Below are 288,358 nucleotides of genomic sequence, written 5' to 3'. Positions count from 1 at the left end.
TTGACAATATTGAAGCAGTGTGGGATCATCTTGACAGAGAATGGAACAAAAAAGGCAGCCAACATCCAAATAAGAGCATTGAATGTCCTTCAAGAAACCTGGAGAACTATTCCTGAAGACTCCTTAAAGAAATGACAAGAAAGCTGCCTCAGAGAGTTCAGGCTGTGTTGAAGAACAAAGTTGGTCATGCCAAATATTGACTATCAAGCTTAATAGAATTGTGCAAACTTTGTTTTGGCCTTATATATTGCACATGTTTCAATAAATCACTCCACCTATTTCCCATATGTCTAACAAAATCTAAATATATAAGGGGTGGCTCAAGACTTTTGCACAGTGCTGTGCATTGCATGTGGTTTGATTGTCAAAGAGATATCTAGACCGTGACAAGGTGTCAGTCACAGACCATCTCAGCAGAGACATGAAACGCAATCTGCTGAACCGATTTCTTTTCAAAAATAATACCTAACTCATCAATCAGGCTGCTACGATACAACAATTGAAGCCATTTTAAGTTCAGGTTTTGTAATACATTTTGTGATCTCTGATTACATGGTGTAAATGCTTAGGGCAACATAAGATTCATCACTCAGCTTTCAAATACCATCCCTCTGACTTTAATCTCATCTCTTAAAGGCTCTTTTATGTGTGATCCAGTATTGCTAAGATATGTCAAGAATTGCCTCATATTATAATGTACTGCAATTAATGCATTTTGTATTAATCTCTTTATGCTCCTGTGCCGTGTAAACAGATTAGTATGTTATGCATTATATACATATTGTATTTCAGCTGTGCATTGATGGTGCGCCTGCATCACGTGCTTCTTCTACACTGACTAATCTTGTCTCTGGATGGGATGGGCAAATGACAGTGACAACGTGTTACAGTTACAGTGGTTTGATTACTGTAAGATTGTGGGATTCAGGAGAAAGAACATTTCTGAACATTTTGAATTAGCTGCACATTTTCATTTAGTTCTACATCAAACTTTACAGCTGCTCATCTGGTAGCCCTCTGTCCAGGACTAGCTTCCCTGTTCTGCTATCAGTAGCTTTTACTGCACTTTCCTTTATTACCATCAACTTGAGTAACATTATCTTCACTGCACACATGGTGAAACAAAAGAGAGGAATTATAAATGACAGCAAAATGCTCTCTAATACTAAAATGAATGAAATGACTATATAAAACAACTACACATAAATCAGGTAAATAAACACTGATATATGTAATCCTCTATAATTACATCGCAATTAACACATCTCCAGAAATATGTTTGTCCCACATAACCAGGCTGATCATATCCATCAAGGTGTCAATAGTCATTTTAATTGCACAACAGAAACAGTGGTAGCAGAAGGGGGAGGGGAGGTGGCATTTTTGCTTTCCTCACATTTTCTGTTTTTAATTTTATGGAATAACACAAAAATAGTCTGTTTTCCCTTTTTAATTTATACCGTATGCAGATTGCCCCAGTGAGTGATTTGTATTCTTCTGCATTGGAGAGGTTTATTAAATATCAATTCAGCTGCTATGGCAGCTTGTGAAAAAGCAAAATCCAACATGCTTTATTAAGAACTGTGTTAAATCTGCTGGTGTAAGTCTAATACTGATTATCACCAAAGTGGGGCTTCTGCATGAGGGCCATTCAAGCATCTTGGCAAAAAATTGGAGTGCTCTGTGACACAAACAAAGGCCAAAGCAGACAATAAACAAGTAAAATACTCATATTACTTGAAGCCTAATAAGTAAACATTGCCATGATGCTAAAATCAAGAGATTCAGATCGTTCAGTTGATCCGGGTGGACTGCAGTGAACCACAGCAAAGCTTTTTGCTTCTCTTGCAGATTGCCTATGAATATGCCTATGTTGGCTTTACAGAAGACGCCTCAGGCAACACATCATCTCAAGATGGATGGCTCATCAAGATGATTGACAGGTGCTGTAGAAGAGTTGTTGTTGAAGTAAGAGGAGCTAAGACCAGACATGTAAAGCATAGGCGCTGACTTCCAACTACTTCCACCTTCACTTAGATACCGCATTGTAGATTAGAGTAGTTTGGTACTGGCTGAAGGAAAAGTGATCATATCACACTCTCCTGTTTGTAAGAAGAGACAGCTGTTGACTCTATCGGGCTGAGAGAGGATTTCCCTGCCTCTGCACATTTCTGTTCTTTCTCACACGGATTCCTAAAGGATGGAATAACAGCATGTGAAGAACTTAGCCTTGTTCATACTCCAGTTAACTCTGGCAGGTCTAATAATGTTCTTTCTGCATCAAAGGAAGAATTTGCAAATTCGGTCTTAATTGCTGGCCAAAGGAAGGATTCAAAGACTTGCATAAATAAGTCACAAAAACAAACAAAAAACAGTATAATAAATTTTTAAAAAAGTTTAAAAAAAAAAGAAAGGGGGGAAAAAGTTTCTCTATATTATCTTTTTTGGTTAATTAGATTATTCTATAAGTTTTTTATTTTATTTTATTTTTTTCTCCAGATTTCCCATTACTGAGAGCTAGTGGTATGTGCTGTCTGAATTTTGGCCAGAAACTTTTAAATAGTTTATATGATGGCTTCATTTTCAAAAGCTAAACTTGTCTGACAATTACTTTGATGACTTTGAGGTTTAATACAAACATTAAAAAAAAAAAACTGCTCCCAGTGCAAATGTGTGATATGATTTGCATCAGTTCGGTGGCAGCATAGGAATTATAAGCTAAAAGCTGCTTTAAGGGTGAATTTATGGCTTTGAAAGCTTTTAGAGTCTGGCACTAGCAGATAGTTCTTTCATTTGTTATTTATTTATTTTTATTAATAATACTTGATGATTCAAATCCTTTTAATCAATTTCACTCAGTTTAAAATTCAAATGAGTGGAAACCCACCTTGCACATATTATGTGATCCCTGAGGAATGCACACCTGATTAAGTCAATAAGAACAATCTCTATTGTTTTGGCATCAGTGAAAGCAGCGACGGCAGAATTTCAACAAAGGCTGATAAATGGAATAAAATAAAATATGATTTTGGAGTGAAAGTCAGATGAGGCATTCTGTGTGCCTAAGAATAAAATGGAGCACATGATCTCTTTTCAAAGTACCTCGAAGAGTTGCTTGTGGTGAGCAGCTGGAGATGTTCATCCAGTAGTACATCTGTGGTGTACTTTTGATCAGAGATAAGAACCAAGTTTCAGCCATGAAGTGGATACATAAATCAGCAGACGGATAAACAATACCGCAGGTAGCAGAGGCTGCCAATTCAGCAGATGACACTAGCTACTTGTTTAGATTGCAATAGACTAGATACAATATTGTTAAAAGGTGGCATGTGGACTATTTGCATATACTCCACTCCTTCATTAAACACACACTCATCTCTGACCAAAAATGTGGGACCAAAAAAAAAAAAAAAATTGGCTTTTATACCAAGTAGATATTAAGCTGCTTCAAAGCATTGGCGTTATATTTAAATTATGCTAATTAAATTAAACAAAGACCATTGCCAAACAAAGCTCAGCGGTTTCCACACACCTGTTCATTTTGGATGGCACATTTGGTTAATTCTGAAGCAATTTGCCTTCACAGGCAAATCTGTCAATGATGTTTCTCTTTATTTCAAAGCAACAGCCACTGTTCTATAAAAAAAAGAATTTGTAAAATTTCAGCATTTTAATAGCAACAAAGATGAGGACGAGGCAAGTGAGCCAAGAAGGAATGTGGATGTTGATGAATTACTGTACTTATCATTGCTATTCATCATAACTCAAATGGCTGGATCTGTATGGCGCTTTTCAACACACTGAACTTGTGAGGCTGCCTAACGTCAAAGCTATGGTAAAGTTGTGTGTTGGGTTATACAAGACAGAATTAAATCAAGGTAAGAGCCTATTTCATTTCTCTTATACGCTTTATCTGATTGGTCTGTAGATAATTTTTCCAGCGTTAGCCATGGATTCAAGAAAGTATGGTCTGATTTCCTGAGTTTTATGCTCTAATTTCAGTCTCTGTAAGCATAGTTGTGCTGTATGTGCACATACTTCACCAATCGCCGTCTCCCCATCTGCCCTGGAAATATTTTCCTCGGGGAAGCTGCTTGACACAGAGAAGCAGATCCGTCTTGCCTTCTTTGCAGAATCTCCTCAGTACTGTAGTCATACCAGAATGCTTTAAGTGAGGGTGCAGATAAAATGTGGCTCAACATGTCACCATCTATTACATCTTTAACAGTGGGGTTTCTTTGGCGCAACAGCAGTGCAGTAGCTGCAGTAGCTTGGGGTCAGGAAATGAGTGAAAAGTTGAGTAGCAGTAATTTTCAAATTCACACATGTTCAGCCACTGTTATAGTATAGTGGACTTTGACATATCTAGCCACCTATTTCCCATTTTCCTAGTAAACTATAAAGAAAATGGGAAATAGGTGTAGCAGTTTATGGAAACATGCAACATATATGGAAATACAGTTTATAAGGCAAAAACAGAGTTTTACAGTTGTATTGAGCTTGAAAGTCAATATATGATATGACACAGCCTGAACTCTTAGGCCGCTTTAAGTAGTCTTCAAGAAGAGTTCTCCAGGTTTCTTGAAGGACATTCAAAACTCTTAATTGGGTGTTGGCTCCTATTTATTCCATTCTCTGTCAAGCTGATCCCACACTGCTTCAATCATGATGAGGTCCATCATAATTCCATCAGTTTTGACAAGATCCTCAAGACCCCTGGCTGAAATGCAGCTCCAAACCAACGACAGAGCCTCCACCATTTTTAACAGACGGTCGTAGACATCCTCTATTGTACCTCTCTCCTGACCTCCTCGGTGCATATTGACAATTTGAACCAAAAATCACTCCATAAAACCTGTTACCAGTTATTGTGTGATGTGGCATACCTCAGTCTTTTCTCTCTGTTTCCCTTCCTTAAGAATGGCTTCTTTACAGCTGCACTGAGACCATTTTTGATGAGGCATCAGTGAATAGTAGCTGGATCAGCTGAAGGGTCAAATGCATCTCTCAGGTCCTGTGTCAGGTCTTATATAATATAGACTGAAAGCAACACAGCTGCTGTAGACAAAGCAGTGGTGTGTGTGAGAGAGAAAAAGCTCTGTAGTACTAGTAGTAGTATTAAAAGACTGCATCTGTGATTTAAACCTGCTGGTCAGTAAGAATGGACAAGATCTACTATATTTATAAACTTTAGCCTATTTGAAGCCAGGAAGGAAAGATGTCAAAAGTGTTGACTGCATAAATTAACAGACTTATCAATATCACAAAACCAGTAGATGGGTCAACTGAAGGGTCCGATGCATCTCTCAGGTCCTGTGTCAGGTCTTTTCTGGACTTTTTCTTATTTCTCAAAGACATGACTTTTAGATGCTGTTCATCTGCTGTACATGGGCCTGCTACTTCTTTTTTGTCCTCCAGTTGTCCAGTTTCCTCGATTTTTTTTTTTTTTTTTTTTTTTCTTTTAAAAAGGAGACACTGTGCACCATGCTGAGATATGCCAAGTTTTCACATAATTGGTAATCACTTTGTTGGTGCAAGAATGCTATTTCATGCCTGTCACACTGTCTTATCTTTGAGATTTTTTGTTTTCAGGTGAAGTAATGGGAACAAGTAGTGAGTATTATTGCAACAGGCTGCTAGTACCTAAAGTACTACCAAAGTGCCTAAAGATTCAATTTAAAATTGGCGCTTTGCTAAGTTGTCTGTTATGTGTACACATAACCCAGCTTCATCCCTTGAGTTAGGTGCCTTTTGTGCTTGAATGATGCCACTGTCTAAAGAAAAACTTTGAAAGACATTCACAAAACCTGGAGAACTATTGCTCAAGACCACTTTAAAAAAAAAAAAAAAATTACAAGAAAGTCTGGCTCATTGGAAGCAAAATATAAAGACGTGTGGGGTGACTTGAGAGTTTGCACAGTATCAGTTTAAGTTGTGTAAAGCAGTGAAACGTAAAGCCAGACCATCAAAGGGTCAACACAGAAAGGCAGTTTAAAGTCTCGGGTGACTTGCTTGTCAGAATGTAGAAAGAAACTCATACACTTTTTCCACCTTCATACCATGTTGCCCATTCAGTGTAGAACTGGGATGTAATTATGGGGAAAAAGGAAAATCCCAGAGACTGAAAACACCAACACTCCCTATTAATTATAAGTAGTTTACTGATTATAACCATATTAAATTAGAAGTTTTAATTTTGTGATTTCCTTTCAATGAGAGGATTTTTTTTAAATAATTGGGATCCTGTTGGGGTTGGTTTTTAATCTTAATTCCAATTTATTATTATATATTATTTTTAGAATTCTAAAATTTTACTCAACACATGTTTGAAGTACATTTTTGAGGCACACTTAATTCATTAATGCATTAAACTGTAAACCAGCAATTTTTTATTTTTTTAATTTTACTGAAGTAGAGCATGACTAAAACAGCCTATTCTGGCAGATTCAATAACCTACTTTGCAACTTAACTTTTAGACAAAGTGATACCTGCCTTCAAAAGTGATGCTTTCAGGTGCACTTCAATAATACTACCATACAGCAAAAACTGGCTGAGCATGACATGAACCAAGACACAAAAACTCCCAATCTTATGGAGAATAAAATTTAGCAAATTAAAAAGAAAAACTCTGCATTTTAAGTTAAAAGTTAGCATTTCTTTTTCAAAGCGTCAAGATAAGACATTCCATTGATCTTCAGCCTCCGTAACTCCAGCTTGTTTGTCAAGACGTTCAGACTTTTTGACAACTGCTACAATCCTGCAGCTATGCCTGCCGCACATCAAACACTACCGTATTCTCAACAATGAGCAGACTGCTTAAGATTCAAATAATGTTTATCCTGGGATCTAATACATGCATTCTAATCATATCTTGTTGGAGAAGATGAAACCTCAGTATGACTGGAAGTTGGATTCTTTCACTGTTGAGGTGGCTTCTGCTCCTTTAAAGGAAAATTAAGTATAATTTTGCTTACATTGTTAAGGTGGAAAAGACAAGATTTTCCTCAGCTCATAACTTAAGATGATTAGAATATTTATAGGCTTGATTTTAAAAAATGAACAGGATAAATCTAATAACAAACAATAAAGGGTTCGCCACAAGAAAATCAAGCAAAAGTTTTATTTTCTTAAGCGCAATTAGAGTTTGGCTTTTTGATGAGAACGCTTTCATTTCTCCACAACTCGGGCACTGATGCACATACAATGACAGAGACAGATATCAACGAACAGAGGCCCCCAGACAGAGACAAACTGAGACAGATGTGTGCAAACCCATGCAGACAGACAAAGACTAACAGTGACCCCCCTCAGTTCCTACAGGACAGCCACTGGAGACAAATGGAAGGCAATCTGTCAAGCAAAAACTAAAGTAAATGTTACCAGCAGTTGCATGAGCATCTCGTGATGAGCTATGACATCTGTCATCCCCTCTGAAAACTTTAAGCCCATAAAAACATCAGTAAGATCCTATGAAGTAGATGCTGCTCATAAGGGTTTAAAGAAGTATGTGTGTATGTGTATGTATGTGTATGTGTGTATGTGTATGTATGTATATATATATATGCAATTTCAGTTTGTTTAGTATTTGACATGAGGCAATGTATTCAAGCTGTCAGTACTCACTCTTTTTCAGCATACTTACTGCCACATTGCTTGAAGAAGGCTCTGCCATCATTTTCCTGCTGTTCGTGCAGCATTACAAAGACCCCACCATCATTCCCATAAGCTCTGAGTCTATATTCTTCTGGGGGCATAGTAATTGCTGTCACTGCCTATGCCCCTGCTGCTCAAAGCTTGATAACTCTTAGTGGGGAATGACATGATCAGAGACTAGATAAGGCATCAGCATCAGCACTGGACATATTCTACATTAACATTTCATATGAACAATACATATTCTACCTGCAACAAAACTGCAGTACAAACAATAGCCTAAATCAGTTCTTCTCAATAGGTCTAGCATTGGTGTCCAGACGTAGGCAAACATGACCAACATTTAAAAAAATACAAGGCACTGCTGCAACACAAGTTAAAGTGTTTTTGGTCTGTCCTCTTTTGAAACACCACTTACTAATTAGAACCAGTGGGCAATGGTTTGGCTTCAACAGGAAAACACTGATAGTTTCTGTCTCTCTGACTGTGATCAGTTATCAAGCACTGAGCATTTTGTCCAAACAAGTTTTGGATTAAACCAAAGCAAATCCATCCAAATCCTCTATATGTGCAACAAAAAACATGCAGGGGTTCTTTTCATTAGAATGTATGCAGTGAATATAGCATAGGGAACTGTGGGTTTAAGTGTCTGGAGTGCAGCAAAGTGTACTTCCAACAGAAACAAAATAAAAGATATTATTTCTAAGACTATCAATCTCCTCAACAAAAAAAAAAAAAAAAAAAAAAAGAAAAGAAAAGGAAAGAAAATGTTAATAACATTTTTCATTGGGAGTTCACTTCATGGTACAGTATGAGCTCTTCAATAAAAAGTAGGTAATTCAGTTCACTTGTAATATATTAAACAAAAAGATAAAAAAAATTATATCTCAATGTGCGGTATCTATCTCTTCACAGCAGGAAGGACATCCTGTAAGAGATGGGCCTTTGGCTTCAAACTGCATTACATCATAAGCCTCAAGGCTTTTAATGTAATGTAGACCAAGGGTCCTCAAATGTCCCCTTTGTGAGATAAGTCCTGCTGTCTATAAATTGATAAACACCTTTATCCCACTGGCTCTGGCTGTTGTGATTCCTGCTTAGGATTAGTACAGTTTCTCATCTGGCAGCAGCAGCAACTGAAATATAAATAAGTTGAAAATAAAAAGAGAGGGTAAAAATCAGTCACTGCATTCCCATTCTCAATCCCCAACTGCTTGTTAAAGATCGAGGCAAACATACAAAATGTTATCATTGTAAAGGCCACTCCAGTTAAACGATGATTGTTATTGCCATCTGCAGAACTTTATATTTGGTGTTATGGTTCTGTTCTGGGAAGAACAGAAGCAGCTAGGACCCCCCCCCATACAGAACAGGACAGAGCGGGCATCTATGACAACAGGTAGACCAAGCAAGAAAGGAGGAACTGCCGTCGATGTGGGTTGCAAAGTGGCATGCAGATGTACAGCAAGTATAGACAAGCTAATTTAAAGATCACAAATAGCTCTTTGAAACTAAATTATATATGGCTATTTATTTATTTTTATTTGTCCCCGTGACCCTGAACAGGATAAGAGAAAAAGAATGGATGGATATTTAATATTTGTACATGTACATTTTCATCATCAATTTCTCATGATGTTGTCCTCCTCCTCAAGCACTACTTTATCTCCTCTTTCATTTCCACCTCATCCCCATCCCCATCCTCTTCCTCATCACCTCAAACCTCATCTCATGAACTGAAGTAAAAAAAACCAAAACAAAACACATTTATTCTCAATATTGTCTCAATTACTTACTGTCAACAAATTAGGTATGCGACCTTCCCATCTCTTGACAGTTGACAATGAGCTGGCTAAATAACAACAGCTGGTTATAAGCTAATTATATGCCCACTAATGTTGGGCTCGAGTGTCCTAAAAATTACACTTTGCTGCTGATAAACAGTTTTTTTTACGTTTTAACACCATATGAAAGTTTATTCGCCAAGTGTCCAAGTCCAAAAAGAGTAGAGCCACTTCAAAGAGAGTTTCACTGAAACCAGATAACAGCAGCTAACAGCGGCAAAAACAGCAGCACTTACTGACAGAAAACTTGAGGATATTCTCAGCCACTCGCTATCGCTGTCATTGAACGGAAGTGAATGTCACTGATTCGTTGACTCATATCGGACTCCTTTCACCAAGTTTTACAGCCTCCTCCAGAGTAAATAGACCTCGACAAGTGTCATACTGACAGCTGAGGGAAACAGCGGACTGACAGCCTGCACTGACTACAGATGAACAGCGGTCAGTGTACAACAGCCATGTTAGCTAGGATTATGCATTTGAACTGGGAGGAGTTAAAAAAACAGAATTCAGTTGCAATCTATTGACAGCTAGTGGTGATATTTTAGATGCTGTAGCTTTAAAATTTGAATGGTATGTACAATAAGCTCAAAAGTTTATACACTGGCTCATATCAAATATTTCTTGACTGAAAAATTACTCCAGTTTCTGACAACATTAAAAGACTATGTGATAATGTGATTATACTCACATTAGATCGGACTGGAAGACTTCAGCTTGTGCGGTTGCTTTGTCATCAGTATTCCCTTCTGCTTGTGGCCTATGACAACTGCCGTCATACAAATTACACCCTCTGATGCTTCAAAGAGCACAGTGACAAGCCCCCCTCTTTCTCTTACCAACTGCCAGTATTTCTAGACTTGGATTGACACTTTAAATGAAATAACCATTGAACAAGTAGATAAGACGCCATCTTTGTCTTCACAGAGGCATCTGTACTCACTGAGTGTTAGACAACAAAGAGCCATAGGGGGCCTTCTTGGGTGTCAGTGGGGGTTTTAGTGGTGTGGGGGAGTAAGACGCTCTGCTGAGAAATGTCACTTCTCTATATCTAATGTTTTATACCAGAAATGCAGCCGCTGTGACTTTGAGTGTCGTCAGGAGATGAGATGGCTCTGCTTTGTATATTTTCAATGTGTTGAGTTCATAGTAGTAAAAGGAGAAGAAGGAGAAGGAGTGGGGTGTGTATGGATAACAGTGGGGACAACAGTGCTTGATAGATTTAGTGGAGAGTAGGTTAGAGTGGTATGACTAAAACCATAATTTGTGGACCTGCAATGCAGTTGCATCTAAACATAAAGACATCAGCAAGCGCAAAGACTCAGGCTCAGTATACATCTTCTATGAGGTGGCTGATGATTACATCACTAGTTTGAACTGCTTTCTCAGTCACGAGCAGTTAACAGCCCTTACTTGTTAAGACTTGGATGTAACAGGATCTTTTTCTTGTATTAAACACTGTCTCCCTTCTTCAGTCCTGGTGTATGTGCATTATATGTTTCCTATCACTTAGTTGGGAAAAGTAACAGCAGGATGTTTACACCACACACTGTCATGAGCAAATTCAATCTGCAGCCAACTGATTGAGCAATTTGCTCAGCAACTGAGCACAATAGGCCATCAGCGTGCAGGAATGCTAATGTATATCACACACCCAGGAGTAACAAGGAGTTGAATAAAACAAGTGAGAGGTTGTATTTTATCAGTAATGATGCAGGTGGCTGTAAACACTGCTGAAATGGGACCTTATTTATTTATTTTTGGATAACTAATACATAACATGTTGAGCTACAATGTTCATTTTTGATTGTATTCACTACAAAATAAATCACATGAATTCAAGACCCATTCTTGTCCCTGGTTTTTGATTTATGTGTTTTGACTGGTTTTTGTGACACTCTATCTCAGATCTGGTACTTGAAAGTAAACAGAAGGAAAACAAAGAGAGCTCAGGCAGACAGAAGAGATAGACAGAGAAGCAAAAAAAAAAAAAAAAAAAAAAGGATACTGAGCAAAGGGGTGGTAACATATGCCATCTTTTAAAAGTGAGGTGATAAGCCAAGGCTCAGGTGTAGTGTGGACAGATGTGGAAAGGCAGGTTTGCTGCGACAGGATGGAGTTATATGTATACAAAGTAAGAATCATGAGGCAAGTAAAAATACATTTTATGATTTATAAGTATGTGCTGTGTCTTTCTTCTGCACAAGCTATTTCTATGAGCCAAAAGCTTCAGGCTTCAGATTGCTCTAAACAGCTGGTCTCACAGTGTTTTCCTACTCTTCAGTCTGAATGACGTCGGAGAGAGCAGGTATCCTTAACAGGGTTATCTCAGGCACACACCTCTGGATGTGAGCAAAGCACCTCCATCCACCTGCTGATCATGCTTTCTGTTTGTGAGGGGCAGCCAAAAGGAAGAAAGTTGGCTTAGAGGAAAAGGAGCTAAAATTTCAGATGGAAGATAAGCTGAGAGGCTGTGCCGAGGCCCAGTATAAGATAAATAAAGGTTATTAAGTGTGACTCATGCAACGCTAGTCTAGTAAAGTTCAATAATAAAAAATACGGAGCTGGTAATGAGTTCACTTTAAACTGCTTGTGAAACTTACATGGTTTATGAATGCTAAAATATGCTTTTAATTCTGAGATTCAGCATTTTTTCTGTAACGCTGCACAATCACAACTCCTAAATAACTTTAAAAGTAGATTATTTAAAATGCGGGAATGTGTGTGAGACTTCACAGGAAATAACTTTGGTATTTGGAAGTATTTTTAAAGAGCCTCTGGAAGACAAATGAAAATGAATTACCCCTGTCAGCAGTATGGCATGTGGTAAACATGAGTGTAAGCATTGTTCACTAGATATGATCCAGTTCCTACATAAGTACAGTATTTAATGCAAGAACAACAATCTCAGAGAAGCCCACTGAGGTAAGAGTTGAGCTTTTGGTGCATATTGTACTTTTTAATTCCTTATCCATTATTTCCAAAGACAAACCGAACAGTTGTGTTGAAATTAAACATATTTTAGAATACAAATAAACATGACAGTCTGATTTTGTGTCCTCAGTCTGAGTAAAGTCAGATAGGAGGCAATGATGGCTTTCTACTTACACTGGAGTGTCCACCGGGAGAGTGTAGAGTTTTGATGTGAATACTGAGTGGGAAAACAAGAAACAAGACATCCAGGACACAAACACTGGAAGTTAGAATAGGTTATTGGGCGTACACACTCTCTGAAGGGATGAATAATGTAAAATAGGCTGGTTAGTTGTCAAAAGAAACTCCTCATAGATTTTGGGTTATTGCTTTGTAAAAAAAAAAGAAAAGAAAAGAAAAGATTTCAACAAGACTTCAAGATGAGCTCCTATTAATTTCCAACATTTCTTCTTTTTCCTATTGTATTAATTGTGATTTCAAACAGACAAGAAATGAGAGAATCATTACTGCCTGTAGCCTGACTGGCAATGACAGAAGAGAGTAGCTAAACTAGGTTGTGCTTTGATGGGGGAGGAATACTGGATGTGTTCCATGGTGTTGTATTATTTAACTGTTTGGGGCATCTGCTGAAATGACCACTGACACAGAGTGGTAGGTGATGCTCTTGCCAGACATGTATTCACATAAATATGTGCCAAGTTGGAAGCAGTTTACAGATGTATCTTGTATTAGTGTAGTCTGAGAGAGATGGAGGGAAGAAGTTGCAGGAGAAATGATGTAGAAGTAAAGGAACACATATACAGTCTAATCAAACATCTTTCAGTGCTGGAATCTCAAAGCACTGAATAAAATTTTCCATTTGGAAAACCAAATTTCAAATATGCTCTTTTTTTGTTTGTTTGTTTTTTGTATTGGAAAGGAATAAATACTTTATTTTACATTGGTTATCCAATGTCTGTACCAAAAAGGACCAGAGTTACAGGATTATAATTGTCACAAAATCAACATGACATTAATTTGACCGCCTATGACACAGGCACCTCTAAATCCAGGGCAAGTGGGTCATGGAGGGGAGAATCATCTGCGCTCTGACCTGCACCATCATTTTATATCAAATTAAAAGGCCAGAGACTGTGTCCTCCCACCAGAGTGGCAACCCTGCTTGTCAAAACCTAACAAGTCATTTGCTGAAGGTTATTGTTATTGTATGACATTTAATCCAAGTCACGATATTAGCATAATTTCCTGAACTGTCTTCTTAACCTCCAGTCACCTTTAATTGGCCAGAGCTTTTGAATGCCCGTGTGTCGTATTGCACTGTGTGTAAATCTCATTATTGTTATGGCAGTTGGATAGTGCTGCAGAGCATTAAAAAGACAGCTAGTCACTGTAAGCCACCAGAGAAATGGCAGTCAAAAAGCACCCATTTGTGAGTTGTTAGGCTAACCTTAGTGCTTTTAGTGTTTGTTGATCTCAGTGGTAATGTGATTCATACAAAGCAACTCTGGTTTGTGTGTGCAATGCAGTATAACACACAGGAACAAAAACAAGCTATCAAATGTTTAGCTATTAGCGTTGTCCTTGTGGCGCAGAAGTGATCAGTGATATGTGGACCCTGCAGCACCTTGCTGAGTGTGAACTGTGAGCTCCTGTCTTCTTTCAGTAATGGCGTCGTGGAGATGACCCATGGTTGAATGGTCAGCTGTGGAGGTTGCCAGTTATTGTGACAGTCAGGGTGCAAGATGTGTTTTAAAGAGTTATTGCTTTCTATGGACTGCATAGCTTTGGCAACATGGATACTTGAAGACCCAAATATTTTATAAAAGAGGAACAAAGGAATGTGACCATCTATAAATTTTACATTAAATCATGATTTTCAGCCCTCCCAGCAAGTTGAAAGGTCTGTGCTTAAATTCAGTTTATCTGTAAGGCCACGCCCATGTAATACATTATGTATACTAGTCTACATACAGTACTGTGTAAAAGTCAGAGCCACCCCTTATTCCTTCATAATTTGAAGGTCAATATTTTAGTATGACCACCTTTATTTTTAATATAACCTGAACTCTCTTAGGCAAACTTTCTCAGAATTTTTAAAGTAGTCTTCAGGAATAGTTCTCCAAGCTTCTTGAAGGACATTCAAAGCTCTTGCTTGGATGTTGGGTGCCCTTTGTTCTGTTGGCTGCCACACTGCTTCAAAAATGTTGAGGTCTGGGGCTCTGGGTAGGCCAGACTGATTTGTTTTGTTTTTTTTTTAATTCAAGTATGCTTTTTCTGTGTTTGGTATAATTTTCATGCTGAAAAATGAAGAATGAAGCTGCCAATCAGGCTCTTTCCAGATTGAATGGCGCATTGTGGATCAAAATCTGACAATACTTTTCTGTGTTAATAAATCCATAAATTTTCACAAGATCCCCAAAACCACTGACTAAAATGTAGCCCCAAACCATGACAGAGCAGTTCTTATATAATCTAGCATACTTCAGCCTTTTCTCCCCATTTCTCTTTCTTAAGAATGGCTTCTGGACAGCCACTCTTCCACTGAGACCACTTCTGATGAGGCTTGCCTTGCTGAGATATACCACATTTTCACCTAATAACGTTTTGGAAATCACCTTATTGGTGCCAAGATATTATTTTATGCCTGTCAGACTGTGTTATTGTTGGTATTTTTGAGAGACTTAACTAAAGAAATGGGAATAAATTATGTGTTTTTGTGACAGGCTGCTGGTAACAAACTCCTTAAAAATACAATTTAGTAATTTAGTTTGCTAAGCTGTCTGTTATGTGTACACACAACACTAGTCCATCCCTTGGGTAAATGTTTGAATGATTCATAGGTCAGTGTTAAGTAGCTTAACAAACAATAAAAAATTTCTCTGAAAGTGATCAGGTACAAGGACTGGATTGAAAATGAGTGAAAAAGCAGCCAATGTCCACAGAAAAACTTTGAAAGAACTTCCTTGAAAGCCTGGAGAACTACTGCTCAAGACCATTAAAAAAAATTACAAGAAGGTCTGGTTCCTCAGAAGCAAAATATAAAGAAATGTTGAGTGCCTTGAAACTTTTGTACTGTACTTGCTTGTGTAGTGTACTTACCAGAAATGATAACTGTAACACGGTGATAGTTTGTGAACATCTTCAACCTTTAGTGCACTTGACCTCACAAAAGTCAGGTGCATTACGTGTTACATCATCCAAACACAACGTAACATGTGATATCAAAGCTTCAAACAAACAAAAAAAAAACCTGCTACTGTAAGCTAGCATTGACATTGTCATTGGCACTGCTGACCTGACTTCATTCTACTGGCTCCTCTTTGCTATGCAGTAAAGATGGCGACTACATAGCAGAGGGTAGCCAGAGAGTGATGAGCGTACAGTATTTCACACTCTAATTTAACTCCATGTGGCCATACTTATGCAATAGCAATTACTCTCAATTCTACGTGAATTTCTTGATGAAACACTAAAGAAGCAAACTAGAGTCTAAACCGAATTTGTTCAGCATTACAATCCTGGGGGTAATGGGTAAATTCATACTGTGAGTCTTAATGTTCAATTTTGATGTAATGATCCCATTTTCCAAAGAACAGCACTACAGATGTACCACTCAAGAAGTCATGCAAATATATACCATAACAAGTGTAAGTTCCCCACATGCACCACGTATGTCACTTAGATTCCTGCAAGTAAATACTCTCATTGTCCTACATTTCCATGACATCTTCCCAATAGGAGAGATATGTAAAAGTTGTATGAAATCAGATGTGAATGTTCAGATTGAGGCCATATTGCCAATGTCTTACGTAAGCTGGAGCCTATATGACAGTGATGTAAATTGAAATATAAAACATCAGATTTGCAGTGCTTTTATTTCTGTTCATTCAAGTGTTAAAATAGATGAGTCATGTATGAAGGCAAAAAGAACCCTGGAAAAATGCAATTGATCCTGCATTATGAATATAAACCAGTTAAAGACAAAAGAAGAAATGAACAAAAATAAAAATAAATATCTTGAACAGAGCAAAACTTAAATTAAAAAAAAAAGATATTTCAACAGCTAGCAGCATTGTTTATACTCTAAAGTTATCTTTGGAACATAACACTGAAACAGTAATCTCATGATTATATGAGTCTGATATCTGCAGTGGTAGTAGCATTTAACAGATTCTTGGTTTTCTTACACACTTAATACTTTAACTTCCCTTCATAAATGTTTTGCCAGATTGTGATTTTTTTTTCCCATTTTTTTTTTTTTTTTATCCTCTCATCACTTTTATTTGCCAACCAGCCTGGAAATAACCTCGGCAGACAACAGCACCATGTCAGCATCTCTCTCTCTCTCTTTTTTAGCCTCAGGCTGGCAGCATTTGACTGAAATGTTCCTAATATGGGAGCACAATGGCAACCTTTGTGCTCTCATCCATTACTGACTAACAGAAGACAGTTTTCAAGCAAAAAGGAGCTAACTGAAGAAAACAAATCCACATTATTTGGGATGAAAATTCAGCACATTTATGTAAATGGGTGGCACAGTGGTCCAATGGTTCACACTGTCCCTTCACGGCAAGAAGATCCAACGTTTGAATCCATCAGTTTACATATTGTCCCATTGCCAGCAGGGCTTGCCTCTGGCTACTCAGGCTTCCTCCCACAGTCCAAAGGCGTGCTTGTTAAGTTAATTGTTGATTCAAAAGTGGCCTTAGGTGTGAATGGTTGTCTGTCTTTCTGTGTTAGCCCTGTGATATACTCACAACCTGGCGCTTCCTCCATGACAGCTTGGATAGGCTCCAGGCCCACTGTGACCCTGAATTGGATAAAGGAAAGAAAACTGAAGGATTTATGTTCAATGTTATCGCTCAGTTTTGAGTGAACTAGCACATATATTTTTAAGAATTGTCTAGAAACAGTAGGAAACAGGAAACACTAAGCGTGATAATGAAATACGTTTGAGTATGTGCCAAGCAAATAAATAAATGAAAGATGTTTGAATATTTAATGAGTTAAATGTAAGTAAGTCTCCAGCTTTGTTGTAGTTTGCCCCAGAGCTGCAAGTATGCAAATGAGTATGTGCGTCCTAATTATTGGCTCTGCATCATAGCATTATTTACTGTTTCACTGGTATTATTCAAAATCTACTCAGCTGATGCGCAATTTATAGGGTAAATGTATTGATCACAGGTTTTAGAGGTTGGATGTTTTATGTGAATATGTGAACATATGAAACACCACGGATAAGGTCTACAACAACTGTCTGATATGAAGGAACAATTATACTTGACACAAATCTCCCAGCACAACCAGTGGCTTTGTATGTCTAGTGTCGATAAAAATTTAGGTTTATAACTTTTTAGTAATATCACTACTGTAAAATGACACTGCACCCATTATTTACGTTGACCATTCCAAGCATTTCAGGTGCATCAATGCAAGAAGCAATTGAGATTCATTAAAAACTGGTTGCTGAAGTTTGACATGTTCTAAGCAGATGTTAAAAAGGGCATAAAATTTACTCGTCCTGAGTGAACTTGCAGTATGTCAGTAAGCGGTCTGTTAAAGCAGCCTCAACCAGGTCTGTCCTCTGAGATAACAGCGGCTAAAGTTACCCTGAAATTGCACTGAAATTAGCTGTAGTTCAGCCTGAAGTGACAAGAGGAAGTGTCACCAGCTACACTACAACACATGCAGTCATTCAGGTACTGTACATGGCTGTATGCTCAGTGCAGGTGAGGAATTCTATGAGTCTATTCATGGCAGTTACATATGTGTTTGCGTTTGTAAATGAACTGCAAAACTTTTAGATTATTCTTTTTCAGTTTTCTTTCCTTTTTTTTTCTTTTTTTAGTTAGATTTGCCAAACAGCTTCATATACATTAGTACCAGACTCTGGACTTCAGACATTTTCTTGGGGAATCAAAGGCAGGTGATTCCGTCCCATCTGTAATTTACTTGGATATGGACTCTTCAAATGTATAAAGGGGGGGTCACTGACTACATAGTTCTACTAAACCAGATTTAACCATGGAAAACCAAAACCAATTCTGATAAATGTTTTTGGAAATTCACTACCGATTAAGCATCAGCCAGGTATTTTCCAACAAAATATTAGGTGCTTTACAGCACTAGGTGTGCAAGCAGCAATGGAAATTAAAAAAGCGAATGCACAAGATGATTCAGGTTACATGGTTAGCATTAGCGTGTCGTGTCGAGCAAACTTCGTGCAATGCTCAACTGCTGCAAAAATGTGCAGTTTAAATGAAAGGACACACATTGCTTCAGGGTCTACTGAAAGGTGACTCACATGATACAGCATCTGGAAGAAAAAATAATAATAACCCTTGATAACTTAGAAGTAAGGAATACCAATGAGTGACCTCAAAGATATTTGTCATTGGCAAGAATAAGCCCATCTGTTTGCTAAGCAGGTATAAAGGCTTCACTTGCAAATTTCTTCCTGTTCACGGTTGCTGAAGCAGAGCAAATGGCTATGCCTTGACATATAGAGCAATTTTCTTACAGAATCCATTGTGTTATTGTTGTAATGCAATTTGAATCATTTTATGAGGACTCTTTCAGCAGTCTCAGCTTATGTATATGTGCAATGTGCCGGCAAAATAATCATTTGGATATCATTACCTTCTGAGAGAGATAACGGCATTTAAGCCTTATGATGCCCATCCAGAGCTGCTATATGCCCAACAGAACTCAGGCAAAACTGTGGATCTTTTGCTTTATCCATTGCTATTTAATGAAAATATTTATGCATCTTGAGCACTTTTTACTCAGAGGAACATCTACATTTGTGGGGCAGGAGGAAAGAGGGGTAACTCAGTGCTACTGAAAGGTCTCTAAAGTAACCGAAGATGCAGCAAGATTTTGTAGCCAATAATTGACAGTAGAGGTTGGGGAACCCTGCGCAGGTCATGGAATCTTATTTGAAATGGCTTCATTATAACTCCAGAAAAACGTTGATCTTGCAGGCTGCCTTGTCAGTGCTGTCATCGATCGCAAGGCGTACATGCATTCAGTTTGCATTCTGTTTGTCTTCCTACATCTTGGTTCCTCGCCTCCCACACAACCTCTCATCTCCTCCCTGGAAGTATGGCTCTAATGAGGGGTGGAAAATATATTGCAGAAGGAGGAGATTTGTGCAGAACCGAGATGAGACTTTAAAGAAAAAATTGTATCTTCATGCGAATATCAGTACTGATTTCATATCAAGTTCCTCTAGTGATAAGCTAGTTAAGGCTTAATAATGTTTAATCAAACCCAGCTGATTTAAAATACAGAAGGCATCTAATTTTTTAAAGAAAGTGTATCATAAAATCTATTGTGAACTTGCATTATGTATGAGGTATTATAGGAAGGAAAAAGGCTTCGGGTTATGATGAAGTCTTTACACTTCTCTATGCGTGTTTTCTAGGACATATACATATTTGATGTATAGCAGCTGCAAAAAGGACTTTTAAGCAGCTATTGTCTGTGAGCTATAGGCTTTACTGTTACACTACAGTATGCTGTATTTAGGTCAAGCAGCTTGTACTGTATGGAGTGAAGGCCAATGCATGTGAAGATACTTATTGAAAAGTTACTTCACTGTTTCCTTTGACAAAACTGCTATGACAGATGTCAAAATATTGGGACAGTCAGTATGATTGCAGGTAAACATCAGTTTTTGAGTAACAAAGGAAAGCAGAGGTAGCAGTGATGGAATGACAGATGGAAATACCCCAAAGAGAACAAGCTTAGACTGTCTGAAAATTAAAAATGATCATAACAGATACCTGGGTAAATAATTTCTTTTCTGAGGCAACACTAATGTCTACATATGAGCATGGAATGAAAGATGTGTTAATTATACTTTATTCCAGTGTAGGAGATGTCACCTTAACAAATTCCTCAGCAAGAATCAATTCCCATCAGTGGTGTTACTGGATTTATTTGCTCTACATCTTGCCAAACATAAGCCTTTTATTTATTTCACTGCACTGCAACATGCAACTAATGCACACACTTTTTTTTTTTTTATCTTGCACAATCACAGGGTTTTCTGAGATTTCAGCTGAGAGAAAGCAGGAAGTAATAATACAGATCTGCTGTTCTGTGAAAGGAAATGTTGCTGCCATAGCATCTGCTACCTGTTTTGCTTTTTTAATCTGATCTGGTTAAGCAGCATTTTTCTGCTCTACCCTAAATCCTATTTACCTGAATTTCAAGATTCAGACTGATAGACTGTGCTTGGAGCTGAAGTCAGGACATGATTAGGCTACCTAAAGGTAAGATTGGCAGCTAGAAAAAAAAAACTTTTGACATATTAAAATAAACAACAGTATACAAACACCTCCATCAACACAACATTTACTGAATTTCTTCCAGAGATTTGAACATGAAAGACCAACTGAAACTTCAGGCTTGTAGGAGTATAGTATGGGCTAACTGCGGACAGCAAGAATTGTGATTGGCTGCCCGTGTTTTCCCACACATGTTATAGGAAATAAGGAATTAATAGCAAAATCAAACAGATTGACAGATAAAAGGCAGGGCCATTCACATATGTCATCCAGTTAAAAAAATCTTGCTCAAGCTGGCAGAGTGAGTACTTGGCAGTAAGTGGGGATATTGCAGATTTGCTGGATATAATTTGTAACTGGATTCAGAATTAGCCAGCAAAGGGTGTAGAGGTGTCTATTATTAAATGGAAAGAGGCATTTCAGATTTTTGCATTCAGCTATTACATGTATTAATTTAAATCACGTTTCTCCCGTGAAGGGCTGAGGCACACACTGGAGATGACATGCTGGCCCAGCCGTAGCCTCACAGCAATAATGTTTTGGGGCCTTGCTTTTTCTTGCTTTTTGGATGCTGGGTCACCTCCTGTTTTTATGGAATTCCTCTGCCTGCTGTGGATTCCGGCTACAATTCAAACCCATGCAGCTCATGATCAACTTTAATCTCTAAATTGCGCATAAGAGTGGATTAAGAGTATTGTACATTCAGTTTCCCTGCTGGTGACTCGTATTGGCCTAATAGGACCCCAGGACCTAAAGCAGAAGGAGGTAGCTGATGAAAATTGCAAATCAAATAATATAATATAGCAACAACAGTAAGAATACAGTAATATTTTCAAAGCGACAAAAAGCGAATAAGGTGTTTTGTCACTGAGTGTTAAAATATTAATTGGAAGTTCAAGTAGTGTTTTCATGTTATATGTTTGCTCTTGCATGAGCAGTTCAACAAAATGTGTTTTGAAATCTTTTTCTTTTTTTTTAATTATAGACTACAAAATGTATAAATGGTTGTATAAATGGTTCTTGTCAAAGCAGGATTTTGGGAGTTCCTGAAAATTTTAGGATTTGAACATGAGGGGTTTTTGCTTCTTTCCAGTCATTAGTTACATATATACTGTTTAATGCAGGGGTATATGTGAATATACAGCTTATGTGACTAAGTATGAAAATCCATCTCCTGCATACAGAAATACCTCACGAATCTATGTGAACAAAAAAAATATCCGCGCATATGGAAATCAGATCACTGTTGACACATTCAGAGTGAAATATTGAGGCCTTGCTCACTGGGACTCCTTTATAGTGCATCTGATATATTCACTTATCAGTTTCAGAAAATATCATTGAACATCAACTAAGATAAATTCTTTTTCTTTCGGGCTGAATTATGAACGAATCTCATTAGCAATGTTCAGATGCAATTTCCTGTTCTTTCATATCACTTCAAAACTGTGCTGAAGTTGGGATTTTACATAATTTAGCAGCAAAATCAAGTGAGAACTGTGTTTCCATGTGTATGTCAAAGCTTTCCATTTACAAAGGCTGGCTTGGATGGACCAGAGGGAATTGTTAGGTTAAAGATTGTCAAAGTTGTCTTTTCCCTCGCACTTCTTCAGTCTCGTCTATAAGTCCATGTGCTCACACAGCCAGCTGTCCACTTACCTACACAACACGCACATGTTCATAAGCAAATGCTTAAAATAGGCTTGAACCATCTACACTGGGAAGCAAATTTGCGGATTAGTTCTTCATCACACTGAGTCTCCAGGGTGCAATCATGTCATTCACAGTGGAGCTAATAAATACCAAGCTCATTTCACACCACGTTTCACTTCGATGTTGATGATATTAGAAACATTATCCATTCCTGCCATGTTCTGTATGAGCAGGAAGAAGAGTGTGGGGTTAGTCGATCCGTCAGGTATGTCTTTTCCTGCATATTTAAGAGGAGGGATCGGCAGGAGGGTTAAACTGTGAATTCTATATATAAACAGATGGCATGATAAATAGATGATAAATAGAAACAGAAAATAGAAGTGAAGGTTAGCAAGCTGTGGTGTAGTGCAAAAATACACTCCTGTAGAAGAAGAAGATGTGGAAAATTATTGCAGGGATAGTTTGTGATTAAATGGGAAGCAGATGATTTGTGTGTATTCACTGCTTTGAAAAATCAATCAACTGTAAGGCTCTTTTTATGTCATAATTACCTGGATTCTTGCTGAATTATCTTCTTTAAGTCCTTTTTTTCCCATTTGCTGACTACTCATGCTTGATTACAAAGACATTCCTTCATTTTAGCAGCAGGCCAATTAGAAGAAATGCTAGTTAATACAACAGGTTAACCCCCTAAAGTAGTGTTCATGCTTGATGCAGTTGTGTAGTGGCTTTGCTCTTGTCTAGATAAATATAGAATTATCATGGAAATATCTTCTTTGATGAGCCAAATCAGCACTTCCAAGTGTCTGGGGTTTTGACATTTAACCACTAGAACATAAGCTTTGATCAGAAATTTAGATGGCATTTAATAGAAAATGTTTGAACTGACTCAAAGTAATTGGAAAGTATGCTTTTCCTCCATGTCAGTCAAACACTGTAGGTCAGAGTTGTCAAAGTCTATCTCTGAAAGGGCCACAGTGAGAGGAGAGTAATTAAACGTCTGTGTCCAGACTTTAACCCATTTAGATAGAACATGAGTAAAATGTTTTAAATTCCTCAGCAAATGCAAACCATGTTCTTACTTTAATTAAATAGCAGAATTTATACTGTAATATATACACTATACTGCCAAAGTATTCGCTCATCTGCCTCCACGCACATATGAACTTGAGTGACATCTCATTCTTAATCTATAGGGTCATGGGAAGGCTTTCCACAAGGTTTAGGAGTGTTTATAGAAATTTTTGACCAGTTTTTCAGGCGCATTTGTGAGGTCTGACACTGATGTTGGACAACAAGGCCTGGCTCACGGTCTCTGCTCTAATTCATCCCAAAGGTGTTCTGTCGGGTTGAGGTCAGGGCTCTGTGCAGGCCAGTCAAGTTCTTCCACACCAAAGTTCATCCATGTCTTTATAGACCTCGCTTTGTGCACTGATGCGCAGTCATGCTGGAACAGGAAGGGACCATCCCCAAACTGTTCATATAAAGTTGGGAGCAAGAAATGGTCCAAAATGTCTTGGTATGCTGAAGCATTAAGAGTTCCTTTTACTGGAACTAAGGGGCCCAAGCCCAACTCCTGGAAAACAACTCCACACCATAATTCCCCCTCCACAAAACTTTACACTTGGCACAATGCAGTCAGACAAGTACCGTTCTCATGACAACCACCAAACCCAGACTTGTCCATTGGATTACCAGATAGAGAAGCTTGATTTGTCACCCCTGAGAACACATTTCCACTGTTCTGGAGTCCAGTGATGGTGTGCTTTACACCACTGCATCCGATGCTTTTCGTTGCACTTGGTGATGTAAGGATTAGAAGTTTGGAAGTCTGTAGTGATTGACTTTGCAGAAAGTTGGAAATCACTGCACACTATTTGCCTCAGCATCCATCCATCGATCCATCGATCCATCCATCCATCCATCCATTGATCCATCCATCCATCCATCCATCCATCCATCCATCCATCCATCCATCCATCCATCCATCCATCCATCCATCCATCCATCCCCACGTATCCGGGGCCGGGTCCTGGGGCAGCAGCCTAAGGAGAGAAGCCCAGGCCTCCCTCTCCCCAGCCACCTCCACGAGCTCATCTGAGGGGGACCCCAAGGCGTTCCCAAGTCAGCCGAGAGATATAATCTCTCCAGCATGTCCTGGGTCTGCCCCGGGCCTCTTACCGGTAGGACATGCCAAACAAGAGGGGCCAGACAAAGAGCGATTCAGGAGACCCCTATGAAAAAGTCATCAAGGGAACTCTTTACCCTGCCCGGGATATGGTTACTGGGGCCCCACCCTGGAGCCAGGCTTGGGAAGGGAGCTTGAGGGAGAGCGTCTGGTGGCCAGGAATTATCCCGTGGTGCCCGGCCAGGCGCAGCATGAATAGACAACATGGGCCCACCCTTCTATAGGCCCACCGCAGGAAGTGTCGTAGGGGTCGGGTGTAGTGAGTGTTGGGTGGTGGCCAAGGGCGGAGGCCCTGGTGGACCGAACCCCAGCTATCGAGACTGGCTTTTGGAAATATAATGTACTTTAATTTTACTTGCTTAATCTGAGTTTTCTGTACATTTTGCAAATCAGATGCTCAAGAACAATGTTTAAGTTCAAGTAATTGATTTTTTTAATGTTGTGTGTGTTTAGAGCTTGATTGTGATTATTGAGCTTGATTTTTGTTATTATCATTAAATTATTTTGCATATGTTCCTCATGTTAATCGTTTCACAGCATTAGCATATTTTCTCAGTAAGTAAATTTAACTTATTTGTAGGATTGCCTTGTATGATTTAAGGTTTTTAAGATTTTGCAGGCTGTTTATTTTTTATTTGTTTTTTTGTTTGTTTTATTTGTTTATTTTGGTTTGTCTGTGTACTAAATCTCTTTATTGCCTTTCTACACATGTAATTCACAGGAAGGACACAATCTAGAGATAATGTTTTGCTAAATGTTATTTTCCAGTTACATTCTCCTGAATTTTCAGTTTTCTAAAGTACTACCTGTGATGAGTTACTGTAAATGTAAGCTGAAGAGTTTTTACTATGGCTGCTTTGCATTGAAAGTCACACAAAAATCTATGTAGCTTAGCACTGAAAGTGATTGAAACCGGTCTATTAAACAGAACATGCTCATTTTGGGCATTTCTTTCTTTTTTTTTTTTCTTTTAACATTATATTAAATAAGCAATTAGCCACAGTGAGCTGCTGCATGAAGAGTTGCACAGCTTCATCTAACTCATTAAGGTGTCTGCAGTTGTATAGAAGACAGCTTGAAGCTAGCAACATCAAATTAAATAAAGCTTTATTGCAGTTAGATGGAGGGAAAACAATCATTGGCTGATTTTTTTTTTTAAATCAAATTTTTATTTTGCTTATTTGCTAGCACTGTATATACCTGCTGCAGTATATCTACCATATTTGGTATTCTGTTTGTAACTTAATTATTAGAAGACTGTCATTATAGTGTTTTGTTGATATGATTTATTTGCCAATATTTGTTTTAGACAAATTAACCTCATGCAACAAAAAGAAAAGAAAATGACAAAGAACATCTCAGTATTGATATTAATTCTGTTGCTGTTTGTCCACTTCAGTGTAAAACAACAGTAATGACACAATGTGGTGTTAAATCAGACAGCTCAATTGCAGTGTTTGGTCAACAACAGACTGACAAAAGTGTCTGTCTTAAAATTGAGTTCTGTCTGAGTTGATCTCTTGTATGGTTGAAAAGGAGTAGCTTTGTTAGGATTTTATCAACACCATTATTGAGACTCGTAATCACACTTCTCTCCATGTTTTGGTGTAAAATAAAAACCTACATTGATTAAGGCTACTTTTGACACATTGGCAAGCTAACCAATAATTATTATTTATCTATTTTGTAATTTCTTTTTTGCAAACTGCAGTCTGTCTGCATACAGATAGCTTATAGTTTTGTTTGTTCCTAACAGTTTGTATTAAGGCCCTGTTGCTGATTAAAACATAGCAGTCTTGAATGGGAGCAGATGAAAATGTCACTTTTATACAATAAGTATTTTATGTTTATTCAGCAGCTGGTATGATAAAGGATACTTATTGCCCAGGGAGAGTCTGAATGAGATTACAGTTAAAAGAGTAGTTGTTTTTAACTCCACTGCCCGAAATCCTTTCACGATAAATTAGCAGACAGCTCTGTGATGCTATGTTAGTCTTTGTTTCGCTTTACCTTATATTTTATTAATGAACTGTGGCCCTCTATCCACTGATGTAGCTGCTGCTGCATCAGTGGATAGCAATGCTTACAACCAATTTTAACTGTGTCTCAAATTAATAACCACAAACTAAGCTTAATAACGAATGTTACCTTTACTTGAGGTTAAGACCGTCACATTGAGAAATTCCATCAGCCTCAGAGTCTTGCTTGATGCTTATTTCTGCTCTACACAAGAAAGAGGTGCAATGGATTGCAGTGATTTCGAGGTGAACTGAGTTCAACAGTACGCTGGAGAATGCTGCAGTTCTTTGTTTCAGAAAACCGACCAACAGTTCACTGCTTCTAACCGGTCTTTGTCTTCTTAGGCATTAAAATGCTCTCGCTTTAACAGTCTGCCTCTCTCTCAGCCAGCAGATGCTGCAGAACAGAGTTTCACCACAGATTTGTTTGTTCTCTTTAAATTTAAAGGCTGTTTTATCTAATTTTGTTTACTCCTTTAAGTTGCTACCCCCTGAGCCATGGTTATAACAAAGCATCAAGATTAAAAAGTTAATGAAGTTGGCATGTACCCACAGAAGACACGCTAACTTTCCAACTACTGAAGCAAATGGGGTCGCAAAGGGGAATGAGTTATTTTGGCCAACCCTGGCTCCGGAAGTAAAAATCCCATGAATTTATTCAAGACTCACAGCAGGAGCACTCTACTGATTAGATCACTAATAAAGCTTTTCTCCAAATAACAGACAACAAAATAGTAAACTGTAATTCCTGAGGTGGATTTAGGCCAGAAACATCTAATCACTGAGTGTAAAATTCTGTTGTGAGGACACTAATGGCACGTGGAAAACTTAAAACAAATCACTCAAACAACCTTGGAACCAGTAACATTTTTAGTGTCACTATTTATAAAGCAGAACAATTTGTGACTCTGTGCCAATTATTGTTTGGGTATGTTATCTAATAGAGGCAGCAACTGCACCCAAAGAAGGTTATGATACAATTATAGATAATGCATTAAATATTTTAAAGGGAAAGAACAGAATAATTTGTTTTTATGCATTCAAATGGAAACTGGGTTTGAACCCGAGTGGGTATGCTACATTAACTGCTGATTTTAAATTGACCATAGCTATTAATGTGAGTGTGAATGGAGTGTCTGTATTGCTGTGATGCCTTCTGATGGACTGACAACTAAAGTATTTTGGTCTTTGGTCTTAGTATTTTTTTCATCCCTCCAAGAGAGCTATGCCATCTGCAGTTGCTTTACAAGTGAACAATTGCCTCAAGTTGCTGCTAACCAGCTAGCCCCAGCCATTCCTGTCTCATGTTTCCTGACTGGCAGCACAGTTGCTCTCTGTTGTTGCTCTGGTCCTTAATGTCATTCAGGATCCTCTACAGTGGGTCTCTCATCCCGCAGTCTGATGGACTCCAGCTTGAATGTCTTGAACAGCAGCTTGCCATGTTAATCCTTGTTCTGCTCTGGAAATCTGCTGGGAGCTAGACTGTGCCACTCTAAGCAGGTGGAATGCTGCTGTGCTACACTCACTAAGGCTGCAGAGCACAAGGACTACCAGCTGCAGTCCAAGACTGTGGGAAATGTATGTATGCATGCCTGTAGTGCTGAAACACTGACCTAGGACATACAGTAATTAAAATAATTTAGACAGGAGCCAATGCACTTACTCTATGAAAGTGTCATAAAAGACTCACACATACTGTACATCACCCCTCACCCAAAACTTCACACAAGGTTTACTACAGGGTGAACTACAGATCTGCAGATCATTTCATTCGATTTGTTAAAAAGCCAATTTTGGTGAAGGGTTACAAATAAGAATCATGACCAATTATTGTAATCTGCAGGGGTCAGTTGATGCTAATGAGTGGTAGCCATTTTTCAGACTTCATTACTCGGACTTTGCAGTGAGTAATAAGTGGGACTTGCAGCAGCATTATTGGCTGGCGGGAAGAGCAAACAGCCACAGTCATTGATTAGAGTCAAAGGACCCAGATTTGCTGTGGTATTTTATTCCCCTGCCCTTTGGGTTCTGTTTTGTCTTTAATAGCACCTTTTCCAGGTGCCTTGTATTCATAAAGCTGTTTTTTTCCCGTTTCTTTCTTTTTATTACCACAGGGTCTTCCAGGTGCCCAGAAACCAACCTAAATGGCAGCTGAAATGTAGTGCCTACCTCAATCCTCCCTGGCCTTAAGCCATCTTTGTTTTATTTCTAATGTTGTAGAATGAGTGTAGACTCAGAAACGCGAGCGATCTTGTTGGAATTTTTTTTAGACTGAACAGTACTGCCCAAAGTATAATGAGAACTGCGTGGAGCCATGATGTGACAGGTGGCTAATGGGACACTTTATACCAATCACGGGTTGGAGTCACAACATAAAATGCCACTTGCTTCAACATTAACACTCTTGTCCAAAAACTCTAATCATAAAAACAAGGACGACTAGACAATGGATTATGTGTTCAAAAACTGTCTGGACTGGATTGTTTTTGTCAGGTTTGTTCATTGACATTGCATGCAGTTTCCTCCCATAGAACAATGTGCAAATTTAGTGCTAGGCAATAACCCTGAAGAAAAAAAAATCACAACATCTGTACAAGTCAGAGACATCTTCCAAAGCTGCTGTCAGCCATCTGCATATAAAACACTTATCAGTTTAAATATGCAGAATTTAAACTTTTTAAAAAAACTTGCACCTGCCAATCTGCATAATTCTAGGTTTTTACTTAATGTCAAGGAACAACTCAAAGCCTGCTGCTTCCGCTTGTTCTTTTTGCAGGCTTTTGTCCGGATGGTATCAGATCTTTGATTACTGTTGCTATTCTTTCAGTAATCTCCTGTGCCCGTAGGCTAAGCTTGTTAAGCCCCCTGATAACAATTTAACAAGAGATCCATTGGTTATCGGTCTGTCCTTCTGCCCCCAAGATATTAATTGCCAGTAGAGTTTTACAAGCTCTATCATGACATTTATGCTAAGGTTTAAACAGTGGACAGTCATTGTCCTTAAGTGGACCTATTGTATGTTTCCGTATTCTCTGCCACATATATGGTAAATGGACTAGCTCTTATATAGTGCTTTTCTACTCAGTATGAGCACTCAAAGCGCTATTACAACATGTTTACATTCACCCATACACTCCCATGTTTGCTAAGCTAAGTGCTTTTTAATTAACTATCATTCACACACATTCATACTCCGACGGGACGGTCGGAGAGCAACTTGGGGTTAAGTATCTTGCCCATGTAGCCTGGAGTAGCCAGGAATCGAACCGCTGACCTTCTGATCAGTAGGTGACCTGCTCTACCTACTGAGCTACAGCCACCCCTGAAATATATTCTATTTCAGTTGTGGATGTTCACATAAAATATGGCTAAAGTTACAAATAATGAGGTCATTGTGTGTGTGAGCCAGGCTTCAGACTCCTCATAAAAGTATTTTCAGTCGTGATTTTTCTACTCTTCATCTTTATGAAGTGAAAGAAAGGTGGTACTCCTAAGGGTAGTGTATCTGTGTAGTGTGTCTGAGAGCACAATCAGGAAAAATAAAGTTGGCTTAAAGGGACGGTGGCCTCAAAGGCAGAGGAGCTAAAACAGATGATTATCTGAGGGGCTGTACCAAGGCCCAGAGTAATATAAATGAAGATTACCTTGAACTATGAATCAATATGAAGGGATGCCATGATACCAGAAATTTAGTAATCAGTACCAGCACGAGTAGAATTACACTCTTCTGAATACCCATTTCGATGTCAAAACTAAATTGTTATCCCATGACTTAAACATAAACCTTTTTTTTATTTATTAATAACTAGTTTCAAATCACTAACACAGTAGTAGACTGTTCTAAAATGTTAATGTTATATTTTTGTTAAAATGACAACAGACTTAATAGTGTCCGAACATTACTAATGCTAGTTACACTACATTAAATAAAGCATTTATATAACATTAGATATTGTGAACATTTTAGCCTATGGAATGGAGATTTTAAAATGTAGTTTTGGGGTGGCTGTAGCTCAGGAGGGACAACAGGGCACCTACTAATTGGAAGGTTGGTGGTTTGATCCCTGGCTCTTCCAGTGCATGCCAAGATACTGAGCTCCAAGTTTCTCTGCAATGCGTTCATCGGTGTGTGACTGTTAGATAGAAAACACTTAGATGTGGGGAAAAAAAGGGATTAAGGCATGTTGTATAAAGTGCTTTGAGTGCCTAAGTAGAAAAGCTCTATATAAGAACCAATCTATTTACCATTTATTTCAGGATACCCAGAAAACCCAGCCATAGGAGGGCCACTAGTCAGTGTACTCCTTGCGCCAGTCCCAAGCTAGATAAATTGGGAGGGTTGCATTAGGAAGAGCATCCGGCATAAAATCTTTGACAAATCAAAAAGAAGAAGCCCCACCTACCCCGACTTCACAATCCAGGATGGCAGCATTCCATGTAAACAGCAGTAAAATGGTAAAACTTGTTATTTGTACTACTACTAATGTGTACTTGTGACTCGCTAAATAAGCCATACACAGAGCACTGATCAGGCACTATCCATAAGCGTGCTGGACTGATGTTTTTAAGCACAAAAGAACATGCATTGCACTGAAGTGCCAGTGATGGACGAATGACTGCCTACCAAGGGAGTAAAAAAAAAAAAAATCTTTTTCCTTGCTTTTCTGACTTTGCTACTGGAACACATTTAACTCAGGAGAGATGTCTTTCCTTGCTCCAACATCTAACTTCCAAGGCAAGTGGAACACAGAATTATCAAGTACCCATCTTCCACATGTCGTTTTGCTGCGCTTCTGTGTGCCCTTCTTCTTCAGCATGTGAGACTAGACTAGAACCTTTGCAGCCTGCTGCCTACGGTACCTACGGGATTAAAAAAAGCAAGTACCTAATAATAATAATAATATGGAAATAGGTTCACTTTAAATCCTTAATAAGTAAATCTTCTATACTATAAATTCAAATAAAAAAAAAAAATCCATTTTTAATGAGATCCTAACATCATTTTCTCTCCTTCTGCCATTATTGCCATGAAATGATTAAAACACAGCAGTTCAATTTTTTTTTCCTTGCCACAAGTCACTTAACTAAGCTATTAGTGGAAATATGGCATAAAAGTGTGTGTCATTATTGAATCACATTACATGTCGCTGCATCCATTTCTACTGGAAAGGGCTGGATCAAGTTGTATTGACCTGTTAGCTATTTATAAGTGTATCTAGATGCATGCTCTTTATGTACTAACGAGGGAACTGATTCGTCTCAGTGGGTGACACATTCCTCTCATGAGTAGTTCTCAACCATGTGGCCCTAACACATGCATGCTTTTTTTCCCACCTTCCACCTACGCATCTCTACACCTGGTGATTTTACTGATAGTTACCCCTCTTAGTGTTGCTAATGCATGAAGCATCCTCTAATCTGTACAATTCCCTATTTATTGCACACAGGTCTGCTTGTTCCTGCAGTGGAGCAGCCAGAATTGCTGCTGATTAAAAGAATCTAAGTTGCAAATGTAAACTATATAGCCTGAAGATAAGTGTTTAAATTTGCAAGCAGTCTGCCAGAACAGTGCTATAACTGACAGACACAATCCCTGTGCCTTCTGATTGTCATTTGGCATATTTATTCATAGAATCATCAGTCAGACATTTTGAAAATGTCACAGACAGCATTCACTCTTTTGCATAATTACTTGCATGGTCAACAGCTAAGGCAACATATTTATGGTAATGCCTGCGATACACCATACACAGTCTGAATCTTCAAGCAGTATTAAGCTATTAGACAATGTTTAGCCTCCAGCTGTTTTGACTCCACATACACTGTAATCTACATAAAAAATATTTGAGGTGAAAGTGCTGACTGTCAGGTATAAGAGTGTCTGAGAGAAGCTGGATAAGGACTGTAAACATACATCTCTGCAAGCACAGACTTCAGTTACAATGCAACAATAGTGGTTAAAGTAATTAAATAAAGGAAAAATCTGCTAAAAATGTATGAAATTAACCAACTTCCTGTGGAGGTAATGCAGCCATCATGTTTGATTAAGGCCCAAGTCACACAGGTCTAGAGACCCATCAGTGACCCCCTGGCAATCTCTGGTTACTGGGAAAACGTGTGTATTCCCCAACTTTTTTGGCAAGTGAATGCTGGGAGTTGCTGGCTCTCATTGGGTGAAATCAGTCACAGGACCTTGTGATCGCTTTGGTCACTAGCAGATTCCCACGGTCATAATACTCTATTTTCCCGAGCAAGTGGGAGTTGCCAGCTGGTCTCTAGGCCTGTGTGACTGGGGTCTAAATCCAACTATTTCACAGAGTAAGTTAACCCCACCTGAGAATAGAATTTTGCTGCATTGTACTTATTTTTATGTGTGAGTCTGCTGTAATCTGCACTTGTTTTGTAGATTTTGGAGTGGAACAGTAAAGAAGTCAATACAGTGACAGTTCAGAAAAGAAAAGGTCTCAGTGTATTAATGTCTGCAGGTTGTAGACTGCAAAGGATTTGTTATCATCTAGTAAGTATTGGGCTGTGTATAAAGGCATACTTTTACTACAGCATTTACTTTAAATGGATGTAGATGTCCTCAAAGTAAAGCTGAATGTAAACGTTTTGCACTCACAATAAATGCTTTTTGTCTGATAGAATGTACGAGTTTACAAAGTTACAGCAACAGTTCAGAGGTTTTAACAACCATGGCTGTACTATAAAGTCTGGGTATATTGGCTGCATGCTGAACTCAGAATGTACAGATGCATGTAGGGCAAGCCCCGAACAGCTGGCGCATCTCTTATTTACACAGTCACAATGTATTTTTGGCCTTGTACAGCAGACCTTGACATTACTGTTTCCCTTTCACCAACTATAGATTTAAAACCTAAAATTGATCTCAAAATAAGCTACTTTCAGAAGATTGCTTCAGGGGTTGCTGCAGTAGATCATCTTCCTGCCTCTCACCCTATCCCTAGCATCCTCCTTGGTCACACCAACCCTCTGCATATCCTCCACCTCCTGTCTTTTTTGTTAGTGCCACTGTCTTCAAACATCATATATCATGGTCTCACTACCATTTTGTAAACCTTCCCTTTCACTCTTGCTGCTATCCTTCTGTCTCTCGTCTCCACCCACTCCATCATACCTGCGCTCTCTTCTTCTCCTCTATGGTGAACTGCTTTCTCTCCTAGACATCTGAACCAGCTTTCTTTCCACTCTTCATCCTCTTCATGCCTGCTCCTTATTAATTCTCTGCACTTCCTGATTCACTAACTGTTCTCTGCCCCCCCCCCCCCATTTTCTTCATTCATTGCTTCCCAAAGTACTCCTTCCATCTCCTCAGCACACTCTCTTTAATTGTTAGTACATTCCCATCTCTGTCTTTAATCATTCAACCTGCTGCACATTCTTTCCAGTTCGATGTCTCTGTCTAGCCAATCGATACAAGTTCTTTTCTCCTTCCTTAGTGTCCAGCATCATATACATACAGCATCACTATAAACCTTTCTTTTACCTTTGCCAGTTCTCTCTTTGCTGTATGCATAGATTCCCAGTACTCCTGTCTACTTTCTTCATCTCCCTGCTTACACCATGTTGTCTTTGCTAACTTCTTCTTTTGAATACTTCCCTGTACTTTCTCATTCCACCACCAAGTCTCCTAATCTTCTCTACTTTGTCCAGAAGATACACCAAAGACCTTCTTGGCAGTTTCCCTCACCACTTCAGCTATACTTTCCCAGTCATCCGGTAACTCTTCTCTACCACCCAAAGCTCGTCTTAACTCTTCATTGAACTCAATATGCAACATTTTTCTTTCTTCACCTTCATCATTTAATCCCTGCCTCAGCCTTCCTCTTCGTGGTTTTCAAAGCCACCCTAGAGACTACCATTTGATTCTCCCCTACCACCTTGCAGTCTCCTATCTCTTTCAGATTGCACCTGCTACATAATATGTAGTCCACATGTGTTTTTCTCTCCCTACTTGAAATACATGTTCACCATAGCCATTTTCACAAAATCCACTACCATCAGTCCTTCTGCATTTCTCTCCTTAACACCATAGCTACCCAAGACCTTCTCATCACCCCTGTTCCATTCACCTACGTGTCCATTGATGGCTGCTCCAATCACCACTCTCTCCCACTGCATCTGACTTACTCCAGAATTCATCTTTCTCTTCTAATTGGCATCCAACTTGCAGTGTATATGTATTGACAACATTCAACACCACCTCTTCAATTTCCAGCTTCAAACTCATGATCCTGTCTGACATATTGTTCTGTTCCACAACATTATTAACATACTCTTCCTTCAAGATTACTCCTACTTCATTTCTCTTCCTACCTACACCATAGTAAAAGAGTTTGAATCCACCTCCAGTGCTCCTGGCCTTTCTTCCTTTCCACCTGGTCTCCTGAGCACCCTATATATGTTCCTGTATCAGCCAGCCCTCTCCTTTTACCAGTCTGAATCCCTCGCACCTGCACGCTCCTGCTTTTCATTCACTCTCGGTGCCTCCAAATACGCCTCCTCCCTCTCCTCTTTCTTTGTCTTTGGCCTGTGACCAATGGTTATTGTTAACCTGGACCCTGACCCACCCGGTATGTCATTCTTGATGATCCGCATATTTGATGTGGTAAAGATTTTACACCAGATGGCCTTCCTGACACAACCTTCCCCATTTACCTGGGCTTGGGACTGGCACTAGGAATACAATGGTTTGTGGCTTGGTTAAAAGAAAAAACTAAATAAATAACTACTTTCAGCTGTTCCTTTATTCACAAGGTGTCACCAAGGCAGGTAACTCCACATATTTGACTTGGCAGAGTTTTACATCAGATGTCCTTCCTGAGACAAACCCCAAACGGGGGAGCTTTAGCTTATTAGGCAAATGTTTTTAAACTGCTGCATAATGATCTAAAAAAAAAAACTTATACTTTTAAAAGTAATATCTCAGACAATGATTTATTACATTCAAACTTCGACCATTGTGAGCTATTATCAGTTTAACCCTCCCTTGTTATTAAGGTACATGATTTCCCTCTTCTACACTTTGACTTTGACTTGTTTCTGAGACATTTTTACATCTTAAGGTGTCTTCCTTAATTTTCAAAGGCAGCCGACCTGGAGGGTCTTCCAAATGATGGCAGTCATTTTCTAGTTAAGCTTTTAGTTGCCAGATTGGTATGCCAATTCCATGTGTATACTTAATCTGTATGTATATACTTAATTTAAAAAGAAATATTTTGAATAAAAATGGCTTTTAACATTGTAACATGAAGTGACTTTTAATGTAAAACCAGAGTTTAATTATTATCAATAGCTGCACCTGCTGCCAGGGGCAGAAAAATACTAAATTAGGTGGTAACCTTGGATTAAATCATTAACAAAATAAGCCCTCTTACATCACCATCCTTTTTAATATAGGAAAGCGTATCAAAGTTAACAGTGCCTGGGTCAACCAGCAACACTTTCTGTTTCCTTCAAGAGCAAAGAAAAGGTGGAGACTGCTGATAAGAATAGTAAAATGGCTTAGAAATTACATGCTTTATATTAGAATCCTTTTTTTTTTCACTCAGAAAGTACTGCTGCCACTTGTGGACCTCAGATGAACCCTTTGCAGTGAGATAATAAGTAAAAATGCTTCACTGGGTTATAAATGTTGACAACTGAAAGTACAGGTAGCAGGCAGCATTTTATGTATTGTTTTAGGTTGACTATTCTTCTCCGGGTTAATCCAATTAAGATTAAAAACTGAAGATTTATTCAGGGAGTGACGGCAGCCTCGGGTTCAAACAGAGAGCCAAAATATGCGGTTGAATAAATTCATTAAAAGCACATGACAGAAAAAGAACCAAGAAAAATGTTCAAGGGCAGGAGGAGAATTTTAGATGGAAGAAAAGTGAAGCGGTCCAAAAGTCAAGCAAAAAGTTTTTATTAAGCAGAGGGTCTTTAAATTTCTTTTGAGACAAAACCTAATAGAAAAGGGACAGAGCTGTTTGGAGATTTCTATATTTCACTTGGACATAGAGATATATTACAAACATCAGCTGACAACACTGCCCGATATATGGTGGTAGTAGTGTTGACATGCGGCCAGGTATATATATTACTGACCTCTGGGGTAAGATGTTTGTATTTCACAGCTAAAAATACACCATGGATTAAGGTATTGCTTGTATAATACTAGTTCTTTGGATTTGTACTGAATCACTGATGGGAGCAAAAAAGTCCAGTGTCTAATGGATTAACATGCAGCAAAGGAATTGCAGCACCAAAGTTGTTTTTGTCATTTCTCAAAGCAGCACACTGCTTCTGCTGAAGTACCTGAACCTGTCAAGTCCCTCAAAGAACAATGTATGTGCCGTATATAATGGTATGCATGTATGTGCAGGTTTAATTTACTTCAGACTGTGAGTGATTTCTCCTTACCATGACAGCTGGTGTAACATATAATGAAGAACAACTAGCCATACATACCCACCTGCCAGTGCTTAATGCACCCAAATGTTATTCCTGGAGACAGCAAAATCTTAAAACTGGAGCTGAAAACCCCCCAAACCACTCTGTGAAATGGGTGCAAGACAACAAACCAACAAAACAAATCTGTTCTTCCTAAATGAGAATCGTAGCTTTTCTCCAAATTTCATTAACCCCGCAGAGCCTGAAACATGAAATAATTGTCAGAAAATTAAAATTTTTTTGAAAATGGAGTGTTTATTGAACTGTCGGATACCTTATAAATGAAAAGAGAGAAAATAAATTTTAATTTGCATATATATGTTTTCATTTGTATCATTTTTGCTGCATCTGGCATTTATAAAAAATTACTGGGCAGTTTATTTAGGTTTTGCTTGGGAAAAAAAATAAACCGACGATGTAGAAGTCTTAAAAACGCACAAAAACTCATGTATCAAATATGATACACTTGGCGTTAAAGGGTTCAAATCTGCCAGTCGCGTTCTGTCAGGTCAAGCAAGACGAGCAACGAAATCTAAAAGCAGACGTCAGTTACACCAAACCAAGGTAAAAGTGACCTCTCTCCTTATGACAGTGTTCCGTCATAATGCTTCTCATTTGCATCCATCCTTTAAATTACTGCCATCCTGTGGCCACCATTGGCTCTGGAAGCAGGCTTAACTCTGCTTGCCTTCAGTTCCACTGAAATCTGTAGCTCGTTTTCATTTCAGGGGCATGTCTGTCTCCTGTCAACAATGGTTTAAGTTTGTCAAGCTGAGAGATCGGCAGCTATTTCTGGTTGTTAGTGCATGTGCGCTGTGAATAAACTGTTGTTCTTTGACAGGTAACTGATAGGATACAGACATAGACTGTATAAAAGATCGACATCTCTATTGTGACATCACTTATTGGTTTCTGAAGTCCTGCTTCCACCATCACCTGTGAAACTGAATGCTCATTGACTACTGACTTTTGACTGAGAAGTTGTTAGCCAATGAGTGTGTGGTTTCATATCACAGATAATTCTTCATTTAAAAAAAAAAAAAAAAAAATTCTCGATTTTGAAATCTAGTATGACCAAAATTTTTCAAGATAGACCATTTTTTATTCAATAGAATTTTTAAATTCAATTTATTCAGATAGAACGCAGGCTTTTGCAGGCCACTTCGCCATTGGTTTCATTTTTCCTGACCCAGAAGCTGAGTACATGTTTTTTTTTTTTCTGTGGAAACAAATAAACTAGACAAGCTACCACTGGCTCTGCTTTCACTGCTCTGAGATCAGTTACAAACTGTGCACTGCGTAGAAACAGAGCAAGTAAATGAGTCCCCTGTGATTTATTGCCTAAGCAGATAAGTTTACTTTTACTAATCATCTTGGCTAACATATGTAATGTAGAGGAGTTAGAGTGAAGTGTGAAAAAGTTTTTAATAACTCCTTTAGCCTGTTAGCAAAGAAAGAATTGATGACAGAGAGTGGGCCCTCAAATCCTGCCATGTCTGGTTTAATAAAAGAGGCTGGTTGAAAAGGTGCAGACTCAGCCAGCATTTTCAGATTAACATCTATAAGAAATCACTTCGTTCGGTCAAAGTTTAAACAGCTATTTTGCTAATACATCACCTTCATTTTTCATCCATTTTTAATTAATATTTTTAATCCACCTGTAGAGATTGACCTTTAACCATGTCACACAATGCTCAAAGCCTTTTAATTCAGCTGTGATTTTTTTTTTAAAGATTATAAACATATTTAATATATTTTATTTAATGAAGATGTAGATCTGTATTTCTGAGCTCATCAAAAGCAGTTTGTTTAGATATATTTGGTCCTCACAGGACAACAACACCATAAACATGTGATTTTATAGAACATGATGAATTACTATAGATTAAACAAAAATATATACTATTTAAAATGAGCTCAAGCTTAAACATCTGCCACAGTAATATTAATCCATCTAACACTGATGGGGAGCTTTTTTCTGCAGAATAAGTGCTTTTACTTTTGATGCTTTATGTACAGTTTGCCAGTAATACAGTTTCATGCATAGTGGGGGGTGCTTCCATAGTGTTTCAAAAAACAAACAAACAAAAAACCCTCCACCATCACTGTCAGCATGATACTAAATATTTAGATGATAACTATAGAAGTAGTAATAATTTTTTATAATTCCTCAGCCAGGAAGATGCCCTGGAAGAGTGCAGAGTGTGTGTGTATAAAAGATGGACAGCATGAAACAGCTTGTTTTAATCTGGTCCAGTTGGTCTTATTAGACAGTGGAGGAAGACTGTTTTGTTTTTTTTTTGTTTTGTTTTGTTTTGTTTAATGTCATATAGAATCCGTATAATTACAGAAATAGACTCGCCTTTGAATCTTGATTTTGACATGTAGACCATATCAGTCCAACTTATGATTGAAAATTATTTGGCTCAAACCATCTTGATAAGCTGTTGGTGGTCTCCTTAGATCCAAATGGTGATCTGAAGTTAGTCATATATATATCATATAGGGGGGTGCCCACCTCACTGTATAGCCGAGCATGGCTATACATGACATGGCTTTTATCTTACTTAAGAGAGGCTCTGTAATGCTTCCTTTTTTTTTTTATTCAAGGTTAAAAACGTTTGTTTTCAATTCCCCATGTTTCCTGGGTAACACTGCGAATCTGACTAATACCCAGATCAAAGTCACCGCTATTTCATAGTTATCACAAGATTTTTCTGTAATGAAAATAGAGACCTCACGATATTCATGCATACAACAGTCTAAGAGCCTGCAAAACCCAAAAAGCTATTTTCTAGCTCAATATGGGAGGTATTGCTTAAATTAATTATTTATGTTTCTTCATCTCTTATTTTTTTGGTGTGTATACTTTAGCATCCTCCTACATGATATTTTGACATTATGTAAATGAAATTGTTAAGCCCCTAGCTGCTTTGGCCAATGCCTTATTTCCACACTAATGTCAGCATTGCCTTATTTCCAGCTTGTGTTCCCTTCCCCAGAGTTTAAAATGTTCCCTGCAACTGCTCACCTCACCTGTAGGCATCTTCAGCCTTGCCTCTTTGAAGCATTGTTCACTTCCACTTTGGTCCTCATTCACTAAAACACTTCTAGCACAAAGCCTGAGGCCAACTCAAAGGTCAGGAACTCAGGAAGAGACAACTCTGTCCTTTAGCACTTAGATGAAATCCAGTCATTGTTTCTATCTGAGAATTTTAGTTTTGATGAGAGTAAACCTTAATTAGAAAGTAAATCATATATGCTTCAGTAGTCATTGTTGCTGCGTTTCATGTATATAAAACAGCAGCTGTCCTATTTAACTGTAAAGATGTGTTAAACTGCCAGAGCAAGTAAAGGAATGACCAATGCACTCTGTGTTGTCAAATCAGCTCCGCAATGCAGAGTCTGATTCAGGCAGGTTGATGTGAGGCCGTGCATTTAAAAAAAAACTCGTATCAGACCTTTGTGAGGAGTACTGACTGTTCCAACTCCACTGGAGCCCAACAGGTTCCCCGAGGGGACCTCGGAAAACAAAATTTGGTAAGCGAAAGGTCTGTGCTTCATTCTGGCACGTGGACACATCACACTTCACTGTGTGTGAAATGTTGAGTTTAAAAGTATGGTTGGTTTGTTGGAGAGGGCCAAAAGACTAGAGAGAATTGCCGTGAGCAATTAAGAAGATCTGAGTCAGACCGTGCTATTTCTGCTCCCGTTTTCACAGAATAGTCATTAGTCAATGCCCTCATGGTGTGAAAACACAAAGATAAATGGCCAAATAGTTAGACAGACAGACCTCTTTCTACCACTTTCACAATAATAATTAATTAAATATTCCTGAAATTGGAATTGCACAACACGGGATGATAAGTCTACTCGCATGAATGCGCTTGCACATGTTTACATAGCAAACTTTGACATCATTTCTCTGCTCTGGTGCTTTTCCCTCTCACACTGTGTGCCGAGATCATTTCCCATTTTAAATTAATCCAGTCGTTTGTCCAACCTTTTCTATTCTTTGTTAATATTTTTAGTTCCTTTTTAAATTCTCACATCCTTGTTATGTCAGTGATTCCAGGAATGAGGGGGTGGAGGAGTGAATATGAATAACATGACATATGGATGTGAATATTAATGTAGTGTAAATGCACTCTGGATGTGATTTAAATCTTTTGGAGAATTCTGCTGTCTAAGGTTTTTGACATTGCAGAACCACTGGTGCATTCTCAGTTAAAAACTCAGGGCAGAGCATCACCCTCTTAAAACTGAGGAGTTTAGGACGGTAAAATCATTATATAGGGATAAAAATCCCTAAATAATGATTTTAAAGATCTATAAATAGTTGGCTATAAGTCATTCTTATATATAGTTGTTTGATAAAAGTATCATTTTTTTTAAATATCTTTTTTTTTTTTTTAATTTTTTAGCCTGAGACTTCAGTTAAAAAAGTCAAAGAAATATACTTAATTTATTTATACTGTATAAAATCATAAACCCTAAAGAAAATGCTGCTTATTCATAATAACTCATTTATAAGCTTACTGGTATGTAGACTCACATTTATGAACTCTTTATAAGATATTTGATTATTGATAAGTAATTTATCTGTACATCCAATTGGCAAAATTGGCAAAAATGTATATTACCTGACCAGATGATGAGCGGATGCTGGATGTGGCTGGCTGTGGCTAGATGAAATCAGTTGCAAAGAGCGTGCTGCACCAAAAAATTCCCCTTGTGATTGCTTTGGTCACACAGCTGCCCATGGTTTTCATGGAAGACACCAACTTGTCTGCACACACTCGCCAAAAGTATTGACTTAAATGGAAATAGCAATCCTTGTGCCTTTTTTGTTTTGCATCTAACTTAATAAAGTCTCAGTTAAGAATTTTTAGAACCAGTTCAATAATAGCAGTGCACACTGGCTCATTATCATGTTATTATAATCTTGTTATTACAATTATTATAACATGCTGTTGTTATAATGTCACCACTTTACAAATTTAGTAGTTAGTAGTAGTTAGTAGTATTAGTAGTAGCAATAGTGGCAAAAGTGAAACAAAGTTTTTCATCTCACTCTGGCCTAGTGAAAAGAATCAATGGACAGATATGTATTTCAATCTCCCAAATTTCTCTTTTCTTTGGCTTCTGGATTTGTCCATTTGGGCTTAAAGTTTTGAAGCTATTTGACTAAATTTATGGATATTATTCAGGTGGAAGTATATTTAAAAAACGAAACAAAACAAAAAAACAAAAACAAAAAAAGACCCACCCTGAAGCTTAAAGTTTTAAGGTATGTATGGTGATGTTTTACCGTGTGCAGCTACAGCGAGGTCACAGCCGGTCATTTGCATGTTGAATAGCTGGTGGTGATTAGAAGCTCTGGATTGTCTTTATGCATCTGAAAGTACATAGAGAGATGAGCTTAATTTTAAATAAGGTCTTGTCATGAGCGATTAAATTCTGAATGACTTGCTTCAATCTGCAAAACATTTTACACAAAGGCATAACTACCACTGCACCACTTCTTGTTCTTAGCAAAGTGTCTTGAATGTTTCACATTCATTTCAGGCACCAGTTTTCACTTTTAAAGCAAGACTTAATAAACAGACACGTTCATAAGAAAAGGGAATAAACACACCATAAAAGCCTCAGTGACAGAAATCAGAGGCTGTGGAAGAACAATAACAGAAAACATTGAGTCTACTGAGGCATTTGACATGACAGATGATAATGAGCAATGATATACCTGGGAAAAGTTATTATACAGCATTCAGAATATGATGTATTAACAGAGAACTTTGCTTCAGTAAAGAAATATTTACAAAATGTTCAGTTGCGTTGAACTTTACTGTGTTTTGGAAACAATGTCTTACAATTTTTGTAAGACATCGTTTCACTTTGGATGAAAACACAGGTGAAGGCGCAAAAACCATTAAAGAAACAAGGATGAGAGAAAAGCCTCCTCAGTCGCAACTGTGGCTGAAGTTTCATCCAGGTGTGAACGTTACAGCTGCATGTCGCTAAGCCTTCATCTCCAGCAGCTGCGGGACATCATACTGAAGTGAAAACGGGGCACTGTTGTGAGATTTAAAGTGAAATTGAATGTTGTCTTCAGTACCTAGTTCACTTACTAGGTATAGTGTTTGAAATGAGAGATAAAATAAGGAAATCACCTATATATATATATATATATATATATATGTCACCACGAGAGATCATTTTCTTTCTAAGGAAGAAATGAAAGTATCTAATAATCTCAAAGGCCCTCTTCTTGCTTTACAAAACATTTTTTGCTATCTGGAAAATAAATAACACATAGGGATGGATGGTATATTTACACGGTGGTCTTCTGCACCTCATGCACTAAGCCTCTTGATATATTACAAAATGGAGAAATGGAAATGAAATAAATCACAAGCTGAAAGCACACCAAGAAGATTTTAACTGTGTGTTTTCGGCATGTTACTGAGAACAAGCAGGAAATAAAATGACACTATTTGGGCAGCAGTGAAATTGGTTATGATCAAGTTACATTAATCACACATTAATTAACACTTATTCTTTTTAACCTTTTTTTCTTTTATCCCTATCAAGAAAGCACGTTCAGCCGGATGTTGTAGTGAATTAGGTCCATCACACGCGCTGAAGGCACTTTCCACTTTCCACACTGATAAAGATATTAATTAAAAACAGGATGTGCAGTGAGAAGAAATGTGTCTGCCTCACTCTGTAGACACAGACCTCTGGGAGTGCTAAATCATGCCAGATTTAAAAAACTGTTTTGTTAAAAGAGAACATTATACAACTAAAGCAACCATGCAAATTTGACACAAATCAAATGGGAAGCATTTAATAGCAGATCCACTGAATTTCTGCTGATGAACGTGCAGCTACTTAGATTCCAAAACTGGTTTGGGTGACCACTGTTCTCGCAGGTGGGTTACCATTAAGTGCCATTAAGGGGGGAGGAGGCTGGAGCCTATCCCAGCTGCCATAGGGGGAGCCCCTGGACAGATCACCAGTAAATCATAAGGCTAACACAGAGATAGATTCACACTCATATTCTCACTTACAGCCAGTTTAGAATCACCAGTTAATCTAACATGCATGTCTTTGGATTCTGGGAGGAAGCCAGACTACCTGGAGAGAATCGGCACAGGCACAGAGAGAACATGAAAACCCCCCAGCTGGGCGGTGGATTCAAACCCAGGACCCTCTTGCTGTGAGGTAACGGTGCTAACCACTCCACAGCTGTGCCACCCACAGGTGGTAAGGTTTTTAATGTTTTTGTTGTCTAAGAAACATCATAGAAACATTCTATTGATGTTTTTTTTTCCCCTGTAATAATGTTTGATCATTAAGTAATCTACACATTATTTCCTGATTTGTCTACAGAGGCTCAGAAAAGATGGAGTTCTGTTGAACATTTGCGGCTCTTTTGTTTCTTTCTATTCTTCGAAGAATAATCCGAGTACACTGAGATTACCACTGTCTCTGTTGTGCCCATTAGTTTTTATTTTTCTCTTCCTTTATCTTTCTAAGTGTATTTCTTGTCTCTTTTTCAGTTACTTCCCTCATTTTCTTCACGTCGCTTGCTGCGTTTTTAATTCCTGCATTTGTTATTGTCTGGCTGAGTTCACCTACGTATTTAGTCTGAATACCTTCACTCTAATGTTAGTTCATTTTTCATGTCATTTACCTCCTGCCTTTGTGTCTTTTCTCATCACAGGTTCCTGAGATTGTTTTTCCTAGTTGCCTTTTGTAAACTTTATTTTTCCTATTAGACTTTTTGGAAACTGAAGTATTGCTTGTATTAATCTAATGCCCCACTGAAGTATTATTGTTTGTTAGACCTGTTCAACAATTTAAAAACCAAATACACTGCAAGGACATAAAATAAGAAATGTTGAATATCCTCACAAGTGAGAGGCTGGAACCAGAAAATATTTTGCATATTGTCAAAATATGTGTCCATTTTATTCCCTGTCAGTTAGCTGATCGACTAATGCAGTATTTCAGTTCAAGTTTCAGATGTTTGCCTGTTTACTCGGTTGCCAAGCTACAGTACAGTTCATCTGTTAGCAAATGTTGCAAATGCATCCAGCAGTAAGCTCCATTTTTTAAGTCACATACCTGTATCTATGTGAGCATAAGCATTTGGCTTCTAAGTCATCTCTTTTTCTCTGCACTTTAACATTGCTATGGTTACCAGCAGTGTTCACGGCCATATGGAAGCGCCTGAGGAAAAATACTCCACTGGCTTTTTCACAAGCAAAGTTCTAATTTCATTTGTCTGTGCTGTAACATGTGCAGCGCAAATTCACATTTGTTCTCACAGTAATTATTGTTTTCAATCCCAAACACTGAAAGCAAGATCATAGTCTTTGACTCAGCTGAGCGGGTTCTGTGTAATGATACAATGATTGCTTTCCTGCTGTTTAGGGGACATTTTCTAATGCAGCACAAAAGATAAAATGAACTGAGAATATTGGGATGAGCCAGCGAGTTATTTGGCCTGTGACATAAATGTAGTGTCCAAACAGAGTGACACTGAAATTATCAACTGTTCCCATATGTCTATTTTTATCATGAATGTGCTACTTCCTGGCGCATTTTAGGACCAGTTTTGATCGTTACTTGCTTCTGTGGGTGTGTTCACATGTCTGTGATTCTGACAGCCTATTTTAAGAGGCAGTTCTATCACTAGATGATTAAAGCAAGCTTAACAATGTTGCTCTGGCTCATTGTTTAAATCACACCTTAGAATTAGCCTGCTCTGAAGGTAGTGGTGTTAACAGCTTTACTGTCTGCAGCAACTGCCACTGTGGATGTGACTCTCTCCCACCATTTATAATGTATCTTGGTGTGACACCCCTTGTCACTTCTAATAAATCAACTCTGGTACTGCTCTTATAGTCTTATTCCCCTTACTGCATAACTGTCTGGTGTTCTGATTAGGCAAACTAACGACCCTCGGTTTTGTTTCAAAATGATAGTTCTGGAAACTGTCATACACAGGCATTGAGGCCATTAAGCCATTACAGAGTATACAGTAAAGGTCGCTCACATTAAGCTAGTCTTTCATCAGTTTGCCTTAAAGCTTGGGCTTTTCTAGGTTTAAAAAAAGCTTCAGACTTGCCTGGAAGCAAATACTGAAAATCCAAGAATCAGCACTGAGTGTACCAGGTTTCTCTGTTGGTAATTCCTGTAATGAATATGCCATTCAGAGCAATAACTTAATTAAAGGTGGAACCATTGTTTTGTCTTCTGAGCAAAATGTCATCATGCACAGTCATGCTGGTTTTAGTCATATTTCAACCTCGTGGTTACATGGAACATATGCAGAAATTATTCTCATGGTACTCATATTTCTGATCATTTGAAATTTCTCACATCTTAGACTCCTCTCACACAGGCCTCTAAAGACTCGTCAGTGACCCCCACTGGCCATCATAGGTCACAAGGGTAAAAATGTGGATTCCACAACTAGTTGGAGAATGGTTGCTGGAGGTTGTTTGCAGTCACAAGGTGAAATTGGTTGCAAAGACATATGTGGTGATGTACTGAAGACCACTTTGCAATTGCTTTGGTCATTAGCAATCATCAAACAATCTTGAGGCCAGTGTGACTGAAGCCTTAACCCCTTTTTTACGTTACTGTACAATGATTGTACAGTACAATCATATTGGTTTCCATACTTCAGGTGTACTCCCGGTGGTATCTCCAGGCCTTATCCATGGTTCTGAAAATATAAGATGAACAAAACATACCCAGGATAACACACACACACACACACACACACACACACACACACACACACACACACACACACACACACACACACACACACACACACGCAGGCAATGCAATTTGTTAAAAAAAAATAGTACATTAAAATGTGTCATGGAAGATGGCAGGACAGAGGTGAACGTTTAAAATAAACCAAGGAAGAACTTTCAAAAACAAAGCGGCCTGCACTGAAAGCCTGTCTTGAAGGGGAAATCTTTTTTGTCTTCCTACAACATTCAGAAAGAAGTTGCCCTTAAGAGCTAAAGAAGTGTGTGGAAACATGTCGGAACATGTAGGCATATAAAATTATTTCTGCTTTAAAGTTAGATGATATACTCAACAGTATATTTAGTCTAGTTTTGCTGTACAATAGCGACCATCTGAAATCAGGCAAAACACCTGGCAAACTCAGTTTTTCAGTGCCTGCAGCAAACTCCCTTTAATTGATGAAATTGGAAGTACTTAAATAGTGACGAATTAAGTGTGAAATTATCTACTGACAATTCAATAAGTAAATATCACAGTGTCAGAAAATGACAGCTGCCATAGTAATGTGATTGTGAAAAACATAAACAACCCTGTTTGGCTTATCAGTACCGTTATAAATCTCTCCAAATTGCTTTTCAGCTCAGCTATAATATACTGACATTTATTAGGAAAAAAGGCAGACAATACAAAACGCTTGCATAGATGAGACTCACATATAAAACCAAGTACAGTACCATTTAGCAGAGAATGTGCTGCATGTCATCATTTGTGAATCTTGAACAACTGATCTGTCTGTCTCACAGCTGGATATTGTTCACCCACCCCAAATTTACACATGCAATATTCAACATAATCAAAGATGTATATATGCAAACCAGAATAGGAGACATACAATACAAAAACTCAAATTAATTCAAATATAAATACCAACTAACTAAATAAATACTCGTCTTGAGAACACACTGAATTATTTATATGCAACTGGAACAAAATAATTAAGTAAATAATTGGTAGGATCGTTTGAAATAGGGAAAAAAAAATGCAGGCTTTAAAAAGTGAAAAATCTCTTCAAATAACAACAACAAACTCATTCCAAGAACCGCATTAAACCAAATTAGCCCCCCCCACCCCCTTCATTTCAGTGAACTAAAGTCAAGCTACTGAAGTAGATGATTCTTTGTAAATTGCCTGCACTTAAAGTTTAGATTCATAAACATAATTTGAACTATGTCTTAAAGTCATTGTTTACCAGTCATAATTATGACCAGGCTTTTGAAAGATTAGAGTCTCGTTTTTTTGTTTATTTTTGTTTGTTTTTTGGAATAAAATAGATAAAGTTGCCAAGGAAAAACCGTTGAAAGATGCTAAAAGGCCTATTGCCCACACATGTCCATTTCAAAAACAGTGTCTTGTTTTGATTTTATAGACTACAGCCTTGGTGATGTTTTTGTGCTCAAAAATGAAAATCAACAACTTAATAAATGGATAAGATCTGGAAGGCACATACTAATTTGATACAGTTCTAATGATTAAGCAGGTCTGACTGATCAGTCCTGAAATTAGAGTAAATTAATTTTGCTAGAATGTGCAGTTTGTGCCATGTATTCCTTTTGTCTGTGTTTTTGAAAGGACTCCTTGTAAAATTCTGCTCCAAATTTAGAAGACATTACTTGTCCCTGCTTCTCAAGTCACTGCATGAGTTATTGACTCATTCGCTGTAAGTCCAACTGCACTGTTCAGCCTCAAGTTGCAGGACTGCAAGGAAATCTATATATCAGAAAGAAAACAGGTGGAGAGCAGAAGCTGTTTCTATAGGGCCTCCTACCTCAGGAACAAGCTCTTGTCCTTGTCAGTGATTCAGACTCAACAGTTTTCAAATCCACACTCTAGACCTGAAATTCAGCACAGCTTGCAACCTGCAGCTTGCCTCGCTTTCCTCTCCTGCAGACTGTGCTAGAGCTGTTGGCTGACTGGATGTGATTAGTGGATATGTGTGTGGGCCCACACAGGCACAGTTAGGATTAGTCCTTACTGCAGCTGCATTTGTCTTGTATCTTATCTTTTTATATGTAAATCAAAGTTTTCTTATTTTTTCCCCACAAACCCCAAAGCAGCTTTCTAAATATCATTAACATGACCAAACCTACAGTTTCGTTTTTTTTTTTTTTCATTTTATATGGGAGACCTGTGCATAAATATACCAGATACAATCAAGTAATGGCCTCATTTGCAGAAGGTTATGTCACACTCCCTCTGTATATTGAAATAATGAGCTTCCTGTTCTGTTTGGCACAGATGTGCAGATTGGTGCATGTGGGTCCTTCCCTTTGAAATTGCTGGCCCTCCCTTTATTTTTAAAGTAACTAAAAGAATGACCTGTTGTAACAGTGTGTGTGTGTGTGTGTGTGTGTTTATAATTATACAAAATCTCTCTGGTTGCAAATGAAAATCTAGTTATTCTGATTGCTATTAGTCCACTGAAAAAAGTAATAAATGCTGAGGAGAAATTGCAGTTAAATTGCATAATACACATCATTAGCAGGTTTGTGACAGGGTCTTCCACATGGGCACCACAGCCAACACACACACACTTGTTCCATGAAGGCCACACTGTTTCCTGCATAATAAACATGGTTGTCCATTGTTAACACAGGTCATAGGGACTGTCTAATGTTGAAACATTTCTCATGATGCTGATTGAAACGTTGTCTGATAACTTACCACACTGATATTGTCTGCTGTGTGAATACAAAAGCATTCAGAGTGGAGTAACTCATGTGTGTTTATGAGAAGCTAGAGAACAGAATTTTCTTTCAGCAAATTAAGCTACATCGGTAAAAATGGGAATGTTTACACAAAGTGCCCGCAAAATATATGCCTTTCAACTTTAGCTACCTTATCTGTGCTATCATATGGTTCCTAGAATAGTTATGAGATAGATTTCCATATTTTACACTCCAGCTGGTGTCTTTTCTTTTCAATCAGTCACTGGCAGCGCCTCTTGGCTGCTTCAGAAGAACGTCTGTGTTCTGCTGTAATCCCAAACCACAAATCCCTATAGACACTCACTGCTGCTAGGCCACCATGCTGAGCCTGCAGTCCAGGAGGTCCAGGATTTTTTTTTTTTTTCCAGGAATCCAGAACTCTCATTTAAATCTAAAACATCATTGCAGAGCATGTGTGACGATAATACTGTATATGAGACTTGTCTGGATGTGGTTGGCTTCATGTTCACGTGTGTCCCCACACAGTTATGAGGATTTACAGATTTAAAATTAATCTTAGGAACATATTTTTCTTAAATATGTACTTTCTGTGATTGACAGACTAAAATTAAAAATGTTTTTACTTGTGTTTCTTTGTAACCAGGTTAACTGCCATACATATGGATTTGAGAGTCGCCCCTGTGATAGACTCCCTGGCTTAGGCTCCAGCCCCCCAGAGACACTAAGTTGGATAAACTGCTAAGAAAATCAGTGAATAAAGTCTAAGTGGTTTTCTAATCTTGGCACAACAGTCATGTTTTTAACATACAAAATAATGAATTTAAATCAGTTTAAAACTAGCTTATAAATTGAATGTATCTTTTACTGTTTCACTGCCACAGAGAAACAGATTTTTTTGCAGAGAAAATGAAAAAGGAAATGCAACACCAAGGTCACAGACAATCACATCTGTGTTCTGTCTGGCTTTTCTTCCTTCAGTTATAGCACGTCCTTTGAGTTTTTTAGCACGAGTGTGTAGATATACACACTCCTATGAGTGATGAAAACCCTTTTGGTACAGTTTGCAGACATGTGGGAAGCTAGAGATTACCTTGGAATACCCCGGCACTCTTTCAAAGAATTTAAGAATAACAGACATAAAAGCATGACTCACATGAATACTGCAATGTCACGTTTACATCATGGGATAGCCCCACGTCAAAGCCAAGGAGTGAGCAGTTAGATTTTGGTCCTGCAGAATATTTCTGCAAATTAACAGCTTATTATATTGAACTCACACTGAGTAGAGGCAGTGGCTCAAATATAGTTGCCACAGCAATTAAAGATGTGCTCTGACTTTTCTTATGATGTTGTTGGGTATCTCAGCATTTTCTTGTGTTAAATATTAAGAGGTAATTTAAAAAAAGAACACCTTGTTAGGGTGCTTTCGAGACCTTACATTTGTTTTTTGATCATGGATTCTGCTTTGTAAGAGTCACACAACACATTAGTTACATGAGTCATTTAAAAACATTTGTTATTGTGTTTGACAGAAAACACCTGCAGTGGCCATTTTTGTGACTGCATCAGGCACGGAGAGTGTGGTAGCAAACAAGATATTTAGCAGGTGAAATTAGTTTTTACTCTGTGCAATAGCTTTTACTTACTGTATGAAGAGCTGGATTGACTGGTGTGTCCACATTATGTGTACGTTTCTTTCAATTGATTTTTAAAATAGCCAGGACATCTTTTGCTCTCAAAGCTGCAAATTCTTTTAATTTTTGTATGTTTTTTTTTGCTTAGCTGGGATTATTTTCATCCATAGAGAGTTTGAGTCTGGCACCGACAGAGCCAAAAACAAAAGTTTTCCTCATTAGTCTGTAAAGTAGAACAGTGACTGCAGGAACACAACCAGTTTTTTGAAGCACAGGCCTGTTGCCTTTTCTTTTTTTTTTTCTTTTCCATGTATTCGGAGCTCATCTTCCAGTTCGCCTTAGCTGCTCTTCTGTGGACTCTATTTCCAACTGAACCTGGGCAGCCATCAATCTAAAATGACTGCTAACACCTTCATAATGATCCGTGGGGTAATCTGCCATTCCATGTAGCTGCTTTCCAGAAACTAATCAGCTTGACACGTGAACACACAAACAAACCGATGCGCATGAATGAACAGGGCTGATTTGGTCCGCAAGATGGAAATCCCTAATGCCTTTCCCGGCTCACTAATTTCTGTGTTTTACCTTCAGTCAGATTCAAAAGCAAACATTTAAAATGGATTAACCTTTATATGTCTCAGTGTTAATAGTGCAGAGAAGAGTCACAGTGATGGGGTGTCTAATGAGCAAGGTGCAGCACTTCTGAAGGTGGGGGGAGACAAAACCCAAAAAGTGTTAGGTGGTGTTTTGATGCCAAATTTTTAGAAACAACTCACTTAATTTCATCATGTGAATGATGAGCATTGGCGACATTAGCAAATCATGTGTGCACGAGTTATTCTGAAAGAATAGCCACACAGACATTATTAATGAGAAGTGGAAATGAAACAATCGAAATGTTGAAGGTTACAAAAGGACTACACTCTAAACTTAACAGCACTTGAACGTTTGCAGTGCGATGATGGTAATACAGTTGTGACTGAATGGTGTGGGCAGAGAAGGGTGAGACACACATGCTTGACATGAGAGTTGATGCTCACTTTTGGTAACTTTGGTAATTATTTCTTCAGTATGGATATTTTCTCTGGTTGAGTGCAAGTCTTGCCTAAAAGCAGTTTGTTTGTTTTTTTCAAAGAGAGAGCGAGAGTTAGAGAGAGAGGCTGCTGACATTAAACTATTCCATGTCCAGTCTAAGGAAACACCTACCCCGTTTAAGGCAAATTTATGGTTTCTGCGACTGCGTAACATCGGCATTGTTTTCAGCCAGGCATGACAGAGTGACAGCAATTCACCATTTCTGGTAAATGGCCCAGTACAAAACTATTACATATTTTGAAATATAACTCTGAAACACCACTGAAAAAAACCTTTAGAGGTTGTGAACATTTTTCTTTCCAGACTGCAGGCTCACCTCACACCAAACCAGAATACACGCTTATATTGAAAATGTGTTCAAATAAAAACATTTTTGTTTTTTTTTACTCATCAAGATATGCTTAAGTAGCATTTTCTGTATTTGGTCAAAATTGTTTAGAAGCCATAAAAATATTGTCTTTTTTTTTTTTTTTCATTGGAAGCCTCAGCTTTTAAATTGCTCAGGGTGCTATCTATGTTCACGCTGAAGTGGCTATCAATTAGGTGGGCCAACCATGTAATTGATTTCCACCCTGTTACCTTTAGCTGTGGTCTTTGTGATGCTCAGCCACTGTTGCCTATCTTTTTCTGCTGCCTTGTGTCAACACCTCCACGAATACATGCGCTTTATTACAATAACGGGGATAAATATGATCCATGTTTTTCATTTAGAACACATGTACTACTGCTCGTGGTCATTTCATTAACTAAGGCTGCACACAACACAAGATGGACACGGGTCATTACTAATTACAGCCATTACAATAAAATCAGGTACAAGAGAGCAAATTACATTTTTTGTCCAATCTAAATGACGGTCTGATCTGCAGTGACTGCTGCCTGACCAGCCATTCCTCTCACGTAACAGGAAAAGGTTGTATGCTCCTCTTGCTCTTGGCAATTTGAATAATTCACTCAGATGTGCGGATGCGATTGGTCCTGCGACCTGTGTCTGTGCGGTCTACCTCGCTATATGCACCAAGGAGATAAGAACGTGAATCACAGGCAAACGATACCTCAGGGAGGCTTCAGGAGTGGAGCAGAAGGGAGCAACCGAGGGTCAACTACCTGCCCAAGAATGACAACTCATACCATGGAGATGTGGGACACTTACAAGATAAGTCTGAGTTTTTGATGGGCTGAGTTTTGAGAGAATACGATAAGCTGATTTTAAGCTTTTCTGCGCCTATCTGACTCTACAGGTTGAAAAGAAAATGAAACCAATTCTAAACTGTGCCATTATAAATCTAAGCCAAGAATGACAAGAGAGCAAACCAGAGAAATATTAGAGAATATGTTTAAAATAGAAATGCATACAGAGTGAATTTAGAGCCATGATTAATTTTAGCAGTATTTGCATGGGTCTCTTTCATCACTCAGTGTGTCAAGAGGGCAAATGGTTTAATTTAAATTATTTGTATTAAATGCAGTCAGGCTTTGACATAAATATCAAAAGGTGCTTAATTCAAATTATATTACATAAAATTAGCCCAATATCCAATTTCTTGTCTTGTTTTGTTCACGAACTATCTCCTTTCTCCTTTTCTTATTCTTATTATTGTCAATACAAACCCCCAAAACGAATTCAGGTATGAATAGAATGTGTCAACATAGAAGGAGTGCATGAAATTAAATTCCTGGGTGTGACAATAGACGTGACAATATTTGCTGGAAACCTCAAATCAATCGTGTTCAAAATAAAGTGTCTAAAAACATTTCAGTTTTGGCCAAAGCAAAGCACGTGATGAATCACAAATCACTACTCATCCTTTATTATTCTTTGGCGTTACCGTATTTAAATTACTGGGTTACTCGACCTAACCCCTAACCTTGACCCTAACCCTAACCTTACCCCCAACCCACAGACCCCAAGAGCCATAAGAATTATGCAAAATGCCAGATTTTGTGAACGCACTAATGCCCTTTTCTTACAGTCAAAATATTATAAAATATTGATCTTGAAGAACTCAAAACACCACTACTAATGTACAATGTCAGGAACAATTTGTTGACAGTATCCATAATAAAAAGTGTGTGCATTTGTGTGTGTGTGTGTGTGTGTGTGTGTGTGGGGCACAGACAGGGGGATTAGAATTTAAGGGGTACATTAAATCTGAACATACACAGTTTTAGGACGACCAGAAGATGTTTTTCTATATCCATATGTGGTGTGAAATTGTAGAGCAGTAGAAGTGTGGAATTACAACAATGTCCAAATATAAAAAAACAAATATAAATAATTTTCACAAGGTACAGGGATGTAGAGGGGTGTCAATTACAGGGTGAAATGTAAAAATGTGTGGTCACTTTGGTTTGTGAAGTTCAAATTGTTTTATGGATTTATTTTGCATGTGTGTGTGTGTGTATGTGTGTGTGTAGACTTGTATATAGTTAAACATATAATTTGTCTAATTATATATTGTTGAACACTGAATTGTAAATTATTAAATGGTATTGGGGGTAGGATCAAACAAGGATCATGTAAATGGTATGTATATAGTTATTTATGGCAGCTCTTTTTTTCACTTTGTTTTTCTTCTGTTTACAATGTATTTTGCTTTATTTCATTTATATTTACTTATTCAAAATAAAACAATCAATCCATCAATCAATATTTCAGTGGCAAACAGCCTCAAGTTTTTTTCTTCAGAATGAAATAACATAAACGTTAGATGGAAGTTTATATTGGGAGACATCACAGCTTGTGCTCTTTTGTTGTTCAAGTGTTGTTGTGATTTTTGCTGGATGCAGTTAACTTTTATCTAGCAATATATGCTGCAAGCATCTTTGTAGTCCTCAAAGCTGTGTAATCCAGAAAATTAAATTGAACTAAATGGACGAGTGAGTGCGTCAACACTATACAACATGCCAGTGTGTTTTTACACTGATAGGCTTGATCGAGGAAAGCACATTCTGACTTTAGACGATAACACACCTTATCCTGTCTATATGCACCGTGATAAGATGATATCCCAGCTGAAAGATAAGTGTGAGTCTGTTCACTTGGATGTCATTCATAAAGGCAGTGGTCCACAGAGAAAGGAAAATAAATTCTGACTACAAGTGATGGAGTGATGAATGTACCCTTTTTTTCATCCTCCCTCTCCCAGCTCTTTAATATTCTGTCAACATAAACGATGAAGGGTTACTCATGGAAATAAAGAGGCAGAAAGGGAAGTAATTTTACTTGCAGCCTACAGGTCCAATAATTTGTTTTGTGGTCCTTCTGGGTTCTCACGTACTCTGAAGGCAGCACTGCTCAATGCTTCAAGGTTAACACTGAAGTGCTGTTTTCATCCACGCATTCCTGGAAAAGCAGAATGCCTCAGTCACTAAAAGCTCCAGTCTCTGTCTGCCACTCGGTGTGTATGTACGTGCAAATGAGTGTGTGCGCAGGCGTGCCTTTTCTTGCTGCCTACACACATCTATCAAAAGGGCCCTCTGTTCTCTGAACTGGAAAAAGAAATGTTATTCCACCACAAACTGTTGAAAATTCAAACCCTGGCGGTCTCTGCTTAGCCCCAGCTCTGTGCTAAGCTAAATCTCAGTCATGCTATCACAGAGGGTTACCTTGAAACACCTTTGTACAGTATGCGCGCGTATCATCTGAGGTATGTCATGATGGTCTCATATGAAAAGACCGAACAGTTTCTCATGTCACTGATCACGCACTGATACACCCTCCATTTGGGTGTCTGCGTGTCATTACCACTAGAGGTGACACTGGCAAGGAGGAGCGAAGCCCTTTAACAATGACCAAAAGAATATGACAAGGTCAACCTGAAATGTGTGGAATCACTGTCACACCTTACTGAAAGCAGGCCTACTTGACATGACAACTCTGAATTCCTATCCATGTGTGAAGTCACTGCTGGAGGTTGTTTGATATGCGCTGGAGAAAAAAAAAAACATTCATTGAAAAGATGCAGAGAAAAAAAAAACAACACAAAAAGGCAGCAGTGGGAGCTACTATGATGCTATCAATGACAGGGAGTCTGGATTTTCAAGCATCTTAGGGATGAGGAGTATATCATTATTTATCTTTCTGTTGCCTTGCATACATTACAATGGCTGAATGATCTGAGGATTTCTAGTCTTTGAATGGCGCTATTGTTCAATTCCCACTCATGACAAGCGTCTTTGAAATGCTGTTCAGTTGGCCAATTCCCAGTGATTCCAGACTTTTCAGACACAGAGTGTTGAGCAAATTAGCTTGCTGCCTGTCATATCAGAGAAACATAGGAGGCAGGTGGGCCATGTGTCAGTAGCATTGTATGTGACAGTTTGACAGCTGAAAATGCATCAGGGTGCTAGTTTTCCTTCCATCTGTGCTGTTATCCTTTTAGTTCTTTTGATAATGTTTCTCTTACCACAATCATCATGTGCTTTGCACTGATTATGTTTCTGCTTCAGTGCAATAAGTTAAAAGGGAAGACTGCCTTCTTCTTCCACGTGGGAAATTACTATGCCCTGACATCCACTGAACTGGGCTAACCTCTGATTTAATAGACTGATTGTTTCAGGTGAATTAGCACTTATGTTACGCATTGATTTGCTGTACTTAAAATAATACTGTCAAGCTCCCATTATTGAAGTTTTCTTGTTTGGCTCAGGTTTTATCGATGGTTGACAGTTTTACCACAAAACACAAAAATAATAGTCTTTATAGCACAATATACACTCAAAGGACACTTTATTAGGTACACCCTATATGCCCCAAATCTCCTAAATTTGTTAGGTAAAATTTGTTATCACACCTTTCCTGATGAAGCTTTAATTGGAGATCAGTTTTTCTGAGCTGAACGAGGACCACACCTCATACACTCCCCTTCTGGTTCTTTGACTATATACACCTTCCTGCACTGCAGATGGTTTATTCTCATTTTTGTACACCACCCTCTCTCCCTCTTTCTCATTTCTCATGTCCCTCATTAGTATATGGAGAGCTGCCCCCATCTGCCAGTCCTCACTGAGTCCTTCCCCAAACCACAGCCTGAGATCCATGATTATTCCGTTTGCCATTCTCTTACAAAAAAAAAAAGCTCAGAACAGGAAACTGAGGCTACAGTTTGCATAGTCTCGCCAAAATTTGACATTAGAAGACTGGAAAAACATTGCCTGATCTGATGAGTCTCAATTTCTGCTGCGACATTCAGATGGTAGGGTCAGAATTTGGCAAATTTTGGCGTAGTATCAACAGTTCGGACTGCTGCTGGTGGTGTAATGTGTCAAATTGGTTTCTTGAACATGACAACGAGTGCACTATCCTCAAAGGGCCTCCACAGTCACCAGAATCTTAATCAAATGGAGCTCCTTTGGGATGTGGTGGAATGGGAAATTCCCATTATGGATGTGCAGCCAACAAATCTGCAGCAACTGCCTGATGCCATCATGTTAATATGGCCCGAAATCTCTGAGGAATGTTTCCAGCACCTTGTTGAATCTATGCTACAAAGATGTTCAGATGCTCTTCCTGATGATATTTTTCCTACCCAGTAACAGCTTTTTACAGTGAGGTAGACTATCAGATACTGCTTTTTTTTTTTTTTTTACTTTTTCAGACTCAGGACACATTTATTATTCATTCATTCATCCATTCAAAATATTTGCATATTTAATTATGATCTTGGTGTTAATCAATAGTACTCTGTTTAATGTTTCATCCTTCCATCAGCTAGCAGTGTCCAGTATGGCCAATTTGAGACATACTGCAACTGTGGACAAAGAATGACTCATATTTGACTGGTTTCTCTGCATGTGTGGCTTTACGTCAAACTGATGTCGTGTGGGAGACACGTAGGAGAATAACTGTAAATAATAAAGTCTTGTCCTGTAGATGTAATGTTGGAATGTGCCCGTCAGCTGATGAACATCTGATCACCGAGGCTGTAATGGTTTGAATTACACTGATTACAACTCTGGGTTAAGTTTTAAATGTCCCATAGCCTCTCAGTCAGTTCATAAAAAGGTGATTGAATGAAATCATTTAGTGCTGGGATAAGGGTATAATAAGTACAATTAACAACCGAGGATAAATGATTAACTAATGATTAATCAAATTATTAATTAATCATGAGCTATTTACAAAAAGAGTTAATCAGTCTGGTCATTCTTTGGTTTTAGATCCAAATGTGAATATTTGCTGCTTTGCAGGCTTGATGTTTAAGAATATAAAAGGAAGATTTTCTGATCACTTATATTCGATTTTCTGTTCAACTGCAATGGAATTTTTTTCCATCAGAATAATTAACAGAGATCAAAAAGTGAAAATAGCCATTACATCATTTAGCAATACCAGTGATCATAGAGATGTTATTTCTTACGCTGCAATATTTATCAGTGTGATAAGTCAGTGGACCACAAAAACGACTTTAAACATTTCATTTAAAAAAAAAGAAAGTATACAATTTAAACTTTATTTAATCATTATGATATACGCTGAGCAGCCCCAGCATTTAAACCACTGACTGGTGAAGTGAATGATATTGATTAAACATACCACTCACTAAAACACCACTGTTAAGTTTCCAGGATGTGAACTGCTTTCTGTAAATTTATATAGCAATGGGAAGGCTCAAGTTCATACCTCTCCTTTTTAATACCACAGTGTGGATTGCTGTGGTATTATAGGCAACATGACAGGCTCTAATGTAGGAGGACAGGTGATGCACTCTGGATTGGGGGATGGGAGGGCATCCCTTGAGACACACTGTGAATCAGGTCGGAGACTGAACGTGTGAAATGTCATTTTGAATCAACAAACCAGCAGCCCTTCAGCAGAAGCATTATGTTGCTTCACTATGTGGAGGTATGTGCAATTATTAAAAGGATGTATATTCTTTGTATATAACTAAGGCATTTTTTTAGTGATACATAAAGAGATCTTAGAATATCTATGATGGTTTAAGCCATTGAAAAGGTAATAACGTTTAATGTCACAATGCTGCCTGTAAAGTCTGAAACTTGTAAGCAAACAAGCTTTCATTTAACATTTCAAAACAAATTTGATTTTTTTTTTGTGAAAGTGCAATTCATCAAACAGATGCCACTTTATGTGTTAATTATGTCCCTTTCACAATGCAATTTAATGACATTGTGAAATAATGGTCCTAGTTTAACTTGGAATGACTGTTCTGTTTTGTTAAAGTCTTGTTAATAATAATCACACATCTTTAAACTTAATGACATTCCTATCAGCTTCTGTGGCCCTTTGTTTTAGTTGCAAATTTTAAAATGTTATAATAATAGTACACTAAGCCAGTATGGTGAATAGCAGCTAATAGTAGTCTGTTAGAATTGTTTTTTTTTTTGTTTGTTTGTTTAATTGTCATGCATAGTATTGCAAAGCTGTTAGCATAGCTATAGATTCTTAGTAATGTTAAGTAAGAGATGAGAATAAATTGCAATGTGACAACAAACACTAAACAAATTCCACTTTGTTTTTCATGTTTCATATTGTGGCCGTATTAGGATTCAACAACCCATTAGTACTCAACACCATCATACATACACCCATCAGCCATAATATTTTGACTACTGATAGGTGAAGTGAAAAACACTAATTATCTCTTCATCATGGCACCTGTTAGTGGGTGGGATATATTACGGAGCAAGTGAACATTTTGTCCCCTAAGTTGATGTGTTAGAAACAGGAAAAATTGACAAGCTTAAGAATTTGAGTGAGTCTGACAATGTGATGGCTAGACGACTGGGTCAGAGCATCTCCAAAACTGCAGCTCTTGTGGGGTGTTCCTAAAACTGTAGTGGTTAGTATCTATCAAAAGTGGTCCAAGGAAGAAACAGTGGTGAAACAGCAACAGGGTCACAGGTAGGGCTCACTGATGCACATGGGGAGCGAAGGCTGCACCATGGGGTCCAATTCAACAGACAGCTTGTCTTTAGCTCAAATTGAAAAATTGAAAATGCTGATTCTGATAGAAAGGTGTCAAAATACACAATGTATTGCAATTTGTTCTTACCCATGCTGACCAATGACCACTACTGAAAGCACCAAAAATGGGCACATGAGCATCAGAACTGGACCACGGAGCTGTGGAAGAAGACAGCATGGTCTGATGAATGATGAATGGTGTGTACTGATTACCTGGGGAACACCTTGCACCAGGATGCACTATGGGAAGAATGCAGGCCGGCAGAGGCAGTATGATGCTTTGAGCAATGTTCTGTTTCGAAACCTTTAGTCCTCCGATCCATGTGGATGTTCCTTTGACATGTACCACCTACCTAAGCATTGTTACAGACCGTGTACACACTTTCATGGAAACAGTATTCCCTGATGGCTGTGGCCTCTTTCAGCAGGATAATGCATTTGCCACAAAGCAAAAATGGTTCAGGAATAGTTTGAGGAGCACAACAATACATTTGGGATGTTGACCTGGCCTCAAAATTCCTCAGATCTCAAACCAATTGAGCACCTGTGGGATGTGCTGGACAAACAAGTCGGATCCATGGCCCACTTTGAAATTTGCAGGACTTAAAGGATCTGTTGATAACATCTTGGTGCAGATACCACAGCACACCTTCAGGGATCTACTGGAGTCCATGTCTTGATGGGTGAGGGCTTTTTTGTAGCAAAAGGGGGACCAACACAATATTAGGCAGGTGGTCATAACATTATGCCTGATTGGTGTACATCATCATACAGCACCACAGTTACCCTTCATGGTGGCTGTTTGTGTTATAAAACCTTAACAGTTTAATACAGTTCAGTAGTTTCATCATAAAAGTGTAAATCTACTTACAACCCAAATGACATGTCTTGCTGCAATCATTGTAGCTACAATGTATCATAAAAATAGAAAGTGGTCACAGGTACTGCAGGGTGTGGGTGGTTTGCCTCAAATGGCAGTTGTGAAATACAAATCGTACTGACATACTGTGTAGCTTAAATGACTAATTTGTTCAGATGAACACAGTCACTTCCTGGCTTGAAAGACTTTGAATGACTGTTCAACAATGTATATTTGGTAAGGCAGACAGCTCAGCTCTTGGAGTCTTTGAAGGCGTGCTGTCCACTATTTTCATACTCAGTTTGAACTAGCCTGAGTCAAACAGAAGATTTTGAACACTGAATCAGACTAATTTCATGGAGCACCAATCCATCTTACTCTGCAGTCTCATTATATCTCCCATCTCACAGTGACACTGGGCAGGAGGCTACATTCTCTAGCCAGTTAAGAAAATCCACAAAATACAGACACACACACACACACACACACACACACACACACACACACACACACACACACACACACACACACACACACACACACACACACACACACACACACACACAGTGAATCACACTACCTAATCATGCAATATATCATGTATTATTAAGCAGGGGTTTGAATAAAATATAATGCTAGTGTTGCACAAATTATTCTCACAGGAAAAGTGTAAAATGCGAACATATTTGTGTGATGCTGTCCCCCAGCTTGAATTAATGGTGTTTATGATTGATTGTTATGCTTTCAACATTTATGTAGTTTTCTTCATGGTCAACTTTGACATATACAAAACATGAGGTTGTGTTCTTTGATCCTGTTCCCAAAAGGTAAAAAATTGGAAACAAGTGTATGGAAAAGGCATTTTTAACATGTTTTAACATGTAATTGTGTGCCTGGAAATTGATTGATTTAAAAGCCCTTTGGTATCGCGAGAGAATATTATCTTGGAAATTGTTCTTTCCTTCAATCATGGCATAAGATAAAGGCACCAGTAAGAAATGACAGAATTGAGAGGCTAATACTACCTCTAGGAAATGCAGTTGTTTCTCTACAAAGACTTACAGTACCATCCAGTGATTACACTCCCCAGAGAAGTGATCGCCCTTTGAGTAAGACACAAAATAGTTGCAGATAGAGCTTTCATCAATAAGTCATTGAAGGTCAGCTTAGTGTTTGTAGGTAAGAAACTGGTGACTAATCAAGGGAAGAGAGTCAAAGTACTGGCTGTTTAAGCATTTATGTGTGAAGGATGCTGTCATAAACATCACATGCAAAAAGAAAGATGTATGTAAACTTGCTTTAAAGAAAAACACAGGGGACTGTTTGCTATATTTTAATCAAATTGCTCTTTGTATGTCACTGACTGTCAGTGCACCAAAGCCCATGCATAGATTAGAAACATAACAAAAGGATATGGATTTTTAAAAGTATTTAGTATTTTAAAAAAGGTACTAATATTTCTGTATGACTGTGCTTTGTATTAATCTCTAATGATACTGAGAAAACAGTGGGACAATCCTATTAGCAGCAGTATGAGCCTATTTTGTTTTTTGAACTTATGAGAAATATGACAATATGTACACATGGCCAGAAAAATGCCAAATAAGAGAAGAACCGCTGTTAAGTCCCATTCCCTTCTCAATTCAGTTCGTCTTTTGCAGGAAATGCATACATACTCAGAGGGAATAAAGATCCATCCACCCTGGCAAAAGTCATAGAGTGGCTATGTAAATAGAAGTGTATTTCACTACGGGCAAAACATATCACTGTTGACACAGTCAAATTGAAATCATGGGGCATGTGCGACACTGTCCCCAGCTGGGTGACACCTCCCCACCCTCTCAATTCAGAGTGAAGAGGAGGCCTTGGAACTGAACGATGCAATGTGCCCACTGGCAGCAATGTTGGAGGTCCACTGCATTTGGCAACAACAGCTGAGAACAGCTGATCCCATTTGTAAGCTTATGACTTGGCTGCCTCAACAATATAGAAGAGATGATGATGTGATGTTTCTAGTTGGGGGACAGATGATTTAATTACTCCTACACATGTAATATCGCCTGCCTGCTGCACCCCAATGATAAGATTACTCCACACTAAGTTTCTGAGATGTATTTATAATAAACTTTGATGCCTTGAGCAATATTATTGTATTTATCATGGCATGATAATGCTGATGTTGTTTTTAATCATGCATGCATCATTAAAATATAATATGATAAGGAAAATGATGAAAAATACAGCTTGAGGCATCATCTTACTATATCTTATTCATTAATAATGGTTTTTGTTGATCATTTGCTAGTCAATAAAATCTCTGAAAAGGTATCAATTAGATGGCATTTTTTTGGTCCCCCAGAATCAGCACCCTGGACAGCGCTTTTGATAATTCTTTCTGTTTTCTTCTACTGTAGGTGCTGCTGCTTCTTCAACTCTTAGCTATCACCACTTCACAAGGACTATTTACTGTCACCTTTAATGAACTGTCAGCTGAGAGCAAGATACAAAAGTTGGGTAGCTCTTCTGTTTACGCAATACACAACAGCTCTGTATGCAAATGTATGCAAAGTCCAAGTAGTGGTATTATTACTTACTAAAAATGCTCAAGAACACCTCACTAAAAACAAACAAACAACCAAAGCAAGATTCAAACCTAATCTATCTAACTATTTGGTGTTATATATATCACAAAAGTAAATATTATGATACATTTTTCTGCCAAGAATACCTGGACCTCCCATTTGGCAGGAATTCTCTGGTTATTCTTTAAAAGTGAACATTCTCTAACAAGGTACTTTGCGCTCCACTGCAGCAGGTATCCCCATTTTTAAGTTGTGATCTGACAGGTAACCCATTTGACATTCAAATGAAAACTTGCCTGTGAACAAAATCTCGAGTATATTTGAAGTGCACTGATCCCACAAGAGGTGGGATTTCCAAATGGTTGAAATGCATGTAGGCAAGCAGCGCAATGTGGATTTTCATGATTAACACTCTCATAAGGTTGTTTAACTGAGTGCTGAAGGTTGTGGGGCAAAAATGCAGCAGCACATAGAAGAGAAAAGAAACTCCAGATATTTTGAGATGAACTGAGGGGCAGCTGTTGGGGAGCTCTACAATCTCTCTGCAATAGTGGATCGTTCAGACTTAGAAGATGCTGTCAGCAGTGACTGCCAAGGAGGAAGACCTGAAACCAAATTTCACAGCAATATTGTGCCAGGTAATTAACCTGAGGGAAACTCTGCTTGTGCTTTGTGAAAGCCTGCTTCCAGAGTTGAGGTACAGATCTCACCAACTGCATTAATCAAAGAGGGGTTGTGCTAAGTTTCCCAGTGAACCACTGGTAGAAACCAGTGAACCCCATTAAACACTAATCCTATTTTACAGATTTGAACTGGGGGACACTCTGAGACTGTGTTCACCTTTTCTGACACCACACACATGCAGGAAGCAAGGAGGACATATCAAAGAAAAAAGACACAGTATTATAAGCTAATTTCTTCTATTTTGGTTTGAAAAGTCTAGGAGTATTTTTTAGTACTGGAAAAATGCCCAATATAGTTTTACTTTCTTGCTCACAATAATAACTGGAGTTATGTGGTCCTTCCTGGATGTGTACAAGGATATCCAGCAAAGTTGTGGAGATGTGCTGATCACCCTTATTAAATAGTAGCTCCCTAGAAAAGCTCAAACTGAGACACCTTCAGAGGGAAAATTCATTGATTTTTAATATTATACAGAGAGCAATAATCAATAAGGATATAAAGGTCGCTGTAGTTTATGCTCACAAAGTGAAGGAGGTTAGTAAAAGAAGTCTATAACCTTTTTTTTATAGTGCTGTTGTGGGAAGGCTTCAGAGAGTGTAAATTCACCCATTACCCATTGACCTTACACACACATCTTCATGCTCAAGGGGCACAGTGGTCAGGAAGACAGCCTTGGAGTGGAAATAAGACTAGACATGTTTTAGACAGGATGACTGACAAAACGGACAATCTTACATCTGGGCAACAGTTCATAGAGCCATTAATATTCTTGGACCAGGAGACACCCAGGGGGATGCACCAGATAAATTGATATCGGCTTCTAACGACAAACCTCCAGGGCCAGGGTAGCTGACATCAATGGATGTTCATCACAGGTAGTGATCTTAATGCCCCCTTCCACATAGTATGAGGGAATTCTCTGTTCCTCAATCACAAATACAGGGCCTCATTGGATGTAGCATTCAGGGGGCTTGAACCCTTACTTATTATAGAGTATATAGCTCGGTGCCTACCCCACACACAGAACTGCAAGCAAAATGACAGTATTGGTATATCTGCTATGGCTAATGTGATAATTAAAGGCAGTGGCTTTGTTTTGCATTGCAAAAATATACAGCTTGTCATGATGATTAATGTATGGATTCTGAACTGCATATGCTCATTTTTCATTTTTATTTTTCAAGACTGACTTGATGAAAAACATACAAAAAACAAAGCAAAAATAAACATTAAGCTAAAATCTTTCAAGGAGTTTATCATTTTAACTTTGCCCCTTTAGTTTCTTATATGATAATCATTTATGGCTGCATTACATAATACAAGTAATGATTCCTAGTATAGTTCCCTGACATGCAATTCCACTAAACATGGATTAATTAATAACTACCAATTACAATGACATGTGCCTATACCTGCTAAGTAATTATGCTACAATGTATTCCTTAGCTGTACTTGAAGACATGTAATAGATAAAGTGCAGAACACATGTTTCAGTTGTGGCACTTGTGGCAACTTTTTACAGGTGTAGATTCCAGTGAAAAAAAATGGGAAATTGGTCCCTTTAAGTATCCCAAACTTAATTAATTTCAACTTTCTCCTGAAAATATTAATTGCTGCTCCTTTGTACCTTGCACCTTCCTTTCAGTATGACTTTTATCATTCATAGAACTAACATCCCAAACAGTGAAAGTGAAATAACACTACAAGTCATTGGCTGTATTATGTAGGGTTATATTACTCTAATAAAGCAAATTTTCACTGAAACTTTCCACCAACTCAGACTCTTATGAAAATATAACCAATATTACATTGACTTGAATAGATTCCTCTGCTGGAAATCCTCAGATTTTTTTTTCCTCCTTAAGAATCTTCAAATACTTGAGAGGGGTAAGAAGCACAGCATATTCCTGGGAGAGAATGACTGTCGACAGCCTGTCAAGTTCAAAAGCATCTTCAGAGCGGGACATTACCTCTGCGCCTAAAGCAGTAAACAGTGCAGTCAGACTCATCATGCACATTAGCAAATCCACTAATGAAAAATGTGATCACTGCAAAAATATAAAAGGAGCTTGTGGAGATGTCATTTGGCTGCGGTTGTGTCATTTCCTGTTATTTATGAAAAAGAAATGAAAAGCAAACTTAAGGGTAACGGAAATCATTGTTGTCCATAAAAACTGAATAGTTTTGGCATCATTTGGGAAATGTAAGGAGCTCAAAAGGTAACTTTTTGCCTTATGCAAGAAGCCAGTAAGATTGTGATGTTTGAGGGCTTTTTTCTTTTTTTGTTTCTTTCTTTGTTTTTAATTTCAGGAATAGTTGTGGGGTGTCGGATATCGAACAGTGTGTTGCAGATACTTTTATAAGCTTGATGAGAAAAGCAGCAGATTATTTTCCCAATTTATCTTTTCCCAATTACCCCTTTAACTCGTTCAATTCCTTCTTACTTTCCACTACCTCCTTGTATACTTACAGAAAGGCACACACATAAGGCGCACACCCGTTTTCAGCAATTATTTATACAGCAGTATAAATGCACCCACATTTTGAAATGATAAATGGTTTTTCTTGATTTTGTCGACTACTCCTGTTTCATTGTTTAAAAAGAATCAATCATGATACAAAGAAGCAGATGGCAGACTTAAATAAGACCACAATCCTCACTTGAAACCACGGTGCATGTGAAACCAAAGCCTATATCTGTATTTGTTAATGTCTTCCTCTACACATAACAAAATAGAACATCTGAGACCATTTGCAGGCTTGGAAACATCTAACTGACTGAATAACCCTTCACCAAGTGCAACTTGTGTAAAATTAGCTACTTCTCTGATTAATGGAACTACAACAGAAATTAATTGAGGGAAACAGTACTGTAGCAATATAACAGCACTGATGTGTCTCTGTTGACAACCAAATGCGCAAAACGCTTCCGCAAGTAGGAAATTTATGCCACAAGCTGAAAATTATTTTTAAAATGTATTTTCTGCTTGCTCAAAACGCTAGACTATAGAAGATTGTGTGGGCTCCAATTGATGGTGAGTTGTATCTCGTTTGGAGCACTTCATAATTTATTTCTCGGTGTTCTTTTAAAAGAGCAAAACATGTGGTTTATACTCTCAAGATGCATACATAGGTCCCCTGGGTCTTGGTTCAAGGACTTTATTCTCTTTGTTGAACTGTAGGCTTTTAAAAAAATTGAAAACCAAATACTATCTTTTTTTTTTTTTTTTTGTTCCAGGCACATTTTTCATATCAGTAACTCGCATTGCCCATAAACCTTGTTGTTTGCGTGCCTAAAGCGCCGTTGTCCCTTGTGAACTGTTAAATAAGGGATTCATCTGCTGCCCGCGGAGATATCAAGTTGAAGTAGTGCTCTAACTCGCCCCATAGCCTAAATTATGAGCCTGGTGTTTGGTTTGTTTGCTCTTGTGTGCCGCTGGTGGAAGACATTGGGGTGGCGCCTCCCTCCTCCTCTCATCCTTTCCCTCCCTCGCTCTATCTCACCGCTCCCTGGGGTGTGTCTATGGTAGCGCCTCTCCTCTCTTTGCCGTGTGTGTGTGGTGCGCGCTGCTGTTGCTGCCGCCTCCTCCCTCTGCCTCCTATCTGCATCTGCTGCAGAGCTTAGCCAACACGCATCTATGCTCTCTGTCTTGTTTTCCCACTACCTTTCTGTTTTTACCCACCAGAAATTTCCCTTTCTTGCTATTTTTTTGCTGATAAAGGAGTCAGAGCACTCCTACAGCCGTGGAGTCTACGGGGGGAAGATGGGGCACTCACTATTCGTCACTTTGGAGTATTGAGGACGGCGATGAACCGGAGGAGAGCGCCGGATGGGATAGGAGCCGTGAAACCCACATCATTCACCGCGGATTGAGCAAGTCTCCCCTCCCTCCCTCCCTCCTCTCTCCCTCACTCTCTGTCTCTCCCTAGTCTGCAGCCTCCAAGAACAGCCGCCGCATCATTTTTTTCAGCGCAGCAGCACCCCCCTCGCTTTCTCCCCCATCCTCTTTTCTATCCGTCTCCCTTTCTACTGCTTGCACCACTGTGGGAATGCAGCGAAGGTAAACGAATCGTAGGGGCTCATTTTCCCCCCACCAACACCGGATCTATTATCACAGGGACGGACTGCAGTCAGACTCCTCTGGAGACACACCGCTGTCATTCCGGGAAATCAGTGCGAGGGGTGGTCAACGTATGGATTAGACCAGGATCAATTGGATTTAGCCCGCTTCTCAGGGCACCACCAACAGCAACACCACCCCAATCTCATTGGCAGATCACATCAGATCCCTTCTGCCCTGCCTCGTCTCAGTTTCCGTGGCTTTCACTGGGTTGGATTATCGACAGCTGGAGCGAGTGAAAGGGTGGCCGTTCCTAGGGGCTGTGAGAGGCAAAGTTGGAGCAGCCTACAAAGACACTGCAAGTGGAAAAGGGAGCCTATTAGTACACTATACATAAGTTACAGGCTATAATGTAAACTCCGATGAAACCCAAGAGTAGAGTAATTGAAGAACAATCTGTGGCTTGTCTTTTCCCGACCTTACTCGGCCGATAATCATCCAGTTGAGTGGAGAAGGGTGCTGCCTTAGCCTAGGTTGTTGGTCTGCGCACGCACACACGCATATGGATTTACAGCTCCAATGTGAAGCTCGCCATGCAACGGATCGATATCTTTCGTTTTTTTGCGTCGGCTTTTTAACAAGGGAGTGAAGCATCTTGGGATTTATCATCGCTTCGTTAGCGCTGAACTACAGTGAGGCGCCCACCCTACCCTCCTCCCCCTTCCCTGCCTCTCTCTCTCTCTCTCTCTCTCTCTCTCTCTCTCTCTCTCACCTGTCCATAACCTGTGTGCTTGTGTGTCTATTCTTGTGCATTTCTGTCTGTGAGTTTAGGTGTTTGGTTTGTTGTCCGCCAGAGGGAGTGTAGGTTATATTGCTTGTGTATGCATTTGAGTGCTGTGCCAGCTTTTAATTAGTAAGCCTACACCTAGTACGTGACTGAGTAACTTAGGCTATTTTGTGTCTGCTCTGCTTGTGGGTGTTTGTGCATTAGTTTATGTTTTATGCTTCTGCATGAAGGCATATAGACTAGGCATTGTGTGGGTATTTACCTAAGATGCACAGCATTTCTTCAGCCCCTCTTGTCCTTCCTCTTACATGCCATTGTATAATTTGGCCACCTGTTTGACCTCCTCAGTACCATAAGAGACAAAACATCTCCAGCAGGATGAGTGATCGTTCTGGTGCAAGCACTCTAGCAGCCATGACGCTGGAGGAACCAGGGGCAGAGCAAGCATCTCCTCGAGCCCCGGGCCCTCTCCGCTGTGGCCCCTGTGCTTTGTGGCCTCGCCAGCAGACCTGGCTCTGTGCCGTGCCCTTAGTCATGGGCTTTGTGGGACTGGGACTCAGTCTCATGCTGCTAAAATGGATTGTGGTGGGATCCGTCCAAGACTATGTCCCTACTGATCTAGTGGATCCTAAAGGTAGCATTGGACAGGATCCTATATTTCTCTCCAAACCCAGTGCCATGCCCAAGGGACCTGACATTTCCACTGCCACCAGTACTTTAGCAGCCTCTACGACAGCAATGGTATCAACTACCACGCCGCTAGCTGCAGACGGTACCGCCCCAGCGCCAAGAACTAGATCAGGGCCACCAGCTAACCACTCGGCCAATGGCAGCACTGCCAATGGAGATGGCAACAGCGCCCCGCACCTTCATAACCGTGCTGGCACCCGCGTTAGCGGGACTGTTACCACCTCTGCTACTCGTGCCACCCGACTCACTCCACCCCTCAGCGGTAGGGAGGTGACCCCCCGAAGTAATGTCAGAAAAGGAAGCAGCGCTGGTAATGGACGTAATGGAGCTGTGAACTCAAAGCCAGGGCAGACTTCTCCTACCATCAGCACTACGACATCTGTCACAGCTACAGCTACACCCAAGGCCACCGCTAAGGTACAGCCGACCACCGCTCAACCGCCAGCCCCTGTCAAGCCCACGTCACGCTGGAATCACGGGCGCCCAGGAAAGGGCCCGGCCACACGCCCACACCACCGCTTCCGAACGCGTAAGCTCACTTTTTTAATTTATGGAGTTGTATAAGTGAGTACTGTTGTCTGAGGTTATGTGTGTGAGTGTCCAGATGAGTGTTCCATAAGAGCTTTTATTTTATTTATTGATTTTTTTTCTTTACAACAGGAAGAATGGTGTTTCAATGAGTTATTATCTGTACCTGTATGCCTGGCTGAAGAAAACCTCTTTTGTCTCATATGCTTTGTTGTAAATCATGGTGTGTATATATATATATATATATATATATATATATGTGGATACTCCAGCAGCTTAACATTAATCATATTCATTAGCACAGGCAGATATCCGAGGATATTCTCAGTATTTTCACCCCTCTTGTCTTTATCTTTCACTTGTGCATTAATCCGATATGAATCTTACCTCCGGAGGAGTCCTTTTTTTCCTCACAGTGGTTTAAGCACCGTTTAAGGCAGAGCTCTATTTCGTGGAATTTATTTCCTTTTGTCTGCTAGAGTTGGGATGTTAAAGCTTTTTGATGGATGCTGTGACCAAGGACAGCATATTTGTGTTATGAAAACAAATAACAGGAGCCGGTGAGGTGTCGAAGTATGGGAAAGGTTAGCTCTCACCTGATGTCTAGAGGAATCAGATATAGCAAGGCCACACATCCTATTTAGATGAGAGGATACTGGGAGCAGAATGCCACAGGTACAGCTTTAACACTACAGGGAGGTAAGGAGGAGGAGATAACTAAAAAATAAGAGGGGAAATATGATGGGTGCAGTGACAAGTAGAAATATACGTAGTAGGAAATGGATTAAAAGAATAGAAATACTTTGAAAACAACATAAAGTTGAAGAGGATGGCGAAGGAAGGAAGCAAATGCGGGAAGGACAACAAAGCAGGAGCTTGAAGAGTGGGAGTTGTGAGAAGAGAGAGATGGCAGATGGAGAGGGCTAAGTGAGGGAAAGGCTTGAGGGAAATAGGGTTTAAAGCAGGGGAGCTGTGAATTTAGCATATTTTGCATTGTGTAAAGAAAGAAGCCTTCGTGATCAATTACACAAGGGACATGTTCTGAACTTCACACAGATTTTTATTTATTTTATTTTATTTTTTACTTTTATATGTGGGTGGAGCATGGTGTGTGTGTGTGTGTGTGTGTGTGTGTGTAATCATTGGCACTGGGTATGACTACGTAAGATGTAACTTTTTCTCCAACTTAGTGATGTTGGGGGCATTTGGGGATTTAAATGGGATCTTTGATTTTAATGGCTGATTTTTGGCTCAGGTGCAGTTTTACCTAACCTTCCAGTAACTGGACTCACCATGAGTTTATTGTTGAATGGCTTCCTGTTCTTTTTTCACCCTGCTTCTCTACAGGGCAATGACAAAGTATCATTATGAAAACTGGAACCTTTATTCCCTCAACATTTCTCCTGTAGCTCACATATTTGTACATCAGTTCTGGATGACTTCATCATATCTCTTATCTACGTGTTTGTCACAAGACAAGTCGGTGGCAAATACTCCAATGACAGTGATTAAGTGATATATTTTCCTTTAGCTTAGGGCAACATATTTTCTGCATAGCTGATTGGAAAATGGATGTTAAACAATTTCTCTTTCTTTTTTTTTTTTTTTTGTAAACTGCTATGGCACTTTCATTATTTTCCCAAATGTGGGGGAGCATTGGCTGTGGTAAGCCTATTTGGGTAGAAACAGCTGTGACATGAGGCTAGAAATACAAACAGTCTTCTGACTCCTCCTGCAGAATAATCCACTGCTCCAGAGTCAATTACATCACTCCACAAAGAGCTGCCAAACAGCTGAAAGCTGCCAAAGTAGGCAGCCCCCTTGTGTGAACATCAGGAAGTATCTATTTGTACTCTATAGTATAAAAGGGCACAGGCTTCAGAAGCTAGAGCGTACTTAGTAAGCTGCCTTCCATTAATAGAAGCTTTGAAATGTAAAAGTAATTTTCTTGAGGTTGATGTTTTTTTTTAAATATGTCTCTAGCCTACTTGTTGACATCACGCAGGGTGGGCTGACATTTTGGCCCACTTGTTGACTCTTTTTTTTCTCTCTCTGCGTTTAGTAAAGGCTGCAGGTGCCACTTCACTGGCACCAAAACACAACTCTACAGAGTTTATTGAGCTTGAAATGAATGAGTATGGATTTTTTTTGCTAATATTTTAGAAATCTGTGTTACAAAATAATAAGGCAAACTAAGATCTTTTCCAAATCATTTGCACCTTGAACAACAAATCCAAATTGTTTGCCAAAATGAAAGTAGGAAAGCTCTTTGGTAAGCACAGGTAGTAGCTGATGATGCCAGAATTTTAAAGTAGATATTTGAAGAAAATTTGAAGAAAAATATCCTGCGCTTCTTCAGTGAGTGATGCCAATTTAACTGTAAGATATTTCACCAGAAACTCTTACAGCTATATTTATCAACCTCTGACAGCAGCTGATCGTTGTCATGGTGTCTGCAGCTTCAGAAATGATTAGATTCTAAAACAAAACTTGAATGAAGCCTGTGTGAAAAGTTATGTCTTGTTGCCCATGAAAATCAGAAATCCAGTATCTCAATATATTATATGTCCTTTTCAAGTTTGAGTAAATTACTGTTCAGACAGTATAAATGCCATCTATCTGTTTGTTTAATCCTGTACACACAGCCATAATCATGGGGAAGACGGCTGACTTTACAGCTGTCCAGCTGACAATGACACTCTCCACAAGGAGGGTAAAGCCACAGAAGGTGAAAAAGGCTGGCTGTTCACAAAGTGCTGCATCAATGCTTCCCAAAAATCATCGAAAGCTGACTGGAGGGGAAAAGGTGCACAAGCAATTGATTGTAGAACTTGGGAGTGCTTCACAGGGAGTGGGCCGAGGCTGGTGTCAGTACATCAAGAGCCACCACGCAGAGACACCTGCCTGCAGTGCCAAATGGTTTGCTGGCCATGTGTAACCATGACTGTGCTTGACTGGTCAGCCAAATCACCTGACCTGATCCATTAGAGAATCTTTCTGGTTCAGGTCAAGAAGATGATGAAACACCCAATCCTAAATTACAGATGAGCTGAAGGCCACTTTCAGAGCAACCTCAGCAGTGCCACAAGCTGATTGCCTTCATGCTACACCACATTGATGCAGTAATTCATGTTAAAGGAGAACTTATTCATCAGAAGTTGGAAAGTTCTGTTTTGTAATTCCTTTTTTCTTTGATCTTGGGAAATATGTGAATAACTTGTGTTATTGTGTGTATGTGTGTTTGAGTTTCTGTGTAAGTGTGTGTGTAAATGTATCAGCCTTTGCTCCCCACGTGCATCAGTGAGCTTTGGCCACCTATGACCCTGTCGCTGGTTCACTACTCTTCGTTTCTTGGACCACTTTTGATAGATATCACTGCAGACTGGGATCACCCCACAAAAGCTGCAGTTTTGGAGATGCTCTGACCCAGTCATCTAGCCATCATGGTGTTCTAAGAGCAAAACATCCCCTCTTCTAAGGCTCAGTTGTATCAATACACAGAATATGACAAATTCTTGGCAGATAATAAAATGCTCTGTAAACTATGATTTAAGATGCAAGTGATTTCACGTGTTAAGTTGTTATAATGTACAGTGTTTGGTTTTCAGATCATCATGACTACATATAGGTGTTAAAAAAAAATTTTTTTTTCCCCTCTCTGCTTCGTTACCACGTGCTATTGCTTCTACTTTTGGTGAAGATCTAAATGAATCTCTGTGTCCTGGAAGACAGAAAATCTTTGTCTGTTGAGGATAATGACATATTTTACCTAGTCCTTTTGTATTCTATTCTCCTCTCTTTCCCCCCACTCTTCCTCGTTCCCTGTGGTTATTGTGTCTGCTCTGTGTCATTGTATTACACCATCTATTTTTGCTTTGCTTTTGTGCTTTCTGTCCCCCTTTTACTTTAGCTCCTTAGCTCATATCCATGAGTAGTTGCAGAACTGCCAGTATGTACTTGTGAACACAAAGGAAACCATGCAGCACGCATGTGCCCATACACATGAATCCCTCGTCTGTTTTTCTCTATGTGAGGTTATGTATGCAGCACCACTCTCTGCATACAAGCAGGGATATAACAGGCAAATGGAGCAGGGCACAATGAATGTCTGTTGGGCAACCATGGGACTCTGTGTTGGCTCAGGGCCCATTCGTCTCTCGCCTCATTTGTAAGAAATCTTCTTCAGTAAAGTGCGGTTGTAATTCCATGCACATCTCACTAGGCTGATTCCAGACCTGTGAACCACCAGCCACCAGCGATCCAAAGGTCTCCGTTGCTGTGTATTGAAATCAATGGCTATTTCTTCAGTTAGAGAAAAAGTAGAGTCAGTCAGCGCCTTTTGCATGTGGGAAGTGTCACATGTTGCGTCAGCACGTTTACATTTTGGGAAACATCGTCAAAGTGTGTGAAAGCCGGAAAGCCTGCTGCTGTAACGTGACTGGCTAAAACAACGGCTATTAAATCAAAACAGCTGTTTACCAAAGGCGTTTAAAAAAAAAGATAAAATGTGTTGTTGTCATTGTTCCCTGTGGGTTTAAATGATCAGCTTGGCTCCCTTGGCACCTAAGAAAATGAAATGTTAGTCCTACATCGTGAAACTGCTTGTTTGGAGTTTCTTTTTTTCTTCCTGCAATTAACAGATTTCTTGAGTTTGTTAAGACATATCTTACAACATAATTCAGCATAAACAACTCTAATCATGATGAATAACAAGCCGACATTTTTACTTTTAGGCGCCTTTATTGTTACCTGGAAATGTCATTAAACAGATGGGCACTTCAGTTACAGTGACTGGCCAGAGCAAAATAAAAACAAGCTTAATATGGAGTTAATGTCAACTTCAATGTAAAGCCTTTAAAGCCTTAAATGATCTTGCATGTGATAGGTATGCTGCATCCATTCACTCCTCCCAAGATCATTAAGGTCTGCTTCCCGATCAGTCTCGACCAGTCGAAGCTTATTTCAAAAGGGGGTCTTGACTTTGCTGCCGTCACGCCAAGCCTGTGGAACGATCTCACGAGTGACCTCAGACTGCGGCTCTCTTTAAATCTAAGCTGAAACACAATGGTATTTGAGTCAGAATAACAGTCCAGCATAATATGAATTTAAAGTTAAAAGACGGTCAGTTACTGAACCTCATAGAGTGCCTCGTGTATTTTCATAGAGGAAGAAATAAATAAAAAAAGAGGCCATCGCAACAAATGATTGTTTTCTCTGATGTTACTGGCAAAAACTGGAAAAAAGTAGAAGTGTAAGCTTTTTCTGACATGTGAGTCCTGATTTGTTGCTATTGTTGTTGATTTGTTTGTTTTTATTTTTTCCTGACTATACATGAAGCCTGCACAAAGTATTACTGTAGGACCAGCGAAGCGTGTAAGGGGGATTAAAAACAAAGATATAAATCCAGTTTGCCTCTCTCGCTCTCTCTTGCCATCTCCAGGGAGGTCAGGCTCAGATTTGCCAGGCTGCCTCTGAGGCTCCTCTGTCCCTCCCGAGACATGCTCTGGTTGTTTGCTGAGGCTGGCCCAAGCAAGGCTGCCTCTGCACAGTGTGTGCAGCTGCACCGATTTACAAATATCTTCCTAGTTGGAATGCAGGCTTATGTGCGCCACCTTCTATTATTTTAAGCTTAAAGTCATTAAGTGACATTTTAGTCCAGATAGCCAGCTCCAGAGAAGTAGAATTGATGGTCCAGTTTAAGGTAGCTATACTTTCTGAGATTTAAAAAAAAAAAAAAAAATTCTTTAATCTTTGATGTTGTTACATGAGATTGTTTGCATGAAAGGTGAGATGACACAAATAGAAATGATTGGAAAGACCATGCACTCAGACATACTGCAGAAGATATAAATCTTCTGACACTATATCGCATGGCTGTACACATACAACATCACAATAACTGCTTTTATTCTTTTTCAAGTTAATCAAGCAGAGATCTTAAATAAAATATCATGGAATTGTAGAACTGGTATAGTTGATTTTTGTCAGACAGTAAAATATGCGCGTGTATGATTGGAACTGTGCAGCATTATGCAGTGGTGGCCCTGAACATCTAGCAGAGACACTTGACACTGATGGGCACCAATAACAAAGCAGAATACATCTGTCTATTCAGTCGGGTAAGCCTGCAGACAAATTATCCTAGAGTGACAGCCCAGTGAATGTTTGAAATTTTGTGGGAATTGATCCCATGCCCTTTCCATTGCTAGTGCTGTGCTCTATTCACTGAACCTCAAAGAATCAATAAGGAAGAAGGCGGGAGAGAGAGCCTTGAGTGAGGATGGCTAGGAGAGAGAGAGAGAGAGAGAATGAAAGATAGCAGGAGGACAGAAACAGTGTGTTGGATACAAAAGAAAGAGAGAGAGAGAAAACGAATTTATTGGGGCAAAGACTGTCAAAAACAACAAGAGCATGTTCCAGAAGTAAGGATCCAGCTGCAAGTTAAAGGCATATAGACATCACAGTTGAGTGAATGGGCCATGGCCAGACATTTTACATATTTCAGACCACCATTCTACCCGTTCTATTATTATCTCTCATTTTTATGCAGATTACCCCGAAGGTATTATCCGCATTTGAATTTTACAAGTATTTCATTTCAGTCCTGTCACCACAATGTCTGCACGGTGTGTCCTATACTGAACTGAATCAGCATGCAATGCAAATCAGTCGTACTTATCGGTGTATTGTTTTATACAGTATGCATACATTTTCTGCATGTGTCTGTGGGAAGCTGTGTTGCGTTTTTATGTCGATAAATGAAGAAGGCACGTCCAGTGCCAACTTTTGGTAAGAGTACGCAACTCCTTTAGTTGACTTTTGCATTTAAGAAAAATGCCCAGTATTACAGCTTCACCTTTCAAAAAAATGTAAGAAAAATTCTTCCTTTTTTATTCTTGAGGTTTTCAGCATAAAACAGATAAACAAAAAAAAATGACTCAGACCCTAATAATTCAAGCTTCCTCCCTCCTCTCAGCTCCAGCTGTCATAGGACGAGTGCAGGGCTAACACAAAGAGACAAACAACCATTCACGCTCATATTCACGCCTACAGTAAAATCCCCAATTAATCTAACCCCATGCATATCTTTGAACTGTGAGAGGAAGTTGGAGTACCTGGGGAGAACCCACACAGACGCAAAGAGAACATGTAAACGCCACACAGAAAAGTCCTGGGTTCAAATCCAGTCTGGGGCCTTCTTGCTGTGAAGTGACAGTACTAACCACCACACCACTGTGCCACGAATATCAGCTGAGAACATTCTAGAAAAAAAGTTATCATTGATGGTCAAATATAAGCCTAACTGCAACAATGTACCCCAACCTTAAGCTCTTGAAACCTAAATATGCATAACCTTCATGCGGGGGGTCAAAAGTCAGTGGGTCCTTAAGGAATATGACTTGAAAACAAGTCACAGGCTCCTATCTTCTTGTCAGTCTTGCTGTATAGGCAAGAACCTAAAAACAGAGAAGGGTAGGGGCAGAACAGGTGCAAAAAACCTGCTTTATTGAGCTGAGCTGAAATCTGATTCATAAATCAGCCATTTCTGTCTGGGTGCATCTTGTTTATTTGTTGATGGGAAACGTTCCTACTTTAAGCACTGACTGAGGCCATCTTAGGGCTTCTTAATTATCACTCTGTGACTCATGTGGAAAAAATGTCCACTTGGAGATGGCAGGAAAAAAGTAGCATTATGTTGCCAAGGTGAAATATTAGTATATACAAAGAATAACGTGGAATGTGTGTTGCCGGAAATGTGCATAATTGATGAAGATTCCCTTTCATAAAGCACTTGACTTGTCCTGTGCTTGATTCTATAATGGCAAAAGTGTGTAGTGTATGGTATTTAGCTTCAATAGGCTGCCTTTCAGAGGCAAAGGCACCAGTACTCATAAGGATTTACACACAGGGAAACTTTAGGATTTCACTGTGTTTTTGTTCATTTCTTTTAATAATCCATCCATCAATCCATTCGCTTCCGCTCATCCTGTTCAGGGTCGCGGGGGGGCTGGAGCCTATCCCAGCTGTCATAGGGCGAAAGGCAGGGTACACCCTGAACAGGTCGACAGCCTTTTAATAAATGTGGCAATATTTCTCCCCACAGAGTTAATTGTTACTAATGTTTCCACGGGGAAATAAAGGTATTCTTAGCCTAAGGAATGAAATAATCCTAATTGAAAGTAAACAGTGGGATCATTATTGTCTCTGACCATGTCTCTCCCACTTCCTTTTTCAAATTGAAAGAAATCAGTAGTAGGATCACTTTTAAAGGCTAGGCTTTAGTAATAGAGGTAATATGCATGTACTTAAGGAATGATCATTAACACTCAGTTCAATCACAAGCTATCAAACACAGCTCTACCACAGTGGGTGCTCAGTTACTGCTTCTAATTCTCAAAACCCCATTATTTATTCATTCACGCATTCATTCATTCATTCATTCAGTCATTCGTTCATCGATGTGAAGAGAAAACAGTTACTTGCCGATAGCTCAAGGGGCTCTGAGATATAGTAGCGCATGTGGATGTGGAAGTGCAGAGAGGATTACAGTCCATCATATCTGATCTGAGACTGTTAGATCCCAATATTGAATTACAGACCCTGTGGGGTCTCTGGTTCTGTTATCAATTTGCAAACAAAAGAGGCAGAAAAGAAGGAAAGTGGGGCCTTGACGTGTTGGCGGTGATGGTGGCTTTGAGGCAGGTTTTGGTGGGATACGATGAATCTAATAACGTCCAATTTTTGTCTGCCAGGGGACTGTAAGTGGCAGTGCCATTTGTGATTTAGGTTAGCTAGGTTAGTTCTTCCAGACTCAGATAAATGGGTTCCATTCTGGATAGATTACAGCTGTAGTGGTTGCATAAAATCTTCATTAACCATTGTGAAAAACATTTTTATGGCCTACAAATCCTTTAAAGCTGTATGAGAGGTTATAAAAGGAGAACACTGTGAGTAAGACATATGACACCATGTTTGTGAATTTTATTAATGTTTGCATTTGCTTTTTAAATAGATACATAATAAAAAATGTATAAAAATAATAGGCACCGCCTTGTTAATTTCCAAATAGCTCTTATCTTGTTGATATAAAAATAAACCCCCTGTTGTAAAGTATCATTTAGACAGTGTGGCAGCAGTTCCTCCAAAGTTATCTGTATCTTGACCTGAGTTGTTTCAGCACAGAGAGATGTTTAAATCACAATTTTAAACTGAGGTGTGTGTAGCATGCAGAACATGATTTCTCACTTCCTGGTTTGCACGTAGCATCTGGGTACATGACGAGCCTGCAGGAACGTGTGGATTGCGGAGGCTGCAGCAGTCGGATTGATTCACTGCAATGTGTGGCCTGCTGCCACCCCCAGTGACGGGAAACGTGCCATGATGCCCTGGTTGAGATGGAGAGGGTTGTTGTGGCGTGTGGAGGTGGAGGTGAAGATGGAGGTCACCTCTCTCTCTCTCTCGCCTCCCTCCCACTATCATTCAAGCCTCTATACTTAGTTTCTCCTTTGTTTGAAATTCTCATCCTTCTGTCCTCTATTTTAAGTCACCCTCTTCCGTCTCCTTTCTTCTTTGCAGGCTTTTTTTTATTCCCCTCTCACATCACTGACAATACGACTACCAGCCAATGAGAGCTCTTATCTGAGGAGTGTACCGGAAGAGATAAGAGTATCATTCATCATTCCATATTAGCCACTTCCTCCAAAGAATTCCCAAGGATATTATGACACGAAAATTGAGAATATTTCATCATTGTTATCGGCTATACTCCACATAGGCCCCCGAATTTCTTCAGTTCTTCATATTGTGCTAAACCTTTAAGCTGCACAGGTGTAAAAGCCATTGCTTTCCATAGCAGCTCAGTTCCTTATGTAATAATTTCCATTCACATCTTTTTGCACCTTGTTGCAAATGTGAAATGGGATTACAAATAGATTATCCAATTCATCTGTTATTTTGTGACGCATTACATAATGATGATATGTAAGGCCCCAAATGGCACAAGGGATAGAATTAGCAAATTCTTCTAACAATCAAATTACTGCACAAAAGTAGATATTTTTGCAAAAAAAAAAATTATTACCTTCATGCAACTCTAAAAGACAGGAGTTTATGCATTGATTTTCTTCCATAAAAAGTCTTTAAAAATGAAAGGGAATCCTCTCTGTGCTGTCTTTTCACTAGATTTTTTAAAGCATGACTATAACAGAGTGTCAGATAATGGCCTGAAAATTAAAAACACATCCCCTGACAATAGGATTTTTCCAGACAGTGAGCTGCAGTTGTCGAGGCTCTCCTACACAGACCTGACATAGACAATGAGGTTCAAATGGCCTCTTTTCTATTTAAAACATTCCAGAGACTTTCATGTCACAAATAACATTTCAGTTATGGCCCTGTTTTAAGTCTTATAAAATAATTTTGTACAAGTTTTTGTACATTCCTCTCATGGATGACATCTCGTGTAGAAGAAGCTGTCTCGATAACATGCTCTGTTCGCCTTCTTAAGTCTTTTAAGAAGCTACAGAATATTCAACATTCTGCAGCAAGACTTCTGATCAAAACTAAAACGAGACAGCGCATCATGCTAATTGAAGTTGAGCAGCACTGTGTTTTGAAGAGCACTGGCTCCGTGTATCATTTGGGCATATCTTTCAAAGTACTTCTCATTGTACACAAAGCTTTAAGTGGCTGAGGACCAGCCTGCATGGCAGAGTCTGTGTTTTATGTTTGTCCACAAGTCAGTCTGATCCTCCTCGTTATTAGATCTTAAAAACTAAAAGAAAGAAAGACTTTCAGATTCCAAATAGTGGAATACCATTTCTGAAGATATTAAGGAGGCTACTTCATTCGGAGCGGTTTAAATTACCTTCTAACTTTTTTTTTTTTTGTAATATATTGCTCTTACTAATTTTAGATTGTGCCTCCTTTTTTTAGCTCAGTCATTTTACTGCTACCTTATTGTTTTGAAGGCTGCTATGTGTACATTGAATCTAATGTTATTAATAAAAGTTCTGTGCAGGAATATACATTTAAACTGCTTTGAAGACTAAGCAAAATCTTGTTTGCACAACCTGTTATTCAATACACAGTGAAAAATGGCCTAATGCCCCTTGTGGAACTACAGCAGATGTCATTATTTTCAAACACAGTGTCAGAAGCCCCAGGTGTGCCGATCATGTCACTGATGAATGGTGAGGGATGGAGCCTGAGTGGAGAGGGAGATGGGATCAACCAAGGTCCTCTCATGTTATTTTCCTGGGGGCGTACACAGCTTGTTTCATGCGGTAATCCATGCATAGTAAAACCTTATCCAGGGGGATAATGTCAACTCTCTCCCAAAGATAGCAAGACAAAAGCCCTAGTGTAGCGATCACTCCAGAGTGTGTTTCGTATTCCCCTAATCTGGCATCTTACATGGTTCCGTTCCATGGATTTGTTGCCCGAGCCTGCCGATTAAACGTAACAATAAATGCACTCACTTTGGACTGTGGAGCTTTGCTCAGTTGCTTTTCATCAAAAAAAGATGGTGGACAGAAATGAAAGTTATTTCATTTAAATTGTGTCAAGGACCCTTTATCACTTGAGTAAACACAATTGCAAATATATGATTGAAGCACAAAAGCTGCATGGAGTGTGTACTCAGTGGAGGTAGTGTTATTGTAATGTGAATCAATAAAATCAATGGGGGAGTAAATACATTTATCACCCTTCATACTTGCCAGTATTAAATATTATTTCAGTCTTAGATTAAGTGTTTTTATTACTCACTGCACTTGTGTATGTTTGATTACTCAGCTGGAGAGTTTCTTTACATACCCGTCTGATTTAATTGGAAGAGCCAGCTGTCGGTTATCTTTGTATACACGTGCGCGAAAGTGACTTACCTGTTCGGTGTGTGTTTTTGTGTGCATGTGTGTAGTATTTCAGTTCTTCAGCAGTACAGTGCAAGGATCAAAAGATCATAAAAGGACATTTGGCAGTGATGTAGTTCATACTCAAAGTGGCCTAAGAGATCCAAGGTTTAAGTACGCTGAATCTTCACCAGACGGAAAGAGCATCCATCACATTCACACCCCATCCGTCAGACAAGTCAGTGAATTATATATTGAAAGTTCGCCTCTGAACATCCAGGCAGAGACATCTTTCTCTCTGTCTCTCCCTTCCATTTGATGTTCTGCATTGAATCATTGATAGGACATCCACAACAACAGTGCTTCTTCCTATAAAACACCTGTCACAGACGGCCTGAAAGGAATGCAGCCACAGTGAGGATCTGTGGAATCTGTTTTGATCTTTTGAATGGCAAAAGTTGTGCATATTGAGCCATGAATAATTTTAAGGTTATTCCTTTCACGGCAGCACTTGAGAGGACACATTAAAAGTTAGTTTTTTTTCGCTGTTGTCAGCTGTTAAATCAGTGGAGCAAACAAACCAACAAACAGCAAAGACTAGAAACACAATTTCCCATCATTATAATTCAATGTAAGAGCATGTGAGTGACACGCAAAGACTTTTGTGCTCCGATGTGTCTTCTCCTGTAATGCATCTGTACTTACTGAGGAAATGGAAACACCATACCCTATCATGTGTTTTTCCATGACAGCCATTAATGGAATGGAATGAAGGGCTCGGTGCAAGTGAGACGCTGCCGTTGTTGGCACTAATATGCACTGCTCTCTCAGTCATCAAGTATACTCTTTGATCCCAGCTGGAGTCAGGGATGCTTGAGGGATATGACGGCATATTTTATTGCAGTTGTGGGAAAGCAGTTGGTGGGGTTGCCTCAGTCCAATGCCTTCACCCTATCCCCTTCATAATAACTTAAGCTTTAAAGCCTCAGCTGGGTACCCAAGTGACTATTTTGCATGTTGTTACTCCTAAACCGTCTGTTTTACAAAAGCATGGCATCGCCTTTGAATTTGTGGACTGTGTGTGTGTGTGTTGTCAAATAGGAGTGGTATGGAACCGCTGGATGCTGTGAGGGTTAGCAAAGATGGGGCTGACATTCCATCCAGAGAGAGTCTGTGGCATTAGAGAGAATAATGAAGATTAAGCTGAGATCGGGTAGTGGGAAGATTGGAGGGTCAGTGTGTAAGATCAATGTTTGGAGGGAAGTTAAGGAAGATGAAGGTGAGGGCAGACAGATTTCCCATTTCTCAGAAGTGGAAACCATCTTGATTAAAAGAACCCACATTTTTCTGAGTAGCCATGTTAGCCCGTGATCAGATAAGAAAGCACAAGGCATAATTCATGGGCTTCTTTTTGGCAATCGGTTTGGGATTGTTTTAAGCTGTCTGATTTTTTTTTTTGCACCACAAAGAATGAAATCTCTTGGTACTATCTATAGTATGTGCTTTTTATTTGTAACTTGCAAAGTCTTTGGGTTTTAGTGAGTGTGACGGATGCTGATAACTACTTATTTCTGAACTGTCACCTGCCATTTTTCATAATCCACTCTTTCTATAGGTAGTCGCCAGTGTGCATATAAAGCAAAGCACACACTGTGCTATTATATGTAATAATAACCAAGCCTGTGCTTTTGTTGGGTCACATCCAGGGCGAGGCCATCAAACACTGGCCAGACGTCAGAAAATACTGCACTTGTTCTTTGGTAATCCACAACAGCTGGTGTGTGTGTCTGTGTGATGGATTTCATGTGTGCCCACACGTGCAAGTGTGTATGTGCGCAGATAGAACGAGGAGAAAGCTGGGCCAGATGGGTCCAGCTGCGGATCTGGTGGCCTAGATAAAGGCTAGATGGGTGCCACCACCTTCATGAGATGCCAGCAGAACATTTAGAGTAGGTGTTAAAAGCTTGAAGGCTTTGATGGACCAAAAATCCAGCTGAGCGAGCACTCATTAGAAGCACCCTTTTTTTTTCTTTTTTAAATTTAAGTCTTCAATAGAAGAATCTTAAACTGATCTGCTGACTTTGGCATCAGTGTCCATTTAGGGTTAAAATAATAGTTAATGCATCAGAGAGGATGCGTACTTAATCAGCCGCAGCAAAAATGAATGAATTTTGTTATCTATTAATATTTCTTAGAATGATGAACTGAAATTTAAAATGATGTGATTGAACATTGCATATTTATAGAAGCCAAGGTACGATCCAAAGTGCACAGATGTCACTTTAATTCAAGTCATTTTCCAACTTAAAAAAAAAAGTGAAACTTTTTTTTTCACTGTGTTCTGTAAATGAATAAAGTAGTTAATTCCTTATAAGCTATTTTAATTAACTAAGTAGGGGACTCAGTAGAGCGCATACCTCGCCCACCTCAAATTTTCTATGTGCCGAAACTACGCTACCAAAATTTAATAGTCTCTTGTACCACCCCAAACAACTCCATAAATTTTCACCGAAATCCGTTCATAATTTTCCGAGTTATCCTGCTAACAGACAGACCAATGTGACTGAAAGCATAACCCACACTCCACCTATCAGTGTGTGTGATAACTCCATCGACTGATTATATCACTCTAAATAATATGAAATAGCTAAAATAAGCTAATTGGCCTGCTGCCTCTAATGTTAGATCCTGAAACATGTTTACTTGATATCAAAATATATATAAATTAATCAGCCATCAAAAATTTGGTGGTCAAGGACCATTGTCCTTAAGTTCAAATTTGGTCAGACTGGTCAGACAATGCTTGCACCCCATAGCGGCCATTTCAGAAAACCTTAGCACACAGCCCACTCCCACACAAACACCTTAATGGCCATTATGAAAGGAGAGGTGGAGAGGTAGTTGTGTCCTGAAGAGAAGCAGGAGGTGCAGCACTCAGCCTCTGTCCTTTTCCAGGGGAACTCTAGGACAGAGAGAGCCTTCACTAGCACCCCAGGGAGAGCGAAGACAGATTAATGCAGAGGCTTTAATATTTCAGATGAAAATGTATTACTGCTCTCCTGCTCTCTTCTCTCTCTGTCTTTCTCTGGCTTGGAGTGGACCTGAATTTTGCTGGCTCTCTCTCCCTTTCTCTGATGTCTTCCTGTCTGGCTAGCAGCATGAATGTGTTTTCTAGAGGTAGCTTCCCCTGTCCAAAAGCCTCCCTGTCTACTCATTGTGACAAGAAATGGAAGCTCAGCAAGTGACTAATCTAAATAAATCCATGAGTTCTTTTTCTTTTCTTTTTTTATGTGGGAGAACTGTACATATGCACTGAGAGTTATAGGCCCTCTGGCCAATCCTCACTATCTGTCTTTTGGGTAATATACTTGCTTTAGTTTTAAGGGGAGGTTCTGCCATTCATGTCTCTGATCAGAAACCTGGTTTAAAAAAAAAAGCAAAACACACCCAGCAATTCTTCATTGGCCAGACGGCTACTGTCTTCAAGCGTCAGAAAAATCCATTTTTAATCTGATCCGCTGACGTCTATCCTGGATAAAGATTCAACGTATCATATATTACGGCATGCATAGGTTTCCAGCATGCCTGCCGGAAAGCAAATCCAGGCTAAGAAGATTAAAACAGACAAACCACATGTATCTCATCAGCTGGGAGTAGTGAACTAGTAAAACTGTAGTAACTTAACTAAGATAATAATTGAACAACATTTTGCAATACCTGCTGGTAGTTGTACTGCATGCATGTTTTTTGTAGTTAACCACTCAAACTGCAAATAGCTGGGTATATAAAAGAACATAAAAAAAAATAAAAATTTGTAGAGAGCAAGCACAAAAGGGCAGCCATTGGTTGATGCTCACGCAACGATGTCATTATGGGTAAATCCCCAGAAAGTATTACAAAAGTATTAAGTATTGTCTTAGAAGGACATTTCTGCTCTTTCCTGTGACTAGTGGGGGTTCTTTAGTCATTTACTTTGATATATTATAATGTGAATAAGTCGGCAGTTTTGTAGTAAGCTTTATTGGATTGCGACTTTTTTTTTTGTTTGTTTTTTCAGACATGGTTTTAGGGGTGTAGTAATGGAAAGTAGGGCCATCCAAAAAATAATCTATATCAGAAACAAACTCACACTCACACTCATCCCATGGCGCTATCTTGAAAAATAAAATAGTAAAAGAAAAAAAATGCCAGCAGATTAATTTTCTGTTGAACTTAACCTGTGATAGGGTAGGTCAGTAGTTCTATCGGTGAAGTGTAGCATAAGATTCTTCAGCTATTGTAATAAAACAGTCCAACTGAAAGCTTATGCAACACCCCACTGCCAGCATTGGAAACTGATGCAAATGATGCAGTTATGTTTCAGTAATCTGAATGAAAATTCTTAATCAAGAACACACACACATTCATTTTATTTGGCATCTTTTGGCATGGCGCAACAACTATGTCTAAATTGCTGCCGATCCCTGCACATGAAGGCTTGGTTTGATGCTGTAGCAGTTTAATCCATGTTGAGATGTTGTAAAACAGTATATTAATAGGGTAGATGCTTACTGCCCAGGTCATCCTGTTTTAAAGTACAATCTCTACAATCATTTTACATCACTGGCTGCCATTTCTCAGCCATCCAATACCTTATAGCATGTGCAGGTCAGGGTCACCATGACAACGTGGCATACAGAGTAACCCAGACATTCAGCTGCAGGTTGCTAGGGTTTAGTGGGACATGTATTCCCCATAGAGTGTCTTGGGTCAGACCCCTTGTCTCCTCCTGGGTACAATCTCCAAAGGGAGAGGTTACAGGTGTCCAGACTAAACCTGTGATTCCAGTGTTGTAAAAATATGGAGCTCGTGTTGGCAGGTTCACTCTGTCCTTGTTGTTGTAGTTGGTTTTTTTTTTTTTCCTATGGTTTTCAGATGATGTGTACTGTTCAAGATGCCATTCTTCACCTCTTCTCTCAGGGCCCGAGTCCTGTTCTTCCTGTCACATGTCACACACACAAAAGAACACATGTTCACACTTAGGCACACGGAGAGACGCATGCTCACACTCTCATTATACACATTTTCAGACAGTGTTTTTCTCTGTTTTTTCGCCTATTTGTCTCCCCCATTCACTCCATTTCTCTCTCTCTCTCTCACACTCAAACGCACACGCGCACACACACACACACACACACACACACACACACACACACACACACACACACACACACACACACACACACACACACACACACACACGGTTACCTATGTGATTCATCTCCTGGGAGGCCTCATGCCTTTTTCTAAGCCAAACAGTCTGCTAATGTGCTGATGTGTTTGATGCATGCCCCCTCCCCCTTGTTTCCCCTTATTATTCCCTTTCCTTCCCCATATCACTTTTTCACAGCTCTCTCCCTGGTCCTATCTCTGTGAATACACAAGCCTAAAGAGCTGTGCACATCCAAACACATATTATGAAAAAGCAATGAAGACACTTTAACCAGTGTCAAGAACCTGAGTGCAAAGCAAAGTCCTCCAGGATTTCTCAGTTGCTAACAAACATCACTAATACTAAAAACAAAGACTGCATTACCAGAATAAATTTATATGTCTCAAAATGAGCTTGTCTGACAATAAAACCTGTAACAATCCTCTCTCATAAAGCATACAGTGATTCATAGCACACAGCTCAAAATGAATAAACAATAATGCACAAAAATACATAAATACATAAAATTACATGCACATTTCCTGTATGTCTTGAAATTCCAGGGCAATGATGATAATTAGGCACAAACAAAACTCATCAACATCATCGTCATCATCACACCTCAAAAGGCTTTTGTGCATTTTATTTTAAGTGTATATACCTTCATTCGTCATATATTTCAATATGGTTACTGCTGTTAAGGACTGAACTTGACATCATATTGTTTTGGATATGTCAGACATCTACACCCTTAGAAAGATACAGTTATATCTTCAGCCAATGACTTAGCAAGTTCATTATGTTTGCATTATATGTTATGAAGGATTTTTTTCTCCTGCATAAAAAAACACATGGTTTCAGCCCTTTTCCCAGAAGATTCAAAACAGTTCAGGTATGTAAAGACAATTTATTTAGAATTGTGGTAGGTTTCTCCTTTCCTTAGGTCTGGACTACTTTGCTTCATAGTATAAAAATCTATGTCCTTAAGATGCGACCAAGTGATGTTAGTCACAACTTATCTTTCTGGTATCGCTAGCGTGAGGTTCATTTGTGGTTTGAATCTTAACAATTGCTCAATAATTTAGTGTTTAGCTCCCAGCCTCACTGAACCTGAAGCACAGTTGTAGAATCTTCCTATTGTTGGCCTTTCTTTTGTTTGTTTTTTTGTCTTTTTTACTGCTGCTCATTTTTTATTAACGTCAAATTTTTTTCTGCTGTCTCTGTTCTTGTTGCTGTTTTGGTTGGTTTAGTCATTTTGTGTGGACAGTGTCATCTTTAATATTAGTGTTGTGGCTGGCAGTAATGGCACGTCGTTGCTAGCAAAATTCTGCTCTGATCGGCAGCTTCATTGTGATGTTTCTTTCAAAATTAAGTTGGTCTGTCCACTCGGGGAGCTGTCCAGTGCTGAAGGTAGAAACACAGGCAGCTACAACGCTGAGCTTTTACAGGTCAGCAAGAGTCAGCAGAAGACACGGTGCAGCTCGAACATGATGTTGAAAGGCACAGACATGGTGAGAGTGGCTGGACAGGAGAATTGGGTGGGAACAAGAAGTAAAGGCAGAAAGGGTGAGGAATGCTAGGGTAGAGAAATCGAGGACAAAATGGGGAATGGAGCAACAAGAGTATCATTCTCTGTTACACTGTTTCACATGGTGGAACCCCTCTTTAAAAGGCCAATTACTCTGTAATAGTCCTAGACTGACTAGGTGATTTCTCACTGTGCTGAGTGAAATGGCAGAGCAGGAGTGGAGTCAGTCCAGTGGAGAGACCCAATCATCACTGCACTGGAGTGAAGGGAGTCAAGGGACATGCATGCACGCACACGTGCATGCACACACACGCACACATACACATGCCTGCTTGCTCACGCACACACACACACACACACACCATGTGTGTGTGAATGTTTGAACAGTTTGTGTGTATAATTGCCACAATTCCACTAAATTCATTACTGAATGTGACCTTCAAGCACCACAAACATCCTCTCAATAGGACTGAAATTCTGTCTGGGTGTTTGTGTGTAAGGGCTAACGTGTCTGTGTATGTGGTAACCCTTATCAGGGATAAATTATATGTATCTACAGAAAACTGTGAGACAGCACCAGAGGCAATTCTGAATGCACTTTTAAATCTGACAAACAGAATCAGAGTTCTTTTTCTATCTGTTTAAGTTTTAGCTTCTGTATTTAATTTATTTAACTGAAAGTGAATTTGGTGTAAAGAGCTTTGCAGTCTTTAATTGACAACTATGACAAATGGTGGTTCACTGTCACCTTCTCCACCCTGCATCATGCTTGCTTCTCTTCCCACAGTAAAATCCCCTTTATTTCTCTCTGTGCCTTTAATTACCTTTAAACCTCGTGTTCTCTTCCAGGTGCTATTCTTCTCCAATGTGGTAGCGTTATTGGTTCACCACTGCCAGTATATTGCTTGTAGTTATGGCGAAGTAAAGATTCAGAAAGCTCATAGTGTAGCACTGATATAACATTGGATTTTTAAAAAATGTAAAAGAAAAGATTGTAGGCACAAAACACATGAGCTCAAATTCTGTCCCCTGCTACAATATAATTTTCATCACCAAATGAAATTCAAATTTAATTAGATTTCACAGATTTCTATAAAAAATAGAAACACATAATCAAAGGCATCTAATCAGGACAGAGCAAGTTCTGCATTAAAAAACACCCCCCCCCAAAAAAACCCCCCACAAAACAAAACAAAAACAAAAAACAAAAAAAACAGCAAAGCTGTTTTGCATGTTAAAATGTAGCAGAAATCTGGTACCATTAACTGATAGAAAATATGAATGAAGGAATGACTGTGGTAAACTAGAAAGTCATACATGCAATAATTAATTAACTACAGATATACTGACAATATCTTAATTTCTAGTACAATAATGATGAGGTTTTACCAAGCCCATTGGGACAGGCCATCTTTAACCCTATAAAGCTAAGTGTATCTTATTTGATACATGAGTTTTTGAGACCTCTGCCTAATGAGTGACAATTTATTTTCCCTTGGAAAAATCTGAATAGATTGCACAATAAATTGCACAAAAATTCCTTATTTAGCAAAAATGACCCAAAGTAAAACTCATATATGCAAATGTTTGTGTATTTAACCTTCTGGCAAATTCAAAAAATATATATTTTTTATTTGTCAGAAGGTTCAATAAACACACCAGTTTAAAAAAAACACTGAATTTTATGGCAATTATTTAATGGCTCAGGCTTTATAGGATTAATAGCTTCTGGTCTTATCTGAAAAATATTCCACTGTGTAGATAACACACTGATGTCAAAGGAGCAACATCTTTGACATCAGTCAGCATGAAGGGAAATTTTGCAGCATACATGAAAAATTATGTGCTGTCTGCTTTTTGAGTTCCTTGACAGGCAAGACTTTCAACCATCAAAAATGTCTGAATCTAATTTAATTTGATTGTTGCTGGAAAATTAAATAGGGCATGCTCAAAGCACGCGACAGAGAATTCCCTGACCTCCCTGATGTACTTTAATGGTTCCTCCTCTGTGGTCCCTTTTAAAAGCCAACTTACCACAAGCTAATGGCTGTGTATGAAATTTTAACCACATGGATGGGATCAAAGATTTTTAGATGTGCGTGACAGCACCCATTCCACCCCTTGTGGCATTTGCTGGCCTTGGCTAAAGATCCTTGAGAGATGTAATGCTGAAAAGACCAGATGACACTGCTGCTGCACAAGTGCTCCGTTTGTGTATTTGTTGTGTGTGTGTATCCACAAGGGGGTGCAGGGAGAGGTATGATGGAGGTGGAAGAGAAGCTGTTTTCCTGCCCAACAACCTGCCAAGACTGTAGTTTCAAAATGATACAAATGCATTGCATGTGGGGAGATGCAGCAGGCTGGCTTCTAGTCCAAGACTGAGCGAGGTTATGGTTGCCAAAATGGACTCCTCCCAAAACATACAGGCTTCTGCAAATATTAGAAAAAGGCAGATGGTTATGAAGTAGAGTGTGTATACATGTCCCTGCTTGCAGTTATGTTGAAATATAATTTCTCTTTGCAATCTGCAATTCACATTTGATGTCATTTTACTAATGTGGTGAGGTTGTTTTATAATGCATATAATGTATTCCATTTCTAGGCAGAGCTTTTCATTTACATAGATTTTTTTTTTTTTTTTTGTCTTTCTGTGAAATGCTGGACAGTTGTGTCTTTGGATCCATGACCTTGTATGCTGAGTAAACACACATGTGCAGAGATGTTTGAATATGTGGACCAGATTGGAGGGCACTGGAGTGGCTTTCCCTGAATTTACAAGTTTTTCTTTGAATTCACAGGCTTGACAAGAGAGCCATCTTCTGTACAGTTGGACTGTATAGACAGAAACACTATAGAAAGCCTCAATCCACTGAATAAAAATGGCAAGTTCTCTCAAAAGCTTAGAAGAAACGCCCTGGTATTATACTAATATTAGAACTGCTGCTGCTTTCACGGTAAAGTGTGAAATACTGATTTGAATTACTGCACTGCATGTTACTGAGACACCTGCTATAATCTGGCATAAAGGAAAATGATGCAGAGGAGAGAGGCAGAGTCAGTTCTCAAAGTTAATGTGTCCAGATATTAGGGAAACACTAATGCCTATCAGTGTCAGAATGTGACATTTGGGGCGGCAGATGCACAATACCTGAAACAGATCAGTGCGGTCGATTTGACAAGTCAAATCAAGCTGCCTTAACGCATTGGTTATACAATGTGACCTTATTTCCAAGTCTGGTGGCAGCGAAGTAGAAGAAATGCACTTGTGCTGTTTTCTCTGTTGTCGCCGCTTCTAGCAAGTCAATAATATTGCAATTTCTCAAAGTAAATGCAATAGGGAATGATGTCGATCAGAGCAGTAAGTCAGGGCAGATCTGTTTGGGGCCTTTAAATGGAATTTTTCCAGATCGAGCATCACTTTTTTCCTCGGCCTTGTAAACAAAGACTAGTTGCATATTGTCTAATCCAGGATTAGATTTACCTGTAATTGGGTCTGTGTGGAGTAAGTTAACTGTTAAATTGCTCTTCAACGAGGTGATGACATCCAGTACGCCTGGGCCAACCATCTGGGGAACACACAGCGTTCAGTCTCTAACAAGATGAGAATACAGAGAGCAGTGGTCTACTGAAGGAACAAAAAGCTTTCTGTACACTGTTTTGCAACATATACAATAGATTCGATACTGCAGCAGTCATGATGAGCAGGACAATAATTATCTCTGTCCACTAAACCCCTCATTGGCTCACCACAATGACAGTACACTACAGACCTTGCAATAGGAAATGGGGACCACATTAACGCCATTCATTGGTGCACTTGGGGGCAATTTCATAATGACGTAGAGTGGCAACCATTAGAGTTGTGGTGTGGTAATGGTAATATTCCAGCTATTGGAGCAGGTGCTTACAGGGGTTATGAGCCCATTCAGGCTTCATCATTACAGAGCAGTAAAGAATTGAAAGAGGATTCACTTAAATCTGAATGTGAAGCAATTTAACACATGCATGCTTCATGTGTTATTGGCTGCAGTATTTGCTTCTTCTAATTTCTTGCCGGCTATTGATCTGTATTTTTACTAATGCTAAACTGCTTTGCAATGTTTGTTTCTGTGTCTGTGGCTGATGGAATTAAAACCTTAACTCTTGTGGGAAAAGCACTGATGATTTTGCATGCTTATTGTCTTATTATTTTTTTTTTTTCCACTCTGTTTTCTTCATTTAAATACTCATGCCTGTCAATTCCTAAGGATTTTTAGAGCACTGGGATCTTATTGTTTTTATACTCTGAGCTGTCCCATTGGGATGGGATTAATATTCCAGAGGGATGTATGTGTGTGCAGTATAAGGCGTGCTCTTTGGCATCCACACTCATATTTCTGAATAGCTTTAGCTAGTGACATCTTACAGAGGGTGGCTTGGAATAGACAATACAAGACTCAACACAACCCAGGATGGCAACACATAACATCAGCAGCATATAGTTGCATAATATCAGATGGTTGAGTCTCTTAATGGCTGTACATTGCAGTGTGGGTTTAAAAGAATGATTCCATGTTGTTGGTATGAATGTGTTTGTTTCCTTTAGGTTAGCTGAAACCTTTTCAAATTACCTCATTACACCCCTCTAACCTCAAGCTGTGCACAGAGCTGGTGAAATAAAGAAATCAAAGCTATTCATACACAGAAGTAAACACGTAAGGTGTTTAGTTTCAGTGTAATAGATGATACCACACGGGTTATTAACCTGATAGAGAGGGAGTGTCCTGATGGTAGTGTTGTAATGTGCGATGATCCTTAGACGAATATGGCATCATGTAAACGTTATTACAGGATGCAGAGTTGGCAAACTACAATAAAATCTTACAGGATATGCAATATCTTGCAACATTTGGAATATGTGTAACTTAAAAGGCTATGATAATCCGCACATCTAGGGGCTTGGCTGCTAAATTGGCACCAGTGGGTTTCTCTTGAAATTGAGAGTATGAGGTGAGTCTCAAGCGGTCACGACTGTGCATTTTAAACGTGTGTATCTCTAAAATGTTCTGCATGCGAAAAAGGGATGGCAATAAATCCTTCACTAACTGGGCCGACTATAAATAATTTGTAAAATATGAATGGTTTTCAAAATAAAAATTGCAAGAGTTGAATATTTGCCTGTGATGAATAAATAATATGTCACGGTGGGACAAATTACTGTGTTTATACAATAGCGATTTGTGGAACTTATTTATTTAAATTTAAACAGGTCATTGTATGTATATTTTTTCACATTGTACCCATAAACAAAAGAATGGGTGTTCTCCTTTTCAGACTCCATGGAAGTTAAATTTCCCGGTTGTAAAAAGTGAAAAAAAAAAAAAAATGTCTCAGATGTTTTATTCCACAATGCAGGTTGTGCTAACAAATAGGATAAACACTGTGATTAAATTAATGGTACTGTAGCCCTATAGACACATGAAAGTTACACAAATAGTAATACCATACACAGTAAAAAGTTGAGCCTTTTGTCATACTCATTTCTTAATGCTTTTTCACTAAAGCAGAATTTATTAATGCTAGATGACAGCTTATATAAATCTGAGCCACTTGTTCCTACTATTTTACATCAGTTTAGCATCGCCTAACAACATTATTTTTCATTTACCACAGCTACAAAAAAATGGCGCACCTCTGATCGAATTTGCTTTCACCTCTGCCGCAAACACCTTAACAACATTCTCATGAGGTTTAAAGGGCAATGGGAGCTTATAATGGAGATTTTTTTTTTCAATTATTTTTTTCTGCTCCTTTTTGATTGCTGTGCCAGTGTGATGTGCTCTTTCCTTGGCCTGCAGTAAGGGAGTGGCCATTTCCATTTTGAAGTAGTTCTGTACATCTTAATTTGAGAGGACACATGGTCATTTATCCTCCCACACCTCCAGAAGAAGTGCATCTTATCTCCTATCATTGCCATTGTGGATTTCTCCCCATCATTCTTGACTGAATCCAAACACAAATTACGCGTGGTTGCAGACAGATTCTGGGTTGTGAGGAGCTCCGACTGCGGTGTCAATATTTTTGATCTTGTTAACACAGAAATGTGGGAAATAATCAATGCATTTCTCTCTTGCTGTCAAGTTGCCTTGATGTCTTGATTATAACTAGTTATCATTTTAATATGGCCATTTAGTATCGCAATTGTAATTGGCCCTCTGTCACTGTTCATTTGTCTCCATTTCTCAATATTAGGATATAGGCAGCACACTAAATGAAGACCATGTTTTAAATGGCATATGCCAAAGCACTTTCATATCAGTTCTCCGTAATGAAAACTGGAGGGAAAGTACAAGTCAAGTTTAATAAGTATTAAATCATGTATATTGCAGTTGCAGTTCCTAACTGTATAATACAATACATAGTGCAGTATTTTACTGTTGCGATATTGTGGAGCCATATTGAAAGGGAAGCTTGAACTACACAGTCATTCTGCAAGACATTTGTCACAAGCATGTTGAGTGCTCATGAAAAAAAAATAAGCTCACCAAATCTAATCTGTGAAGAGGGCCTCTTCACGAATCACAACTTTAAAACTAATGTCTGTGCGTGCTCGCTTTTGCAGTTCATGGATAATTTTTGGTAACTTGAGGAGCCTGACTGTCTTACTGACCTCAAAGCTTGAAGGATTTTTCTATCGCTTGAGCTTTGAGCTCTGTTTGGATGTATGGGATGATGTTTTGATGAATTTGCTGCCGCTGAGGGCACACTGAAGTGGGCCCATTTTACGCAATCTGCTTGAAATACTCGGCAGCACATCACAGCAGGACAGATGGTGGTGTGGAATCAAGTGGCATGTTTGGGCGTAGCTTGCTAAATAGTTTGTGAAATACAATTCTGGAAAGTTAATATAAAACGACCCCATCACTTTTGAGTACAACTCTAACTGTAGTCGTAATCAGCTGAATTTCAGTATTTTGTCTGGCATGTAAACCAGCAATGAACTCACCACTCGCTAACAAGTGATTGATCTGCTGGGAGATACTATCTGTATATAGCCAGATCCAAATCACAGCAGTCATCTCAACACACCACGGTAATGATACCATAACGGCAGTATGCATATTGTTTACCGATAAATTCATATCAAAACAGCTTTTCCTCCCTAAAAGGTGGTATTGGCATCAGCCCCACAAATCCAGTATCAGTCAAGCTTTTAAAAATGTGAGCATTTTTAGATTCAAATATGCCAAAGTAACAGTGGTACGGTAAGAGGTCATTTTTGCCACTTCATTATTACCATCTAAATTGAGCTTGTTAACATGCTTAGATTTCTCATTAGCACTAAACTCAGAGGATTTCAAAAGTGGCAAATTGATCAGCAATTGCTCTTTGTTGAGCATCAAGACATCAGAAAGTATGGCTAAAAATACTGAATACTTGGTGCTCAGGATACGAATGAGGAAAGAGCCTCACAAAGGATGCAGTAATTACTAAGATTTCCTATTCAAAAGAGCAAGTTAATTGTATTTAACTGGCAGGTATTATCTAATTCCAAGTGATTAGAAGGATGGCATCCAAACCAGATGGGCCCCATAGGCATAAGATGAAGAATTGCTTCAAATGCTTTTGTGGATGGGCAGCTACTGTACAGGGTTTCCAGATCTATTGCTCTTGTCACTGTCCTGACTAATGTGGAATAAAGAAGTGGGAAGCTCTCCCTCTTCCCCTGCCAGCTCAGGCATAACATTGCTTAAAGACATAGAGGTCTCATGTCACCTTCGTTAATTAGCCGTATTAGCAAGAGCCATGTGTGGGTATTCACGGACAGTCACAGAATTCCCTTATGTTTGCTGTTACGTCTATTTTTGGTCATGTTTTTTTCTGTTGTTTGCAAACGGGAAGTAACAGTAAATGAATACATCTTATTAGACAAGGGAGATCAGAGAGCACAGTGATGGATAAACCTGATTGTTTGTCCTTACATCAGGGATGGCTTGACCTTTAAGAGTCGATTCATAGTGGTCTGTTTAGAAAAAGACTGAAAGTGATCAGATTTGGGTACGACATTTCTGCAGGCAAGGTCTTAATCACTCGTGGCCTTTACTCTTGAGAGGCTGTCAACATTTTGTATTTTTCCACTTGAACCCCAGACAAAGCTACATTCTGACATTTGGATATTTAGAATTCATCTTCAAAAAGATGCCAAATGCTTTATAAGTCAAAAATGTCAAGCCAAATAATATAATAGCGCAATAAAAAATGTAGTTGCTAGTCTCCCTGAGGTCCAGGGTGTCTAGCAGCTAACACTTTGGAAGCTACTGGAGCTCCAAATGTATGTATGCAGCTCTGTAGGTATAAATGAATAAATAATCTTCCTTTTCTCATTTTGTCCTACCAAGATGACAAGTATGAAACTATGATTGGAAATATTAAGCTTTACCTCGGAACTGTGCCCCTGTCCAAGCACATAACATCCTTAAGAGCAAGAAAATAAAATAAGTCAGGTCATGCTAGTGTATTCAACCTTGTGTAATAAGAAATTGCTTGTAAAGGCCATCAATCAATACTTTTTCAAATGGGCATGCTGTGTGATTAAACTTTAAGCACATTAAAAATGTCACAGACCATCATCAGGATTGTCGATTTTCATTAAACTGTGAGATCAGTGCCATGAGTTAGTAGTGCAGGTTGAATTGTAAGATCAGAAAGTCATTTACTTCTCATATTAAATGCATACAGCTACATGAGAATTAAACCTGTTCTTTTTTTGCTTTCGCCATTTTTAATTTTTATTAATTCTGATTCATGTCTGGCTGGTTCTTGAGTGAATGAATCATAGTTTATAGAAAAAAAAATCGAAAGAAAAATATCCAAAGCATTTCTGCTTGACAATGATCAATTATGCTTTTCGCTTCAATACTGGGGGTAGATCAATTGCAGGCATCACAGGTTGTGACTAAATGAAAACAACACAAATTTAACAGTTTTTCATCACAAAAAGAAGTGGCATGAGGCCTTGTAATGGCTGTGAAAGCTTTAAATAAAGTCCATATAAAGTTCCTCTGTCTTAACTGACATACTTATCCTCCCATGTCATACACTATGTACGCAACGTACTTGCTTACTTTGTGAATTTCAACAGGGTTCCTTAGTCTCATATCAAATATGAAAAGTCCTGTGCTCATCAAAAATGATGACTGCAGTATTTGAAACTAATTGATATACCACCTGCTGCAGTTTGGCCTATGACTAAATATAACACTAAAGTCTCTAGGCTGAAGATGATAGTTAACATGCATAAACACCAAACAATGCCACAACACACCAATGACTGATAAATTTAGTCTCTTAGGGTCCAGTCGTGCAGGCCTAGAGATCAGTTGGCAACCATAGTTTGCTGGGGAAAGTTGCGTATTACCCAACCAGTTGGTAAGTAGTTGCAGGAGGTTACTGGCAGTCCATAGGTGAAAATTGTCATAAAGAGGTATTCCTTCTTGCGATTACTTTAGTCACAAGAGGTTGTCACAGTCCCCTTCAAACTAACCGTTCACCTTCAAATTAAAAGTTGTACCCTTTGAAACTTGTAGGTTTCATGTGTAAGACACAACTCTTACTCTGAATGGAAACATGAGTGTTTACAGATAAGTCTGCATCCCCTGTGCAAACAAGGGGCAACTGGCACAATCTGCTAACAAACAAAGCAATCACAATTGGGTTTTTGGTGCAGCACCCACTGATTTTCCCCTGATTTCACCGACCACTTGCAAACACTTTGGGAATTATACATCTTTCCCAAGCAACCAGAGGTTGTCAGGAGGTTACTGACTGATCTCTATGCGTGTGTGACTGAGGCATTGCACAGCTAGCTATGCTGAAGATGTATTCTTATCCTGCTGGCAAAAGAATTGATTAGTAGTCCCTCCCTTTTTTGCTATGTAGCTAAGATACTAACAGTAAGTGCTAAGAAGTTTACAGTGTTTCAATCACTTTTTGACCATTATGTATATGTATAGCATCCAGATGCTAGTACTGCAATGCATGTAGTCATGCTTGTCAGTGTGGACACGTGTATGCTCGCAAAATTTCGAGCATAAGGAAGTAAGTAATTTGAGACACAGCACTTTGGTTTTCAAAAGGATAAAAGTGCAGTCTTTTAAGATGTGCCTCTATACAACTATAGTATAATGCTACTATAGTACTAAAAAGCTGATTACTGGTAATTAAGAAAAGAAAATGGGGAAATTGTTTGTCAGTCATTTATGATTTGGATTACCACACATCTAACACTTTTGAGTTTGCAGTGTGGCAGTGGAAATGATGTAGCACTCTGGCTGATGCTCTTGTCTGCCCTGATAACAAGCTTTGTACAGTCACAGTCCTTTATCAAACTTTTGCATTGCTTTTACAACCCACTCATATGAGCTGCAGGGGCTGATCAATAAGCAGATTTCAACCCTGGTGGTGTGACTCTGCTAAAAAAAATTATTGTATTATGTGCGTATTATGTCTCTCAGATCCTCTTGACGATCTCTTTCTTTCTTTCTTTCTTTCTTTCCTCCTCATCTCATCTGAGCTACATTTAGCTGATTGGAACATCCTCGGTAATGGTGGCCTTTGATCGATTCATAGGTCACAGAGTGGAGAACGGAAGAGGAGTGAGTAGATGAGGAAGCACAAATGGAGCTCATAGCATAGGTTCAGACAGGAACACAGTCATTAATGCCAGCCATATCAGCTGAGCATCGGCTGAACTCCCTAAATGCCATCTTTTCGCCTACACACACATTTACCTATGTAATATATTTAAAGGTCCAACACCTCTGTGTGTGTGCGTGTGTGTGTCCGCGCGCGCATGCGCAGGTGTTTTCACTTAGTTTGGCTCATTAGACCTCTTCAAAGGGCTTTATGTGCATAGGCTGGGCTTGATTGAAACTCTCCCTCACCTCCCCTTTCTGTTTTTGCTTTCTCTTTTATTCATTTTAAAAAAAAAATAGTCTGGCATTATTCAGTTTATTGTGTATTTGCATCTGAGTAAATTAACTTTACCTATGGAACACCACATAGAAATAAAGCAGCACTTTACAAATTCACCTAGCAAGTGAAAGATTTTTTTAAAATTCAATCCTAAGTGGAGACACAAATCCCTGTGGATTTGTGTCACGAAGGGTATCTGGCATGAAAAAAGAAAAAAAAAAAATCTGCCAAATCAAACCTGCAGAGCTACCTGCTGTGCCAACCCCCTTGTGAATGTGCCGAAAGGAGCTTCTTCTTTATTAGTGACAGGTGCACTGCATGTAGTTTCAGTAATGTATAGTGCTGGCTCACTGGTGTGGCTTAGAGACCCACTAAAATGCTCACTGTTACGACTCACCTGACTTCTTCCAATACAAAATGTCTGCCATGAAGAAGGCTGCTCTTAACGACAATGGCTCAGCAGAGGTCGAGTAAGCAAGAATAACTGATAACATGTTTTGGTGTAGCGCAGCTTAACATTCCTTCTGTATCTGATTGCTTCTGCTGCTGCTTACAGCAAACTGTTGTTTACTGTTGTTGCTGCTGCACTCCTGTAATTTACTGTCATCTTGGCCAACAACACTGCTTCGTGGGATGTGTTAGGTTTGACGCTCTATGGTAACATTTAGTATGCTGTCATATGTACATAGATAACACTGAACAATATTAATCCTACCTTTCTAATCTAGTTTTCTCCCCTAATAGGACTTTTGAGTCATTACTGTCAATGGAGCACTTTTGCCATTTTCACTTAAATATCTCAAATTATTAACTACAACATGATGGGGTTGTCTCTGGCCTAAGTAGCTAATTAGAAAGAACCCCTTGTGTAGTGTTTTTTTTTTTTTTTGGGTGCAAAACTACTTTCTTACCCTTCCACACACATCTAATTCTGAATAGTAGAAGTCAAGCCATGCAACCAGAATAATATATATTTTTTTAATAAATAAATGTATATTTCTAAACATAAAGTATGTTTCTGTTATTCTTATAGCGTTGAGTGTATGTTTGGGAATGTAAGAAATCTCTCTTACAAACAACTAGCAAGAATTACTTGCAAAATATTTCCGGGCAGGAAATTGAATGATGAAATATGAAAATGTTTTAGCGTAACAGGAGAGTCATTGGAAAGCAGCTTGCATTAACACCTCAGTAAGAGGTTTAGACAAATATGTCAAGTGGAACCTACTCAGAATACATAAAACCACCAAAACTGCTACTTGCAGCTAAAGTAGCAGGGTTTTGTTTACAGTTCATTTCACTTTTTTTTTTTTTTTTTTTGCTTTTAGTGGGACATGAGAGGTGACATAGAAAGTCAAATAAAATGTCAAACGAAATGAAAACCCATGCACACAGCAGTCTTGGAGGGTTTTTTTTTTGTTTTGTTTTGTTTAAGCAAAATGTTTAAGGCTTGTATTGCATTTCATCCATAACTGAGAAACGGGGTGATACAGGGAGTGATCGCCTAGCCGTGCATACCGTTCTGTCACTGTGAAAACAAAGTGTCAGCCTCACAAAAGACCGACATTACATTAAAATGTGGCAAGATTATAGTGAAAAACATTGAACTGCAGTGTTGAGTGATTATGACTATTATTCAAATGAGAGTTCAAAAGAGAGATTAGATTAGACAACTCTTGCCCGTCTTACAATCAACATACAAATGATACCTATAATAAAATGATGATAAAGACCACTTCAGCAATTATTACAAAGAACACTAATACAGATTAAGATGTATGTAAAGTGCACTTTACAGCAGCTGTCTGTTCAGCACCACAGAGCCAAAAGACCAATATGAGAGAAATAAATAGATACCTATAGCTCAGAGAAATCCACAGATTGCCTCATGTTTTATACACTCCACAAAATGATACCAACGAAAGAGCTGAATACACTCAGACTGTATATAAGAGATGGACATAACCACAGTGATGTCATCCATTTTATTTATTTATTTTTTTAAGTTTCTATGTTATAATTATGTACATTGTCATCGTGTTTTCTTACTGCCCGACGTGACAAGATGGTGGCATGCTAAGCTATCAGCTAGCACGAGAATATTTGGTAATCAAGGTGGATTCATTGACAAGTAACAGGAAATAAAACAGTAGAATTTCACTTGCTGGAAATACTAGAGCACAGACTTCTTGGACAGGCTGTTTATACAATTTACTGCATGACAAAGCACGTTATTTTTCATATGATTGCTTTGTAAATTCCCCAAAAGGCATCAACTCCACAAACACGGTCGACTGATGTCCAGTTCAGTAACACAAAATTAGATTTTAACTCTTTTTTGGACCGTGTGCATAGGCTGTATTTGTTTTTTGTATGTATATATATATATATATATATATATATATATATATATATATATATATATATATATATATATATATATATATATATATGTTTTTTTTTTCATGGATACTGGATAGCTTTATATGATCTGCTCTGGGACTACAGGTTTAAATTAGCATTTTTGCTCAAATCTGTCATGTTTATATCTTATATTTTCTTATATTGATGTCCATTAACATGCACTGTCTCCCTAAAATAAATAATTATAACAAAACAAAAACAAACAAAAAACCTGACTGGAACTGCCTATGTCAGGATCCATATTCTAACCCGCCTAAAATATTGGCCTAAGTCACATTTTTTAAATGAAAATTTAATTTTTTGCCTAAATCAATCATATTTTCAATATTTGGTTCAGTTTTTTTTTTGTGTTTTCTGAAAAACCTGTCCAAGCTGCCACACCCCCTAATAATGCATCAGTTAATGCTAATTAAGCATCAGTATAATTTAAAAACCAGAGTTATTATAAAATTAAAATAAATGACCTCTGTACAGTTTTTGTAAAGGGGACAGGAACATTAGCCATAAAGACTAAAAGTGTTTGTTTTTTTCCAGTTTGTAAACATGTTTGTTTCTGTTGTAAGGTTTGACATTTTAACACAGGAGTCTGTGTGGAATCACTTTTTGATTCATCTCAAGCAGCCACTTGTGGAATTGCTGTTTTTTGGCACTTCTGTATCAGGTTCATTTTTCAGCCTCAGCGACTGCCTTTGTTATACATCATATAATATATTGCATATACTGTACAGGGGTTGGATAATTCAATTCAATTCAATTCAATTTTATTTATATAGCGCCAAATCACAACAAACTGTCGCCTCAAGGCGCTTGGACAATGAAACTGAAACACTTGTCATTTTAGTGTGGGAGGTTTCATGGTTAAATTGGACCAGCCTGATGGTCAATCTTCATTAATTGCACATTGCACCAGTAAGAGCAGAGTGTGAAGGTTCAATTAGCAGGGTAAGAGCACAGTTTTGCTCAAAATATTGCAATGCACACAATATTATGGGTGACATATCAGAGTTCAAAAGAGGATAAATTGTTGGTGCACGTCTTGCTGGCGCATCTGTGACCAAGACAGCAAGTCTTTGTGATGTATCAAGAGCCACGGTATCCAGGGTAATGTCAGCATACCACCAAGAAGGATGAACCGCATCCAACAGGATTAACTGTGGACGCAAGCTGTCTGAAAGGGATGTTCGGGTGCTAACCCCGATTGTATCCAAAAAACATAAAACCACGGCTGCCCAAATCACGGCAGAATTAAATTTGCACCTCAACTCTCCTGTTTCCACCAAAACTTTCCGTCGGGAGCTCCACAGGGTCAATATACACGGCTGGGCTGCTATAGCCAAACCTTTGGTCACTCGTGCCAATGCCAAACATCGGTTTCAATGGTGCAACGAGCGCAAATCTTGGGCTGTGGACAATGTGAAACATGTATTGTTCTCTGATGAGTCCACCTTTACTGTTTTCCCCACATCCGGGAGAATTACAGTGTGGAGAAGCCCCAAAGAAGCGTACCACCCAGACTGTTGCATGCCCAGAGTGAATCATGGGGGTGGATCAGTGATGGTTTGGGCTGCCATATCATGGCATTCCCTTGGCCCAATACTTGTGCTAGATGGGCGAGTCACTGCCAAGGACTACCGAACCATTCTGGAGGACCATGTGCATCCAATGGTTCAAACATTGTATCCTGAAGGCGGTGCCGTGTATCAGGATGACAATGCACCAATACACACAGCAAGACTGCTGAAAGATTGGTTTCATGAAAGTGAAGTTGAACATCTCCCATGGCCTGCACAGTCACCAGATCTAAATATTATTGAGCCACTTTGGGGTGTTTTGGAGGAGCGAGTCAGGAAACGTTTTCCTCCACCAGCATCACGTCATGACCTGGCCACTATCCTGCAAGAAGAATGGCTTAAAATCCCTCTGACCACTGTGCAGGACTTGTATATGTCATTCCCAAGACGAATTGACGCTGAATTGGCTGCAAAAGGAGGCCCTACACCATACTAATAAATTATTGTGGTCTAAAACCAGGTGTTTCAGTTTCATTGTCCAACCCCTGTATATTATATAGTTTATCCTAAGGTAAATGAGACAGGTCATTTGATTGATAAAATCAGTAAGTGGTGTTGCATTTATGGTGCCTTTTTCAGTAAGAGTGCAGGTACTTCATTTTACTACCTTATTATTTTATACATTACACGGGAACTATGAGGATCGTCAGCGTTCAAGAAGGGCTTTTGTTTAGGGTAATAATTACTTCTGCCATTAAAATAAAATATTACAATTTTCACTTAATGAAATAAATAATATAGTTTATTTAGTCTTCAAGGTTAATTTTTTTGTCATTTGCATAAAGCAGACTCACTGAAATGATACTGCAAATAACTGGACTTTCCCCTTCATGTACTAGTATCTCTTAGACTAAAGCTACTTTAGCCAGCTCGGATGCATGGTGTTTAGAGGTGGCCGGGCGCCACTGTGAAAAGGACACCATCCCTCAACTGGAGGTTTAAGCTTCAATGTTGGTAAGCATTCGCCCTGCTTAAGCATCCTTGAGCAAGACACTGATCCCTGCCAGCTTTATCCCAGCTGTTCTGTAGCTGACCTTCATGTGGACAGTAGAAAGCAGCAAAAGCAACCAGCATTTTTTTTTTTTAAACACAAGGTTTTGTAGTTACTGCTAAACTTTTTGTATTTATGTATTTTTATTAAAATCAGCAGCCAAAATGATTAATCAGCAGCAATGATAGAACTTGTGCCAAGTGTTGGCCTCTAGCACTGTTCTGTTCTCTTTTAAAGAAAGCCAACTAATATTCATTTCCCCATCAGATGAAGATGGTATAGAACAAAAGCCAGATTTACAGGAGTGCTGTTTGTTGTGATTGCAGTATTCTGCTTTTTGGGGAAATTACTAGAATCGCCGTAGTATAGAAGCATAGTACTGCAAGAAAATGAGTACAAAAAAAAAAAAAAACTCCTCATAAAGAACACACACACACACACACACACACACACACACACACACACACACACACACACACACACACACACACACACACACGCACAAACACGCGCGACCTTGTAGGTGTAGGCAGTAGACCTAAACCTGCTTTATTCACTTTTTTCTTTTTGTAGAGGCTTTTTGAAGATACAGTTGAGTACTGTTTCCTAGAAAAACTGATGAGCTCCAGGGAGGTGAAAGTAATAGAGAGACTGAGAGGAAAAGGGGAAGACGGAGAGAGAGGGGGAGACGGAGAGGGAGAGAGAGAGAGAGAGGGAGAGAGAGAGAGAGAGAGAGGGAGGCGGACAGTAAAGGCTGTTCGGGGACTTCATGTGTGATTGAGCTAAAAAAAGGAGGTCATTTCAGTCCCTCCTGAAACCTAGATTGAAAGCATTTATGATCTTCTGATCTTTCTTAATCTCTGTGCAACAGATGCCTGACCTTCACTCAAAATGGCTGTCTTACACCCACGACCCTTTTACATTAATGACAGACGATGAAACTAGATTACCAGACCGGTCGGATCACAGAATGAAGAAGGAATTGCTTGCAGATGAAATCCAATCCTCAGACATAATGTATATAGTTACAAACATTGCCTACAAAAACAAAAGAAACTTGATGGACAGCCAAAGTAAGATACATAGATTTCTGCAAAAGCAGGAATAACTGTATATGCTCACATTTTTTAACTATAGGGCTCAAATTTTCACTTAGATGCATTCTTGAATTAATGGCTTTGTTTCGTAAGACTCCCAACATGTTGTATCTCAGACATTCATTTTAATAAAATCTGTAAACAAAAGCAAACATTTTTATGAAATGCAGTCATCGCAGCAGCAGGTACATTCTTATTCTAAGGGTCTTGGTTCATCTGTGTCTGGCATTAAAGTCATTCCAAATTTGCAAGGTTATATGCTTTCTGTTTGATGTGTTCTGTTTATGCATTTTCATCACTTTATACAAAAAAAACAAAACCAAAAAAAATGAACTAAACTTATTTAAGGAAGCAATACAGGATGCGGATGCAGGTTGGGGGTGAATACTTTGAAGACATCTGAGGAATTTTAGATGTCAGCTGTATTGAGCTCACAGTGACCTTGAATGAGAGAGGGAGCTTAGACTGTTCAATTCATGGTAGGTGACTCAGAGAATAATCTGTTCACTTTGCTAGCAGTCATCAGGCAGCCAGCCCTTCATCTGCATGATCCAGAATTAATTATTCATAAGGTCTGTTTCAACACTAGCACTTCTGTCCCAGTTAAAATTAATGATAAAGGCAAACTCGTGCCCCCATCCTTCTAACAGATATTATGGCGCAATTACTATACTACATTGGATGACACAGTTTGTAAACAAGATAAATACGAGGCTCAAATTAAATTAAAATTCTCAGGAAATATGCTTCAATTTCAGTTTTCATTATTCATGTTTATCTGAAAATATCCTTTCATCCCTGCTCAATGGGCAAGAGATAATTTAAAAACTTTGAAAAAGTATAATGGTATTACTGCGGTTGCTGGCATGTAAATCTGTTTAGAGTCCCTTTTGGGGACAAAAGGAATATTGCAATATCGTTCTATTTTAGTAAGAATACTTAGTAAGCTTTGAATTAGAGTAGGACTTCAGAAAATTAATGTAATTCCTGTGAAACGGTGGAAAGGTGTGTGTGCGTGTGTAGACTGCAGAATCACTCCCACACCCATTGTAGTCTTTATTCTTATTTAAAGGGTCCATATAACAAAATTATTGTTATACTAAACTTAGCTGACTAATAGTATAAAGATGCAGTTATGTTAATTTCTTTATATGAAAAAAAAAACAGTTTTACAGCATGACATTACTGTTGTATATTTTAAAATCTGAAAAAATGTGTATTTGTTGAGGGAATAGGACAATTGTACTGGAAAAATAACCATATTGCACAATCATATGAATGTCCAATAACATAAGCTGCATTCGAGGTTAAATTGGTATGGATGTTGCATAATACAAAGAAGTCTTAAAACTTAAAAACACAGTTTGAGCCAGTTTGTTTTGCAAGTAATTTACTTACTTATGAATCCAAAAGGATATTTGTGGCCCTCCTGATCAAAAAAAAAAATATTTTCCTTCACTTCCTTTGTATTAATAATGCATGTTTTTAATTAATTATTAAGACACAGAAAGCTGAAGCTTTTGTCACTAAATAACATTTAAAGTCAAATAAACAGAGCAAATTTCACGATGCAGAAGTTTAGGACTGTTGCTTGTATTTCTGCTTGAAAAGCACCTTTAGCAGTTGTGAGTTATCAAATGGCAATCTTTTTGTGTACATCAGTCATCTCTGAGTGTTTCAGTGCAAATAAATACATTTCACTACATAAAGGTGCATAACCTCAATAAATACAAGCAGAACAAATATCACTCAGTTTTACAAATTTAACACTTTTGTATCAAAGAAACTTGATTGTGCGCCGTTGTTGAGTTAAAAGTATATTTCTTTATTTTTTATCTAGTGCTTTTAATGTGACTCCCAAACAGAAGATTGCATACATTTTTACTTTCCAGTTTTATTGCTGTGCTAACAGTAAAACTGAACTCTTGTTGGGACCACTGGGAACAATCCTGCTTCTTCATGTAGTGGCAGTGTTATTTCTTTATTCTTCAGTTTAATTGCCCACACACATACTTCATGACTCAGAAGGGCATTGCAACATAATATATGCATCTGATAAGATAATGAATCTCTCAAACAGTCAAACACAGACTGTTTCCACTAGTGCACTTTCAGTCTGGATCTTTCTGAGGCCCAGAGGCCCCATAGTCTAATCTAGCTTGGCATAGTACATCTTCTTCAATGCTTTCAGATACCCAGTATCTCAAAATAGGGCTGGCTACCTCCTATCCAAGCTATAGAATTGTTTTCCAAGCACATTCTTTTCATACTTGCTTATTTCCACTATTATCCCAAAATCCAAATGTCTTCTTCTCCCTTTCAAGCTAGCAGTCTAAAATAACTGCTTTTAACATTATCCAAAGGGAATCCCAGCTCATGATTATTATAGTGCCCTAAAAAGCCATTAAAAGCCATGTAAGTAAAGTTTTAAATGTAGCAGTGGTGCAGTCACTGAAGGATTACTGCTACCGTTTGTACATTGTGGCTGCCTGAGGTGAGATTAACTTGCAGCATTATGTAATCCAGGGTTTGAAAACAGAGCACACATCTTCTGTGTTGTCCCTTTTTTGATAATTGCAGTGAAATACAGAAGGGCGACAGATTAAAGGAAAAACGTTGACCCCTTGAGTTAGGGATCCCATTAGAGAGAAGGGTGACGGCAAATCAATACAGAATTGCTGTTGAACTGATCACTTTTATCTTGTGATGAAACATTTCCATCCATAAGGTACAAGGGGTCACCGAATGGTTTGATGAGCAGTAAAATGATGTAAATCATACTCTTTTTGCCTTTGTAGTCACCAGATCTCAACCACTGAATATCAATGGGAGCTGAGCAGGATGCAAGAGTGCATGCAATGTAAATTACAGGCATATTTTTCACTATTTTTTTCTATACACACCTGTAGCTGCAGATCATATAGGTGTCTTTTTTATGCCTTCATTTGTGTTTATTTAAGTGTGCAGCAATGAAAGTCTCAGCAAAGTCGAGTGAAATTTTTAAATCTTGGTGGGATTTTGCCTGCCATTTGCAAGGTTTATAGAGCAGATGAGAGGCACATCATACAGCTGGCACATCCGTCTAAAATGTGTCCTTCACAGTTTATGCCTTCGCAGAGTTGCAATGAAATGTGTTCATTGCTTAAAAAAAAAATGTCACTGCTGCTTTTAGTAGAAAATGTATATATAAAATTCTTCCAGAGTGTAAGCTTACAGTATGTGTAAGCATATGCTGAGCCCAATGCGCATTGCATAGAAAATATCCAGTCAGCATGTACATATGAACACCATAGGTGCTGAGGTGGAGAGGAAAGAAAACACTCTTTGAGAATGTCTCCTCACAGCTTTACCGACCCACACATGCAGATACACACACAAAACATAAAACATAATCTATAATTTTCTGTCAGAAAGTGTGACGGAATGGATGTGGATGGGCAGCAATGCGGGTGCACACATCAAGCATCTTGGAGCCTGGTCTGATCAAAGTGCTGGCAGGTCATAAGGTTAGATTTGCAGTAATCAAAGGTGGTATGAGGGGATGGTCACCCAGAGGCCTCTGAGGGCAGTTAATTCAGAGCTCACTGACTTCTTCTTGACTACTACAATATATTAAGTCTGGTTGAGTGAATATAGATTTGTAATGTTTTTATTATGGCACATCTGTAGTCAGTGAGAAGTCGCTTGCAATGAAACCTCGGAATAAAATATCTCACACACTATATGGAAAACAAACTGCCGCCACTTATAGGTCCTGAGGATTTCCCTAGTCTTCAACTGTAAACTGAAGAGCAGTGAGTGTAAGTCTCTGTGGCAACAAAAACCTGGTAACACAAAAGAGCAGATTTGAAATGGGTATAACCCTGATATCGAGTTTTGATTTCCAAGGAGCATTATAAATGAGGCCCACGCTGAAAGGCATCTGGATGTTGTGGGATAAACCTATAACCACTTAGAGCAATGAAACACTACTAGGACTACTAGAAATGTCACTACTAGGACTGAGCTGCTGCATAAGGATGTTCTTGAGACAGAAGTGTGCAGCAGTGTCAGTCATTGTGTAAACCTTCCCCATGTTAGATAATCTGTCGAGATTGGCTCGGTGTGGGAAAGGTCAGGAAAGGAAAACGCATTCTGCCAGAGCTTTCACATTTGTTTGGTTCCAAGTCACCAATAAACCAGCTAAAAAACAAACTACTTTGCACTTTACTTGCACTTTTGTACAACGTGAATTTCCAGCCTTTAGTTTTGCTTGGTTTAGTGTTTTCCAAACTACATAATACACAATTACAATACTTGCTTTGTTGAATTTGCAAGACCAGGGAATTTATTTTCAAACATTTGTAAGTTTTAAACTTCAACTTATGTTTCATGCATGCAGCATCTGTAACTGATCGAGCTAGATACTAACTACAAATTGCCAGTCTAGCCTGTAGAGATGCTTAAAAACATCGTTTTCTTCTAGATGAGCTTAGAAACTAACAGTATGTGGTACCTAACGCTAAGTCCTAGATTGTTGGCTTTTGGTAGAGTGGCCTCAGTGGACTTCACCTCTCCAGGCTAAAAGAAAAGAGTCAATATAAAGTAATCAGAAAGTGCCATGTCCTCCATTTGCCTGTGGGCAAGCCTAAATGAATGTTGAGTCTGGTTGGCCTTGGTTGGTGACTACATCATTTGTCACTGAAGCACTAAGGGGGCAGCTTGTCTGAGGCCTTTCTCAAGGGTCATTGACTTGTTTGTTATCAAGTAGTTCTGTTAATGTTGCATTGTGACCAAGGACCTTGACACAAGAATCACCATTGTACCAACTAAATGACCAAAACTGTTTGATTAAATAAATTTCTGGAAGTTATGTTCACACATGCACTGCATTCATAGAATCATCCCATGGCTCACTTCAGGCTCCATGAGATTGGGCATTTTAACATCTTTTATATTACAAAAAAAAAAATAATAAAATAAATAGCAAATCCCCAATTATATAGTATATTGTGAATGCAATTGTTCAGGAACAGATGTGAAGCAGGGGATCCCTCTATTGCTTAATGAGTAATGCAGAAGAAATGGGAGTAAGCCTTGAACCTGAAAAATTTGCTCTACATCAATAATCAATAATCCCAGCCTATACATTGTTTCACAATGGACAAAAAAGAGCTGTAGAGTGTTCATTATATAGTTTTTCTTTTTATTTATTTCTTTTTTACACATAATTATTTTATACACATTCCAGATGCCGATTCTCAGTTCTATTGAAGCCAAAAAAGGTCAGCATTGTGTTACTTTAGTAAATTCAACTATCTTTGATTAAATATTTGTTTTTGCACTAAGCCAGGTTTCAGCTGTATTATTTTTATGCCTTCCCTCTCACAACAGCTCTGGCCACAGGCATGATGTTTTTGAGTCTGCAATATTGCTTCAATACCCTGAAGGAATTTCCTCAATTTTGGTGCAAAGGTCCAGTTCAACTCAAGGAGGAACTGTGTGGAATTTTTTGTTTCAAGGTCAACCTAATGTCACAAAACACATTTTTGACCTTAACACAACATCTCACTAATTGTTGAATTATGGAAAAGTAAATCACACTAAAGTCTAAATGGATTTGAATTATGAATTTATGACCTTTCTTTTATCCAGGAGGTTCAAGGTCACGTTCACTATCACATAATAATGTTCTGTGTAAACTTTTTTTTTTTGGGTGTTATTTAATACCTTCTCTTAAACAGAAAGGGAATTTTGAACCACATTTGACATTTGGACAGATACTGAATTTACAATTAACCTATTAAATTCCTCCAGATTCTTCACTATAAACAGCATTTAAATGGAACTGGACAGAAATGGTTGTAAACTACAGCTTGCTGGTTGGCGGAGGCATGCAACCTTCGGGCGATGAAGGTTTGGTTATCAAGCCACAAAGTAATAGCCTAAAGCATTTTCATAACAGGTTTATAAGCGAACCCTAATTCCATATATAATTTATTAAATAGCTAGAATGCAATTGCTCTTATCAAAATGCACCAAAGGTGCCAACTTTATGATCGATAATAAAAATATGTGACTGAGACTTGGTCTGGAATGGTTAGTGTTTTACTTCACTTCATTTTTCATTTCATCTTTGTGAAGTGCAAAAGTCAATAATTAAAACAGAATAATAAAAGAAAATTGAAATGGTTAAATATAAGGACTTTTTATCCACAGGCAAGGAAAGGGAGGTGATGCAGCTTCAACATTTTTATAGACTGGATCAGGAATACATTATGTGGTATAGGTTATTAGTTGGTGTTTACAGTGAAGCATCTGAGGAAAACATACAGTTTCTGTTGTAAAAACAATGTCTTAAAAAAGAGACTGTGTTTACTGCCAAATACGTATAGATATATGCACCCTCCAGGTCTGTACAGTGAAACCATTGTTGAAGTGCATTAAACGTTCATTATTTGCAATGGCCAGAAGTCTGATTGCATAAAATAACCCTGCTTTTCACTTGATTTATTACCTCAGTAACCATTTTCCTAATAAGTTTATAGTCTACTACTACTTTCAGCTCTTCCTCCATGCAGATATGTTATTTGTGTGGATACAGTAACAGCCCCATTTAGAGTCAAAGTAACAGGTATGTTTTACTTTGTGTTGCTACTGTTTGGACCATGCAAGATAGACCCATCGCTTCTCTTGTATCAAGCAAAAACAAAATGGCTTTGATAAAATTGTAGTCCATGAAAAATAGATTTGTTGTATTTACAGTCAGTTTCACATGATAAAACTGAAAAAATTAACATTTGATGCAGCTTGAATTCTTCTCAAAGCATTTGAAATATTAAAAAAAGAAATAAACAGACATTTTAAATGATTCTTGTGAACATATATTTACAACTTCTAATGGAATACATTTGGACCATGTTAGATGTTTTCTAACCTCTCTAAAGTCTCAAATGTGATCTTCTTGGTGTGAATAAATTCTTAAAAAGGAATGCAATGTGGATTGGGGAAGAAAAATCATTTTTTTTTGTGCTGGCTGCTAGAAAAGGAAAGTTTAAGGACAGTGGGGTAGGAAGAAAATGTGAATTTCATTCCTTCCAAATCTCAATCCTGTGATGCTTCATAAGTAAACTTAAAAAGCAGCAAATCAGGCTTGCCTAAGGTTAAGTTTGAAAGAGACCAGAAATGGTAAAACTCACCCAAAAGTCAAATAAGGTGCCTGAAAAATACTTTGAGCCAGTTGACTGCAGTCTCCTCATGCAGCTTTAAAAAAAATACTGCCTCTGTTTGCCTCAGCCAATACACATATAGGATACCAGCTTACGTCCACCTTCACCTCTAGCTGTCCAAAAACTACAAAGGGATAAAATAATAATTTGTGTTTTTTTTTCTTTTTCTGAGAAAGCTAAAAGGTCAAGGGAGAAGACTGCATGTCCACAGGCTGGTTTGTTGGACATAAACTAAAGATGTAACAAAGGAGCTGTGGATCCTGATTTAAAGTTGCACATAGAAGCAGGGCAGATGGTGCTGCGATGTTGCAAACAGGTGAGAAAATTCAGGACTTGAACTTTATATCCTACTCACTGTTGACTGAAATATGAATGGGAGCTATTTTATTTTGGGGTATGCCTGTTTCTTCCTGATGTATGAAAGACAGTCAAATGTTACAGACTGTGAGTGGAAAAAACAACAAAACAACAAAAAAAAGCATAAATTTATTTAGATAAACAAGAGGAGCAACTTCATTTATTTTGGGCAGCTACTGCATTTTAAGTGTTGTTGTGGTGATAGCCCTAGTGGGAGGATCTGAGGGGTTTAGCAGTGCTCTGGGGGATTGCACATTTCTGTGGGGGAAGTTCTCAGAGAACGTGCAGAGGTGTGATGGCAAACAGTAGAATTTTAGAATTTGGAACAAAGAGGCTAGCATTTGTATGATGTGGTGCCTTTTCCACGTTTGAACAATAACCAATAGCTGATTCATATGAAACTAGAGAACAGCAGTAGCTGCGAGGGTATGAATGTGCTAAAAGACAGAGAGTGTCTGAATACATTTTTCACTGAGCTGATCTGTTTGTCAAATTTTACAGTGCAAATATCACTCCAAGGTTTTTGCCATGTGGCCTGACATCAGTGGATAACAGATCCAAGCTCCGGGTGAGGACAAAAGCTGCAGGGCCAAACAATATTCTCATTCAACTGTGGAAAGTTGTGTTTTTTCCAAGTTTTAATATTGTCTTGGCAGTGGGCTTTACTTGCACCTTTTGGTCAGTGTTAGTCATGCACTGCTCAAGAAAATTAAAGGAATGCTTTGAAAACACATCAGATCTCAATGGGGGAAAAAAAAAATCTTGCAGGATATGGACCGAGTAATGTGTCAGGAATGAAAGGATGCCACATCTTTTGATGGAAATGAAAAGTATCAACCTACAGAGGGCTGAATTCAAAGACACCCTGAAAAATCAAAGTGAAAAAATGATATGGCAGGCTAGTCCATTTTTCCAACATCTCTTTGCAGCAACTCAAAATGGTACTCAGTAGTTTGTATGGCCCCCACGTGCTTGTATGCATACCTGTTAACATCGGGTCATGCTTCTAATGAGACAGTGGATGGTGTCCTGGGGGATCTCCTGTTCTGGTATTCTATCGCAAATGGCAGTCGAGTTCCACGGTTCCAGGGAGTGAGCACAGGGTCCAGTAGTGGGTGTCTGGCCTTCAGGCCACCCTCATGAAGTCTGCTTCTGATTGTTTGGTCAGAGACATTCACACTAGTGGCTGCTGGAGGTCATGTTGTAGAGCTCTGGCAGTACTCATCCTGCTCCTCCTTGCACAAAGGAGCAGATACAGGTCCTGCTGATTGGGTTAAGGACCTTCTACGGCCCTGCCCAGTGCTCCCAGAGTAACTGCCTGTCTTTTGGAATCTCCTACATGCTCTTGAAACTGTGCTGGGAGACACGGCAAACCTTCTGGCAATGGCACATCTTGATGTGCCATCCTGGAGGAGTTGGACTACCTGTGCAACCTCTGAAGGGTCCAGGTATCACCTCATGCTACCAGTAGTGACACTGACCCTAGCCAAATGCAAAACTAGTGAAAAAACAGTCAGAAAAGATGAAGAGGGAAGAAATCAGTGGCCTCCACCTGTAAAACCATTCTTGTTTTGGGGGTTGTCTCATTGTTGCCCATGTAGTGCACCTGCTCTTAATTTTATTAACATCAAAGCAGGAATCTTAATTATAATATAGATTTCATTCTTTTGCTCATGTTTCTGTTGATGCCTGAGGATTCAGGGAAGCATGAAATGTTTTCTATACATTTTGCATAATTCATGTACAGTACATGCTACTACAACAGTCGTATGACTTCACACAAAATGTGATGATCATCATGTAGCGGGACAAAATGTTCACCCAGTTGTGGCTTTAGCTTAGCAGAAATAAGCAGTGCTTTCAGACGTAATTGCATGAAATGAAAAGCTGCCAAGCGGCAGGTTCTTAAAATCAGTGTGGCATGATTGAGAGGGAGGGAGGAAGCTTCTGAGCACAGCTGGAGTCCCTCGCTGAATGAGGCCTGCGGCTGTAGCACTGTGCGTGTAGGCTGACAGTTTTGTGATAGTATTTGCACATTTGTGTTGTCTAGTATATTATTTTGTGTGGGTGCAGTCACAGGTCTGAGATTGTATGTATGTTGGCTTTTTTTTGTGTTGGTGTTCATTTCGTACATTTCATGCATACTGATTGTACGATACATGCATGTGGAATAAAGGCAACGGACACGTGAGGGCTCAGAATTAATTGCTTTTAGCATGATAGTGAACCTATATGGTAGTATCATGGAGGAGGCAGGTGAAAGCCCCATCCAGCAGGTCTTAATTACATCACAGCCAGTCCTGACATGCTTGGGTGAACACTGCTGGCTTAGCAAGTAATGGTTACAGTGCATGTACAATTGGTCTAGGGGCAGGGATTTGGGGACATGTTCCCAATTTCTCTTGAGAGAGCACATACTTCTTAACATTTCTGAGATCTGCTGGCTTTAAGGCATAACATCTAGTTTGTCATCTAGTTGTTTGTTCCCAGCATTTTTCATTTTCTTAATGGTTTTGAAAACAGAGAATCATGGTGTGGTTACATGGTCTATTAACACAGGTCTTTTGTGTCAAGACTCATTAAGAGATTGCTGGTATATGCTGTCATGTTCCCTTTTTTATTTTTTGTAACAATGCTTGTAAGTCTCTAAAGAGCTTTCACTAATAAATTAATCTTTCACAGGAACAAGTATGTAGATGCTTACTCCAACAAGCCTTTATTTGGTAAATGGTGATGCTTTTATATTGATAATTAATTGTGCAGGGTCCTTCTTTCTTAGTCAGATGTTTGGTTCTTTCAATATCCCTGAGAGCTAGATGCAGTCGCACCATAAAAGCAGTATGAGTTTACAAAATGGGAATGACTAATTAGTGCTTCAGATGTAACTTTTGCATACACCATGAGCTAGTTCCTGATGGGCCCATTATCCTCATTGTTCTTGCCCTTGCAGACAGCGCTGCACGCCAAAAGTGACATCACATCTATTGGCACAAGCCATGTTCAGCTCACACGGCTGGCGCAGCCGGGTTGAAGACACGAGTGTGTTGGTTTTTATGGCCATTTCAATGACACGTCAACAGAGCAGCTCAGTGATTTCCACTTTATACAGAAGGAGATGCTGCAACAGCTTGAAAAGATGAGACTTTCTGAAGAAAAAAAAGAAAAAAAAAAAGACTTGCTTTACAAACTGTAGCCATAAACTGTACATGTGTGCGCACCAAATAACTTGTCAGTTAATTTATTTAAAAATGCTTGAAAAGGCACCAACATCACAAACACAGTTTATTGACTCCAGGTAGCAGTGAGGCCTAGCACACAGTGGTATCTGATGGACACCTGTCAATCAAAGCAGCCATAGTCCTAACTCCTAATTCACTTTAATTTATTAAAGGGGGGAAACTATCCATAGAGCCTAAAACAAATTTTTGTACCAAGCTGTAAATATGCTTTTAACATTGTAAAGTTGGCCATTTTAATATGAGACCCTTGAGTGATTAAATCTCTGTAGGAGCCAGCCTCAAGTGGCACCTACTGTAAAGGAACTGCAGTTTTTTGTACTAGAGGTTGCCGTCATCTATTACATTAAGACATAACACTGTATGACTTTTGTGTATACGTAGGTTTTTATTAGTGAAGTCATCCTTCTTTCTATTGACCAAAATGTCATCTCATCTTTATGTAAACCAGGAGAAGATTTTAACTGCACATCACAACACTTAGAACATTCTCTACAACACTTACTGCTATGTTTTCTCATTCTGTGTGCCCTCTGCAAACTTGCTCACAATAACTACTAACCTTACCTGTCAACAAACCACGAAGCAAACACTCTCTTATGAAAACAAGCTAAATTTTGCCCAAACTCTAGAGGTGAACAGAGTGTGGCCATCTTATAAACAGTTAAGGTGACTTAAGGTAAGTAAATTAGGGAGTAGACTCATTACCTGCTTTGAAATGTAGCCTAGACAGTGCCCGGAGCAAGAGCCATAAACACACCATTAACACAAAACTGAAGTGTATAGCTGCACTCTGTCCCAATTCTCTTTCATTTCTCTCATGATTTCCTAGTGCCTTTATGTACTCTTTCTTACTCACAGTGCAATGTCTCAGAAAAGAATAATGTTTAGGTTACATTTTGTTCAGTTTTTCAAAATCTAAATAATTAAGTGCACCATCTTTGATTGAAGGAAAAATTCATAAGCCAATTCCTGGCTCTCATAAGTGATTAACAATATATTGTGGAATTTTCATTAATAATTAAAACTGTCCAAGTAAATGGGTAAGTGAGTTTCTTCTGTTTCATAAAGGAAAGTAAACTATCTATTTTGGAACTGATTAATATTTGAATTAATAACTACAAACAAAATGACCATGTTATGGATGTATAGGATAAAGATTAAATATGCAAACCACATAGCTAGTAAAGGTTGAAGGATTTTGGTGTTCTGGAATGGGATTAGTTTTTATTTTTTATTGTGCAACATTAAATAGACTAGCATAAATTTTTGAAAAAGCAAAGCACACACTATGCTAACTTAAAAATAAAAGAAAAAAGAACGAAGGACCGAGTGGGCAGCTTTAAATTTCCTCTCCACCTGTGAGGAATCGTTTCAGTGTATGGTCTGCGTTTAATTACAGTGCCAGGTTAGCAGAGAAGATGGTTAGCTGGCATGTAAAACTCTGCATCTGTGTGAGGTATAATTATATTTTCAAGTGAGCTTGATAATACAAAGCAACATTTTCATAAATAAATGTAATCATTGTATCTATACTGATTTAAGATGAGCATTTCTATAGTTATGCATGAACTATCTTGTGCAATGCTAGGCCCATTTATTTGGTTCTGTTGGCCCAGTTATTTCTGAACCAAGTTGGGAAGAGTTATAGTCCACATAGGGTAGGATAGATTTTGGTTTTTCCCAGTCAGGGAAAAAACAACAACAACAAAAACCCAAAAAAACACAGTTGCTTCTTTGCTGTCTTTGGAGAAATGGCATCAGGTGCTACTTTGCTATGTTGCTCCTATTATTTATAAAGGCATGTTTGGGAAAATAATAAACTTGATATTATTCAGTTAATGGTGTGTTCTTTCTTACAGAAGAATCTGGTTGCTGCTGTGAGAAATAAGTTCACTATGTCTGCTGTGAGCAGACCACATGGTGGTGGTACTCAGAGAGCCATCAGAGAGGGGCAGGAGGGGGAATGAGACTTCTGCCCAGAGGTCAGGAGTGGATTAGGAGAGTGAGAAATAGGGAGCTGGGGGTTTACTGACCTGGAATAGAAGCTAGTTATCCTGATACCAGGTTGCAGCTACCTACTGGCATCAAGAATTCAATCCAATTATTAACTGTTGTTGCTGCTGTGTTTCTTTAGCGTGGTTTTATAAGAAGTTAAAACTCCTAACTGTTTCCCTTTTTAAAATAAATAAATACAAATCTCTATAGTAAGCTAAGCTAACCAGCTTCTGCCAGTAGCTTTTTTTTTTATATTTTCAGTTGTAACATAGCTTGAGGGTAGTATCAATCCTCTAAAATAACTCTTGGCACAAAAACAAGGAAAAAGTATTTTCAAAAATGCCCAACTATTCCTTAGATAATGTTTTGCAGAAACATTGAAACCAGTATGGGTGTTTTAAAGTCAGATTATGCAGTAGGTTAAAACAAGATGCCTCGTGGAGAACAGTAAGTACCGTGATATACAGCTAATGGCTTCTCATCTATTTGCAAATCACAAATGCACAACAGTACACCTGTCAAGTGGATGTATTCCTGGGATAGTATTTTCTGAAAGGATAATCAACACTGAAACCACATTTACAGTGTTTTTTTTTTTTTTTTTTCTCAGCATGTAGCCCTTAGTCACCCTTAAAATCTCAAATACCTTCCCTTCGCCCACACAAAGAAAAAAAAATAAATAAAGTGAAGAAAAGAAAGAAGTGAAAATTACAGATTCCAACCCAGCACTGAATAGCAAGAAAGGAACTCCCACAGAAATATTATTTGAAGTGTGGCGTGAAGATTGGAGTTATAGCTTTAGGAAACAGACAAGTCTAGATGATCAATCTTAATTATCTATATAATATGTAAGTAATACCTATAACACAGACTTTTAAACAACTATAGTCTGGTCCATGTCACCTCTGTGCATATGTGCTTCTAATTCGTTGTGAAATTTTGACGGCTGTCAAACGGGTCGATGTAAATGCAACATTATTATGCACCACACAAGATAATATAGGGCTGGTGAGGGCCTTGCACCTTGTTAAAATGCAGAGCACGCACGGTATTACCATTACAAGATCTCTTTACCTGTCTCATAGGCTCTGCCACACGGTTAACACACTTGGCATGCAGAACAGAGAAGTAAATCCGGTTGAATCCAGCTGGAGCACCACAGTATTTTTTTTCCTTAACTGAGTGGACTGAAGACTGTAAATAAACCAGGCTCTTTGCCTTATTTACAATATGCTACATACTGCAGTGCAGACATTTTTACATTGTTTTAATTTAAGCTTAAAAACTTGATCATTTTAAGCCTAAATTAGAGCCATCTTAGGGAGGGGTCTTTGATGTAGTAGGTGTTTCTACAGTTTAACTAGCTGAGAAATGACTGCGCTTGCTTGGCTGCGTGCACACTCCCTCCTCCACCTGATTCAGTTGGTCCACTTTAATTACCACAGTTATTGATTTAAAGACAGGTTATTACCTTATTCATCAGAATCTGCTTTGACTTGGTCAGTAACCTAGCACAACTAATTTAGGATTAGTTATGCTTTGGTACAAAGAGTATTGGCATATACATATCTGGCTGTTAGACATAAAAAACATGGCGACTATATTACAGTGCATAGGAGGCTAGCTTTTTGTTCTAATTTGATTATCAAGGCTGAAACCTCAATCTTTTCTAGATGTCAGGCAGGAGATGGAGCAGTGATCAGATAGAGTATGCTTAGGAAGAGTCAAGAAATGATATTTGGATGATCATAAAAGGATTGGCCTGACAATTTCACAGTTTTTTAGAGTAGAGATTAGAAGCTTTAAACATTACACTGTAGCAAGTGGAAGCTGAATTTTTCTAACAAAGGTCACTCTCAGGTTTTGGATGAGTGGCACCTCATATTTCTGGAAATTGGAGAAATGATGTAGCCAGAAGAATTCTTATATAGTTTGTGAAAGGTACTGTAAAATAAACCATCACCTCCTGATTCTGCAGTCCAAAAGTGCCTTTTTAGGCTCCGGTTTCCTAATGTGGCTGAGGTTTTAGAAACCATTTAGAAACTGGCAGCAAGGGTGGATTTATTTGATTCCAACATTTGAAAATTCACTCTTATTCATGTGATATAATCTCAATTGTAGACTGTGTGAAACAGAAGTGCGCTTGAAAAAAATGCAACTATCTTTGTAATTGATTGCAGGGAAGGTAGTTGGGCACAAATTGCAAGTTGCTTTGTAAACATTTTAAGTCCAAAATCTGTTATGAAATCAGATGACCTATGTTTAAATATCACTACAGCAGTTAGTTACTTAAATGGTGTGTAAGCTCTTAGACGCTATGCTTACATGTTCTATTGAGGATCTGCTAGAATTTGCATAAGGTGTTTTTTAAAAAAAAAAAAGCATATTTCATTATTTGTTTTCAAATATAGGGTTTTAGATTAACACTTGATATTTTATATAGAATATATGTAAATATACATATGTATTACATCAGTGTTCTTTATAATGCTAATCCTTTTTAGTTGTAGTACTGCACATCAGGAGTTCAGAGACTGCAAACATGTGAATAGACAAAGTAAATTAAAAATTGTACGCTCCCACACAATAACCTTCCTCTGAATTAAAACTGGCACACATACCAGTTCCTTTATTTATCAGGTTAAAAGCCTCTGGAGAAGAATGCTGCTTTTGTTAACAAGCTTTTTCTTCAGCTTTAATCAGTTCAGACCTAGTCAGAGATCCTTGGATACCATTTTCTTCCCTTGATTTCTTTAGTTTTCTTGCAGAGCATTAATCCTGTTGGTGTAAGAAGTAAATTAAGGGCTCAAAGACTGGGACTGAAAAAAAAAAAAAAAAGAAAAAAATAGGGAAAAATATTCAAATGATTTCTTTTGGAAGCTCTAATCTAAATTTTATTATATTTTTTTAAATATATATTGTTAAAAACTATTAATATTTCAGTAATCTTCAAATTAGTTAATTTCTGGCACCACACGCCTTATTGGGAGTATTTCACATAGAGACAGAAATGCTCTCTTTTTGAAAACATTAATTAGAGCCCTTTGATAAAATAGTGGGTGACATAACGTTTTGTTCCATGCTGTGTATTGCTGGGTCTTTAAAAGTTAATAGAAATGAAAATAAGCCTTCCATAACTTCATGGCTTCCAAGCAAAGAGGCCTTTCTTACTTGTCTATATGTTACAGGGTGATGAAATGAAAACATGAAAAGGGTTATTCTTCTGCTTTCATCACTTTCACTCACATACTAAGTATATTTTCATATGTGCAGAACTCAAATCGTAGAGTAGATTTCCCACATTTTGATGGTGGTGAATTCATCCCTGACAATTAATACATTATCACATCTACTTTTTCAGATCAGCTAGCAACTGATCTTGGAGTTTTTTTACTTGTTACTCTAATGGAACATTGTGTAGATGTCAGAGGTTGTAGTTTTTTCATCATCTTTGAAATGGCTCAAACAATTCTCCAGACAGCAGGTGTAATCACTGGCAATTGAGCTCGGATGGTTTCTGGTTATTTGTAGTGCTTCACACCCATGCAAAGTACACATCCATGGGTTTCCCTCTCTACATGCCATCTCGCTTGTTCATGTTTGCCTCTGCCTCGCTCCACTATTACCAGTAAAGATATAACAGGCGCAGACAGCGGATGTCGTGTTGGGTATCAGTAATGTCGGAACGATAAGAAGCCAAAGCAGTACAGTTAGTCTGAGAACACAAGGATAAGAGATGATGTGTAATGATGCTCCAAATAACAGAGGCAAAGTAAGCTCTTGACTCATGCCGTGCTGTGGTCACATTACCTTTTGTGACTCACTTCTGTCTCAAGCTTTTTATTTACTTGACTGTCGGCTAGAGCTATGCTGGCGATCAAGATAATCTTTTAAGTGATCACATGCAGCCCAATAAAGGATTTTGATTTATTTTTCTGAAGGAGACCTTCTGAGCACATCGTTTTTTCCATCTTTTGTTTTTTTTAAGCATGCATTTTAAAACTTTTGGACTTTCTCTTGAGCAAAATTAGTTAAACTGTGTTTTTCAGTATTCAACAAAATCTCCCCTGAATTGAAGTCATATTAAACTCTGAGTGGGAATTTAAAAGCCCCCATCCTGCTATTTATTCATATAGTGAAATGTAGGAATTATAGATAGAGGCCTAGTTCAAAGCAAGTTCAAACCCAGTCTTCTACAGGCGGCCAGCGAACAGCTCCATTGAAGCGGCTGTAGTTTAAATAACTAATTCAAGGCGTGGAGGGGTGCCACATTTGTTATTCTTGGCTTTGTAGAATGCTTAACTGTCCATGTTTGGCCTTGTGTTCTGAATCTGTTTGAGTTGTATCACTTTCAGTACTAGTTGGTATCTGTTGCAATGGCCAGATTATTGAAAAAAATAATATGATGAACTTTTATTGCACCTTATGTTAAGTTGCTTTATGGTTGTTTAGATATTGATGGACACTTTCAAAGATAGCTATGACTTAGTCATCCCTGCTTCTCCGAGATAAGCAGCCTTGCAATCATGTACTGTTAAATTCAAACACAACAAAAAGCGTCATCTAATGGCAAAGTCTACAAATGCCCAGTATAGATGAAAAATGGTCACAAGAGCAAGGCCTTGCTTGAGGTAAAAGTTGTTTTGCTAGTGAATTGAAAAGTGTGAAAATCATTCAAATACGTTGTTGACACTGAAACATAATAGAGTTGAACTGGAACCAAAATAGGGCAGTTGTCATTTGACGCACGTTAATTTGCAGATAATGAAAACTGTGAATACGCATCACTGTGAAATTATTTGAAATTTTTAAGTGGAACAGTTGCATAGGTAAGAGAACAAAGAGAGCCAAAAGCACGAACCTGGCTCAGTAGAGGAGCTCTGGCTTGTCCTACAGTGATGCAGCTGCCAGGTTGTGTTCCACTATGCTGGATGGAGTAGCCCTTCTCTCACAATTGGATGGTAATGAGAGTGACTGATGGGGATGCTTGGAGGGGCTGCCAAAAATAAGGTTTTGTGTTCCTCTTCCTCTCTTTGCATCGATGTCATTCTGTCTTTCGGTGTGCCTCTCCTTTTGCTTTCATACATTATCTCCCAGGTTTGCCTCTTTAGTCAAAGTCTGAATGACCTCAGCAGGGAAGTTTAGTCACTGCAAGAGAAAAATAGGACAAAAAATAGGACAGATGTCATAAATTTAATGATTTGACAGCAGGTATAAAAGAAATACAAATGCCTATGTGAAGTCCTGCTGTCGCTGTATTTGCAGATTAAAGTTACAAACAGGAATGTTTCTGTGAAAGTTTGAAAAATGAAGGCATGGGAGGCATGTTGAAACCACGATGGCACCTGGTTACAGTATTCATAATCCTGTGATTACTGCGCAACATTACATGGAGCATCTGCATAAAGTGACTGCAGAGCAGTAACAATGAGAGCAATGGCTTGTGAAAGTAGTGTTGCTTTAAACCCCTGGCCAACAGTGCAAAATCCTGACTGCAGATATGTGCCTTTACTGTTATACAGCTGGGATTACAACATCTGTTGTTGTCAAAAAAAGGCAAGACCACATTGCTTTTCCCTTGCCAGTTTCATTCTTTCTGTCAGCCTGCACTCTCTGGAGGGCTTCCAGAGCTGTTGCAGAGTCTGATGTATTTCAGTATAGGCATGTCTTAGTGAGGCGCATTAAGCCTCACTATTCTTCCCCAGTCTACCTCATTATTTCCACTGAGTACTCACTGAAATGGACAGAGTTTGCCTTTCTATTTCAATACTGTTCGGATTTCATTTATGAAGACAGATTGAAGTAAAAACGTTAAGTCTTTGTCCATCAGTTCTTACCTTAACCACTACGAGAATCCATCTCCTTCACTTTTATTGATATTAAAAAAAAAAAAAAAAAAACGAACTGCAACACTTTCTCATGGCCAAAGAAAGATATTCATTCAAATGTAAAAAGAGTGATTTTTGTATCCCGAGACCTACAACAGATGCAAATCCTGGCTGCGTCGCCATTATGAGCTCTGCTGTTTGCTTCTAAGCTGCTGATTGTTGTGTTCTATAGTGATTTCTGCTTAGCCTCCTTCCTGCCTCCTTTCAAAGACTCTGTCGAGGGAGAATACGGGGTGGAAGGGTGGAATAAAACATTTTTCCTCAAACTATTACCATTAGACCTGTTTTTGTCCAGTTATTCTAGTGCAGTTTTGAAAGTTGCACAGTGGAGTTGGGAAAAGAATCAGTCCCTCATGCTATTGAAGACCACAGACTGGTGTGACTAGCACTGAATGTGATGGCACAGTGCATAATTTCAGGACCTAAGTCTTGCTATTCAATGCTAATAATTTCCGTGACTACCTAGACTTCAAGACGTCTACTAAAATCAGTGTCACTTGACCTAGTCTGTCATTTAGTTATAAGGACCTGCTGTATGGGCGTTATATGGGAGATAAATAAAAAGTTGAAATGACATCAGAATCTGAATAATTATATTATGAAAATGGCAGTGGATGCATAGATATTTTTTTCTTACTTAAATGAGAGTCTTTTTACTCAAGAGAAGCAGTCTAAGTAAAAGCCACTCTATTTGCACCTGCTAAATAATCATTACGGTGGCAAATATAAAGACATTATCTATACAAATAATTTCAAGAACTATCAGGTTCCCCATTAACTGATACAGTACAGTATACAGTAATAGAGGCCTTCAATCCTCTAATTGTATTTTATTTAAATTTTTTTGCTTGTTATCTCAATAAATAAATGAATTTTTAAAAAATTCCAGTGTGATTTGTTGGAAATGACATCAAAATCCAAAATACCCTTAGCATCTAGGGAATAGCATCACAAATTTCCATCTGGGGAACTATTTATTCCCTTTTGTGCCTTGATTTTTTCTGCTTCAGAGGTTTGATAAACTATATGGTTCATATTGACGTCTTTCCCTTTTTGTGCTTGCCTCAGTGTTTTTATAGTTCTCATTTATATCTTCTTTTTTTTTTCATTTTAGTAGTATGATTACAGATTTTTGTACAGTTTTAAACCAAAGAGTGATAGAATTATATGATTAGATGTTGATTTATTAACGGAGTTCAATACAAATGCAGTTGAGATAAACATAGAAGATTTATCCCATAAATAGAAGGCAGATAAAGCAAAACTCAGCAAAAGAAGGGCTAGAAATGCAGAGGCTAGATAAGAAAGTTTGATAGACAGCACAGGATTGAAAGCAGGAAGCACGGAGGGGACTGCAGAGGTCATGTTGGCGACAGGGATCAGTGATTAAGCCAGTGTCAGTGGGGTGGGGTCTGCCAGCTGTGCTGCCCCAGACCACGCACTTAGTGGAGAGGAGGGCCTCTGCTCTCATAAAAGCACAGCAAAATGTCAAGTAAATTTCATGAAATGTCAGAAAGATCAAATAGGAATTAGAATCACCGGCTGTACAGAAAGCCAGTAAATATACATCTATGTATTTATCATGCCACTTTACAGTCTTTTTATTTAGTGTCATAATTTCCATTGCATGTACCTTTCACAATTATATTCTATTTGAATAACTGAAATTATGATTTGAGTTGACAGCTAAGATGTGGGGGGTGGTGGTTCACTTGTGTGTGCTCACTTTACCTCTCCAGGGTATGGGTGCGTTTTCTCTAGCTGCTATGCTTGATTCAGCATAGTGAGAAATAGGAATCATGAACCTTTTTATCAAAATGCAGCTCTGCTTGAAATCTCTTCTTTCAATCTTTTGCTCCTCTGCTGTGTTTTTCCCCTACTTGCTATATAAAAATGAGCAGATTGAGCTGTCTGGTCCTCTCTATCCCACACTATATCATACTACACAACTGGGAAGAATGAAGACTTACAATTCCTGTAGTAACTAGCAAAATGAAGTGTGAGTATAGGTGGATTTTTAGAAAGAAATATAGAGGGACAAGTCACTCTAAAACCCCCCTTGTCCTCAAAGTGTTTGAAGTTCACTCAGTAACAAAAGTGAAGAAAACTTTCCTCATCCAAATAGCAGCTATATAAAACATACAGTAACTCTCAACAGTCAAATTGCTCACAGCTGGCAGGGTAGATGTTAAGGCTGTGGCATATCGTCCGTGACAATACTGGTATAAATGTTTACGCAAGATAAATGTCTCATATCCCATCAGTGATATAGTGATGACATGTGTTTATGTTCCCCAGCGCACACAACAATGGGACAAGACCAGACATGTCTGACAGTGAGAGTTGCATATCAGTCTTCGATGACGATTTAGTAAAATGGAGCTACTTCAACAGCCTCCAGCAGAGAACTGTGCTTTGAAAAATATGTAAGAAAATTGTTCCTATCAAAGATGGACACAACAAACTCACCATTTGAGGCAAAAACATACAGCTGAGTACAACCAGGCTATATTACAGCAAGGGAGGATCAACCAAGCATTGCTGTGCATGAGCATGTGCACTCCATATGACAAGAAGAGCAAAACAGTGGATGGAGCTCGCTAATGTGGTTACATGGTAGAAAAGTATGGCTTTGAGCAGTATGGCTTTAACTATTTCTAGTTTTGTGCTTACATTTGACTTATGCTGTGTCGCTCTATTTCTGTCACTACTATTTTACTCTAATGCTGCTGCTGCTGCTGGTGGCACCTTGTGGAAATAGATTCACAGTTCGAATTAGATAGTGTGTCATCAGTGACAGCCACTCATTAGGAAAGAAAGATGGAAAATGCCCTTCATTTTGTTTGCACTAATACATGCTGCCTACAAGATGCAATCACAGATAAAATGTTGTTCAGTATTTTTTTTTTCTACATCATTAGAAATATTATTGCAAATTTCCTTGAAATATCGCAGTTTAATTTTAGAGTGTATTGCCCACCCCTTGCAGTTGGTGCTAATTTCACATCCTAATTTTCAGCATTTCATACTGGTCAAAGATGAAAATAAAGAAATGCATTTGGCTGTTGCAATCGTGATACAGCCATTATGGGCTTTGCTGCAGCTTCAACACATGTCCAATGATTTTTCTTTTTTCTTTGTTTTTTTGTTAAAATTTGATATGAGACAGAGTCTCTGTTGCTGCTATTTAAGTTGAATTCTAAATGATTGCAACATTTTTTTTATGTTTATTTAAAAAAAATATCAGTCCACTGTCAAAACTTTACAAAATGTGAGACCAACACATGGAAGCCAGGTTCAGATATTTATTGACATATGAAAAAAAAAAATCACGAAAATCTTTGTATATATATATATTTTTTGTTTGTTTGTTTTTTTTGTTTTTGTTTAAACGTACTGTAACAGCAATTCGGCTGAAAACTCAGCAATCAACAAGCAATCCATTTATTTGTGCAAAGCCTCCTTTTCTGTAATGAGTCTGATCAAAACACAGCATTGAGGAAGACTGCACCTAAAACAGTTTCATTACTGCAGTGAACTCCCTGCCACCAAGAATGACAAAGCTCCCCAGTGAAGCACTTTCTCCCTAAATTTAAAGTGCAAATTCTGGGAAACACTAAATGCAACTACAGTGTTGCCTTAATGCAACTGCACGGTGACAATAAATTGGTTTGGCATGACTATAGTGATGGAATTGGTTTGTTTGTTTAAGCATTTCTATGACGCATCAATTTGCATACGTGGAAACACTTCAGATGATTCTCTGATAGAAAAATAGATTTTGGAAAAATAATGTATTTAATCATAGAGTGGAGTTCATTATGTCAAGCAATAAGATTGATCACAGAGGTTTCAAATAAGTGGCTTTTTAACATTAAACTTCATTTACAGTTCCAAGTAAGTGGCTTAGATAATGTGGTTAAAACTTTGATGAATTAATGAAGTGTTAAAAAAATATCTTGGCAACTTCCAGAGTTTCAAAATAACAGTTTGAACAGAAAATTCAGATGTGCCTGCATGTTCTTCTGCTATAAATAGAAATAATAGAGTTGCATTTAGAATTTATTTGTTATTTATTTATCACCTTATAGCTCCACATGACTCAGGCTGTAAATAAAGAACACGCCTTCAAGTTCTTTTGTCCTCTCTTGGCTTTTATTTTTTATATGGGCTTTTTGCATGTTATCTGCTTCCAGACCTAGCCACTTTTTTTGTGTTTGTGATTAAGGTGCCACAGAATGCTTCCTAGAAGTGTCTTTAAATCCTCTAACACCATTGACTGTTTGCCCAGGTACATCCCTCAAAGAAGCCAGCAGAGGGCTCAACTGCTAGTGGGAGAGGAAGGATTTAGATACTCCCTCGTGAGGACAGCCAAACCCCTGTGATTACTGCTTAATCCTCTCCAGCATATCATGTGCATCATGGCAGCACAGTGAGCCTTTGTGACATCACAGAGGAGGCAGATGTGAGGCTTTTCAATCCACATTTCTCTCCATCTCTCTCTCTCTCTCATGACATCTCCACTTGTCTCTTACACAACTGTTTTCTTACTGTGCATCACTTCTATCAGCTTTTTTACTTTCTTCCTCTCCCTCCTCACTTCCTCCCTCCCCATTGTCTGATGGGTGGTGAGGATGGGGAGGAGAGGTGAAGAGGAGATCAGTGGGGATTATCACTGTCTGGAGAACACGGATAGATTTGTACGCCATCTCCGTAGTTGGATGTTGTGCCAACATGCCCTCGACTAATGGGACAGCAGCGAACTGTCGCAGTGCAAGTTGATATCAGTCAAACGCTCTTTACAAACAAAATCATCCCTTTGGTGACTCGTGTGGGGCAATTTTCTTAAGCATAGTTCCATCTGAGCAATGCAGTCATGCACAAACGTGGCAAAGAAAACAAAAAAAAACAATACATTTCACATGAGGATGGGTAGAGGGCATGGGTCGCAGCAATATGAAATTCAAAAATTAAACCTGAATCCTCTTATTAAAAAAGATTAAGCCCCTAGCTCCCCTTCTCTCCTATTTTAATCTGCCCCTTTGCTGTCTGTTTTGTGTCCCGTCATTACTCTCTCAGTCTTTCAATCATGCCAGCTTTCTGCTCTGGTCAACGGCGAGGCCACTGAGGTTTTGATGGGGATCTTTAAAGAAAGGAAAAAAAAAAAAAAAATGCAGCCGCAATCAGAATTCTGTGTAGACAACTGAAGTGCTCATGGTGTACTCTTAAATGAGCCTTTGTGTTTCACTGCAGAATCAGTCCTTTTCTATTTTATGTCACTAACGCAGAGTAGAAATGCATGTTAAGGATTTTGAAGCAATATTCAGAAATGTGGTATTGAACAGGAAGTCTGCTTTCATTGCAAGCTGCATGACATATAATCCTTGGTATGTTTATTTGGACTTTTTATGTCAATGTTGAAACAAACCGAACATCAAATGGATAGTCATAGCTTTTGAAAATGTCATTTGAAATTCAACCTGCTGGGTAAAAAGTACTACTATCTGGGTCTCGCCTCGCTACTGATGCTCTTGTAAAAAGAAAAGAAGGAAGTGATCTTAAAGTGCCTGTTGTGTCTATTTCAGGAAAATCTAAAATTATGCAGATCTTTTTTCTTTTACAATGTAAAAATACACATGAATTTTTTAATTTATTTATTGTTCGTCATTGTGAAGTCAACCTGAGCAGCTCGATGGAAATCTCATACCTGTCTTTGGTGGTCTCCATTACCGTAATGTTTCTAGGTGATGAAGACAGATGGCAGCAGCAATCTAAAGACAGGTTCGACCAGTAACAATATCACCAGGACTGATACTTCCAATACATTTCAATACCAAAATTCTGAAAATGCAGTGATACTTGTTTTTGTTTTTTGTTTTTATTTTAGGATCGCAATTATGATTCGTACAGAGGAGAATTGTGTAATTCTACTGGCACTACTAATTTTCTGGTATTGTGGCATCCCTAAAGACCAGATTATCTCAGTCTATATAGCCTAACAAATAGCTGTGATGACCAATCACAAAGTACACACCTTAATTCAATAGCATATGGTTTTTTTTTTTATAACTATTGAGCATTTATGTGCTTTTGAGCATGATTTAGACAGAACAGTACAAATCTAAATCATTCATAACAAGATAAAGATATACTGAGTAGGTGGCTAACTTGGCTGGCATAAATATGAAAATTTGAGCTCTGGCTGGTCTTGTCTAAAGGTGACACCAAGCAGCAACTTCTGGAGCTGAAGAATGAAGCCAACATGGAAATGAAAACCCAGGTTCTCTAATGGTCACTTGAGGCTTGCTTCCAAATAGAGCCAACCTCCATACACGTTCATGTAAAAATACTAAACTTTAGAGCAGAAATAAATATGTTTCTAGCCTGGTTATCATTATCACAAATGGGGAAATTTATTATTTTCTCCATTCATGTCAAGGGTTGTATTTATTTATTTATTTTTTTACAAGTCACCCATTTAAATTACAATAAGGCTGAAAGTTATGTATTTTTAGAGGTGAAGCTGTTTTGAGTTTTGTTGGGTGCAATGACATTCATTTTTTATACGCAAACTATTAGTAATATACAAGAAACACAAATTAGCAGGGCACGAGCACTCACAGTGTGAAGGCCCTGTTGTATCTGTTCTGTTTATTAGGGCCTGAGCACCGACAGTGCCATGAAGCCCAAAATTGCTGTATCTCAAAAACGCATCGTCCAATCTGGCCCAAACTTCACGTTTGATAAGAGTCCTGACTTGAAAATAGCTATATGTCAACAGTCAGTGATTATAAGTGACACTTAGTGGAAACTGTCATGTTTTATACTTTGATATACTCCTCCTCATAGGTTGACTGCATCCACCTCAAAAGTAGTTTGAATAAATTTCAGTCGTTGGAGATGCTTTTGTATGAAAATTGTAAGTTTTCATTAAAGGGTCCCAATACACTGTGAAACAGTTAGTTATTGTTAGGCACTAGGAAAGCTTGGAAACTGAATGGTTTCAGGTTTTATGGGTCTTGCCTGTGGGTGTGGCAAAATTGCTCTATAGCACCACCTACAAAATTTCAATGGCCCCAGGCACCATGTTTCATCTACATGAAATTTGGTAGCCTCATGTAATTTCCCATAATGTACAAAAACTCTCTTTGAGCCATTCTCTAAACCCAACAGGTAATCAGCCATTTTGAATTTAAATGCAATTTTAGCAGCATTTTCATTATATGTGGTTTTATACTTAACAAACATGATCAGCACAATCTCTGGTGAGTTCAACCTATAGACCTTGGCAATGCTAAATTGTGAGGCTTTTGAGTTTTCGCTGAAGGGTGTGTTCGTGGCAGCACGAGGACACAAAATTGTTACATCTCAAATGTACATTGTCCAATCTACCTCAGTCTTAAAATGCTTCATGCTTGATGCTTGTCTGGAGTTGTCAGCATGCCAGTATTTATAGCACCAACTGGATGCTTGTTCTTGCCACATATTTACTTAATCGGTATAAACGTATATAAAGTTCTCTGCTCGTCTGACTCTCAGTCAGAGATTAAGTCCCTCCTTTGAAAAAAACATTACAGGCACTTTAACTCAAAGTGGATTTACATTCTTCTGAATTCCTCAGAGACAAAAGACATTAAAGATGCCTTTGTGACGGAAGTGTCAATTTGCTTCAGAAAATTTGATTAGATTTAGACATTTATGAGGAGGAACGAGTCTAAGAGATATAATGTCTAAAATAGTCGGGGGGAGGGGGGGTGGGTGTCTATTAAGTGTATTTCTGTCTACTGAAGACGGGAGATGTCTCCCAGCTTGTAGGTGAATGTTGAATGCAATGACAGTCACTGGCATTTGAGTTGTCAGTCAACTTGTCAATTAATCACAGCTGTCAGCTCAGGCTTCAGAGAGCGTGTAGACATATCGCTGCTTGCTCTCACAGATGAAAGAAATGTCCATGCTATTGACAAAGGCATTTTTGCTCAGCGTCTTGATAGGAAATACTCAGTCTGGATTGAGGCACGGCAGTATTTCACAAAAAAATGGCTAAACAAAATCATTACTAGATGTTCAGCTTTTCATCATGCAATAATGAGTCTTTGAGGCCTCAATCCAACCCATTATCAATAGTCTCTTGCTCATGAAGCATGCACCCAAATGGGTTTTCTTGTAAGTAATTCCACTAGTTAAAACAAAACAGAGTAAAAGTCTTCTGGAAAAATTCATATTAAATCACAACAAAACAGAATCTGAGTTACTAATTTATTCTGTTTGTAAATTAAGGATTGTGGCACATACAGGAAAGTGAGGTTAACTGTGTGTTCTTGCAGGTAGAGCTCCTGGATGTGTAATTTATAACACTTTCTATTTTACAAGAAACTAATTGGTTCACTTCCTAGAATCTATTCATATGACTGCTGCTAAACCCTACTCTGTATTCACATGTGTACTCTCTTGCTTCTACCCCATAACAATAAAATACTCAATTTGTACTGCCACAATGTAAATGAATGTGCATAATCAGAATGAACACCTGATACGAAGACACGTAACACAAGTGTCAGGTTTTATAGAGTAAATGATAATCATCCATCTTCAGGGGTGAGTTCCTGAACAGTGCATGACCCAAGAGAGGTTTAGACAATAAATGCATAGGTTAAGATTTCAGTAATTATCTCTATTTTCATTTTTTAAGTAACTTGAAACTTGTTCTGCTTCCACAGTCAGTCTTGTGATATGTAGGAGTCAGTGCTTATAGGGGGCAGATGAGCTGATGCAAGAAACGAGGTGTCGCCAACAGTGGGCAGGCGGTCGTGATGAAGAGAAAAGGATGTGGAGATTTCTTGAGTGCAGTTCTTGGTCTGTGAATAAAGTGTCAAGTAGAACATTGCTGTTAGCAACAGGAAACACACAGGATGCACTCACTTACCTCCTTCAGATGTGTTCGAGCACAGAGCACTCCGTGCATTCACTGATAAAATTACAAGCATGTTGGATCAAAGTTAGATATGCAACTTTTGAGTGTTGCTAACTGAAAAGTGAATAAAAATATTTTTCAAACATTTCAAATTTAGATTTTTGCTTGTCGCACTCTGGCGGAATTTATACGCATTGACCCCATTTTCCATATTCCATCTAAATTCTTAGGATTGTTTTATCTATAGGAAACGCTACAAAAATCCAAGACTTCTCCTTAGCTCTCACACTCCTGTCACACTCACATAGTCTTATTCTAACAGATGCTTGCGGTGTGTAATATTGAAGACATCTCTGATATTGGTAAACCAGCAAGCACATACATTTTTGAAGCAAAAATCTCAATAAATGATGAAATAAAAAATTTTGAAATCTCACCATGCCAAAACCACAGAACACATCCTTCTTTCATATCAAAAGCAAGTCGCCTGTATTTTTTATTATTACATGCTCAGTGAATTTGTTTGCTGCTGAGCTGCAGAATTGCATCCTATGAAAGGCAGATAATGAGAACACAGGGGAACACACAGGAAATGTAAGCACCAAATTATGTAGTACTCATAGTTACTGTGAAGGAGATGGTAATGGTCAAATAAGGTTATAGGGAGAGCGCACTAATTTGAGTTGCATGTATGCCAACCTTTGTGTTGATTCCATTGGAAATTGTAGCAAAAGCAAATGAGAGCGAGGGGGGGAAGAAAAAAAAATCGATAATAGATGCTCGAAGTAGTCAAGTGACACTTCACCATCCAACAGCAGGGTCTGAAGTGGTTATTGGTAAGAGCACATTGGCTAGCTGGCTGGTTTGCTGTCAAAATTTCTTGTTGACTGGGGGATGATTGTGCCAATAGATTTTTAGACGCAATGATGGAAGTGACCGGAACTGCAGAGAGCTGACCGTGCTCCTGAAGTGAAAAGCCACAGCAATGTTTGTGTTCATTGGTGATTATGCTTGTTCTGCTCAGGTATTGCGTGGCTTTGGTTGTAGTATCATGTTTCTAAAAGTAATCTCTGCTTTGGTGATGTGCTTGGAAGGTGGGGGCCTACTGCAGAGTGTGAATGATAGACGGACTGCCAGCATGGATGGATGAAGTGTGCTGGCAGTACTGATGCTTGTCTGTGCCAGAGCTCTGCACACATTGTTCATTCTTGGCCTCTGATCCATGCGATCTGAAACAGAGGTGCTGACTCCAGTCAAAAAAACCAGAGCACCTTTTTAAAAAAAGAAAGCTGCCCCCTGCTCGCCATTAGACGTCATGGTTTAAAAATAGCTGCTCTGTGAAGGAACACACTCTCTCGTCTGTCCAAATGCATCTCATCCAGTCTGTGCTCCTCAAATTTGTCCCCTTTTATTAGCCCAACAGGATTATGATTACTCTCCAATTATGGGATCGTGCCAGCCCAGCCTCAATGGGTTTCCATCTGATCCCAATGGCTAAAATAGCCTTTTCAGTCACCAAGCTGCTAAGACCCAGAGAAATCATACTTCTATGTGTAGCCTCAATAATGAGTGGGTCTACTGTGGCTCAGTAGGTAGAGTGGGTTGTCTACCAGTCTGAAGGTCGGTGGTTCGCTTTTCGGCTCCTCCGGTCTGCATATGGAAGCATCCTTGGGGAAGATACTGAACCCTGAGCTGCCCCAGAACTGTGAGTGTGTGTGTGTGAGTGAATGTTAGGCAAGGTGCTTAGGTGTAGAAAAGAGCTGTATAAGTACCAGTCCATTTAAGTGTGGCCTTGTTATTGTAACAATACATGTACTGCCACATTTCAGAAACTGATATATTGTTAATAAAGTGAGGCTCATTCTTCACCATCCTTCATTGCTGTACACCAGGGAATGCGATTCGATGAGCATTAAACAGTTTTGAATGAATTAACAGGTAGAAGGATCTGAAAGCACTCACACAGCTATTTTCAAGGGTAATAAAATGTATTCTTAATCATTTAAAGGTTTTCTTACATATTTCTTGCATATCAGAACTCAAATACTGAAGCACGCTTTTGTCTTATCTTACGGATATTGCTGGTGCGCTCGAGGCCACCAACCTACACTTTGTTCTTTCTAAGCCCCATTAGTTTAGATTAAATCTGAAATCTGTTACTTTGACCAGTATGGAAAAATTAATTGAAATTGTAAGAGAAAAGGTACCAGTCCTTTTTTGGAGTAAGTTATCAACGGACTATTAATTTAGTTTGCCTTCTAGCAAAAATCTGAAATTAAAATCTATTCAAACTTCAAGTCAATTTAAATAAGTTAAAATGTTGGCAGTTGGCACTGGCAAGTGCAAGCAAGTACAGTTTCAGTGAGTGACTATGCAAACACTGGGAATTCATGATAAACACTACAGAGCTCTGTGTCGCCAAAGGATATGAATTCAGGTCATGACTCTGCATGTTATGTTCACATGGCCAGGGGAGGCATCACATCATATCATCTAGCCATAAGTGGACATGTTTGTTCTGACTAGTCCAGAGGATCATCAACCTCTCGCCCTCAGTTCCCTCCTCCAGCCACAAATAGCCTGCGCTTCAACTCTGTTTAAACAGTTTTGAGTGACTGGCTGCTCCTGTCAATGTCATCACCTACTAGAGTGAGATCATGTCTCATCCGCCCACCCCGCAAGCAGCGATCTTACTTGAGAGCAGTGTGGGAGTGCTGGGGAGACAGAGACATAAAGATTCGAAAGGGCAGAGACAGCGGATTGCATGCTGGGCCAACGGCCTGGCCGATGTGACAAGCTGGTGCAGATTCTTTCACTCAACAAATCAAAGAAAACAGTGATGGTGATATGAAATCAGAGTGGGCTCCAAGTTTTCTTGATCCCTACATTTTCATGGTCATGGGAGCAAAAACAGCAAATAACCCATCAGAAAATAAAAGATTCATATCCTTCTCTCCCAGGAAGATATAGCATGAACTGATTTCTATGCTCAGTTGCAGTTTATGCCAAAGGAAAGCTGCCACAATTAATGTTTATGACTGATTAAAACTTGAAGTGTTGTTTGTTTTATGGGGCATTGACTTTGATGTTTGTTTAAGGGCTGTAAAGACAAAGCATTGTCTTGCCATTTTAATTAACGCTTGATCATTCATGTTGTGAAGGACACGTCTTGCATGAAAGAAAAGTCATGTGACATTTTAGTTAAAGTAGTTACACAGTAAGTGTCTTGAAACTGTATAAGACCAGCCATGAAAGCAGAATGTCACATTCACTCTAATATATTTGTGAGTATTGATGCCCTTACACTTCATTAATTAGTGAAATTCATCACAGCCCGGGACCCCACAATACATTTTCTGCCTGCACGCTGATGATAATGTCTTTTGTATTTTCAGAGGCTGTAATGGAGAGTGAGATTTACCAAAACAAATGCCTTGCCTGAATGAGTGTCTGGCAGACAGATTTGTTGTATGTAGTACATAGTTCACTTTTGCAAACAAATGAAATAATTTGTTATTAACAGAGGTCTCAAATGTGCCTTCAGAATTAGTTTAACCCTTCTGTGAACTGTGTCAAAGTAGATTATTAGACCCTGCTCTGCTTTCTACTTCTCTTTAAGCTACGCCATCAGGCTAGTTTGTGGGTTCAAAGCATTTTACTAACCATACAACGACCACAGCTCCCGATATTCAAACTTTTTTTTTATGGCACTTCAATGTTGGAAATGCTTGTGCACATTTACAGTACACGCACATTTCAACAAAATAAAATACAGTAGATTTAAAGCATAATATAGTAAGTACTGTAGTGGCCTTACCTACAAGTGGACATTGCAAAACTATACTTTAGTTCAGAAACTGTCATTAACAGCTATACTGTTGTGGCTATTCACAGAAGCAAGGACACAGGAAATGTGCCTCTTGTTCTGTCTGTCTTTTATTCTGCACCAGTGCAACAAAACACGCAGCTAAAAAGGAAGACTCACAGTTCTCGCAGTGCTCTTGAGCTATAGAATAACTTTCTTATCCAATCTTTTCTGCTGCTTCACACTTAATCAAATCACTTTGTATCGCCATAGCCCATTTGGCACCACCTACTGAGGCAAGGCCAGATTTCAAGTAGGGTTAATTAAGTACATGTACCTCTGTGACCTGCTAGTCCACTCCTGACTCTCCACTTCTTGACCAGACACACGCTTGGTATTTGTTGTTTGTGGAGCCTCTTAGACAATGTCTTAAGAAACAAATAGTTTCAAAGAAAAGAACACCAAGCAGAGACAATGGATAAAGATCTCTCCAGCTTTGCTGGCCAAATTGGAATAGCTTTCATTGTGAGAATAACCCACCAAACTCTGCTTAAGACTTTTGAAACAGTTAGGAAAATAAACAGCATGAATGTCTTGAGTGACTCCAGAACCTCTAGTACAGTTCCAAAACTATAGTCTCCATTCTTGACAAGTTTACTATCCCTAAGCCTCAGAATATCTTCTGCAAACATGTGCATTGTCTGGTGTTTAAACTCTTGAATCTGGTGATCCCTTCATGTATAGAGAATATCCCTGCTTTCCAAACTCTGATGAACTTGCTGAACTTCTCCCTTTCATTGTTTTCACTATGCTATATTATAATCAATATTACATTTTTATCACAAGATGAATTTGTACTATATCTGGCTTTAAATATGCAGATGAGATGACAGCAAATGCAGAAAAGTCATGAAGGAATATACAGAGAAGTCTTTAAATTGCTGTGCCTATCACAGCCACATTCTTTGGCTTTACAATTTCTGAATGAAACTCATTTCCAAATCAGTGGAAATAGTGGTCTAAGATTTACAGTATATTTTCATTTCCATTCTTTTAAGATATTCCTGTTTTGCATACAGCATGGGTCAGATGCTCATTTGCCTTCCTACACCATCAGGTATCTTGCTTATGAACCGTTATCTTTCATTTTCACCCACAACGTGGGAAATAATGGGCTCAAGGGCAAGCAGTCAGGCAAAAGCTTCTGGAAATAGATTAAGACGTGCCCTGCACAGCCACCCCCTCTACCTTCTCTCCGCACTTCAGGGGGATAATCTTCCCTTTCATTTCCCAGGCCACTTCTTCACTACGTCAAAGCTCTGTGAGTTTTGTCACTCATTGTGCAGTTCTCAGACTGTTTCCCTTAAGGCGGGATGCAATCTACAGTATCTAATTTTGCCAGGCAATTACAAATAGACCCACATACAAAGTGGGCCTAGTTTTATCCAACAGCTGCAATTTTCTTACGGCTGTTGCGAGCAACACTGGGTCATTTATTTTTATAATTTGTAAAGAGGCGCAATGTCATGATGCCCCATGCATCTTTCTAGCTGTCAAGTCTTTTTTTTGTTTTGATTTTGATGATTATGACTTTTAGCTCATGGGAATCAGAAATCTCAAAATATATTTCCTAATAAAATAAAGGATTTACAATATAGAAATGTCCCATTTCTGAAAAATACTTGGTTTACCACCAATTACTGCATTTATGCAGTGCAGCATGAAGGTGATCAGCTTTGATAGTGGCCTTAAGGTCATCTGTTCTTCCTCTGGATAATACCCCATGGACTTTCTATGGGATTCATGTCAGAAGAGTTGACTGGCCAATCAAGCACAGTAATAACATGGTCAGCAAACCCTTTGGTACCAGTTTAGGCACTGTGAGCTGGTTCTAAGTCCTTCAGGAAAAGGAAATTGGAATCTCCATATAACTTGTCAACAGGCACGATGTGCTCTAGTATCTCCTGGTAGATGACTGTGTGACTTTGGACTTGATAAAACACAGTGGACCAACCACTGCCAACATCAGCAGATGACATTGTTTCCCAAATTATGACAGACTTTGGAGCCTTCATTCTGGACTTCAAACACCTTGGATTCTGGGTCTTTCCACTCTTTATCTAGAGTCTAAGACCTTGGTTTCCAAATAAAAATGAAATGTTTGCTTTCATCTGAAAAGAGGACTTTGGACTGAGCAACATGTCCAGTTCTTTTTTTCCTTAGCCCAGGCAGAATATACATACTGACTCTTGATGCACTAACACAGCCTCAGTGCAAGCAAAAAAAAAAAAAAGGCTTAATATATCTCTCTGTATGTGTAATGAATCTAGAATACATGAAAGCCTGTGTTTCTGAAAAAAGAACTTTGAACATTTTCACAATATTATAATGTCAAGCAAATGATGTATTTAAGAAAAAGATCCACCTGGCTTTTTTTTTTCTTCAAACAATAAGTTGCTGTGATCTACATGTCACTTTTGAACCACGTTTTGCCCGATTTTAGACTTTGAATTATACATGCCCTGTAGACATCTTCTAGTCCTCTAATTCACAGGAAATGGCTCAGTGATAAATTGTCAGATGGTTGAAATTAGGTTGAATTCAAGTCTCTAATAGCCTAAGAAGACAGCTTCACCCACATTGATGCATCTTTTTAAATGTCATGACTGGCCAACCAGATTTAGTTCAGAAAACATCCATGGATGTCTGGTGCTTGGGGGAATAGCAGACTTCACCACCAACTTAGAAAATAGACCATATAAAAAGGATTGGAAGCCCAATGCAGTAGATTATACAACAAATTAAAAAAAAAAAACATAAATAGCAATATTAATGTGCTCTACATTTATGCTAGTATGTTTTTATTTTTTAAACTTCTGGGATGATTGAGAGTCTAACCCTGTGACAAGCTGGCAGTCTGTCTGGGGTGTACCCCGCCTCTTGCCCTGTAGCAGCTGGGATAGGCTCCCAGCAACCCTGAAAAGGCTAAGCGGAAGAAATTGGATGGATGGATGGATGGATGGATTGAGGGTCTACCAAACATTTCTTATAAATACATTTAACAGAAACGGATAAACTGGAAGTTTTTTTTTTTTTTTGTAGGTCATCTGCGGTTATGTCAGTGATACGCAGTTCCATTCGGGACGGCTGCTTTTGTTTTTCATTATGACGATGTGATTTTCAAATATGCCAAATACAGAGTTACGCATAAGAGATGAAAGGGGAACAATAGTATCCCTCGCAGAGTTTTCCCACAGTTTCCTCAAGCTAAATGCTGAGCTGGTGACACACACTCAGAGCTTATGAATTATTCACTAGCCTACTTTCATTTTTTTTTTTTGTGTGTGTGTGAAAAACTTGGGCTGGAGGTGATTATTATATCTACTGTCTTCAGGGTGAATAAACACTGTTGCTTTTGCTTCCCACCCATTGTATACTCTTGTGCTTGAAGAGGACGAATATATCAGCTACAATGTGAAGTAGCTGCAAGCTGTGTTGACATACTGTGTGGTGTGATATCAAATGTGTAGAATGGGAGAAATGACCATGCAACTTGTTTTTCTGTCTTTTTTGTTTGTTTGTTTCTTTTTTTTTTTTTTTGTTTTGTTTTCCGTAGGGAGAGGGATTCGGGTTGGTCCCTCTAAATTGTTTATCAAACACGAACATATAGAGCCAGTTGACTGTATTGCCTAATTAGTCCGATCTTATCTAATTTCACTTTATTCCAAGCATTATCCCTTTTCCCACTGGCAAAACTAAAAGCCAACATTAAAGGCTTAAAATAGCATTTACAGATCAGACCCTAAATGCATTTCCTTGCAATGGTTTACTGAAAATGTTATAGATTTTATGAGTACCACTAAATGCTTTCAGGTTTTGTATTTTCTAAATGGCAAACATAGAATTAAGCCTAATAAAAGCACGCCTGTAGATGTTCTCCATGGCTTGCATGCTGCTTTACCATGTATGCTATGCACATAAATACAACTTATAATTAACAGCTGATCAGTGGAAAATGAACACCCTCTGCTTGGTTTACAGCTTATCCCATTCTGGTTTGGAGTCTCAAATTAGAAAGATGATAATTTGAGGATTAAAAACATGCTGATAAGCAGATGTAGAAGAACATTATAGGTGAAAAGTACCAGCAAACAGAGTTTGTGAACATATAATTGGCTTCTACTGGATAATGAGGTAGAGGAGCTGGTTTGGAAATGAGGATTGTAAGCTATGGAATATTTCAAAGGCTACATTCATTTGAAATGCTTACTTCAAAACAAATGCAGTTTGAAGTTTTTTTTGCGTGTTGTATTATTTAATTAGTTGACAGCTGAGCCATATCAAGCTGTACTGTAGGTTGTGGGTACGCTTTCATTCAGCAGGTAACATAATTTAGCCAAACGACAAAGGATTTAGATTATATGCTCCAAGTTTTACTTTTCCCATGTAGGTTGATAGTAAACCATTCACGGTAATATGCTTGGTCGGTTCATGAGTGGCCAGCTCTGATAAAGTAGTGTGTCTAATTAACACGCTGACAGCAGCACTGTCTGGGCAATCACACTCTTCCAGTTTATTAAAGTGGTTAAGGAAGTCACTCTGGCCCTTGGGGGACTGGTACAGTAATTTTCCCCCTGCAAGCCAGATGATATGCCCAGAGATGAGGCAAACCAAGTGTGACTGTCTCTCCTTCTTCCTTTCTTTCTCTCTCATCTCTTCTTTTTTTTGTCTCCATTTTCTCTGCCTTGCTCCCCATGCCTCTATTTCACATCAATGTTTCCTTCCCCTCCCTTTTTCATCTCCGTCCTCCTCACTCTCCCTGCAAGTCGGAAATGTAATATCCAATGCATTCTTCTGGTCTTTTTTTTTTTTTTTCTTCTTCTCCTCCAGAGGAGTCTAAAAATAACTCTCACAGCAGGAAATGCTGACTTTTGCTTCCTACACCACTTTAGTGTAAACAACTAGATATTTTGATTGGTCAAGACAGCTTCTGATACAGCACAGGAGAGCTGAGGTTTATTGGTGTCTAGTCAGCAGCATTAAATAGCAAAAGCACAATGTAGAACACTTTGAAGCTGCAAGCAATAATTAGCATGAGAGATGAAGGAGATCCAGTCATTTCATTTATAACCTGGCATTCTAAACTATAATATTTAATTCAAGACAGGCACTTTCAAATGTAATTGAGCTGATGCTTTATTCCTAATAACTGCTGACCTTTTCCCCCTATTCCCATAATACAATAACTGAGTTCATGAAATTCCACGTTTGTTCCCAAATATCCTAATGCTCACACTTACAGGTGCTTGTTTTTGAACCTTTTCGTTCGTGGTGAATATTCATTTAGCTGCACATGGGGGAGCAATATCATGCCTCCCTGCTTGTTGCTGTAGATGGGATATTATCTGATTATGTGCAATGGGAATTGAAACAGTATGTGAGGTAAAATTGATATGACTGTTTTTAAACAGCAGTCAGTCTGCAACTGACTTTTTAAAGTGGTTTAAAGATTTAATATGCAACCTAAAAAAGACCAGTGTTATATGTTGTTGATTTGCATTCTTTCATTATCCCAGCTGTTTCCAAGAATGTTCAAACAATTCAAAATCATTTTTCTTTTCTATGCAAAACTTGACTAATTTGCATCTATTTCATTAATATGAAATGGCATAACATAAATATACTATACATCAAAGTTACCTCTTTCAAGAACATTATTTCTGCCAAAGTTATGTCAGAAAACCGATTTGTTTCTTGGCTAATTCTGATGTTTTCTCGAAGCACATCTGAGCTATGCACAGGGTATCTTTTTGTAGTTTGTGCTGCAGCAACATTGGACACCAAAAGCTAGCAATCCTGTTTGAAAGCACAGTCAAGTCCACGGGAGGCAGGGAGGGGTGGCAGTGGTTTAAACGAACTGATTGCCATCTAGGAGGCTGTGATTCATGTCTCTTATGGAAGCTTTGTTTTCACTTGCTATTATTCTGTGTTTGCTTTGACTTTCACTTTCTGTTTAGGCCTAGGTAAAGGCCATAGTTTGGGTTAAAATGCACCTATTTAAAATGTTTACAACCCTCGTAGTGCCTGTTAAATTATGACTGTTTGCAGTCATCCAAACTAAGAAATTATGCTCAACGGTACTGTGACACCAAAGGCTACTGGCCAAACATTCACATGTAGCAAACGGAAAACTCATCATCTGACGACTCCTCAAATTTTCTTTTGCAGTGGTAATGAAGGTGCAATCCCACCATCAAACAATGCCTTTTGTTATTATTTCCGATGAGAGACTCTTAGGGACAGAAATGATGTACTGTGCACACTGCAAGCATACCGTGATGGGACCAAGGGAGTAAAACATCTGTTTTCAAAGAAAATCCAATTAAAATATCTTCACTATAGCCATCATAAGCTTGGCACATGTATAATTTTCCCTTTTTTCCTAAGTCAATTTGACTTTTCCCATACGAAACTAAACCGAGTGAAACTAAATAGCAGTGACACTGAATGACGCTTTACCAGGGATGCCATAAGCTTTGACAAAATGACGATATTTGATGGCCTGGTAATGAGAATATATATGCAGTACCTCTGAGGGGATTTGGTGTTAGGCTCATGCTGCGCTTTGCTTCAGAACTCTGTGAACTCTGCTCTATGTTGACAAAGCATTTTAATGTTTTTACAGGCAAGGAGAGTCTTGCTGGGATAGTTAAAGGCTGTTGTCATTGTCCTTTCCTTCCCCTGCTCTGAGATATACCCAGGGAGACCTTTGGGCAGTTTTTAGCACTCCTCTAACTGATCAAAGGTCAAAACTTGGCAGGGCATCGACACTGACCTTACGCCTGTGTGTTGTGTGAGGTGGCAAAGTCTAAGGCCTTCTGACATGAGCCATAGTGACTCAGTCGGGCTTTAACCCTAAGTGCACACTGACTAAACAGTGTCATGTACTTTCTGCTTACCTAGCATTCAAAATGTTCACATCACTGAGCCGCTTCTGGGTGTTTTTAGTAAACTTCACTCACAGAATCAGAAAGGTTATGCTGGACATGGTTCAGAGAAAATGATTATTCATGTTCAAACAGCCTAAAGATGGAAATCGCCACAAGCAGTTGGCAAAGTATGAAGTCAATGGAAGGTTGTGTTCTGTGTGATTGTAGTGTACTTTTAAACTGCTACTGTAGCTGGCATCAAAAAATGAATAAAAATAGAAATTATATAATGCCAGGGAGTTTTTTTTTAAATGATATGCCTCTAAAAAAATGTTTTACTTGATATTTAATAGTGGCAAAAATGTCATAACTCAATTTTAAATTTAAAACATTTACAGAATACCAATAATATGCGCAGTCTTTGCCATTACCAACTATAGTTGTCTTCATAGAACTAAGTGCTGATTGGCAGGTTCTGCTGTGATGGATTGCTCTCTTTCCCCTCATCTTTCTGCTCTTTTTCCTTAAGCACAATGCATGAGCGTATTGTATACAGTGGTTGGTTTGGGACATCGGTTGTACATTACTTTTTGGGGTTGACAAAAATGATAAACCCACTAAATAGTCCACTATGTAGTGTCTACTAAGCGATTCTGGAGACTAGTCCTTGAGGTTAGTGGTCACTTGGAGGGTGCCAGGCAACCGATAGACCATCACTTTCCACCTCTACTATCTAATCTTAGGTTAACACTTTTCTGTGGTGAAACTTCATGCTGTTACTTTATTTGTTTACCCTGCTGCACTTGACACCTTATCAGAATAACATATATTTCTTTGCAGCAGTGCCCACAGACTAGTGGCTCAAGCACTTAAACTTATTTGAATGGTTCGGACTCCGAGTAGCCGATACCAATAAACTAAAATTTATTGCCTATTTAGTACTTCACATAATAAGACTTACACAGTTTACAGTATCTGAAAATATTTTTTCTGCAAAACCAGAATGGCAGTGGAACTCTACTGCATCAGTAGATGTTTAATTATGCTCATATTTTACCACCTGCCTCTAAAGGTTATGCTTATCACAACAGTAATGATAATTAGAAGGAAAATAAATTATTGTCATGCCTTTGTGTATGTTGGAAACACCACCCACCCCCCACTGCCGTCCAAATCAGAAGCACAAGCTGCTACTCATAGTTTGTTAAGCAAGTGCCAACCAACCAATCAACTTCCTGTTGAGGTAATTATGCAAATCTTCTTGTTTCTCTTTAATGGCATGATATTCAAAGGCAAGACCTATATGCTATGGATAATTCCTTTGCAATTATGCAAGTTCATTAGGAATTGGATACAAATCCAAGTGTAAGAAAGTATTACATTTTTAATCTCTTTAAATATAGGCTGTATTAGATGTGCATTTTCTCTAGGGAAAAGTAGAAGACAAAAAATGCTAAATCGTGTTGTTTTTAGAAGCAGCCACAATGTTTTGTTTATGGTGACAGTGTTGTATTTCTTGGACGTAATTGTCCAAGTGTCTTTTGTCTATTCAGGATCATATAGCTATTATCATAGATTCCTACAACCAAATATGTGTAGGAGGCTGATTTAAGCTGATGCAGGCTGTTTTCCTCTTCTCCAGTGGTAATCAGTCAATGCCCAAAGCAAGCCATTGTGATTGTAAAAGCTTCAGGCTATTATATTGTAGTGTTGTGTTCAACATGCCCTCTTGACACCTCATCCCGAAGGTGTTTTTCAATCCAAGGAGATCCACTTTCACTCGTGGAAATGCAAATGCACTTTACGAGTGAATCTCTGCTCAAACATGCGGACAGAGGATTGGAGGCCCGCGCTGTCAAGTGTTGCTTCAGTCAACAACCATAACCAGACCAAGTACAATCCAAACACGTGGAATCCTGTTACAGCTTCTCTGTTTTTTCCACCAGACCGCCCTCCCCGCACTCCTCCGAGGCTGCAGTTTTCTCCCCTCTCCACTGGAGTGGTGGTAACAGTGAATGAGGAGGCATGACTACCTCGACAAAACACAGGAGAGGGAAGCCTCCTTCATGCCTCATTGACTTTGTTTTCTCTGGCTAATTTTTACTTTCTCCTCGCTGCCCGCCTCTTGTCCCCCCAAAACACACACGTACGCATGCATACACGTGCACAAACACACAGACCATTCATCTCCCACCCTCCCCTTTCCACGCCTCACCATTTTCATGGTGATTTTGACACGCAGGCTGTCATGCAGCAGTTCTCTTGGAGGTGGCGATTAACAGAGCTGTCGCCATATGGAGTGAGATCAGCCGTCAAAACTCAACATAATTGGCTCAGCGAGGAAAAATACTTACGGCTGAGAAAGGGGAGGGGGAAAGTGTTGAGGGCGGAAACTTTGGTTTCCACATCCACCAATATTAAATGCCCATTAAAACATTTTCAAATGATTCATTAGTTATGAGTAACGAAATGCACCATAAAACCCAAAGGAAGACAGGGCACATCTAGCATTCTGTGTAGCAGAAGAAGATTTCAATTCCCCTTAGCCCAAAAAGCGGAACTAGTGTAACAGAACTGAAACATTAGCCAGTTGTGTGAAGAGATAAACCACATAGAAGGATAAGAAAGAACAATTTATCAAATTACTGCAGGAAAAACACATTTGATGAAGCCATTGTCATGTCTGCACCTAATATTGAAATGGACTTGAAGTCTGAGCCAGGGGTTTACATTGCTGACGGCCTAATTATATGGATTGGCTGCAGTAGAGCGTAGCCTATCAGCTCTGGGGAGAAATTAATTCTGGTACAGGGGAAGAGAGAGAGGAACAGCCTGCAGTCTGCTTCACTGCTGTGAATTGATGGCTGCAGAGGGGCCTGGCTGCTGTGTGAGGGCATGCGCGTTTGCGTGCACGGCTCGGGTTCACTTAAAGCTACACACAGCTTTACTGTAGGGTGTATTCTTTTGTGATTTAGAAACTATGTCCAACTCTGACAGATATGTGTTGAACTACAACAACTGCCATAAGCAAGATGCAAATGGCATTCTGTTGATTGACTGCTGCGTTCCTGCACGTTTCTGTGTGCTGCGTGATTTCTCTAGCTGAACAGTGTACATACATTAGTCCTGTTTATTTCAAAACCAGCTGGTGGACAAAATAATGCATATTATCTGAGCGCATGCTGTGAATGTTGCCTCACAGAGCTACTTTCAGGCATGAAGTACAGGCTGTAAGCTTGTTAATGTAGGATTTAGTTTCTGTAGCAGCTAACTAGATTCATATGGGACTGTGGGAGTGGACAAAATGAAACTAAGATTGTTGGTTTTCTTTATTGCAGACATTGAGCAAACAAAAAAAAAATTATATGAAAATAAAATTAGTAATTGCAGATAATGTGTTTATGATATATCTCACAATGCAGAAATGCGAAGTTCCACCAGTACACCAAGGAATGATGCTAGCTAGCATACAATGCAGTTCTGCCAGTGGCCAAATAATTGTTGCCTGAACTACTGGACCTCCAGAGATTGCCAGTTATTTCTACTCTAAATGTCTTTGTGAATTAGTCCCACTGATTGTTGTACCACACCATATGCAGCAGCCTTGCTGCTGAGGATTTTGAATGCTTTAATCCGAATTTATCTTCAATTCAGTTGTGATTGTGATGTAAGGACATTAATGGATAATGGCATTTTTGTTTGCACTCATTGGTCAGACATGCTACATAAGTTCAGTGTTATATGTCATTTACAGTATTTGCTGCAGATGATACAAACGCCATGAGTCGAGATGACATGCAAAGTATTAAAATTTCAACCAAAAATATCAGATGCCTGGGATAAGAACCCATACACCTCAAGTGCCAATACCTTGTGCACAGTAATCTAAGTATGAAACTAAAATGTGCCAAAAAACACGAGCTATTTATCCTGTACTTGTGCAGCAAGGCACACAAGACTTTTAAGATTTGTGGGAATCAATACGACGCAGACTCAGTGCTGATGTTGAAAATGTGAACTTAAAATAAATTCTGAATAGTTTATAAAGGCACTGAAAGCATCCTGCCTCAGCACTCTATTAATTGGCTGAGTCTGAGGCTGTTTGCGTTGGAACCATTGCACAGTCTGATTGCTGTCAACACAAATGAGCAAGTAATATGCTGTGTGTTGTTCTTGGTGAGGTGGACATGCGACAGTGTTCTAAAACACTGCCACTAGATTGTTTTTCAAAAAGCTTACTTATGCCCAGCTTTTTTTGTTTTTTTCCACTTCAGTAATCCCAGCAGCAGTATGTAGAACCCCTTTACACGGTTTAACAAACCTTCCTTTGGCCTACAATTGCATGCTGCATCCCTGGTACACGTCTGGGGCACAGGCTGCTAGTGATTGACAGTCTTTAGCATTGTATAAACACTGAAAGGACTGAACCTCCCAAGCAGAAAATTCTAACATTTCCATCAACCCAGTCAGTCTGACCAGTTTGTTATTTATGTGTACCATCACCCTTTGTCATGTTTTGTGATGAAAGGTGTCAGTGGCTTTGTTGAAAATCCGCTACTAGCTTGTCTGTCTTACTTATGCTTAGCTGTGGATGGGCTGTCATAGCTGGCAGCATTTGAAAGCGTTATGTGTGTCTTTTAGAGTGACATGGGAGAAAATGTATGTATTGTTTGTAGATTTTTTTTTTTTTTCAAGAAAGAAGCCTGTACAGTGATATATGTGTAACACTGTACGTACTACTACTACTACTGCTACTTCTGCTGCCACTACTACTATTACTACTACTAATAATAATAATAACAGCTCAAGCACTGTAACAGTCAATGTCCTGCCCCCTAAATATCTGATTTGCTACAAACACTTTAAATGTCCATTCTGAAAAACTACCCAAACAAGACTGCTGGAGTATGAGAATCAACTACCACCAGCACTTTTTCTTGTTTGTTTGAGCCTGGGAAAGGCTGACAGTAGTGTTGCAATGTGCAACTGAAGCATGCTGGTGTTTCATCCTCTTTTGTTACATGGCGCTGCCTTGAAAGGGATTTATATACTTTCCTACTGTTTTTACTCATAAATATTACTATTTTGTTAGTAGTGCCAGCCACAGTTAGTGTGTTTATCTTCTTTTTTTTTTCCTGCTACTAAAAAGAGTGACCCAGTAAATAAAACATCAATGCCATATTTGAAACCGATTGCATATAGTTGCTCCCAGCGAGTGCACACCATGCCTATTATCTGAACATGGCACAGTCGTACTTGACCTTTACGTCTACTGGAATGAAAATTGTAAACATGACAAGCAGAATTTCAGGCAGAAGTTCCCAGTTTTGCTAAAATACCCACCCCTCTGGTTGGGGCGTCACAGTAAAGGAGCCCTGTCAAGTCAAAGCCATATTAACCATTAACTAAAATCAGCATCAGCCTTGATGACTTATTTACTGAAGCTTTATTTCTGAATGAGTCTTTTGCTACAAAAATTGCTGCAATTGGTCTGGAGGCACAAAGGAAAGATCACTGAGCTCCTACATTATGTTGTATTCAGGCTGGTAATGTCAGCTGCTGTTATGGTGTAACTGGATTAAGGTGTGCTGAACATTTTGTCATTTCTTAAGCTGTGCTGCTTTCCTGTTTGTCAGTAGTGACAGTGTAAGATTCAGCTAGAGCATTTCCCTCAATAATGCAGGGTTGACATAATTTATTTGCTAGACTAATATTAATGTTAACAAAAAAATGCTTAACACAATTTATAGGAGCTTTCTGGTGTTACAGTACAGTCAATTTTGACTTGTGTAATTGTTCACCAAAAAGATAAATATGCCATTTTCCTTTTTGCTAATAGTTTTTCTCTGTTGTTCCCAGCTCATAAAAGTGCTATAAAGTACTATGGATAAATCCTACTTTGATGGGTATTAAGAATTTAATATTTTTTTCACTATTAAATATTCTTGAATGGTTAAGCTTTTGTTGAAGCACAATTTAGATTAAATCATACATCATACTCCTGGGTTGGTTACCTTTTTGGGTTTTGTTCCTGGTTTCTGTTTTCAGTGCCTGGTGCCGTTAAGTGTAGTTGTTCCCTTCCTCAGTGTGCCTGCCTCCCTGTGCTGCATCAACTCTGCATTTCTGTTTCCATGTTTACTTCCTGTTTTACTTCGCCATTCCCTTGAATGATGTGCTTTGTGTTCAGCTTAGCTTCAGTTCAGATTCAGTTCACCTGTTCTCCCCTGCTGTCTCCACTCTCCCTGATTACCTCACATGTGTATATATTGTCTGTGTCCTCCTCTGTTCTTTGTCGTGTCCTCGTCTTTGGCTCCACTCATGCTGTGTGCTCCATGTGTCCAACATTCCTCCTAATTTCCTAGTCAGTGTATCTCTGGCTCCTGTCCAGCGCAGTCAGTACTTAGTATATTCTCCCTGTGTGAACCAGTAATAAAGCTGCATTTAAGTCTTCCAAGTCCTGCATTGGGGTACTATTCCTGCCTGCAACACAGCTGATCCACAACATTATAGTAATATCAAGATTCTTTTGTTCATAATTTGTACACTTGCATATTTAAAGAGTTATATAATTGCATAAAAATATACAGTGCTGCAGGTTTTATGTAGGTTTGCTAGTGTGACTATAGATGCTTGAAACAAATGCAGATTTGTGTTGCACTTTGCTAGGATAAAGCATTTCCATGTTACACGGCCACAGTTTAAGGTGACTGAGAGTGTCAGGAACAATTGCCACCGCAATCGCTGCTATTTCCTCCACTGATTCATCCCCAGCCACTCTCCTGCAAAGCTTTGTTTGTTTGCTATTCAAAGCACTTTATCTTGTGCTTCAGCTAGGGAGTTTTCTGTTCTCAGCTTTGAGCAACTTGCCTCATATTCTGCTGCAAATGTGCCAAATTCAATGGCGACACAAAAGCAAAAAAAAAAAGAAAACAAAACAAAAAAAAATGCAGAAAACTAACAAGACTGCATACCCATGAAGCCAGGATTCTCTACCTTTTGTTTCCTCAAGAGAAAGTCTCTTGCAGTAATTTGATGACAGACATCCAGTCGCTAAAATACATTTGCCTGTGGCTTCCATTGAGTGTGACACATCAAGCAGAGGCAACGTTGCTGTGTGGAGGAATGAGAGGGACTGTTTGTATGTTTCCCCAAATGGCTCTAAGCAAAACTTCTTTGATGAATGTCTGTTAGGGAATGATATGCACCAAAGAGAACCACTTTTCTGAAAGAAACCATCATTCACTTACAAATTTTTTTTGTGCTGGTCAGGTTTAATGTTTTTATACGTCCTTTGATGGGGACCATAGAGGGAGAAGAATATTTGGGGGAAGCAATTTGTTTTACAGGGTTTTTAACAGTTCCTGTGTGACAGGTGAAATCATCACCATTGATCAATGTGTACTTTCATGCTGGATGACTTGCATAAAAATGGAAAAAATAAATCCCTATGTCAGCCATTCGGAAACAATCCAATTAAGAGACATTTCTGACAACACGTGCGTCTCCAGCAGCCATTCTTTATCTTAGAGAATAAGGCCATTGTACCTACAGCTACCGAGCTATTTTTTTCCTTTTCAGCAGGCGCACACACACACTTTGTCTTTCTCACCCACATACACATAAATACAAATAATTGTAGCAGGTGGTGAGGTGTTAAACAGGCCATGATTTGGCTTCAAATACATGGCAGACACTCCCTGAAGGCCAAGGGGGGCTAAACAGGATTTCACTGATCCACTGTCAGGGCCACCACTGCCAGTCCTGCCGCATACCCACCACATTACCAGTACCAGCCTGGCTTTTCTGTTCACTCATAGATACCACACAGTATGCGTTTGGCAGCTTTGCTTCAACATAGTGTCTTTTGTGAATATGCATAAATAAAATTACCTTACTACCTTAATACAGTACCTTTCACAATCTTGTAGCCAATCCCCTCCTTTTTGCTGTATCATTTAAAAATGGTCACATTATCAGTGTTTTCTCAGTGTTTTCTCCTTTTTTGTCAAGTAATACTGATAACAAGTTCCCTCCGGAGGGAGACCAGGTCAGATCCTTTGCCTTGTTTCCGCCTGTGTCACCCTGATTGGATCAGAGCTGTGTCTTTCTGCTGTGAGTGAGCAGTCTGAAAGGCATGTAATCCTGTTCCCAATGCTCCATTGAGAGCAGCAGGCATTTGCGAGTGAGGGTGTTTCTGCTTTTTTTTTCTTTCTACCTGTGTTTATTTTTGTTGAGCTTTGGGGCGATAATGCCAGGGCAAATTTCCTGTGACTATTTTTCTTTTTTGTGTCTGTGCGTGCATGTGCAGTGTGTGTGTGTGGGTGTGTGTGTGTGTGTGTGTGGTCCTGAGATCTGTTTACATGGTCACTTAATGGGGATATGTCTTTCTTATGGGGACAAGAAGCACATAACCGAAATCATTAAATTTTAAGGTGAACAGAGGTTTAAAGGTTAGAATAAGGTTAGATCCAGGTGAAGTTTAGAGTTAGGTAAGTAGCGGTTAGGGTTAAGGTTATAGTAAGTCTCCTGGAAATTAATGTAAGTCAGTGTAATGGCCTCATAAGTAATGGATGCGCTGTGTGGGGGGGACACCTGAAAGATATGGGTAGCTGATTCAGGCAGAATGTGGTAACAGGGGAAAACTGCCTCATTTAAAGAAAAACGAGATTCATCAGGGCTTTGCTTTGTCCATGACACACACAGTTAGAGGGATTTATAATTAGGATTAACTGATGGCCCCTGGTGAGTTTTTCCAAGCTAGTTATCATTAATGTAATCCAATTAGTTCCAATTCATTGTATTGACAGATCTGTCTCTAAATGACTCGTTGCAGGTGTAGACTCATATATGTAGTTAATTTCACATACCTACTGCTTAAAATAGTAATAATCATGTACTTCTTTCTGTTTATATCTGGGTTAGGCTTATTTTGAAAATACTACTCAATGTTGCTGTGTTTTCATTAGTGCCCAATAATAATAATCAGTGTAGTGTGTGTGTGTGTGTGTGTATGTATGTATATATATATATATATATATATATATATATATATATATATATATATATATATATATATATATATATATATATATAAAACCTATTTATTTACCATACCATTTCACTGGGAAAAAAATGCATTTTTTGATAAGGGTGCAGGGGCCAGTCTTCCAAATCAAGTATTGCATCAAGTATTTTGTTTTTAATCATCTCTAAAACTCATCAGTATTTTCTGATTTAACTCTTCTTCATACAATGCAAGTGCACAAAAATAATTGTTTTACAGAAAAAAGAAAATAATTGTTTGGGTTCAAATAAGTACTTAAAAACATGTCATAAGTACTTATTAAACCATATTAGTTATTGGATGATTTCTGTCATGGTCTGGCAAGTGTCAACTGTTGGTAGGAAACAGAAAACAGACAGCACTCTCTATCAAGTCTGGTGTTTTGCTGACAGATCCATTAACCTGACCTTGCTATTTTGACATTAACAGCCTTGTCAGGTGAACTTAATTACTTTTTTTTTCAGAACATCTGATACTGATATCTTTGCTGAGAGAATAGTAACATCCATCCATCCATTTTCTTCCACTTATCCAATTCAGGGTCACGGGGGGGCTGGAGCGGGCTAGATGCAGGGTACACCCTGGACAGGTTGCAGGGCTAACACAGAGAGACAGACAATCATTTGCACTCACAGTCACACCTGTGGCCAATTTAGAATCACCAATTAACCTAACCCCACTAATTGCATGTCGTTGGACTGTGAGAGAAAGCCGGAGTACCCGGAGAGAACCCACGCAGATACGGAGAGAACATGCAAACTCCACACAGAAAGGCCTCAGCCAGATGGTGGATTCACCCCCCCCCCATGAGGCAGCAGTGCTAACCACCACACCACTGGGCTGCCCCTAGTTAATGATGCTGAACGTTTTCCCCCATCATATCAGCCATAGTGATTACTGAAACTAATTAACATTTAATTGCTTATTAATTTAGGTACTACCTAGTACAGATTACTAATTTATTATATATATATATATATAGCTGTTATACAGTTTTATCTCATACTCCTGGCTCAAACACTGGCGAGAGAAGCTTGTATGACATTTTTCATGGCAGTGTTGTCGTATTTACTGATTTAAATTTTTTTTATTACTTTTTGGCCCATTGCATGTCCAGCTAGTTGAAGACAAAAACAAAAGTGTAATGGTCACTGAAGCATGAATAAAATGGGTTTGTGTGATTTTTGAAATTTTGATGGTAGCTGGATCAGTGCTCCCCCGCAATATAATGACAATATAACAGGACATGGGTGTGGCATATGTAGTGGCCCGTTGACCTGCAGATAGGCAGCTGTTGCCAAAAACTGTAGACAAACTTGACATCAAAATTACAGTGCGCTGCTGCGCTGCCAGTGCCACACCCCCTATTGCAGCTCTCCTCCTACTGGACCTCACATCAAATGACTGAAATAACAATCCCAGGGAGAACAAAAAAAATAGCTGAAAAATATTGCTTTTCAGTGTGCCTACACAAACAAAGAGGTCTGTGAATCAGATTTTATACAACTGTCTGAACTGCTCAAACAACCTTTCCAAGTCACACTTTCATGTCAAATACAGTGCAAGGCAGCAGTGGCTATCCTGATTTTTCCACTCTTCAAATTGTGTAGTGGGACTGTGCTTGTTTTTCATATCAACAGAATCACCAGTTGAGAGGGTGCTGGGGCTAATCACATCTTCCTCTGAGTAAGCCTAAATCCCAAACCACATCTCAGTCAATTTTTACGCAGGCTTCTCTAATCCTTCTCCCTTTTGATGTTTCCTGCTCTTTGTATAAAATCAATAAAATAAACAGGACAAAAATGCTCTTCTCACCCTTTATCTTGGCTACTTTGAGCAGACCAAAGCCACCAAAAGTGACTAGTAGCCATCCTACTGATCTCAAGAGTCACAAAAAGAGAAATGTGTATCAGGGGGTGCTAAGACCAGCCCCCCTGCTATGCTCATGCATGCCCTCAGTAGTTCCATATGCCAAGAGAGATGCCAAGGGAGTGGACAGACAAGCTCAGTGACTGCCAATCTGCAGATGCAGGAGTTGTCTGCTCATGCATATTAAACCCACACCACCTGCTCGTCGTACATCACACCCTGCGTTCTTAGTCCCAGGAATTTTAATCAACTTCACTGACAGGAAGCCACTCTCCGGTCTGTGTAGGTGAATCATTCAATTCCTCTTCTCTTACTCTTATTCCAGCGGAGACGAGGATGCATGTTGATGTTAGATATTTTTAACTTCACAGAGTTCCCTTGAGGTGGTTGATTGGCAAGGAAAGAGTGCAATATGGTGATGAGGCCAAGGAGAAATTTTTTTTAAAATGGTGTTTGGTTGTTTTTCTTATCATATTCTCATGCTTTGCGTACAGCCCCTCTTTTCATGTTGCCCTGTCAGGTGTGAATACTTGCTTGCATCTTGTTGGATTAACCATAAAGAGAGAGAGGCAAAGAGAAGGGGGGAAAGCCTGTGTTTTCTTTAGTTATTTTCGAAGCAGATTTGGCTTTTAGGAAGAGAGAGAGCATGGTGAATACTAATTGAAGAGAAATTAATATTATATTTTTTTGCAGACAATTATTATAAAAATGTGTAGTGATCATAACACTGATAACACTGCATTTCAGCTCATAAAAATCAGCATTTTCCCGCCTCAGTCATCATGTCAATGAAGATGTTACAGTAAGCCAGTGAAGACACAATTAGGTACTTGTCCGACTGCACCTCTCAGTCTGTGCCAGTTTCTGCTGGCACAGCATAATCCTCTAGAACCCCCAGGATTAAATTTTTATGCTATCTTTTTAAATATAGTCTTTAAAAAAAAGGCAGATGGAGACAGTTAACTGCACATTAAGAGACAAGCCAAATATTCTGCATTTAATAAATGGTTTTCTTAGCAGTGCTAATGAATTATATTGGAAAAACAAAAGACTCTTCATGGAAATGAACAAAAAAAAATTGATGGACATATAATGTGCAAAATTACACACATGGTAATTCCAGACAGTAATCAGATCTCTTAATTTGTAACTTTTGACTAACATTATTAATTGTGAAGTTAAACATGTTCACATCAGAGTTTTCCTTATGAATAGGCCGCACCAGGTGTATGGCAGGTGTCAAGATGTCTTATTCACACGCTGTCTTTGCAGCTTCCCGCACATCTATTTGTTTTTCATTGATTTCACAGCCTAATTCATGATGATTAATGTGAAATAAAATAAAAATAAATAAAAACAAAATGTTAAAAATATATAAAAAATAATAATAATTACTTAATCCTTCCTCAAGCAACACCACAATTATGTATCTCGACTCCAGCGAGCTTTGATTTTTCTGTCACTTTTTTTGTGGTCCTTTCCTGGAATCCGAGTTAATCCCAATGTTGTTGCTGTGGCGAAAGCACAGAGGAGTTCATCCTCATTAAATATACATTTGAAATATTCAGATCTGTTTCTTCAGCTGCTGTTTTTGCTCTGTAAATAATGGAGATAATGACATGTTAATGATAAGTACGTCCTCCACTAGGGGCACACATCCAATTCTTTTGAGGTCCTCTGCGTGTTCGCGTCTGCGCTCGCATCTAAATCATAGAGGTTTAAATAATGTGACACGTAGGACGTACTGCTATTACAGAGTTCATCTCTTTTCTGCCTCAAAATAAAGCAATATGGCTAAAACATTAGAAGAAAGCACCGGCTTCAGTACAGCAAATTGCATGTTTGTTTCATTCCGTGAGATCATAAACAGTAAGATCATTTTGTCCCTCCTGGTGGTATATTATGTTAATTACACCACAAATTACAATCAATGAATCAGGATAAATTATCTGTCTAGTTCCATATTACTGCATATGGGCTGCGAAGACAAATTAGCTCAGGAGGAATTGCATCTAATAATATTGTTCTGTGTTTGAGCATTCTTATAAACATCATTACTAATTCCAATCTTAAATGGGGAATCGGTTACATCTGGCAGATTACATCCAGAAACTGCTACAGTAAGAACTGCAGGCCTAAAGATGTGGAATCATGGATGCACACTCACTGGTTTGTATTATAGCTTCGTAACCTCCACTGAGTGAGAGAGCTGCACAACTGAGGTGGCAAATTATCTTTTAAGGCAATTAAGGCCTCAGGCAACACAGCCAGGGTTTCCAATACTGATAAAAGCCTGTTAATTTCAGATAAATTCTAAGACACCCTTCTGCTTTCCTTGGATTTTCTCACACATACTTTTATGATAGTTTTCTTTTTGCAGCAACAATTCTGTCTAGGTCTCAGATTGTATACTTTATATTCCAGCCCTAGCTGCGCCAATGTTTGCACATCCTTTTCTGTTGGAGATGCGGCTTACGTCTGACGGTGCAACTCCAGCAGAGCTATAATACACATCAGACAACAAGCAAGGGTCGGGCACGGTAAAGGCAATTTGGACTTTGGGTGCAATCTCACGGATGCAAAACACTTGCACTTTGTTGCATGGAATGAATTTTTACAAGTCACTTTATGACTTGTTTGGAGCTGGTCTGGAACTGCAGGAACCTACGTGTGTGTGTGTGTGTGTGTGTGTGTGTGTGTGTGGGTGGTCATCCGAACTTTAATCAAGCTTGTTGTGACACAGGGTCAGAGATAATGTAGATTATTAAAGCTTTTCATTAGGGGATGAATTGCTCCCTTAAGGTTTAATGCATGTGTGATGTTTTCTGGAGTCTACTTTATTAACCTGCTGCTTTGGGCCTGGCACACATTCAAAACTGTTTTAGTTCATCTAGAAATGATGCTACTAGACAATGGCTAGACTCAAAGGTTTCAATGAAGAAGAAGAAGAAGAAGAAGAAGAAACAGCCTTTATTGTCCCACAGAGGGGAAATTTGGGTGTAACAGCAGCCGCAGTTATTATAAATATAAATAAAGATATAATAATTCACACTATTAAGAAAAGAATATATATAAAATCAACAAACAATATTAACCTTAATACTACTAATAATAATAACACTATATACAATGTACATGATGTGCCTGTGTGTTGAACCTTAACAGGCCGGACTATTTACAGTATATTATATATTATCCTACATTGTGTAGGCTATTGTGGTTTTTGTTGGGAGCAGTGATGGTTATAAAGTCTTACAGCTGCTGGGAGGAAGGATCTGCGGTAACGCTCCTTTGTGCAATGACCAACATGTAAAACAATATTTCATTTATAGAAATCTATTTGTAATATTATACATTATGCTGACTGTTTACAGTTCGCGGACTTTTAGGCCAGTTCAAGTTGGACTAGTGTGAAGGGCCGCCTGAGTACCTGTGACAAATGTTCCACCAAGTGCCTGTCACTTGGCTGTCACGGTGACCAAGGCCCTGCGCTCTTTAACCCTGCTTACACGTAGTGACTGCCACCTTTAACCAACTGTCCCATGGGTCAAGTACTGTTTGTTTTCTGTCATGTCAGGGACAGAAGGTCTCCCAAGGCGTGTAATCTTATGATCATGCAAGACACAGTTCAGTATGTATGTGTGCATTTTTCTGTGAGAGTGTGACCCCTGACCTGTAGCTGAATAAATGTTCACCAGGGGTTATTTATGACAAAAAAAAAATGGGTAAAGTTTGCACTTTTCATTGGCCTGTTGTATCACTGCCCGCAGCTTTCTTTCAGTTTAAATATATATGCAAACAGTAAGCTAAAGCTTATGTAATAAACAATAGTAGCATATTTTGTATCATGTGTTGCAGATGGAATAGATTACTTTTGAGAGAGGTAATCAATCCAAAAAGAAAAGCATATCTGTGTCTCATAGTGCTTGACAACAAAACAGACTTATTCTGCTTTGCATAATAGGTCGTGTTTCACAAAGCCAACTCTGGCTCTACAGCCTCCTCCACAGTAAGCAAGCAAAGCCCAGGGCAACCTTGCGCATCTCAGACACCTGCATGAGCCAGCAGAGGAGCGAAGGATGACTTGTAACAGGCCCCACTTAAGAACCTAAAAAAAGAGTTCACAACCCCTCCCCTACAGTTTTTATCAATCATTAACAAAAATAAGGCGTGTTTAATTTCTCCACAAAAATCATGTTCATTCTACTTAGTTTTGCTCCATACAAGACTCCCTTCCCCCAAGTGCATTAAACACTTCTTCATTGGAAACCAAAATCATAGTTAAAAATGCTATTTGCTTTATTGCCCCAGCATTGCAGTACTGCAGTTGTTCAACCCACTATAAAAAAAAAAAAAACACACACAATGGAAGAAAGGCCCACTATACTGCCCTGCATATTACATACAAATGTTTTGAAGCATTAATGTAGTTGGGTGTCTAAATTTTGTATAAATGTAACCTTAATCTATGTACTATTTTACAAAGTAAGGCAGTATCCTAAAAAGACAGTAGCAATAGTAGACAGTAAGGATAAGCTTCAGTCAAGTGTGTCTAGTTTTGTATGCACAGCTGGCAAAAATAAGGTGGCACAAACAATGTTTATTGAATCCTGAGCTAAACATTAGTTACTTGAATTTAAATGTATCACAGAATGTGAAGCTGTGCTACAGAACTGTATCTGCAGGTCTCCTATAAATAGAATGAAAAGGCTGAATAAGTGTGGACAGATACAGATTATTTATTCACTTTTTAATTAATCCAGAAATGGACTTTTTTTTTTTTTTTAGATTCTTGCTGCAAAGGTTAATGCGCTGCTTCAGAGGAAACATGCTAAGCACCAAACCATTGTGGTGGATTGCATTGTCAGGGCCACTGTGCTGTCCACACACACTGCACTGTACGGTATATTGTCTTGAATATGGTTCTGTCCAAAAGGCACCAGTGCATGATGGGTAGGCAATCAGCAGCCCCCCTTAAGACTTTCCCTTTACGTTGCAAGGCACTCTTTGATGTCTGCTGCAGTAAACACAGCTGGTTCTCTCCCAACCACGGTCTCCTGAGGGATAAGACTCAGCAGAAGAACACTAATGAGCACATTAGAAGGAAGCCATAGAAGGAAAATGCTACAGTTGTAAATAGAATTGTCTCTTGTGTTGTCTATAACAAAGATGCTGTCTATAGTATGAGATGCGCTGGTGTTTATGCATTCCCACTGCACTGTGTACATAAGTGCATGTGTGCACAGAGTATATACAAAATATGGAGACCATTCTTTTTCAAGTTGATGAAGCCACAATGTACAATTTTAAATGTGGATTTGAAGCTAAGCTGCAAAAATTGAAATATAACCACAGCTTTCAGCTGCACTATAATTAACAGTTGAGGGGATTCAAGGTTTGGAACTAAAAAGTGAACATGGCACTGTGAAACTGAAGTGACATATGCCACTGACAATAACAGCAGCAAACCATTACAAATGAATCATTCTCCAGTTATTCCATTTAAGATAATTATAGGGCATAGGAAAGTGATGCATAACAATTCTACCTGCCTGAACGGCAGTGTTATAGCTCATTTTTCATGGGCAGGCCAAATTTTCATATGTCAAGGTGAGTGCACTGGTTAAAAATGATGCTTATGTTATGGAATTGTGTGCTGTGCGTAATCAGAGTCAAGGCAAACACCGATCTTACTTACCCATAAAACCTCATATATAGTCCTGTGAAAAACTAAGTGCATTGCATGATTCACTAGCTGCTAGGAAAACCTTTTCCTTTTTTCCTTGAAATAAATATTTTCTGTATGAATTTATGAGTCTTTCACATTATTGTAGAGGAATTTTGTCCCATTTCTGCTCTGTTTGTCTGCAGTATTGCTTCAGGTTCCACCACAGCATTTCAATGAAGCTGAGGTCTGGACTGGACTGGGCCTTTGTTCTTTTTTCAGCCATTCTGTTGTAGATTTGCTGCTATACTTGAGATCAATGTCCTGTTACATGGCTCAGTTTGGGCCAAGCTTTAGCTACTGGACAGATGGCCTCACATTTTACTCTGGAATACTTTGCTACAGAGAGGATTTTATTGTGGACTCAGTGACTGTAAGGTGCCCAGGTCCTGTGGCTGCAAAACAAGCCTGAATCCACCACCATGCTTCACAGTTGGTGTGAGGTGTTTGTGCTGATACGCTGTGTTTGGTTTTTGCCAATCATGGCACTGGGCATTATGGCCAGAGATCTCCACTTTGCTCTTGTCTGTCCAAAAGAGATTGTTCCAGGAGTATTGTGGTTTGCTCACATGCGACTTTGCAAATCTCCACACTGCCATGTAATTTTTAGTAAGAAGAGGCTTTCTCCTGGCAAGTCCTACTTGTTCAGTCTTTTTCTAATTGTACTATCATGAACTTTAACATTAACACTCTATTTAATTCAATTTTCAATTCAGTTCAATTTTATTTATATAGCGCCAAATCACAACAAACAGTCACCTCAAGGTGCTTTGTATTGTGGGTAAAGACCCTACAATAATACAGAGAAAACCCAACAGTCAAAACGACCCCCATGAGCAAGCACTTCGTGACAGTGGGAAGGAAAAACTCTCTTTTAACAGGAAGAAACCTCCAGCAGAACCAGGCTCAGGGAGGGGCAGCCATCTGCTGCGACCGGTTGGGCTGAGGGGAGAGAAAAAAAAGACATGCTGTGGAAGAGAGCCAGAGATTAATAACAATTAATGATTAAATGCAGAGTGGAGTATAAACAAAGTAAATGTGGCCTGAAGAGTCTGATATGTCTTGCTTGGTTTTTTTTTTTTTGTTTTTTTTTTTTGCAGTTTCTCTGAGCATTGCACAGTCTGAACTTGGGGTGAATTTTCTGGGGCATCAACTCCTGTGGAATCGTGTTTTGACATACTTGAATGTTCCAGACCAGCAATCTGAGAAAAGTTTACCTTTTACAGAGGTGGTCACACTTGCTGATGGTCAAGTAATGAAGTGCATTTGATTAGCGGTACCTGTGCTACTTACCCTCTTAATTCTTACGGAAACAGTGAGGGTGTACTTAGTTTTTCACAGGATTGCATGAAACCCTTTCAAAGCTTTCTTTTTTACATGAATGTAGATGTGCAGCATCTGAACAATCTGTAAAATCTGAATGCAGACTTGGTCCAAATTATCGTGCAGTGTGAGTTGATGTATAGGAATGCGTTTATAATACCAGTTTTTTTTTTAGTATACCTAAAGTTATGATGTGTCTGAGTTGCATTTGTCTTTTTTCAGTAACATCAGTTTCAGCATTAACTCCTGGGACTTTGCTTTTGTTGTCGAAGTGGAGTTACTTTATCGTTCATTTTACAACAGCAGACATTTACATTCCCGGCATGCCTCCTAATATGAAAAACGATCATGTTTAAGTTGTTGAACTGAAGATATGCACTGAAAGCAACTTAATTGTAGTGACTGAAGGGGGGGGGGGGGGGGGGGTACTAGCCTTGGTATTCTTCTCAGATAACTCTGATCTCTCAAGCATCATTTGAATCTGTGATCCCCAGCCAGTAGATTCCTTGAAAGTTACCAAGGGATTGAGCAATCTGGATTGCCTTTGTGCAACGGGGAGAGTGAGAGACGTGAAAATGATTTCAAAGAGTCCGGGATGAATCATGCTCCCACTGCAGCTGCCATTTATTAGCACATTTTCCACCATGGTTTTTACAGCTACCTAACAGACATGGCTTCACAGAGTTTTCTAGAGGCTTGCTTTGCAGGGGGGGGTATATTTTGAAAAAGGCTTCATTAAAAGTGTTGATAAATGAACCTCATAGTAACTTGTATGGTTGTCATAATTAGTCGTGACATTAAATCTTAATAAAAACTAAAAGCAAGGGACACCTCATTTATCAGCTGTTACCTCTATAATGAAGATGAAGATTAATTTGGAAAAAAGTGTGATATGCTCCCACTACTGGTTTAATATGAAAAATGTCTTCAACTCATTTAAGTACTTGTACTAGTTACAAAATTTACGCAGACTTTTCCAGGGTTAATCCTTTTTGAATGTCAAAAAATGGCAACACAGTAAACATTATATAAGAAAAATCAAAACTAGATTATCACTTTAACGTTTTGATACAAACAAGAAACCCTTAAATCCCTTTATTAACTTGCTCATGTCTCCTGCTTGACAGGTGCTCATTGTAAAGTCCCTGAGTTGTGCTTGCTTTGCAACAGATTTTTTTTTTTTTTTTTACCAATTCTTGCCTGTCATAGTGATTAAATGGAAACCCATAAGAAATTGACAGCATGTACTGCTCAAGGACAAACATATCTGAAGATGACTTGTTTCCTGGTTTGGACAACGGGGCTAAAAGAGCTGATGTAATCCTTATAGATTTAAACTTTCTTTCACATTTCACTACAGGCTGTTTATAGACTGGACACCTGGGTATAAAGAAAAGCAGAAACTTTATTTTGTAGAATAACAGGTGTGAGTTTTTTTCGTTGTATTTTAAAGGAACAGACAACATGTCGAAATGTCTGCATTCACAGCCACATTTATAGGTCAGGTGAATCACTATAGGTGCAAAGTAAAACCCACACAACATTTTGAAAATCAGCTGTTATGGAAATCTTTTCACATATTGAAAAAAAAAATTGCCATAATACGTTTAATTTTAGGTGCTTATATCAGCCTTTATCCCTCTGGGTGTGAAATTGGCACAGACTGTGTCTGGAAAATTGAACTAGTATACAAAAAGTGCTGCTGTAATGTGCTTCGGAATTTGGTGAGGGCTTTTTCCCTTGTGGGGGAAAAAGTATATGGAGGCACGATACATCATCATTGACGCCCAAAGTGAGTGACCTTGTGCTGTTCACGTCCTCCTCGTCTTCTCTGTCAGTAACATGTGACAAAAGGAGCAATGCTACTGTGTATTTGAGCCACTTTTCCTACAGGAAATGATAGTCTATTGATAGATCAGGAAAAGCTTGCTGTACTGGCTGCTTTATATAAGATACAATGACAACTCTGAAGAATAAAGTTTTTGAAATTTTCTAGCACAGATCAGATTCCTTGTGTTGCAGGTACTTGGAGGTGCTTGGTATCTGGATGACCTTGTCTTTCTAATGTAAATATATCAACGGTTAGGCTTACAGCACAAAATCAATTTCCTCTTTAGCTGGAACCCTCTGCCTCACATGCTTAGAGCTGAACCACTGACCTGGCATAGTGGGTGTTGTCTTTGAATATCAGTTGTGTTGCTTCTCACATGTAGTCCCTGCTGCTTTTGGAATAAAATATCCAGGAGGCTTTAAAGGCCGTGACAATTATTGTTAGGGATGTGCATACCACAAGGGGACATTGTGTTCTATTTTCTATTAATAAAGTTACATCTTTGAATAGATAACCTTTTAACAATTCACTCTGGGAGTTTGTGGAATTAATAATACAACATAAAATCCAGTGTCTTTTAAAGCTTAGAGAGTGACAGAGTCAGCTTTGGTTTTAAGCCTACTTTTGTACGCACAACATGATATATAGATAAGAGCTGATCCAAACATTATTCTAAGAAGCTATCAAAAAAATGTGCTTCATCTTCATTTGAGCCACCACAATATCTAGTTTAAATAATGTCTTCTAAAGTTTTACTCTGATATAGCAGAGTTTTGGTTAGCCCCAACAGCAACACATATCTCTTTGTGTCCTCTCTGATCTCTCATCATCTCTTGGGTCTTACATCCAGAGCCCCAGATTTATCGATCAATAGCCATAAACAAAACATCGATTGAACTGGACACTGGGGCACAACAAACAGATTATCAAGTTTTTAGCCCTCCGTGCTCGCTTGGTGACTAAAGCCTCAGCTGTATAAATGCCATTTGCCAGTCAAAGCGTGCCGCACACAGCAGATCAGGCATAAAAATCTGCTGCCTGTATTGGCAGATTCACACAAAAGGAATTAAAATTACCAGAACATGGTGTTAAAAAGGTGTGTCTGTGCACAGTATAAATGGATGAACACAGAATCAGATGAGTAATCCAATTGTATTGGCAAGGTATTGGGTATAATACCAGTCAATCCAATTGTTGGTGCTTGAACACGCTGTGAGAGAGCTCCTCTGTTTCAGAGTGCGCATGCATGTGTGCATGGGTAACAGCGGTAGAATATTTAAACAAATTTTTGCGCATGGCTGCACATGTTAGCACATGATAGTTGCTGTGCTAACATGTGTGACAGCTGTGCATATTTCAGAGGGTGGAGTACCCTGCATTGCAGTGCTTGTACATGGCAGCCGTGCTCTTTATGTGAGAGCAGCCCAGGGTCAGACTAGAAGAGAATCAAAGTTGCATCACCAAGTCCATCACTCTGTGTTGTCTCTGGGTAGCGCAGTGCTAACGTATTCACGGCTCTCTGCTTTACCGCTTTAATGTATTCCTGTGTTTTTCAGCTGTGTTTACTGAAGCAGAAGAGCAGGAATTTCACTTAGAAATTGTGGTTAAACGACTTCATTTGAAACAAAAAAAGCAAACTTACTTAATACGTGATTTTTAGTAATGTGAACACATACACCAAAAAACAGTACTGAATACAGTCTGTTATTTCATTCAGTCAAATGTCCTACACCATTACTTTCCTCTCTTTGTCTCTTAAAACTGCAAAAACCTATTTAATCAGTCTTTAATGGCAAACAATCACACCCTGGGCTATCTTGCTTTTAGCCCAATGAGTTTTGTAAAGCAGCAAGGATTGAAATCTTCTTCCAATCTATGAAGAGCATTTGTTTCAGTGCAAATAACTAAATCACTACTGGATGACATTTGCTGCTTCACATGAAAGAAGTTTAGAAAAATGTTCCTGTTGATTTAAGTTGCTAAAGAATGAGAAGGTTTTTTATTTCTATTTAAGCTGTTCAGTTAAAACTAAATTGGTTTCCTTTTGTCACTCTCCAGCCCTGGCTCCAACACATCCCAGTCTTCGTTCAGAGGTCTTCAAGCCATGTGTGGAAGACAAGGACCTAGCCTTTTGTCTGAATGAGGGAGAATGCTCGATCATTGAAACTGTGGCTGGGGTTCACAGACACTGCAGGTGAGTGTGAAGGCTGTGATGTGTTTCTGTGTGGAATTTTGGGTTCAGTCTTGGCACTGAAAAGCTCTCTCTTTGTCCTTTCCATCCGTCATTAATCAAATCACTAATCTCAACTCATTTCTACTCAGCCCGACAAAATCTGTTCCGAAAGTGGTGAAACGCATGAAACAGGAAAATCAACGTGCGAATGCACATAAAATTAAGATCTGTCATCACCTGAATCGCTACTTGAGGGATCAGATATACTCGAGTTGTACAAGATGCAGCTGATTCTCTGAACTGCAGAAAAGTTGTCATGCAGATTCAACTGGGAAGCAGATGGGGAGGAATGAACGTGATGAAACATCTGTCTTCACTTTGCTCTGACAAAAGTTGTAATAATGATAGCAATCTTATAAAATGCCTTTCTCCTTCTGTATTAAGCTTGGGAAAAAATTGTCTGATATGACCTCTTCAGTCTGCAGCGCATTTTAATGGTAAGTGTTAAGAAGGAGCTCTTGTGAGATCCTCCTTTGATCTCACTTGAAAGAAATTGATTTTTTTTTCTTTTTTTCTTTTCTTCTTCTTTTTTTTTTTTTTTTTTTTATGGAAATGATCATCTTTTTTGCATTCCTTTTGTTTTACTCTGCCTGGTACTCACACTGTGACTGCCCAAGAGAATAAATAAAGGTAACTCCAGTAAGTACACCCTTGACACGCCATGTAATGAGGCGGGCATAAGTAAAATGCTATCAATTAACTAAATTAAATTTACTGAAGAAATCAATGCAGCCCCAGGGTATTTTCAATGCCTTTGACATGACAAATTATTTGCCTACATCAGAAAGCATCTACTGTGTCTCTTTCATGCAATTTAATTATTTTGCTTCATATTTTTGACAGAAAAAAAAATAGCATTTATTTATACAGTAATGTGCAGAAGCCTTGAGCCACCCTTTTGTTTCTTGTTCTACAGGCACAGCAATTTATTGAAATATGTGCAAACATGCGTGGAAATGCAGTATATAAGGCAAAAACAGAATTTCTACAATTCTAACAAGCTTGAATATCACGATTTGGTATGACCACCTTTATTCTTCAACATAGCCTGAAGTCTCTTAGGCAACTTTCTTGTCATTTCTTTAAGTAGTCTTCAGAGTTCTCAAGGCTTCTTGAAGTTCTTCTTGAAAAGTGAAACCACTACCAATCAAAGCTTTCCATATGGAAAGTGGATCAAAATCTGATGCACTTTTCTGCATTTAAAATTCTATCAATTTTGACAAGATCCTCAACACCACTGGCTGCAGTGCAGCCCCAAACCATGACAGAGCCTCCCCTGTGTTTTACAGATAACTGTAAGCACTCACTGTTGTACCACTCTCCTGATTTCAAATTTGGATTCAGCACTCTGTAAGACCTGTTGCCACTAATTTCCAATCCATTTTTTATGTAATTTGCCTGAAAGTCATGAGGTATGCCATTGCTCATCTTCTTTTAGTCCCGCTACTTCTTTTGTCCTCCACTTGTCCAAGGCCACTCTGCACACCATGCTGAGATATGCCAAGTTTTTAGCTAATTGCTCTTTGGAAATCATCTCGTTGGTGGAAAAATACTATTTCATGCCTGCCAAACCGTGTTATCTCTGACATTTTCAAATTATGTGTTATTGTGACTGCCTGCTAGTAAAGTGCCTAAAGATGCCATTTAAAATTGGTTCTTTGTTGAGTTGTCTGTTATGTGTAGAACACTGGTTCATCCCTTGAATTAGATGCCTTTTTTATGCTTGAAAAATTCATACTTAAATGTTAAGTGGCTTAACAAATGAACAAAAAAAAAAACATTCCTCTGAAAATGGTCGGGTACAAGGACAAAGACAAACTTTGAAAGACCTTCTGAAAGCCTGGAGAACTATTGCTCAAGACCACTTGAAAAAAAAAATTACAACAAAGTCTGGCTACTTGAAAGCAAAATAAAAAGAAATGAGGGGTTCCTCATGACATAGAAAAAACCCCCCAGAAAATGCAAAGTGCTTTACAAAAAGGTAAACAATATAGAAAGTCAGTATGGACAATGAAATCAAATTTTAAATTTCAACTTTGGCTTTAAATGACTTGTTCCAGGTTAATGGTTACTTAACCTAATTCATCTTTGCAATGAGGCTGTCTTTTGTCCTGTTCTATAAATATCTGTAAAGCCCAAACTCAATTGTTTAGTTCAACTGAGCCAAAAGAGAGTCTTTGGCCATCAATATTTACCTAGAGAAAAAAAAAAAAAAAAACTAAGAAGATTTCCGTAGGACCCAAAGAAATCTTGTTAAGGCACAGGTGAACCTGCAGAAACCCTCCATCACTCTCCCCACAGCTTGGGGATATCCTGTCACATGCTATTCTGCTTCTATCTGGGCCTCACACCCATCTGATCTGCAAATCTGTTGAAGGCTGTGTGAAGCAGGAATAGCAGCTGCCTATCCCTGTCTCGTAGACGGAAACCCCCTTCAGTCAGGGCCAAACATTTATTTTGATTTGAGTTGAATTGTATCTTAATCCACTCTTAAAAACACATTTTTAGAAAGTGCATGTAAATAAATTTAATTGAGGACTGAGTTATGGAGTCAAGGTGCTGAATTAAAAAAAAATCTCATTAGTACTCTTACCACATTTAAAAGGCTTCTTATAAAAAATCTGATGCATTATAACATTTTGTTAAAATCTTTAATCAACCACCAGATAATTTAACTATATTGTAAATATAACATGAAAAAAACCCCCAAAAAACAACTATAATGTTAGTAGGAAATGGCTAGAAAATTTTTAATTGTAAAATTAAATTACATTTCAAAATACATTGGCTGTCTATTTGATCATGTAATTATAAGCTCTATTAATTTACAGAAAGCAGAAAGCTAATGCTGGGAATAATTAAGTGATACAAGGGCAATGCTGTGTCTGTTTCATGTCATATTATTGTGGCAGCCACAACAATTTCGAGCATGTCACCTGTGTGACAGCATCAAGACACCCTGAAGACTTGTAGCAACTGCACTCTGGGCTATAATTAGCGACAGCTGAATGATGAATATAGGACTCAGGAATGACTGGAGGGCCTGACCTAGAGACACTGTCTGGTAATTTCTCTTGAGCTGAGTGCCTGTTGTGTGAAAGAATGATTACAGGTTTGTGAGTACTTTTATTGAAAGGTTGTTTCTTTTGCCTGAGTCCAAGTCCAAGCAGTAAGTCAGAAAAAAAATGTGATCATTTCACTCAAAAATCACTGCCAAGTGGATTGTGTTTTAATAACATTGCTACTAGGGAGGGAGTCCAAGTGTGCTTCTGATATAAGGCAGAAATGACATCAAAGCTTTCAGGAAGTCATTTTGAATAAATTAACCCTCCCATTCTTCATTAAAGCTGTATTATGTGATTTCTGAACTCTAGGGGGTCACAACAAGTTCAAACCAGAACAGTGATATAAAGATAAAGCATTTGTAACAAGCTGTAGTTGAAATCAAATCTTTCTACACAGATCTTTAATTTAGCAAAGTGAATTCAGTGTTACTTTAAATCATATTAAATTGCAAAGTTACATGAAACTAGCACATACAAATTTATTAAAATATTCACAGCGGGAACATCCCACTGTTTGTGACGACAAAACAGAAAAAAACTAAAGAGACACTGCTATTCCGTAATATTCTTGTTCTAGTGTCTACGAAGTTATCCTTCGGCGTTCTTCCTGTCAGAGATATTGTTCATGAAAGTAAATTTGGATGGTGTCCATCCCCGTTGCAGAAAACAAGAAAAAGGTATAAATAAAATAAAAGGCTGGTGTTTCGCAGTCAGGTTTAAGGTGCTAGAGATACTGCTGTTGATCGATCAGCCCTTCAAGCTAGGTCAGATCAGTGTCCTGATCAGAGAACTGTGACCTCTTTCACTAAAATACAGAAAAGGGAAAGGTTTAAGGATCACTGCCTGATCACTGTTTGATGTCATCCTCTCCTCCAGGCCTCCAGAGGCTCAGACAGTTGGATTTTTTCCAACATGTGACAGCTAAAGATGTCAGAATAGTCTCTAAACACTTGAATTATTGCAGGAAAACACAGTTTTGAACTTGGGAATCAATTTATTTTGTTATGAAACATTTCCTTTGCTCTCCTCCTCCTAGCCCCTTCTTCCACCACCCTCTGCCGGATGTTCATGTTTGCCAATGCTAATAAGGCTCCCAAAATAAACATGCAAATGCGAGTTTAAGACCTACTTCCACATCAGTGCTGTGCCTTTTGTACAATAAATGTACAAGAATTCAAAAGTCTTGTGGGGCTCAACACATGACAGCCTAGTCACATTCAGGATTATCACTGGAGAGATGGCAAAAAAAAATTATAGCACATTGTTGGAATTTAAGGATTTAAAAAATCAAATCAAAGGGGTTTCTTCTTTTATTTGTAGAAAATGGCAGAAGAATCACTTACAGATCAAACCAGAACATATTTGGCATTTACAGTGACATGCCTAATATGGTGTAGGCCCACTTGTACTACTGAAAAAGTTCTGACCGCCAGGACATGAGTACAGGACCTCTGGGAATGGTGTCTGGCACTGGGACCTTGGCAGCAGATCCTTTGGATCCTGTGGGCTGCAGGGTGGGACCTCCATGGATGTGGCTGCAGGGCATCTCACAAATGCTCGATCACACTGAGATTTGGAAAGTTTGGAGGCTGGGTCAATGCCTTAAACTCTTTGTTGTCTTTCTTGAGCAGTTCCTGAGCACATTTTGGGGAGTGCCGGTTGCGTTGTCCTGCTAGGGCAGTGGCGTTATGATTGGGTTGCAGAGATTTAAAACTGGCATCTACATTCAAGGACCCAGAATTTCCTTGCAGAACAGTTCAATCAGTGTGATCAATGTTACTCACTTTACCTGTCAGTGATTTTAATGTTTCTGATAGATCAGCGTCCCTTTTTTCTAAGGGGACCAAAGATTTTACTTGGTTTAGTGGGGCAGGCAAATGACAAATATACTGAACTAGGTATGAGGATTTGAAACCTTTATAAAAAAGTGATTTAAGATAACTTTAAATTCCCTTATTTCTCATAGTTCCTGAATTCAAAGTCTAACTGTGATTTGACTGCAAATGAGGCAGGCACTCAGCAACCTTGCTTTTAAATAGGAATATAACCAGATAATATAGCCAGAATACAACCAGCTGGCAACTAGTTGAGTTGAGTCCTCTACTGCAAAGAAACGTGGAGCAGACAAGTTGTCCTCATCTGCACAAACTGAGTTATTTGCAAACCTTTGACAATCTGTCCGAGAGTGATTGCAGTCAGTCCGAGTCAGACTGCAATTGTTTGGAGACAGGTTGTCTCCCATTGGATGACCTAAGCAATCGCCTTGCAATTGAAAGTGGTCGTCCAGAAGCCAGTTGACTATCACAACCACTTGCAGTCAAACATTGAAAGCCTATTTTTTCTATAGTGTGACTGAGACATTAGGTTTGGGTTGGAAAAATTAATGCAGTGTCTGTTTGCTTCTTAGAGTTTCTTATATTTAGCATGAATTGCCACACAAATATATTCAAATATTCATTAAGCAAATCTCACTGTTGTAAAGTGTGCATGCAGATTCATATTAAATCTGCCTTAAGAAGTAGAGTTTTTTTTTTTTTTAACCCTGACATGTCAAGCTCACTAAGTGCACAAAAGTAGAAAGCATATATTCTATAAAAAAAACATGTTAACAAAAAAAAAAAAGGTGGAGGACCACATTATCAAGAGGTGTATTAGAGATGGCTGTCATATGCAATCATGTCATCTGTTTCTTAGTCCTACGTTCAGCACCACAACACTTGGGCAGTGAGTGATGATAGGTCTATAATAAAACGGCAACTAAAGTACTGTGCTAGAGTAGAAGATGACCATGGTAATGATAGTACATATTCCAGTGATCCAATGAGAGATGTTGCAGTGGAAAAATTCAGTGTTACATAGACCCTGCTGCAGACTGTTGGGACACTTAGGCTTTGCCAGTGCAGCATGGACTTGCCAGAGCTTGACAGTTACTTCAACAAACCACACTCCATGAATAATGGTGCATGCTGACTGTTCTGGGTTGAATAACGCTCACAACACAGAGTCACAAGCGTATTTAATTGTGACTGAAAAGTTGGAAGCACTTTCCCTCTCTTCTCCTTGCTCAGAGAGAGTTTGTTTGGTTGGAGGGCATTGTGGAATATATTAGTTGCAATGAAAATGCAATGCAGCTCTCTGGCCACCACCTGCAGCATTGTGTCATAGTTTGGTAACACACAGCAATAGGAATAATGTTCAGGATGCTGTGCATGCTTTGGGCGTGAAATATAGCAAGCGTGAATTCTGGGCTGCTGTATGTGGACTCCTTTTTTTTCTCATTTAACAGCAGTACACAAACCAGTGTTGTATCAAACCAGTATTCTTTCTGCTGCTTTCTTATCCCATGCTTCAAAACAGTTTTTGTTGGGGGGGGGGGGTTAAATAGGTCTTGCTTGCAGATTTCAGAAGCAAAAATAGTCGATGTTCACTGAAAAAATTGCTTCCTTTCAGAAGAATGATTCCTAAGTTGTATGGGCATTGTTTCGACAACACATTACACAAAGGCTGCCTTATGTTGCACAGATGATGCAAAGCTGCTGCAAGTTAGCTTTATAGTTGAAACAGAATGATGCTGCCACCTTGCCAAACATGAATGCACTGTGCTTATTGTTTGTTTCTTTTTAAATATTTACCCAGTATTCCATTATTATCATAGTATTATATACAAGTTTTAATCTGTAAATTTTTTTTAAAAATCTGATTGAGTTGCAAATCCACAATGATTACATAAGAATGGAAAATTACTATGCCATAAGTTGAAAGGAGAGAATTAAACTGGGTGCGTTTTGCATTCTAACAGGTGTGCTATTACACAATGACATTTGACCATCTTAATTTCTGCTAGTGGGATATTTAAACATCTTTGGTGAAATTACTGTTATTGAGGATATAGTGCAGAAAGTCTAAAGCATCCAACCCAACCATTATAGAAAGAAAGATTTAAATACACACATTTTGTCAGTCCAGATTTGTCATTAATTTTATCAGTCAGTTAAAGTCAAGGAAATTCAATTTGCATGACAGGCACTGAAAAGCAAAATCGATTAATTGCTGGCTTTGATAATGATGATCATGGGGATGGTCGGACTGCAGCCCACGTCTGTATGTTTTACCACGCCTTTCAGCATTAGTGTATGTTTTATGGTGCCGCTTTTATTCTTTTCAGCTTGGAAAATGAAGTCTCTATTCCCTGTGCGTGTGTGTGTGTGTGTGTTTGTGTGTCTTTGTGCTTGTGGGTGCGCTTTAAAAGCCTGGCAAGGAAAGGTAGCTCATGTCTACTATTACCATGGTAACTTCTTCCTTCATTAGTGTGAAGCCAGAATCTGAAAAAAAAAAATTTGTTGACTCACTTATAGTGAGACTGCAATGGCAGCTAAATTCAAGTGCTCTATTGTTTGCATTACTTTCTGCACTGATTCTGACTGATCAGACATTAAAATAATTGCCCCCTAATGGTATGAATGACTGCTGTCGTAAATAATTCATGAAAAATTTGCACGTTTGATTGCTTCATCCAAAGCTGTGCTGGCATAAGGCATTAGATCATATTTAAAAGAACATTGATTTGTTTTATGTCTGTTCCTTCAAACCCCATCTGTGCAGATAGATAACTGTTTGTTGCTTTTAAAGCTACAATTTCATAAAAGACAGACATTCTGTGTGTGTGTGTGTGTGTGTGTGTGTGTGTGTGTGTGTGTGTGTGTGTGTGTGTGTGTGTGTGTGTGTGTGTGTGTGTGTGTGTGTGTGTGTCCAAATGCTGAATGGGGGACATGTTTATCCATACTGATATAAGGAAGCTCAGCTCTCACAAATGAAATACAACTCTTTGTTCCTGATGAGTAAGAAAGCTGTTTCTATTGGTAGTTTTCTATAAGGTTAAGCTTGAGGATAGGCTCAGAGTGCCAGCGTGTGCTTGGCTGTCTCCATGAGCCCGTTTATTTATTTATTTTCCCAAGACCCAGGGGACAGCAGTATTAGCAGAATCTGATATGACAAAATGAATCATATAAATGAAGACCACAGTCTCATAACTTTCCCTTCCTGTTTTTCCTCCTCTCATCATCCTTTTTCTATGGGGAGCCAGTTCAGCGATTAAATTGTCACTGCACCGTCAGACCTTGACAGGCTGCACTAATCCACGATGCTGCCATTCCTCTGCTGATCCACCCTGCTAGGGAGGACGTACTCCAGGCTTAAAGCCAATGGGCCATGTCCCCCACCCCCCCACCCCCACCCAGCACCACCATCACCCCAGCAGCTGTATGAAAGCAACCACATATGGGAGCAGAGTCACCTGTTGGCAACATTTCCTGACACGGTCATCGCTTGGCCTCGGATCTGAGCTCAATTGGCACATCAGGTTTCTGATTCAAACAGGGGCGTCCCCTCTGAGTTGCAGAGTCAAATTGTCAGTTAGAAAAAATATAAATCGGCTCTGTGTTTATCAGTAAGCTCCCGTCCATCCAACCCTGAAATGTGCTACTGACCATATTTAGTGCGATCACAAAACCCATAAAAAAATAAAACGTACATTGGCGGATCTCTTCAAACCGACTGCCACATCATCACTGGTGATGGAGGGTTTTCAGTGGAAGAGTCCGTGTTTTCTAAACCAAAGTCGGCGCATAATTTTAAGAGTGTATGTCGACATTCACGGTTTGTGTGCTGTAAGGTTGTCTCCTAGTTGTGCTGTAAGATCCTGAGGCAACTGATGGAGGACATACAGGTGTAGTGACCCAAAAACTGTACTATCATGCACCTGCACACATCACATTGAAAATACAGGGTTTTTTTTTGGTCACACCAGCAAAATCTTTGCACTCCGCATTTCACTTCCTTTGTCTGCTCCCCAAAATTATAACCAAGCTGGGGGAGATCTGGCCTCTACAGATGCAAACATCCCAAGTAGTCACAATAGGCAATCTCAAAATAGGAGTAAGACTGGAAGTGATGCAGCACTTCCCAGGAACATAACCTTGAAATGGAGAATGGTCAGATTTATGCCAGATGTGTTTTTAAGTTTTATGGGCAGTGTTGTGAACCTGTAAAAAAAAAAATATTATGCTTGCTAGCTTGATTGCTTTGTAAATTGCCAAAAGCCAGTAAAACTAGATAGTTTAGACCAGCATTGACATTAGTCTCTTAGCCTCTTACTGTCATCTGATTGCAAGGAACCTCAATGTGATTTTTGATGTCTCCAGTGTCATTGTACATCCTGTATAATGACAAAAAAGGCATTCTATTCTATTCTATGTTGCTTTAAAATTAGGTTGACCAATTAGCTTTGTTGTTAAGACGGGCTTCGTTCGTATAAGGGTCCTCAGTAAGGTGAAGGCCTACCTCCCTACTCTTTGAGAGAGTAGGGAGGTAGGCCTTTTATTACCTCTCATTTATTTAAACTATTCTAACTCTTTATATGTTGGCTCTGATCAGTTGTCACTTCGACGCCTGCAAGCTGTCCAAAGTGCAGCAGCTCAACTTTTGACAGGAAATAAATGGCATGATTACATTAGACCCATGTTGGTCTCCTTACGCTGGCTTCCAGTTCATTTCAGGATCCAGTTAAAAATTTTATTACTTTTTTTTAAGTCTCAGTGCTTTGGCGCCGTATTACTTAACTTTTGAAACCCTACACTCTAACTAGAACACGGAGGAGATGAACCAACTGCTCTTGAGTATTCCTAGATCTAGGCTTAAAAGCAGAGGTGACACAGCCTTTTTTGCATAAGAGCTGCCCAGTCTCTCTATCATTTTAAAACATTTGTAAAAAAGTGTTTATTTTTCACTTGCTTTCAGGTCTAGTTGAGTTGAGTACCCTGGCTTTTATTATGAAAGCACAGTTTTATTTACTTTGTTTTGTTTGATTTTTAGTCTATATTTATTTATTGTTGATTTAGTGATTGCTATGTACAGCATCTATTTTGTATAACCTGCAGAGCACATTGATCAGCTGAGGTTGTTTAAAATGTGCTGTAGAAATAAACTTTGACTTCACTTGACTTGACTGGTTCTATAGCTTTATATGGTGTTCTGTACACTTGTACTATTGTTTCAGAATTGGATCATAAAGCAACATCAGTACAAAGCAACAATACTTTCAGAAATTTAAAAAAAAAAATCTTGGCAACACCATTAAATTCTTGTCTATGAATTGAAACTAAATTTAGATTTCCCATACGTTACATCTCCTCCATATCTGACCAGGAAGAAGAAATAGTTTCTGTTTCTCATTATCTTGTAATAAGGGAAGTTTTTTTTTTCTTCAAAACACTTGGCTCCAACTCAAAGTCAGACATTAGTCATTCTACATATATCCTATTACTAATAGATGACTAATTTTTCCACCCTTGCATTTGTCTTGCTTCTTTCAGCATTATATTTTAAATTATGCAGGCCCATCACAAACACTGCAGATAAAAGACTGTCATGTCCATGTTCAGCTAACAAAGGCTTGTTTTTTTGTTTTTTTTTCTATAAAGACTAATGAGCATGGGACAGACATGATAATTCACCAAGCCTGGAGACAGTTACAGCCTTCGAAAAATGTTAATCTGTATTTGATATTTTACATATTCGGCTCAGTTTACAGATAATTAACTTGCTTTTAGATTTTACATTTGCAAGCAATATATTTTTTATTTAATATAGTATTGGAAGACTGATATTTCAGCTGCTCGTAAGTGGTAAACAAAATGGCGCTATATGAATTTCATTAGCTCTGCATATATATCCTTGCTGTTTGTTTTCTGTTTTTGTACTTAACAGGTAAATATTTTAGTTATCAGTAAGACAGATAGAAATATTTTTCTGCAGTGATGAAGTGATTTCCTAAGGCGTGAGGATTTTTTTAAGTCAGATAATCGCTGTTCAGCATAAGGAAGAATGGAAAAAGCAAAGCTGAATCAACCAAACTGGGAATTTCTTAAACAAATAAAGAGAACAAAAGATAAACGCACTTCATTTTCTTCCTTGAACATTAAGCTGCATGTCTCATAATACTTTGAACACACAGGTGCCTCAAGGCACTTTTATAGGTAAAGACCCTAGAATAATATAGAGAAAACCCAACAATCAAAATGACCCCCTATGAGCAAGCACTTGGCGGCAGTGGGAAGGAAAAACTCCCTTTTAACAAGAAGAAGCCATCTGCTGCAACCAGTTGGGGGTGAGGGAGACAGGACAAAAGACACATTGTGGAAGACAGCAAGAGATTAATAATAACTTACTGTTAAATGCAGAGTGGTGTATAAACACACAGAGAGTGAAAAGAGTTGAGTAAAAAAAAAAAACTCTCTGTGCATCATGAGACGCCTCCCCGCCCCCACCATCAGCAGCATAGGCCTATTACAGTGTAACTAAGGGAGCGTTCAGGATCACATGATCCAGCCCTAACTATAAGCTTGATCAAAAAGAAACGTTTTAAGCCAAATCTTAAAAATAGAGAGTGTGTCTCTCTTTCAAATCTAAGCTGGAAGCTGGTTCCACAGAAGAGGGGCCTGAAAGCTGAAGGCTCTGCCTCCCATTCTACATTTAAGTATCCTAGGAACCACAAGTAAGTCTGCAGTCTGAGAGTAAAGTGCTCTATTGAGGTGATATGGTACTATGAGGTCTTTAAGATAAGATTGGGCCTGATTGTTCAAGATCTTGTATGTGTAAAGGAGGATTTTAAATTCAATTCTGGATTTAACAGGGAGCCAATGAAAAGAAGTCAGTATGGGAAAAATATGTTCTTGCTGCAGCATTTTGGTTCAGCTTTTCAGGTAGCTTTTGGCACAACTTGATATTAATGAATTACAATAGTTCAGCCTAAAAGTAAATTAATGTAATTACGCCATCTCGTATGTGTGTTAAATATACTTTACTATGGGTTCAAAGTGACTGAAATGATAGAGGTCTGCACTTTCAAAAAAAGCAAAGCAATTAATAACTCTGTTGCTGAAAGTTTTTAACTTAACCAAATGGTAGAAAGTAGTGTCTCCAAAGGTAGCAGGGAGGAGGTATGAGTGTGTGAGGGGTATGTTTAGTACTCTATGTAATGGCTGCAGTTTAGCATGTACTGTATGTGAACATGTACGAGAGGTGCTGGCAGCAAGTATATTGGTTTGTGGTACTGATCAACGTAAGCAGTAATGCCTATGGCTATGGAAACCCTCCTGACAGGAAGGCATTAGTCAGCCACCACCTACACTTCTTAAAGCTAAATTTCATCACACAGCACTCAAATGAGTTTTTATTTCAGGTTTTATATGCAGCTGACAGTTACACTATATTGCCAAAAGTATTCACTCACCCATCCAAATAACTGAATTCAGGTGTTCCAATCACCTCCATGGCCACAGGTGTATGAAGCCAAGCACCTAGGCATACAGACTGTTTCTACAAACATCTGTGAAAGAATGGTTTGGTCTCAGGAGCTCTCTGGATTCCAGTGTGGTACCATGATAGGATGCCACTTGTGCAACAAGTTCAGTTGTGAAATTTCCTCGGAACTAAAGTTTCCAGAGTCAACTGTTAGTGGTAATGTATTATAACAAAGTGGGAGCAATTGGGAAGGATAGCAACTTAGCCACATAAAATCACAGGCCACATAAAATCACAGAGCAGGGTCAGAGGATACCGAGGTGCATTGTATGCAGAGGTCAACAACTTTCTGCAGTCAATCACTACAGACCTCCAAACCTCATGTGGCCTTCAGATTAGCTCAAGAACAGTGTGTAGAGAGCTTCATGGAATGTGTTTCCATGGCCGAGCAGCTGCATCCAAGCCTTACATCACTAAGTATAATGCAAATCGTTGGATACAGTGGTATAAACATTGTCACTGGACTCTAGAGCAGTGGAGTTGTCTGGTACACTTCTCCATCTGTCAAAACAATGGATGAGTCTGGGTTTTGTGTTTGCCAGGAGAACGGTACTTGTTTGACTGCATTGTGCCAGGTGTAAAGTTTGGTGGAGGGGGGATTATGGTGTGGGGTTGTTTTTCAGGAGTTGGGCTCGGCCCCTTAGTTCCAGTGAAAGGAACTCTTAATGCTTCAGCATACCAAGACATTTTGGACAATTTCATGCTCCCAACTTTGTGGGAACAGTTTGGGGATGCCCCCCTTCCTGTTCCAACATGACTGCGCACCAGTGCACAAAGCAGGTCCATAAAGACATGGATGAGGTTTGGTGTGGAAGAACTTGACTGGCCTGACACCTTTGGGATGAATTAGACATCAGAGTCTGACCTCACAAATGTGCTTCTCAAAGAATGGTCAAAAATTCCCATAAACACTCCTAAACCTTGTGTAAAAGCCTTCCCAGTAGAGTTGAAAGTGTTGCAGCTGCAAAGAGTGGGACAACATCATATTAAACCCTATGGACTAAGAGTGGTATGTCAATCAAGTTGATATGAGTATGAAGGCAGATGAGTGAATACCTTTGGCAATATAGTGTAGTTTGGTAGCACAGAGGAGGAGAATGGCGAGTTTTGAAACTGTTGGTCATTTATGATAAAATAAATCTTTGGGGAACAACTTTTTTGACTAAAATTTGTATTCTCTTGGAATTTGTGACAAGAGAATTTCAACTTTAAGATATCTTATCCATGGACAATGCATAATTGTACATTGCCTTTAAACATAATACAAAAGCTAAAATATTAGAAATAGTTTTTTCAGTTCACACCATCGACCTGATAATTGAATGGCACATGATTTTCTTTCATTTTCGACTATAGCCTTTCATTCATTCAAAAATGTCCACAATCACATTTGCAAAGCTAAAATAAAATCACAGACAAGAGGACAAAAAAACCAACACATACATCGACACAGCATTTCTCTCCACTCTCCCTTTCCCAAATCAAATGCACCCTAAGACCTTTGATAAAGAAGCAATTACAGAGCATTTGATTGTAACTGCTGCAAAGAGACTGTATTGAATTTGAAGGCAGCACTACAGCTCTAGTTACTTGCCTGCAGCTCTTTACTTGCAATTTCGACGTGAGCTCAGCTGGTGAAGAATAACAGCTGCTTCTCATTACTGATGTTTAGACTAAATGATTTTCAGCAGTGGACACGGCATAGACTCTGTTTGGCTACATCATCACGCTTGAGCACAAGACCCTTCAACAGCAGACCTGGATATGTCTGTAGCCATCACATGCACATGGGGTCTCTGGAAGGTTTTTGAAGGGCTGCCTAGACTTTTGTGCCTGATACTCTGTAATTAGGGCAAAATAATTAACATATGAACACATAATAAACATTTGAAAAGGCAATAGAAGAGACAAGTGCTATAATAATTACATGTAGACTTATAATTTATTACAGAAACAATAGGGGTATGTACAGTATGTAGCTTCCTTCCATCTCATGGGTGTCAGATGGTAGATTTGGATTCAGGTGCATTGTAGACCTTGAAGTGCATCCCTCAACTGTGCTAAGAACTGCCACCGCTACCCCACCAGAGGGAGCTTCTGTTATTACAGGTAGAAGAGACTTATTCTGTTTTGTTTTTGGGGTGTCCTAATGTTGACACGGTAATATTTCCAAGTGTATGTCCATTAGGGAATGTATTTTTTGTTATCTACAAGGGTACGAGACCATCAAATAACATTAAGCAGCGTAAAAACAACAACCTTCTGTTCACCTTCCATTATATTGCTAAACACCACCACCATTTTCCCTACAGTCTTCCTTGTGTTTCACTTTCTCCCCCCTCCCTGTCACAAGTGAAGTACAGTCCTATTTGTAGCATCTTTATGGGCTTCAACTGATATGCAGCTTATACATTTTATCCTCGGAAGGATGACAAATAGGATAAGCAGATCAGTCTGTTGGGAAACACAAGGAAGAGGACTGAGCAAATTAAGGGAGGAAAAAAAGCAAAAATTGCAAAAAAAAAAAAAAAATAGAAAAGACACGCAAGGTGATATTTTATCATCAAATGATCTGACAGTGTTTCTTTATTTTTCCTGATATATCTGCTACATTTTCACAAGAGGGGCTGCACCAGGAGGACCGTCCATGTTTATTGATAGAACACTCCTGAACTAAATTTGAATTTAATTAAATAAAGTCACAAATGAAACGAGATGGAGATGGAAAGAAATCCCGTTGTTCCACCTCAACCTGTCTCAGCCTGAGATCAATTATCAAGCAACAGACTAGTTTAGTTGTTCTCCATAAAACAACAAGCAAACTGGGGATGAAAATTATTGTCGATACAAAATAGCTGTTGACTCACAAAGAGGATTTTTTGCTGAAATAGCAGTTAAATAGTGAAAAGATAAGAGACAAGATATGCAAGTTGTTCCATTCACATTTCTCCTATAATATATAAATATTTAAAAATTAGGACAAAAAAAACAAAAAAGTTTGGCCGAAATCGGAAAAAAAAAAATGCATAATATAACCTAATTTAACCAGTTACATGATATAACAAGCTGTTGATTAGATTCCTGTACCGTTACACCACTTTTACTTATTTCAGACATTTAAAATAAATTACTTTACCTAAATTACTGCATAATGACTATTGGAATTTAAACATTTAGAAGTTGGGGAAGGAAGCACAACTTATTTTAATGTGAGCTCTGCATAGTAGTGCTGCAACAGCTTTTAAAGATCGGACTGACTGTAATACTGGTTGATGTACTGGCAACATTTTTTTTTTAAATTGATTTTATGCAATTACCAATGTAAGTTAAAGATTTAATCTTGCAACACCCAGGACTGCTAATTTCTCCACATCTGAAGAAGCCATAGTGAATTTTAATTAAACATATCAGTCTAAGCAATCACATCTCTGGTTAATGATTAGTAGGCAGCCCATCAATGTATTTCATGTGTGTCATTACAAAGTACTTGCCAGACATAGAGGTCTGTAGTAAGTTTTTTCAGAAGGCGTGTCTAAAAAGTGTGGTGTTTTTATACTGTATTGGTATATTCATAGTGGACTTTAAAGTTTACAAAATCCTTTTCTAAAGTAGATGTTGCTATATCTTCAATGTCCAGTTTATAAGGATGACAGTGGCACATTTGCAGACTAGAATTTTTAGGCCTCATTTTTATATCTGACAGTGGTTGATTTTTTACCAGCTGTCACTAGCAGATTTTATCAAGTGTGGGTCATTAAGGTGCCATTAGCTTTGTGTATTGGGTGAAAACGCTGGTGCCAGCTGACTCATTCTATAAACACAGTCTTATTACAGGGGGTCTAAATATGCACTTTATGTACATGCACAATATTATGCCTAAAAAAAATAATTCAGCATGCTCACCAGCTCATCCACATGGATGACCTTCAATGCTGCAAAATGTTTTTCTGTGACAATGCACCATGTGTGGTAACATTTTATTTGAACAGTCACTGGTTCATTTCATACTGTTGACTGCAGTAAATTTACATTGTGGTTAAAATAAAAGCACAACAGGAAAACAAGCTAGAGAGGGGTTTGAAAGCAAGCTTGTAATAACTGCAACCAACTGACTGACAGGGCTGACATGTTGGGTGACACTGCATTAATAACTGGGATCAGAGAAAACTCCCCTGATACAAACAGCTATTTTATTTTAAATATAATTGGTGAGAGTGGGAAATTTTAAGCTTGTCTTCAACATTATAAAGTCAGAATTAATCACAGGTCGCTTACTTGTTACAAATGATCTCTGATGAATGGAGATAGTAGTTAATGATCCATGCTCTGCTTGACCTCAGCACACAGCTAATGATGAACTGAGGGATTTTTTTGGCCTCTCTGCGACTGCTCTTGACTGTCAGTATGTTTTTTTTTGTTTTTTATTGGTGATTATGTTACTTCAGCTTGATTTAGCTTGTGCTGGATGATTGCTTTCTTTGCATTACTGTCTCCCTAATTTCCAGAGAACTCCAAGAAAGGTACCAAAATACTTAACATTTATGAAACATAAAGCACAACATAGTATATGAAATTAATTCATTAACATTTAAGGAGTAATGCCTTAATTTTTTTTAATATAAAGCCACATAAAGGTCTTGAGACAGAGTTATCTTCACTTGACGAAGCTGTCTAAACTTGTAACGAGAAATGGGGTAATGTTGTCAAAATCGGCATCTTTCAAACAGTTCAGTGGATATAAACATTTTTTTCAGGAAAGCGTGACAGTGATTACATGTCTTGAAAAGCCTTTGGGGTTTTTTGAATGTTGAAAAAATATCAAAAAAAAGCTTCAACTCCATCAAGTGTGCCAGTCTGGTGCTTGTCACCGCTGTTTCTGTTAATCTCAGTATAACTCAGTTCATGAAAGTTCCTGCCATATTATAATTAGATGTTGTCATTTTGTCAAAAACCAAAGCTTGTAGAATATTATATTTTTAAAAGAACATACTGAAGAAGTAGGGTTTTTATATGTGTCAGCTAATTCATATTCACATGTTTCTCACTGCCGTAGTCAACTTAATGAGTTTCCCACGAGTGTGGTCAAAAGTTTTTGTGTATACTGTGTTTTCATGTGTATGTATGTGTAAGTGTGATTTAATTTGAAAGTGCTGGGTTAAACAGAGTGCCAGGTAACTGCTGAAGTACTTAATCAGAGTTGAGCCTGATGGCTACAGTAACAGTAATTAGGCCACCTTGAGTAGTTGATTGTAAAGTAATGCTGCATTGCTGTCTCTCTCTGTCTCACATGCACAATACACATACAGCCAACTTAGTTCATTTGAATTGTAGATTATGATAGAGAAAAGTAAGTTTTGCAGCAAAGCATGAGACAAAAACCACACATTCAAACACTACTGAAAATAGCTGTTTGCAAGGGATAGGGGATTTTTTTTTTTTTTTTTGATATTATGCTTTCTGACTGAATGCCAGGTTTGTAATGAAATTTGATAATACAAAAATAGAAAATAATTGCTTAAAATTCACCTTGAAATTACTAGGTGAATTTTAAACTCCATTATATATTTCATATGCACGGGGATGATCCCCCTGCTAGTCAGGGAATGTGAATACTTCCATAAGACACTCCAACTTGCCCGGTCACAACCTATGGTTTACCTATAAACCACCGATCATTTGATCTCCATCTCAGTCAGGTGCTGCATGTGTGGATCTGTGATTGAAAGAGTGTCGTATGGCTTACAGCATTTAGTCCACTGAATTTACATGATTGGATGTCTGTCTGTTGGCAGTCTTCCAGGATTGCTGTTTCCCTTTCTGCTGTTTCTCTGTTATTTGCTGTTGTTTCCCTGATACCCATGTGGCACGGGCACTGGCATTTCCTGAGGTTTAGCTTTTAGTTCCGGGTTCTGCGTTTTGACATTTCTGCACTGGTGGAGGAATCCTGTTATCTTGGAACAGGGATGTACAGTAGGACCAGTGACAGTCACTGCCAAGTGGTCTTCGTAGATGAGCTCCCAATCAGCTGGAGCACTGTGCATAAGGGCTATAGGGTCAGCTGCCATTGGGTTGGCCGTTGGACAGCTCGGCACAAAAATATGTTGGAGCTGAGAGTTGTCCTCCTTGCTCTCTGACAGTTCCTGCTGAGACAGAGTCCATTGAGAGGCCACAGGTCATGTCATCAGGACAGAGCCAACAACCAAATTGTGGCAGTGGGCTCACCCCTCCCATGCTCACTTAGGACAGCACATCTGCCAAGGCCATTAAACATGGTCTCGGACCTCCTCATGTGAAGAGGAGCACCAAAAAAATCTGCTGTTACCCTGTGAGGTGTGGTGGCAGCAATTAAGGCAGTTCGTGTTGGTCATTGATCTCCCAGTTTATGATTCACAGGTCTTCATTGTATCAGTAATATCAATGCAGTGAGGTGCACTTCAGCATTCCCTCTTTGAACCCATTGAGGATGTTGGATTGAAATGGCTTTCCTTCAAAACTGCTTTCCTGATAGCTATAGTATAACATCTGCTAGGAGCATAAGAGAGCGCCATGCTTTGTCAGTCCACAGGGTTTGCTGGAAGTTTTTGCTTGATGAATCAGGTATTGTCCTCTGCCCTAACCCTGAATTTCTGCCAAAAGTTCTGTTTGAGTGCCACCAAGGAGTTCCACTCTGTTGAACTGAGGTCACTCCCCACCCCCGGCATAGACCAGTAGATAGTTTTGTGCCAGGCTACTCTGTGCCCTGTCTGGGCCTTGGGAGAGTACACCAGGTGCTCTCCTGCTATTAGGAAGACTGACCAAGTTTTTGTATGCTTCAACTCTGATGTTTTGGGCAGCCCCTTGTCAAAGTTCAGGCTATCCCACTGACTTGTAGATGGTATTCAGTAGGCATATGAGTTCTCAAGCATTCCAATTCTGTCCAAATTTTGGGCTCACTCGACCTGAGATCTTGCAATCCTGTGGGCCTTATGGAAGGGAGCTTCTCTCTCAGCTATTTGTGCAGCTATGGTCACCTGAGTCACATTTTCCAGATTCTCCTGACTTAATGTGGCAACCAACCTCTCCTTCGGGGAGCAGGTGCTGGGTGTGTCTCGGCAGTAGCCAACTGGGTGTTATCTCCATAGTCAGCTTAGCACCTTGCAGGCTGATCAGCACAGCCTGTGAAATCCTTTCACAGATTTTTGCCCTTTTGTCTTGCAGGATCTTCATTGCTGCCAGTCAAGCTTCTTGCACAATCCTTCTTAACTTGACCTTCACGTCTTGCAGGACACTGACCTGCTTGACATATAAATATGTACATATGTAAATTGTTTGTTTGCACTGTAGTGTATTAGGATATCGGGCTGCACCGTCTCCTACTAGGGTGTCCACCGTACATATGGAGCATGTAATGAAGTAAAGAAAGAGTCTCGATATGATAGAGAACATACAGTTATATTGTAACCATAATTCTCTGAATGAGAATTATGGATGTACTCTTCCAGCTGTAGAGCTACTGAAAGACATGTTCTGATCAAACTATCAGTGATTTCACAAAAACACGTGCTTTATAGGTAAGTCGTTGGATGTAGAAGGTAAGCCAGAGTGTCTTAACTCTATAATGCCAGGCGATTGCTGCTGAAACACTCGTCACCTGTCCCCACTAGCTGTGAACAGCTGGTTAACACCACTATGGCGGCTGATCAAAGGAACTTTGAATTACCGTAATTACGCGACCATTTGTCCTATTGGAAAAATTCAAATGGTTTCTGAAAGCTGAGAAATTGCTCTTTACACTCAGGGTTATTGTGGTAATTGTTGCTCGAAGTCCGCGAACGGCGACACTTTTGATGTACGCTGTGTCACAGACAACACGTTTGGCATTATAGGGTTAAAAAAGTATCCACACTCCCTGACTAGCAGGGGATCATCCCTGTATACATGGAATATGTAACGGAGTGAAGAGATCTCAGCGAACTAAAGTTACAATGTAATCGTACCATTTGTTATATGAACTTAAACACCGGGCTGTTTTGAAATTCAAATGTCTATTTACTTTTTGAGTCTGTTGTAGTTCAAGCTTTAAGCTGAAATACACTGAAGACAAACACAAGCATATTATTCGTGTCAATATCTTGGAAACTGTCATAAGTGTGAACAGAAGGCTAAACTTTCTAATTGATGTCCCAAGCTACTTAATCGCTGCTTGTGTGAGAGAGCAGAGACCTGGGAAAGAGTACGACAGAGTGAAAGAGAGGGAGACTGAGAGAGAGAGGAAGATTAGAGTGTCTTGACAAGGAAACCCTTTCAAGTTTGTAGGTTTGAAGTGCTAATCACATGCAAATGTGTGCAAATGAGTGCGCACCCACCCTCTAAAACTCTCGCTGAATACTTGAAGCTGAGCGAAATTCTGGGCTGGTGTTTGTCTATAAATAGTAAAAGTTTGGGTAAGTTTGAGTGTTTTTAACACAGCAGTTGTCCAAATCATTGGAAACCAAATAAGACTGTACAGAAATCTATGAGAACATGTGTAGCACTATTTGTCCTTGCTGAACAAATGCGTCGCAGTTTCTGAACTAACATTAAATTACTTAAATATTTGTGTGATCAATATTTCACTGAATTTCACAGTGATACATCAAATACTTTAAGAATACTTTTATAAATCTAATTACACAGGTAAAAAAATAAAAAATCAAAGTATTAATTAATTCTGAATGATACTGATCATCTGTCTATATGATACACAAAATGTTTGAATTTTAGCTCGATAGGCCTTAACTTAATTACACAAAGCATAGGCATTATAATTTAGCAAAACTTTCAAGCGAGAACAGTTTTACACCATGTGGCAAGACAAATAAAGGGATGAATGAACAGATCAATGATCCAATTACCTTAGCTGACACATAAATCCATAGACAATGTGGAGAAAAATGGCAAAATAATCTATTTCGCGGCACTTAACTACTTTAGTAAAACTTTGGTTGTAAAACAAAATAATTAACAACTGTGTGGCAAAATGAGTGATAAGATGAATAATGGTTCCACACAAAAAGGGAGATGGGGGGGGGGGGGGGGGTGCACAAGCACAGAGCGAGTACATAATTTCACGGTAGACTGAGAAAAACAGATGCTTTTTAAATAGTGGAGCCACATGAGTAAAATTTTTAAATCCATTTTCAAAATTAATTGCATCTCAAAATTCACTGATTTTTAGGAGGTTTTTTATATCTTCAATATCAAATCTTTGCATGCTAGCTAATTAGGAAAAAGTAGAGTCATACACAGTTATATTCTGAAGATGATCCTCCCGACTCCTGATGTTGCTGATGCACTGAAGTCAAGATGTCTAAGCTCACATTGCATTAATATGCATATTAACATTAATATGAGGCGATAAAAAAAAAAAAAAAAAAAAACAGCATTCTTTGCACTGGCAGGTAAGAAACTCTGATCCTCTTTAACCCTCTGGAGTCGACAGACTCACCAGCGCAACCAAATGGTACCACCGATTTAAGATGAAATAGTTGCAGGATGCTGCCTCGCTATCTCCGTTTCAAGTTTTGTCAAAAGTGCAGACTTCAATCTATATAAAAGATTTTAAATTGTGCTGATAGGCTGAGTGAAACCAGACTTATGATAAATAATTTTTGCCATGCTTTTTTCCTGAATGTTGTCGTCAAGTTTGATGCTTGTTGGTGTAGGGAAAAACTGGAAAAATGGGATATTCACTAGCAAAAAATGCTTGAGAGCCAAAAAAACCAAACCAAAACAAACAAATAAAAAAAAAAAACACAAAAAACATAACATCTCCTTGGAGTGGAAAAATGCACCACATCAACCAATCAAGAACGTATATGGTAACGCGTGGGATTTGGTTGCTGAGCAGCAGGTGAAAGTTGTGGCAGCAAAAGAGAGAGAGTTATTGATATTGAGTTTTGAAATCTGAGAGATTTGTATGTTTAGTGTGTTTGGCGTGTATAGTTAGTGTGTAGTGTAGTTTGTTTAGTGCATTGTGTAGTCATAGATGAGGCATATGCTAGCTAACACCTGATTGTTGATTTTACTGTGAAAACCACAAACATAACTTTTTTTTTTCTACTCAGATTTGATGTTTTTTCACGTGATTTTTTAGGTCCAATGTGTTAATGCACTATGCAAAAATGGGAAAAAAAAGTAACTGGACAGTCACACGTGAGATTGTGCTGAACAAATGACACCAGACACAGCATTTTAAACAGTTTTTAAGGTGAAATATGAAGGTAAAACCAAAAGTAGTCCACCAATTATAGCCTAGAGCTCAGATCCTGATAACTAGTAGTCATATTATCAGGATGGCTCAGAACAGCCCACATCAATTAGAATGAATAGGATGGATGAATATATTTATAAAGCTTTCATTATACCAGATAATCGGTAGTAACCATCACTCCTAACCAGGCATCTAAAAGGGATTTCACATTTGACTGTTGGGATTGATAAAGCTCGTAGCTGCTGGCACAATGAAGTTTCAGTTAGTGTTCAGCTGTAGTTAACAATTAAACGGCAGTGTAACATCACTGATATGGCTGAAATATCAGTAGAGACAAAAGCAGCCTTTGCAGTGTAGAGTGTCAATTGGCAGTGACAGGGAGGAGGAGGGGGAAGTGGTAGCCTAGTTATAAATACAGTCAGCTGCCTTGGAGTTGAGCTGGTTCCATTCTAACAAGCAAGTCTGCAAAATCAATTTGACATTTCTTTCTTCTGTTTAATAGTTACATACTTACAGTAGTATGGGTATGTATTCTAACAGGTATTTGCGCTTAAACTGATTTTTCTTTTTTTTTAATTTTTGGTATTCGTGAAGGAATATTACCCATAAACAGTACACACTAATTAGCTGACTAAACCACTGGTCCCCAACTGCATGTGGTACTGTAGCAGGGTGATGAGGTGTCCCACTTTGAGGAACTGCACAGCATCTAATCAGTTTTTCCCCCATCCCACATATCTTGGCAATATCCCACATGCTAGCTCTAGTTTACAAAGGTCAAAACATCTCACAAAAAAGATGTGTATGAAAAAGAAATGTGCATCTGTGGCTGCAAAATACTGAAACCCAAAGATGATTACCAGACAAAACAGCAGCCCAAAAAAACAGCAGTTTGGACAGAACAGAACCAGTATAACTTGCTCCAGTCCATCAGTCGATGTGTGTGTGTGTGTGTGTGTGTGTGTGTGTGTGTGTGTGTGTGTGTGTGTGTGTGTGTGTGTGTGTGTGTGTGTGTGTGTGTGTGTGTATAAGGTGTCAAACAAATTAGCCTCACTGATACCTACTTCAGACATCTAATATCTGACCAGACCACTGCATCCACACCAACAGTTTGCATGGACTCACAAAGAAGTTGTAGGCAATATATATGTCAAACATAGTTGTTGTGACATACACTTTATATATATCTTTATACACACACACACACACACACACACACACACACACACACACACACACACACACACACACACACACACACACACACACACACACACACACCGAGCAAGCATAAGATTATGACCACAGACTGGTCAAGTGAATAACACTGATTATCACTTCATCCTGAACATTTTGTCCTCAAAGTTGATGTGTTAGAAGCAGGAAAAATGGGCAAGAGGATTTGAGCAAATTTGACAATGGCCCAATTGTGATGGCTAGAAAACTGGGTCAGACCATCTCTAAAAGTGCAGCTCATGTGGGGTGTTCCCAGTCTGCAGTGGTCAGTATCTATCAGAAGTGGTTCAAAGAAGGAAAAGTGGTGAACCAGTGACAGGGTCACGGGTAGCCAAGGTTCAATGATGCGATGCGATGCACGTGCGGCGCGAAGGCTGGCCCATGTGGTCTAATCCAACAGACGAGCTACTGTAGCTCAAATTGCTGAAAAGGTTCATGCTGGTTCTGTGGAAAGGTGTCAGAATACACAGTGCATCACAGTTTGTTGCGTATGGAGCTGCATAGCCACAGACTAGTCAGGGTGCCCATGCTGAGCCCCATCCACTGCCAAAATCACCAACAATGGGTATGTGAGCATCAGAAGTGGACAACAGAGCAATGGAAGAAGGCGGCCTGGTCTAATTATCACAATTGTTTTTACATGGATGGTTGGGTGCGTGTGTGTTGCTTACCTGGGGAACACCTGTCCCCAGGATGCACTATGGGAAGAAAGCAAGCTGGCAGAGACAGTGTGATGCTTTGGGCAATGTTCTGCTGGGAAACCTTGGGTGGATGTTATTTTGACATGTACCACCTAAGCACTGCTGCAGACCATGTACACCCTTTCATGGAAACTGCATTCCCTGATGGCTGTGGCCTCTTTGAGCAGAATAAGGCTCCCTGCCACAAAGCAAAAATGGTTCAGGAATGGTTTGAGGAGCAGAACAACGAGTTTGAGGTGTTGACTTGGCCTCCAAATTCCCCAGATCTCAATTCAATCGAGCATCTGTTGGATGTACTGGACAAACAAATCCAATCCATGGAGGCCCCACCTCACAACTTACAGGACTTAAAGGATCTGTTGCTAACATCTTGGTGCCAGATACCACAGCACACCTTCAGAGGCAGAGTGGAGTCCATGCACATACACACACATGACCACCTGCCTAAAATACAATATGAGAAAGAGAGGACAGGAGTCTGAAGCTGGAACATCAACAATAAACTGATTAGATAGGCCAGAATTGTGGTTGTTGCACTTTTTTATTATTTTGCCACTGCTAGCAAATTGTACATCTTTGTCATGTTAAGTTCTTGGTAATCTAAGATAAGTTTGTTTTCTGTCCATTTCAGTTATGACTTGTAAATAATCAGAAGTTTTATGGATGATGTTCCCAGACCTACTACAAGAAACATTTCACATTTCTCAGTAAAAAAAAAAAAAAATCTTAATTAATATTCTGAAAAGTTCTCTTCTCATTGTTCCTCCTTAATTGAAAAAGCAGCAAGTTTAAGCTGCTGTTTAAAAAAGCAACACTGTAGTCTGAAAAATGACAGACCAGTTTCCAGTCTTGAGCCCACTTACTTTCCAAGTATCTGCCACCTCCCTGAATCTGCCTTACACTGCAGTCTACAGTACCACTGAGACAGCTACAGTATAATGAAAGTAACACATTACTTGCTATTTTGAACAGGGATCTGCATTAGTCTTTGCTTTCTTTGACTTTTCTTTTATTGTTCTTTTACTGTTGGTTATTCTAACTTTCAGCTTTTTCCTCATCTGTCCTCAGCTGGCTTTGCTAAAACCCAAGTATCAAATAACTTATATAGATCCAGAAGTTTAGTATTATTTTTGCTGTGTTTTTCCTTTCTGTTATATATATACACCAGATAGATATGATTACCCCACTCTTCTTACTCTAATTGTAGTATTCAACATCATAATAAAAGGTGACAAGACTCTTTTTTTCAACAGCGGTGACTTTTTGCCAACTGCACCTAAGCGTTATATAAAAGTCTACTTATAATTTAAGTTATTTGTATCACTTATTCTATCATTTTCTTCATAAGCTGAATCCATGGGAATTGCTGCAATGACCTCTTGAACACTAAACCCACACACATAAATCAGCCATGCACCAATATGCAGCTTTAATATCTACACAAACCAGAAAATACATGCATAGTGTAGTCACTCTTTGTTGCCCTTCACCGAATTTTGGCAAATGCACATGTTGATCCTTGCAGGATCTCTGCATTCAACAGTAAGAAGAATTTGGGAACAACAAACAAAAAAAAAAACAGCCCTGTCCCCCCTGCATGTGGACAAACCTCCCACAAGTATTAGAGAAGCAGACGCTGTCTCAGTATTTAAGTCCAGACTCTGTTTATTCAGCACAGCATACAACCTACTTTAACTCCCACCTTGTGAGGCAGTCTCTTTTATCTCCTGCCATGCACCGTATCTGTCAGTCGCCTCTACCGATTCTCACAGCATTGACCAGTGCGGTGCACAAATGCAACTCTCATGGATATATCCACAGACACTTATCCACTTTCCCCCCTCTTTGTTAAACATTTATAAATGTCTCTGTTTTTAATGCATGTGCATTTAATGTGTTATAAAGAGGTAGCACTTTTTTAAAAAAAAGAGTTCATGAAGTGAGAAGTTGATACCAGTGTCTTCTCTGAAGTCCAATTAGTCACATGTAGTTTAATATTTCGAATATGTGCAAGTGAACTGTTGATGAAAATGTGACAGCCCGGTGTCTTAAAATGCAGAGATGACACAGAGATGAAAAACTATTCACTAATAACTCAGTGAAAACAAAATCACACGTGGCTTCGAAAAGCATCTCACTTGTTAACTGCAAGACAAAGACACACTGGATACCACCATGTGACTCTTCAAATGAACATAATATGATGAAAATTTGTATGACAAAAAAAACCCCCAACATTTTTTGAAAACAGAGTGCATAATAGCTACACAGTGTTTGGCAGTGAGCCACAGTTTGCATGTATGCAAGAATCTGCACAGCCCAAGTGCAGTATGTATCATACTGTACCTATAAATGGCTGCAGCCCCTGCCATTAGATTGCTGTATTGTTTTCTAATTACTGATTGTTTTCATGTTTCTGAGTACACTGTGGGTGAAAGAGAACATCAATACAGCGCACGACAAACTAGCACTAGCAGTTGTTTCTGGTGTTCGTGGTTTAAGTTGGGTTGGTGATGGGCCATGTTGGTTTGGTCCATGGTTACTATAGGCCTCTGATATTTCATGTAGACTTTTGCTTGGATGGGTGTATGATTTGCTTAAAGAGCACTATGTTAAACCTTTATGGGCCCACTTTATGGTTAACATACCTTATATAAGCAATTCTCTCTCTCTCTCTCTCTCTCTCGCTCTCTCTCTCTCTCTCTCTCTGAGGCACAAAAAGACCTAATGGGTCATTTCACCTCAGTCCACCTTTGGTTGGTTATTTAGTTTATTTTCTAAACATCGTATCATGTCTCATGATGATGGCGGTAGCCACACAAATGGTTAATATTATCACAGCCTTTTTAAAAAGCTGAACTCTTATCTTTAGGTGTACTTGATTTGAAGTGATAGAATTTGTTTTTATTCATGAGTTTTTCACTGAGGAAAGTCATTATCGCTGAATTGCATGGTGCGGTGGCAGATAGAAGAATGCGCAGACCTTAAACATAGTGTATAATGCAATCTAATGCAACACCCAAGCAAGAAATATCACATTATGATGCTTACAGTGTTAAAAGCTTGTGACTCCTTTTGAGAGTTGAAATGACTATGTTGGTTTCTCACACTGTACTTTCTGATGTCTTTATTCCAAATGCTACATGTAAATTGAAATCAGCTGCTATAGCAGATGGCCAGTTCTTAACACAGGTGATGCTAAAGTACATTAAAAGCTAACTCAGAGAAGGTTGATTGTTGAAGTAGAAGACCAAAAGTATAATAATATAAATGAATATAGACTGTAGACAGGCCTGTAGTGTGGGCCACTTTTGTTTGTTCTCTTTTAACTCATCGCCTATTGAGGGGAAAACAGAAGTCTTTATATACAATGATTTTTTTTGAAGCAAAGTAAAACCCAGTGTTAAAAAAGATACATAAATAAAAAATAAAACAGTCCCCTGTAGTCGATGTATGTGCTTCCCTGACATGTTCTTTATTATTCTTCTTGTTTTTGGCACTTCATCACCTTGGTGGTGAACTCTGCTGCGTTCTTTCCCTGTTATGATTAAGCCAATTTTTCCACCAATCCACATTCAGCCTATGCATAATGCAAGTGTTACCTGCTGTTAGAGGACTGCACACAAGTGATTCTCTGTAACATTTGCATGCCTTGAATTCCCATAAAGCTCCTCTCTGCGTATCTGGGGAGCTACAAAAACTAACACAAATTCAGGACCATAAATCAAGCTCGACAATGGCACGTTATCTTATGTCATCCATATTACATGCGATGAAGATTTTTGCATGATTGATAATTATTTCAAACTTTCAGTTTTTTTTTTTTTTTAAAGAAAATTTGATTCAAACAAATATAGGTCAAACTAAAATAAATGATTACCCATCGATGCGTTTTCTTTTCTTCCCTGGCTCATAAATTATAATGTTACTTGGCCTTACTAGAAATGTTTTAGTATATAATAAGCGTCATATTATTTATATTCAATAACTTTCCTGACGCTGGTAAAGTTACATTTTTGGAAAGTGTTCCCATAGTGGCGCTCCACCTGAGTTGAAGGCAGATTGTAATCGGTCTGCCGTCAAAAAGGTGCTGATGATAGCAATCAGGAAAAGTGGCAAGACTGCAGATCAGTTTCAGGACCTCATCTGTGGAGAAAGAAGGTAGATAATTTACACCAAAGTCAGTCAGGTCAGCAGACGAAGCAGTGAGGGGAATTGAGGACAGGAGCTGTGGGTAGCTGAGAAAAAGCTTTGAATATTGTTAAACTTCTTGTGAGTGTGGGTGACACAGCCCCCAGAATTAAGAGAGTTTAGGCATGAGAGATATACAGTACAGAGACTAATTTGCTAAGGTTAGAAGCATGGGATTGGAATTACACAAAGAGGGATGAGGTACCAGCTGAAATAAATGTTGATAAGAAAGTGAGGAGCAAGTGAAAGTGAGACAGGTCATCAGACAAGCCAGATTTGAGCCACTCACTTACAGCGACCTGAACTCGAGTTCACTCAATTTGCAAGGCTTCAGACAGCAAAGAGTCAGGTGGACTGACAGGGAAGTACAGAAGAAAGCAAGCAGAGAAGGTCAAATGTGGTGGTGGGGCAGATATGGATTTAGTCTAGTTACTCTACAAAAAGAGTGTCAAGTGGAAGAAGTGAGAAAAGGATGGACAAGAGGTAAGGAGGATGGAGAGATGCTCCCGGCTATTTTGCCAGGTGGTGATAGTGTGAAGTGTGATGTATATTGAACCTAAATATCTTGGAAGTTAAACCGAGCAAACTGGACGTTATTATGCTGTGAAAGAGCCTGACAGAGCATTTTAAAGGAAAAATAAAAATTGATACACCATCTTAATAGAAATCTGCTGTTTATCAACCATCCATGTAACACTGCAGATAAACTACAAAAAAAAAAAAAAAAAAATGGGTGCCATTGATAGCGCTGCAGAAAATGGTGGGGATGGGTTTAGCAGTCAATTTAAGGATTCATGTGTTATTTCTATGCTCAGTGTTCGAGTTTCAAAAGTGTTTGCAGTCAGCAGTCGGCCTGTGAGATATGGAGAAAAAATATATGAATGTGAAAAAAAGTGAAGAGCATTTACTTGACAGTCATATCACACATGTGTGAAAATACCTTTGCTGACTTCCTAGTTAAAAAAAAATGGAATCCCATAATCTGGCTAAATGGGTTGTGGTTAAATAAAAATTCAAATTAATGGAGCAGTTTCATTTTCCTTGCATTCATTTTAAAATGTTTGTCAACCAAATCTGTCTTTCACAACCCAACGCATCGTCAACAGACTTAATGTACACACACGCATTATTCATGAGTATTTATTCATGTTGTGTGTATTATGCATACCGAACATTTGTTTCAATTAAATGTTTTTCACTGTGAGCTACTGCAGATGCATGAAACCTGTATCAGAGCTCTGCTGTGAGTCTACCCAAGTAATGACAGAGCTAATTCTGACTCGACTGTCACTTAAAATGATGAAATGCTTTCTACCCAGTATCCTTCCTGTTAAGAACTATGCTTCAATGACACCATTCATTTCTGTTGAAAAAAATAAATAAACGAATGGCTGTGACCTTTGAATAATTGGCAGTAACCTTAAACAAATTGAAGCCTTTGCAAAATGAAATTCTGCCTACCACTAGATTAATGGAATAGCTTATAATTACGATTGTCAAAAAAAAGTATTTGCTTGCATTTATTTTTCTCTGGGCTTTTTTTACATAATGCAAAAACAACACTGATCATTCTACATATTTTGTATTTGGAATAATTCCTCAATTATCCATTTTCTCTGTCTGCAAAAATATGTTATATTCAGAGCTTACTCTACCTCACTCTTACATCCCCCAAAAAGTCTGTATCTGTTGATAAAACTTTTACTAATGCACCCCTGCTGATATGGTGTGTTATCCTTGAGTAAAGACGTCATTACAGTCCAATACTACCTTTTGTGGGGGTTTTAAAAATGATTCCTGTGATAAGCAGTAGCCGTTTTCACACATGCACCACATCCCTGAATTTTCTCAAGTGGAACTGCATAAGGGAATGCAAATGTCTGACTCATTCGAATTTGACATCAGACAGTCTTTAACATGCACGTTGTACACCTCATGATTCATTATCTTGTAGAACCACCTTTTGCAGCAGTAACTTGAAGTAAATCAGTTTCTCCATTAGTTTATCAGTTCCACTTTATCAGTGTCTGACATCATTGTGGAAGAATTTTGGCCCACTCTTCTTTACAACGTTGCTTCATTTCATTGAAGTTTGCGGGCATGCACACGTCTCTTAAGGTCACCTGCAGCATTTTAGCTGGGTTGGTGTCTGAACAATGGCCCTTTTTAAAACTTTTATTTATTTATTTATTTATTTTTTCTTTGTCAGCCACTCTGTTCCAGATTTGGTGCCTTGCTCAGGATCATTGTAACTCTAGAATACTTTGGTATATAGAGGAGTTCATCATCAGCTCAATGACTGCAAAGTGCCTAGGTCCTGTGGCTGCAAAACAAGCCCAAATTATCACCCCTCCACCACTGTTCTTGACAGTTGGTATGAAGTGCTTGTGTTGGTATGCTGTGTTTGATTTCTTCAAATATGGTACTGTGCATTATGGCCAAACATCTCCACTCTGGTCTTGTCTGTATGAAGGGCATTATTCCAGAAGTCTTGTGGTTTGTTCAGATGCAAAGTTGCAAAGCGCAAACAGCAAACTGCCAGAATTTCTGCTTTTATAGACGTGGACACACTTGCTGATTTCATTAGTTGCACCTTGCTGCTACTTAACCTCTTAATTTCTATGGAAGCAGTAAGGGGGTGCTCTTTCACAGGACTGCACAGAGTCCTGAGAAATGTCTCTTTTCATGTGACTGTATGTGAAAAGCATTATACTCGTACTTGATTTGCCACAAGGAAGCTCACTGCCTGAAAATACAGTAATATAGTGTCTTGGGTTTAAAACTTTAATGTTTAGCTTATATTACAAACCAGAGGTGTTCAGCTGGGCATTTGAGAGTCGTGAAATGTCATAAAGTTACATCATAGGAAATGTATGCTCAAATGTTTGAGCTTGGCCCATATTACTAAGAGTTGGGATGTTTTCTCTGTGTCCTCAATATTGACCACTTTTATTTAATCCATTCTCAGTTCCCCAGCTTTATAAAAGAGGCAAACAAGTATTTTTTTCTTCAATTGTTTTTTATATAAGAAATAAATATGTGGTCATATTTATATAGGATAGCTGGAGGGTCAAAGAGATGATTGTTCAACTGGACAAACAAGAGCTTATGCATCCTTGAACAGGACGCTTGTCCCTGCAGCAAGAGAATAAATTTGAAATCTGACTTCCTCTGTGGGAATCGATAATAATTACACTACTATTTTGCAAGTGACATGTTTGATTGGTGATGGTAACTCAAGCCTCATAGCTATAATATTTTGTAAAGACAGAAATTTTTCAAATAACATTGGTTTTTAATTGTATTTTGCTGCTGGGCTTGCATACCTCACATCACCTACAGTGATGTGAGGTATGCAAGGTTTACTCCAAAGGGAAAAGATTACTGAAATCTAATGGGAAAAATCACATATCCTTTGGCACACAGTGTAATTGCAGGAAGTTACATGCATTCAAATGTGAAAGGTTAGGATTAACAAAAAAGGCAATTAGCTTTCTTCAGCCATTTTACAAAAATTCCCGTGAGACATGGTAAACAAACAAAAAGGCCAACTATTTTCCCCTCGCCAAGCTCAGCACATGCATATTTAAGGCTTAAGTGGAAAGGAACCACGATGTCGAGCTTACATTTTTAGAAGATCATAAAAGACCCCCCCTGACATTTCACATTTGTTGCTCTGTGGTGAAATGCTTTCTTATTGTCATCTCAAGGAAAAACAAAAAAAAAAAAAAAATCCATAAAAGCTCTCTTTAACAGGAGTATTAAAAAATTTAGAAATGTTGGTCTCCTTGCCTGCTGCTGCTCTCTTTTGCCACTCTCAATCTTTACAGTGATACACTGGCAGGTTGCAGCAGGTTTAAAGTTACTTTATCACCCTCCATTAGGAGCTGTGTCCTGCATTACAGCCATGTCAGTGGCAGATCAATACGATGCAGGGGAGTTTGAATTGGCCACTGAAAGCTTCTTGATTCTGTCTATAAAATTTGTGTGATGTGGAGATGTTGAGACTGTTCACTGAAAACTACATAATTAACAAGTAAAATGTCTCGGCACACCGCCTATTGTCCCTTTTTATGCTCAAAATAATGTAAACCAACAAAAATTGGATCTCATAGTTTTATATTTGTTGTTGATAAGATTTCTATATATATGAATTTCCCTCTGGGATCAATAAAGTTATTCTTATCTCTTTTTTATAATGAACACATTTTCATGCTGCTGTTAGTTACAGGATACACGATTTTAACTTTATTTGTGGGGGTAAGATATGAATTGCACCTTGGAGTTTGTTCCTTTATGACTTTTCCTGCTCTCTCTGATATCTTGACATGTACCACACACATATTGCACACATTGTGCTCCACTACTGGATTCTAATCACAATACGAGCTCAGTCTCATTCATTTCTGATATTGACAGTGCAGTAAAGCTGCAAGCAAAATCCGATTTTTATGTATCGAGACTTGTCAATGAATGTATCCTGGCATGACTGTGGAAAAGAACTCATATTGAATGGAATCACTGCGTAGCAACTGCCTTGTGAAAACGCTTCCACTCATCTAAATTATCCTCATCCTTTTTGAGGTTTTTCCAGATTTTAAAGTCTGGGACTGAGGGTAGTCTTAGCAAGGTCTGACATAGGTCAGATCTGTGCAAAAATTCAGTGCCCGTTCGCTTAAGCAAGGCATATCACAGCCCTGCTTTTCTCTCCCATCAGAACCAGGGGCACAGTAGGGGCTGTCATCTCATTGAATTTAGGACACGAACGAAGATGCTTATCTTAATCTTCTCTGAGGAAATATTAAAGTAGAGCAGAGTTTCTGACTGCCTTGAAAATTGACCCAAAAATCTATAGCTCCAGAGTCACATTTGTGACAGCATCCCTTTGTAATACATCTGAACAGAATTATGCAGTCACACATCACTGCAACAATGAGATATCAACCTTTTTCCCTTTGACTGGTTAAGCATGTGATTATGTGGACAATAGCATGAAAGCTATGCTAGAAGGTTATCTTAAAACCTAAACGATCTTCCTCACATACAGAAGAAAACGCTCTTCTAGGGTATTCCTAATCACATAACACTGTTGCCAGAGTTCATCTTCTATTGTTATGTAATCTGGCAGGAGCATACCTCCTGGAACCCACTCATCCTTGTCCTATAGTCTGCTTCTTTCAGCCTGTGCTCAAGAAAAGACATTCTTTTGTTAATGTACCATGTAGTGCAACTCGAAGTGCTATATTCGAGTGGAAGAGTTTCTGTATGTGTCATCTGAGAGATTTTTTTCAAGTTTCAGTAAGGGATCCTATTATTCTGCTTATATGGGAGTACTGTATAGCCTAACTTCACTGTTAAATTAGATGCCCTCCACATAGCAGCTGTTTGGATTGTATAATATATCTCATCTTTCAAACTGTCCCCTCATTAGGTTTCCATGACCCACTTTCTGTGGCTAGGTTGTCAAAATGACACAAATTGTCAGTTTGTAGACCTTCTCCCTGACCACCATAGCATTTTACACTATCTAGTGGAAAGCAGATGGTCCTCTTTGCACTCTCCAACTTACTATTTATACAAGACGTCAATTTTGTACATTTATTCTGTTCGACTCTGTTGTCATTTACATTCCGTAATGCATTTCCAGTGCCGCCCCTGCAGTCAGCAGAACTGTCCATCACATTACTCTTGTGTTGGCTGAGCACAAGAAACAGACAACATGCCGATACACTCATGAAAACTCACATTAGTAATCGTTTCACAGTGCAAGTAGCGGTCAAAAACTCTACGGTGTTTCTTCAAGTGTCTCATAAATACTTAATATTTTAACATTCATAGAATCTGATTGATCTTGAGTTTTAAAAAAAAAACTAGACCGAAGTGTGGAAAAAAATCAAAACATGCCCTTGAACATATTCAAAATATAGTATGTTACTTCAGCTCAAGTTTTGTCTGCTTTGCGCATGAAGACCAAATGTAAGTTTATATCTAGTAGTCGTATCTAGAGTCATCAGCAGTGTTCAGGAATCATTCTCTGAGCAGCAAGTGGGATTACACTTAGTTTACTAGTGAAATGTTCTTCCTTATGTTACAGTAGATTAAGAGAACATAATTAGTGAGCCCTCTGTGCGTATTGTAGTTCTATGTTTAAATTGTGCTTTGGGGGAAAAAAAATCATCAGACTATGCAAGGAAAAGCTAAAATATGTCAGATTTATGTTGCCTACAATGTACTGAATCAGTAAATCTTTTAAACACAATGTTTAAACAATTGAGCATATTCACTGCTTTCATATATATATGCATATCCTTGCAAGTGATTATGTATTTTACAGAGAAGGTTCCTCTCATGATGATTTATTATAGTTGGCTCTCACTCCAAAATCAAAGCCAGAAAAATATGACTGGGACATTCATACATGATGAATATTTTAACTGAAACCAAATGGAATAGAGGAATGAAATTAGTTTTTAGAAAGCGACCATGGTCAGATGGAATTGGTTTTCATTATTGTTGAGACTAGACAACAACACGGCATGAAGCAGTACAGCTGAGAATTTAATAAACTTTTGTACAAAGAGGCATCTGCTCCATCTTTAATAATTGCTATACGACCAAACAAGATTCTATATATTTACTTATAAAATATAACAATAAGATGAAGAGAAATGAGGATTAGTCGTTAGATTGTATCAAAAACGACGGGTATGTTGTCAGAAGCAATAACAAAAGAAATAAACTTTTTTTTTTTCTAATGATTTCAAACTAATCACTGGATTCTTCTGTTTTGTATTCAAGCACACAGTTTACATTACATGTAGTCAATGCAAGTAACCCGCACGACTAAGATTAGCTGGAACATAAATATGAGGCGCACTCTTCTCGTGTCATCTCTTATTCCTCTGATCCACGCTCACACATGCTGGTAAGATTAGCAAATGTTTTTTTCTTGGAATGGCATGAAATACAGAAGCAGCGCATCAGTTATGTAATGTTATAATCAGATGTGAATATCCACTAAGTTTCAGTGGGTTCCTACTTGCAGCAAAAATTAAGTGTGTGTGTGTGTGTGTGTGTGTGTGTGTGTGTGTGTGTGTGTGTGTGTGTGTGTGTGTGTGTGTGTGTGTGTGTGTGTGTGTGTGTGTGTGAGAGAGAGACACACGCAGTGGTGCTCTATAGCCCTTTATACTGTATTAGACCAATAAAGGTTAATCTGCACAGTTCAGAGTGTTTCAATGTCAAACGTTCCCTGAGAGCTTCTGTGTGTGCTCTGAAGTAATGGCTAGGGTTGCTGTTGGTGAGGGGAAAAAAAAAATTCTCAGTAGAATAAAATAATGATATGGAATCGTGGTCAAAAGATCAGAAACAGGAAAAATGTCCTTTGATAGAAGATTAAAATTTGAGGTGCAGACTTAAAAGTTTTAACTAAAGGCTGCACTAATGAAGCCAAAATAGACAAAAAAAAAAAACGCAGTCAATATTCTTTCTAAGTGATGTGCGGTCATTACTGCGATGGCTCTGCTGTACATCATAGCAATGCAATCGTAGCACCTTTGCATGAAGGAGAGGAGGAAGTGGGGGAGGAGAGCAATAGAAATAGCTCGTTTAAATCAGGACTTGACAGAAGCAAGCCAGTGATTTAATCAAGGAATCAAAATACTTTTACTCAGGATATTTCTTTTCCCTGTGTCCTTGTCTCTTTTTTGCATAACATAAGACACTCAAGAATCCTACACTAATATTGTTTCAAATACCATTTTTAATTACAGATGGCATCAGAGTTAATTTTTTTAAAAAGTTTTTTTTTTTAAATTAAATCAGCAGCACAGTAAACACAAAGTTTTTTGGGTTTCTTTAATAGTGTTCTTGTTCCAGCCTGTATGAGGTTTTCCTTTCTAAAAAGCTCTGCCTTCTGTGAGTGGTTAAAAGGCACTCAGTAATTTATGATAGACATCTTAAACATCCGAGAACATGCACTGGAAATGATGATCATCTTAGCTCTAAACTGCTTTCCAGAAATGAGACCCCTGTGTTGTGTTGAAACACTTTGTGGCAAGAAAATTACCAAAAAAAAAGAAAAAAAAGAAAAAGGGTTTCAAATTGTATTTTTTAATTTTTATTATGGCACTTTTCCAGTGATTGAGTAATGTTAGTTGAAATCCAGCAACCTGACTGTTAATAGAAAAAGATTTGAAATGACATAAAATGAGATTATGTTATCTGTGGGTTTTAAACACTGTGTTTACAGATGCCAACAGAAGAATAAAGGCATATGGCCTAAGATGGTTCAGGATCTGTAAGAGTAATACAACAATAATAAGACTCTTCTGACAAATGGAAAGCTTAACGCACACTCTATAGTTCACTTTTTCTCATTCATTCATTATTTATTTAAAATTAATCTAGAGTTGCTCTTTAAATTTCAAATAAAACATCTCCTTTATATAAAGCTTTTCTGCAATCAAACGAGCCAAAATGCATCATGTTTGAAACCATCACCATCGTCATATGCACCATGTCAAGCGATGAAAGAGGCGAGCATTAATTTTATCATTTAATTTCTCATCTCATTTGATGTTGACATAAATACCCTGCACAGCAGTGGAGGCCGTGATAAAAGTTTGTGTTTTTATGGACATGCACACTGAATCCTTGTATGCAGAGCTTACAGGGACTATTGCCAAACCAAGCAGATACACAGCCAACAATGCTAAGAGGTGGCTTAAAATTCACCCGCCCACCCCTCCCGCTTGCAGCTGACTGCAGCCTGGCATTTTGCGCTGAAATGTAAAGCTCCTCACTCATTTGTATCAGTCTGGAAAGGCATCAGCACAGAAACAAATGATTCCACCCAACAAATCAAAGGGAATATTTTGTTTTTCTGCTGAATTTGCATTGGAGCCCCGTGCTGTCGCTTCAACCTTCTGATAGCAGTTTGGGCACAAATTAATGACACCAGTGAGGCCCCTCCAGACACCACAGAGGTTCAGTGACTTGTCTTTAAACATTCATGTGTTTCCGAAACAATTTTCTCTGTCTAAGCTGAGGACGTTAGCAGCGGTTTCAATTATTCATTAGCAGGTTGTCTGCCAGTAAAAGGGAGGTTGCAAAAAAAGGAAGAGATCAGTCATGATGGGCATGGGTACATCAGCACATAGTAATAAACAAGCACAAAGTAACTTATACGCATGCAATCCAGGCCATGCAGAACCACACCCACCTTAAAGTCAAAACACTGAGCTGCTAAATAAATCGTCCGGTGTTATTTCCTGGCCAGGAATAACATGTAGACTTTAATGAATTATAAATCAAGTAATCGTGTATAATTATTCCCTTTTTTGTTGCATGTGCTATTAATAATTTGTTTTATGCAATTTGGCATAATTCTCTTTTTCACATCAATATTATTTAGTGAGTTTGATATCTTAATATCAGGGTTTAAAAGATAAGCCTAGTGTGACTTTAAATGTTTGCTTTTGTCAGCAAATCAAACGGGCTTAACTTTGCCAGCTAAACCTCTCATTATGTGTTGTTACTGATTACATAAGTGTTTAGAACAGGTCAAAAATGCTAGCTTGGCTTTCAAAAGGAGGACTTTGATGGACTAGCGCACTTCACCTCTCGCCCAATGTCAGCTGGGATAGGCTCCGGCCCCCCTTACGTAGATAAGTAAGTGGATGGATGTTTTCACAAGATGTGAAGTAATTGTCTCAAACAGCTGAACAGTGTAGTTTTTATCTCCCATTACTCAAAGAGGAGTGCACAGTGCCGTGTGTTTGGCACTGTGGTTTAATACACATTTAGTTACCTGTTTCAGGAGTTATATTGTCCCACTGAATGACTGTTAGGAGCCATTATCACTCCCAAAGATACAGTATAGCCAGTACATTTCCTGCTCCCCAGCAGAAGAAAAGCATATGTGGGTGTGACTCATATAAAACAACAGTGCAGTGTGCATTTGGAACTTGTCATTTTTCTGGGAAAGTGAGAAAATATTGAATATTGCAGAATTTGTTATTTTTTGTTTGTTTGTTTGTTTGTTTGACCAGTTCATACATTCAAATAGCAACAGGCTATTAAAATTCATTCTCGTAAAAAAGAAAAGAATAAAAAAACACGTATTGGTATAGATTTTGTTTCATAAAACTTTTCAGCACTACTCCATGGTGCTATTTTTGAGTTCACTTGTGAAACTGAATAATTAGGGTTTGCCTAAAAAATTATTAAGAATTGCAACATTACTCAAGCCTGTTGCCACCCAAAAAATGAGCCAGTTTGACTTCTGCCTGTCAGTTAACTGCCTGAGTTGAATACCCTTCAGGCTGTTCACTGACACTTTTGGCAAAGTGCCATGCATGCTGAGGGGTTTGCATCCATAGTGCAGGCTGGCAAAGGGGGATGTGTTAGGGTGCTGATAAGAGCTACTTGGGACACCCTCTGCACATTGAGTTGATGGAGTAGGCATTTGTGTCACCTCCTGGAGAAGAGGATACTTTGGGGGCTTGCTTATATTGTTACACCAAGACAAAATTACAAACCAGTGCTCCAAATAATGTGTCACATCGATGTTATCACCTTGTCATGTTAAAACTAAGCTTTGACCTGCAGATATAAAACAAATTTTTTGCTTAGAAGCCATGCAATCCCCCAGACACCCTCCACTGGCTTTGTACTTAATTAGATTTCCTCTTATCTCATTAATTTCCCTTTACATCTTCCAACCTATGTGGAAAGGAGTATTGAGTGTAGTTGGAAGCTTTCATTTTTTTCCCTCCCCTTTCGTCATAATGGCTGTCAAAAAAAAGACCACACTTAACAATTTTTTTTTTTGTTTGTTTGTTTTTGTTTTTTGATTGATGCGGCATAGCCTGCTATGCTCAATCCGTGCTTCCATGTCATTTTCAAACAATTTTTTCCAGCACCTCTCCTCACAAACGATTTCCTGGGAAAGACTTTTTTTCTTCACTAGTCTATCAAGACCGCATTGCTGTCCGCTTGACTTCGTCAGGTGCATAGGAAATCAATTTGGTTGGTGTTAAATATGCAGCGCGGAATTTGCATAATTATTTCATTGGCTGTCACCTGTGCTGTATCTGTGAATAGAGATACATGATGTGGATTATAGAGTTGCCATGGCAACTTCACACATCATGTCTAATTATCAGGCCACAGATTTTTCAAGATGGGATACTGCTATAGTTAGTTTCAAAAGTCTTTCTCCATTGTCAGTAGCATAATGAGTATGTGCCAAACACAAAGAAAATGTCCTTTGAGATTTTCCACGTTAAAAATTGAAAACATTAAAACTGCAATACTGATTCATTTAAGTAAAAGAGCTTTTTAAAGAAATAGTTTTTTTTTTTTTTCCCTTAAGGCTATGAGTTATGGATTAGAACTTGATTCATCTGTTTTAATGGAGTTGGTGAGTTTTTTTTGTTTTGTTTTGTTTTTTTGGTCCATGTTCTGATTTTGAGGAGAACTGTCTCTACAGAGCAGAACAAGCTCTGTGGAGACAGTTCTCCTCCTCCTGTGGGGTTATTACTTGATGAAAGAATACAAACCATCGTATTTTATGTAATGCTTAAATGACAAATTTCATTCTATATATTATTTCAGGCAGTGCTTCATTATTAATGAACTATAAATGAAGTGCCAAGGTCAGTGTTATGTTTTTGGTAGGTCTTTTTTGGTCCCTATCAAAAATTAAATCAATTGTATGTATGTATATATATAAATTATATCTATTATATATATATATCTTTTTTGTTGGCTTAACACAGTTTGAGTGTGCTATCCTTATGTGTGTAGAAGGGTCTTTTGGCTTATCTGAATTAGCTGAAAGTATAAGCATTATTTGCTTGCATTAAATTAAGCTAGGTTAACCCATGAATAATCGCCTCACTGCTTAAATGAGATTTCATCTACTTTCATGCCACCAGCCCCGTGGTTTCAAAGCATGCCACAGGGATCGTGAGTTTGCATCTAGTAATCTGATCATTAGCAGCTCAGAAAATGTAACATTACTAATTTGCACAAAGCTCATTTCCACCTACTAGCGTGTAATGTTGATCAAGCACTTTTCTGTGGCTAACCTTCACATAATCTCTGATGTGTCTCCGATGCAACTCTTACGTAACCACTCATTTCACATTCAAATTGACTTTGCGTCTAAATATTCATTGTTGACATGTATGAGTGCTCGAAGCTTAATATTTTGTACCATGAGGTCTGTCAAAAATATTTTATTTGTAATGAATGTGGCACTGTAGCCACATTATGTAACCACATGCAAAAAATGGGCAGTGGAAATACAGTGGTAACATTGTATACTTAAAAGACAACAGCTTAAATACTAATAGAGAGCAGTCAAAATTATTTTTAAATTTGTTTCATTAAGTTATTGGAAACAGACTAGTATTAAATAGTTTATTTTCATCAGTAATTATTAAGTTATACTCACCAATTGAACCTCCATTTCTTATGTCTCTTTTATTCTCTTTATAGTAAATAAATTGTAAATTAATTAATTAGTTTACTGTGCCATAATTTACTGTATATAAAGGAAAGGTTCCTACTTTCATTGCACAAAAAAGATCTATTTTTTTTTACTGACCAATTAGGCTCTGAACCAATCTGTTGTAGACCATGCGTGCAAGTTTGGATGCTTTTGCGATTTCCATTTCAGCTACGTTGCTGGCTTTCTGTTTACAGCCCTAGATTTTAATGATGTTTGGAATGTGAACGACTTTGTTGAATTCTGCCTAGACATTCATTTATTTTAGTATTACTGTAGAGCGCTGCATGTAATTTATGGAGAGAAGCATGTATGGCACATATTTGATAGTTAACTCTCAGTGTTATGGCTTGTTTTATTACTACACTCTGGGAACCTTAAGGAAAAACATAAGCGCTTATGGAGTGTTCATGCTGTGTTTGCTACCATAGTTATAGGTTTTGGTATTTTCAGCTAAAGCCGTTTCACTAGTTTCTCAGTTTCATGACCTCTTGGCTGGAAACACAATGATTAGAGAAGCCTGATCACACCATGAGACTGCAGGGCCAAGCTGTACAGGTTGGAAAATGTACTGTAGGTGGGAGAAGTGAATATGTAATGTGCCTCAAAAACAATGGGAGCAAAGCCTTTATCCCCATCTGCTCCAGTTACTGTACACTGCTCAGTAACTCACTGGAGGACTGAGGCGGTTTTATTGGTTGTACTACTCACTTATACAAGTGATTAGTGCCTAAATGCAGATTAAAATGGATCAAAGCATGCTAACCTGCTTCCCATTCCATGTTAGCATGTATGAATTGTAAAACAGACTACCAGTTACATTATAATACATTGTACTTTGCACTTCACATTTAACTTAAGGGTGAACCATGCTTTACGACAGCCACATTCAGCTTGGTCTTTCAACCATATTCTAACTCTGAGAGCAGCAGCATATTAGCATACAGTCTGTTATTAAGTGGGAGAGGCTCTGTTTTGTAGCCACAGTCAAGAAGAGTAAAGACAGATGGAGGATAAAGAAAAGAGGCCACAGTCACAGCAAGACTGCGAGTCTAATATATATACATTAGGCTCAATTTATTATTTTACCATGCTAGTGACTACCTTTTTTGACTCATCATGGCATAGATTCAACAAGGTGCTGTAAACATTCCTCAGAGATTTTATGCTATCATGTCATTGACACGATGGCATCACACAGTTGATGCAGATTTATCAGCTACACATCCATGATGAGAGTCTACCATTATACCACATCCTGAAGGCGCTCTACTCGAATGAGATCCGGCGACTATGGAGGCCATTTGAATACAGTGAATTCGTTGTCATGTTCAAGATACCACTGGGTTGATTTGAGCATTATGACATGGCACATCATCCTGCTGGAAGCAGCCATTAAACAATGGGTGTGCTGTGATAATTAAGGGATGGACATGGTTAGCAACAGTACTCAGGTACAATACTCAGGTAGTCTGGGGTACTGATGATCATTTGGAATTGTGCTGAAGGGCCTGTAAGGGCACACTTTGGCACCCTTAAAAAATATCCAGCACAGCATTACATCCCAACTGGCACAAACAATGCTACATTCAAAGTACTTCAAATCACCTTTCTTCCTCATTCTGATCCTCGGGTTGAACTTTCGCAGGTAGTCTCAACCATGTCTGCATGCACTGAGTAGCTGCCATTTGATTGGCTGAGTAGATACTGTCATGTTTTGCATAAAAAGTGGACCCAAATGTAGACTCTGAGACAAATTAACCAAACTGACCTTTATTTAGGTAGAGGCAGCAAATCCACATGGCAGAAGGATACAGAGTAAAATAATCCATGAGGGAAAAACACACAGGCAGGTAAACAGTATGACACAACAGGAAATGAAGGAAAACTGAGGGTTTAAATACACACATGAGGTAATTAGAGAGAGAGGACACAGACACAGGTGAACAGAATCAAAGTAAGGAGCCAGGGGGAAAGCATACCTAAACACAATGCACATGAAACAAGAGACTACCAAAATGAAACAGGAAGTAACTAAACAAGGGAATATCTAATACAGTGACGGGAACTTAACAAAATACAGGGGCAGAAAAACTGAAACTCAGGGGACTTAACTTTAAACACTAACTATAAATACCAAATATGAAAGAAAACACAACCTAATAAAAATATTAGACAAAACTGCAAAACTTACTGTTTATTATTGCATCAACTCTTTTAAGTATAACTTAAATATTTCTAACTATAATGCAGTTGCAGATACTGAATGCAGTAAAAAATATATAATATAGGACTGAAACTGACACTGGGCCTATAATATAGGCCCAGTGTCAGTCCTTGTACATAGTGCACTTAATAGGTCAGGTTGTTTTGAATATTTTAAAGAAAGAAAAGGACTTTTCATTGTTTATTCAGTCTCTCTAATAAATGTTATTATCATCTATTTATGTGTTTATTTTTTACTGGTTTACGGCCTTCTGCCTTCCTGCTTTACAAGAAAGAAATCAAGGACAAAGCACAGACTTTATTGGGACCAGTGAGCTCATTTTGGAAGGGCACAGGCAACCAGACACCACACCAAACCTTTATTTTCCTTACAGCAGTAATCATAGTTGTGGTGTAGTTTAGTCAGAACCTGTAAGTTAATATGCAACTAATTGTTCACACCAGTATTCTAACACTGCTAAGTGCTGCAGATTTTAAAAGAGCGCCCTAATGAATCTACCCAAGCAGCTCATTTTAACCACAAATTTGAAATTTTTTCTAACAAACAGACCTTTCACATTCCAAGGCCTTTATCTTTCAATCATTCCATTAGACCTGGCTGAGAACACACAGCTTACTGTAAGCCTACTGTGCTTTCCCAATTTTGAAGACAAGGCATGCCAAATTGCCCTTTCATACTTCCTTTAAACAGCTCCTGGTGTTATCTTTTTAAACTGGGCACATTGCTCGCTTTTGAGTCATCTCAAAAGAGCATGTTATTCCTTTTGTGAATGTTTACACTCAGGCAGGACAAGTTTATATTTTGTCGGATTCTTCTAATGTTTGTGACCCGACACTAACTCTTCTATACCCAGTGCTGATTCTTGTATCTAAGAAATTATGTTTTGCGGTCTAGAAAAATTGATCTCGTCTGTAAAGCAAGCAGTGCTCCTCCTAACAATTCACTTACAGTAAGCCCACTGTGCCGTCTGTATTTGATCTGCTGAATGTAGTAAGCTTATTTCAAAGAAAAACAAAAGGAAAAGATCACAGACAAAGTTATCTTTGAAAAAAATGGAAGCGGTGCCAAAACACATCCACTTTTCTGAGAACTAAAGCAAGATAGACCACTAAGAAGGTGTGACATCTATTTTTTTTTTTTGCTGAAAGGCTTTAAAAATTAGGCGTGTTAATAGCGTGCCGCTAGGAATCATACTGCCAGTCTGAATTTCAGCTGTCCACCACTTTGCTCCAGATTTTAATAACTAATAGTTGGATTTGCATGTAATTGAATGTTGGCATCCGTATCTCCCACAGCACCAATTATGATTAACATCAGATGAATCCAGAAGAAGAATTTTGGTTTAAGACAAATTTCCAACAACACTAAAGATAACTGTATTTTGCTATTAGTGGCAATTAGCAACTGATAGCATGCTACCATGCTAAACTCAAAGTACTGGTGTGTGGGACTTCAGTTATAAGATATTCTGTAAATGTGTCATTAGGAAAACTCCTGGGGTGAAAATCTATAAATGTGTTGTTGTTGTTGTTAGTCACACCTATGCTCTCTTAAAGATTATATAACAACACTTTTAACAGATTATCAAAGAATGCTTACACTCTCTCTCTGAATTTAGGTCACCTATTCCCCAGAGAGGACACTGCACAATGAAAGTGAAAAGGCTCCTTTTTGGTAATCTCCACAGATTTGCTTGAGTGGTGCTTGACAGCTGCACTGGTGTACTGACTGAGTTAAAGTTAAGTGCTCATTTCATAATTCTGAATGTAAACCCAAAGAAGTAGAGAGAAGCCACTTAAACTTAAGGGATATGGATACCAAAAAAATGTCTATTTACCACAAATTAATTTCTAGGAATTAGTGGAATAGTTGAGCTAACTTACCAGGGCTTCAACACAGTGAGGACCCTGGAATTATCTGTAATGGCTACTAAATATACATATATACATACATATACATACATACATATACATACATATATCATCATGGCAGACAATTTCTTGTATCTAAATCAATATTAGGCCCTCACTGCCCCACCCACAAGATATTTGATTTGCAAATGGGAAATTGTGGATAGTGTGAACTTAAAGTCATTACGTTATTATACAATGAAATTAGGATAAATGAACAAGACACTAAGACAGCTCTTAAGTGTCTAGTTAAAGGGTCTGCAAACACAGCTTTCTAGTAGAACTTCAGAGTGCTTTCATATTGGCATGTAACACGGCTGCTTAACTAATATTCCAATGTCTAGTTAGAACTGAATGAAAAAGCATTGTGTTCAGCTTGAGAAACAGTGACAAGTGAACGAGCTGCTGGTCCATCACCATCTGCTCACGTTAGTAAGGATGTCAGACGAGCTGAGCTCGTAAAGGTGTTACTAAAAGCCTCATTTTCAACAGTTTACCGCAAATTTGCAACAATGACGCCAAGTAATAATTGCAATAATAATATTGTACCATATTGCACAGCAAATGCACAATGCTTTTCTAGCATCAACTCAACCATGTGGTGAAGTGATTTGGTGTGCTGAAGTAAACCTACAGCTGCATCACAAAGGTTTTATAAATTGGAATTAGTTGCTATTTTGTATGACTCTTGTGTTAAGACCAGGCCAACAGCTTGAAAATGATAGCAGGGGTCTAATCCTGAGTTTTCTGTTTTAATGCTTTCTGTATTTAAACTGTGCCTTTAGGCTTCTAGTTTTATTATGCTATTTTTATGTTGCGGCAGACAGGACTAGCACTTGGAAAGTAATTTACATTAATTCATACTCCTGGTTCCAGTGAGGCCTTTTATTGTGATACACAGCAATACAGAAGTCCCTTTTCACTGTATGGCCCATATGATGGCTTTCTATCTTTGCGTTATGCTTAGGGTTTAATGAAGATTTGACTTAGTGCGACAGAATTAATTTTGTTACACAGTGAACGCACTTGTTGAGAAAAGAGGACTAAGAAACAATGTCAGAGTTCAGATTGTGCCGATTCATCTTCAGCACATTTTAAATAACCACTGCAAGCTAACATTGGTTGGTTTTTGTTTAGCATGGATGTGATGATGCATGAATTTGAGGCAAGCAAGGGGCCCACAAAGGCGGCACAAGTACAGGGCCAGATATGCCACTGGTGTGAAGCCATTGAGAAAACTATCTTTATATTCCACACAGAACATTGGAAAACTGTGGAAGATAACCTGATTATATCAAATATTTCCCAAACCCCCACATGAAAACAGAGCCAGTTGAAACAAATCAACTTTGAGAGAATGAATGTTTATATAATCTCAGCACACCGACGCACAAGTAAAGTTATGTTGCACGACTCCCCAGTGTTTGTACCATATACAAGCTTGGATGAAGCCAAAAAAAAATTTTTTTTTTTCCACCTTTTACACACTAAGAGTGTGAAATCCATAGAGTGGATTTCTGTTACAGAAGACTGCAATATGTAAGACCAGAGGATCTAGTATCCACGCCGCCAACCCTGCAGTTCAATTCACCACGTCTTATGTGCGCATTTGCTCTTTTCCCTCAATTTGATGAGAACAACAGTCATGAAAGCAGCACTGAATGTCAACGAGTGGGGAAAACCATGTTCTTTAGTTCCTGAGCAGAGGGCACCGTCGGGGTACACAACAGACACGTGACAAGGTGCTGTGACTCATTTCCAGCTCACTGGCATTAACGAGCAGTGCCCTTTCTGCTGGCAAGCACAGTGTGGGAGCAGGCAAGCTGCCTTGACAGTGTGATAAGAAGGAGGGAGTGAGAAGGCTCCTGCTGCTTTCATCAAAGAGAAGTCAAGAGTGGAATACATTCACCAGTGCAGTTCTGCTCAGATAATTGCCTTGATAAAGCATTCTTTGTTAATTTGCTCACCTGTTTAACGGAGGCTGTCATGTAAAAAATAACATGGTTGAAAATCCTCTGAGATAATCTTGCTTTTCAGCAAAAAGGTATTTTTGTTTTCCATTGTGACCCTATTTTGAATACTTTCCCACCTCCATAGCTAATGTGCTGCGTGGTAACTTTTAGACCCCAGAAATTGTAGTTAACATTTTTATCTGTGCGATACTTCATGATTTATTTTTGAGTGATGACATTTGCTTACCAGAATATGACACATTCCTTCTGAGAGACTCCAGCTGTCTTATTAGCAGATATGCTCTACATTATTGTGCAAAAGTCTTAAGTCACCCCTCATTTCTAAATATTTGGTATGACCACCTTTATTCTTCAACATAGCCTGAATTTTCTTGGGCAAGCTTTCTTGACTATTTACTATTCCTTAAGCAGCCTTCAGTAATACTTCTCCAGGCTTCTTGAAAGATATTCAAAGCTCTTCTTTTGCTGTTGGCTTTTTCTGTTCTTTGTCAAGATGATCCCAAACTGCTTCAATAATTTTGATGTTTGTGTTTGGGAAGGCCAATCTGTGAGAAATAGTGTTCCATTGTGTGTTTTTCTATCCAGGTATGCTTTTACTGCATTGGCATTGCGTTTGGGATCATTGTCATACTGGAAAATTAAGCTGTTACCAATCACATGCTTTTCAGATGGTATCAAAGTATCAAATTCAGCTCCAAACCATGACAGAGCCATCATCTTTCTTTTTTTTTTTTTTATTAACAAATGGCTGTAGACCTGACCTCTGATCTTTCTCTGTGCATACTGGCAACAATTTGAACCAAAGATTTCAAATTTGGATTCATAACTCCATAAGACCTGTTGCCATTTTTCAGTCCAGTTCTTGTGTAATTTGTCATGCCTCATCCTTTTCTCCCTGTTTCCCTTCAGTGAGGCTTTGGTGCACAGTAGATGGATCAACTGAAGGGCCAGATGTATCTTTCAGCTGGATTTTTGTCCTATTTCTTAGGGATATGACTTTCAGATAGTGTCCATCTGCTGTAGATAGATTTTTAGGCCTGCCACTTTTTCTTTCGTCCGCCACTTGTCAAGTTTTCCTCAAATCTTTTAAGGACACACTAAACACCAGGCAAAGATAAGCCCAGTTTTCAGCTAATAACTCTTTGAGAATCACCTTGTTGGTGCAGAAATACTATTGTATGCCTGTCAACCTGTGTTATCTCTGGCATTTTTCATAGGCTCAACCAAAGAAATGGCAACAAAGTGTATGTTTTTGTGACAGGCTGTTATTAAGAAAGTGCCTAAGATACCATTTGAAATAGGTTCTTTGTAAAGTTGTCTGTTATGTGTAGACACAACACTGTTTCATGCCTTGTGTTAGTTCCCTTTTATGCTTAAATGATTCGTTGGTCAGTATTAAGTTACCTTAAAAACAAAAAACCCCATTCCTATAAAAACGGACAGTAAAAGGACTGGATTGAAAAAGCAGCCAATGCCCAAAGAAAAACTTTAAAGGACCTTCAGAAACCTGGAGACCTGGAGAACTATTGCTCAGTTCCAGTGTAAAAAAAACCAAACAAAAAAAAAAGTTTTCTTATTTAGTGGAATAGCAATGCTTAATTGTCAGAAGAAATGCCAAAATCCAGACACTGGTTTATTTTAGAATAAATCTGTCAGTGGCTTTACTTAAGCAGAAGAATTTTGCCAATTGCCCGAGGAAGCAAGTTAGCCTACAAGAACAGTGTAATCTGCGCTATAGCAAATGCACTGCCTGTTAAGCCAAGGAATTGCTCACACATGAAATAAATAAACATCCTATACAACGAAAAAAAAAAAAAAAAACCCAACAGAAAAGATATTTTGGGTGCTAAACATATACCTCTCACTGTAGCTGCTCTAGGTTAATAAATCGCTGTCAAAGATGTGAAAAAAACAGGTAGATTGCTAGAGACATACTGAAGGCATGTTCCCTTACTGCACAATGTAATCTCATCATTACCAATTTACAGTAAAAGGAGTGAGTGAGGGACTGTGAGCCACTTCTTGTTAAGTCAGCATGATCAATTTTCCCCCAGTCATATATGGTCTTGCATCAAACATTGCAGGCCTCATAGCAGAAAACAAACCTTGATTTGTTTTCATCTTTATGGAAAAAAAATATAATTTTTCTTGTTTCAATCAACCAGAAGTGATTAGGATCCATACATTTGAATACATTCACAAATACACACACACACACACACACACACACTTGGAGCTTTAACTTCCAGGCAGAATTAATCAGCAGCGCGTAAGAAAGTAATTAGTACCTAAGCAGCACCTCACATGCAAGTTAAAGCAGTTGAGGGAAGAAATATGTGCATGTGTTGACAGTTACAGTTGAAGCTGAAAAATACAGTGCTTTTCTGCAAAGTGCCCCCTCTAAAATACCATCAGCTATGAAATAAATATTATTGTTTGAGTATATTGTATAGTGTAGAAGAGACTGTCCTTCCACTATTTCCCGGTCATTTGGCTTATGTGAATTTTACCATCTTATTGCCTGTTATTTTTATTTGTCCTCATTAATGTGACTACGAAGTAAAAGCCAAGTATCTGCTGTGAATTGCCACATCTTGGAATCCAAATGAAAACTCAGCCAAGTTAGTGCTACAACTGAAGTTTTTTTTTTTTACCACTCCAGTAGTGCAGTGCATCCAGCAAGGCAGATTATTAAAGTCTTTGGGCTCATTTTTAACTAAATTCCTTTAAAACATTTGAAACACTGTCTGCAGCATCAAGGTCAAACAAGGATGTGACTGGAAAAGAGATGAATAATTTAGGAAAAACAGCACCGATACAAATGGAGAGACGGACAGACAATGAATAATATAAAGAAATAGTATAAATAATACAACAAAATTAGGTGATGCCTCTGCACATACAGTGTTATATCGCTTATCCATTCATTTCTCATTATTGCCATTTTTCTCTCGTGGAAATCTGTCACAGCATGTAAACAGAACATGCATCTGTAATATCATCCATAATCCTCCACTCGAACCACGTTAGCAGGCAGCACAGCTGACTCTGTTGACAATGCTATCAGTACATGTCAGCTGGCTATTGAGTTGCAAAATGTTTCTCCCCATCAGCATGATTTGTTGAGCATAGGAAAATCTAATTAGCCACCATCATTGGGGATGGAGCTTGACTGACACTGATGCACCCTACATTGACGGTTTCCCTCTTATAATTCCCAGAGTCACCCAGCCTTCAATTTCAGTTCTTTTGCCCATCACTTTCATGCTTATCCTTTTAGCCATGATTCTAAACTATGAGAGAGATGGTTATAATGAATTTAACCAAAGGCTAAACATGGAAGCATATCCACTGACAACTGTATAGTTGGAACTCAGCGTGCCTCAGATGGATGCAGGATTTGGGTTTGTTTTGCTACCGGAGAATGAAACAAATGGGGAGAGAATCATCTGGCTCTCAGTGCAGTGCAATCCCCTCTGATAAAATGTTGTAATTTCATTGAAAAGTGGCTCAAATCAACCGTGAAACATTCACTAGGTGATAATTGTCAGCTGAATTATTTCTAACCAAGATAATTAACATTTTTTTTTCCCCAGTTCGATATACCAGTTTTCCACCCTTAATGCTTTTAATGTAAATATACAGTCCAGCAAGTCAGACTCACCAAGCAGGATGGGTCGAGGGTAATTAAAGCAACAGAGGTCATCTATTTCAGTGCTCGAGCTATATTTGCCTAGACAGGCGGTACATCTGAGCTTCTGCTGGCAATAACAGCAAAACGAGGGGAATTGAATTAGAATTTAATCAATACCAATTCATAGCCGTCCACAAGTTAAAAAATAGACTTTACTCACACAAAAACTCGCCAATAGGTAAATCATAAAATATCGGTGTATTTAGAGTGTATAGTAAATATATATCACTGTCCACACAGAAAATCTATAATAGCTGACATCGGCTGTGAGACTGTGAGGTTATTTCTCCAGCTCAATTCTCCTCCAATTAGCTTTGCAGCTATAACTTTGGTCTGGTGCCTTGTTTTTCACTTCTAAATGTGAATGAAATCCATTTCTTAAATCTTTTAGATGGAATTTGTTTTCTCGCTGCCTAAAGACCATATTTGTTCTGTTTTTCAGCTGCATCTTGGGGCTTAGATTTGTACTGCGCAAAACCATTGACCTTACAGCATGGTTAAATTTTAACTGCATGAGTCTTTTACTGCGGTTACAAGCTTAAACTTTTTTAATTGGAATCTTTCAAATGCACTGTCAGAATGCTCAATTAACTCAATGCACGATGTTAGATATTTAAAAGAGCATATAATAGTTGGAAACAAAGGAGGAGGCATACCTGTTATTTTAAAAACAACCCTCAGGTGTTATCTAAGGTGACTCCAGAGGATTCAGACTGTTCCAATAGTCATAGTACACGTTCTGTTCTTGTGTAACATTTGTGAGTCTAATATGACGAGTGTTCGTACTGGCATTAAATTTAATCAATGGCAACTTTAAAGCAATCAGCCTTTACGGAAAAATCATCACTAAGTAACAGATGTGTGATATACATTTTAAATACAGTAAGTCCATTAGATTACGCGCATTCTTTTCTTATAGGTTTCAGTGAAGTAGGTGACATCTTGAGTTCAACATCCATATTCAAAAATTTGGGGTCTTGTAGAGGGATAATGAGAGAAAACGAAATGCATGAGATCTGTTAGCAGCCAGAGATATGCACAAGATGTCCTTGGGAACTGCTGCTTTGACTGTTGTGGTTATGCTGGACAGTTTGGAGCCTGTTCAGAAGGGTTGCTCTTTGTGCTCTCTTTTTTTTATTTGCTGCTTAGTTTTGCTTTCACTTGTTGCTAGGTTACGTTTAGGCACCAAACCTACTTGGTCATATTTGGGAAAAGATATCTGTTTAATCTTGCATGTTGTAATGACTGGAAACTACTGGTACCTACTGCATTTAAAGTGACACCGAGGGGTAATGAATGTGCGTATGAGACACGGAGGGGGTGAGAACGGTTTCGCTCTTTCCACAGCAGGGATGTCACGTTCTACATCAGAGAACCTGGCAGTTCCTTATGACAGAAAGGCAGTTTATAGGTTTAAAAAAAATCTCAAAATTGGACCTATAGAGGAACATGCTGTCTTTTTTTTTTTTTTTTAAGTATGATTTATTTCTGATTTTACACAATAGTGAACATCAGAACAGACAAACATTCCAGTTATAACATAAGACATTAATTGGAATAATAAACATGAACCAGTAAATGACACAAAAACAGTGCATCAGAATAACACGTCTAGCTAACAATGTGAGGAAGGCCACAAGGTCAGCAAGATAGGGTGACAGTAATTGATTTTTGGGGAGGACCCCGAATAAAGCAGTGAGTGGAGAGGGCTGTAAGGTGATTCCAGAAAGTGAATTAAAGACAGATTCCCAAAATGGGAATAGAGAGGGACAGGTCCAAAACATATGACCAAGAGTAACATGCTGTCTGATCTAAACCCACACCCACCCAGCCTCAGTGGCCTGTGAGTTTCTTTGATATCTTGCCTCTCTGCACACCCATAACAGCTGAAACGTGTAGCGTTTTTTCATATTTTCTTTGATACATTGTTTTGGTCCTCTCACACTGGCAGCAATATTGTTGCTGCTAAGACTCTTAAAGTCTTTGTTATGCCTATGAAAGGTCTCAGTTTGTGATAACTATAATTCTCACTGTGTGATTGCAGCAATCAGTCTTTGGAGTTTGACAGTGTTTTCTGTTTGCAGGCAGCGTCACGGATGTTATTCAAGTAACCACAGGTGTAATAAAGAAGCTAACAAGATCCAGGTCTTATAAACAACGTTGTTTACTTACACACATTTATGATCTCAAATCATTTAGCAATGGGTTTAGCCTCTATTATACTGTGAAATATTGTTTAAACAATTGCATAGGCATAAGGCAAAATAAGAGTTTAATGACAGATTTTGAGCCGGGGCAGGATGCCATTCAGTGTGCACGACATTGTGCTGCATAGTTGTGTCTTCCTGCAGGGTGAAATGTGACCATCTATTCAAGGTTGGTTGGCTAAGACAGTCAGATTGATCACAATGGGAGCAATCTCTTTTTCCCCAGACACTTGTTTGCGTTTTTTTTTTAGAGAGCAGTGTAAGCTGTTCCAGTTGTCTCTATCAGAGCACAGTCCTCTAAACCTCTCACACTTGTAGGTAGCTTGCAGAAGTAAACATACCACAGTAGGCACGGTAGCTGTGTACAGTCACTTTAAGATGTTCCCCCTTCTTTCTAGCACACCCACACACACACATACACCTTCACCTTATTACACTGTGCCTCAGTGAGAGAGTAGTTATAGAGGACTCTAATCCATCTTTTACAGATGATACTGTAACTGAGCTAGAGGGTTTGACTTCAAGACAGTTCATCTGCAGACAAAGCTCTACCTTGACAGTGCTGTACACTTTTAGTTTGTGGCTGAGTATTTGTCACTGTGTGGGTATTTTTATGAGAGTATGCAGAGGCCCTTTAGAGTCCATTAGCATTTACAATGATTTGAACTCAATCACGCTGAATGTCGCAGACAGGATTAAGGTTGTCGAGGCGGATGTCAACAGCATCCAAAACACCAGGCAGGAAAGGCAGCAGTGTCCACTTTCCTTTAAGAAACAAATTTTAACAAAGCTATTGAAAATGCAATATCCATCTTCAGAAGTAGGTTGCCCCGCATGCAATATAAGAGGAGAACAGCTCGGCTGTTGCAGAGAAAAGGTTAACTCAACCTGACCTCTTGATGAGCTCCTGATATGAATGCTGATTAGTGTTAGCACCTGGAGCTATGTTGCATTGTGGCTTTTGCACTCTGCTGTGCATGACAGAGCAGAATGATTCCCCAGATATAAAACCCAGAGCCAGATTTGTACTATGTAGGGCAAGACGGGAAAATAGGCATACATAATTTTATTGATGTTTATTGAGAAAACCACGGCATAATCCCGTAAGCACGATACTTAAAGCTGTTGAGTGCGTTCTGAGTGTCAGTTTTTTCCAGCCATTTCTAATGTAAAAATTAATTAAGCGTGGCACATGATGATGACTGCATTCATACTTGCTAATTAGAAGCATGAATGTTAGTGTAAACATAAATATGATATAGTAGTGCACCACAAATATGAAGTGAGTTGTCCAGCAATTCATTGGCAATGATTGTCACTACATAGTATAATCTTCTGATCACTTCCTTAAATATTATCTTTTTGTTCTTGTTGTTGCCTTCTAAAATTTCTGCAGTATAAAGTATTTTCACAGGCAAAAACAGAGAGATGCTGCAGTCCATATGTGTGCAGAAAGAAGGGTAAAACAGGCGAGCCAGTAATGAGCCTCTTACACAAAGGTAAACTTGGGAGTTAATGATTTGTCTCCTAGAGATGACAGTGTTTAAAGACGTGTTGATATTTTGTGTCAAATGTTAGTCAAATGTAATGTATAAAAAGATCACAGTTTCCCTCCCTATACACGCTCATCCTATAATCACAGTATAATCATGTTTAAATGGCAATGCCCTCTTCTTCAAGACTAAATTGCTAGTCTACAGAAAAACATCTCTCTCGGGCTATGATATCTGAGAGACATTCGCATTTAATGTACTTATTTACAAACTAAAGCAGTTGCTCAGATAAAGATAATTTCTTCGCAGTTATTCCGTTCGCAGCAACATCTTATTAAAAGATAATGGAAGGAAATCGAGATTGTTAAAGATTGATGTGGTGGTTACGATTTCATAACACAATAATGAGCACCGTTGCATTCCTATACAAAGTCGTTCTAACTGTTTTTTTGTTTTCTTCTTCTTTTAAACAAATTACTCACTGAAATGGTTTAAACATACATAAAAAGTTTTACTTCTTAGTAAGGTGTAGTTCTTAGTTTATATTTAAAACATGTAAGGCAAATGCCTGTAAAATGCACACAAGTTCTCACATTTTAAACACATTAAGATTTAAATTCACTCGTCTTGTTTTCTCTGTATAACACTGCATTGTTCTGAGAGGATCCTCAACTTTATGACACCGCCCCTTTCACATAATCTGTCCAGACAAGACTGTGATGTTACATACATCTTTGACTACCCATTACGAGAAGTAGGTGAATTATTTAGGTCACTCTCGCTCCTGCTGTGGTGACACTTCAATTCTTGGCACCCTTTAGTCAGACATGCTGTTCACTTAGAGAAAAAAATGGAACTCATTCATGAGCAATGTTTGATCTCAAGAATGCCTTCTCTTCAATTGTTGGGTTAAAACAACACAGTTGAACTTAAATGCTGCTTTTATTGGCACTGCTCCTGAAGGGGCATGCAAATAATATCAGAGAGAATATGCTGTTACGCACCCCGTTTATATCACAGGCCCTAAGTGGCCCCCCCCCCCCATCCCAGTCATCTTTCTTTATTATTCTTTAATAATCACATTATGTCCTCTCAAGGTACAGTTCAAACCCCCTGCTAAATTTGTAATGCCCCGGCATCAGAAGTGGAGACAGCCAGCAGGATGTGTTGTGCCTGTCTGGTGCTGGCGGTCGCTTGCAGGAGGAGAAGGAGACGCCTAATGAATAATAAAAGTCACAGACATGTCTCTGGTGGTTAAGGAAGATATTGTTTTGATGGCTCTCGAGCTCCTTGGTATCTTTAAAATAGCAAGGATTATCTCAGTACAAATTTTCACGCAGTGAATAATAGCTTAAATTATTAATAGCTATTACCTTAAAAATCCTACAATATATGTGCCATATAAATAAGCTCAATTGAATTTAAAATTGTTTGTGCATGCAATTTCGTTGCCTCAAACCAGGATTTAGTCACTGTTAAAATTCTCCCTACCTTTTCCTTGTTACAAAAAATACATGCCATCACTCATAGTATGGAGTCCTGTGATGACTGAGTGGAGGATGTTGATGGCCTGGATATCAGAGTCAGGGATGGGGTTAAATAGCAACAACGCAAATGAGTATGTAACGTGGATGTACCCCAGTGGCTATTCCCTGGTGGTGGTTGCTGTGTAAATTAATTGTGAATTGATTTGATGCCAGGCTCCATTATGAAATCACTCAATTGATAAATTTGTTACACTTATTTCTAAGTGTTTCAACTATTGAGCCTGTAAAATGCTAAACCTGACCCCCCCAAGAGCCAAATGACAAAAGCCCTTTCCTTTGTTTTCTCTCTAAACTTTGCTCAAAATTGATCTGTTCTCATGCAAAGACAAAAGACAACATAAGAAATTGCATTCAACAAGGGCCATTCCTTGATGTTCCAGATAGCTAAAACAATGTACTCCTTTCTGTTTATTTTCTTTTAGTCCGGTTTGGAAATACATGGTATTATTTTCCAGGAAATTTCTAATTTATGGATCACTAGAAGTGCAACACAAAACAAAAAAGCCTAAGACTTATGGGTTAAAATTCTAGGGCAAGTGCAAATCCTATGAATATTTAACCCATATGGACTTGTGGTAAATCCATCCCTATGCTTCAAGAGTGTATCTTAAAATATTCATCTCTTCAAAACAGAACAGAATTTCCCATATTTTTTTTTTTTCAAATTGCATGCACATGCACAAACATACACACATTCACAAATAAAAAGCAAAAATAAATCTCTGAAGATGAAGCGGAATACATCTCCTTTAGCAACATCCCTTCTCTCTCACTGTGTCCGTCTCCCTTCACCCTTTTTCTTCCTCTCTGTTATCTCTAGTGCTTTGAAACAGCACCTGTTACAGACTAGTATCTTGGGAGCTCTGTTATATGATGTAGTGCACACTCCTGCATGATACAGTGCCAGCTCCTGGTTTCAAGTTCAGCCCTGCTTATGTGAGAGGCAAACAAGCTGGGATGTCTTCATCCTCTAAGAGCTTAATGACTTTTTGGAGCATTTGGATAGGGCACACCAGACCAGAACATTGTGTGCTGTGCTTCTTTTTGTGCCCTGTGCTCACTGAAATATTTTACTTAGCTTGTTAGCTCACATGACATTTGATGGGGAGATTTTATTATTTTTTTTCATGATGGATGAGATGGTTGCAGCACTCTTGTTTACTGTCTTAGCTGATGAAAATGTAATGATCCCTACAGCAAAATGGGGACATCGCAGCAGCAATTACACCAGGGTACAGCTCAAGGAAATGCAGTGTACTGTAAACACTATTTAGCAAGGCTGGAAAATGTATTCAGGATAACATCCAAAAAGGGGTGAAAAAGAAATGAGGACACCATAACCTCACTTAACTATATTCACCATGTATTTACTTCAGCAGTGAAGTGGCTCATTAGTGAGAACCCTAATGAAGCCCTAATTACTGTAGCTGTGTTTTCTGACCCTGTAATTCTTTGGCCTGACAATGCATGTTCTAATCACACCATTATATCACAAATCCAATCATATATCATACAGACTTTTCATGTCCTCAGACAATGAAACAACTTCTTAAGGGACTGTTATGTCATTGCCCTAATTAAGTTTCTTACATTTATTATGCCAAGTAGTCTGCTACTATGGCAGCATTATGTTCATTTTTAACTCAAGCAAAAGTTCGTCAGTGGCAGCCATCACTCTGCATTTTTTGTCCTCTTCTTGGTATCGCATATAGGTTTTGAGCACAGACACATCCTGGTAGCTGCGTATTGCTTATGTATGTAAACAGCTCGCATGTAGCAGTAGACATCTATAAAAACTCGCTCAAAGTATAAATGATGTCTCTCTACCTGATCTGCTCTACTGCTGCAAAAGACAGATCACAGTATGTGTGCCGCCGCGCGATGAGATACAGGCAAAAGACTGTCTTCACTGGAGACATTTTGGCATTATTGTTATTTATTTTGCAGCTTAGAACAACTGGAGCAGACTGCAGCCAACTTGTACCTATTCTTTCCCCATAGGGCATCAATAACAATGAGAGAAGTGTCAGCCACTGATTATGCTTTGATATTGAGAGTGAAGCAATGATGGTTGGGCCTGTGTGTGTGTGTGTGTGTGTGTGTGTGTGTGTGTGTGTGTGGGGGGGGGGGGGGGGGGGGGGGGGTCTTTTTTTAAAAGAAATTACGTCACTGCTTTTGGTCTGCTTTTTTCTGCTCATAATAATGGATTATAAAAATGGATTTCTGTCAGTCATCCTGACCTTCCCAGTGGTAAAAATTAGACTGTGGTGGAAAGCGAATGCAGCTTAGATCAGCCACATGCCCCCAACCTCCTCCTGTGCTGTATTCATACGCTCAATAGGACTATATCATAGACTGCAGCAGGTGTTGTATCTCAAAACTGAGCAAATTAAAATACCACAGTATTCACTAGCCCCACGCAGTGAAAGGATTCAAAATAATTTATTTCAATATTTAGCAATTAGCATAATGCCATATTGCATCTGTGCTTCAATGCATATGCAAATCTTGATTTTTATTATGCATGCCTTGTAGGTCAAGTTATGGAAATTAAGGATAACGCCCAATTCGGTAATATTTGAAAACATCAACCGCGCCAGTTGGTGTGCCATATGAAATGTGGCAGTGAGTCAAAAGACTCGGTGCAGTGTGATAAATGTGTCTATTGAGTGTGGTGAGAACCCCTGCTGCCAAATAATGATTGCCTTTGGTAGTGAGAGTGAAGAAAATCATTTCCAAGAAGTCAGGTAATTAGGGAAAACCTGGTCCAGTCCAGCATTACCTGTGCTCCACATTACGTGTAGATATTTTAAGTTTATTGAAGCCTACAGGATGCAATGTGCTATAAAAGAATTTGGTTTAATGATAGAGGAAGAAGGGTGACTGAAAGATAATAATGTATAGTTGTTAGTCCTGTTGAAAAAGTAATAAAAAGTGCAAGATTAAAAGCTAGAGCCAATGTGACATTTTTACAGTTTTGGACATCCATTATGTTTTTTTGTTTGTTTGTTGTTGTTTTTTTTGTTTGTTTGTTTTCTGGATTGATTTCAGCTAAATTCCTTAACTGGGAAGAATTTCCAAGCACAGTTGTTCCAGTCAAGAAAGGAATAACATCTTAGTTTTGCAGCCAGCATGGATGAAAAATTTATTTCAGGAACTTTTTTTTTTTTTTTTTTTTTGAGCTTTAGATGAAAATGCTCCAGTAAATATCAGCTTAGCTTAGCTTAGCAGCTTAGCTAAAACACAGAAACAGCAAGGAAAATTTTAAAAAGAAAGAGAGAAAAGTTAGCCTGTTGCTTTAATGCTCTGAAAGATGTAGCTGCAGCTTTAAAGGTAATTTCAGTTAAAATGACTTGTAAAACTTTAATGTCAATTAAAGAACACCATAAACTGCACAACAGAAATTGCCATGCCATTACAGCTGCCTGTGAACAGATGTTAGTAAAATCAAGCTATTAATCCTCTGTTAAATTCTGTAATACAAAATTTGTCTACTCAGAGTAGAATCAGACTCCTGCAGCCGTTCAGCATGTGGGTCACCTGTTCAACCAGGTGAGCTATAGCAGCACCTTAGGTTCAAAGCCTTAATCGCTCGTCATGTCAGTAAGCGCTATCCCCTGACAGCAAGGTCTGGTGCCTCGTCGGTGCCTCGTCGGCAGTAACATATGGAGTTATTTTATAGAACATGCGGATGCTAATGTGCATTGGTGTCAGAAGGTAAATGAAGTTTGGTTGACATGATTACGCTCCCTTCCCTTATCTCCTCCTTGAACCTCCATTCCCTCCCCTTGCACTGAAACTATCCTTCATTTTTCTTCCTGCTAATTAACAGGCAGAATGGTGATTAGTTATGAGGCAGAGCTCCCCACCCTCCTGTCATCCTCCAGACTCAGAGGTGTGTTTTCTCTGTGACTGGAACATGTGTTAAAAGCAGCTGGGTAGTCAAAGACAGGTCTGGAGCAGTAGGGGAAAACATGCTCTGAGTCTATAGCTGCTGTTCATATACACAGTGACTACAGGATATAACCACACACACACACACACACACGCATATCTGGATTCATTTTGAGATATTCCCACCTTTTGAATCCCAAAAACATATTAAATAAATAAATACAAGATTTTTCCTCCCTTTTCCCTCCTTGGAGATCTAAACCGAAACATATACTGAATGCATGTCGTTATCTCCCATTGTTTATTAGCCATTCAGGTATTCAATGCCATTTTCCTGCAAACACATTTACAAAACGTTGTTCACATCTCATTGAGGAATGCTGAGCTTTATTTCACAGTACTACAAAGATGACAGGAGGAGAGAGCTATACAAACAGAAAGGAAGCCCAGATGTAAACAGATAGCCAGACAGGCATTCTGCCGTTGGGTTTGTGATTCAGAATACTAACAAGGCGTCTAAGCTCACACCCAGGGATAGAAGGTGTGATGCAGGGCAGAGCCAAGCCGCGGGAGAGGAGGGAAAAACTTACCCTTGAAATCTTGCTGGCCATCTCAGGTGCCTCCCTGAACATCAATGTTTGAGTGAAATTGTCATCCTGACAACAAAAGGCATATCTCTCATGCCTAATCAAGGATTCAGTTTCTAATCAAGAACATAGCGATTCTCTAAGTTTATATTTGACCGCTAAAAATGTGTCACAATCTGTAACGCCAACGTTTTCTCATCCCAGTTTGGCAAATACTGTGGTTTTATCCAAAGGCGTTGGCGTTGCAGAAAGGAAGCATCTCTCTTGGTTCCTTGATCCAACAGTCACAGCAATATTGGACTAATATTGGAGCTAATGGTTTGTTTGAAAGAGCGACAAGGTCCACATAAGAAAGTAGAGGGGAACAGCTGTGGCCCAAAATGCACGATTGTCACAGTGGTTTGTCTTATTTGTTTTTTTTTGCCTCACTGGGTTGGGTTAAAATGCATTCCTTCACAGCATTAACCCTTGCACACTGTGCATTTTTCATGTAATGTTAAAAGGTTTTTCACAAATTTCCCTAAACAGCATTCCAGGAATATTACTTTTAACTACTGAGTCACATCACCAATGTCAAAGAACACCTTGTGCATATTTCTGAGATGCATGCAGCTTTTGACAAAGGGTCATATTTGATGCTCCGAGATTAAGCATGGGCTGCTTTTTTTTTTTATATGTATTCTTAACATAAAGGAAATGCACACATAACATCAACATTTAATGCAAAATAATATTTTGTGTCCACACCCTTCTCATTTCAAACCTCTCGCCAGCTGTGGCCATATACCATGCAGTTTTAATGCGGTAATAAATCTGATCTGTTTGCAACAGTCATTTGGACTGGTGCTTCACGCATCACATGGTGTGTTCTTTTGCATATTCCATTTTCGCTGTAAAATGTTCAATCAGATTTAATAGTCTATCTCTATGGTGATTAATGATAATTTTTTTGATGGATATTCTATTTAAGATTCTTTCTCAAGGCTTCCATTTCCGATCACTTAAATTAGGTTTGCTTTTGTTTCTTTTTGTCTCCTAAAATGCATGCTGAGCGGATTATGAATGACGATCATAAGAATCCACCTGATGCTCTTCAGCACACAAATTGTTTTTTTACTATGACATGTAGGCTTATATTAGGATTTCTACTGTAGTTTTGTGTAATATATTAGATACTTCAGATGTGTAGTGCAAGTATAGTCTGTTGATAGGTCCGCGAGCCACTATGCAAGATATAAAATGGCATAATCTTCTGTATTTGTGTATAAGTGTATGAAAGAAAGATTTGCAACAGAGTTTGGAGAATACTTGGTTTTACATTAGTCATTTTTCATGCTGATTAAGAGGCAGGAGTCTGGTTGTGGGAGAGACAATGACAAGAGACAATTGAGTCTTTTATCCTCCTTTGGTTGCTTGAGCAGAGGACTATACAGGTTTTGTGTGTTTTGCTTATTACTTTGGAAATGAAATGACACAAAGAGTTGGAGTTTTAAGATTTAGAGGGTTTAATTCAAGGGTATTTTTCACACATCATTTGAACAGTAATGACTCTCGCTATTTAAAGGTGCAGTTAGGGAGCTTTTACTGCCACATAACACCAAAATGGCCGTTTCAGTGATCATACCTTGCAGCTTGATGGCAATGTTTTTCATTATGAAGGCAACACAGATGTCAAAAGCTTTTCAAACTCACTTTTAAGAATGCCCATAATTCAGGATGTTTTTAGATGTTTCAGTGTAGCTTAGCATATTAATAACTTTAATATGAAAGGGATGGTTTGTAGCGAAGAAGAATTTATCAGGCCATCTATCATAGTACGATCTCAGTATATTAGAACGCAAGGGTAAAACAATTACAGAGGTCCAGACCTCACTGATGCATAGCATGCTATGAGTACAAAAGGCAGACTAACAACTTTAGCAATTAGCTCCTTCACACAAAGCAGCAATTAACATTTACATAACTATTCAGTGGACAGCAAAACAAAACTAGCTGGGATGACGTGCAAGAGATAAATAAAAACAAACTGTGGTGATCATTGAAAATCATTTAAGTCCTATTTGAAAATAAAATTTTAGATTCTAATCTCTGTACAGAGAGGTCGAGGCTGAAACCAGTATTGAATGGCTATCATCTTTACACCACCAGGCCTCACTGCATTAGAAAGAAGACAATTCTGTGGTGAAAATCAATACATGGGCCCAGAAAGGCTTCCCAAGGCCATTGAGGAGGCACCATTGAAGTTTCTTTATCCACAATTGCAAATTAAAAACTCAAAACCATGCAAAGGCTCAAGCCCTGAGCATATTTAAGATGGACTGTGGTGAAGTGGAAAACTGCCCTCAGATCGTATGATTCAAAAAATGAAAACATTTTTGGAAATCATGGCTGATGCACCCTAAAGAGGAGAGAGCAAAACTCTCAGTCCACATGGGCTTGTTAACAGTGCACAGCTCAAAAGCCAGAATGCATTAGTGTACACACTAGGCGGGATATCAAATCGGTGAAAATCCAAAACAGAAAATCAGCTGCAGAATCCAAAGGGCTTAAGCAAAAGCACACGAGGGTTGGAGCATAGACAGTCTGACAAAGGGAGACAGCAACTATACGTACACAGAAGGGTGATTGATCATGTCTCCCAGATAACGCAACACCGGGAAGGAAGTAAAACTAAAACACAGCGCAAGAGACAAATGACTATCAGCGTAAGGCAGGAAGTAACATGACAGAGACGAAGACTTGACAACAAGATACAAGGAGGCACGACTGTGATGAAGCCAGTATAAATAAGTCTAAACCAACAGACAACATACAAACTGAAGATATGGAAGGAAGGAAAAAACACTAAGCAACTGGGAATAACTAGAAATAATAAAGAGAAGTCAAGAAAAAAGAAAACACAAACTAAAAACCAAATGAGACTGATGCTTACAGAAGTAGCAGAAACTGGACTGTAAGAACTGTAAACAACAAAAACAAGAAAACCATAATCAAACAGAGAAGTTATTAATAACCCAGAATTCAGACTCCCATTAAACTGAAACTTAGGGTTCAAAACCTCAATCCAGACCTGTCACCCACTGAAAACACTGGGTTCACTGAAATAAAATTAAAATGAAATATGACAAAGAAGGCCCTGAACTACTGGAAAGCTGAAATTTTATATCAAGCAAGAATGGGAAAAATTTTCCATTACAAAGAATAGTAAACATACCTCAGACATAGCTTTTAGAAATTCAAATGAACATTTTTAGCATTTGATATATTGGCTTTGTACATTTAAAAAAAAAAAAATTTAAAGGTTTAAATGCTTTGCAAATCACTGCTTCTTCCTTTTTATAGTGTCCCAAATATGTGCAGAAATTCCACTGTCCTTGTCCAGCACCATTTTTTTTGCTGCCTCAGACTCGCCAAACAGGTGCAGATTCAGTAATTGGGCTCACATCACCATGCGGAAGCATTTATAAACTGCACATATTGAGCTGAGATTATGGAGTGTAGACTTCAACCTGAGATGTAAAATCAGTTTTGCAGCATTATGACAATCTTATAACAGTTTTTCAGGCTTTGCAATTTTTTTTTTTTTTTAACATGGCTCACTTGTTATGGTTCCTGCTTTTTTTAATTTTATTTTATTTAATTAATATTTTTTCTTCAAGTTGTCAGGTCGAGCCAAGTGGAGTGAGACAGAATGGTCCACTTCTGCTTGTCAGTCATCCAGTACATTAAACTGAATTTAAGGGGGTTCTTTGGCACTAATGGAAACATGGTAGACAGACATTGATAGATATTGTGCCAGTGTTAATCCCTTGCAGTTTACCAACAATAAAGCACTGAATTATGGGCTAGTGAAAGTATACAGCCCTCTGACATGTCACTCGCTCATGTACAAGTTTATGTTGAAACGGCACATCAAAGCAAATCCTCCAATTGTCTCGCCTAATCTTTGAAACGGCAGAGGGATGGATCAGCCCACTGAATGTCCTCACATTGTGGCCACTATTGAAGATGGGAATAAAAGTCTCATGGAGACAAAAGCTATTGAGGATTGTGCCAAACTTGGTTCTGAGGAAGTAGCTCCACTTCCTCATAACTATGAGTTGTTTTGTGCAACTTGAAGCAAATGGCTTGTTGCACTTTTTTTTTTTTTATCATGATACTAAATGTATATTTTTATTCATCCATTCGTTTGGTCAGGTTTGGGGAATAAAGTAAAATTGAAAAGAATATATATATAGAAAAATAGATAAATAGATGTATTTGTATTGCTAAACATTCCCAGTCAGACACCAAATATCATTATTTTAGTAGCTATGTGACAGTTGCTCAGGGATCGATGGGAATCTGCAGTAGAGGAATATTTATTTGATGATGAAGGTAAATATTTGCACCGTGCCAGGACTTTGTTTATATGATTGTTCAAACTATGGCAGCTTCCCTTCCCCTGAAAATCTTGCATTGCTGCATCATGCCAAGTACTCTCCACTCCCAGTACCCAATTTTCTTCCTCTGGGACGTGGCATTCCTGCCAGTCATGTGCTATCAGTGAGGCTGCAGGCATTTCTTGGGCCTGCCCAACTATCTTCCCCTCACTCCACCCCTCTCAACAGTTTCTGTGTATCTCCCTCGACCACCTCGGTCCGTAGTGAGCTCTCCGCATTTTTTTTTCTTTTTTTTTTTTTTTAGCCATCCATTCATTCTTCTGTCTAGACTCTTCCTGTTCTCAACTTTCTTTATCTAAAAGTCCCTTCAGCTGATAGTTCATGCTGGTACTTTTTGCTCTGTTTGTCTTGCCTCTAATCTCAAACCTGGTCTCTTTTTTCTCTCTCTCTCTCTCCCTCTCTGACAGGTGTAAAGAGGGCTACCACGGACTACGCTGTGACCAGTTTGTTCCCAAGACAGATGCTATCTTATCGGACCCAAGTACGCTCTTTGTTCTACTCTTTATTCTTCAGTCCTGGTGTATTGATCTGAAAAATGAAAACAAATTCATAGCAAGTGCACTCTACATGCCCTTAAGCGGATCTCTGTGTGCTACATTCATCAGCAAGATAAATTAGCCTTAAATTAACTGCTACAGTACAGGAATGTGTGTAAGTCTATTGTTCTAGCACAGTAAGTACAGTTTAGTGTGGGACCTCATCAAAAAGCTAAAATTTCCAACATGACTCAAGTATGCAAGGACAGAGGACCACCACACGCTCCTTAAAGTGACAGAGGTGGTCACAGAAAAATGTTTAGCTTAGTGATACTTGCGCTTTCAAAATAAAAAAGCAAGAAAATTTCAGTAATGGATTCATTCAATAAAGGAAAAAAGATGTTTTCATTTGCTTTAATATCTACTACTATATCTGATCGCACATTGGATATTGTGTCAAAGTGGAGGTTTTCATTTAAATATTAATCCAAGCAGTTATTACTGCAATCAGAAATATTATTTAGTTACCAGGTAAAATGTGTGTCGGGATAGATTTATTTATTGGCCTAAATGAATGCCCCTATATAGATTTCTCCCATTTAGAATGCAGTGCGTAAAATCACCTGTATGCTTTCTAATCATGCTTTGATTTAGCCTAAAGGAAGGGAAGTGTTCACTTTTCCATTGTTCATGAAAAACTGTTCCCCTAAAGCGTTGACAGCTGTGTAGTGTAGTTAAAAAAAAATAAAGCAAAAAGTCGCAGGTACAAAGAAGAAAAACTAGAGGCCCAGAGCCTTTCCCATGAGAGCGCAGCTTTACAAATTCACACTGTTTTATGGAGTGACTTGTCTCCTCTGCACCAAGAGTCAAAGAGAAAACTTAACTCCTATTGCCGTCTGTTTGATTCCATCAGGCCCGCTGAGAGTCCATTAATGGAGTCACAAGCCAGTGTCACAATGCTTGTTTTATGCTCTCGCATGGCACACAGTTTTCACAGTGGGATTTGTTTTATGTTCTATAGGCAGACATTAATTTTCCCGTGTTTCCAGCTCAAGAGATTTTTATGACGCTATTTAAAATAAGCTGAATCCTACTTCGCTTTGTACAAAAATGGACCCTCAAACAAACAAGTGAATTACAACACAGTTATGGTACTTGTAGATTTATTAAAATATATAAGACAATATGCCTCAGAAGGCAAAATGTGAAATAAAAAGTTTTTACACTATACCATTCAGAAGACAAAAACTTGTGTTTCAGGGGCAAGTATCTTGTACAGTGGCTATAGCTAAACCTATAAATCAGTTTCATTAGTATGAGGGAAGCACAGCACATCATTGCCCCAGTCTGATACTATAGAATTAAGCTGACACAAATTATCAGTCATCAGCAAAATATTAATTATGAATTTGTCATAATTAATGGAAATATTTATTATTTGTGTTAAACTAATAAGTAAAGTTATTAACAGGCAGCAAAAAGTTCAAAATTAAATTATATCCAATTTGACTTTCCTCTGATATGAGCCCCAAATATTGAATTCATTACATTCATGGTAAGTTGTTAATGGTTGACTTTGTCCAACCTGATCCTATGAATTATGTTACTGTACAAACAGACAATGGCACAGAGCAGGGCACCTATTATTCTGCCTCCATCCTCCTCCATGTTCACCTGTTTGTTTACATTGTTGACTAAGTAGTCTAGCATTACATGCTAGACTGTAATTTAAAAATTTTGATGAGCAGTTTAAGAGAAAATTGTCATAAAGCTTATGTAACCTTGAACCACCCCTTAGTTATGCTGCAATAAGCCTAGACTGCTGGGGGCTTCCCGTGATGCACTGAACATTTCTTCTTCACTCACCTCTTCTCACTCTGTGTTTATACATGACTCTGCATTTAATCATTAGTTATTATTAATCTCCACAGGGTGTTTTTTGTCCCATCTCCATCCCCTCACCCCCAACCGGTCACGACAGATGCCTGCCCCTCCCTGAGCCTGGTTCTTTCAGAAGATTCTTCCTGTTAAAAGGAAGCTTTTCCTTCCCACTGTAGCCAAATGCTTTCTCATAGGGGTCATTTGTTGGGGTTTTCTGTGTAATTATTGTAAGGTCTTTACCTTACTTTATAAAGTGCCTTGAAGTGACTGTTGTTGTGATTTGGTGTTATATGAATAAATTGGAATTAAATTGAATTGAACCTTTTCTGATCCGGGAGCCAAGTTTCTATACGTATATGTATACAAGCCTCATTTAGAAAAAAAAGACTAATCATCAAAAGACTGGACCTCTGGGAAAATTACTGATCTTTCTGATGGTCAGTTTACACTTTTCATCTTGTGACCCCTTTAGCTCCTTTGGAATTTTGGTGGAAAATTCATCTTCTGCCTACATAATCTTTTTAGGTTGGAGAAATTAGAAAATGATTATTACAGTACAATATACAACCATAGAAAATGATGTACACAATTGTGTAGGCAGTGACCGAAGGATTGACATTGCGTGAGCCATTAGCAAGCTCACACAATGATTAGAAGATATAGACAATGGACGAAAAAAAAAATGTTTTTTTTCTTCTTACACCAAATGCCTTAATCCATGTTCAGAGGCTTTTTATCTAAAAATAGAAATGATCAGAGCAACAGAAGAGATTGAAATATCAGAAGGTATGGAAAATCTATGAATTCCTTAGCATTTTAATTAGAATGCTTGTCTTTTACTAGAAGAAAGAATTGCAAAAACGTACTCCAGAAGAATTCTTCCGTAGTAGATTAAGATTGTGTGCTGAGTACACCCCTGACCTTTACAGAAAAAAAACAAATCAGCTTCACCTCTCAATGCTTGTACCAGTTAACCACAGAAAACAGCTTTCAGTGACCATAACCAATAACATTGGATGATTTGAGAGGGGGGGAATGAAGCCTATTTTTGATCTCTGTTGATACATGCTCATCTGAAATTTACCCAGATTACCAGGGGTTTGGGGGATTATCCTGCTTCCAAAATCCAAATCATGTAATAACATACAAACATACATGCATATACTAACAGCAGCTAAATCTCAAGTGCAGTGTGTATATACATATATAAGCAACTTTAAAGTTTTTTTTTTTTTGCACACTTTGATCGTCTTTTTTTTTTTTTTTTTAGATCAATGTCTGAGCACCTTACAGTCACAAATCATTTATTGCCCCTTATCCTTTTTCTTGGTATCGACTGGTAAAATACTCAAAAGAGCAATCTGGACCGGCTTGCACACAGTGACACTCAGTCACTCACACATCCTTACAGAATCGCAGGCGAAAGCTGTTTAGGTTTTAATCAAATTTTAATTTCAGTTATGATTTTGGCTCCAATGATTATGAAAACAAGGTAATTGAGCTAAAGCGATTATTATGCTGCAGTCGTTATCACAGTAATGCCCCACAGCGGCCCCTCCCTGAAAGCCCAGACCTGCTCACTGTTTAATTCAGCCTCAGGCAAGATGGTGGAAAAAGGAATCTTGGGTCAACAAGATCTGTTGAGACAAAGTAATAGTCGGAATACACTTCCATCACTCAGCCCTTGCTCGCTCTCCTCGTGGCTTTTGTGCAGGTCTGACAGTTCACCTAAGAAAATTGCAACATGGACCTCTTGTTGCGATTGTCTGCACCCACACATTTCTCGCAGTGGAGAGGCTGTATGTTTTCCACTTGAATTATTTGCATTACTAAAAAAGGCCATTGTAAAAAGACAAATATACTTAATGTTCAATAAATACTAAAGGTGATAAGTAACTGTGGCAAACTGCAGTCTCACTATTTACCAAAATAATCATGATAATGATTTTTTTTCTATAATCAAGTCTGTCCTGCACATCACAGAAGCTAATGGGCTAAAAGAATTAAGTCTCCCTGTGGCACACTCCAGCTGTACTGCAGTGAACTCAGCTTTGGAAATGAGGTGAGGAGAGGATGCTGGAGTTTAACATAGCACAGGGGAAGTGGTGGGGGGTCTTTAAGAGGAGGCATGGCAGTGTAGGAAGGCAACAATTTAGTTTATAACTGCTTGAGAACCTGGCTTGAGTTTCTTTCTTAACCATGAAAAAGTTTAGAGCATCTCACTAATAGTGTTCAATTGGGCAAGTTGCACCTCTGAGGCTACAGAGGGGATATTTGGTGGAAGACTGAAGAGGAGGTGGAGAGCGATGGGCCTTTTTTTTGGTTTTACCCAGCTTCTTCACACAGAGGAAGGAGACAATCTTCTAATTTGAACTATTGATCTTCTGTAGATATTATGCCTGGAGTAAGTAGCTACACAGGACATTGAATTCAATAACAGACACAGGCGCACACACACACACACACACACACACACACACACACACACACACATTGGCTCGGTAGTTCCCTTCTCTCCCAAGTGAGGGAGGGGATTAAGGATTTGATTCACTCCTGCCATTGTCTCTCCCACCAGCCAGATTCCTGCCTCTTAATCGGGCCAAAAGCATCTGACATGATGCACAGGTATTCTCCAAGCTTGCTCAAGGCTCCCGTAAGACGCCGTGAATGATTCCCCTGGGTGCTTCGAGTTGCCAGTGCGAAGGATTGGGAGCCTGCACATATTATGATTGGTGAATGTCTCCAGACAAGGCAATGCCAGAGGAAGGGATGCGTATCAGAGTTGTAATGACATCATCTGCACAGGCTATGACAGTCAGGGCGATTTAGAGTGGAGAAGGGTTGGCTGTTGCCATGGGCAATCACAGAGAAAGGCTTGAATGTATAATACAGATCAAGCAACATCACTAAGATGCTGCATTCAGTTTTTGGCCTTGCACATTTCTTGTGCCACAGTGACAGCAAGTTGAGTAGTATGAAAAGTGGTAGCCGTATCTTCATCGTGCAGTTATATCTCAGAACTCCTCGTAGCAAAAAGCATAAAGTCCCCCAGCCAGAAGTGATTGGCTCTTAACTGTTTAATCGTTACTTTGCAAGGTTGCTATGAGACTGACTATGATTCAGAAGGAGCGTATCATAAATGTTGGCATGTAAAATAATCCTCGAGGCTGCAGAAGGAAAATGTGGACCCTGCATTCTGTTCAACAAAAACCCAATGACACCTGCCGCCTGTCTAAATACAAACATAAAGTCATTTGTTCATTGATTAATTTGGGAATTTCAGACCTGCTTTTCAGGCTGTTTTTTTTTTTACTTCTTGTCATCACTCTAATCATGAAAATCCCCTTGGCTCATCAAGACTCTGTCAAGCAATCTTAGAGTAAATAACGTGATTTGACTTTACCATTTATCTTAATATTTTCAAGTCCAAATGCCCTCTGAAGGTTTCCTTTTATGTCATTAAAGAGGTTTTCTGTTGTTTAAATGACATCGTTTACATTTCACCCCTTAATAAAGCCACATAACTCTGCACAGTTATTTTAATTCATTCACCTAAATGCTTCTCTGTTGCCTAAATGGATCAGGCTCCTGTTATGCTGGGTGTTTTTATTTTTCTTTAAATAAAAGCTTTAGCACTGACAGATTTTCCCATGGTACAATCAAAATGCCTTTTTTTTTTTTTTTTGCTGCTTTATAGACATTTTTTTAGAGGTTCCAACACATAATCTGTCAGGGCTTGGCAAGCCGTCTTCTATTTAAAACTCAGACCACCTCTGTCAGAAAAGCAATTACTAGTGAGGGTTTCATTTTAATTTAAATAAGATTACATTACAGTGACAGAAAAGAGGGCACTGCCAGGATGGAAAGAACACGAGTGCTCCTTTTTATCTGTTTCCCCAGCGCTGGGATTGTGAGAAAAGACATAACTGCATGAAGAAAGGCTGTGTGTCTTAGGAGGAGAGTGAAAGAGAGGGTGAATGTCAAAGTGTGTGCATGTGCAAAAGACCAAAAATACGTGCAAGCTTAAATGCATGTGTGGGTACACATGCATTTGTGTGAGCGTGTGTGTGTTAGAGTGACACATCTTAAAGCGACCAGATTGTGAATAGTGAAAAGCTATGCTTGGAGACAGAAGAGGACAATTACTGCAATGCCTCAGGCTCAAATCAATATAAAAGGCCTGTGCAAAGCAACATCAATGACATAAAGCCACATGATATGTCATTTCCAACTTTATTTTCATGATCCTTCCTCTAATCCTCTCAGCCCCCATATCTGTGTTGTTTTCTTGCTTCAATCAAAGCCACTGCAGGCTGTGTGAATTCAGAGTATCACGGGAAAGCATTCCAAGCATCTGAGGCTGGCTGACTGGCTCATTACCTGGTGCAAAAGAGGAAGCCATGTTCGAAAAAGCTGTCGAACCAACTCTACGGTGTATTTGCAGCATGGGTCTCACCCCTAAGGTGAATTCTGAAGGGAAAAAAAAAAAAAACCTGAGGCATATCATGTTGTAACTATTTTATGCTCTGTCTCTCTCACTTTTTCCCCACCCTCATTTCTCATGCTATCTGACCTTGAACGGAACAGCGGATGAACTTGGGATCGAGTTCATGGGTAAGACAACTTTTTACCGACTGTGCCGAGTGCTCAATCTTTTTGTGTGCCTTACATCTGTGAAATACTGCATACAAAACACACAAACCAGCACAACAAGGCCGCTCACCTTGGAAAATTAATGTGGGCTAGTCGCCATGGAAACACCGTGGTGGTGAATTAGGTGTATTCTGTCTGCATGAAGAACAGTACCGTTAGAAGAGTGATGTAATGAGTATGGAGCAAAGAAAGCAATTCATCTACTGTATAAAGCTCTATTGACTGCCTACTATATGTAGAGATGAAGCGGTATGAAAATTTCATATCAGGATAGTAGTGGCTGAAATAATCATAGTTATCAGTATAATCGCGCCACAACAAAAATTTGTGGAAATGATTTGCGGATTTGTGTGTGAATGTTTTTTTTATGTACATAACGTATATACACATGAAAGTGTGTAACTGCATTCACTATAAATGTAGTGCCTGACAGTCGGATAGTTTTTCAGACAGTGTTAACCACGTTCAATCAAGCCTCCCTCAACACTCTTAAAGGTACTGTGTGATGTCAGTAGATTGCAGGTTCCAGTCAACTGATTTCTGTTTTCTTGTCCGTGCCAATTCATGCAAATAATCCTAACTACAGTAGCTGCTGTAGGACAAACATGTTTTAGTCAGCGAAGAGAAATCAGAAACATTAAATTTAGACTGTACCCCATAACGACCACGGCTAGCCAGCATGTTTCTGCCAGTATGTTTGTGTAGAAAAACCTTTTTTGTACACACTGTAATTTAACATATAATATGAATAATATCAACACTTAGCAATTCATCAGGAATAAAAAATAAAAAATATGTGTCAATTAAATACTTTGCAGTATTTTACTTTTTTACCCCTGAGTCACCTCAAAAACTGGCCACCGTTCATATGTAGTGAGTGCAGGTTGTCAGTCAGCTGTTTACTTCAGCTGTCAATAGGCTGGGAGTCCCTGTCTACAGTACTTTGGAGGAGGCTGTAAAATTTTGTGAACGGAGTCCAATACAATACTAATTAATTGAGTTAGTGGAGCTCATATCTGTCCGATGACAGCAAAACCGAGGTGAGTTGCTGAGGATATCCTGAACTTTCCTGTTTGTAAGTGCGGCTGTTTCATACATAAACAGCAATTAAGCGTAACAGCAATGTCCACCCCGGCCACTGTGTTCAAGATGGTGGGGCAACATGGCCGCCTGCTTTCACAAACCAGCGTCCACTCCTATGTTTTTTGAGAATGCATCAATTTGTTGGAAGATGTAATTAGGCACTAATGAGTACAATATTCATTTAATTTTCATTGATATGACTTTAGGTACTTCTTCACCTTCCTACAGGTTGTTAACAAATAAAAAGAAAGAAAGAAAGGAAACAAGGGAGGGAAGAGACAATCATCCCCTCAGACAGACACACACATTTCTGCCACACCATTTTTCATTTTCTCTTTTTCCATCTTTTTTTTTTCGCTCTCTGCCTTGCTTTTGTGCATACATAAAAAATTTGAAGTTTTCCATTAACATGGCTTCATACACTGCTGTCAGATCACACACTTGCTCCAGGAAATAGAGGGAGAGGATGTATGCCCAGCACACAGCATTCCTCACTTCAGTAACTTTAATCTGGGGGACTAAATTAGTTCAGAATGCTACTGGAGGTGGGCGGATGCATTAGAGGAAATGAGTGCAGGATTGATCGATTGATAGCTGGACAGATAACAGACAGGTGCAGATAGTTTTTTTTTTTTTGTTTTTTTTGTTGCTGTTGTTGTTGTTGGGGGGGGGATCTGAGGTAAGCACTGTCCATGTTAGGTTTCTTATTCATTGTGTTCCATCATGAGTTCCTCTCTGCTTTATCAGTTAATTGTCTGATAGCTCGTTATATAAGTCTGATATGTGACAGTCTGAGACAGCCAGTCAGACTACAGCAAAGCTCCGTCTGAAGTAGAATTGAGCACTCTAAAAGTAATCTTGTCTTTTGATTTTGTTGCATTTTTTTTTTTTTTTTTTAGCCTAGCAACTGAAGCTCTTTGTGACTCAGAGTAGTTGACTCTGATGTTTTGCAGGCTGAATACCCCATTTTTTCATGGATTCTTTAGCATGGACTTCATTATGGCATGCTATTCTTGTCAAGTGTAGAGTGTATCTCTGGCATAGCGGCCATATGGGATTGTCTTGTCTTTGAGTCAAAATAACATGGCTTAGCCAATATAGCTAAGACTCTTCACTTTGGTGTTTTTTTTTTTTTTTATAACATGCTGTTGCATCTAATTTCAAGAATGCCTTGTAGGCATCTGGCATGAAAGGCCTGTAATGGTTTTATATACAGACTGCATGTCGGTTTTCCTTGCAGCCATTCAGCAGAGCTTTGTAGACAGCTGTTTTTATGTTCATATTCTGGAAAAGCCTGTTTCATCCCTCAAAAAAGGCAGAGGCCTGTCTCAGGTGGTGCTCCACATGAGCGCTGATAATGCAGGAGCAGGAAAAGATGCTTTCAATATCTTTTATATATGTAACCATGCAGAGGTCACTTCACTGATGTTAAAGGCCGGAGGATTTACTGGGGCACAGATTTTCAAGTGGCACATTACTTCTAAACAAAGAAAAAAGGCAACTTTTGCCAAGACATTCCCATCTTCTAGCTGCACAGGGAAAACAAAATCCCTTTAAAATTACATGATGGGACAAAAATATACAAGTCCAGAGTTTGTTGTTCATCTCATGGCTGATTTTATATTTCATATTGTATTTTGTAGAGTTATATTTGCTCAGTTACACAGTATATGTTTTTTTTTTCCAATTCAGTTGTGTTAAAACTGTTTTAAGAGTACAAAATATGATCCAGTGCAAAGAAAATCACCCCCTCTCCTCACACACACCCACCCACCCACATTGGTTGACAGTATTAAATAAGCAATGATGTGTCACAGCTGGCCACTCCTGCAGTATTTCTTTGGATCAGTTCTATTTTAATTCATCCTGCCTCACTTTTATGGGAGCTGAGTGGGTAGTTTGGACCTCTGATGTATATATTCACATATTGTCACTCTGGGATATGTTCAGATTTTATCTTTATCTGTTGCCAGAAGCATTCTGATATTGAAAAGGTTTCTCTCCTGTTTGAACTTGGTTACATCACACTACCCTTCAAATTGTGTTGATGCAGCACTGATGTAATGCAGAGGAAGAATGCATGGTTGCACTCAAATGTTAGCTTTGAACAAAAATGCTCTCCAACAGTACCTGCCCTCAAAAAACAAGAGTTGAGGGAAGTTGATAAACCTGGGCAGACAAGCACGGAAGAAGAAGACCTCCCAGGACAGTTCTCTGTTGACAGCCTCAAAAGCCACAGACAAGCCCTTAAAGGTCATGAACAGGTTTCGGTGATGTTCTCTGCACTTTCCCCTGCAGTTGTCAAGGTAGTAAGATCAGACATTGTGGGATTTATTGTTTTTGAGTGATTGAGTAGTGCCACAGGAGCTTGTGTATAAGGTCATGGATGATGGTGGAACAGAGGAGTGACTCTCAGCAATGTTTGTGGCTTAGTGACATAAGTTGCAGGTTATGGATTGTGCTCATTTTGGTCACAAGATTGTATCATGATGAGAGTTTTTGATAAGCCACTGCATGCATGCCCTTCAACTCCACGCCATGCGCTGCGTTAAGTAGCTCAGCACCACAATCCAGCTGCTCAGTGAGAAAGATATTTGTGGGGATCAACTGCTACTTGTCCCAGCTGCTTGTGACCTTAAGCCTCTGGTGCTGACGTGCAGGGGTCTGACAAGAAGCTCCGGGAGCATTCATTTGCTGCTAATTCCCTGTCGCCATCAGTCTCTGGATGCTGACACATATACAACCTTTGCATGCACGCACACACCAAGCGTGGTTCCTGCTGCGCAGACAGTCCATCGGTGTTCCCTGCTGGGTTTGTCTGAACGAAATGATTATCACACTTCAGTTAGCACATGTCACTGAGCCCTGCCTGTGTCTGCCATGTCCCTATCCCATGCTCAAACAGTGACATTTACTGACAGCAGCATTGGTCGCTTTATGCAAATGCAGATTGTGGGTGGATGCCTGTGTGTGGTTTCGAGTGAATGTCATTGCACCGTTTATGTGTATTTGGTATGTTAATCCATGATCCATCTCTTCCTCTCAGCTCAATCACAACCACTGTCCATATCGTTTGTGTCGCAGCAGAAATTCATTGGACTGAACTGTATTCTCTCTTCCACAGAGAGTGGTGACACCTACCAGAGGCAGGTGCTGTCCATCTTCAGCATTGCCTCGGGGATCTGTCTTCTTGGAGTGGCATGTATGGCTCTCTACCGCCACAACAAGTGAGTGATGCCAGCGAGAACCACATTAGTAGCGTATGCCCCTGGCTGTGCAAAAAGAGCACTTTACTATCATGGCATGGAGCCCAATGAAATTCTAAGTGTGAGTCAGCTAGAGGATGTTTTAGCAAGGCAACAAATCTAAATAGTGTAGGATGCATTTGGGACAGATACTCATGTAAGATTTATTTGCAAAGTGGTTTTAGTAAGCAGGTGTGTCACAAAATGCTTCACACAAAACAAAATACGCAGATATGGCGAGAGCTAGAGCAAGTTCAAGTACAGTAGACCCTAAGTGCATGTGTACATGTGTGTGACAAGATAAGAGGGTTCCCTGGCAGCTCAAAAGCAGCCCACCAAAGTCAATTATGCATGGCATCGAAGAAGAAGGAAAAGGAATGTAGAGGAAAAGTAATGGCAGAGTGTATATATTCATTCAGTGGGACCCAATGAATGCTGTGCTGACTGAATTAGGCTTACTAAACAAAAAAGGGGTTTTTATTTCTGAATAGTGTGGTGCTGTGAGTAGCGCAGCACATATTGGTCAACATGAAGGGATAGCGTTGGCTCACAGATAGAATTAATGTACTGAAAATTATCCAAAATCACAAATCGTTATAATGAGTCTCCTTCCTTCAGAAGCAGTATGACAGTGATAAATAGCTTCTCTTACTCAGTTTTTTTTTTTGGTATCCCTACTTTACAGAAAAGATTAGTAAACTTTCCAGAAAGGCTCCCATTAGGTGGTCTAATTTAATTATTATTATTTATTAGTTTGGGTTCCTGCACCATGTTTTAGTCCCTCCAACCCATTAGCTAGTTCCATTATAGTTTGTTGTCCCTATAACCCAATGCAGTGATTTGCTTTCCACCTTTTTTTTTTTTTTAACTTCTTGCCATCATCCTTTACTCAGGAAACATTTAATAGGTTTGGGCTGCAGAGAGAATTTTGTGTTCTAGAATTTAAAAAATTAACATTTAATGGTGAATTAACATTTAATCCAGAAGTCTTAAGCATCAATTAATTTTTAATCCAATCAAAATTTAATCCAAAATGAAAGAACATTATCATCTTTCTTTTTTAAATGATAGCAGAAGAATTTTACTTTTTCTTTCTTTTGTTTTGTTTGTTCACTTTTTTGTGGTGAAGTTCAGACAGAGCTGGTTCCACGGCACATTTCCTTTGATTAAATGCACGTTTTGGTTTTTTTTTTGTGCAAGACTCTTTTGGTAGCACTTTTTACCACCTTAAGTTACACTTTGGAAAAGATCTGAGTTTAATTTTGGCTAAAATGTACTTTGTCACTTTAAATAATGAAGTGTTTAAAAAAAAAAAAACATGTTACATTTCACTGTTTCAAAAACCTCCAAACTGTCAAAGATGTTTTATCACTACATAACAAAAAATGTATATTAGTTCCTTTATCCACAATGTGTGAGTTTCAGAAACACAGGCTAACAAGTCAATAAATGTAATAACTTTGCCATTAGATGTGTGTAAAGATATGACCTAATAAACCAATGATCAAACTGTGTAGTGACTAGAGTAACGAGATGACACCTCAATAGATCAAATACAGCTTTTGGAGGGTTTTTTTTCTGCTTCATAGAAATCCTTTTGTCTGCTTAATTGCAGGCTGTATTGTCATTAAACTATCTATTGTTGTGGATCATTTCTTTAGTTTTGTTGTAGTCTTACAGCGCATGCTTCCATCCGCAGGAGACACAGGGAAAAACTCCAGGCTCATTTCTCTGATAGCCGCAGCCTGAGAGACTGTACTGTCAATGCCTCTGGCCTCATGTCCAAATCTACCCCAAGACTTCAATACAGCCTTCAGCTCCAAAAGGTACGCCTTTATCTATTATATATTTATTAATTTCCAGTAATATTCTAATCATCATTATCACCATTTTCTTCTTTATATATACAGTACTTAAATACATTATGTTCTTTTGAGTTCTTGACAGGATGATTTATGATGTACAATTCATCTTAATAATCTCTGTACTGGTTCAAGCCTTTTGTTCACACTCACATCTGACATGGGCTGATAGGCAGTGGGGAATTATAGCTTAAAATAAATGCATCACACGTTACAGAGGAAAAATCTGCCTGCCATGTTCACAGTGACAGATTCCAGTGACAAACTGCAGACTAGAAATTATAATCTGTTTTGGTGTCAAGGATTCGGAATTCTAAAGAGGTCAAAACTCCAGCAACACTTATATAGTGTAAAGAACAACTGTACTGGTAGCTAAATGTGATTCTGCTCGTGAATATTTTGAAACGGTTGGTTTGATGCCAGCAGCTTCTGGATGACTGAACCATGTTTTCCAGAAACAACCACATAATAATACTTAATACAGTGATTGCATACTGCTCATAACCTGGCAGGGCTTACATTGACGCTTTCCTGTTATCACTCACCACATACACTGACATGATGACATCGGACACATGTTGTAGGAATAGAAACGGTGAAGTAAATTATACTTTAAAGTGGTGCTTAATAATAATCGGTTGTATCGACTCTAAAAGGGTAGAAAATATCAGAAATGGCAAACTCTAAATATTAGTAGTAGGACTAAGTTTCAACAACAACTTTGATCATTCTGTTTTATGGGATGATCAAAGTTGTTGATCACCACTGGCTGAAATGTAGCCCCAAACCATGACAGAGCCTCCGCCGTGTTTTACAGATGGCTATAGACCAGGGGTGTTCAAATAAAATTTAAAGAGGTCCAGTCAGACAAAATTTCATGAGGATTGTGTATGTTAATTACCTTGCGGTCGCGTGATGGTGTTTTATATGCGGTTCCGGATGGGACTTTTTTTGGTCCTCGCTCTTCGTGCTCAGTTTTTTGGCTGCAAATATATTTGTCCCTGTTTTTCCACTTTCTTCATTTCCTCACATCCATTCCGATAGTTCCAGCAGTCTCCCTCCAGGAATTTGCTGACATTTGTGAGTCCTTATATTGATGCTTTGATTATTATTCCTGATTGTTATTCTCTCACTGATAAATTCAAACACTGCAGCAAAAAGTAGCCAGAAACGCACAAGGACCGAACAGGTTAATCACAACCTTGTGGGCTGTGTGGACCCGACATGTAGTACGTCAGGTTACGATTAGGGTTTAATATTTTTCCCGAAAATGACATGAATCAAATCCCGGGAAATGACGAGCCATTTCCCGGGAATCCCGGGAAAAAGTTTATTTATTTTTTTATTTTAATTAGGCCTTCTGTAGCCTGTGTCGGCCTTAACCTATTCTGATATTGTAGAGGTAGCTTTCCAGCTATGTCCTGTTATGCCCAGTAGGGGGTAACGTTGGCTTGATTAACGCAATAAAACCTACATCTCTGCATTCGAGTGCTCGAGCTATGCGGTGTTGTATCGTTCCTCAACACTCCCTTAACAAATATAATTCGAATATTCCTCCACTGTACATGGAATTATTCCAAGATATTTTACAACTGCTGGTGCAAAACAATACGGTTCATCTCCACAGCATTGATAAAGGCTCAGCCACGCTGTCGTGGCGACATCTGTTGCACTATATCTCCACCAGTGGAACGCTGTAATAGTCATTGAAAAGTTAACTACCGTACTACACTATAATATGGCATAACACAGGGCCTTGAGTAATGCACTACGACTTGGTCATTGCCATTCTGGCAACAGCAAATTTATAACACCGTGTCTGAGGGTTAAAGTAGGTTCGCTGTGAATCGTCTATTGAAAAACTGGCCAATCCTTATAGCCTAAAAAATATACATTTTACTCAACTCCATTTTAAAAGCGAAATATGTTAAAGCAATCTATTTCATGATACTTTCTTCACACATTAGGCCCACATCCTAATTCATGATTGTTAGTAAGCGGCTGCAAACGAGGAAAAGAAACACTCGAACTTAAACAGATATTTCTTTATTGTTCAGGGCAGGCATATTTTATAGGCTATATAATGCAATATAACAATATATAATATAAAATTATATAATACAAAATACCTTAGGGTAAACACATTGCCTACGATTTCAACAAATTAAAGAGGAAAAAAGTACAACTGTGTAATACCTCTATTAAAACGCTTGAGATGAAGGCTGAAGCCTTAAACGGAGGCTGAACGTGCCTGAAATGAAGAGTAATGCTTTTCGCATTAAACGAACCCTTCTCTCAATATTTCCTTAAATTTAACATTCTGAAGCTTTCTTTTCTTTCTGAAAGTCAAATCGACGCGCGCGACTTTTTTCCCGGTTTCCCGTCTAACGTTTCCCGGGAAACGGGAAATGGTTCTGATCGCATTTCCCGGGAATCCCGGATCCCGGGATTAAACCCTAGTTACGATGAAGGATCAGTGCGGTTTCTCGGCAGACCGCTGCCATTACTTTGCGGGTCGATGCTGTGAGCACACACACGCACGCACACAGTTGCCTGATGGCGCGCCCAGCTTAAACTGTTAGAGCGGAAAAAAATGATTTCATATCAATCCACAAGGTTTTTGTAATAAAATTTACGAAAACAAAGGTCATTTTATCTATAATTTCTCATAGTTTTAGTTAGTTTTGTAAACTCACAATACTGTTTTTTGCTTTTAATTATAGATTTTATTTATTTCAGTTAATGAAAATGTTTTTTTCAGTTTCAGTTTTCGTTTTCGTTGACTATAATAACCCTGTTTGTTACAAAGTTTACCAGCCTGCAGGAACCAGCTTGGTGGTATCACGTGGTAGAGCCAAACTCGCATGCAATTGGTCAGTGGGTTGCCTTGGACGCTTCACTACTACCGTAAGGACTGTAAAAGCTGCGCCGATAAACCAGAAAGCGCTCAACAAGATTTTAATTAAGTGGTTATTTCTGTTTTCGTATTAGGTTTGGGTCCACTTGAGACATCATTTCGGTCCGGATCCGGACCGAGGTCCGCCTATTGGTGATGGCTGCTATAGACACTCACTGTTGTAAGACGTTACCACTGATTTTCTGTCCAGTTTTTGTGGATTTTGGCATACCTCAGCTATTTCCCAACTTATTTCCCTTTGTTAAGAATGGTTTGTTGACAGCAACTCTTCCACCACTTATGATCATGCTTCAGTAAACAGTGAATGGGTCAGCTGAAAGGCCTCTCAGGTCCTGTGACAGGGCCTGTGTCAGGTCTTTGGTGGAGTTTTTCCTTAAGGACATGACCTTCAGATACTGCTCATCTGCTGTAAATCATTTTTAGGCCTTCAATTAAAGAAATTAGGTGTTCTTTTTGACAGGCTGCTAGTAACAAAGTACCTAAAGATACCATTTAAAATTGCTTCTTTGCTAAGTTTTCTGTTATGTGTCAACACAAGACTGGTTCATCCCTTAAGTTAGGTGCCTTTTTAATTCTTGAATGATTCATAGGTCAATGTAGCTGAAAATGACTGAAAAAGCAGCCAATGTCCAAAGATTTTGAAATATATATATATATATATATAAAATTATTTTTGTTGTTGTTGTCTCCATTGTACTATATTATGTATTGTATTATGCTTTACAAACATCCTGATGAAAGCCACAAGCTCCAGAGCCACACGCTTCTCTTTTGACCATCCTCATTGCCTCCCTGTGGCTTTGACAGACTAGACAAATATGAAAATAATCTTCTCAATTACGGCGTATCTCAGCTGCGGTGGTTAGCACGGACGTATGCACATAAATGGCTAGTGCTGAGTCCCACCAGCTATGGATTCAAAATTCAGAAAAGTAAATCATGGAGGGAAATAGAGGATTTAACAGTGCATGAGCAAATGTGTTGCCTTTCACCACTTCCTTTGCTGGAATGCTGGTATGCTTGATCTGCTGCTGGACTTTAGTCAAAATTAAATAAAAATTTTCCTAATGTTTGTTTACTTTCACTTTCACAGGCTGCCATTTTTAAATTACTCTTATTATTATTAATATGAGAGTAGGCTTCTTTTAATTTGATTCATTTGCAAAACACAGGCGGGACTCAAAGTGCCTTGCATATTTTTATAGCCGCTCTGCTAGATATTCCTTCCTTCACTTCGCAATTGTTCCACTCTGGTGGTAATAAAAGTAAGTAAAAAACAAACAATTTTAGTTATTGCAGTTCTGCAGTCATGACCAAAAGTTTTGGCCACTTTTATTGGCAATTTTAATTTATTTGCCAATAAAAAGTTTTTGAAACTTATGAAATCCTTGTGATTGTTCTTCACTATATCATAGAAACATGTCAAAAAATATTTAAATAAAAACTGAAGCAGCAAAGTGCAAGAAAAGCAAATTTTGGGCTACTGCCCAAACTTTTGGCCACAACATAAATGCAAGAAAAACATGGGATTGTTATAATTAAAATGCAAGGTTAAAGTACTGAATAATCATAAGATCTGTGGTAAAAGATTTTAATTATTTACACCTATCAGAAACGTTGATAGACAAAGTTATAGTCATTAAAATAAGATATACTTTATTTATCTCAAAGTTAGGAAATTCTTTTGTTATAGCAGTAAATAGTTAAACGCATCAAACATAAGAAAGAGCTTAAATATGCATTATTATGTGTTACAGGTCCATACAGACGTTTTGGGTCTAAATCTGCTTAAAAATGGCTCTTTTGATAGTAAAGTTCCCCAACCCATGATCTAGTTATTCGGTTGGTCTACATTGTAAAAGTTTCTGGAATTTTAACCTATTTAAATAGATCCTCCTTAGAAGTATGTAAAATTGTGCCCGTACTCTATTTCTAAAGGATCCTGAATTCAACATCCAAGCACAACAACACAGTTATAGCCATAATAAGCACAAAATTGCATGTTACAGCAGGTGCGTGTACCTGTGTTCATAAGTTTGATTTTGCAAGTTTGAACCACATAACCCTCGACCAACTCAAAAACTGAAGGAAACTAATGTTATGTAATCAGTTAATCAAGACAGAAAAGTTTATTCAGGCGGGCAAGTATTTCTTGACTGTTTTAAAAAATAAAATAAAATCTCAGTTAAGAAAAAAAAAAAAAAAGTAAAGCATCGAAGAGAAAGTGGCTCAGAATTAATTACGAGCCACCACAGCCTGCAGCAGCAGACTCTGCAGAAGAGACGAGTGACCCAGACATTCTTAGAAAAAGCAGGGGGAAGATGTGGATGGCACTGATAAGGCTGATGTCTCCACAGAGGGGTAATTGCACTCTAATTCACTCTTGGTTTCATCAAAAGAGTCTGACTGCTTGCCATAATGCATTCCCACTTTTCTTTATTTAATTTGATGGACTTTTTTGTTTTTAAATAAGTTCAGCGTGCAGTCTTTCTTGAATTATTTGAGGAGAGTTATATGTACTAATTTTCCATCACATATCTGTGCTACAATGCACTTACTCCTATACACTGTAGATATAAGATAGATTATAGACTGGAAGTTCCCACTGCTTGGATATAAATTGCAAGAACGCAAACACAGCGTCCACAAACTGCACGTCTCACTTAAATATGTATGGGCATATTTTAATGATTAAAAACAAGATGACATAAAAATCTGTCTTCCAGGCATGCGTGTTAGTTTAATCAATAAACATTTTTGTAAACAGTTGAATTCATCATTCAGTCTAAGCCTCTTTTTTTGTGTGTGTGTGTCACATCTGTGTTTAGACTATATGGAGGCTCTTTAATAATTCAACACTGTCTGGTGTCACCCACTGAAACAAACACCCCTTAAGCTAGCCACACCCACGGAACTGCAGTTGGCACGATCTGAAAGCTTTTTGAGGGTGTCACTTGAAATCATGGCTCTGGGCAGTTGGTGGCTAAGAAGCTGTGCAACCTTTGATGTAAATGCTGAAAAGCTGTTAAGTGTCTGTGTTTTAAGTCAAATAAAAAATACTTTATTATAAGCACAATAGGCAGCACAATAGCAATCTAAACATGGGGAGTCTGAGATGGGGGTGTCGAGAATGTATTAGGGCTCTCCGTGTGAAACGGTGAAGCCCCGCATCCAACCACAAAATGCATCAAATGCTGGACACAGGAAGGAAGCCAGGAGGAAGGCAAAGACAACACAGAAACACAAGCTATAATAGAACAGTGTGAGGGAAGCTTAAGGTGGGATGTGAAAGATCACTGGCTATAAGCACCCAGGAGGGGGCATGAGCTGTACGGACCAAGGAAAGATTAACAAGTGAAACCTATTTTTCCACAGATTTGACACAATGACCCCAGACCACAGCTTCTCTCCACCCACTCCCTCAGCTTGTAACCATCTAGGGAGAGGACATGTGGGTGTGGGTGGTGTAGTCCTACAATATCTCAGTTTTCTTTAAAGTTGCACTGACAAAATGAAAATACTTTCAGAGGAAGAACAGACCAGTGTTCTTAAATAGGCTCAAAACATTTGGTGTATGCAGCATAACCCAGCATCAAAGCACAATGGGGTTTTTTTGTGCATGTGTTCAAGGCAGTAGGATGGAGGATGAGTGCAGTGAGCTAGAAAAAAATGGCTGGCTCTGACAAGACAGGTGCAGAGGGGAGGATAAAGCTGAAGTCCTTTTTTTAGTCATTGTCTTCCATCCAAAGATGCGGCGTTCATTTGTTATTAAATCTTTGAATTCAGGGATTAAAGAAAGACATTTTCCCTCTAGGTGTGCTCACCAAAAACACGTATGCTGACATAATGATAGCATATCCAAGGCAAATTAAATCCTAAGCTCTTTTTTAAATTGAACACATGGTCACCTGCACACCCTTTATACAATAGGTGCTTTACAACCCTGAACTCTAACATACTATCACAACTGAGAGACACAATATGTCGATAGCCAGTGACTCTTGAACTGACGTGTGTGTTTACAGAAATGCTCCAAAAAAGCTGTATGAAAAACAGCAAAATCCACATCAAATTGGAGAGTATTATTTGTAATTTTCCCAGCTGCTGTTTGGTTGGCTTTAGGAAAATATAATGATTAGGGTTATTTTAAACCCTTTCAGTGCATTAGCCTTACACTGACCACATCCATGGACTTGATTGAGACACTTGCTGAAGTTCAAACTGAGAAAAGGCAATTTCAGTTACTTTGAACAGTGGCGTATGGTGCCAGACTGGCTTGTCTGACTATTTCAGAAACTTACATAGACTGGTCAGAAAAAGGGAAAATATCCAGTGAGCGACAGTTCTCTGGGCAAAAATGACTTGTTGATGCCATAGCTCAGAGGAGAATGGCCAGACTGCTTCGAACTGATAGGAAGGCAACAGTAACTCAAATAACCATCTCTGTGAATGCACACAACATCGAACCTTGAAGCAGATGAGCTACAGCAGCAGAAGACCACACCAGTTGCCAACCCTGTCAGCTAAAAACAGGAAAATGGGCTTAAAAATTTGCATAGGCATACAAAAAGTGAACAACAGAAGATTGGAAAAACTTTTCCTGGTCTGATGAGTCTTGATTACTTTTCCAGCGTTCAGATGGTCGGGTCAGAATTTGTCGTAAATAACATGAAAAGCGTGGATCTGTCCTGCCTTGTATCAATCAGTGGTGGTATTGGTAGTGTTATGGCGTGGGGGATATTTTCTTGGCACACTTTAGGCCCCTAAGTACCAACTGATTGTAATTCAAACACCACAACCTGCAGTACCTGTGTATTGTTGCTGCCCATGTTCATCTCTATATGACCACAGTGTAGCCATGTTCAGATGACTGCTTCTACCAGGGTGGTGCACAATGTCACATTTTTGATTGTCTGATTTTCAGTTTCCATGTGAACTGCATATGCTACTCCAAATACACACTTTTAAGCAGCTGAGAATCATATATGAGTCATACCAAGTTCTTTACAAGGAAAGAAAATCAAAAGGGAAAAGTAATCGGAAGTACATACTGAAATGTCCCTCTGTGTCCACTATTATTTGAATCAACACTTCTGTGGTAATAAAATGTGTCTCAAATAAAAGAGATGGGTTATACACCCATGAGACGCGCTGCACGGCAACAGACATGCGCTGACATGAAGGAATAGGGTCACACAGGCAAGGAGGACATGACACAAACTCTCTTTGCATCAGCCTGAAGCTTGAGCGGTGCTAACTAACTAGTCTTCTAAGAAGAGTCCCCCTCGGGAGTGAGCATACTATATAAATACTTCATCATATCAGAATATTCTAGGGAAAGCTCTGGTGTGATTCAAGGCTATGTTCGCTTGAACCGTAGTCATTTTATTATTTTATTATTATGAGGTGATGCGTTCTCAACAAAACAGTTTGTCGGCTAATGCACAAAACGCTTTGAGAAAGCATCGGGTTTTTGTTTATCAAAGACATTTTCAAGATTATTAGAGAATCATTCGTTTAAATTCATTAGTTTTTATCAGATCAGCATTTTTTTTTAATGAACTTTAAACATCTATGAAAGGTTTGATGACACGGGTTGAATTAGCACCCATGTAGTGTGTCTAAGAAAGTATGAAAAGTATGAAGTATTGAAGAAGTGGCTCTGGCATCAGAAAATTAAGCAGGGTGTCATTTTGAATAGGAAATAGATCAAGACTATTAGTCACTTGTTCAGCAGGGGTGTTGTGTCAGCTGTGACTATTAAAAGGAAAGGAGAGTGTAGCCTGAATTTTAAATCAACATTTGAGCATGTCAGTGCATAATTCTAAATGAACTTGCTAACGTTTAAATACCAGGTAGAGACAAATTTTGTTGTTCATTAATGATCTTCGCACCTTGGCTTAAAGAGTTAAGACATGCATTTTCAGTAAACTGCTTCCAGTTTTGTGCCGCTAGCTCAAAGACTGTCCTTGTTGAAGAATGGTCAAATATCCTATTATGCACAGTTCAGGACCTGTGATTTGATAGTAATCCAAGGAGGATTATGGCTGTTCTGAATGCGTAGTTTTGCCTTGCTCCTTATTATGTAGGTGATAGTACATATTGATGGATTTTCTTTTTTCCTGTTGCTCTCCCTTTGTCTTGTATTTTCTCTTTGCCTCTCCTTGACATAAATCCACATTGTGCTGTGTTTATCCAAGGTTCACAAGTGGCATAAAACAAGGCAAAATTGTGATAGGAGGGAACAAGTGAAATAGGTTACGCCAATAGGCTACGCCACTGTCTGCCAGTGGCAAACCTGCATGGCATGGCAGACTGCCAAAAGCTATTTATTTTATCCCCTGACATAGATATCTTCCCCCAGGAAACTTTCCCATGGCAATTGTTTCACAAAGTGAGGTGTTCTCCCCCCCGCAGGGTATATGAGAGGGTGGCCAAAAATGATACTATTTTCTTGCACAACTAGTGAGCAGCAGTAACAGCTTCCTCTGAGACTCAGTGGTGTAAGGGAGAAAAAAAGAGGCTTATCATTCATGAGAACTGTGAACCCAGCTTTACGTCACATGCAGTTACTTTAACGATGTGCAATCAGACAGAGAGGAAGAGCAGCACGGGAAGCACTGTAACTGAAATGACAGAATTATCTCATGACTTAGTGTTTCACAGTGGGGTTCTCGGGGTGCTCGTGGTCACTGTGCCAGAGCTCTGACTGGGGCCTGTTGTAAGATAATAGTGTTAATTTTGATAAGAATAAAGGGAAAGAATTGAGAGGGCAATTTCTTTAGGAAACCATTTATGTAATCTGGTGTTGGATTAATTCTTGAGTGAATCAGGAGTGCTGTGAGGGCCAGTGTGGAGTTTATTCACAAAGTGCCCCCCTCCTAATCTGCCGTTTAAAATGTGAAATGTAATTAAAGACGCTCTGCCTGACTAAACGGGGATACATCAGCTAGAGAACACACTCGACCTGACTGGGGATGGCTACTAAACTCATACAGAATTATCAGCATTATGTGTTATATCCTGAGCTTAATTTCTGTGTACTTAAATAGCCACTTATAATTGAACATTTTGTTTTTCCTATTAATCGTTACAGCACTAACTACTTTTCTGGGTCTTTTGCTAAGTATAAATGATTGAGTATCAGAGTTTCACTAACTGTCTGCACTACTTTCTTCATTTCTTGCAGAGTTGCACTTCTCATGGATCATCTGTTAAGGGCGGCAAAGTGGCACCAGGGGCATCAACAGTAGCCCCACCTATTCTCAGCAAAGCACTGTCTAAAGGGAAACGCTTCAGGTACAATTATGACATCCTTTTATTTCCTGCCCTTTTTCCTATCTGTTGCTGAGTCAGCACATTTGAGCTGTAAGAGGCAGCCAAGTGAGAAATTTAATCATCCTATGTAGTATAATGTGTATAATATGTAAGCCTCTAACAGAAACAGATCATATGTACATAAAGTTTAAATCCTATACCTGTGTGAATTTTATTGTATGATTATTGATTCAGCGAGCCTGACGAAATTAAAAACAGAAAATAGAAGCTGTCAAACTAGTTGGGAATGGAGATGTCTTTATTTACATGGCATTTAAGTAAACTGTCCAAAGTAATTAAATCCATCCTCAGGCAAATCCTGAAATGACTAGTTGCACACAGATAGGAATAAACATAATAACACTCCTCCAAATAGAAGTGAATTTATTATCCAGAGTTAAAAATTGACTCAGCCAAATTTCCAGAAAATTAACAACACTTTGTTATGAGAGATATCACAAGCGGCGGTGCTTTGTGATCACAGCGCTCAGTTATCAAATGCTGCCATTTCCAATCCTCAGAAAAACGCAGGGATGTGGATATAGACCATGCTACAGTGGCCCCATCTGAGGTGTTTACAGAAATGTTTCATTTGCTTTGATGATATGGGTGCAGGCACACTTTGACAGTTAATGCCGTTCAGTCACACAACATGTAAGCCTGCCATCTTTTCAAAGAAGTTTATTTTCCTTAGAACTTACAATCATTGTTGATAAATCACTTACAATGTTTGATCCTGACTCTTGTTAGCTTATTAACTGAGCTGATGGAGTTGAGCAGCATTGGTACCAATTTTGAATAACAGTTTTGTAGCCGTACTTTATAATAAAATACAAGATACAGTACCGTGTAAAAGTCTTGAGCCACCCCTCTTTTCTTTCTATTTTGCTAGGAAAATGGAAAATAGTTGCAGTAACTTATTGAGATGTGCAAGAGAAATATGGTGTGTGTGTGTGTGTGTGTATATATATATATATATATATATATATATATATATATATATATATATATATATATATATATATATATATATATATATATATGCAAAAACAAAAGTTTGCACAATGCTTACTGAGCTTGAAAGTCCACCTTTATTCTCCAGCGCAGCATGAACTCTCTTAGGCAGCTTTCTTGTCATTTCTTTAAGTAGTCTTCAGGAATAGTTCTCCGGGCTTCTTGAAGGACATTCAAAGCTCTTCTTTGTGTAGCGCTCCCCGTAAATAGAAATATTAATAGGGGTAGGGCTTTTGGGTTCTTATGCTATATTCACTATGTTTTAACCCTGATTAAGTCAGTGTCAATTTAAGCCTTGGATTTAGGTTACACAGTACCAATAAAACCTTTCGAAACACACTTTTTAAAACTCACCTTTAAGGGTTTCTGTCTCTCCAAGAGTTTTAATCAAAAAACCTGTAAACACACTTTTCAGATGAAATGGTTTCTATTTATCTATAAGCTATAAACAAACTCACGGCACTCAAGTTTTAAGAAACAATATGAACAGATTTACTTAAAACTATTAGTTTTGATCAAAAGATAGAAAAAACAAATACAATTACATTAAACGGTCTTCAACATTTAACTGACTCGAACCCCTTTGTATAAAGTCACAACCAATATCATATGTGGGCCCACATACACACACACACACCTAACGCCGGCAAACTCAAAATTACTTACACCCAAATAAAACGTTGCAGGCCTGGTTCGTGGCTAGTGTACGTGGAGGCCCAAAACACAATGGCCGTTTCACTCGTTAATGAGCCAAAATAAATGAGTGGTACCTTAGTATTTTGGTTGCTGGTCTGTAGTCCAACAGTCAGGTAATTGCTCTGAAGCAGATCCTTCTCACCTCACCGGCACAGCAGAGTCCACCGTCTCCTCGCTCACCTCGCTTCCAGAACAGGTACAGATGAGGCTCTGTCAATCCTCGAGCAGGGTATTTACTCCGTTCCCAGGCTGAAAACAGTCTTTCCCCTCTCGCACAGTTCAACTGGGTTAGTCCAACTCTATGCAAACAGTCTGTACACTTGTAGTGTGCTGACTCAATGCTATCAAGCTCGTTAGCTTAGCCGTAGCACACGCGCTAACGCTCGGGCTAACATTAGCATACGGGCCACAGTCATACACAGTCTTTGACAGAAGAATTGGCCATCCCTCTCGTCCTCGCAACAGGAAGAACTTGTGCTCTAACGACAGATTGTCGAGCAGACAGTCCCACAACAAACACAAGAATCCCCGCTTCTGTGTACTTAGCCTTAAAACTCGCTTCCGTCCTGTTCCGACACACTCGTTCTTAGCTCCTCTCCTTCTCTCTCCCTCTCTTACTCTTGACACTCCCTCTGCCCTCTCTTACTCACGCATTAACCCCATAAATGCTGGTTCAAACAGTTCTTTGTCACACTTCACATTTTTAAAAGATAACCAAACAAACAAATCACAGTATTAAATGTATTTAAACCTTTCATTACATAAATAACAGTTTTTAACTGAAACATTTAATATTAACTGGATTTGAACAATCGCTTTTAAACCAAACCAAACACATTTTCTAACCGGGTTACACCCTCCCCCATCTAAATGGTTTTGATGTCCTCATCAAACAAAATGTACTCAACTTTTAAAATAAGCTCGAGGTAAAGGGTGCATTAGCTACATTCAATTAGCTCTGGCCAATCTTAATGATAACACCTCTATGCACTATGGTGATCGGCTTGTCTTTTGACATACCAGGCTCATCATAAGTTAATCTGATGACTGGTTTCACTGTTCTTTTTGGACGAGCTACAGGTTTGCTAACCATTTCTGGGCTAGAAATTTGAGCTTCACTGTGGCAAGGGTTATCAGACTCTGGGTCTCTTTCTTCCTCAGGAACTGAATCTTGATCGCCATCTTCATCCATGCTGTGGGTTTCCTCCTCCCAGCTGTCATCCTGGATGGGGTCTGATGGTCTCGCAGTTTCTCTTTCCTTTTGCAGGATTTCTCTCAGGAGAGTACTGTAATGTTTCTCAGGACCATAATACTCCACATCTGAAGAGGAATCTTCACTCTCCTGCAACTTTTGAAGAATTTCCTGAGCTTCAGGCGAGGCTTTCTTTGATCTCCTGTGTGTCTTAGGTCTTGTCGTTGTTTGGACATGGGAAACGTCCTCAGTCTCTCCCATCGGCATTCTCACCCGTTGTCCAATCGGCAAGAGATGATCACGATGTAGGGTCTTGACTGGTCCTCCTCCATCTTCAGGTTTCACTTTATACACTGGTAGGTTGGGCATCTTCCCCATCACTACATATGGTATAGGACTCCATCGACTCTCCAGCTTATGTTTCCCCTTCAATCCTAAATTTCTCAGCAACACACGGTCACCGATATCCAGTGTCTGGAATCCCACTCTTTTATCACACAGCCTTTTGTTCCTTTCATGTGTCTTATAGGCAGCTTCAGAGGCAAGCTTGTAAGCACTCTGCAAGTCATCTTTCAACTTAGCCACGTAGCGTGAATGGCCACCCTCAGCTTTGCCATCGGGAGAGGTTCCAAAGCACAAGTCTACAGGAAGTCTTGCTTCTCTGCCGAACATTAAAAAATAGGGCGAGTAGCCTGTGGCATCACACTTGGTACTATTGTAAGCGTGAACCAAGTACCCAATGTGTTTGCTCCACTGCCGTTTCTTCTCAGAGCCCAGGGTTCCCAGCATGGATAGAAGAGTTCTGTTGAATCTCTCGGGCTGCGGGTCTCCCTGAGGGTGATACGGTGTGGTCCGTGATTTCCGAATTCCCATCATGTTCAAGAGCTCTTTGATTAACTGACTCTCAAAATCTCTTCCCTGATCGGAATGTATTCTTGCTGGTAGGCCATAATGTATGAAGTATTTGTCCACTAGGATCTTCGCCACTGTCTGTGCTTTTTGATTCCTACTTGGAAAAGCTTGAGCATAGCGTGTAAAGTGGTCAGTCACTACTAATACATTGCTTATGCCTGCGGAATCTGGTTCCAAGGACAGGAAGTCAATGCATACCAGGTCCATTGGTCCACTGCTCGTGATATGATGTAATGGTGCTGCTCGATGACTTGGGGTCTTTCGAGTGATGCACTCTCCGCAGTTCTTTATGTACTGTTCAACATCATGTGCTAGTTTAGGCCAGAAAAACCTGGTCCTCAGCAGGTCTGTAGTTCTGTCTATACCAAGGTGTCCAAGATCATCATGAGTGGCCTTCAGCACAACTCCTCTGAACTCCCTTGGTAAAACGAGTTGAATGAGTTCTTCTCCAGAAGATCGTTTACTTAATCGGTGGAGTAACCCATCTTTCATCATCAGTTTCCCCATCTCTTTTTTGAAAAAAGACCGTTCTGGACTGGAGTCATTCTCCTTAGACCATTTGCCACCTTTTACTGCTTGGATGACAGATCTCATGACTTCATCCTCTTCCTGAGCTTTTATCAGCTCCTGCTTTGACATTTGTCCTAGTGATTGCAACTCCAGGTGCATTGGGAAAGCGTATATGTCTGGAACACAATCAGGAGAGGCTCCCAACTGGTCCACATATCTTGTCGGATTGCTGGTAGTCCCATGGATGCAGATTCGTTTGCAGATGGACTTCACACCAGTCTGAGGTATGGTCTCCCAATCCTCAGCACTCTCATCAGGCATGTTCCTTGAGAGCAGATCGGCATCTATGTTGTGTCTGCCTGGTCGGTACTGTACCTCAAAGTCATAGGTGGATAAGGCAGAGAGCCATCTGTGCCCTACCGCACTGAGCTTTGCTGTTGAGAGTATGTACGTGAGGGGGTTGTTGTCTGTACGTACCGTGAACTTGGCCCCATACAAATAATCATGGAATTTATCCACGACAGCCCACTTAAGGGACAGAAACTCCAACTGGTGAATGGGGTAGTTCTTCTCTGATGACGTAAGCTTCCTACTGGCGAAAGCCACAGGCCTCAGACCCTCTCTGTGCTCCTGATAGAGAACTGCTCCAAGCCCTTTTAAGCTGGCATCTACATGCAAGATGTACGGCTTGTTGGGATCTGCAAAAGCCAAGACCGGTGCATGAGTGAGGCAGAAAATAATCTTGTGGAATGCCTCTGTGCAAGACTGATCCCACCTGTCGCCAAATGGCTCAGACGTCTTAAGGTAAGTCTTGGTATGAGCTTTGTCTTGCTTCTTGCCCATCTGGGTTGGGGCATAGCCTTTGGTTAGGTCTGACAACGGCCTGACGATGGCTGCGTAGTTGGCTATGAATCGTCGGTAATAGCCACAGAACCCTAAGAAAGATTGGAGAGCTTTCAGGTGAGTAGGCGGTGGCCAGTTTGTAACTGCTTCTATTTTGGCTGGGTCAGGCGATACACCATCAGCCGATACAATGTGTCCAAGGTATTTTACCTTTGGCTGGCAGAACTGGCATTTGTCGACTGAGATCTTCAGTCCAACTTCTGCCAGACGATCCAGAACTTTCAGGAGTCTCTCCTCATGCTCTTCCAACGTTCTGCCAAATACAATCAGGTCATCAAGGTAGACGAGGACCTCAAGCAGATTCATGTCACCCACCGCCTTCTCCATCAAACGTTGGAAGGTGGCTGGGGCTCCGGTTATCCCTTGTGGCATCCGCTCAAACTGGAAGAACCCCAGTGGGCAGATGAATGCCGTCTTTTCCTTGTCTTCCTCAGCCATTGCTATTTGGTAATAGCCACTCCTTAGATCAAGTACAGAGAACCATTTGCTCCCGTTCATTGAGTCCAGCACATCATCTATGCAAGGTGTTGTGTACTGATCGGGGATGGTTCGGCTGTTCAACAACCGGTAGTCGATACACATCCGTATGGCTCCATTCTTTTTGCGAACAATCACGATCGGAGATGCGTAAGGGCTACGGGACTCTTTGATGATGCCAGCACGCAGCAGTTCTCGGAGGTGCTTTCTCACATCTTCTATGTCAGCTGGAGCTAGGCGACGTGAGCGCTCCCTGAACGGCCGTGGATCTGACATCCGGATCGTGTGCTCTACTCCCTTTGCTAGTCCAACATCAAGCTCATTTAGAGAGAACACCTGGGACCTTGTCGATAACTTTTGCCGGAGTCTCTCCTTCCACTCCTCCGACACAGGTGAGTCTCCGAAGTTGATCAGATCAGCGTCAAACTCTGTGGCAGCTGACTTGGAAGGAGTGAGAGAAGTGACTTCATCTGTCAGATACATATGTCCAATGACGGTTCCCACGGGTAGGACGGTCTCAGTCAAGGACTCATTCCGAACCCAGATCCTAAAATGGTTAATGTTCACTTCCTCGCTAGGCACTACCATAGGCTGAAGTAGTACACCACCTGGGAGTGGCGCTTCAGGAGAGGCGTCAACCATCAGGATTTCATGGTCGATGTGGTGCTTGTACTCGACTTTGCAGACTGCTCTGCAGTCTCCACCAGGGGGCAGAGTCAGTGGGCCAGGGCCTTGCCATGTCACACAGCCAACATCATCCTCCACTTCAAAGGCTGTCGCCATACCAGGAAGTATTAGCTCTGTGTCTTTACAAGATACTTGTATGCCCAATGTCTGGGTGATGTCAATGCCATTGTCCCTGCATTGCTGCACAAGACGTCTGATGTGACTGGCATTGGTCCCCACAATAACAGGAGTCTGATCTGCAGTTCGAGGCTGGGGGCAAATAAGAGCAAGAACTGTAACAGTCTGGTTGGCTCCAGAAATTTTTGCTGGATATTCGAAATCAACCACCACATACCCACGGTAAGGATAGCTGAGTGTTGATTCACTTAGCCCCCACAGGGCTAGACCAGATACTGGGTGAATTGGGACATCAGACAGGTGAGTTTGATACCAAGACTCAAAGATGATGGTGACTTGAGAGCCACTATCTAGCAAGGCATCACAGGAATTTCCATTTACTTTTACAGGCACTATACTGGGTGGGCCAATCAGACCTTCAGGAATGTCCACCTGCTGTAGTGTGGTAACAGCACTTTTCTTTGCCCCACAGTTAACTTCACTAATGGGGATGTCGCCTTTCCCTTTTGTCACCTTTAAAGCGTGGATTAGCTTTTTGATGACGTTGGCCTGATTTTCAGGGTTTCGACACTTTGTAGCAAAATGTCCATTTTCTCCACAGCGATAGCAGAAATTATCCTCTGACCTTTTCGACTGTGTTTTCTGAGCATGTGTAGCAGGTCCAGAAATCTCCATGGCTGAAACTAAAGCAGGATGTTCTGACTTCTTGTTGTTAGCTTTCTGTTTCAATCGTCTCACTTGTTTTTTTAAGGCATTCAGCTCCGCATTGGGCCTGTTCTCTGGACCAAAAGATGTACTTACAGGTGTAGCCTCTGTGTACTCATCTCTGACGTGAACTGGTTTGGTTGCTACTGATGCAAACATTGACTTAAGTTCTTTGATTTCAGCCTTTAATTTCTGAATCTCAGTTTGCTTTGTGTCCACTTCAAGATTAGCCTGTACTTGGTGTACTGAGGTGCTGAGCTTCTTTCTGGATGCTTCGTACTCCTCTTCAGTGCGAATCTCAGTCAGAAGCTGCAGAAAGTTTGGTGGTGCTTTTTTCCTTTCTCTCAATCGCAGCTGGATCAGCATTAAGTCTGAGGCAATAGCACCCCTTAGCAGTTGCTCAAGTCTTGCTTTATCCATGTCGCTAGCAGGGAGGCCTCCTTTTTGAATCACCTTAGCTAGTAGCCGCTCTAAACGTTTGAGGAAATCTGATAATTTCTCTCCTTGTTGCTGTTGCATCAATCGGAAGGCAAAATAGAGATCATCCCCAGACTCCGCACTTCCAAACGCACTTTCAAGGGCATCCAAACACTCTTTTGGGGTGGCATCGGGGTTGGCATGCCGCACTGCTTTTATGATTTCTAGCGCGGGCCCTTTTAGGCTTCCCATCAGCCTGCGTCTTTTCTCCCTGTCAGAGCACTCGGACTCCTCCACCATAATCCATGCTTGCTCTAGCCAATGGTCAAACGGTTCCTCACCTGGCGGGGTTGGCAGAGCTCCTGAGAACATGCGTAGTCGGCAATAGCTCCCACCATCAGCTGGTTTTGTGGTCTTCTCCAACAAATCACCAACAACACGAAGGATAGATTCAGTGGAGCTTGTGGGCGGGGATGCACTAGGGCATAAGGATTTTAGGTCCTCCATTGTTTTTCCTTCAGCCTGCAGCAAGCCCTTTAGTTTACTATTAAACGTATCAGCAGCTGCCTCCACTTCTCTTATGATGATAATAGGCCATGCCTCTCCACCATCACTAGGGACCACTTCAGGAGGAACACTCCCTTCCTTAATAGTCTCTCTACTCTCGCACAAGACCATCCGACAATTTAGTCTAGCACAAAAGTTCCTCCCACGGACACGCACCCGTCCAAGTGACTTGATAGTTTGAAGGGTTTCTTCAATGACACTGATCTCCACTTCTTCTGGGACGAAGGTCATCAGCGCATGAGTCTCATCGACACCCTCACCACGGCACCAGCTCTTTAGCTCTGACACTAATTCAGTTTTATCCATTTTATAAATATCTGTAAGTGAGCTTTGCAATTTAGCTTAGACTTAGTTTAGCTGAGAAATCCAAGACTCATCCCAGCGGTGCCTCCATTTTATGTAGCGCTCCCCGTAAATAGAAATATTAATAGGGGTAGGGCTTTTGGGTTCTTATGCTATATTCACTATGTTTTAACCCTGATTAAGTCAGTGTCAATTTAAGCCTTGGATTTAGGTTACACAGTACCAATAAAACCTTTCGAAACACACTTTTTAAAACTCACCTTTAAGGGTTTCTGTCTCTCCAAGAGTTTTAATCAAAAAACCTGTAAACACACTTTTCAGATGAAATGGTTTCTATTTATCTATAAGCTATAAACAAACACACGGCACTCAAGTTTTAAGAAACAATATGAACAGATTTACTTAAAACTATTAGTTTTGATCAAAAGATAGAAAAAACAAATACAATTACATTAAACGGTCTTCAACATTTAACTGACTCGAACCCCTTTGTATAAAGTCACAACCAATATCATATGTGGGCCCACATACACACACACACACCTAAAGCCGGCAAACTCAAAATTACTTAAACCCAAATAAAACGTTGCAGGCCTGGTTCGTGGCTAGTGTACGTGGAGGCCCAAAACACAATGGCCGTTTCACTCGTTAATGAGCCAAAATAAATGAGTGGTACCTTAGTATTTTGGTTGCTGGTCTGTAATCCAAAAGTCAGGTAATTGCTCTGAAGCAGATCCTTCTCACCTCACCGGCACAGCAGAGTCCACCGTCTCCTCGCTCACCTCGCTTCCAGAACAGGTACAGATGAGGCTCTGTCAATCCTCGAGCAGGGTATTTACTCCGTTCCCGGTCTGAAAACAGTCTTTCCCCTCTCGCACAGTTCAACTGGGTTAGTCCAACTCTATGCAAACAGTCTGTACACTTGTAGTGTGCTGACTCAATGCTATCAAGCTCGTTAGCTTAGCCGTAGCACACGCGCTAACGCTCGGGCTAACATTAGCATACGGGCCACAGTCATACACAGTCTTTGACAGAAGAATTGGCCATCCCTCTCGTCCTCGCAACAGGAAGAACTTGTGCTCTAACGACAGATTGTCGAGCAGACAGTCCCACAACAAACACAAGAATCCCCGCTTCTGTGTACTTAGCCTTAAAACTCGCTTCCGTCCTGTTCCGACACACTCGTTCTTCGCTCCTCTCCTTCTCTCTCCCTCTCTTACTCTTGACACTCCCTCTGCCCTCTCTTACTCACGCATTAACCCCATAAATGCTGGTTCAAACAGTTCTTTGTCACACTTCACATTTTTAAAAGATAACCAAACAAACAAATTACAGTATTAAATGTATTTAAACCTTTCATTACATAAATAACAGTTTTTAACTGAAACATTTAATATTAACTGGATTTGAACAATCGCTTTTAAACCAAACCAAACACATTTTCTAACCGGGATACATTTGGATGTTGGCTGCCTTTTATTCGGCTCTCTGTTAAGATGATCCCACACTGCTTCAATAATGTTGAGGTCTGGGCTCTGCTGAACTCAATTCAAGACTGATAGTGTTCCATTTTATGGTTTTTCTTTCCAGGTATGCTTTTACTGCACTGGCAATATGTTCTGGGGTCATTGTCATGCTGAAAAATGAAGCTGTTGCCAAGATGCTTCCCAAATGGTATTGCATGCTTCCGAATCTGATGTACTTTTCTGCATTCTTACTTCCATCAATTTTGATGAGATCCCCAACACCGCTGACTGAAATGCAGCCCCAAACCATGACAGAGCCTCCACTGCATTTTACAGATGGCTGTAGACACTCACTGTTGTAGCTCTTTACAGACCTCCTCTATATATTGATAACAATTTGAACCAAGAATTTCACATTTGGAATCAGCACTCCATGAGACCTGTTGCTACATTTTTTTTTTTAGTCCAGTTCTTGTGTAGTTTGGCATACCTCAGCCCTGTTTTTCCCTTCCTTGGGAATGGCTTCTTGATAACCACCCTTCCACTGAGACCATTTCTGATTCCGTAGATGGATCAACTGAAGGCCCTGATGCATCTCTCAGATCCTGTGTCAGGTCTTTACTGGGTGCTTTCCTATTTCTTAAAGACATGACTTTCAGATACTGTTCAACTGCTGTAGATAGTTTCTTAGGCCTGCCAATAATAGCTCTTTGGGAATCACCTTGTTAATGCAAAATACTTTTTTTTAATGCCTGTCAAACTGTGTTATCATTGGCATTTTTCCTAGATTCAACTAAATAAATGGGAATAACTTGTGTTTTTCTGACAGAATGCTAGTAACAAAGTGCCTAAAGACACAATTTGAAACTGGTTCATTGCTAAGTTGTTATGTGTAGATAAAATACTGGCTCATCCCTTGAGTCAGGTGCCTTTTTTTATGCTTGAATGATTCATAAGTCAGTGTTAAATGGCTTAACAAGCCAAAAACATTCCTCTGAAAATGGAGAACTATTGCTTTTTTTTTAATTATAAGAAAATCTGCTTTGTTGGAAGCAAAATATAAAGAAATGAGGGGTGACTCAAAACCTTTGCACAGAACTGTTGTGCATAAGTTTTTTAAAAAGTATTTAAAACCTCGTTATTTTTGGTTTTGTATGTTAAATTTTCAGGGCTCTGTATCAAAAACACCAAATGCAGAATGTACAGTGATTAAAAGAGCCTATGTGTGGGTATATAATGGTGAATGGCGAGCTTGTGTCTATATACAGAGGAAGTTTTTTTGATGTCTGGCCGTCTGCGATGCCACCTTTAGTGAAAGCCCCACTGTGGCAGCAGTTATTCTGTTTTAATGGACCAGTGCTGTGTCAAAGAGGAAAGTTTTTCAAAAAAGGTTGTCATATGTGGCTGTGGGGACGGTACCATCTCCCTCTGGTGTTTTATTCTCCACAGTGTCATGCAGGTGCCTCATGAAGGGCAGCTGACAGTCAATCATCTGTTCAGCTTGCTCTCAAAGTAGGACGAGGCAGGGGAGAACTAGACTGTGATGAATGATGTTGAAATGCTTTCAGCTATTGACCTGAAAGTGGACCACAATGTGAGCTATCAGGAGAAATGCACCATAAAAATGTGTCAATATGATGTATCAATATTGCTGAAAATGGTTACCTGTATATCATTGGTTTATAATTAGGCATGATTATGTGCAAATTGATTCACTTGTAATGCAGATTGCCTGTGTTGAACTGGGATTTTGCTAAACATCTTAAGATTTGAAAACATCTGTACCATTTTCTTTGACCAATGTAGCATCACTATTTTAGTGTGCTAGCACGCTCACTAATTAGCATTAAGCACAAGGCTGCTAGGATTTGTAGATTTACATAATGAAAGCATTATTTTTTAATGAGTATCACCAAAGATAGCAGTAACTTACCTTCAAGTAGATGTGAGCTTCCTCTCCAAATCGCACTGTTTTAAAGATATTTCTTTAAAAATTACTGTACAAATATCATCCCAATGGTGGCACTTGAGGGGGAAAAAAAACTGCAAGATTTCATCAGCATCTGTGCCAGATTGTTTGTTACACAGAAGCTTGTGCAAAATTGTCCTTGAAAAGTAGTATTCCTTTGAAAGGAATACTTGGCAGGTGATTGGATGAACCATCTATGTAGCAAATCTACCATGAAGTAACTTCAAACAACCAGATCAGCAAACCATAGGACAGAAAGAGCATCAAAGAGGGAAAAACAACCCTTAACCTGATGAGTTTTGAAAGCTAGCAAGGTGTCAGTAGCATCTTGCATCCTGCCTAAAGAAAATGGGCCCCATAAAGAACTCTTACAGGCAGCTAACAAATACTCAGCAGGTGATTGGGCAAAACATCTGTTGTCACAGGTAAACCAGGCGTGTAACTCTGAATTTATACACCAGCAGTTTCTCATAGGATTCCTGGTCTACCATACCAACTGCAGTTTGGCTATGACTGCAGAGCAAAAGCCTGCAGTAAGACGGATGCTCTGGTGATTATGTATCTTGTGTGAATCCAGGTGCCCTGTAAAGGTAAATCAGCTACAGCAGAATTCATCCTTCGGGGACTGCCATTGTTTGCACAAAACCCTACCACTGTCCATGCAGCAATATAGACCCAGCTCCCGAGATTAACGACTCTAGGCCCCCGAAAAAAGTGTTATTTTTGTGAATTTATTTATTCTTGCTTCTGAATTGTGCCAGTGCTGGGAAAGCATAGTTCACTCTCTTCAGCCTATTATTGGGCATGTGCTGCCTTTGATGGCTCTAACCAGAAGGGAGATTTCTCATTTCCATGTTTTACATTGTTCCCCAAAACCTTTGTTAATACAATCCTGGTTAATCATGTTCCAATGTTACCAAACCTTGCGCCGTGTGTAATCCACCACATTGATTGATTTTCTGTTCTTCTGTTTCTTCAGTTAAGCGAACAACATGCCTGATGTGCATTGGTGATTGCAGAAAAGCAATCAAGAAAAGCTCAACGCAACCATTGTTTGTGCATCACAGTTAGAGGTCAAAAATTATTTCAGCTCCCAACTTCCCACTTACATGTTTTACTAAATACAGTAATATATACACAAGTTATAAAATTAAGTTGATTGCCAAGATTTCTTTGTCATGACTGTATGATGAGGAAATTGTAGTAAGAATCCTAATCATCGTGCTCAAAGCCAGTGAGCATAGCTTTCTACATGTTGAGTAGGGGACATAATCAGTATCCATAGTGAATATCAGAAGTGCTATGTGGGTGTATCCTGTTGGTTCAGTGGAAAATGGTGTTTACTCTGAATATGTAGCTTTTTTTTTTTTAAACTCAGCTCAGGTCCTTTGTCACTCGCCATCCTCCTTGGTCTTCCTGCCTTTTCTCTTTGTAATAAGTCCAGTAAAGGCATTAACAGAGTGAGGAAGTGGCTTAAATAAGTACTGGATTACCCTACCAACCAGGCTTACCCATTTAACATCGGGGGTGTGTATTGTCTTGTTGAATTGTGGAGATAAGCGGCTGCCTTTCTGTTTTAAAAGCTTCAACTTTTATCATTCAGTAATTACACCAGTCTGGTATTTTTTTTTTTTCCTAAAAAAAAGATATTTAAATTTTTTTTTCAGCTCTCAGTTAATCCCAATTAAAAAAAAACCCAGCATGATAATAGCCAACAAAACCGACAGTATTCAGCTGTATTCATATCAACTTTTTACAACATCAGTCGATATAAAAGCCAGCAAACACTAGAGCCAACATTATGTATGCTTATTGTTCCACATCCACGGACATCAGGAAATTATTGTATCTTATTTTTTTTTATTTTTTTTCCAGTGTTCCAGTCATTTATCAATTATTAAACAGTCATCTACTGGACTATTTAATTTACTGCATGAAATAAAAAGGAATCAGGGAGTTCAGTTTAATGACTGGCAAGAAAATCCTAAAGTTTGAACATCTTGATTACTGTTTCAAGAACAAGAAGAATCAAACAATGCACCACTTCATACACAAGCCATTTTTGTACTGTGCCAAATTATTCAAGAGCCAAAATCAAGCTGTGAGAGCGTGTGGGGCTGATTTTTGTTCAATGCTTCAATACAAAAAAAAGTAATTTATCCAACAGTAATAATATGTTTCAGCTCTTTTTTAATGGTTCACTTTAACTAACACAATCAAGTGACCTATTGATCACAGAAGAAATGCTGGTAGGCTCTGATCAGGGGAACCACAGTATCTAAAATAAATTCATAATAACTTTAAAAATAATTAGATTGTTATTATATGTTTACATATGCAGTGGGGGCTGTTTGTCTTTACATGATATGCTCACACAACAGATTGCATTATAGCTCAGTGTACCTTGGATTTAATGCCTTTGCTTCATTACTGCAGACATTCAGGGATCAGCTTTAAGGCAGACCACCTACTGCCCACAGACCAATTTAAAAACTGTGTGCCTAAACAGGAAGCTCAGTCTCCAAAGACTGCTTGTTCTATCATTAACAGCGGCAGGATATCAGTATGTAGGCTACAGGTCATTTTCAAAGTGCAGGATAAAACTAAACAATATACTGCATTTCTTTTAAAGTTCACAAAAAGAAAATACTAAGGCAGTGTTTTTGATGTGTTCTTAAAGATATAGTTCTGTGAAATATGTTACCATGCATGTTGACATACATGTTAATTGATAAATGATTGTTTGAATGTGAAATGTTCATTCATTCTTCTATAAGAAATTTGACAGTACTGTGCAAAAGTTTTGTGCCACCCCTCATTTCTTTATATTTTGCTTCCAAAGAGCTAGACTTTCTTGTAATGTTTTTAAAGTGGTCTTGAGCAATATTTCTTCAGGCTTCTGAAGGTCATTAGCTGCTTTTTCACTCATTTTCACTCCAGTTCTTGTCCTTGTACCTGGCCATTTTCAGAGGAATGTTTTCTTGTTTGTTTGTTTGTTTGCACCCAATTCAAGGGATGGAAAAGTGTTATGTCTGACAAATAACAACTCAGCAAAGAACCAATTTCAAATTGTAACTTTAAGCACTTTGTTACCAGCAGCAACACCAATGTGTTCCCATTCATTTAGTTGAATCTATGAAAAATGCCAATGATAACACAGGTTAACAAGCATAAAATAGTATTTTTTTTTGTATCAACAAGGTAATCCCCAAAGAGCTATTATTGGCAGGCCTAAAACACTATCTACAGCAGTTGAACAGTCTCCAAATGCCATTCCCTTAAGAAACAGGTAAACATCCAGCAAAGACCTGACACAGGACCTGAGAGATGCATCTGGTAGTTGATCCGTCTACTGTTCACTGAAGCCTCATCAGAAATGGTCTCAGTGGAAAGAGGGCTGTTAAAGAAGCCATTCTTAAAGAAGGGAAACAGGAAGTAAAGGCTGAGGTGTGTCAAATGATACAAGAACTAGACTGAAAACCAGTGGCAGCAGGTCATATGGATGTCTTCAAATCATCATTAATATGTAAAGAGGTGGTCAGAAGAGAGCTACAAGAGTGAGTGTCTGCAGCCATCTGTAACACAGATTAAAATACCATCAGATTTGGATCCACCATACGATACCATCTGGAAAGCACCTCAGCATGACAATGATCCCAACCATTTTACCAATGCAGTAAAAACATACCTGGATAGAAAATGGAACACACAATTGAACACTATCAGTCATGGATTGGCTTCCTCAGAGCCTGGACCTCAGCATTATTGAAGCAGTGTGGGATCATCTTGACAGAGAATGGAACAAAAGGCAGCCAACATCCAAAGAAGAGCTTTGAAAGTTCTTCAAGAAGCCTGGAGAACTATTCCTACTTAAGGAAATGACATGCTTCCTGAGAGAGTTCAGTCTGTTCAAGAACAACGGTGGTCAAATATTAACTTTCAAGCTTGTTAGATTTGTACAAACTGTTTTTGCCTTATAAATTGTATTTCCCTGTATGTTTGCAAATGTTTCAATAAATTGCTGCACCTTTTTCCCATTTTCATAGCAAAATATCAGGAAATAAGGAGTGGCTCAAGGCTTTTGTCTGTACATAGACACATTTCTCAAGCAGCGCGGGACTTCACAGCCTTTTCATTTAATGTGTGTAACAAAACATTTAAATATACAAATATATGGACATTTCAACACGAGTTTTAATACTAATGTACCCCAACATAAAATTATATGAACAATATGATAAGAAAAAGTATTTATGTAGTACTGTAACACACCTCGTGTAGAATGGGGCACAGTAAGTGCATAGCCTCTTTCCAAGTGCCTGGCAAGAGGCAAAATCTGTCAGTGCAACAAAAACAAGGGAGAAACTAGTCATACACCATTACATTCAAAGGCAACAAAAACAGAGCATCATCATACTCCTAACCTCCTCATTTCCCATGGGATTAGACCTTTTTCAACAGCACATATTGCAGGGGAAGCACTGGTATATTTTTTTAACATGAAAAACAGCTGTATTCTTCTTAGGTGAGCCATTTCCAAGAATGAATGAATGCTTGGCGTGAAAACCATCTTTCTACACTACATGTGCGCTTTGTGAATGTTAATTAATCTAAGCCCTCTTTTCAACAGGTAGAAGGGAGGGGGGAAAAACCAGGGGAGGCATATAAATCTTGAAATTAAAATTGGCAATAAACAAAATTTACACTAAAGAATATGTTTTTTTTATGTCTTTTCAAGCATCCTCATGTTTCTTTTTAGGCACAGCTTTAGATTTCTCCTATAGTTCCTTCCTTCGTCTCTTGCGGAGGAGGGACATGTGTGAAGTTTGCATGTTCTCCCTGTGCCTGCGTGGGTTCTCTCAGGGTGCTCCAGCTTCCTCCCACAATCCAAACACATGCACATTAGGTTAATTGGTGATTCTAAATTGGCTTTATGTGTGAATGTGTGAGCTTGGATGGTTGTCTATCTCTGCGTTAGCCCTGCGATAGACGGGCGATCTGTCCGGTGGTTTGTACCACTCCTTTTGGCCTGAATTTGATTGGCAGATAAAAATGGATGGCTGAATGGAAATAACTTCATTCTAAAGTAAATTGTATTGCTTATTGGTAGCTTACTATTCTTTTCACATGTGTCTGATACACCAGTCTCATAGACTTAGATACTGAGGTCATTCACAGGTCGAATCAGATTTTATTTATTTTTTTCCAATTGCAAACACAATTGATTTATCCCAGCCTATTTTACATCATAAACCCAAAAGAGATATCGGTAACACTTCTTTTAAGGCCTGCCCTTAGGCCGTAACTATCCTGTAAGTAAATTTTAGTTATGTGGAATTCTGCCGTAATTATTTTTAATTTCGCCGTAATTATTTTTAATTCCGCCGTAGTAAAAATAATTACGGCGGAATTAAAAAATAATTACAGTGGAATTAAAAATAATTACGGTGGAATTAAAAATAATTACGGCGGAATTAAAAAATAATTATGGCGTAATTAAAAATATCCATCCATCCATCCATTCGCTTCCGCACATCCTGTTAAGGGTCGCGGGGGGGCTGGAGCCTATCCCAGCTGTCATAGGGCGAGAGGCAGGGTACACCCTGAACAGGTCGCCAGCCTGTTGCAGGGCCAACACAGAGGGACAGACGACCTTTCACACTCACATTCATGCTCTCATTCACACCTATGGGCAATTTAGATTAGCCAATTAACCTAACCCCAGTAAGTGCATGTCTTTGGAATGTGGGAGGAAACCGGAGTACCCGGAGGAAACCCACGCAAGCACGGGGAGAACATGCAAACTCCACACAGAGAGAGGGAGAGGCCTGGGCCAAGGTGGAATCGAACCCAGGCCTTCCAGATGGTATTCTAACTGTGAGGCCACAGTGCTAACCACTACGCCACCGTGCTGCCTACAGCGTAATTCCACATAACTAAAATTTACTTACAGGATAGTTACGGCCTAAGGGCGGGCCTTAAAAGAAAGCGTTAGCGAGATATCTATAGCTGATAGAGTAGATGAATTAGTGAGTACTATCTAAATTCAATAATCTTTTTAAAATGGTCTTTACTCTGTGATTTTTCACCAATCTCTTTTGCATGCTATCTGGTTTCAGGAGTAGTTCACTCTCACTCAGCCCAGCCCTGCAACGGAGAGAGACTAATTACTTCAGGACTCCACCCATTTCCAGAGGGAAACACAAAATATCCACAAATCTTATTGACGGATCAAGAGTGTTGGGGCATGTCTACAAACACTTGCAGGAGGATGAGTCATCAGACATGGAGTCCATAAGAAGGTGAAACTATTTCTCTCTTGTTATTAGTTTTGTCATGTTTGTTTGCGCCTCAAAGAGGAAATTCTCTTCGCCTCCCTCCACACCGGGGTCAAATCACCAGTTCAGTGATACAGACCTCTGGACTAACTAAGGTTAAGTCGGAGTGGCAGAGGGATAATTTAGGGAGAAATGAGTTTATGACTGGAAGACTCTCAGTTCAAATCCGTGAACCAGCCTATGAAATGTGATCCAGGGAAATAAATGAGATCTGCAGTCCCCCCCCATCCCCCTTCAGCTGGGACTGTCACAATTAATTTGGAGAACACACTTGATCCCAAAAGTGCAACAGCACCATGGTGCTGGGGAAGATGTGTGTAATCCTTGCTGCCACTGGGCTGCTGCTGTGAATGAAAATTTGTTTTATCTGCATGTTTTAACAGGGTTAAAAATACGACGACCGTGCCAAAGCTAATTACCAAATGATGCACGGGTTCACATGAATTTCTAGCCATCCAAAACGGTTTGATTTTGGCTAATGATCAAGCATGGAAGCTTCATGGTTTACGTATCAACACAATAATTAATTTTCTGTAATTTACAAGCTGAGTATAAAGCCATACTAGATCACTGCAGCCTCTTAGAACAAGGCTGCATGTTGAAATGGATTAATTCCAGGGTTTTGCACATCTTGAATCGTCCTCATGCTCACGCTCATGTCGAGTAGGGCAAGTTGCCCCATTTTGACAACCATCGCAAGCGAAGCACGGCTACTGGTGCTCTTTCAGGAAGCACTAAAAGCAAGGAGGACTTTTGGCACAGCCTCGTCTGCAGGCTTAAAACACATTTTAAAAGTACAGTCTGGTCACGCTCACTAAAAGTAGCCTGATGTGAAATCCTCTTTTACACACTGATTTTTTTTTTTTTTCGGTGTTATAACAAAGCTTTTCACGTTAGTTGCAACTTTTCATTTGGCCTTACAGATTTTCAGATTGATTGCATAACAGCCACCAAAGTTGGAAAATATTTATCACTAAGGTGCTTGTATTCCTCAGTGGATTGATGCATAATGTCAAGCAGCTCCACTGGCATTTTTCCTTCAAAACAGTAACACTGTAAACATTAAATAAATGTAGGTTTTATTTACAGATGCAGACAAGCGCATCTTTAATCCTGAGTAAGACAGTCCTATTTAGCATATGACTCAGAAGCAGCCTAATTTGCTGTCACTGTGTGGAACTTGAGCAATGGCACTGTTAACAGAAACGTCTGTCATTAAAGCAGCAGTGTCCCCTGTGCATTTCACACACTTTAAAGTGCCTAGCAATGTTCCTATTAGCATGCCAACCTGATTGAGCATTACAGTGACTTGTAAGTTACACTGCAAGCTGCCAAACTCTTTATGTGACCTATTTCCATAATTTACATTTTTAAACAAAGCTCCATGGAGCTCAGCAGTTCTTTCAAATGGTTGTGCAGAGAGATCCTCCAGGAGCGGTTTCCCTCTTAACACACACACACACAAATATGCACACGCGCATATAAGGAATAACAAACAAACTAATAAAGAAACTGATGAGAATTCTTTTTCACAAAGGCAAAATCTGTAAGCTATACGCAATTAAATCTGCCACTCTTTGTCAAGTGTTTAGAAGCAGAGCTGGAATAAGGGTGCTTGTCGTCTTCTTGGGGATAAGATTGCATTTGTGTAGTTAAACAATTTAGATCTCATTAGCCACTGATAATTCCCCTACACATCCATCACTCAAATATGGCTTTCGCTGGCCTTCTGGAGGTTGAAATGACCTATTTCTCGACTTACAAGCCATGCAACACCAAGCTTACAGCCCCCTCCTTCTCCTCCTCCTCCAGCCCCCACGTCTCCCGTGTTGCCATGGATACACCCTCTCATCTCTGGAAATGAGAGATGGGGAGGTGGAAAGGAGAGTGAGAGAACGAGAGAGGGAAGAGTGAGGAAAGGAGGAAGACTGAGACGAGAAGTAAAGATGGAGGCACTGAGTGCAGTGTGGTGAAAAGTGTTAATAAAGAGGCGAGAACCACAAACAAACACGAGAATACTCTTCCGCGTTTTCCATTTTGTGACAACAAATCCCCACAGAGTATTGTCAGTTTCATTATCTAGTGTCAAAACATATTTACCCATCACAGATAGCGGAAGAATTGAAGGCAAATTTGCCGTGGGAGTTATTTTTAGGTTTTGTTTTGATCTGTCGGATTTACCTCCAGCTTGCATTTGCCCTTCTAATACCAAGGGGGGAGTGGGAAAGTAATTCAATTATTTAAACTTGGTTACGCTACCAACAGTCTCTCAAGCCTGACAGTAACAACGGCTGCTACCTAAGGATGTGATTCTAAATATGAGTCGGGGCTTCTGTAACAATATTAACTCTTGTACACGTTTAACAAACATACACAAACTTGCCCACTTGGCACCAGATAAGTTTCCACTCCTGCCATATTATTTTCATGCTAAACATAGCGCCTTTAAAGCTTATCTGCTTTCACTCTCTACATTTGAAGGAGGATGCATCATCATCATGCAAATGTACCTGCTGAGACTTACTCCCCCGTTCATCACCCCTTAATGTTACATCATAGGCCTATATGATTAGGTGTTTTCTATGAGAAATCTACATTAACCCCTTCAGATTATGTAGCCAGAAGATTTTTTTTTTTTTCATGTCATGACCCAAGGGGTTAAAATAAAATTTAGACGACATGTGAAGCATTGTAAAGTGGGACTGTGTAAGGTTTCTACATACAGTATTCACATAGGGCAGGGTCAGGAATCCACCTGCTGTGCAGCTAAAGCCTTAAATCTCTGATAAGGCAGTGATGAGCAGAGGGATTTCTCAGTTAAACATTCATGCAGCAACAGTAGACGTTGCTCACGCAGAGGATTATACATAATTACACATAGAAAGAACAATACCTAAATTGTGATCATTTTGTTGATACTAGATATTTTTTGTCGATATGAAACGATATGGTGAAACCATAAAAGACTGGCATCTTTATCTATTCAGCTCATTTTTGTTTGTATAGTTCCAATACATAACAAATGTCATCTGAATTTCTAAACACGTCACCTTCATATTCTATATTACTCACTCTGTTATATTCATTTAAAATTAGGAAAGTGTGTAGAACGAAAAGGTCACAATATAAATGACTTTCTCACCCTGCTATTTCCATCCTTTCTCTTTGCCCAAAGGTGTGATTCGGCCAATGGAAGGGTTGGCGCCCTCCTGAGCAGGACCTCACTCTCTCAATTCACAGCCAGAAAAGGATGGACCGAAGTCCCTTGCACCCGCCTCGATAAGGGAACAGCCTTCCTTCCTCCATCCCTGCGCACCCGTTCTGTGCCCATCATTCCTTCACTCCAAGCATGTGACCTTGAGGCAGGGCACGCATTCACGAGCGACCAGAACCAAGCAGGGCTCTTCAAGTGGCACCCCATGCTGGCTGGAAAGATGGGGCTGCCCATTAGCAATCCCTCCACTCCTCCTGAAAGTGTTGTCCTGGCGACCAGTGTCATGCCCAGCAGCGTTAGCCCTCCTACTGCCACCACTTCTCTCCTGGGGTTGGAGAAGAACCTCAGCTCTCCACAAAAGCCTTGCTCCTTTGAAATTACAGTGGAACTTGCGCGCGAATTAAAACAGAAAAGCCTTTCCAGCCCCATGAAAAGGTCTGGGTCTCACAGTGAGATCCACCACGATGGCACAAACGCTCTTGAGACGAAGACTGTACAGGAGTCAAAGGGGAAAAGTGTCCAGTATTCCCCCAGAGTTCTGCACACAAGCAGCGGGACCAGAGGATTGAAGGCAGCAGGCCAAAGAGAAGCCCAGGGACAGTGCCAAGGTCAGACATCTCTTGTGTACGGAGCAGAAAACTTGGCCACCAAAGGACCCAGCTGCAGAGGAACTGGAAACACTTATGCCAAGCCCTCTGCAAGCTGACTGGATTAACTCTGTAAAGAGAAGACAGCATTTCCAATAAATGTATACCTTAGTTGGTGGCTCAGGATGGTTAGCAGGTGGGACCATCTGTGTGGCCACATGGACCAATAACAGATGGCCATCAATTTTGAAGGAACATGAACAGATTGAATTCCCGAGGGAAAAAAAAAATATTGACACAAAGGACATCAAATTACAAAGAAAAAGAGACAAACAAACACATTGTGAATAAATGTGACTCAATAAGGAAAACAAAACCATGACTTGAGTGGGAGCTTGACTTAAACAGTGTATTGAAAAAAATGCCACTATTACAAGGAGCTTCTACTTAGAAACCAAAATAGTGTGTCATCTCTATGTTGTTTCTCTATTGTAAAGAAATGAAATTATATATGTCATATAATATATGTCATATAGACATATATATATTTGACATACAATTGTGACAAAATAAAGACTAAGATAACAGTGTTAATTATGGGTTTTATTCGTCTTAATCCATTGTCAGGACATAATCATCATACTTAAATAAATCTAGATAAATATCAAAGATATTCAAATCAACCAACCCCTAATAATGACAAAACTGCCAGGCGATAATGTTTGATGCTATTGTGTGTTTACAGTCTGAGCTCTTTAGTCACTGCAGACAGGGCAGACTTCAAAAGTATAAGCTTGCTTTGCTGCATTTATATGTGTGCAAAAAGGTAGCTGTGAATAAGCAGGAAGTTGAGAATTAACAGAGTATCACCAGCAAAAGCAGGAAGCACCAAATACAGCATTCTTTAAATGTGAAGCAGTCCATCATGTTTGACTGCTTTAGGAAGCCAGGGTGCAGTCTTTTGGTCTCTTGCTGATGGGATTTGCCAAACTAAAAATGGCAACACTAGCTGTTGTTTGTGAAGTAAGTCTGTAGTTGTTAACTGGGGACACAGTTTTAAAGAACTTATTTAAATATTCATATTAGATAGACAGCAACTACTTGGTCTGTTTTCGATATCCTGTTCCTGCCAGTTCCTGTGCTAACATCTTTATATTACCCTAACAATAGCTCTCTATCCACCAGGTAGAACATCACTATATGTCATCTAGCCTGGCTTCACTAACCCTCTAAATGTCACTGCTATTTATTTTTCCATCTTTGTTTATGTTCAAAGTGACAGCAGAGAATTATTTAGATATGCTTCAGTCGGAACATGGTATATCATCTCTAGATGGAAACTAGGGAGCTAACTTCCCATTTATACCTTGTAATTCCTCATTTTCATGGATGCCTGGATGTTAAAATGTATTGCAACAAATGGGAAAAAGCCACAATGATTATTTTATTGGAGCTGCAAGTATATTGAGCTTTTTTTTTTTAACTCTCAGTGGAGCCTCAGAGTTTTTGATTTTTGGAAATGTAGGAGCCTTTGGACCTGGAAATGATATCAGAGTCAGATTAGGCATTCAGTTCAGTCAGTTGAGTTAAATTCTATTTATGTAGCTCACTAGTACACAACAATGGTCGTCTCAAGGCATGTTGTATAGTATGATAAAGATGCTTTAATAGTAGACAATCCAATAATCCCTGTTTGAGCATGCACTTGGCAACTGGGGAGGAAGAACTACCTTTTAACAGGACGCGATCTCCAGCAGAACATTTATAGTTATAGACAGTTATAAGGAGCACAAAGAGCTAACAAACATGACAAAACGCATACTAAAAACTAAACTTCATTAGCACAGCATTAGCTGCTGCTGCTGCTACTGCTACTTCTGCTGAACAGTACCAGATCCCAGAAACACATAACCAAACACCTTTACACCCTGTTGGTGTGATGTTGACATGAAAAACAACACTGGTGAACTTGCCAGTGTGTTAAAGGTAGGCCTACATCCACAAAACCTAAATATATAGAAAGCGGTATAATAGAATTGATTGAAGTATCAGTATAAACAGTATCAGTATCGATATTGGTATTGGTAAATAATACCTATCCCTACTTACTAATTTAGTATAGCCCATTATCTTTAATTCCAATATTTACGGTATTTTCAGGTGGGTATTTTTCAGTTGCCCGTGTGTGTATGCAGGTTTTCAACAATGTATCTCACAATAAAGATGTAAATTGAGCCGCGGATAATGGGGAAAGCTTTGGTAATGGAACTATTGTGCAAGTGGGAAAAAAATGCAGCTCAGATACTGTGAATGATAAAGGTTCTTCAAAGATTTTCCATGTTCTCACTGAGTGCAGAATTATACTCATTATTCATTATTTCCTATGATAAACCTTATACTGTATCCATAGGCTATAAGTACAAAAGAAGACCTTCTTCACTGTGATGAATTCTAACAATGGCCATGAGGTTTGTGGATGGAAATGAAGCACGGCAGCATACAAGCTGAACACAATTCTTTATTTATGCCTCATTTACGTCAAATTCACTACATCTCACTTTCCTCCCTTTCAGGTTTGCAATGACTGCTGGCAAGGTAGATTGTACAGCATTTACAAATGGTATTACTCAGATTTCTTCATCACTTCTTTGCAGAATAAAACTATCTTGAGTCTATAAGAAGGTTTTTGTGAAGATTAAAATGAACTTCATTGATCCCTGATGAGAAATGGAGCCAAGACAGCTGCAAAGGAAAGATAAAATTACCATAAATAGAAAATAATTTGCATCCTAAATGCATACAGTAAAAGCTGGCAAGACAGAATTCACCATACTTTTCACTGAATTTTCAGATGTTGATTTGCATAGGATATTTACCCCACAGCGATAACAAAAGGTGTGCCAGGTGTGTAAATAGAGTTGAATTACATATTTTAAAAAATGAATAAATAAGTGAAGAGTACACCGAATGTAGATATTTCCATACAGGACACAAATTATAGTGTGCATGCTTTTTCCTTCATAGTAATGCAAGAGATTATGGACCGACGTGTTTCACAGCACTCAAAACATCAAATAAGACCAAGGACCACTAAAGCTGGCTCATGAGTGCCCAAAAACCTACTAACATATAATTCATCACTGTTCTCAATGCATCATTCAGATGCACATTTATCCATCAGCATTTGTTCCTGATAGTAAAACATAAAAGTGATATGTGCAGGGAATAGTGTGAAGCAAATGCAGTACATCACCCTTACCATCTAAAGTAACAGCTACTTTGCAGGCAGAGTCATCATTAGGTTAAAATGCAGTTATTGGGTGCACACTGGAACAACCCAAATAATGTAGAAGGGAAAACCCATAAACCTAAGGATGTATTTTGCTGACATGGTTTGGCTACACTTAGACGAAATGGTCACTGCAAATCAATAAAGCATTGTTCTGAGTGATTATATTTATCCTGTGATGAGACATTTTTATCCTGATGGAATGGTCTCTTCCAGGAAGACAATGCCACACATTCATATGGGAGAAAGGGTCACTGAATGATTTGATGAGTATGAAAATGATGTGAATTGTTTGAGTGACTCGAAGGCCATAACAATCAACCAAGCTGAGATTTTGGAGACATTTTGTCTTGTCTCTTCATCAACACACCAAAGGAGGAAATATGTTTTGGAAGAATGCTTTTCCAGCCCTCTAGTAGAGAGTCAATGCCATGGTGCACCAAAGCTGTCCTGGTCGGGAAATGGTGGTCCAGTAACTTCCCAAGGCCTTAATTTGTCTCCTATATCTAATTCACATGGCTCAATATCTGTGAACAGCACTTTGGAATTCATTGTCCCAAATTATACCTGCAAAATTCTTCAACAATTTTAGATGTTAAGCAGATTAATTTGTTACATTTTTCACATTTTCTGTTCATGTTCTGACCCCTCTTGTGTGAAAATTTAGCATCTAATTTTGAGAAATGATAGTTTGCATAGTGTTAAAATGTTCTCATGCATAGATACTATTTTTAGTGTTTTAAAAAGAAATAATGCTAAGCCTAAAGCAGCTGCATCGATCCATCATACACTTGAAGTGGATGCAGGCAACACTGGACACCAGAGCTCCAAAAATCGCTGATCATATCTAATGGAAAACTGCCAGCGGTGAGGCCATGCTACTTACATAGAAGCACTGAACCACACATTAACTGATCATCTTATTAGAAAAAAATACATAATGACCAATGTGAAAATCACTATGACACATTCTTTCTAAACAGCCCACTATTGTAGTCAAATATAAAGCTGGAAATAATAGATTGCTGTCAGAGAAGGCTCTTCCCTTGTGGCACTAATGAGAGGCCGTGTGGATTTGAAAAGGCCGGGATCAGTCTTTGATCACGGCTCACAGTGAATGCTGGAAGCACTGTTTGAAGCATCTTTTAAAAAGAGCCACAGTCTCACTGTTTGCAGACTGGGTTCTCCCTCTGAAACATCTGAGCCAAGGATCCTGGCAGCGCTCACCTGAAGGAATATAGTCAATATGAGTACAGTAGTCCACACTTAACAAGAGTACTGGATCCATTTATGGGCAACAGAAGAAGATACAGACAATGTGAAGGGGCTGCAAGACAAAAATGAGGAGGATGAAAAAGTAAGCGTTCTCATTACCTAAAATGAGTCGGGCTTGTTGGAGGTGGGCCCTTACCCTGTAACTGTTCAATTAATCCTCGCAGGTGTTGACTCTTTTATGTTTCTGAGGAATGTCACACACACACACTGGTCTCTCCTGCTCAGTGTGAGAGGAATACTAATGAGCCAGGGGTGTAAGGGGACTGTGAAGTTCCCTGCCAGATGGCATAGAGATTATGAGGACAGCAGGCCAGCATGTGTAATGCAGAGCTACCAGTGTGGATGTCTACTAACATCTCTCACAGGCTCCCTTCGATGTAGGATATCAGGTGATATTTAACATTGCCAGTGGCCATGTTGATAGTGGCAGTTTCTTTCCTGAAAGCAAATGTGTTTTGTTTGTTCTTAAGTGACAGCTGCTGACATTGTGAATGCAGCAGATTTGGTAGTTAAAGACAGGATGTCCTACAGTATGTTTCATAGGAATGCTGAAGCTTCCTGTATCTGCTTTTTAATGCCTGCACAAGAACTCACAGTTTCAGTGAACTGGCATGCAACCATAATTGCTCAAATGCACACACTTAACATGAAATAATGCTTTGATAATCAATCAAGTGGTGTTTCATGAATGTGCTCAATCTTATACCAGTACATCACGCAGAAGCATTGGCATACGTGGATATGAAGGCCATATAACATCTAGATAGTATAAAACATTGACTTGGCTTCCAGGTCGGAAAAAATGAAGTCAATGCGGAACTGCCTTAAACCTGCATTCTATCTGAAGGCCACCAATGAGTTATTGTCATTGATGACAGACTGCCTAATTCAAAGTGTGAATCTGCTGCCTCAAAGGTACCAGCAGCAGCAGCATTGTAGTGCAATAGTAGCGGCACAGCATTAGTCAAATGTAAGCACAAAAGTAGCGTAGGAAGTGCTTTCGATGGAAATTTTAAATTAAAGTATAACATAACCACTTAACCATAAGAATAATAACTAAAGTAGCTTAACTTTGTAACTCTGCAGAAACCTGTACAATATTGTCATGTAAAATAGAAAAATCTTCTATACCTGCGGTGTTGTATCTTGGGTTGTGCTTTTCCACCGTGTAACCACATCAGTCATTTCCATCCACTGTTTGCTCGTCCTGTCTTACAGAGTGTAGTCAGTGGGTGCTATGGCAATGCTTGGTTGAGTCATTTGTTATTTTGCCTCAAGTGTTAAACAAGCATAACTGCATAATTTGCAAAGTATTGTGCTTTTTTGGAAGCTGTTGAAGTGGCTCCCTTTTTTTTTACTAAAGTTGACATACGGCTCTCGCTGTCAGACAGCCTGGGCTTGTCTCATTGTAAACTCACGGCGTCGCTATATCAAGATATCAAGCTATGATGCTTTTATATCATGTAAAAAATTTAGACTGGTATTATAGCAGATTACATGACACAGCTCTACTAAGTCTATAGGGAAACATCTTTCTGTCTTGCCATCTGTAAACATTTTCCTTCTGCATTTATTGGATCAGTCACTCATTCTGGATCATAGTGAATAAAAATATGTCTATTTTATAAATCTTGGTTATGCTATGTTTTAAAATGGAAGATTATCTGCACTATGAAACCACACACTCATTGGTTAACAACCACAATTGCACTTGTTTGGTCCCATTTGTCATGTTTGGTCCCATTTGTCATGCTCCTAACACTGCATTACTTCTCATGAAGGGAAAAAATTAACTAAAACATTAAATAAAAAACAAAAAAAAAAACTTTGAGGATGGGCTTGCTTATGGATTCCAGGCTCACGTGGCCATTCACAGAATTATAGCTTTTGCCACTTTGGCGCTGGCTTCATTTTCAGACCCAGTTGTTCCTTACTGTAGACTCTTAACTTTGAATATCAAGCAGAATATTTTATATTCATAGTGTAATATAAAATAATAAAATTAGCAACAAACAAACTTCAACAAATGAAAACAATTTGTTGAAGTTGGGTGAATGCCCCATAATAAACAACGCCACAATATTGAATTTTCAGATTATAGGTGGAGAAACAAAGAGAGTCAAGTTAAGACAGGATGACAAAACCCAGCCAATCTTGTCTTTGTGTCCACTGCTATTAACATAAAAGGTGGCATCCCTGCATGATTATTGAACAATGGTCCAAAATGATGAGCAGAGAGAAGACCTTTCTCTTTCAGTCTGAGCTAGTGACAAGACTTGGCATTTAGTAATTATGGTTTTTGACAGCTGATTTTTTTTTTCCTTATTAAATGGTAATCTAGCTGTCCTGGTACTATTTCACTGTGATATCCCAGCATGGTCAATTATCCATGTGATTTCAGACAAGGGCTTGTTTTTTCCATCAGGCATTCTTACAGTATATCATCTTATGTAGTGTTCTATTTAGATGTAGAGGGATTAGTAGAACAATGCAGCAGTTAACATGCTGTTAGTTTATCAATGGTGGGGCAGTGCTATTGTTATGCAACAGTATTTAACAACAATAGTCCATCTGTTCCCCCTTGCTACAATGCTGCCCAGACATTGTGGGTTGGAATCATTAAAAAAATTTATACAAAAAAAAAAAAGACTAAGTGACTCACATTGATGGCAAAACTTTTTTTTTTTTCTCAATGTGACACAGTAAATTAAAATGTATGTGATCATTTTTGGTCCACTTGTTCCAAACCAAAAGTCAAGACAGGAGTCTTATTAATGCTACTGCAGCATTTCTGCTAAAAAAAATCATGAGCTCCATAGTGTACAGAAACAGCAGGCTTGTTTTGTCGAGGTTTCTGAAACCACAGTGCAAAAACATTATACATCTTAATGCATGCTCAGATCATTAAGCACACCATTGTCATATCATGTACTATTTTTCAGACAAAGTTTGACATAACGCTTGCTTAATAACCAGCCCAAACATATGGATGGGAGAGAACTAATTAAGACATCTGACAACACCCTGTTCATTTATTTAGTTGGACACTGCTACTTCCTTGAGGTTGACAGTTTAAATTTCCTGCTTCCAAAGTGGTAAAATATGGTTCCTCACAAATTTATATCTTGAGTAATGTGCAGTGTTTTGGGGGGCTGGTTTTCAATCATGAATATTTGCTGGTACATACATCATCAAGTGATGTGTATGGGTAGCATGTATTTCAACCAGTTCTCAAGGTATATAAATGCTTAACTTGTGGATAAAGTTGTCTCATCCTTAATGACTCATTAGGTCACAGGTGTAAGCCTGGGCGGTGCAGGCTACTAAAAAGTAAAAGAAAACACAAATTGCTGTCTTTGTTCATATCAGTTAAATCTAAAATAAAAACAGGCTGCTCTCTAATGTATGAAACTGGCAAAAGAGCAACTGTTAGCATGCAGTACATGCTGTTGCTGTGTTTGTAAGCCTAATTATTTATATATCATCTTTGATGGAAAACGGCTAAAGAAAGACAGCATAAGAATTACAAGATGCCTTACAAGAATTGGCTCTCTCTAATCTAGTAACCTAGGTGGACCAAACGGGCGGAAAGTGGGTCTGAGGATACAGTCATCTGAAAAAGAAAGTTTTCACAGGACTCTGTTCACCCTTACTGCTTAGTTAGAGTCTAAGTAGCAACTTGGTCCTGCTAATCAAATACTTTTTGATTAATTGATCATCAGCAAGTGTGACCACCTCTATGAAAACAGAGGTTTTGGCAGTTTGCTGCTCTGAAGCATTAAGGTGTTTATTACAGAAATACAGTGCTGCAATTTTCTCAGGAGTGGACGACCCAGCAAATTCACCCAAAGGTCAGACTGCATAGAGAAACTGCGCAGTCTGACCCTGAGAAACTGCAAAAAACCCAAGAGCTACATCTCAGACTCTGCAGGCCTCAGTTAGCATGGTAAATGTTAAAGTTCATGACAATACAAAAAAACATGGCAGCACAGCTTGAGTGCGCAAAGTTGCATGAGAACAAACAACAAGACTTGCAGGAAAATATCCTTTGGAGAGGCAAAACTGAAGTGGAGATGTGTGGCCATAATGCAGAGTGCTACTTTTGCCGAAAATCAAATGCAGCAGAACGGCACAGACACCTCATACCAACTGTCAAGTATTGTGGAATTTTGGGGAGGAGATTTGTGCTTGTTTTGCAGCCACAGTACCGAGGCACTTTGCAGTTGCTAAGTTGATCATGAATTCCTCTGTATACCAAAGTATTCTAAAGTCAAATATAAGACCGCTAAAGCTTGGCCTGAATTGGATCATGCAACAGGCCAATGACCATAAGCACAGCAGCAAATCTACAGCAGAATGGCTGAAAAAGAAAAGCATCAAGGTATTGCAAAGGCCCAGTCAATTTCCAGATCTCAGGCTGACTGAAATGCTGTGGTGGGATGTTAAGAGAGTTGTGCAAAAATGAATGTCTGCAAACCTCAATGAACTGAGGCAATGTTGTAAAGAAGAGTGGGCCAAAATTCCTCCAAAATGATGTGAGAGACTGATAAAGTCATAGAGAAAATTATTGCTGCAAGTTATTGCTGCTGAGGGTGGCTGTGCAAGCTGCTGAATCATTTTTCACATGACTGTATGTTACCTCCAATAGTGTTACATATTCTCTTGACAAAGGAGAAATTAGGGAAAAGTCAAAAGACTTGACAGACTTGTTTCATTCCTACTTGGCCATCCCATTAAAGACACATTGGATATACAATACTATATACAATACACACATATGTCTTCTCAATTAGCTGCATAGATGGAGCCAGCATGGTACTTTAAGATATTTTTTAGTATTGCCACAGTTACACTTTGTTACCTTTACAAAGGGTTGTACCATTAAGGGAGATGAATTATGACTACATAGTTTTACAAAAAGGAAACACAAACGTTGGTACAATAACACTCAAAAGTTTGGGGTCACTTTGAAATATACTTGTTTTTTATAAAGAAAAACACATTTATTTTTATCTAATATAATCTGAAATTAATCAAAAGTATTTTAAATGATAATTCATAATTAAAGGAATCATTAATCATAAAACATTTTTAATGGAATATCTGCACAGCTCAGCGGCCCATTTTCAGCAATCAACTCCTGTGTTCCAGGTGCCGTTTACACGAAGCCGTTTTCACTGGAAACGGTGTCGTTTTGATGCGTTTCAGCCTTTCGTTTACACGATGGCGTTTCAGAAACGATCCGCGTTTACACGAGGACATGTGAAACGATGAAAACGATGTAGTTCCCATGCCAGGCCACAAGTTGGCGTTGGTTTTCTCTTTGCAGTTTGTTTACGCAAGACGCGCATGCGTGGAGTGACACAGTAGGTAGTGCGGCAAATTGTTCATTACTTACAAAACGGCCAATGTGAGAGGTTTTGTGTGGACCGATGATGAGGTTGGATCGCTGCTGCACACAACGCTGAATTACAAAACGGTAAAAACACAGGAAGAGCATAAGAAGCACTCGTGAATCCGCGAGTACTGTTTATCAGTTTGCGCGTGCGCGAAAAACTGGCCGTCGCAACCATAGTGCGCATGTGCGAGTCGAGCGTTTTCAAATCACCCCGGTTTCAAGTGTTTACACGAAAACGCAAGCCGGTGCGTTTCTGAAACGCTCCACTCTGGACCCCGTTTCTGAAACACATCGTTTTCACTCTGTTGTCGTGTAAACAGAAGGGCGAAACGCATCAAAACGACACCGTTGTCGTGTAAACGCAAGGCCGAAACGCATCAAAACGACACCGTTTCAAAATGAAAACGGTCTCGTGTAAACGGCACCCCAGTGGCACATTGTGTTACCTAATGCAAGTTTATCATTGTTAAAAGGCTGATTGATCATTAGAAAAACATTTTCCAATTATGTTAGCACAGCTGAAAATTGTTCTGCTGATTAAATAAGCAATAAATTTGGCTAGTTGAGTGTCTGGTGCATCAGCTTTTGTGGGTTTAACTATCATCTCCCATCACAAAACCATCACAGTATTCTTAAAATGCAGGCTGCTCCACAGGGAGTAAATTGCCAAAAAAAAAAACAAAAAAAAACCAAAGCTTCCATGCAATGGTGTGTATTATGCCCTTCACAGCACGGCACAACCTGGTTCTACCCAGCGTTGCACAACACAGCAAGAGGACAAATGCATCAGAGTCTCTAGTCTGAGAAACAGATGCCTCACAAGTTGTCATCTATCAGCTGCTTTGAAAAGCACTCATAGGAGCATGTTGTGCTGGTTTGTGAAGGGAGTAGTACACACTCTCACATGAAAACATAAGTTATTTGGGAAAATTTCCTGCATGGCACAGCCTTCAATCAGGAATACCCCAACAAGTGTAAGAAGAAAGGTATGACTTATCCTTTTGTATGCAACACTTCAGTCCTGCTAATGTGATCAATTAGCATTTTAACATGATAAACCTGCAATAGGTAACACAATGCATCATTGCAACGTGGGAGTATTTTTTGTGGAAAATGGACCTCTGTACACCTACATGGATATTCTAGTAAAAAGCATTCATAAATGTATTATTTTGTCACTTGTCATTTACAACATTTCTAGATGGAACAAATGTGCTGTTCTTTCAAATGAAAGGCGGT

At 38.9% G+C, this 288,358-nt stretch overlaps 1 protein-coding gene across 1 annotated transcript; it reads left to right on the top strand.

Moving 5' to 3' along the window:
• The first annotated feature begins 68,195 nt into the window (after positions 1-68,195).
• On the top strand, positions 68,196-277,717 carry nrg3b (neuregulin 3b). The gene is made up of 9 exons (XM_030755072.1): positions 68,196-70,394; positions 166,203-166,338; positions 232,057-232,130; positions 238,594-238,620; positions 242,867-242,969; positions 244,687-244,813; positions 254,956-255,065; positions 273,138-273,320; positions 276,532-277,717. The coding sequence occupies exons 1-9, from the start codon at positions 69,554-69,556 to the stop codon at positions 277,274-277,276; spliced, it is 2,346 nt and encodes a 781-aa protein (XP_030610932.1). The 5' UTR covers positions 68,196-69,553; the 3' UTR covers positions 277,277-277,717.
• The last annotated feature ends 10,641 nt before the right edge of the window (positions 277,718-288,358 follow it).

This window comes from Archocentrus centrarchus, chromosome 19 (genome assembly GCF_007364275.1).
Source record: "Archocentrus centrarchus isolate MPI-CPG fArcCen1 chromosome 19, fArcCen1, whole genome shotgun sequence".
In the NCBI taxonomy this organism is placed as follows: domain Eukaryota; kingdom Metazoa; phylum Chordata; class Actinopteri; order Cichliformes; family Cichlidae; genus Archocentrus; species Archocentrus centrarchus.
This window is presented reverse-complemented; position numbering and strand designations above follow the sequence as displayed.

What these genes read in the sequence shown, in the direction of transcription:
- nrg3b (XM_030755072.1), top strand. Translation starts at nt 69,554, where the DNA reads ATGAGTGATCGTTCTGGTGCAAGCACTCTAGCAGCCATGACGCTGGAG. An exon ending in GGGGTTCACAGACACTGCAG is followed by an intron (nt 166,339 to 232,056) that starts GTGAGTGTGAAG and finishes CCTCTCTGACAG; the next exon opens with GTGTAAAGAGGGCTACCACG. An exon ending in ACAGCCTTCAGCTCCAAAAG is followed by an intron (nt 244,814 to 254,955) that starts GTACGCCTTTAT and finishes CATTTCTTGCAG; the next exon opens with AGTTGCACTTCTCATGGATC.